This window comes from Xenopus laevis, chromosome 4S (genome assembly GCF_017654675.1).
Source record: "Xenopus laevis strain J_2021 chromosome 4S, Xenopus_laevis_v10.1, whole genome shotgun sequence".
NCBI lineage: Eukaryota > Metazoa > Chordata > Amphibia > Anura > Pipidae > Xenopus > Xenopus laevis.
Window position 1 is genome coordinate 7,873,770 of NC_054378.1, and position 288,358 is coordinate 8,162,127.

Consider the following 288,358-nt stretch of genomic DNA (forward strand, 5'->3'; position numbering starts at 1 on the left):
ATGCTCAGTTTGCTCCTCTCCCACCTCCCCTGCTTTCCCTGCTGTAATCTGAGCCCACAGCTATAAGTGAGCAGGTAGAGACTCAGGCAGGAAGTGATGTCACACCAAGCTAATATGGCAGCTGCTATCCTAAAGAGAGCTTCTAGAGCTTTTTACTCAGGTATGGTAAAACATTCTAGCTTGCACTATTGCAGCTATTCTATTGGCAATAAAATGCCTCCGTAGCTTTCCTTCTCCTTTAAGAGTAGAAAGAACAATTTACTCATTTTTAATTTGTGGGAATGTGTCGTTTCCTAAACTGTGTTGGTTTTCTGGGGTCAACTGATTGTTAAGGGCATTTCAGTCTAAAGAATAATTATTTCTGATGCTGGGCTTTTACCTTTAGTATTGTGCTGCTCTGGCTTTATGATCTCTACAAGGCAGTAGCCGAACACCATAAATATTTATTATAAGACCACACTTTCCGGGCATAGGATAAAATAGATACATTTATATTGTAAACAGTATTTTAAATAATTGAAAAAAACGAAATCACGGTAAAGCACCATAAATATTTCGGTTCCACGTAAAAAAAAAAAAAAAAAAGAACATAAATCTGTATTATCCATTTATCTGTCACTTCAAAGTGGTGAATTCAGATTGGGCTTTGCACAACTGCAGACATCGTACTCCCACACCATTCAAGCTGGGCTCTTGGAATCCTCCCCTTCTGCAGTCTCAAAAGCCTTTGCGGCTAACAGAACAAACTGAAACCTGATAATGGCCATGGATATGGCTTCTTTGTCATCTCTATCCCTTTACTCAGTGAATTTCAATACCAGCCAGTGTAAGAAAATGACGTAATACCGCTCCATTTAGCCCATAAATCGGGTTTCCATGTTTTATTCTCCTTTTCCCTGGCGGCCACCATGTCTGGCATCTTTCCTTGTAGCCAGAGAGCAAACCTTAACCCTGTCATTTCCAGAAAGATATAAAGGAATATAAAAGAATAAAGGAATCCCTCTCTCATATGAACTTTAAACATTTCAGTGGCAAAGACATTAAACCCACATTTGGTAAAGTTCATTTAACTCTCGAGTGATCCGGTAATATTTTAGATATCGCAGACTATAAGACTCACGTTCTATATTAGCTTTTAAGCGGGAAGTTAAGTCTAAAATAGAATAAGGCTAGAAATGCTGTATTTTGTATACTAAACATAAACATGAACTTACTGCACCACAAGCCTAATCAAACAAATAATTTATGCTTTCAAAGTTGGCCACAGGGGGTCACCATCTTGTAACTTTGTTATACATCTTTGCAAGACTAAGACTGTGCACATGCTCAGTGTGGTCTGGGCTGCTTAGGGATCGTCATAAATCATCAAAACAGCACAAGTCAAATAATATCTGCCAGAAGCCGATACACAAGACTGATTAATAATCAGAATATACAGACTGCACTGGCTCATGTGTTGTCATGTAATCTAATGTGGATTTTATAGTTTTTGTATTGTTTAATACAAACTTTCTCCAACTCTGCAGAACCAGTGGCTGCAGCAAAATAATCCTCCAAATAGAATCCCAGTTTATCTGTTTAAATCTGGCTCCATGATCTTTGTCCCTGCAGCTGGAGTTGGAAACAGTAAAGGGGATGTAAAGGCAAAAATAAAATCCAATACAAATCTCTACACAGTCGCCGACTGCTCTACAGGGAAACAAACAAAGCTGCTTGAGTGCTGCATGGCTGGGAAGTAAGGCAGGGCTCGCCCTGCTGTTCATAAGTATGATTGTTTCCCTGCAGAGCAGTTAGGGACCGTCTGACAATTCCTATCCACAGCAGTAAATGAAGGGAGAATTTCACTGCATACAGTCAGGCTTCTTATAAAAACGGTACAGATTTTTTAATCAAAGTATACTGAAGATAGGTTTCTTTTTCATTAAAGAAAAGTAAAGAAAGTAAAAATAGGATTTTATTTTTTTGCCTTTACATACCCTTTAAGCACAAAATGTCCAAGTAGATGTTAGAAAGGCTAGGGGGTATGAGCAAACCCCAGAGAAGTAGGATCAGATGTTTTCATCTGTGATGGTGCTCAAAATGTTTCTCCTATGAATCATGGTTTGACTCTCCTAGTTTGAAGGACATATTGATATTTTACTCATATGTCACATCCTAACCCCTCTCAACTAACTTGTCTTCTAACCACACCTCTCCCACGCACATACAAAACATCCAGTCTCTTGTCAATGATCATGTCAAGTTCATTCACCTCACCAGTATTTTTTTTCTAGCCAATTTACAGGCAAGACATATACAGTCCTGTGAAAAAGTTTGGGAACCCCTGTCAGCCTGCATAATAATTTACCCCACTTTCAACAACAAAAAGGTAGTCTTTCATTTCCCAGGAACATCTGAGTACTGGGGTGTTTTCTGAACAAAGATTTTTAGTGAAGCAGTATTCAGTTGTATGAATTTTGCTCATTTGAATGCTTGTGTCACGGTTGGCACCCTAAATCTAGAACCGATGCCAAGCACCCTGGTCTCGGCTCGTGCTTCTGTCTGTAGCAGCCGCCTTTGGCCTCGGGAGGAGCCATTAGCTACTCAGATGCCAAAAACGAGAGGTGCAAGGCGAGGGGTTCTGGACAAGCAGAGGGGCACAACTGTAAAGCAGAGTCTTTTGGCAGAAGGTCGTGGGGCAAGGCGTTAGGCAATAGAGTAGTCAGATCAGGCCGGGTCGAGGCAGGTTGAGAATAAACGTAGTGTAAGAACCTACCATGGTGGTCTATTGGGCAGCGGGGTCCACTCCGCGTCCTTGGCGTGGACGCCCGCTGCGCCGCTCCTGTCCTTCCTTTCCAGCGCCATCTTGGTTTCCTAGGCGCGCATGGCGCACCTGCGTGTCTCTTAAAGGCGCAATCGCTCTGGCGTGGACGCCCTCTGCGCCGCTCTTATCCTTCCTTTCCAGCGCCATCTTGGTTTCCTAGGGCGCGCACGGCGCACCTGCGTGTCTCTTAAAGGCGCAATCGCGCTGGCGTGGCAAAATTGCGCACGTTTTGGCGCGAATTGGATCCCTATTTAAGGCCCATTCAGACCTGTAGCCAGTGCCCGTTATAGGATCATATCCTGTGGTTTCCTGAGCTTTGTGCTACCTGTTCCTGAATTGCTATCCTGACTGATTATCCGTGTTTGACCCTGCCTGTTCCTGACTACTCTGCATTCTGTATCCTGACCCTTGCCTGCCTATGAAAACTCTTCCTGCTTAACCCTTTGATTGACATCCCGGTTCGACCCTTGACTGCCTGACGATTCTGATATCCGCCTGCCTCGACCCAGCCTGTCTGACCATCCTTCTGCCTTATCTAGTCTGTCTGATTATCTGGTTTTGACCCCTTTCCTGCCTGACGATTCTTTTATCTGCCTGTCCTGATCCGGTCTGTTTGCACCAGACGCCTTGTCCATGACCTTCTGCCCAAAGACTCTTGCTATCCGGTCGTGCCCCTTTGCCAGCCAGAACACCTCGCCTTGTACCCCTCGTTAAATCCAGGTGGCACCCAATTAAGCTGAGGGCTCCTCCCGAAGCCCAAAGGTGGTCACACTACTGGTGAAGCCGAGCCGAGACCAGGGTCCTTGGCATTTGTTCTGGTATTGGGTGCCGGCCGTGACACGTAGTCAGGCAGGCAAGGGTCAAAACCAGGAAGTCAATCAGAAGGATTAGGCAGAATAGGTAGTCGAATATCAGGCTAGGGTCAGGATACAGGAGTTCAGAATCGTCAAAAGCCAGGCAGAGGTCAAAACAGGGATCAGAATCAGATTAGCACAAAGCTCAAAACACCACAGGAGTAAACCTATAACAGGCAAGCCCGAACGAGCTTTATATAGCGCTTGATTTGCGCACCGGCGTCATTATGCCAGCGCGTCCGCGTCAATATTAAGAGCGAGACGCGGGCGCGCAGGCCCTAAGTAACCAACATGGCGGCCCAAGAGGAGCGGCTGGCGGGTGCCCCCGTTGGACCACCAGGGTGAGTGTTTTTTATTACAGCATGTAAATGCTCAATACTGATTATTGGCAACACCAAATTCTTTAGATTAACTCGTTAAGCCTTGAAATTCATAGGCAGGTGTGTCCAATCATGAGAAAAGGTATTTAAGGTGGCCAATTGCAAGTTGTGCTTCTGTTTGACTCTCCTCTGAAGAGTGACAGCATGGGCTACTCAAAGCAACTCTCAAAACAAAGAAAACAAAGATTGTTCAGTATCATGGTTTAGGGGAAGGCTACAAAACGCTATCTCAGAGGTTTTAACTGTCAGTTTCAACTGTAAGGAATGGAATCAGGAAATGGAAGGCCACAGGCACAGTTGCTGTAAAACCCAGGTCTGACAGGCCAAGAAAAATACATGAGCGGCATATGCGGAGGATTGTGAGAATGGTTACAGACAACCCAAAGATCACCTCCAAAGACCTGCAAGAACATCTTGCTGCAGATGCAGGTGTATCTGTACATCGTTCTACAATTCAGCACAATTTGCACAAAGAACATCTGTATGGCAGGGGGATGAGAAAGAAGCCCTTTCTGCACTCACACAAACACAAACACAGTCGCTTGTTGTATGTAAAAGCTCATTTAGACAAGACACAGTCATTTTGGAACAAAGTGCTTTGGACTGATGAGACAAAAATTGAGTTATTTGCTCATAACAAAAAGCACTTTGCATGGCGGAAGAAGAACACGGCATTCCAAGAAAAACACCTGCTACCGACTGTCACATTTGGTGGAGGTCCCATCATGCTGTGGGGCTGTGTGACTAGTTCAGGGACTACTGGTGCCCTTGTTAAAGTTGAGGGTCGGATGAATTCAACCCAATATCAACAAATTCTTCAGGAGAATGTTCAAGCATCAGTCACAAAGTTGGATATTCCAACAAGACAATGGCCCTAAACACACTTGGAAATCTACAAAGACATTTATGCAGAGGGACAAGTACAATTTTTATGGAATGGCCGTCACAGCCCCCCTAATTGAATATCATGGAAAATCTAGGGGATGATTTGAAGCAGACTGTCCAAGCTCGGCAGCCATCAAATGTAACTGAACTGGAGAGATTTTGTATGGACGAAGGGTCAAAAATACCCACATCCAGAATCCAGACACTCATCAAAGGCTATAGGAGGCGTCTAGAGGCTGTTACATTTGCAAAAGGCTCAACTAAGTATTGATGTAATATCTCTGTTGTGGTGCCCAAATGTATGCACCTGTCTAATTTTGATATGATGCATATTTTCTGTTAATGCAATAAACTTTATGTCACTGCTCAAATACTACTGTTTCCATAAGGCAAGTTATATATTAAAAGGAAGTTGCTACTTTGAAAGCTCAGCCAATGATAAAACTCCAAAGAATTAAAACTTTTTCATATGACTGTATCTGTAGAAATAAATCAAATCAACTGGACTTGCCGTGTTTTTTGAGCTTTGAGAAAGCCAGTTGGATGACTGGTGATCATCTCAACATCTTCAATAAAAAAAAAACACAGCAAGTCCAGATGATTTGACTTATTTCTACAGATATATCATGACCTGGATGGATGAGAATCTTCACAAACATAGGCCAGACATATGGTCGCTGCTCTTGGACATAAGCCATATTGGACATGATTTCCTACTAAAGTTGAATCCTGTCCTCTTATAGCCATCTCAGAAGCTGAAGCCCTTGGAACTGCCTTCAAGCACTACCTGAAATGATAGGTCTATCACTCACCTAACTTAGTAATTGATTAAAGCTGCTGTGTACCGTTGATTCATCTATTGGTAGCTTCTGTAAGAAGAACCATTACAAGATTGTTCTTTAATCTAACTTCAATCCAGTTGCAGTGATTCACTCCAAAAGGACCTTCCTTGGTTTATGTTGGAGGTCAATGACCAACAACAAAGGCTTGAGATGCAAAATTCCTATTAGCGTGGGTGAATTCTAATGAGGGCTTGGAGAAGGCTTCCCAGACCATTATCAATGAATTTATTCCAGGCCAGTACATAAATCCTTCGACTCCAACACCTCAATTTATGGTACCACTGTTTTTTAATATACTAATGTTTTTTTTTTCCCATGTTGATTGAAAGAACGCAACGTACATGGCATTTAATCGCTGCCAAAGTTATATGAAGATGGTGTGTGCTTATGGGAACAAGCCTACTACTAGTACTGGCTAGCTGACGCACTACCTTATTGGCCATCCAAGCTGGTTACTATGAGGATACTGTTCAAGTTTGGGAAATCTATAACTAAACCTATGTCATTGGGACTTTTAGGGGCAGATTTATCAAGGGTCGAAGTGGGAATTTTCAAAGTAAAAAAATTCGAAATTCTAAGTAATTTTTTGGATACTTCGACCATCAAATAGGATATTACGACTTCGAATTCATATACAAGTAAAATCGTTTGAATATTCGATCATTCGATAATCAAAGTACTGTCTCTTTAAAAAAAACTTCAATTTCAATACTTCGCCAAATTAAACCTGCCGAAGTGCTATATTAGCCTATGGAGACCTTCTAGAGTTTCTAAGTTTTTGGAAGTCGAAGTAAAATCGTTCGATCGATCGCTGAAATCCTCCGAATCGTTCGATTTGAAGGATTTAATCGTTTGATCGAACGATTTTACTTCGACCGCAGAATACCCAAATTCGATGAAAAAAAATTTCGAATTCGATATTTGAATTCGAAGTATTTCAATTCGATGGTCGAATTTCGAAGTATTTTTAACTTCGAAATTAGACCCTTGATAAATCTGCCCCTTAATGTTATTTATTAAAGAAACTACAAACATTCCTTAAACCTAAACTTCTTCCCTTCGGCCATTTCCGTGACTTGCGGGGCATGGGCAGTTGTTTGGGACCGGGATATTGCTACAACTGCGGATGCACCGATACGGTTTTTACTTACTGAAGATTACCGAATTAATGAAGATGGCGCCCGTGAGCTCCGCTGTGCTGACTTGGCAACAAGGGGTAATTGCCCACTTGGGGGCATTTATTGTGTTATCACCTGTGTAGGGGGAGCAGGGAGGGGGGACTATAGGGGGTAGGGGATTTTATTAGCAAGGGGGTTTAGATCTCCTTTAAACATGAATTAAACCCTATAGGATTGTTTTGCCTCCAATAAAGATTACTTATATCTTAGTTGGCATCAGGTACAAAATACTATTTTATTAATACAGAGAACAAGGAAATAATTTAAAAGTATGGTAGATGGCCTTCCCATAATTCAGAGCTTTCTGTATTAAAGGTTTCTTGATAATGGATTCCTTATCTGTACCCAACATTGCTTCCGTCTCCACAGCTTTGATTTTATACCACGTGTTATATACTGTATATGGAGTTTGCACTGTATTTATCTTGTCATGTTCTTGGGTATTATACATAACACTGACACCGTATTTACATTACCATGTGTTCTGGGGACATTACATGTAGAACTGGCAATTTATTATTTACATTATTATGTCAGGTGTTCTGGGGTAAGAGGTTCTGCCACCATGTGTTCTGGAGGCATTTTATACGGAATTGTTACTGTATGTATCCTGCCATAAGTTCTGGGGTTATTGTATATAACATTGGCACTTTATTTATACTACCATGTGTTCTAGGGGCATTATATTTGGAAATGGCACTGAAATTATCTTGCTGTGTCTTCTGGAATTTATCAAAATTCTCACTGTATGTTTTTTGCCATAAATTCTGGGGTTATTGTGTATAACATTGTAGTTATACTACCGTGTGTTCTAGGGGCATTATACAGAATTGTCACCGTATGTATCCTGCCATAAGTTCTGGGGTTATTGTATATAACATTAGCACTTTATTTATACTCATATGTGTTCTAGGAGCATTGGGGCAAATTCACTAAGATTCGTAGTTGCGCCAGTGTCCGCTTCGCCGCACTTCGCCAGGCGTATTTTCGCCAGCGCTACGCAAATTCACTAAAATCCGAAGTTCCGCTCAGGGGAAGCGTAAGGTTGCGAAGTTGCGCTAGCGTTAATTCGCCAAGCAAAGCAAAGTTACGCTAGCGATGCTTAATTTGCATACAGCGCCAAATTGAAGTTACAATGGAGGAATATGTAGCAGCACTACACAAGCCTGGGAAACCTTCAAAACAGCAAATAAAATGTTTATTTTGCCCTACACATGTGCCCACTGTATAGTTAAGGTGCCATGAGTCAGGAAATGTAGGGGGGAAGGAGGGGAGCCCCAAAAAAATGTTCGATCTTTTTCAGCCTATCACCCATAAAAAATGAAAACTTTTTTTGAAGCAAACCCTATCTACTCTATTACACTTCGCCTGGTCTGAGGTGGCGAAGGAAGTCTGGTGTAAAAGGTAGCGTTCAGACAAATTCGCGCGTCAGTGAATTTGCGTAGTTATGTCCGTTGCGCTAATTCACCAGGCATAAGGGTGCGAAGTAACACTAGCGAATTTACGCCAGCGTCCGTTAGTGAATCGGCGAATCAACGAAAATGCGCTACGCTAGCGAACTAACGCTAGCTTAAGGCGATTCGTCCTTTAGTGACTTTGCCCCATTGTGTTTGGAAATGGCACTGAAATTATCTTGCTGTGTCTTCTGTGATTTATATAAATTGTCACAGTGTTGTGAGGTATGTATGTGTTTTTTGGGGTATACATGTGTTTTGGGGTATGTACTCTATTTTAGGTATGTTTGAAAAGTGGCACTACATTTATTCTGCAATATATCCTGGGACCTGTTTCACTTAAAATTGCAACTGCATTTATCCTGTCCTGTTCTGTATTATTATTGTGTACAAAATAATTACCAAAAAAAAAATTTAAAAATCCCCCTGTGCCTACGAGGGAATAGCGTGAAATTCTCGTTAGCATTTGGTTCATGTTTCTCTTCTTTGCTTTATCGATTCACAGTGAAGGCTTCATAATAAACTATAAAATAATCATTCTTAAAAATGTAGCGGCAACTAAATATGATGAATATTACATGTCACGTAAGTGCATTGACAGTTACAGATCTGTCAATGCGTTCCACGTTCTTGATTACAATACAGCGGCTCAGCGCTCATTTATACAAGGCTAATTGGTTAAAGGAGAACTAAAGCCTAACTAAAAATGTAGCTAGAAATGTTGAACATGATGTTTTGGGCTTCTGTACCAGCCCAAGGCAACCACAGCCCTTTAGCAGTAAAGATCTGTGTCTCCAAAGATGCCCCAGTAGCTCCCCATCTTCTTTTCTGCTGATTCACTGCACATGCTCTGTGCTGCTGTCACTTACTGAGCTTAGGGACCCACTCACAATATACAGTACACATAGAATAGAATGTCACAATATAAGGCTGATTAGTAATTAATACACATAGGGGCTGATTCACTATGGGTCGAATATCGAGGGTTAATTAACCCTCGATATTCGACTAGGAATTGAAATCCTTCGACTTCGAATATCGAAGTCGAAGGATTTAGCGCAAATGCTACGATCGTACGATCGAAGGATTATTCCTTCGATCGAACGATTAAATCCTTCGAATCGAACGATTCGAAGGATTTAAATCCAACGATCGAAGGAATATCCTTCGATCAAAAAAAGTTAGGCAAGCCTATGGGGACCTTCCCCATAGGCTAACATTGACTTCGGTAGCTTTTAGATGGCGAACTAGGGGGTCGAAGTTTTTTTTAAAGAGACAGTACTTCGACTATCGAATGGTCGAATAGTCGAACGATTTTTAGTTCGAATCCTTTGATTCGTAGTCGAAGGTCGAAGTAGCCCAAAAAATACTTCGAAATTCTACGTTTTTTTACTTCGAATCCTTCACTCGAATTTAGTGAATCGGCCCCATAATTACTACATGGCAGCACAGAAACCAGTGCAATTAGCATCAGAATTGAATAATCAGCAAACCTGTAGCATCAGCTTATATTACAGCCAGGGAAGCTCATTTTCTGCTGGATAATTAGTGACGAGCCCTAAGCTTAGCTTCTCAACAGCCAATCAGAGCCCACTGAGCATGTGAGTGTCACAGACACTTTCCAAGATGGTGACCCCCTGTGACAAGTTTGAAGTCCTGGATCATTGCTGCTATTGACAAGCTCAAACCTTACACTGGTGAAATAAATTCAGTATATAAAATATGTTATTTTTATCCATATTCATTTTTAGAGTTTAGTTCTCCTTTAAGTCTGTGTTACAGTTGGAGGGAGATGTTTCAGCACCTCCAAATAGATAAGCAAGATGGCAGGGAGCTACAATTCTTATTAAGGGCCAAATAAAGGAACGGGCAGCCTAAAACAGGTGACAAAGCGAATAACTGGCACAGATCAAAAATGGTTAAAACACTTGGCCTTTGAATTTCTATTTTCACTCATCCAATTGCTTTTGGCGTTTTATGGTATTGCGTTTCATTTTTCAATTGTCCCACGGCATAAAAATGATATCCCGGCGCGGGCAAAGGGCTTCGAGATTCATATCATGATTAGTACGGGACGGAACACACCGGCTGGCCATAAAACAACATAACTGCATGGGAAGTGGGTGAATAAAACTAAAGTCGTTTCTAGTTGATGATGTGTCCTGCGGGTACAGTGAGTGAAGAGTCGAAGGGAAATGCCAGCTGTCACCCCATGAGAAATGCCACCCTTATTACCCCATGAGTAATACATGGAATGATTTGTGCTCTCAGCAGACATTGTACAGTACACATCATTCACATGGAGTAAGATCACGATTTGAAAAAAAGATTAAAGATTTTGAGGGCTGAACCCAAAGTAGAAACATCGGGCATAAGATAGTAAATAATATACTAAAATTGTGTTTGCTGTCTGGGTGCCTCTAGGACACTTGGGGGCCGATTCACTAACTTCGAGTAAAGGATTCGAAGTAAAAAAACTTCAAATTTCAAAGTGTTTTTTGGGCTACTTCGACCAGCGAATGGTCTACTACGACCTTCGACTTCGAATCGAACTATTCGAACTAAAAATCGTTCGACCATTCGATAGTCGAAGTACGGTCTCTTTAAGAAAAAACTTCGACCCCCTAGTTCGCCATCTAAAAGCTACCGGACTCAATGTTAGCCTATGGGGAAGGTCCCCATTGGCTTTCCTGAGTTTTTTTGATCGTTGGATTAAAATCGTTCGATTAGAAGGATTTTATCGTCCGATCGAAAGGATTATTGCTTCTATCGTTCGATCGCACTATTTGCGCTAAAATCCTTCGACTTCGATAGTCGAAGGATTTTAATTCCCAGTCGAATATCGAGGGTTAATTAACCCTCGATATTCGACCCTTTGTGAATCGGCCCCTTGGAGATACCTGAACCTTAACTGACTCAACAATGGGGTATATTTATCAAAGAGTGAAGTTAAAAGTGAAGTTCCGCCACTAGAGTGAAATTCCACAGCTCTCCATTCATTTCTATGGGTTTTTTAAAGGCGTATTTATCAAAGGGTTGAATTTCACTTTCACCCATTGATAAATACGCCTTTCAAAATCCCATAGAAATGAATGGAGAGCTGCGGAATTTCACTCTAGTGGCGGAACTTCACTCTTTGATAAATTTACCCCAATGACTCTCAACTGGCTTGCTTCTGATGTGCTAAATCTACCGCTCAACCGCCGCTTCTGATACTCTTGGGAAGAAGACTTCCACCATTGAAGTCACAGTGCCAGGGACAAAAGCTGTGCATATGGTGAAGCTAAAGCTGTATATATAATGCTCTAGGAAGGATGTAGACTCCTGCCAATGTACCAAAGTTGGGGCCCACTCTAAGGATGATGGGTATAAAGGTGGCCGTACACTGTAAGATTCGCTCTTCTGGAGAAGTTGCCAAAGGAGCGAATCTTTCCCCCAACTGGCCCACCATGGGTAGGAGATATTGTGGTAATGCAATCGTTGGCCCTAAGGCCAAACAATTGCATTACAATGAAGGGGATATGAAAAGTCGGAGTGAGGACCACATCAATGAGCCGAAAAATCAAGGCTGCCTGATCAAGATCTGGATCATTTTTGGCCAGATATCGATGGGGAGGCCTTTCGGAGGGCCCCATACAGATAAATTGCTGGATTGGTCTAAGGGCAGAGACACATAGTCAGATTCGGGGAGATTAGACGCCCAGCGACAAAACTCCTCTTCTTTGGGGCGAATAATCTCCCCGAACTGCATTCACCTGCCCTCCCGTCGGTGGGATGGCACTCGGAGCGTTTCGTTTTCCGAAGTTTCCTCGTGAGGCAACTTCTGGCGACTTCGGAAAACGAATCGCTCCGAGTGCCATCCTGCCGGCGATTTTCATTCTAGCTTGCGGGAAGGCAATTCGGGGAGATTAGTCACCCAGAAGAATAGGAGATTTGACGCCGGGCGTCTAATCTCCCCGAATCTGACCGTGTGTCTCTGCCCTAAAGGACCCGAATCTGCAGCTTAAATCTGCCGTGTATGGTCTCCTTTACATAAATCAGGGATGTCCAAGCTGCAACCTTCTAGTCTAGTCAAAGTACAACTTCCATTGCCACAGACAACCAACCCAAACACCAGCTTTGGCTTATTAAAGGGCCTGGTGGGCTTGAAACGTTGCCTTTTGTATGTGGGCTTAATAAATTCTTCTATTTTGTGCACTATTGCAACCCAATTCAGTGTGCTGCTGGTATTTTTTTTGATTTTGTTCTGCAATGCAGGGCCAGAACTAGGGGTTAGGCAGAAAAGGCACGTGCCTAGGGTGCAACAGTGGGTGTGGGTCGGCAGGCACATACCTCTTCTTAATTCTACCCCTGCTCTGGGTCCTTGTCCCCCTGCCTGATAATCACAGACTGCTGCTATGGCACAGAAATGTGAGCACAATGAGCCACATGGCAGCCATCTGGGTCTCCTTCAATAGTACATACAGGGTATTGCAATTTTATTCTCAAAACATATAGCAGGTCTAGTAACTCTTAGATGCCAGAACTTTTCAACAGTTCACCAGTAAATGTTACCTGCTGGTTGGCTGCTAGAATTCTACAGACCTGGTGCAAACTATTTGACTTTTACTACATTACTCCCCCTCTCCGAGTCCATTCAGTGTGTGTGTGTTTGGCTTTGTGACATCTGAAACAATGCAGTTATATGTGTATGTCTGTCCCTTGTCCGATACCCAAATTGGAGTGACAAGAGGGATGGAGAAAAAAAATAAACGCAACGATGTCTGCATTTTTGGTCTCTGGTTAACGTTTACTTCTTATACAGACAATTAATATTTCCAAAAAAAAGATGCATTAGGCGATGCAATGGGTACATAATATGAATGTATGTATTTATATGGCACCACAACTGTACACGGTGCTTTACAAGATGCAAACACAGTTATATTAAGTTATACAGTAGATACATCTATGATTATAGCTTAGCTTTCAAAGCACAGTGGAATGAGGTCCTTGCCCCAAGGAGCTTACAATCTATTAGGAAAATATTCCCCTTCCATTTCCTTGCACTATAGCTGTTAGCTGCACCCTGTCCCCCCAATTGCTGTATGTAACATATGCTAATTTGCTATCGACCGGGATGGCAAATGGCTGAACCGACAAGCGTTGCTCCTTATACTTTTCGCACTGGCAAGAAGGTAATTTCTATAAAAGGCTTCTATAGAGGCCACCGTGTGTGTATTCAATCGTTTTACTGCATTATGTGCCATTGATCAATACTGATTTGCATGGATTATCATGCACTGTGGATAAACAAACACAGGAGGACAATGTGAATGCATGAAATATTCATTGTGTAACTCCTTCCCTTGCTTGTGTGTGTGTGTTGTGTTGTTGTATAGAGAGGTTACAATGCTCTCTCTTTTCATTTATCTCATCCCTCTCTGTTTGTCCTCCTCCTCCCCTCCTGCGCTCTCTTTCCCCTTCTCTTCTTCTTTTTCCCACCCCCTCTCTCCCCAACGTTTCTCCTCCCTCCTCCTTTTCCGTGTGGTCTATCGGACTGATACAGACAGTCTCTTGTTTTAAGACATGCAGCTGTTCCTTTCTGCACTCTATCCCTGGGGACACCCACTTGTCACAGACAGACGGACAAAGGGGTCATAACGACAGTAAGACCCCCCCCCCCGGAGGTGAGAGGACACCGCATATTAGGCATTGGATGCGGCGCTGTGTGTGGGTATGATGGGTACCACTCTGCAGAGGTCCAGAGAATGCTCCATTGGATGCTCTGCAGAGGTCATAGAGGGATACTTGATACAAAACAAGGTTGTGCTGTGGGTTTGTGTTGGGTGGTGGAAGCTCTACAAGGGTTATTGTAAATCTGTCTCTACTAGATACTTACCTGCCAGGGAGGTCACATCATCGTAAGGCTTATGAACGTTAGTTACAGGTGCCCCACCAGGCAGAGCTCCATCAGACACTCTCGGTGGAGCTGTAGGTGGGATAGGACCACTGAGAGACTGCACAGTTTTGTTGAGAGTGTTGCTATAGAGCCTCAGATGCAGACCGATGCTCTGGTATCCCAGGCAGTTTGATGCTTGGACATTGGGTGCAGTGAATTGTGACTGATGCAGTGCAGTACTCGGCAAGGTGTTTGATGCAGTGTAATAGTGTTACATGATGGATGGGCAACCGTTGTAAGTGCTTTGTAAGCAGTGCAGCAATCGATAAGCTTTATGGCTCCCCGTGAAGCCATGGCAGAGGAGAGGGTCACCCGGAGGTGTCCATGGAGCGTGATGTTCTTCAACCCTGGGTGGAAGGTGATCAATAAGAAGCAGCCAGCTCTGGTGTGTAGTGGGAAGCCCTACCTAGTGAGACACTGAGATTAAATATGTTGCATTCTTGGAGCTGAGGTTGCAGTAAGTTGTTTTTATTCTGGTTACCATCAAGTAGGGTTAATCCTAGAAAGACATCTTGTTGGGCGCTGAATGAAGAAGCAAGCACAGCAAAGTGTTGGCTGCAGTATGTGATTCTGCAGGCTTATTGATAAGTTGTGTTGCACCGCCTGCAATGCCTGGGAGCACAGCAATGAATACGAGTGCGTGTGTGTGAGAGTCAATTTATCATGTCACCCAACTGCTTATAGATATTCTGCAGCTTTGTAATGTGGTAGGGCAGGGGTCCAAAACAAAATGCATTAACTTATTGGAGTAAATTCTTACATTTTAATTTTTTCTTCTTAAAACGTTATTTTTTTCCATTGGAATGTAATTTTCTTCATACCTCCCACTTAGAGATGCTTCTTGTACCTGTTTTTTTGTCTTTATTTCCTCTCTCTCTTCCCTACAGTTTCCCTACCCTTTGTTTACCACGGCAAGCCCTGCTTGCTCCTTGTGGGCAGGGTTTAGCTCCTTGTGGGCGGGGCTTCCAATTCATTACAAAGCTGGGACTAACTCCAAACGGCTGCTCTACCTCTTGTGCTGGTCATGGAAAACAAGGCTTACAAGGGCGACGGGACATGGCCACCACCTCATTGTAAACACACACTGGAAAGGGAAAAGAAGAAGACCAAACCTCCCCCAGGCACTGCCTCGGTGGCAACGGGAAAGAGTGGACCACCTGTTACTGTGATCGAGATTTCACCCGAGACAACAGAAGTCAACGATTATTACCTTTGGTCCATCTTCAACTTTGTTTACCTGAACTTCTGCTGCCTGGGCTTCATTGCATTAGCCTATTCCCTCAAGGTAAGTAAGGGGCCATTGTGGTGCCCATTGGAGGATCTCTTCTGTGGTTCCATCACCTTTTTCTGCTACTACTGTCATTGTCTTTGAAAGGGAAAGCACAGAGGGGTGTCTGGATATAAACTTAAAGCTTAAAGGATATATGGGTAATAGATTTAATTATCCCACAGATATTCCCATTGTAATGTTATTCTGTACAGCCAAGGGTTATTGTATGCCCATTTGTATAAATAAATAAGAGAGAGAGCTGCCATATTGTTTACTTCTGCTGATGCATGTAATAGAACACAGCTACAACAGCGTAACCCTTTCCCTGCCAACCAAATAAATAAAGAAATGACATAATGCCATGAAAAAGCAAAATCTACATTGCCCGCATTTTAGTTCGATCAACGGGGAAACATGGGGTGCCTTGCAAAGTGCAATGGTAAAGAGCAATGGTAGAGCTGCAGGGAAAAGGTTATTGACCAATAACTGCTGCTGATGTCAGTGTCAATGGAAAAATAGCATATGCATATTTTCGGGTTTTTTTGAAAGCCCAGGATCAGTTAAAAAAACTCCTACCCTCCTACCCTACATAGACCACCTCCCTCCTCCCAGTGGCGTAACTAGATGTTGCTGGGCCCCACAGCAGATTAATTTTAGGGCCCCCAACATATCCAGTGTTTGTCCTGTTTTACCAATATATGTTCAAATTGCTCATCAATGAGAGCCTCATGGGGCCCCCTGTACCTCCTTGGCCCCCCTGCAGCCGCAGGGTCAGCTTCCTCTGTAGTTACACCCCTGCCTCCTCCCCCAAGCCTAAATGTTACCCCCTTTTACTTACTTCGGTAATCTTCGGAATGAGACCGGCGCTGAAATGTTCGTGAGTTTCGGCGCATGCGTAGTTGTCACAAAACAGAAAATAGTGCCGTTCTCTTTCCGAAGATTTCTAGAAGATGGTACCCGTGAACTACGATGCCTGGATCTGCACCGAGGGGTAAGTAAAACGTTGGGGGCATTTGTCCCGGGGTAACACTTAGGCTGAGGGGAGGAGAGTTTTTTTAACTTTAGGGTTGAATTCTCCTTTCAGTGCACAGTGCATAAAGGGCAAAATGTGGGTGGCCCAGTGAGACCTACTAAAAATGGCATGGGCTCCAAAAATCTAGAAGCCCCAAGCCAAAAGGCCCTAATGGCATCCAGAATAGATTGACTTTCTTTGCCCGAAGGCTAGGGTAAGTCCCCCGCAAAAAAGGCACAGGTGGGGGGCAAGGGTATTCAGACTCTCCTTCGCCTCATGGCTAGGGAGAGTCCTTTTCACCCTGGGTTCTGCCGAAGCTTCCCCCAGGGCACCAAAACCTGGGCAGAACCCAAAAGGACTTACTGCACCACTGCGGTGATACAGAATGTGGACACACATATAAAAACATAAATAAGTGCCATGTGTAAAAGTGCTAAAGTGCAATAAGGGATAATGTGCCATGGTATCGCTCCGGCTGGGCAACTGAATAAAAAATTGTCTCACTGGCCAAAAGGCTGGAGTGAAGAACAGGATTCAGTTCGGGATTCAGGCAGGATTCAGCTTTTTTTCAACAGGATTCGGATTCGGGCAAATCCTTCTGCCTGACCGAATCCAAATACTAATTTGCATATGCAAATTAGTTACAGGGAGGGAAATCGCATGTTTTTTTTGTCACAAAACAAGGAAGTAAAAAATGTTTCCCCCCCCCTACTTTGCATATGCAAATTAGGAATCGGGTTCTGTATTCGGCAGAATATTTTGCCAATGATTTGGGGGTTCGGCCGAATCCAAAATGGTGGATTCGGTGCACCCCTAGAATAAAAGCTAAATAAATTAGCTTTAGCAAATGTGCAAGACCCAATCGTGAGTCAGGCATCCCCCTTAGGCGACACCATTTTATGGAGCTACGGCCCCTGGCCAAAGGATCAAGTGTTTCTCTGAAGATACTACACTTGATCTGAGCCAAAAGCTTTACATAAGGTCATCTGGTACTTTCTAGTACTGACTAGTCAATGTGTTAATGTTCCACGCTGCCGGCCTTACCCAATCCTGTTATTCTTTCCATAGGTGCGAGACAAGAAGCTGTTGAATGATCTCGCTGGGGCTGTGGAAGATGCAAAGACGGCACGAGCCTTCAACATAACAAGCTCAGCTCTAGCCACACTCTGCATCATAATCCTGCTGCTCTACCTGCGGTCCCCACCTGCTCACTACTAGGGTCACAATATGATCCCTGTAGCCAAACTCTGAGGCATATCCAGGCCCTATTGACAGAGACAAGACATGATTAGAAAGATATCTATCTCTCAGAGCAGCAAGCAGTGAGCACAGAGTTCTCTTCATTTAACCCTTACTCCTTTATACACCCCCCTCCGGAACTCACTGTGATATCATTATTCCACTCCACAAGGCAGCCTCCCGATTGGCTGATGGCAGCTAATATGCAACATAGCAAAGGAGGGCGTTTTACCTTGTCGGCAGCACAGAGTTGGGAATTCCCTCACGTGAGACTGGGCTATTCGTTGAGCTCATTCCTTTCCTGTGCCGAATCCAAAATGACCATGCCTGTGAATTTCAATTGTCAGCTCTCTGGGTAGCTGATTACATCACATTAAATAAAAAAACATTTTTTTTTCCTAAATTGTGTTTTTTGTTCTTCCTAAGAGATGGCAGCAGGTCAATTTGCATTGTTGATGCTAACTTTGTAAGAATGTTGCATTTATGTTAATTATATAGTGAATAAAGTGCCCCCTCTTGTAAATCATAAGGATATTATAAGTTACCGAGGAGTTTCATGACCATATAAAAGTACGAGGCCGAAGGCCGAGTGTTTTTATACAGGTCATGGAACTCCGAGGTAACTAATAATATCCTCATATTTTGCAAGTGGGGGTACTTTATTTATTATAATACACAAGTTTCAGTGAGTCATGTGACAGAAATGACATCAGAACTCACCGTTTATAACTGATGACATCAGAACTCACCGTTTATAACTGATGACATCAGAACTCACCGTTTAGAAGGATATAATTTACAGGATATTCATGGCTTTTGTGTATTATAACAATATTATAGACCCTATCACAAAAATTGGTTGCGCTCAAACTCTAATCCCCCTTCTGTGAAATTGATTAAATCGGGCTAATAATTGCCACCGCTCACCCTGTAACTTGGTGGGCCTAGATGCAGATGCCCCGGACCTTTCACTTATTCAATGTATATTCACAGGCATTTAATATATACAGGTCACTCACCGCTTGAAGTCCCTGGTCCGGGTGCAGCAACCCGAACCCGCAGCTTTGGGAGACGCGACAGTCAGTAAAATCCAATATTGCGCAGATCAGCAGACAGCGGTGGTTTTAAAAGGCTTTATTTCCCCAACAAATCACCTAACGTGTGCCTATGGGTATATGTGATGACACACAAAAAGCGTTAGGTGATTTGTTGGGGAAATGAAAGCTTTTAAAACCACTGCTGTCTGCTGATCCGTGAAAGTGCGTAACATTGGATTTTACTAATTATAACAATATTCTCTTGTAGTTAACAGTCATTTTTTTTTATAATGAAAGATGCAATATTTTGAAATACGTTAAAGGGATGGTTCACCTTTCAAATACTTTTTTCCATTCAGTTTTTTCAAATTGTTGACTTTTTTCAATTGCTTTGTTTTTTACTGTTTTCCCAAGTTTAATGTTCGTGTCTCCAGTGTCTGTCTGGCAGCTCAGTGATCCAGGAGCATCTGAACTAGGGATGCACCGAATCCACTATTTTGGATTTGGCCGAACCCCCCAATACTTTATGAAAGATTCGGCCGATTACCGAATCGAATCCGAACCCTAATTTGCATATGAGGGAAGGGGAACATTTTTTTTTACTTCCTTGTTTTCTGAAAAAAGTCATGCTATTTCCCTCCCCGCCCCTAATTTGCATATGCATATTAGGATTCGGTTCGGCCGGGCAGAAGTATTCAGCCGAATCCGAATCCAGCTGAAAAAGGACGAATCCTGGGCGAATCCCGAACTGAATCCTGGATTCGGTGCATCCCTAATCTGAACTGTTAACATTTTCTACATTTAGTTGATACAATTAGTTGATCCATTTCTCAGCAGCATCTCTGGAGTATGAGCAACTATTGTATCAATTCAGCTGCCTGTAATGAAACCCAGAGATTCCGCTCAGCAGAGACAAAGATAAGGAATGTATCAACTAAATGTATCAATTTAGAACAGTTACAGAGTCGGCGACCCCCCCTAAAGGCTTTAGAAAATGAAAAATGTAACTTTACACTTCAAGATTAGATAAATGGTCACAAATAGAAAGTATTTGGAAAAACTCTTTATTTCTGATGAACTATCTGAAACCAACTGAACTGAAAAACAGTGTTTGAAGGTGAAGAACCCCTGTAAAGGAGAAGGAACTGGTGCATCCAATTTGTTAGCCCTTCCAGTGATTACAATTGGTAAACTTAGACCCCAGGTTGGTGCTCTTCTTCACTGAAAAATACACTGGGATTGGGGTTCCTATTCGAGTGAGTGCTGTGCAGCCATGTCTCCTGTGCCAGTGATCACTTATGGCTGCCCCGGGCTGTGCACACGTGCAGTAGAGTAAAATTGGAACCCACAGTATATATATATATATACACACACACACACACACACACACACACACACACACACACACACACAAAATAGCAAGCTCCACTGGGGCAGGGACTGATTGCTGCAGAAAATGTTCCTATGATGCTAATATAGAGCACCTCTGGGCATAATTCTGCACAGACAGCTGCTTTATGAGTATGAATATTAACGATCGATGTTCCCCTAAGATTTACTTTACCTATGTTGTAAACAGTGGTGTTCTAAGACAAACCCATCCTCACCCAAAAGGCGATGTCTGACCCTTTATAAGGGGTCTGCAACTTGGGAAGTATACATCTAGCATGTGTCATCCGTGCAGGGGATCTGGGCAAATTGGTGATGTAGAGGCAGATGAGATTCAGTGAACATAAAAAAGTTTGTATAAAATATAATAAACTTGCAATTTATGATTGCAAAGCACAGAGCCACATGCCAATACCAGCGGAGAATGTGCCAGTCAAAGCTTGTTATGCCTTGTGCTCATTTATACATATGTTGTGTGCCAATTATGCCCACAACCGAATCCTGGATTCAGCACATCCCTGATTTGTTTCACCCTTTTTATTAACCTTCTGGTCTTCAATGTCAAACCTTACTGATCATTTAGCTGCAATCTGTTCGACTGCATCAACCTGCTTTGTTTGTGTGTGTTTTGTGAAAACATCCTGAACCCTAATTGTACATAATCAGCAAACACAACGCTTAGACAACTGCAAGCTCATTAATGAACACAAAGGTTGAACACTGAGTTAAGGATTTTCATCCAAAAAAAAAATCAATTTTTAGCACCTTTTCAGTGTATATCTTCATAATATAGTCCAGAGAGTGATGCACTCAAAAATGGTAGGGATATGCCCAGGTGCTACTGTATCTAATGGTTCATGTAACAGTATTGTAGTATATAGGTGCACACTGAAACGTTAAAGTAAAGTGAGAAAAATTAAAATGTATTTGTCAATGTTTTGGTCATTTTATGAGACCTTCCTCAAGACATAGAAACGTTGACAAATACAATTTTTTTTTTTTCACTTTACTTCAAGGGGCCGATTCATGAAGCTCGAGTGAAGGATTCGAATTAAAAAAACTTCAAATTTTGAAGTGTTTTTTGGGCTACTTCGACCATCGAATGGGCTACTTCGACCTTCGACTACGACTACGAATCGAACGATTCGAACTAAAAATCGTTCGACTATTCGACCATTCGATAGTCGAAGTACTGTCTCTTTAAGAAAAACTTCGACCCCCTACTTCGGCAGCTAAAAGCTACCGAAGTCAATGTTAGCCTATGGAGAAGGTCCCCATAGGCTTGCCTGAGATTTTTTGATCGAAGGATATTCCTTCGATCGTTGGATTAAAATCCTTCGAATTGTTCGATTCGAAGGATTTAATTGTTCGATTGAAGGAATAATCCTTCGATCGTTCGATCGCAGGATTTGCGCTAAATCGTTCGACTTCGATATTCGAACGATTTTAGTTCCTAGTCGAATATCGAGGGTTAATTAACCCTCGATATTCGACCCTTCATACATCTGCCCCTAAGGGTAGGACGACACGGGCATTTTCTGTGCGATCCGACGCGCTGCGTAAAAACGCAGGCGTCATGTCAAATGCGACGGAAGTAAGGTGTCGCTTTGGATCAACGCTGCAACACCATCCGACGTTTGTAGATCTTACCTTGATTCCATCGCATCTGACTTAACGCCTGCCTTTTTGCGCAGCGCATTGGATCGTACGGAAAACTCCCGTGTAGTCCTACCCTAAGTGTGCATCTATATTCTACAATTTATTAAAAATATGTCATGGTTTTAAAGTTATTTCAAAATATCACTGCAGTTAAACGCAGTGTTTGTTTAACCTCTCTGACTCCTGGAATAATGTAGCAGAGGTCAGTTCTCCTCCAGGGTCTGTTAATCAGCTGCTTCTGATGCACTGGAGTCAGAACCAGGAATGCTGAGAATATAAACAAACAGACTAATACTGTTTTCAGTGGTTGAGGATCTGTTTAATTCACTTGTACACTCCTGTTTTTCTCCTTTATTTTATATTGGCATCATGTAGCCATCTGCTATACCATAAAAGTATCTAACGGGCAAGTAAATCCTTCCAAAATAGTAGGCTGACATTACATATCATATGAACAGAGGTACTGTACCAGTCTGGAGCTACAATATAACCCTAAATAAGGGAGAATCCATGACTCTGAGTTACCTACAGATATTCAGTGCCCTTGTGGAGTCTTTGACAAGCCTCAAATGGAAACAGCACCAGTTATAAATAGGGTTGCCACCTGGTCGGTGTTTTATAGGCCTGGCCGTTAAAAATTATGGTTGATCCCAATGTTGTAAATAGGGAAAAGAGATAAATATATAGGAAGGCCATTTTTTTCCAGAAAAGGTGGCAGTTAGTTATAAACCATTTTAAAACATATCCCATTTGTGATTGGTTCTTTGCCAGCTAGCATTTGCTGCAGCAATAATAACCACTATTATAACACAAGCTACCACAGTATACTTGCTCTGAATTATATGTACAGTGAAAGGTAATTCTTCTTATCCACCTACTCGTCTGCTTGACCAGCCACAGCAACTGTTGCCTGGCAGAAGGGTAAAGGCTTCTATACTGAAAGGTTGTGGGGGCATACGGTCTAATACGGTAGATTTGTGTGACTTTTTTCTGCTTGCTGTCTGTCAGACCCTGCTTTATTACATAAAGCCTACTCAGGCCCGGATTTGTGGAGAGGCCACCAAGGATTTTAGGGGGCGGCATGCTGCCCAACCACTCCTACTTTGGTTCAGAAACACTGGGGATGAGCAGGAGAGACGATAGTTTTTAAAATTACCTGTACGCCAATCCCCATTGCTCTGGTCCTGATGATGAAAATTTGATTGAATAAAAGGGAGGGGCGACAAATGACAGCGGGGCTAGGGGCGCCTGCCAGGGCCGGAACTAGGGGTAGGCAGAAGAGGCACTTGCCTAGGGCTCAAAGGTACAGGGGCGCCAGGCATGTACCTCTTCTGAAGCCTTCCTCTAGCTCGGACCGCTATGTTCAGAAGCTGTGGCCGCAATTCTATGTAGTTTACAGTCTTCTGCGCAAGCGCACTAGCGCGTTTTCTGTGCACGCGCTCTTCCTTGCAGCTCGCACACCTTTGTGCATGCGCGAGCGGCGGGGGCGAAGTAGTTGGCCAGGTTGCCTAGGGCATATCTCTCAACATTTTGGAAGTAAAAAGAGGGACAAAAATTTTTTTTTTCGCACGTAGCGTAGCAAATTTTTTGACCACACCCCTTTCTGTGGCCACACCCCCTAATTACCATGTTTGTTTTACAAAATTTGGCAGGTTATGAAAGTTTGAAAATATTTCTCCTTATCTAAACTGTGTTTTTGTGTCTCAAAATTGTTACAAAGTATCTTATTTGCACCCGTTAGCTGTTCTGGGCTCTCTGCTAAAAGCCAATTAAGTGAGAAACTTTGTTTCTTTTTCTGGCTGTTCAGCGCAGAGAAAAGAGGGACTTTCCAGTACAAATGAGGGACTGCGGGTTGAGCTGTCAAAAGAGGGACTGTCCCTCCGAAAAAGGGACAGTTGGGAGGTATGTAAGGGCCTAGGGCGCCCGGCCGAGTAGGCCCGGCACTGGCGCCTGCTATGTAAATCCAGCCATGATCCTACTAAACGCTGACCTTGAGATTAGGGAGGCTGCTTTGGGAACCAGGTCGAAACTGAGAGTCAAAATATGCCTGGTATTCCAAATACACAGAGCCCCAAACAACCCCACACAGGCCCAGTAACTGATGACTGTCTATGGCCTCTCAGCTGCCCCTCTGGCATTTGCAAAAATCTACAGACTGTCAGTCTGGGCCTAGTGGGTACCCTTGGTCAATATCATACATTGGGATGGTGTGTACTTATATACAGGGCTGTATTTAGGTCAAATGCCGTCCTAGTGAGGATGCACCGAATCCAGGATTCGGCTTTTTTCAGCAGGATTCGGATTCGGACGAATCCTTCTGCCCAGCTGAACCAAAGCATATGCAAATTAGGGACGGGGAAAGAAATTGCGTGACTTTTTGTCACAAAACAAGAAAGTAAAAATGTTTCTCCATTCCCACCCCTAATTTGCATATGCAAATTAGGATTTGGTTCGTTATTCGGCCGAATCCAAAATAGTGGATTGTTTTGACCCGAACAGTTCGGGTCTCAACTTTCTGTCCGGGTTTCAATCTTATGAAACCCGAACAATAATCTGCCAATATATGAAAAGCAATTAAATACCAAGATACTCACCTTGACCCGGCTTAGTTAGTGTCAAGTGCAGTTAATTTCTTGTTATTACAGAAACAGAAATAAGCAAATCAATCAAAAATAAGAACGTTTTACAGCATTGCTGTATTTCAAAGCTTTCTGGATAACTGATTTCTGTATAACAGATCCAATATCTGTAGTTAAAGGATTGGTCTTACTCATGGGGCAGAATAGAAAGGTAGTGTTTTCAGCCGTGTGATTTTCAACTGAACATCTCAGTTTGTCAAAGGGCTGTCCGTTCAAAACTGTCCCATTCAAAACATTGTGAAAACTGGACAGAAATCCAGCCAATTGCATATCAGTAATGCAATAACCCTGACGAGGCATCATAACTCATCATGCCCACCCAAACATCACTGCTCCACCCCCAGTGCTAGTTGCCCCGCCCATTTTTTGGGGTTTAGCCACTGGCAAAGGTGGTAACCCTAATCCCTTCTAGGGTTGCCACCTTTTCTGGAAAAAAATACCGGTCTTCCTATATATTTAACTTTTTTCCCTATTAATAACATTGGGATCAACCATCATTTGTAAATTACCAGCCAGGTGGCAACCCTAATTCCTACCCTGAACTGCCCTTCTGCCGGCTAGAATGTAAATCACTGGTGGGATGGCAATCGGTGCGCTTCTTTTCCAAAGTCGCTCGAAGTTGCCTCACAAGGAAACTTCAGGTGACTTCGAAAAACAAAGAGCACCAAGTGCCATCCAGCCGGCCGTTTTAGATTCTAGCCAGTGGGAGACAGTTGGGGAGATTAGTTGCCCCGAAGAAAAGGTGATTTATCGTCGGACGACTAAACCTCCCCGAATCTGAGTTTGTGTCACTCTCTGCCCTAAATCTCCCCGAATCTGAACGTGTGTCTCTGCTAAGGTTGCCACCTGGCCTGTATTTTACCGACCTGTAGGTAGGGTTGCCACCTTTTCTGGGAAAAAATACCGGCCTTCCTATATATTTATCTTTTTTCCCTATTAATAACATTGGGATCAGTCATCTTTTTTACCGGCCAGGCCGGTAAAATACCGGCCAGGTGGCAACCCTACCTGTAGGGTTGCCACCTTTTCTGGAAACAAATACCAGTCTTCCTATATATTTATCTTTTTCCCCTATTAATAACATTGGGATCACTGACTTTCCTATATATTTATCTTTATTCCCTATTAATAACATTGGGATCACTGACCTTCCTATATATTTATCTTTATTCCCTATTAATAACATTGGGATCATATCACTGATCTTCCTATATATTTATCTTTATTCCCTATTAATAACATTGGGATCACTGACCTTCCTATATATTTATCTTTATTCCCTATTAATAACATTGGGATCACTGACCTTCCTATATATTTATATTTATTCCCTATTAATAACATTGGGATCACTGACCTTCCTATATATTTATCTTTATTCCCTATTAATAACATTGGGATCACTGACCTTCCTATATATTTATCTTTATTCCCTATAAATAACATTGGGATCACTGACCTTCCTATATATTTATCTTTATTAATAACATTGGGATCACTGACCTTCCTATATATATATCTTTATTCCCTATTAATAACATTGGGATCACTGACCTTCCTATATATTTATCTTTATTCCCTATTAATAACATTGGGATCACTGGCCTTTCTATATATTTATCTTTATTCCCTATTAATAACATTGGGATCACTGACCTTCCTATATATTTATCTTTATTCCCTATTAATAACATTGGGATCACTGACCTTCCTATATATTTATCTTTATTCCCTATTAATAACATTGGGATCACTGGCCTTCCTATATATTTATCTTTATTCCCTATTAATAACATTGGGATCACTGACCTTCCTATATATTTATCTTTATTCCCTATTAATAACATTGGGATCACTGACCTTCCTATATATTTATATCTTTATTCCCTATTAATAACATTGGGATCACTGGCCTTCTTATATATTTATCTTTATTCCCTATTAATAACATTGGGTTCACTGACCTTCCTATATATTTATCTTTATTCCCTATTAATAACATTGGGATCACTGACCTTCCTATATATTTATCTTTATTCCCTATTAATAACATTGGGATCACTGACCTTCCTATATATTTATCTTTATTCCCTATTAATAACATTGGGATCACTGACCTTCCTATATATTTATATCTTTATTCCCTATTAATAACATTGGGATCACTGGCCTTCCTATATATTTATCTTTATTCCCTATTAATAACATTGGGATCACTGACCTTCCTATATATATATCTTTATTAATAACATTGGGATCACTGACCTTCCTATATATATATCTTTATTCCCTATTAATAACATTGGGATCACTGACCTTCCTATATATTTATCTTTATTCCCTATTAATAACATTGGGATTACTGGCCTTTCTATATATTTATCTTTTCCCCTATTAATAACATTGGGATCACTGACCTTCCTATATATTTATCTTTATTCCCTATTAATAACATTGGGATCACTGACCTTCCTATATATTTATATCTTTATTCCCTATTAATAACATTGGGATCACTGGCCTTCTTATATATTTATCTTTATTCCCTATTAATAACATTGGGATCACTGACCTTCCTATATATTTATCTTTATTCCCTATTAATAACATTGGGATCACTGACCTTCCTATATATTTATCTTTATTCCCTATTAATAACATTGTGATCACTGACCTTCCTATATATTTATCTTTATTCCCTATTAATAACATTGTGATCACTGACCTTCCTATATATTTATCTTTATTCCCTATTAATAACATTGGGATCACTGACCTTCCTATATATTTATATCTTTATTCCCTATTAATAACATTGGGATCACTGGCCTTCTTATATATTTATCTTTATTCCTATTAATAACATTGGGATCACTGACCTTCCTATATATTTATCTTTATTCCCTATTAATAACATTGGGATCACTGACCTTCCTATATATTTATCTTTATTCCCTATTAATAACATTGGGATCACTGGCCTTCCTATATATATATCTTTATTCCCTATTAATAACATTGGGATCACTGACCTTCCTATATATTTATCTTTATTCCCTATTAATAACATTGGGATCACTGGCCTTTCTATATATTTATCTTTTCCCCTATTAATAACATTGGGATCACTGACCTTCCTATATATTTATCTTTATTCCCTATTAATAACATTGGGATCACTGACCTTCCTATATATTTATCTTTATTCCCTATTAATAACATTGGGATCACTGACCTTCCTATATATTTATCTTTATTCCCTATTAATAACATTGGGATCACTGACCTTCCTATATATTTATCTTTATTCCTATTAATAACATTGGGATCACTGACCTTCCTATATATTTATATCTTTATTCCCTATTAATAACATTGGGATCACTGGCCTTCTTATATATTTATCTTTATTCCCTATTAATAACATTGGGATCACTGACCTTCCTATATATTTATCTTTATTCCCTATTAATAACATTGGGATCACTGACCTTCCTATATATTTATCTTTATTCCCTATTAATAACATTGGGATCACTGACCTTCCTATATATTTATCTTTATTCCCTATTAATAACATTGGGATCACTGACCTTCCTATATATTTATCTTTATTCCTATTAATAACATTGGGATCACTGACCTTCCTATATATTTATATCTTTATTCCCTATTAATAACATTGGGATCACTGGCCTTCTTATATATTTATCTTTATTCCCTATTAATAACATTGGGATCACTGACCTTCCTATATATTTATCTTTATTCCTATTAATAACATTGGGATCACTGACCTTCCTATATATTTATCTTTATTCCCTATTAATAACATTGGGATCACTGACCTTCCTATATATTTATCTTTATTCCCTATTAATAACATTGGGATCACTGACCTTCCTATATATTTATCTTTATTCCCTATTAATAACATTGGGATCACTGACTTCCTATATATTTATCTTTATTCCCTATTAATAACATTGGGATCACTGACCTTCCTATATATTTATCTTTATTCCCTATTAATAACATTGGGATCACTGACCTTCCTATATATTTATCTTTATTCCCTATTAATAACATTGGGATCACTGACCTTCCTATATATTTATCTTTATTCCCTATTAATAACATTGGGATCACTGACCTTCCTATATATTTATCTTTATTCCCTATTAATAACATTGGGATCACTGGACCTTCCTATATATTTATCTTTATTCCCTATTAATAACATTGGGATCACTGACCTTCCTATATATTTATCTTTATTCCCTATTAATAACATTGGGATCACTGACCTTCCTATATATTTATCTTCATACCTCCCAACTGTCCCTTTTTCGGAGGGACAGTCCCTCTTTTGACAGCTCAACCCGCAGTCCCTCATTTGTACTGGATTTGTCCCTCTTTTCTCTGCACTGAACAGCCAGAAAAAGAAACAAAGTTTCTCACTTAATTGGCTTTTAGCAGAGAGCCCAAAACAGCTAACAGGTGCAAATAAGATACTTTGTAACAATTTTGAGACACAAAAACACAGTTTAGATAAGGAGAAATATTTTCAAACTTTCATAACCTGCCAAATTTTGTAAAACAAACATGGTAATTAGGGGGTGTGGCAACAGAAAGGGGTGTGGTCAAAAAAATTGCTGCGCTACGTGCGAAAAAAAAAATTTTGTCCCTCTTTTTACTTCCAAAATGTTGGGAGGTATGTATCTTTATTCCCTATTAATAACATTGGGATCACTGACCTTCCTATATATTTATCTTTATTCCTATTAATAACATTGGGATACTGACCTTCCTATATATTTATCTTTTTTCCCTATTAATAACATTGGGATCACTGACCTTCTTATATATTTATCTTTATTCCCTATTAATAACATTGGGATCACTGACCTTCCTATATATTTATCTTTATTCCCTATTAATAACATTGGGATCACTGACCTTCCTATATATTTATCTTTATTCCCTATTAATAACATTGGGATCACTGACCTTCCTATATATTTATCTTTATTCCCTATTAATAACATTGGGATCACTGACCTTCCTATATATTTATCTTTATTCCCTATTAATAACATTGGGATCACTGACCTTCCTATATATTTATCTTTATTCCCTATTAATAACATTGGGATCACTGACCTTCCTATATATTTATCTTTATTCCCTATTAATAACATTGGGATCACTGACCTTCCTATATATTTATCTTTATTCCCTATTAATAACATTGGGATCACTGACCTTCCTATATATTTATCTTTATTCCCTATTAATAACATTGGGATCACTGACCTTCCTATATATTTATCTTTATTCCCTATTAATAACATTGGGATCACTGACCTTCCTATATATTTATCTTTATTCCCTATTAATAACATTGGGATCACTGACCTTCCTATATATTTATCTTTATTCCCTATTAATAACATTGGGATCACTGGCCTTCCTATATATTTATCTTTATTCCCTATTAATAACATTGGGATCACTGGCCTTCCTATATATTTATCTTTATTCCCTATTAATAACATTGGGATCACTGACCTTCCTATATATTTATCTTTTTCCCCTATTAATAACATTGGGATCAACCATCATTTTTACTGGCCAGGCCTGTAAAATACCAGCCAGGTGGCAACCCTTGCGGCCTGGCCAGTAAAAATGATGGCTGATCCCGATGTTATTAACAGGGTTGCCACCTGGCCGGTATTTTACAAGCCTGGCCGGTAAAAGCAATGGTTGATCCCAATGTTATTAATAGGGAAAAAAAGATAAATATATAGGAAGGCCGGTATTTTTTTCCAGAAAAGGTGGCAATCCTATTCTTGTCCTGTCAATATTTACCTCACACAATTAGGATTTGTGTTCTCCGCTCTCTGCCCTAACAGGGAGAACGAACACAAATCCTAATTGTGTGAGGTAAATATTGACAGGACAAGAAGTGAGTGTGAAATGGATATCATATGGAGCAGTTATGGATAAAGAGAGGCTACAGAAGCTATTTCTTGCTAAACTTTAATATTCTAATGTGTGTACTTCAGGTTCATGTGAAAATAAACAAACAGGAGTTAAATGAAATGGACAACTACACTTCCCAGAGTTCCTAGGGGTTTGTGACAGTCCCGCCTCCTCATGCTTCCCCGCTAGGTGACGTCAGACCCGGAAGCGTGCGTGCCCCGGGCGGTGCTGTGTTTACTTCCGCCCGAGCCGGAGCCGGGGGAGCAGGAGGGAGCGAGAGACCGAGGATGAGCTGAGGCAGAGTAGGCCGCAGATATGGAGTGGTTAATGGGGTAAGTTGCTGACGGCCGGGTATTCGGTGTGAGGGGAGGTGGGAAGGATGTAGCCGGCTGAGCAGCCTGAGGGGGTGGAGCAGGTGGAGAGGCTCTAATATGAAGGGCAATGGGAGGGGTGACAGGAGGGGACATGAGAGGAATTCGGGACATGGGTTGAGTGGGACCCTCGCCTGTACGTGTGACAGTGAGACTGGGGAATAGGCTGCAGGGCTCGGCTTATTCATTGTCAGCCAGTTTTGTAGCAGTTGTTGACTACAAGTCCCGTCATGCACTGAGAGACCCAGGGTTGTAAGTTGTAGATGAGGAGCAGCTGAAGCTCTCACACTGCAGGAGAACTAAGGGCAATGTCAGATCCAATCACACGTGAGTGCTGCGCTGACAGTTATTGGGCAACTTGAATCTATTTCAATACATGGACAAATATAGAGACATTTCCCTGGGAGGGTTTGCCCAAAATCTCTTTCCTTTATTGATATGGGGAGTGCAGAGGATCTGTCAGTCTGCAGCACTAGGGACAGGTGAGCTGGCGATTTGGAACTGGAGGGCCTATCGACTGTAGCACCGGCTTTGCTTTCACTGACAGAGCCGCAGGCAACTTGCACTAAGCATCTAATGCAGAGTGTTTAACCATAAGCTGCACTTGTCAGAACACCCCTGTCCCTCTTGTGAATGGAAAGTGCTCGGGCTGCTGAACAAGGAGCAGTGTCGGACGGATCTCTGCTCTATATTTACCCCCTGTACTGTAGATACAGTAAAGATCATGCGGTTTATCTGTTGGGTGTAGTAGATGGAGGGTTTCCCAGTGTGGAGCATCGTCTATTCAGTATTGGGTGTGCAGCAGAGATCTGGTAGCCCGGGTGACGTTGCCATGGGCAGGATCTGCAGCAAAGGAGAAAACTTGTAAGAACCGGACAAAAAAACAATTGGATGTACACTGATATTTATCCGAGCAGGAGTCTATGGATTCTGAGTCCACAGCAGTTTCTGTTCTGCAACTCCCTGAATCAGAGAACTGTAGCTGCAGGGGCGTATCTACAGACGAAGCAGACCCAGCGGCTGCAGGCAGGCCCAGGAGGTATAGGGGCCCATGAGGCCCAAAATAATGTATTGGTAAAACAAGGGGGTCCTAAAACCTCTTGATGTTTTGGGGGCCCTACAATTATTTTGCTGTGGGCCCCAGTAACATCTAGTTACACCACTGTGTAGCTGTCTGAGGATCTAACTTGCACCCTATTGGCTGAGAGTAATTTGGATCATCTTATGTATCACGGAACCATCGCTTGATGAAGGGACAGTAGCGAAGAGTCACGCATAACCTCCCATTGAATCTTGGTGTAAGGGGATATCGAGGTGTAATTCGGATACGTCGTTCCTTCTTCCGAGTGCTAGGAAATTCTCTTGGCAAATGTACTTTAATTAATTACAAAGGGTTACTGTGCTGCCCAGAAATAGTAACCCTTTCCTAATGCCACCCTCTTTATAATGCCACCCTCTTTATAATGCCACCCTCTTTATAATGCCACCCTCTTTATAATGCCACCCTCTTTATAATGCCACCCTCTTTATAATGCCACCCTCTTTATAATGCCACCCTCTTTATGATGCCACCCTCTTTATGATGCCACCCTCTTTACGATGCCACCCTCGTTACAATGCCACCCTCGTTACAATGCCACCCTCGTTACAATGCCACCCTCGTTACAATGCCACCCTCGTTACAATGCCACCCTCGTTACAATGCCACCCTCGTTACAATGCCACCCTCGTTACAATGCCACCCTCTTTACAATGCCACCCTCTTTATAATGCCACCCTCTTTATAACGCCACATTAAGCCTGTGTGGGTCGGGCAGGTAAGATCGAGGGAGGGCAGTACAGTTCACACCTAAGCTGTTTGAAATTCCTCCCTCCTGTTTGAAAACAGAACAAGTTTTTAGTCAAGCAGATATTTATGGTTATTTAGAATAACAACAGGCTGTGGCAAAGCAATGTCGTGTTGTTCAGATGCAACAGTTGAGACGTGTGCCTCATGACTTGTGTTGAAGTCTGATGGAACATGAATGACAGGAGTAGGAGCAATTTGCAGTTGGCCTTTTTTTTGTGGTTTTCAAATGATTTAGCTCTACAACATCTGGTTGCTAGGGTGCAGTTTATCCTAACAACCAGGCAGTAGTCTAAATGAGAGACTGGTAGAGGAAAACAACAACAACAGCAGCAGCATTTTAAGGGTCACCGACGCCGGACGGACGCACACACACACACACATACACAGACAGACACACACACACACACACACACATCCTGCTTTTAATTTAAAGGGCCGGTAACACTAAAGACTGAAAGTGAAAAATAATGTGCTTGTAAACACGTGTAGCTGGCTTCTGAAGCTCTATTATAGATTATATAAGTGCTGTCCAACTCCTTCCATCGAATGAGCTGACACACGTAGGCTGCATTATATAAAAAATAATGATGTTATACATGGTAGCCTATGGAGCCCCTAAGCAGACAGGGGCCTGAACAGATACCTTGGACTTCCACATCCGCCTGCTCCCCATGGACTGGTTTATATAATGAATCAAATAGGTAGACATGGGATTTTCCGTTAGAGCCCCTGTTTGCAGAGCACACAGCAGATGAGCTATTTAGGTTATATTTAGATTATATTTAGATGACAATGGTTTTAGAAGATTATCAGGGGTCAAATGCCAGGCTCACTAGGCACCTGTAAGATAAAAGTCTGATTTATATGAGAAAATAAGAAATATTTCATTGGCTGGTGCTGGGCAAACTAATTTAAATGTAAATACATTATCACTTTAATTCAGTGGATGCCAGCTTTGCTGTATCCACCACTAGCTGTCAGGTCTGAGTTGCAGTGTGGCCCCAGTAGAGAAGGAATGGGGCTGCTCAAATGTTAGCCTGGCGTCTCAGGTAAGCGAGTATAATGACTGGTTATACGTTTCCTTTAATATTGCTTTTCAGCAGTCCAGTAGAATAGAAGTCTAAGTACATATTAGAGAAACCTTGATGACCTTTAGACGCATGTTACCAAATGCCATTTTCAACTTATTTCAACTGTGTTTTCCTTCTGATGATTGTGATGTTTATGTTGCGGAGTCTGCACATAGGACTGTCATTTCCCGGGCATCACTGAGAGCAGTAGCGCCGTTTAACTGATCCTTCCCTTCCTGCGAGTGAATGCACCGTCATTCTCCTGTTTGTGCCAAGTCCCAGCAGCATCGGTTCCTTTCTACCCACACACTTGTGCATTAAGGCTGCCCGTCCCACTCTTCAGTATTTATTGGACATGCAGTTAACTGGATGTGCTGAGCAATGGGAATGTTTAGACTTCATTGCTGGGAAGGCACTGGCTTGCATTGCATTGTATTATTTTCTATTAACAATACTTCTGTTTTTTTGGTGACATGAGGCTCATTGAGGGACAGCAATTGTGCGTTATGGTTTCTTATTCAGGGTGCATGTCATAAAGGGAGTCCGCAAGTTACATACAACTCATACTAACCTACAACTCATACTTGCATACTACTCATACTAACCTACAACTCATACTTACATACAACTCATACAACTCATACTAACATACAACTCATACTAACATACAACTCATACTAACATACAACTCATACTTACATACAACTCATACTAACATACAAATCATACTAACATACAACTCATACTTGCATACTACTCATACTAACCTACAACTCATACTAACCTACAACTCATACTAACCTACAACTCATACTAACCTACAACTCATACTAACCTACAACTCATACTAACCTACAACTCATACTAACATACAACTCATGCTTAACTATAACTCATGCTAACCTACAACTCATACTTACATGCAACTCATACTTATATACAACTCATGCTTACATACAATACAACTCATGCTTACATACAGCTCATACTAACATACAAGTCATGCTAACCAACGAGTCATGCTAACCAACGAGTCATGCTAACCTACAACTCATGCTAACCTACAACTCATGCTAACCTACAACATACTAACCTACAACTCATACTTACATATGGAGGATATTACAGTAACATACTATGGTTTTCTTGACCTTTAATAACATTTAAAAAGCATCTGCCCCAATACCTTCTGGCATGTGTTGTCTACTGCAGAGCACAGAAAGGTTAAAATAATTATAGTTATGGGACCGGTTATCCAGAATGCTCCGGACCTGGGGTTTTTCTGGATAATGGATCTTTATGTAATTCTGTAAAAAGAGACATTAATATGAATAGGAGAGGCCTGAATAGAAGGATCAGTAATAAAAATTAACAATAACAATACATTTGTAGCCTCACAGAGCATTTGTTTTTTAGAAGGGAGTCAGCGACGCCCATTTGAAAGCTGCAAAGAGTCAGAAGAAAAAGGCAAATAACTGTAACAAATAAATAATGCAAACCAATTGAAAAGATGCTTAGAATTGGCCATTCTATAACATAATGAAAGTTACCTTAAAGGTGATCCACCCCTTTAAAGGAGAAGGAAAGCTACCAAAGCAGTTTATTGCCAATAGATTGGCCACAATAGTGCAAGCTATAACATTATATTTATTCTGCAAAATGCTTTACCATACCTGAGTAAACCACTCTAGAAGCTCTCTCTGTTTGTTTAGGATAGCAGCTGCCATATTAGCTTGGTGTGACATCACTTCCTGTCTGAGTTTCTCCCTGCTCACTCATAGCTCTGGGCTCAGATTACAGCAGGAAGGGAGGTGGAGAGGGAGAGAGAAGCAAACTGAGCATGCTCAAGCCCTAGCCCTGGAGGTTTATGCTGAAAACAGGAAGTCTGATACAGAAGCCCATGAGTACACAATAGAAGGAAAGAAATGTGCTGTTTCTTTTGACAGAGGACTCAGAGCAGCATTACTTTGAGGGTTTTCTGGTGTATTTATATAGACCTTTCTGATAAAGCTTACTTACTTTTAGCCTTTCCATCTCCTTTTAGAACAAACCCACAGACCCTGTCTCATAGGTGTACCGGGGACTGCCTGCACATCTTTGGAGACACAGATCTTTACTGCTAAAGGGCTGTGGTTGCCTTGAGCTGATACTGAAGCACAAAACATCATGTACAACATTTCTAGCTACTTCTTTAGTTGTTTTAGTTCTGCTTTAAAGGTCTCTGTGGTGAGGACCATGAAACAGTAGACAACCCAGCTAAGGTCATGTGATTTATCACATCCTATTGCTCAGTAGGTCGTTAAACCCTATGGCACTGCAGGTCCATATTTTGTTCCCTGGAGCTTCACATCAGGTTAGGTTGCAGGACAGAGGCAACGTCTAATTCGTCTCTGTAGAAAATGCTGCCCATAGTCTTCATTCTTTACTATGAGATATGAGCTTATGAGATATGGAAGAGCTTCATCATGGAGGGTGTGTACCAACAGTGCATTAAGTTCTCTGCTCAGATTGGTCACTTTAGTGGTCCGCTGGATTGTGTGCCCCTACCAATGGTTAAAATCGAATGGGATTGCGTTGGAGCTGATAATCAATGTGGGTAGAGGGTCTCTGGTTGACCTTGAAGCTCAGACTGGTTTCTCAGAACGGTTTCTTCCATGCATGGTAAAGGGGTGGTTCAACCTTTAGTTAAAGGAAAACTATACCCTCAAACAATGTAGGTCTTTATAAAAAGATATTGCTCATGTGTAAAACCCTGCTTTATGTAAATAAACCATTTTCATAATAATATACTTTTCTAATAGTATTTGCCATTGGCTAATCATAAATAGAAAACTGCCATTTTAAAAAATAAGGACCTCCCCCTGGGATCGTATGATTCACGGTGCACATAAACAAACTATGCTTCTTAGGTCACATGAGCCAATTAACAGACAGAGTTCTGTCTTTTGCTTCCACACTTCTTCCTGTTAGTTAGAGCTGCAGTATTTCTGGTCAGGTGATCTCTGAGGCAGCACACAGACCATCACAAAATGGTGGCACAAGGGAAACGATGTAAAAGGGCAATATTTACTTAAATATATATTCCAGTTTGGTAAGATTCTTTAATATGCCACTTAATTTGATATAAACTGTCTGTTGCTTAAATATTAATATTGGGGGTAAAATTTTCCTTTAACTTTAAGTATTTTCTTAAATGGACAGTTCTAAGCAGCTTTCCAATTGGTCTTCATTATTTATTGTTTTTATGTTTTTTTTTTTTTTCAATTATTTGCCTTCTCTTCTGACTCTTTCCAGCTTTCAAATGGGGGTCACTGACCCCATCTAAATGCTCTGTAAGGCTACACATTTATTGTTATTGCTACTCTTTCTTTTCCGGTCCTCTACTATTCTTATTTCAGTCACTTGTTCAAAATCAATGCATGGTTGCTAGGTTGCTAATTTGTACCCTAGCAACCAGATCGCTGAATAAAAAGCTAAATAAGCCAAAAACCACTAGTAAAACCAATTGCAAATTGTCCCGGGATATCACTCTCTACACCATACTAAAAGTTAACTCAAAGGTGAACAATCCCTTTAAAAATTAAGGGAATGGAGGCAAAGGTTTCCATTGTAATGTCACAAGGTGGTGCTATGGACCGCAAGCAATATTTTTTTACTGTTTAAGTAGATAAAGAAGACAAGTTCACAATATATAGTGCAGCCTAGTGTCCAACAGCTTCATATTGTTTTCAATGGCTGCCCTGATGTGAATGCAGAGACACAAAGTAGTGGGGTGTTATTAGTACTCCCATCTCTCACAGCTCCCATAGGGCAATGTTAGAATAACCCCTGCATGCCAATCAACTCTGTTAAAAATAGGACAGGGAAACTTCAGGAACCTTGGGGGTTATTTATTAAAATACGAATGCCAAAACCCCAAAAATTTTAGTTTTTGTTTTTTTTTTACTAAAAAATCCTAATTTTTAGTGGGAAAAAAACCTCGAATTTTTCGTGATTTAGTATACCCCGAGGATGGAAAAAGTCAGAATCCGAAAATCCGGCATCTCAGACCTGCCGAGGTTGTATATAAATCAATGGGATAAGTCCTGAAGATATCCTGATCTGCGCTGGGTTTTGTGCAGAAATCTGAAGATTTCATGGTTTTCGGGCAAAAATCACAAAAAAAATTAGATTTTTCAGATCCAAAAAATTCGTAAAAATTCAAATTTTCAGACGATTTTCAAGATTTTTTAGATGTATTTCCTGAACTGGATTTTTTTCGGGAAAATGTATTGATAAATAAGGGGAAATAATCCTTGGGTTGTTGGCCTTAAAGGAACAGTAAAAAAACCAAGTGTTTTAAAGTAACAAAAATATAATGTAGTGTTGCCCTGCACTGGTAAAACTGATGTGTTTGCTCCAGAAACACTAATATTGTTTATTTAAATAAGCTTATGTAGCAATGGGGGCAGCAATTCTAAGGAAACAAGGCTCAGGTTACACAGCAGATAAGCTCTGTAGAACATAATGGTGTTATCTGTTATCCACTATTTAACCTGTGTCATATAGCCTTTTTTCAGTTACCGCTATTGCTACACAGCATAGAGTCCAGCAGAGGCTCGGGTACCCAAAAACTTGCGGTACCCTGTGAGTTGCGGGTAGAAGGTGCGGGTATAGATGCTGGTTTGCAGGTCGCAGATTGGGCCGCGGGTCTTCTCAATAGCGTTTTTACTCCTTTTTGCTGATCACGTCTACTTCCGATGATGCCACTTCCGGTTTACAATGATGGCACTTCCTGTTTTACTCCTTTTTTTCCTGATAACGCCTACTTCAGATGATGTCACTTCCGGTTTACAATGATGGCACTTCATGATTCTTGATGGTCAGCAGGTTCGGTTTGCGGATAAGGTACCTGGGTCGGGTAGCGGGTAAGAATGCGTGTCCGGGTTGAGGATTGCAGGTTGCGGGTACGGGTTCCAAAAAAGGGACCCGCGCAGGACTCTAACACAGCAGCTTGTTTATATAAACTATAGTAGTGTTTCTGAAGCAAACGCATCAGTTTTACTAGTGCAGGGCAACACTACATTATATTTTCATTACTTTAAAACACTTTCATTTTTTTGGTGTTACTGTTCCTTTAAGACTGAGACACTTGGATTGTTGGCCTTCAAAGCAGACGTTAAAGGGGAAGTTCTCCTTCCAAATACTTTTTTCAGTTCACTTGTTTCAAACAGCTGATGATTTTCAATTCCTTTCTATAATTTTCAGTATGAAAACATTTCATTTTAATATTCTTCCCTCTGTTGCTTGCCAGTAGCTGTTCAGTAAACCAAGCTCTGCTGATTGTAGCGGAGCATGCTCATTAGGGAGCTGAAGCGTATTCTGTTAAATATGCCCAACCTAATAAGTGTAGCCTGCTGCAGGTATTTACATTATTGGACAAGTTAGCCATGCACGTTGTAGATTTGATATCCTTGTTATACTCCATTGTGGAGTAGTAAATAATAGCAACGAACAAGTGCTGCAGTACAACCATAAAACAAAATGCTTGATTGTGTTACTACTGTAGTAGTAAAAACAACACCTGGTAGTAGAGTGCTGTACAGACCAGAGTGCTTAGTAGGTTGCTGCTTGTACTCTCAGGAGCCCGATATTCTGCCTAGTCACAGACTGAGAGGAAGGAACCTCCTGACCAGCGATTCTACCACAATAGCTCCGTGTTTGTGTTCCTTGTATTGTGTTCTTTGTATTGTGTTCCTAGGCACTCGCAGGGGGTGTGGTGCTGCTCTCACAGGCATGTAGTTCTCATTCCATTGGCATGCCACTAACAAGTAATACATCTCCCCAAGTGCCCTTTATCTAATCAGTTACCCTGGGGGAAGCAAAAAAAAAAACCCAGACTGGGTGTTAAAGTGCACTAAAATATTCACTAACAGAAGCTGGTGTGAAAGTGAATGGCCTTAAAGGAACAGTAACACCAAAACAATTTGAAAGTATTTTAAAAGAATGGCAATATAATGTAGTATTGGCCTGTACTGGTAAAACTGGTGTGTTTGCTTCAGAAACTTTACTGTAGTTTATAGAGACAAGCTGCTGTGTATCCAGGGGGGCAGCCATTCAAAGTTAAAAAAGGAGAAAAGGCACAGGATACACAGTAGATAATAGATAAGCTTTGTAGTATTCAGAATTTATCTGTTATCTACTGTGTATCCTGAGCTTGAATGGCTGTCCCCATGGCTACACAGCAGCTTGTTTATATAAACTATAGTAGTACTTATCTTTTATCTACTGTGTATCCTGAGCTTGAATGGCTGCCCCCATGGCTACACAGCAGCTTGTTTATATAAACTATAGTAGTACTTATCTGTTATTTACTGTGTATCCTGAGCTTGAATGGCTGTCCCTATGGCTACACAGCAGCTTGTTTATATAAACTATAGTAGTACGTATCTGTTATCTACTGTGTATCCTGTGCTTGAATGGCTGCCCCCATGGCTACACATCATCTTGTTTATATAAACTATAGTAGTACTTATCTGTTATCTACTGTGTATCCTGTGCTTGAATGGCTGCCCCCATGGCTACACATCATCTTGTTTATATAAACTATAGTAGTACTTATCTGTTATCTACTGTGTATCCTGTGCTTGAATGGCTGCCCCCATGGCTACACAGCAGCTTGTTTATATAAACTATAGTAGTACTTATCTGTTATCTACTGTGTATCCTGTGCTTGAATGGCTGCCCCCATGGCTACACATCATCTTGTTTATATAAACTATAGTAGTACTTATCTGTTATCTACTGTGTATCCTGTGCTTGAATGGCTGCCCCCATGGCTACACATCATCTTGTTTATATAAACTATAGTAGTACTTATCTGTTATCTACTGTGTATCCTGTGCTTGAATGGCTGCCCCCATGGCTACACATCATCTTGTTTATATAAACTATAGTAGTACTTGGTCCTGACGGTTCATACACTAAGAAAGAGTGAAAGAGCTCCAAACCCTGTGTATAGGCTGTTCATTTAGGGGAACTATCACTAAAATGAAAATTTAATATAAGCTTCAGCATATTGACATAAGAAACTTTATAAATACAATCAATTAAATATTCGGTACCATTTCTGAAATAATCAAGTTAATGTTCACTATCCCTCTCCCTGCAGCTGTTATCTTATAGGGGGGCTCCTTTTGCCTAGAAGATGTATTAGAGCTCACTCTATTAAAATCACAAGACATCATGTCTCTCTACATGCAGGATTTGTGCAAAAGGCAGTTATTTGGTTAGATTTTGTTGGTACTGGAATCAGTTATTTGAGTGAGCTCTAATACATCTGCTAGGAAAGGAAGCCCCCCCCCTCCCCCCTCCCCATAAGATATATTGGATCATTTATTTGACACCCAACTCCTTAAAGGAGAACTAAACTCTAAAAATAAATATGGCTAAAATGCCATATTTTATATAGTGAACTTATTGCACGAGGCTAAAGTTTGAGCTTGTCAATAGCAGCAATGATCCAGGACTTCAAACTTGTCACAGGGGGTCACCATCTTGGAAAGTGTCTGTGACACTCACATGCTCAGTGGGCTCTGATTGGCTGTTGAGAAGCTAAGCTTAGGGCTCGTCACTAATTATCCAGCAGAAAATGAGCTTCCCTGGCTGTAATATAAGCTGATGCTACAGCTTTGCTGATTATTAAATTCTGATGCTAATTGCACTGGTTTCTGTGCTGCCATGTAGTAATTATGTGTATTAATTACTAATCAGCCTTATATTGTGACATTTCTATTCTATGTGTACTGTATATTGTGAGTGGCTCCCTAAGCTCAGTAAGTGACAGCAGCACAGAGCATGTGCAGTGAATCAGCAGAAGATGGGGAGCTACTGGGGCATCTTTAGAGAGACAGATCTTTACTGCTAAAAGGTTTTGGTTGCCTTGGGCAGGTATGGAAGCCCAAAACATTTCTAGCCTACTTCTTTAGTTAAACTTTAGTTCTCCTTTCATTTAGAGAAATAGATGCTGAGAGAGGAATAGTGCAGATGAACGTGATTATTTGAGAAACAGTACAGAATATTTAATTGATTGTATTTGGAAAGTTTCTCATTTCAGTATGATGATGCTTTTATATTAAATTTTCATGATAGTTCCCCTTTAAATTGCAAATGGGTCTCTTGCCCCTGGTTAGATCCAGCTTGGCTGTATGTCTCTAGTGCAGCTCTTTGTACAGGACACGACTCCAACGAGTGCAGACGGGTGTCACTGGCAGAAATCCCACGCGACTCAGTACAAGGCGAGGACTTGTAGTCGGCCGTTGGATGCAGCCCTGTATGTGAGAAAGATTTCGCTGTTTCGCTCTTTTACTTTCCAGGTCTGTGTCTCCCAGGACTGTGCTGGGCTATATTTTGCTGCTGAGTATTTATAGCAGGTGGGGTGTGTCTCTCCCTGGCTGGCATTGCCTCCCCTCCCTGCAGTTCCTGCCTTTTACTTTAACCCTTCTCTGCCCTCCTGTTCCTGAAAAGTGCCAGTCTCTGTGTATGTGTGTGTGTGTATATGTGTGTATATATATATATATATATATATATATATATATATATATATATATATATAAAAACCCAGGGCACCCAGCCCACCCCATGCAGCACCCCCGTCTTTATTCTATATGAACAGCCCTGCAGATGGATTATTTCCCGCCCAGTGACTAATTGGAGCAGTACGGATTAATTAGCCGCCATTAGTAAGGGCGAGGCTCTCACCTGGTGGAGGGGTTGGAATAACAGCAACGAGACAGAAGGCTTTTCATTGTGGAGCTGTTTGCAAAGCTGCTTTCCTTTATTATGAGCATCAGGCGCAGTGGCTCCTACACCGTGCAGAAGTAAGGGTGTCCCTTCAGATCCTCAGTCTATTACAGGCAATAAGTGGCCCCTTTCCGTCCTCTTTTTATACTACTTCTGCTGAATTGCAGCGGGTTTTTTTTTCTATTCTGCAGAAACATGATAAACGGTGCCTGTCATTTTCTCTTTGAAGCGCCATTATACAGTTTGTGTAGGGACACGGGTATCATTGCACCAATCTGGGATGTAAAGTGCAAATACACTTGTAATACAAGGATATCAAACTGACGGGAGGAAGGCATTATGTGGGAGCCGATGCTCATGACAGCCAATCAGGCCTTTGCTTTCATTCATCTTACGGCACTTTATGGATCAGAACTAATCACTCGTTGGTAGCTAAATGTTTTCGATGCATCTGCGAGATTGCAGACTGAAATCATGTTACTACGAGCTCATAAAACACACTGTCTGTGGATATGAATCTTTACTATGAACAGCTGATTTGTTACTATGGGTTTTTTCTGTCATTCAGAAGGCTGCATGATTGCAAGGGTCACTAGAGCTTCCCTGACATGCAGCCACTTGTGTTTTGCTGCTAGATGGAGCATGGTTACCTTTTAAATTAACTTTTAGGGCTTTTACAGACAATCGGGTTTTACCTGCGCTCTGCTTTCTTCCATTCAGCCGCAGGGGAGCGCAGGAGTAGACACACTGAATTATTATCAATTGGGCTGTACTCACACAGATGCATGTATGCAACGAACGCAGGTAAAATGCAACATGCCTTACATGTGTCTGTGTGAGTACACTTTGATAATAATTCATTGCAACTACTCCTGCGTGGAAGAAAGCGGAGCGGAGGTAAAACCGCTCATCTGTAAGAGCCCTTAGTATGATATAGTAATTGGTTTCCATTTTTTATTATTAATGGATTTTGAGTTATTTCACTTTTTATTCAGCAGCTCTCCAGTTTCAGCCATATGGTTGCTAGGGCCCCAATTACCCCAGCAACTATTTACTGATTTGAATTAGAGACTGGAATATGAATAGGAGAGGGTCTGAATAGAAAGGTGAGTAATTAAAAGAAGCAACAATACATTTGTAGCCTTACAGAGCATTTGTTTTTAGGTGGGGTCAGTGACCCCCATTTGAAAGTCAGAAAGAGTCCGGCAAATAATGTAAAAATAACAAAAAAAATAATGAAGGCCAATTGAGCGCAGGCAAAAACGTCCGTGCGTATGAGCCCTTAGTCATTCTATAACATGTTAAAAGTTAACTTAAAGCTGAACCACCCCTTTAAATGCAGGCTCATGGTAAATCCACGCATGTAATTTAGACACTAATTCAGTTGCATGCTGGCCAAAAATCTGTGCAGTCTGCAGCATTCATCTAAATCACCTACTAGCTAGGCTGAAAGATTCCTTCTGTACAAACCCGCAAAGATCTAAGCAAGTTTCAGATAGACATTATCTGTAGTTTTAAAGGTATTTTTTAAATGTAATTGACATTGAAATCTGTATTTGTTTAACTCTTTCTGTTCTCTTTCCCGAGGGGGAAAAAAACCAACATTTGTAGAAGTCCATTCCTTTCCAGGTCTATTAGGCAACTGGCTTCTGCTAGATTGTTTCAAGAGTCAGAACCAGCAGAGAATGTAAACACCAGATAACTGGTGATTTTTCTTTTTACTGAATGTATATTTTCTTCCATAATATAAAAAAAATAAGTTTATGGGCGGAGTCCCCTTTTTTAGTTTCCATTTAAACAATGGGAAAGTATATACAGATAATAATCGCAGTGCACTTATTGCTGATTCTTTCCACCAAGAAGGTGTTTGCCCCATTTGGGCATTGTCACGACCCTCCTTTTGCCGTCTAGATAGGGTTCCCACCTCGCCCTGTTAAAACGGAACACATACAGAATCCACAGCCTGCATGACTATTTAGCAATTCATTAAGATGCATGCTGCGGACTGAACTGATTTTGTGCTCTTACACACGAGCGGTTTTACCTGCGCTTTTCTGCGTTGCGCTTTCTTCTGTTCAGCTGCATGGCAGCGAAGGAGTAGACACACTCAATTATTGTGAAGGGGGCTGTATTCACACAGACGCATGTAAGTGCCAGACGCAGGTGGGACGCAGCATGTTGCATTTCACGTATGTTCGGCGCATACATGCGTCTGTGTGAGTACAACCCCCTTGACAATAATTGAGTGCGTCTACTCCTGCTCTCCCCTGCGGCTGAACGGAAGAAATCACAACGCAGGGGAGCGCAGGAAAAACCACCTGTGTGTATGAGCCCTTATGTGCAGCCATGCAGCATGCATCTAAATGAATCGCTAATTACTACAATCTAGTAAGTACATAAAAGCCTGACTATACAAGTGCCAGGGATACAAAGATTTAATATCATGATCACATTGGTTCCAGACATTGGGTTTCCACCTCACCCCTTTAAAACCGAACGCAAATGGAATCCACAGCCTGCATGGTTATTTAGCAATTCATTTACATGCATGCTACATGGCTGCACATAAAGGCTCTTACAGATGAGCGTTTTTACCTGCACTCCCCTGCGTTTCCGCTTTCCTCTGTTCAGCCGCAGGAATAGACGCACTCAATTATTGTGAAGGGGGCTGTACTCACACAGACGCATGTAATTGCCAAACGCAGGTGTAACGCAGCATGTTGCATTTCACCTGCATTTGGTTTATACATGCGTGTGAGTACAGACCCCTTCACAATAATTGAATGCGTCTACTCCTGCGCTCCCTTGCTGCTGAACGGAGGAAAGCGCATGTTTGGGGAAAGTGGGCAGCTTTTGTTGTCACTTTTTAAAAAGTGATATGGGTGGGTTTCCTTGTCCTTTAAAGGAATTGTTCAGCATAAAAATAAAATCTGGGTAAATAGATAGGTTGTTGAAATGAAAAAAAAATTCTAATATAGTTAGTTGGGCAAAAATGTAATGTAAAAAAGGCTGGAGTGACTGGATGTGTAACATAATAGCCAGAACACTACTTCCTGCTTTTCAGCTCTCTTTGGGTTTCAACCAATTGGTTGAGGGGGGGGGGGAACTCACTGAACAGTTATGTCCCATGTGGCCCCCCTTATAGTCACTGACTAACTCAGAGTTAGAGAGCTGAAAAGCAGGAAGTAATGTTCTGTTACACAACCAGTCACTCCAGCCTTTATACATTACATTTTTGCCTAACTAACTATATTAGAATCATTATTTATTTTGCACAGGCTATTTATTTACCCAGTTTTTATTTTTACTCTGAACTGTTCCTTTAAAGGGGTTGTTCACCTTCCAAACACTTTTTTCAGTTCAGTTGTTTTCAAACTGTTCCCCAGAAATAAAGACTTTTTTTTCAATTACTTTCCATTATTTATTTTTTTACCATTCTTCCAAAATCTAAGTTTAAATTTAAAGCTTTGTGTCTGGTGTTTGAGTCTGGCAGCTCAGTAATTCAGGTTCAGACTCCGAACTGTTACAATTTTGCAACATTAAGTTGATTCATTTCTCAGCAGCATCTCTGGAGTATTAGCAACTATTGTATCAATTCTAACAGCTGCCTGTAATGAAACTCGGAGATTCTGTTCAGCAGGGACAAAGATAAGAAATGTATCAACTAAATGTATCAATTTATAACAGTTTACAGGGTCGGCGACCCCCCTTCCCAGAGCTGCTTTAGAAGGTGAAAAATGACACTTTACACTTCAATATTAGAAAAACGGTGACACATAGAAAATAGAAAGTAATTGGAAAAAGTTGTTATTTCAGGTGAACTGTCTGGAACCCAACTAGTTGTTTGAAGGTGAACCACTCCTTTAACAATCGCAGTATGTGCTGTTTTGACGTTACAGTGGATGCACACGCAAACGCACCACACCTTGCACAGATCTAAACATGCCGCTGAGTACATAGACATGCATGTGCCGCCCACCTTCATGTTGCACTGCCACCCTATGCCTGACACAGCTGCTGGCTTGTGGGTGGATTCTATTCCTGTTGCACACACAGTGTCTGCACTTGTATCCTGCACCAGGTGCTGTTTCTATAGGCCAGTTACACTCAGGTCACATGGGTGCTCTTTATATTAGAACTGTCTGGGCTGCTTTACTGTATTACTCAACAGCCAAGTGCATGTTTTATTTGCTAGACATATATCTATATTAGGGATGCACCAAATCCACCATTTTTGGATTCGGCCGAACCCCCGAATCCTTCGCAAAAGATTCGGCCGAATACCGAACTGAATCCTAATTTGCATATGCAAAGGGAAGAAGGCTTCCTGGATTCGGTACATCCCTAAAAAATATATATATATATATATATATATATATATATATATATATATATATATATATATCTTCGTAGGGGCAGCACTCCGCCTTTGGTCTTCTTTTTGCTATATATATATATATTAGGGATGCACCGAATCCAGGATTCAGTCCGGGATTCGGCCACGATTCTGCCTTTTTCAGCAGGATTCGGATTCGGACGATTCCTTCTGCCTGGCTGAACCGAATCCAAATCCTAATTTGCATATTCAAATTAGGGGAGCGGAATCACGTGACTTTTTGTCAAAAAACAAGGATGTAAAAATGTTTTTTCCCATCCCTAATTTGCATTTGCAAATTAGGATTCAGATTCGGTGTTCAGCCAGATCTTTCCCGAACTATTGGGGGTTTCGGCTGAATCCAAAATAGTGGATTTGGTGCATCCCTAATATATATATACACACACCACACACACTAGAACCCCCTTTCCAGGGACCAGAAGAAAATGGTGTAAAATCCAGGAAAATGTAAAATCAGGGAAAAGTATGATGCATAATGTATACAATGTAAAATGAGGGAAAACTGAAAATGAGGGGATGTAAAATTGAGATTTCACTGTATATACATGTGGCGCATTCTGTATATAGACCCCCATTGCTCTGTGTATGGTACATTCCCTTTCTCCACTGTAAATAGGAGCCCCAGGGAACGGGTGAGTGTTACTTGTGTGTATTGTGGGGGGATTGTAGTGTCGTTGTGTTGCTTTGTATATATTTTCTATCCCTCCTGCTGGCACAGAGACTCCTCTCTTCCCGTAAAACAAGTGTTATATGTTTCCTTGCATCTATGTGCTAGTGCTGCTGGGGGGCCTCTCCTGATCTTCCTGCTCCTCTCTATGAATAGGACCTTTCAGCCTGTTTGTTTTTCTCCTTGGCTCCCTCCCTCTCCCCTCCTCTCCCAGCCATTGGCTGATTGCTGGGCTGGGCGTCAGGGTGGGCGTGGTTATCCCCCTCTCCTGTATGTGGCCAGAAGTTTGGGAGCAGGTTGTGTCAGTGAGCTGTGCTTTTTGGAGGGACACCCCCTGGCTGCTGTGAGGATGCTGGGGGACCCCATGCCACTCTCCCCAGAAAGAGCCCTTCTCACCAGCAGCCCCAAATCTGGATTCAGTTGCAAGATGGTGCTGCAGGCAGTTGGAAAAGTGTTAAGGTAGGACTTCTAACTGTCAGCAAGTCTGTAAGCTCTAGGCATGTCGACAGTTACTCGCCGAGCTGTTGGGTCCTAGTGCCGTCTGCTCCTGCCAAGGGCTTTTATGGTACATGTGATGCTAACCATAGATTGGGGGTAAGGCTTCTAATAGTAACTTGCCCTATATTCTGCAGATATGCATATAATGTATTGCTTTAGTCTAGTTAACCCGCTGGGAGCTGCAGAGAGTTGTAGTTCAGTGTCAGAACCCTGATCAGTATGAAGATGTACTGAGTTGTTAGTAGTAGTATTGTGTATTATTTCTGTATTACTGATTACAGAGCCACTCCTTAGTTTAACCTGCGCCTGGGCATCCGTTTGTGCTGATTGTAGCGCATATCTCTCCGTTGTGCATGGAATGCGTCTGTCTCTCCTGCCCTTTAAATGTTTTTTCTTAAAGGGGTTGTACACCTTTAAATTAACTGTTAGTATGATGCAAAAAGTGATATTCTGAGACAATTTGCAATTGGTTTTCATTTTTTATTATTTGTGGTTTTTGAGTTATTTAGCTTTTTATTCAGCAGCTCTCCAGTTGGCAATTTCAGCCATCTGGCTGCTAGGGTCCAAATTCCCCTAGCAACCATCCACTGATTCGATTGAGGGACTGGAATATGAATAGGAGAGGCCTGAATAGAAAGAGGAGTAATAAAAAGCAGCAATAACAATAAATGTGTGGCCTTACAGGGCATTTGTTTTTAGAAGGGGTCAGTGATTCTATTTTGAAAACTGGAAAGATTCAGAAGAAAATATACAAAATTAATAATGAAGACCAATTGAAAAGCTGCTTAGCACTGGCCATTCTATAACATACTAAAAGTCAATTTAAAAATGGACTTTGCCCAATGGAGCTGACACTCTAGAGTCAAACAGCTTGTAACAACCCACAGGCTTTGGTGTAGTTACTCTATAGCTGTGGTTTAATTGCTTTGTGTTAATAAGGATGGGGCTGCCCTTGCCTAGAAGCCATTTGTATTGTTATGTATTGTTATGTATTGTGTATTGTTATGTATTATGTATTGTTATGGCAGCCCTGAAGTATAGACACATTTCATAGTGTCGCCTTAAAGAGATACTGACACAAATTTTTGCTTATTTTATGAAGTGACATATCCAAGGCCTGACAGTTGCTCCTTTGTCTACATTTCAGGGATATACTAGCCCCAGAACACAGGCTACTTCCAGTCCTCGGGGTCCTACTGTGTCCGTATCCCTTTTACTGATTAACAGATTCAAATGTGACCCCTCCAGGGGCAGCTTTAAGACTTGTTAAAGGGGAAGTGCCGTTGCTATAAGCATCCCCTGATACAGTGTTAGGGAAAGCAGGAGCAGTGTGTGCTCTCACAGTGTGGGGTTCATTTCACTAATCCAACACATTCAGACCCCCCCAATTGACACGCACACACACTCACACACACACTCACACACTCATTCACACACTCAATCACACACATTCACACACTCATTCACACTCACTCACACTCACTCACACACTCACACACTCACTCACACACTCACACTCACACACACACTCACACACACACTCACACTCACACACTCACTCACACACTCACTCACACACTCACACACACACTCACACACACACTCACACACACACTCACTCACACACTCACACACACACTCACACACACTCATTCACACACTCATTTACACACTCAATCACACACATTCACACACACATTCACACACTCATTCACACTCACTCACACTCACTCACACACTCACACACTCACACACTCACACACTCACACACTCACACACACTCACTCACACACACACTCACACACACACTCACACACTCACTCACACACTCACTCACACACACACTCACTCACACACACACTCACACACTCACACACACACACAGTGACAAAAGGAACCCCACACTGAGCCACACTCAGGACTTCTGCCATTAAAGTGTGACTCAGAGCAGTTGACTTGGGCTCAGGCTTATTTGCTAAAAGAGGGCAAGTCCAGTAACTCACAGCGACCAATCAGAATTCCACCTTCGTTTTAAAACTTGTGTTTTGGTTGCCGGTAGAAATGCACTGAATCCACTATTTTGCATGTAATCGAGAATCTTTCATGTCGGATTCTATCAATTCCTGAACCAGATCCGACCCCTCATTTACATATTCAAATTAGGTTAAGGAAGAGTTAAAAAAGAACTGTATGCAAGATTCTCAATTCCCTTGATCATGTGATGAAAAGTCACATGATTTAAGGATTCGGATTTGGCTCAGCCAGACACGGGGATTCGACTGAATCCTGATGAAAATCCCAAACTGAATCCTGAACTGGAGGCGTCTCTAGTTACCGGGGTCAGTGACTCCCAGGTGGAGGCAAGATAGCCATACTAAACTGCGACCAACTGAAAAGATGCGTAGAATAGGTTCCTCGTCTATAACCTGGGTTATTATAGCACATGGGTGATTGGCAGCGGCCATATTGTGATTCTTTGTAGAACTCCCAGAAGCCTCTCTGTTATTAGAGGCCGGAGCAGCTTGGCTGAATATACAGTATAGACACGGGTAAGTGAAGGAGCCGGGGGAGGGGAAGAGGTGCGTCTGGATTTATAAAGGGGTCTCTGTGCATTGGGAGCAGCTACATGGGACACACAAGCAGCATTGAGTTCAGTTCCTGATACAGGAATGGGACCTGTTATCCAGAATGCTCGGGACCTGGAGTTTTCCGGATTACGGATCTTTCCGTAATTTGCTTTGTCTACTAGAAAATCATGTAAACATTAAATAAACCCAATAGGCTGGTTTTGCTTCCAATAAGGATTAATTATATCTTAGTTGGGATCAAGTACAAGCGACTGTTTTATTATTACACAGAAAAAGGAAATCATTTTTCAAAATTTTGATTATTTGGATAAAATGGAGTCTATGGGAGCCATTGCATTATTTGTAGCTTTCTGAATAACGGGTTTCTGGATAACTGATCCCATACCTGTACATGGCTCCATAACTCATTCCTGTGATATATATAATGAATAGATGTTACTGGAATAGTTTACTGTAGTGGAGACCTACATTGCAGAAGATACACCTTTACTTTCCCCTCCCTCCCCTTCTGATCATGCCATAGGCTGCTGAGTGGGTGGGCGGAGTCATAGGGTGAGTCCATGATGCCGTGTTAGTCAGGCTTATTCACCATCCTGGGCTTGGTCTCAGCCGGTGGAATTAAAGGGGAAATTAAGCCTTCCCTGATGCCAATTAGTCTCTTTAATCCTATTGTAAGTTGTGTCCATTCTCATTTCCTGGCTCTGTCTGCCATGGGGACACACATGTGCTTTGTACATAGTCAGCCTTACCTGAGAGCCTTAGTACATTCACCACTAACCCTCCTGACCTTGGGGCCCAACACAGGCCAAGAAAAACATGGCAGCTTCCATATGAATTTATTTAGAGATGCTTCTAAAAACCCACTGCAATAGAAGGGTGGGCTGAAGACTAATGGAGAATGATCATAAATACTTCTTTTATGTCCGTATCATGTCGGTAGCTCTAACAAGGGGACATGAACTGTAACCAAGTTTTATTTTTCCTTTATATAGCACTTAGTGCTGAGCAGAGATTGTCCATCGATCCCATCAGACTCTGTGCCAGTGGAGCTTATCAGTTCTAGTAACCCCCGGCAACCAATACACAGGCGGCAGTTTCCTATGAAATGACCTGCATGGGCTGTAGCGGGGTTTATTAGTGCCAGTGTCGTCTGTGAGTATGTTATGTCTCCCCCGGGTGCTCTCAGTTCTGGTATGGCAGTATGGGGAAGCCATTGTGCTGGCTGAATGTGGTTGTCAGTTTAGGAAGTCTGGCACTTCTACTTCCTTCCTAGATTGCTTGCGGCAACTCAGGCTTCTGTACTGAGCTTTGTGCCAGTCTGTGCCCATTGTGTGTGTGTGTGTGTGTGCCCGCCCATTTCCTGTGTGTGTTTTGCTGTGTGTGTGTGTGGTATGTACAACATGCCTGGGCACTGCCCCCCTATCCCCCTCCCTTCCCATGTCTCAGGGATTCGGTGGCGTCTCTGTGATTCCTTTTAAGGCAAAGACTTCTCCGTGAGAAATAAGGCGTAGGAAAGTATCCCGTCCTTTAACCCCGTCACTGCCAGTCACCATGCTATAATGCCGGGATCAGCAGTGCAGCTGGCCTTTACACTAAGAGGCCCATTTATCAAATGTATCGCATTATTTTCTGAAAAGTACTCCGCACCAAATCCGCACAGGTTTTTACCCTTATTTATCAATACATTTTCCAGAAAATTTCCTGTGCAGGAAAAAAACCCAGAAAAAAATTGAGAAAAAAAACCCAGAATCTAACTAATTTTTCGGATTTTCCACCAAAAATATCATATTTTTAAAATTTTTGCTCAAAAACCACAAATCTTCAGATTTTTGCGCAAAACCCAGCCCAGATCAGGATATCTTCGGGACTTCTTCCATTGACTTAAATACAACCTTGGCAATTCTGAGATGCAGGATTTTCGGAATCAGACTTTTTTTTTTTTTCAACTAAAAATTTGGATTTTAAACACAAATTTTTTGGGTTTAATAAATAACCCCTTTAGCGTATATACTTCTATATGTACTCCCGGGCCAATCAACAGAATGAACAGAAATGTACAAGTTAGTGATGTGCGGGTCAGGTTTTTCCTGACCTTGACCCACACTCCCTCAGCCCGATGCTGCCCGTATCCGACTTCCGGGTTCCTTTTATGGACCCGCTCCACTGATGATGTCACAAAAGGGGTGGGGCGAGCAGGCGCGTGGCTATAAAGCCCGAAGGCAGCATTTGAAGGTGGCCACCCACGAAGAGGAGTTTGAGGTCGGCCCAAACTAGGGATGCACCCAATCCAGGATTCAGCAGGATTCGGTCTAATCCTTCTGCCCTGCTGAACCAAATCCGAATTTGCATATGCAAATTAGAGGCGGGGAGAGAAATCGCATGACTTTTTGTCAAAACAAGGAAGTAAAATACGGTTTCCCCTTCCCACCCCTTATTTGCATATGCAAATTTGGGTTCGGTTCTGAATTCGGCCTAATCTTTGGCGAAGGTTTTGAGGGTTCGGCCCCCAAATCCCTAGCCCAAACCTGCCCGATCCGTGGTTATCAGGTCGGCCCTTACATCACTAGTACTACTTGTGCTTATTAATCAGAATAGCCTTTTTAACTGGCCCACTGGCCGCCGTTGTCTTCCTCTTTTCAGCAACTCTTCGGCAGTTAGTCCCAACCTCAGTCTCCCAGAGACTTGTCTCAGGCGGGTATCCCAAACTCTTCTTTTCACAGACCTCCCTTAAATTGGCCATACACAGGCTGGTAAAGCTGAGTCACCAGATTATTCGCCCGTTTATGGGGCCCTCCAACGGGCTTCCCTGATCGATATCTGGCCGAAAGTCGGGTAAAAATCCCGTCTGTTGATGTGGTCCCGCGATCCGACCGCCCGTATTGCTTCAATTCTGATCCGAACGTTGGGCCCTAGGGCCCACGATCGGATCAGCCTGATATCGCCCACCTCAATGTGGACATATCGGGTTGAGATCCACTCGTTTGGCAACATTGGCAAACAAGCGGATCTCTCTGTGTATGGCCAGCTTTAGTGACCTCACACACTCACTTCCTGCTTTAGATCCCTCCTCCCAGGTGATGACATCACTCCCACGCCCGCAGTGCTAATTAACTGCAGATTGTTCACAGCATCTTTACATTCTGTGTCTCATAGAGCATTCTGGGAGATATGTACCGTCCCCCTATTAAACTATCCAGACAGTCCCATATAAAGTGTCGTTCTTTTGTCGCCTGCAGGAAATCGAAAGGAAAGCCGAATGGGAAGAAACCAGCGTCGGAGGAAAAGAAGTTGTACCTGGAGCCAGAATACACCCGAGTCCGAGTCACTGACGTGGAATTCAAGCAGCTGGTGACCTTGCCCCAGGAAATCGACCTGAATGAGTGGCTGGCTAGTAACAGTAAGTGGCTCCCTCACACTTGCACTGTATTATGTTGCTTTCATCCTGTTGTACAGGAACAGGACCTGTTATCCAGAATGCCCGGGACCTGGGGCTTTCTGGATAATGGATCTTTCTTTAATTTGGATCTTCATACCTTAAAGGGGTTGTTCACCTTCCAAACACTTTTTTCAATTTGTTCTCCAGAAATAGACTTTTTTCAATTACCTTCCATTATTTATTTTTTCCCGTTTTTCCAAAATCTAAGTTCAAGTTTGAACATTCCTGTCTCTGGTGTTTCAGTCTGGCAGCTCAGTAATTCAGGTTCAGACTCCGAACTGTTACAATTTTGCAACATTTAGTTGATCCATTTCTCAGCAGCATCTCTGGAGTATCAGCAACTATTGTATCAATTCTAACAGCTGCCTGTAATGAAACCCAGAGATTCTGCTCAGCAGGGACAAAGATAAGAAATGTATCAACTAAATGTATCAATTTAGAACAGTTTACAGGGTCGGCGACCCCCAGTCCCAGAGCTGCTTCAAAAGGTGAAAAATTACACTTTACACTTCAATATTAGAAAAGCGGCGACACATAGAAAATAGAAAGTAATTGGAAAAAGTCTTTTATTTCTGGTGATCTATCTGAAAACAACTAGTTGTGTGAAGATGAACAACCCCTTTAAGTCTACTAGGAAATCATATAAACATTAAATAAACCCAATAGGCTGGTTTTAACTCCAATAAGGATTAATTATATCTTAGTTGGGATCCAGTACAAACTACTGTTTTAATATTACAGAGAAATGGAGTCTATGGGAGATTGCTTTTCTGTAATTCGGAGCTTTCAGGATAATGGAATTCCGGATAACTGATCACCTACAGGGCTTTGTTGTATCTCTGAGCGCTGTGCCTTCTGCTTAAAGGTGTTGTTCACCTTTAAATTAACTTTTAGTATGATGTACAGAGTGATATTCTGAGATAATTTGCAATTGCTCTTCATTTTTTATTATTTGTGGTTTTTGAGTCATTGAGCTTTTTATTCAGCAGCTCTTCAGTTCGCCATTTCAGCCACCTGGTTGCTATAGTACGAATTACCCTAGCAACCACGCACTGATTTGAATAAGAGACTGGAATATGCATAGGAGAGGGACTGAATGGAAAGATGAGTAATACAAAGTAACAATAACAATACATTTGTAGCCTTACAGAACATTTGTTTTTTTAGACGGGTCAGTGACCCCTTTTTGAAAGCTGGAATGGGTCAGAAGAAAAAGGCAAATCATTAAAAATTGATAAAAAAAATAAAGAATGAAGACCAATTTTAAAGTTGCTTAGAAATGGACATTCTATAACATAATAAAAGTGAACTCAACCATTGTAAGGGCAACACATAAATGCTCTTTGATGATCTAAGGGCACAGACTCGCTCCAGCATTGCCCCCCCCTAGTGTTTTGCTTTTTCCTCATGTGTTTTTCCCTCTGTATTTCAGTTACGACTTTCTTCAACCACATTAACCTTCAGTACAGCACCATCTCCGAATTCTGCACGGGGGAAACCTGCCAGACTATGGCCGCCTGCAATACGTGAGTATTCCCACCAGCACGCCATTGCCTTCCTTAGTAATGTAGGTCTGCTGATAGGGGGCGGAGTCTTGATACCAACTAAACCTCCACAGGGCAAATATATGCTGGGTGAAACCCAATCAAGTGCAGCATTTCAGGGGGCATGTCCTAATGCTTGTTAAACGGTTTGTGTCCCCGTCCCCCAAAATAATTGCCTTTGATTAAAGGAGAAACCCCTTATTTAAAAAAAACCCTACCCTACATAGTAGTGATGAGCTGGTCGGGATTTCCCCGACACGCACCCGACTCTAACCCGCCCGCCGTTAAATGCCAGCATCTGCGCTTCTTCGTTGCTTTCATAGACCCGCCCCGCCAATGATGTCACAAAAAGGGCGGGGCGAGCAGGTGCAGCATTTATAAAAGACGAACCCGGAGAGCAGGAGAAGAGCTCAACCCACACCTGCCGGCCAGCTGCGAAGAAGCAGGCAAGGTCGGCCCAAACCTGCCCGACCCGCGGGTAAACCGTGCCGGCCCACACATCACTAACAGATAGACCTTCCCCCCCCCAGCCTAGCTGTTACCCCGAGCAAATGCCCCTAATTTTTTTACTTACCCCCCGGTGCAGATTCAGGGATCGGAGTTCAAGGCAGCCATCTTCCGGGTCTTCGTGTCTTCTTCCACCACGCCAGTCTCGTTGTTAGTTAACGGAAGACCCGGAAGGTGGCTGCCATCATCATCATCATTTATTTATATAGCGCTGTCAAGATACGCAGTGCTTACTGCCATGAACTCTGATCCCTGAATCTGCACCGAGGGGTAAGTAAAAAGTTAGGGGCATTTCACCGGGATAACAGGCTGGGGGTAGGAGGGATGGGGGTCTACTTTGGGTAGTATTTTTTTAGTTCATGGTTGAATCCTCCTTTAATCTGTTTAGCTCAGGCCGGTTTATTTGCTTTATATTGATACTCCCCAATATGATACACCTTTCCCTCTGCTTTCCCCCATTACAGACAATACTACTGGTATGATGAGCGGGGTAAGAAGGTAAAATGCACAGCCCCACAGTACATTGATTTCGTCATGAGCTCTATACAGAAGCTGGTGACGGATGAGGATGTCTTCCCCACCAAATACGGTTAGTACCAGTCATTACTTTCCCTTTAATTTTGCTTCTTGGACTTATCAAGGGTTGTTGGACATAAAGCAGCCAGATTTTCTAGACATTTGGAGGCAGTAAAACACGTAAGGCTTCGGCATACTGCCACTGATGCTGATTGAGAGATGCCACATTGATTTTCTTAAAGGATAAGTAAACCTTTAAAATAAATTAATGTAAAATTGATGAGGGTGCTATTCTAAGCTCTTTTGTCATTTACATTCATTATTTATTTATATTTTATTCCAAGATATTAAAGGATACTTGCACTGTTAATATGAATGACATTAGTTACAACAGCGCCACCTGCTGGTCATTTTCCCACCAGTCTGACCAGCAAGTAGTCAAGGAAGTTGTCAGGAGAAAGAAAGAGGCTGATGTTCTTCTGCTTAGGAAAGATGTGAGAAAAAGTTTTCTAATATTATTCCTAAGCAGAAGAACATCAGAGCAGCCTCTTTCTTTCTCCTGACAACTTCCTTGACTACTTGCTGGTCAGACTGGTGGGAAACTGACCAGCAGGTGGCGCTGTTGTAACAAAATCCATTCATTTTAACAGCACATGTATCCCTTAATATCTTGGAATTAAATATAAATAAATAATGAATGTAAATGACAAAAGAGCTTAGAATAGCACCATCTTCAATTTTACATTAACTTATTTTAAAGTTTTACTTACCCTTTAAGTGGGTGTCCGCCTCAAATGTGGGATCCAGGTATGATGGAAAGAGAGAGGCCTATGGCACACATTTTGCACAGTGTCTGGAATCTGAAACATTTATATCGGCCTCCATGTTTCCCATTCCTGCCCCTCCAATAGAATCTGCTGGCAGGTGATTGGTGGCTCAGCTGCAGGTTTATTTTTTGATTGGTTCATATTTGGGACCTTCTTTTCCCGCAGGCAGGGAATTCCCTAGCTCCTTCGAGTCGTTGGTGAAGAAGATCTGCCGGTACCTGTTTCACGTTGTGGCTCACATCTACTGGGCGCATTTCAAGGAAATCACGGTGCTGGAGCTGCACGGACACTTAAACACTCTCTTTATTCACTTCCTCTTATTCGTGCGGGAATTCAGCCTGCTGGACCCCAAGGAGACCTCCGTCCTGGACGACCTGTCGGAAATCCTATTCTCGGAGGAAAACAGGGAGGCGGTGGGGGCTACAGGGGAGGCACAGAACCACGTGAAGGAGAGATGAGCCCCCCCCCTTAATCTCCTAATTCCTGTCCTACCACTGCCCCTTCCCAGCGTGCCCCACCCCCGACCGAGAGCTGACCCAGCACAGGGGAGAAGGGGGTTCAGGACAGCTTTTGGGGTGTAGGAAGGGAGCACTGCCTGTTATACCCCCCGCCTGAGGGGGAGCAAACCTCGCTCTTCTCTTTAGCAGAAACTTGCACCGAGCATCACCTTAATTTTATTTTGTGTCTTGCGTTTGTCTCTTTTTTTTCTTTCCTCTCCTTTTCCTTCCTTTATTCATCCCCTTCTTCTCATCATGGGCGGCAGGTTCATTCTCTTATTCCGAGGAAACATTTGCATCTTCTCTTTTATTTTGCGGTGGTTTTTCCAAGAAATGTTTGAGGCTCCGGAGTCGGATGATTGGGCTGGAGAGATACGAGGCTCCGGAATTGGATCCGGTCTCCCGCCCCATCCTGGGCAACAACTTCTCTCCCCGCTTCACGGGGATCGGGGGAAAGCCGGATGCTCGCCCCTCATTGGGGTGCAAAAATACTGTCGGCTTCTTTTAGTTTATCTGTTAAATAATGATAATATTAATAATAAAAACAGATTCTATTAGCCTCTCTGATTGGAGTCTTCCATTTGAATTGATTATGGGGATGGTTTAATGCACTGCCCCCTTCCCGTTCACAGCTAGTGGTATGGTCCTTAAAGTGGTAGTTCATCCTGTGCATTTAATTTTAGTACGATGTAGAGAGTGATATTCTGAGACAAGTTGCAATTGGTCTTCATGTTTTATTATTTGTGGTTATTTAGCTATTTATTCAGCAGCTCTCCAGTTTGCAGTTTTGGCAATCCGGTTGCTAGGGTGCAAATTCCCCTAGCAACCATGCATTGATTTGAAAAAGAGACTGGAATATAAATAGGAAAGGCCTGAATAGAAAAAGGAGTAATAAAAAGTAGCAATAACAATATTTGTAGCTATATGGGGTCGGTGACCCCCATTTGAAAGCAGGAAAGGATCAGCAGAAGACGGCAAATAATTCAAAAACTATACGAAATAAATAATGGAGACTAGTTTAAAAGTTGCCCAGGGTTGGTCATTCTATAACATATTAAAAGTTAGTTCAAAGGTGAACCACCCCTTTAAAGTGATAATGACCCATTTTTCAGGAATGAGTCACTATAAAAAACGTTTCTTTAGTAAAATGACTTTTGAAACGTGCCCCACGTCTGTCTGCCTAGCAACAGGCTGTCGCAACCCTCCGCCCGAGCCTGACTTCCGGGTTCCTTTTATAGACCCTCGCTGACCTGCCCCGCCGATGATGTCACAAAAGGGGCGGGGTCTATAAAAGTTCAAGTCGGAAGCCGCCATTTGTAAGTATTTTCCTTCTTCTGACACTTTCCAACTACAAATATTAAAAAAAATTAACACCAATTGCAATTTGGCTCAGAATATCACTCTCTACAATACATCATACTAAAAGTTGATTTAAAGTTAACTATTAATATGTTATAGAATGACCAATTCTAAGTAACTTTTCAATTGGTCTTCCTTATTTACTTTTTTATAGTTTTTAAATTATTTACCTTCTTCTGACTTTTTCCAGCTTTCAAATGGGGGGTCACTGACCCCATTTAAAAAACATGTTCTGTGAGGCTACACATGTATTTTTATTGCTACTTTTTATTCCTCATCTTTCTATTCAGGCCTCTCCTATTTATATTCCAGTCTCTTTTTCAAATCAGTGCATGGTTGTAGAGCTGCTGAATAAAACCTAAATAACTCAAAAACCCCAAATAATACAAAATGAAGACCAATTGCAACTAGTTACAGAATGTCACTCTCAAACGTGAACAACCCCTTTAACATTTGACCCCTTTACAACCGGGATGGACTATCCCAACAGGAAATCTGGGTTGCCATTATTGACCTCTATACAGGTATAGGATCCCTTATCCGGAAACCCGTTATCCAGAAAGCTCCGAATTACGGAATGGCTGTCTCGCATAGACTCTATTTTATCAAAATAATCCAAATTTTTAAAAATTATTTCCTTTTTTCTGTGTAATAATAAAACAGTCGCTTGTACTTGATCCCAACTAAGATGTAATTAATCCTTATTGGAAGCAAAACCAGCCTATTGGGTTTATTTAATGTTTAAATGAATTTCTAGTAGACTTAAGGCATGAAGACCCAAATTATGGAAAGATCAGTTATCCGGAAACCCCCAGGTCCCGAGCATTCTGGATGACAGGTCCCATACCTGTATATAATTGATGTTCCACCTCTGTGGCTCAGTTGATTGGACGAATATAATCAGGCTGTAGAGGCGCATTGCAGAATTAACATGAGTTCCTGGATTGGAACAGAGAGGAGAATATCCCATGAGTTGTTCAGCCAGACTGTAACGTGTCCATTGTGTGTATCCAGGTAGTGTGTGTGTGTGTCCTGTGATATCACAATGGGCCTGGCTGTACTGCAGTGTAACTGTGCAACACACAACTATTAGTAATTACCCATCAAACAAGAGCCTACTCCCCCCAGCACACACCTCGTCCAATGGAACAATCCTCTTTTTAGGGTTGCAGTGAGTCCACTGTTTTGGGATTCAGCAAATCTGAAATGAAGCTTTTGACCTAATCCCAACCCAAACCCTGATTTGCGAATTGGGGAAGAGTTAAAAATAACCACAAAGGGGGGTGTAATTGCGATTTCCTTGATCATGTGATGAAAAGTCGCATGATCTTAAAGGAGACTTAAACCCTAACGTTAAAAAAAAAAACCCTACCCCCCCTACCCTACATAGACCCCCCCTTCCAAAAATTTTGGGGCCCACCCCAGATCTGGCCCACACCTCCGTTAAAAGACCACTCAGCGCTATAAGAGATAAACCCCCCCCCACCGCACAAGTTATAAAAAGCCAGGTTTTTAATAAGTTTAAAAAAAACTGTGGCGCCAGGGCCCCCATAAGTTTTTTTTTTTTTTTTTTTTTAAATTGTTGCATAGGGCCCCTCTACCAGTTCACCTATCAGTTAAAAAAACCCATTGCTTCCAGGTTCCCCCTTGCAAGTAAAAAAAACCACTTCAGGACTTTAATTTCGGCTGTTTTCGTGAGTTTGGGTCTTTTCACCGCTTAGGGACTTCGGCTCTTTCGAAAAGTGCAGCAGTGCCGGCCCCCCTTCAGGTAAAGTTGTAGCCCTTGTTACCCCGGGCAAATGCCCCTAACTCTTTACTTCCCCCTCCCTGCAGATTCAGGCATCGGAATTCACGGGCGCCATCTTCAGCCGCTTCATAATGAGACCAGCGATTCGCCAATATTCTTGTCTCAGCGCATGCGCAGTGGCCGCGAAACAGAAAATTGCTCCAACTGCGCATGCGCCGCCATGCTGGTCTCATCCCGAAGAGAAGAAGATGGCGCCTGTGAACGCCGATGCCTGAATCTGCTCCGAGGGGTAAGTAAAGAGTTAGGGGTAACACTTAGGCTGCGGGGAGGGGGTCTATGTAGGGTAGGGAGGTAGGGTTATTTAAGTTTAGGGTTGACTTCTCCTTTAAGGATTTGGATCTGTCAAAACCAGACCCTGCTGAAAAAAGGCAGAATCCTGAACCAAGTGCCAGATTTTGTGCATCCCGAGATCTTCCTCCTGGAATTGTTCTACTTGTGGACAAGCTGGGTTTCTTTTCCATCCAGCTAATAAATATTGGTCACACCTATTGGTCTCTCTTTATATGTATAATATTTATGGGATCCGTTATCCAGAAGCCCATTATAGACAAAACACAGAATTATGGGGATGTCGTCTCCCAAAATAATTAAAATTTTTAAAAACTATTTCCTTTTTCTGTGTAATAATAAAACAGTCGCTTGTACTTGATCCCAACTAAGATATAATTAATCCTTATTGGAAGCAAAACCAGCCTATTGGCTTTATTTAATGTTTACATGATTTTCTAGTAGATTTAAGGTATGAAGATCCAAAATACAGAAAGATCCGTTATCCAGAAAACCCCAGTTGCAGAGCATTCTGGATAACCGATCACATACCTGTATATATATAGGAGCTCATTGTAATGGTGGTTTATCCCAACAGCAATGTGTTGTGCACAGGATTCTACCAATTTGTAGAGTGAGGGAGGGGTCGCACACAGGTAGGGTTGCCACCTGTTCGGGTCTCAACTTTCTGTTTTTTCTGCCTTGTGAAACCCGAACAATAATGAGGCCAAATGAAAACCAATTAAACACCAAGATCCTCCCCTTGACCCGGCTTCGTTATTATGAAGTGCAGTTCATTTCTTGTTGTTAAAGGAACCGAAATCAGGAAATCAATCAAAAATTAGAAATTGTTTTTTCTAAATGAGCGTTGCTGTCTTTCAGAGCTTTCTGGATAACTGATTTCTGTATAACAGAACCCCCTGCCTGTAGATAGAGGTAGAGTTTCCAGCCGTGTGGGTTTCAACTGTTTGTTAAAGGTCTGTCTGTTCAAAACTTTCTGTCCCATTTAAAATAGGGATGCACCGAATCCAGGATTCGGTTCAGGATTCGGCCTGTTTCAGCAGGATTCGGCTGAATCCTTCTGCCTGGCCGAACTGAATCCGAAACCTAATTTACATATGCAAATTAGAGGTGGGGAGGGTAATCGTGTGACTTTTCGTCACAAAACAAGGAAATAAAAATGTTTTCCCCTTCCCACCCCTACTTTGCATATGCAAATTAGGGTTCGGATTCGGTTCGGTCGAATCTTTCACAAAGGATTCGGGGGTTCGGCCGAATCCAAAATAGTGGATTCAGTGCATCCCTAATTTAAAACAGAAATCCAGCCATTTCCATATAAGTGATGTAATAATCCTGACACAACATCATAATTCCACGACATCATTGTGCCTGCCTCTGATCACTGCTCCACCCCCAATGCTATCTGCTCCGCCCACATTGTTCAGGTTTAGCCACCGGCAAAGGTGTCAACCCTACACACAGTCCTTTGGGTCTCATTATACAAAAATAAGGTGTGCCATGCTGGGCTCTACCACTTTAACTGCAGAGTGGGGGTAACACACAGTCCTTTGGGATCACAATAAAGATGTGTTACTGGGGATTCCCATGTGATATTTATACAGTAATGAAACTTGTACAGGCAGGAAAGGCCTAGTTTGTATCCTGCTGTTAAAGAAAGAACCGTTCATTGAAACATCCAATGGCTGCAGCCTGTATTCTGAAGGGTCGGGGTAGGTTCATTGTTAATACTGAGCAACTACTTCTGTGAACGGTGATGTCTACTGGATTTACAACAGCCTTGTAGCCCTTTAACTTTGCTGTCAATTGTGACCGTGGCTCCCTCTTGTGGTTTGATGAGCAAACTGCAGTTAAATGACTTAAGGTGGCCATACACGGGCCGATAAAAGCTGCCGACAGACCGTGTCGGCAGCTTATTGGCCCGTGTATGGGGGCCCCCGACGGGCTTCCCCGATCGAGATCTGGCCGAAAGTCGGCCAGATCTCGATCGGATGGGATTAAAAATCCCGTCGGATCGCGGCCGCATCTGTTCGTTGATGCGGTCCTGCGATCCGACCGCCCGTTTGGCGAACGCTAGGATCCGATCGTTGGGCCCTAGGGCCCACGATCGGATCAGCCCGATATTGCCCACCTCAAGGTGGGCATATCGGAGGGAGATCCGCTCGTTTGGCGACATCGCCAGACGAGCGGATCTATCCGTGTATGGCCACCTTTACACTGTATAACACTCGCTCTGCACTTGCCCCCTGTATATTTCTTCTTCTCAGCTTCTCACAGCTCAAGTGATCACATTAGCAGCCACAGTTCCCAGTACGTCCAACTCAGTGACTAACAGTGGCCACACATGGGCCAGATATGAATTGGGCCGGTTTGGATGCAGTCCTTGCCCGAGGGGCCTCTGTAGTCCCCAATGATGATCTGATCCTTGTGTATATTGTGACATTTCTATTCTATGTGTACTGTATATTGTGAGTGGGTCCCTAAGCTCAGTAAGTGACAGCAGCACAGAGCATGTGCAGTGAATCAGCAGAAAAGAAGATGGGGAGCTACTGGGGCATCTTTGGAGACACAGATCTTTACTGCTAAAGGGCTGTGGTTGCCTTGGGCTGGTACAGAAGCACAAACCATGATTTCTACCTGAGCTCAAGTTCTCCTTTTACCCAGATTCATTCCAGAGATTAAGGTTACCAAAGCCTTTAAAGGGGTTGTTCTCCTTTAAATTAACCTTTAGTATGATGTAGAGATCAGACAATTTGCAATTGGTTTTCTTTTTCTTTTATTATTTATGCTTTTTGACTTCTTTAGTTTTTATTCAGCAGCTCTCCAGTTTCAGCAGTCTGGTTGCTAGGGTCCAAATTACCCTAGCAACCAGGCATTGACTCATCTAAGAGGCTTTAGTGCAGGGTCTGAATAGAGAGATGAGTGATAAATAATAAGTAGCAATAACAATACATTTGTAGCCTTACGGAGCATTTGTTTTTTACAGATGGGGTCAGTGACCCCCCCATTTGAAAGCTGGAAAGAGTGAGAAGAAGAAGGCAAATACATGGGTCAGTCTATATGACGCTACAAGTTAAGTTAAAGGAGAAGCACCCCTTTAGCAATGGGCTGTTAGAAGCCAGACACGTGCAGGACCCCAGTAAAGACGACGCCACAATAATTTACATATGGAACAATTTTATTATTTACTCTGCCGTTCAGTTTTCACTCTGGGCACCAGCCCAGGCAGGTACATGCCGCTGTGTGTGCCCAATAGTTTTACCCAATACACAAGGGAAGTATTGCTGTCCACTCCCGCCACACGACTGTCAGCTCTTGCGCCCTCTAGCAGGGTGGGCGGGGTTTAACACTGTAAGATCCGCGGGATTTGGAAGGGCAGGAAGAGGAAGTACCACCATCATTGAGATTCAGACTAGGCCCTGGCATTTCAAGTACTCGGGGCTCAAAGCAGCCCCCGGGCATGTGCCAGACTTTCCAGATTGCCAGTCCGGGACCCAGGGTTGCCAGGTTTTTCCAGCAAAATTGGGCTACTAATTTAAAGCCCAGGCAGGTTTTGAAAGTACAAACAAGCTGAGGTACAGATTTGGGCTACTTTTTGGGCCTTTGGCTGGTTTGTACTTTGGAAACCAGCCAACGTTTCTTTGTGGCCCTAATGTGCCAAGTCTGCGTCTCCCAGTGCATGTTGGGTAATGTCGTTGTTGTTTAACACTTGGCCAAGTTGAATGTAAGACTACAATACCCAGCATGCAACGGGACTGAGTTGTGTAGAAGTCGGGAGTTACTATATTTTGGGCTCTGTACTCCAGTCTCCCATCCCTCTTAAAGGAACAGTTTAGCGTAAAAAATAAAAACTGGGTAAATAGATTGTGCAAAATAAAACATGTATCTAATATAGTTAGTTAGCCAAAAATGTAATGTATAAAGGCTGGAGTGAGTGGATGTGTAACATAATAGCCAGAACACTACTTCCTGCTTTTCAGCTCTCTAACTCGGAGTTAGTCAGTGACTATAAGGGGGGCCACATGGGACATAACTGTTCAGTGAGTTTGTAATTGATCCTCAGCATTCAGCTCAGATTCAAAAGCAAACGGTTATGTTCCATTACTGCCTGGTAACCAATCAGTGGAAAGCAAAAGAGCTGAAAAGCAGGAAGTAGTATTCTGGCTATTATGTTACACATCCAGTCACTCCAGCCTTTATACATTACATTTTTGGCTAACTAACTATATTAGATACATTATTTATTTAGCACAGCCTGTCTATTTACCTGTTTTTATGTTATACTGAACTGTTCCTTTAAGCATTCTCATTTAACGGTGACTTTCCTCAATTTCAGACAATTTTGGACCAAAAATCTGCTGGTCACCAAAATGTCTAGAGGTTGAGCTGTTTTACTAATATTTATTGAAATTGAATATGAATTAGGGATGCACCGAATCCAGGATTCGGTTCGGGATTCGGCCAGGATTCGGCCTGTTTCAGCAGGATTCAGATTCGGCCGAATCCTTCTGCCTGGCCGAACCGAATCCGAATCCTAATTTGCCTATGCAAATTAGGGGTGGGGAGGGAAATCGCGTGACTTTTCGTCACAAAACAAGGAAATAAAAATGTTTTCCCCTTCCCACCCCTACTTTGCATATGCAAATTAGGGTTCGGTATTCGGCCGAATCTTTCACAAAAGATTCGGGGGTTCGGCTGAATCCAAAATAGTGGATTCGGTTTATCCCTAATATGAATTAGGGCCTTATGGGGCCCCTATACCTCCTGGGCCCCCCTCTGTAGTACCTCCCCCTGGCAAATCTGTCCCATTTTCATTTATATGAATTTATTTTTTTTTACTTTTTTTTCACTGCACAAATTGTGCTCTTTTTGGGCTTCTTTTGAAGTGACTCTTGGCCAGTTTTGGGCTGGTTTTGAAAATTAGACCTGGCAACCCTGTCCGGGCCTGACACAGAGCTAGAGAAAGATAAAGGGGATTCATGCCCCACCCACTCCCTCCCTTGCCCCGCCCTCTCCCTCCCCTTCTCTGCCCTCTCCCGCCCCTGCTCCGCCCTTTCCTGCCCCGCCCTCTCCCACATTTCAGCACCTCTTTGTACACAATATAGCACTTATCTTTGCTTGTTCTGACTCTATACACAACATAAGCAGGTACAATGAATGCAGAGAAGGAAACAAGGGCTGATGGGAAGTCGAAGCTCGAGGCAATGACTGGCCAATTGGACCTCAGCTAAGTGACACGTAGTGGTTTTTTGTTTCTCCTGTTGCAGATTCTTAGGGACTGTATATTGTGCTGTCGCTCCCACCCACAGGACATGGCAGAAATTCCGATTATTTACAGGAAATGGTTCAATGCAGTCGCCATCCTTGCACGGCTAATCGCTTAAATATATATATTTATATTGTATTTATAAATAACAGAGACTTTCACTCCACCCGCTGCGCGGAAGGACCTGCGGAACATTGTGCTGCATTCGCTCTCAGGAAGCCGGCGCTTTGCTCCCATAAATAATCCAGTAGGTGCCGCATGTCCCAAGCCAGACATAGACCTAATAACTTGCTGTCTTCTTCAGGATTTAAAGGGGAAGTAAAGTCTAAAAATAGAGGCTAGAAATGCTGTATTTTGTATACTAAACATAAACATGAACTTACTGCACCACAAGCCTAATCAAACAAATGATTTATGCTTTCAAAGTTGGCCACAGGGGGTCACCATCTTGTAACTTTGTTATACATCTTTGCAAGACCAAGACTGTGCACATGCTCAGTGTGGTCTGGGCTGCTTAGGGATCGTCATAAATGATCAAAACAGCACAAGTCAAATAATATCTGCCAGAAGCCGATACAGCAAGACTGATTAATAATCAGAATATACAGACCGAAATTCGCGAAACGGCGAAAAATTCGCGAAACAGCGCCGGCGCCCGTTTTTGACGCCGGCGTCCATTTTTGAAGCCGGCGTCCGTTTTTTTTGGGAAAATTTTTTTTGACGCCGGCGAATGTTTACCGCGAATTTTTCGCGAATTTATTCGCTGTCGGCGAATCGCGCAAATTCGCCGCGAATTCGTGCCTGGCGAATAAATTCGCCCATCACTATTGGCGATAGGTTTCTTTTTCATTAAAGAAAGTAAAAATGGCATTTTATTTTTTTGCCTTTACATGCCCTTTAAGATGCATTCTGCGTGGCTCTATGGAATTCTGTGTGGCCTACAGCATGCCTTACTAGATGTGGATTGATTTGTATCAAAGGGAGATGGTTGGACAGCAGCAAGAGTATCTGACCTGTCATGTCTGGCTTTTACATGCGCCCTGTGGAGCACTGGAGGGACGTATGCGCGGGTGCCCCATGCACGGGTGGCTGAGCTGCAGCTGTAGGACACTGTTCCATAGGTCGCTCCTGCAGCCAGCAGTTAATAATTTAAACACAAAGAATAACACCCCCCCAGCAAACATACAAACCTTTATAAAAATAGCCCCAATATTTCACATTATGCAACAGGCCATGCCCCTCCCTGTGTCACACCCACCCCTCATACCATGAAGAGCTGAATAATAGGGCACTGCCCTAACTAGGTGTGTGGGGGAAATGCAGCCCCAGTTTAACCCATTGCAGGCCATGCGGCTGTGTGTTTAGGGGTGTACTTGATAAAGCGCCAACATATGCTGCGGCGCTGTCCAATAGGGAATCGTATGTACGTGTTTGTGTGATTGGGCTACATGTTGATGGATGTATTGGGGATGCAGCAAATCCACTGTTTTGGAATCGGCCGAATCCTTTGCGAAAGATTTGGCCGAATACCGAACCAAGTCCTAATTTGCATATGCAAATTAGGTATGTGAAGGGGGAATCATTTTTTACTTCCTTGTTTTGTGACAAAAAGTCACACGATTTCCCTCCCCACCCCTAATTCGCATATGCAATTTAGGATTTGGTTCGGTATTCGGCTGAATCCGAATCTTGCTGAAAAAGGCAGACTCCCGACCTGAATCCTAATTTGCATATGCAAATTAGAGGTGGGAAGTGGAAAACATTTTTTACTTCCTTGTTTTGTGACAAAAAATCACGTGATTTCCCTCCCCGCCGTATACAAATTAGGGTTTGGTATTCGGCCGGGCAGAAGGATTCGGCTGAATCCTGCTGAAAAAGGCCGAATCCCGACCCAAATCCTAATTTGCATATGCAAATTAGGGATGGGAAGGGGGAATCATTTTTTACTTCCTTGTTTTGTGACAAAAAGTCACGCAATTTTGCTCCCCGCCCCTATTTTGCATATGCAAATTAGGATTTGGTTCAGTATTTGGTCGGGCAGAAGGATTCGCCGGCGGCGAATCCCGAACCGAATCTTGGATTCAGTGCATCCCTATGTGTGTGTGTAAACTTAACCCCATAAATACATTCAGCATTAAACCCCCTCCTTGTTGTCTATTAAAGTCCCTGCCTAGAAAGCTGCTCCCACCCATAGGAGTTATAGGGGGGCCCGGTGGGTGCAGCAATCACTAATAATTAAGGATGCACAAATCCACGATTCGGTTCAGGATTCGGCCTTTTTCAGCAGGATTCAGATTCGGCTGAATCCTTCTGCCCGGCCGAATACCAAACCGAATCCTAATTTGCATATGCATATGCATATGCAAATTAAAGGCTGGGAGGGAAATTGCGTGACTTTTTGTAACAAATAAAAAATGTTTTCCAGGTCCCACCCCTAATTTGCATATGCCAATTAGGATTCAGCTTTTTTTCAGCAGGTTTCGTCTTCGGGCGGATCTTTGTGTCCGGCCGAAGCCAATTTGCATATGCAAATTAGGAGTGGGGAGGGAAATTGCGTGAGTTTTTGTCACAAAACAAGGAAGTAAATTCTTTTCCCCATCCCATCCTTAATTTTCATATGCAAATTCGGATTCGGTTTGGTATTCGGCCAAATCTTTCACGAAGGATTCGCGGGTTCGGCCGTATCCGAAAAAGTGTATTCGGTGCATCCCTACTAATAATGCCAAGCAGTTAATCAGGGGAAGGGTTATCACGGAGGTAACAGAACATTTGCACCCCACGAGGAAGGCTCCAGCCGCAGTCACTCGCTCCCTCTTGGCTCTTGTCATGTTACGGCTTGATGATAACCCGGTTCCTGAGGGCCCTCGGGGGCCACTCTCTTGGAGAGGGCTTGTCCCTGCATCAGGCTCCACGCTATTCGGTTGGCGCGGGGGAGAGTCCGTTTCACCTTCTGCCCAGGCAGTCGTAGGGGGGAAAGGAGGAGGCGGTGAAGGGCGGCTGGTTAACTTTTTGGGATAATTCCTGGGAGTGATGGACGGGTGCAGGTGGCAATAACAACAGAGGGAAAGACATGGGCACAATGCAGAGAGACACATACAGTAATGGTGATTGAAATGCACAATGGAATGGAAAGAAACACACAGAACAGGAAAGAATAATCATCGTCAGTAACGAGAAATAGAACCACAAGCAGAATATGCAGCAGCAGCCTGTAACCATTGTGCTCCCAGCTCTCACTATTTATATACATATTTATAGCTCTATTATATATTATATATATTATATATCTGTACAAACGTTCAGTTGTCTAGAAAACAGTGCACTCCTATATCATCCTCAGAACACTGACTGCCAGCTCTGTGTGCAGCACATTGCAAAGCCCCGGCAGTGCACAAAATATTGATCTATAGATCCGCAATCATATACCCATACATGTATTTACAGTGCAGAATAAATATTTATATATTGAAACCCATAGCTTAATACTATGTACAGCCATGGAGACACAGGGAAGGGGCCCCGGATTGGAACAGATACACGTATTCTTTATATGTCAGTGAAAGCAAATGCTAAAATGACAGTTTATGGTCCAGTGGGCGTCGACTTCCACCAGCCTGTCCTGCTACAGATGTTATAGCACCATGTGACAGGAAGTGGGACGTGTAGGCAAAATAGCTTCCCCCGGGGTGATTTTCAGTGGCGGAACTATAGAGGAAGCAGTTGTAGGGGGGCCCGGACTGTGGCGTCTGCTTTCTCTGTAGATAACAAAAAAATTTCCTCCCCAACCGATCTCTCTTACCGGAGAGGAAGGGGGAAGCAAGTCGGGCAGGAGTGGGCGGGGCTGGGTGGGGCAGTGGCAGGATGTGGGCGGAGGCGGTATGGGAAGTGGGCGGGAGGATGGGGATTGGAGTGCGTCAGGCCCCTTTGAAGATTTTTTTGCAGGGGGCCCGGTACACTCAAGTTACGCTACCAGTGATTTTTAGTAGGGATGCACCGAATCCAGGATCCGGCCTTTTTCACCACGATTCAGATTGGCCAAATCCTTCTGCCCGGCCGAACTGAATCCGAATCCTAATTTGCATATGTAAATTAGGGGTGGGGAGGGAAGTCACGTGACTTTTTGTCTCAAAACAAGGACGTAAAATAGGTTCTCCCCTTCCCACCCCTAATTTCCATATGCAAATTAGGATTCAGTTCGTTATTCAGCCGAATCTTTCCCGAAAGATTCGGGGGTTCGGCAGAATCCAAAATAGTGGATTCGGCGTATCCCCAATTTTTAGTGATGGGTGAATTTGTCCCGAATTTTTGACGCCAGCAATAGGGATGGGCGAATGTTTTCGCCTTGTTTTGCCGCGGAAATTTTGCCGCCCGACAACATTTTTTTGCCGCCCAAAGACTTTAGTGGGTGTCTGCGACAATTCGCCGGCGGCAAATTTTTGTCGAAACGAAACGGCTCAGATTCGCCCATCCCTAGCCAGCAACAATTGACGCACATTAAAGTCAATGGGCGTCCGTTTAATTGTCACCGGCATCTAAATTTTCGTGGCAAATTTGCCAATTTATTCACCGGTGGCGAAAAACACGCAAATTTGCGTCTGCTAGGGATTTTTTTTTATTATTAGGCATTTAGAGATCCCTTCATAGTATCCCATGGCCGTTCCATAAATAATACCCCAGAACACATCAGGATAAACGCAGCAGCAATTTCAAGTCAAATACCCCAGAACACCTTTCATACATCCCAGAACCCAGTAGTTCCCTATTTAACCCCCTCCCCCCCACAACACCTGGAAGTATTAATACCCTTTCCGTTCCATATATACACAATGCCCCCAGAACACAAGGCAGAATAAATGCAGTGACGGCTCCATGTAAAATACCTCCATCCTGTTTGTTGCAGGAAATTCATTGGTGTTGGGTTTGATTCAGCCAAGACTTTAGAATATGTTGTGACTTGTGTTAGAGCTATAAGGGGTACCATGTATATTTTAGCATTTGTTTCCCTTTAAGGACATGGGACATATAATGGAGTTTTGGGGATATAAATGGGTCCAGTTCCTATTGCCCCTAGTAACACTGATGTAACATGTGTCCCTGGTAATTCAAGTCCAACTAAAGCCCAAATAAAGCCCATGTCTACGTCCTGGTGGCCATGGAAAGCAGTCCCTTTGCTACAGGGCCTCGTACCCCAGCTGTAACCATAGCTCTAGGCTTAGGCTAAGAACAGACAGGCGTATTCCTTGGACATTGATTATGTTGGGCGCTGAGCCTTATGGGTGAGTCTCTAAATAAATAAACATGCACTAAACCATGAGGATTTTCATGCATTTCACTGTTGGGCACATGATTTCGTGTGATCGGAGAGACATAAAGCAAAATGCAATTATAAAACCATGTGTAATCAGCATGCGGATTTGCCTTCCGTCAAGTTTGTCTCCAGCACCCTACGATGAATGAGCCCAGCTCCAGACTCAGCTTCTCACCCCCAATATGGGATAAATAGGAGACTTATCCCCTGTAGGCAATGCTCCCATCATTTTAGCATGGGGAATGAATATGGCCTTAGACTTGGGCTGTGAAACACTGATTTGTTTTCCTGCTGTGATGCTGCCACCGTGTGTTCACTGAGTGTATTGCAGGGTAGACCCATATGCAGTTGTTTTTGCTCTATAGGGACACCCTCTGGTCAGGGCTGGTATTTCCTCATCTGTTATGTGCCCTGTTTGCTGGGGGAAGCAGGGACAGGGGGCTCCTGAGTGATGGCAGAGCTGATTTTCCTGGCTCTCTCCTTCCCGCTGGCTCCCAGGGGCCCCTGCTCCTTGTTATCAGCCGGGCGCTGCTTGCTGTGGGGCCAGGGGGGGAGAGGTGTGACCATTCTTCTCGTCTGAAAAAAGTTGTTTAAGTACGTCAAAGAAGTTACTGATTGGGCGGCCTAGAGATAGAGAGAAAAACAGGGAAGGGAGAGAGGAGGGGAGGGTAAGAGAGAGACAGAAAAGGAGAAAGAGACAGTGAACAGGGGGAGAAAATAAAAAAAAAGGGGGTGAAAAGGAAGAGATACTCCATACCAATATATGGAGCGACGGAATGAAGCAAAGAAGAGTGTGAAGGGATGAGAAGAGTGTGCCAATAAAACAGCATTCATTGATTCACATTGTAATTTAGTCTCACTCTACCTTTCTCTTGTATACACTGGGAGTAGGGTTGTCACCCTTTCTTCCTATATATTTATATCTTTCTTCCCTATAAATAACATTGGGATCACTGACCTTCCTATATATTTATCTTTATTCCCTATTAATAACATTGGGATCACTGACCTTCCTATATATTTATCTTTATTCCCTATTAATAACATTGGGATCACTGACCTTCCTATATATTTATCTTTATTCCCTATTAATAACATTGGGATCACTGACCTTCCTAAATATTTATCTTTATTCCCTATTAATAACATTGGGATCACTGACCTTCCTATATATTTATATCTTTATTCCCTATTAATAACATTGGGATCACTGACCTTCCTATATATTTATCTTTATTCCCTATTAATAACATTGGGATCACTGGCCTTCCTATATATTTATCTTTATTCCCTATAAATAACATTGGGATCACTGGCCTTCCTATATATTTATCTTTATTCCCTATTAATAACTTTGGGATCGCTGACCTTCCTATATATTTATCTTTATTCCCTATTAATAACATTGGGATCACTGGCCTTCCTATATATTTATCTTTATTCCCTATTAATAACATTGGGATCACTGACCTTCCTATATATTTATCTTTATTCCCTATTAATAACATTGGGATCACTGGCCTTCCTATATATTTATCTTTATTCCCTATAAATAACATTGGGATCACTGGCCTTCCTATATATTTATCTTTATTCCCTATTAATAACATTGGATCACTGACCTTCCTATATATTTATCTTTATTCCCTATTAATAACATTGGGATCACTGACCTTCCTATATATTTATCTTTATTCCCTATTAATAACATTGGGATCACTGACCTTCCTATATATTTATCTTTATTCCCTATTAATAACATTGGGATCACTGACCTTCCTATATATTTATCCTTATTCCCTATAAATAACATTGGGATCACTGACCTTCCTATATATTTATATCTTTATTCCCTATTAATAACATTGGGATCACTGACCTTCCTATATATTTATCTTTATTCCCTATTAATAACATTGGGATCACTGACCTTCCTATATATTTATCTTTATTCCCTATTAATAACATTGGGATCACTGACCTTCCTATATATTTATCTTTATTCCCTATTAATAACATTGGGATCAGTGACCTTCCTATATATTTATCTTTATTCCCTATTAATAACATTGGGATCGCTGACCTTCCTATATATTTATCTTTATTCCCTATTAATAACATTGGGATCGCTGACCTTCCTATATATTTATCTTTTTTCCCTATTAATAACATTGGGATCACTGACCTTCCTATATATTTATCTTTATTCCCTATTAATAACATTGGGATCGCTGACCTTCCTATATATTTATCTTTATTCCCTATTAATAACATTGGGATCGCTGACCTTCCTATATATTTATCTTTATTCCCTATTAATAACATTGGGATCAGTGACCTTCCTATATATTTATCTTTATTCCCTATTAATAACATTGGGATCGCTGACCTTCCTATATATTTATCTTTATTCCCTATTAATAACATTGGGATCGCTGACCTTCCTATATATTTTCTTTTTCCCTATTAATAACATTGGGATCACTGACCTTCCTATATATTTATCTTTATTCCTATTAATAACATTGGATCACTGACCTTCCTATATATTTATCTTTATTCCCTATTAATAACATTGGGATCACTGACCTTCCTATATATTTATCTTTATTCCCTATTAATAACATTGGGATCACTGACCTTCCTATATATTTATCTTTTTCCCTATTAATAACATTGGATCACTGACCTTCCTATATATTTATCTTTATTCCCTATTAATAACATTGGGATCACTGACCTTCCTATATATTTATCTTTATTCCTATTAATAACATTGGGATCACTGACCTTCCTATATATTTATCTTTATTCCCTATTAATAACATTGGGATCACTGACCTTCCTATTATATTATCTTTATTCCCTATTAATAACATTGGGATCACTGACCTTCCTATATATTTATCTTTATTCCTATTAATAACATTGGGATCACTGACCTTCCTATATATTTATCTTTATTCCTATTAATAACATTGGGATCACTGACCTTCCTATATATTTATCTTTATTCCTATTAATAACATTGGGATCACTGACCTTCCTATATATTTATCTTTATTCCCTATTAATAACATTGGGATCACTGACCTTCCTATAATTTTTCTTTATTCCCTATTAATAACATTGGGATCGCTGACCTTCCTATATATTTATCTTTTTCCCTATTAATAACATTGGGATCACTGACCTTCCTATATATTTATCTTTATTCCCTATTAATAACATTGGGATCACTGACCTTCCTATAATTTATCTTTTTCCCTATTAATAACATTGGGATCACTGACCTTCCTATATATTTATCTTTATTCCCTATTAATAACATTGGATCACTGACCTTCCTATATATTTATCTTTATTCCCTATTAATAACATTGGGATCACTGACCTTCCTATATATTATCTTTATTCCCTATTAATAACATTGGGATCACTGACCTTCCTATATATTTATCTTTATTCCCTATTAATAACATTGGGATCACTGACCTTCCTATATATTTATCTTTATTCCTATTAATAACATTGGGATCACTGACCTTCCTATATATTTATCTTTATTCCCTATTAATAACATTGGATCACTGACCTTCCTATATATTTATCTTTATTGCCTATTAATAACATTGGGATCACTGACCTTCCTATATATTTATCTTTATTCCCTATTAATAACATTGGGATCACTGACCTTCCTATATATTTATCTTTATTCCCTATTAATAACATTGGGATCACTGACCTTCCTATATATTTATCTTTTTCCCTATTAATAACATTGGGATCACTGACCTTCCTATATATTTATCTTTATTCCCTATTAATAACATTGGGATCACTGACCTTCCTATATATTTATCTTTATTCCCTATTAATAACATTGGGATCGCTGACCTTCCTATATATTTATCTTTTTTCCCTATTAATAACATTGGGATCACTGACCTTCCTATATATTTATCTTTATTCCCTATTAATAACATTGGGACCACTGACCTTCCTATATATTTATCTTTATTCCCTATTAATAACATTGGGATCACTGACCTTCCTATATATTTATCTTTATTCCCTATTAATAACATTGGCATCACTGACCTTCCTATATATTTATCTTTTTTCCCTATTAATAACATTGGGATCATATCACTGACCTTCCTATATATTTATCTTATTCCCTATTAATAACATTGGGATCACTGACCTTCTATATATTTATCTTTATTCCCTATTAATAACATTGGGATCACTGACCTTCCTATATATTTATCTTTTTTCCCTATTAATAACATTGGGATCGCTGACCTTCCTATATATTTATCTTTATTCCCTATTAATAACATTGGATCGCTGACCTTCCTATATATTTATCTTTATTCCCTATTAATAACATTGGGATCGCTGACCTTCCTATATATTTATCTTTATTCCCTATTAATAACATTGGGATCACTGACCTTCCTATATATTTATCTTTATTCCCTATTAATAACATTGGGATCACTGACCTTCCTATATATTTATCTTTATTCCCTATTAATAACATTGGGATCACTGGCCTTCCTATATATTTATCTTTATTCCCTATTAATAACATTGGGATCGCTGACCTTCCTATATATTTATCTTTCTTCCCTATTAATAACATTGGGATCACTGACCTTCCTATATATTTATCTTTATTCCCTATAAATAACATTGGGATCACTGACCTTCCTATATATTTATATCTTTATTCCCTATTAATAACATTGGGATCACTGACCTTCCTATATATTTATCCTTATTCCCTATTAATAACATTGGGATCACTGACCTTCCTATATATTTATCTTTTTCCCCTATTAATAACATTGGGATCACTGACCTTCCTATATATTTATCTTTTTTCCCTATTAATAACATTGGGATCACTGACCTTCCTATATATTTATCTTTATTCCCTATTAATAACATTGGGATCACTGACCTTCCTATATATTTATCTTTATTCCCTATTAATAACATTGGGATCACTGACCTTCCTATATATTTATCTTTATTCCCTATTAATAACATTGGGATCAATTGGGATCCAGGTTTGCAGGTTTATCACATAGTGGGTGGAGTTGTAGAGTGGGGAGGAGTCTTGGCATAACTGGGAGGGTCCAGATTAATTGCCAGTGTATACAAGGTTGTACCGAGTCCCAATAATGCTGCTTTAAGGAAGAAATGGGAACTGAATAAGAAAAAAGAGAGGACTAAAGGGCAGAGACATGGTTAACAAGTGATAGGACGTGAGAGAGGAGACAGATTGGGTGTTACACACAGAGCACTGATTTGCACAGACAGACACGGACACGATGCACAGGGGTAATTCTAAGTCAGACATCACTCATAGGAATGTGCGGTTCAATGTGACGCAGACAATGCAACAGGCCAGGATCAGCGTTGGGAGCTGCAAGTTGCTGCCAGTTGTATGTGAGCGCATGGAGCTGATTGCAAGGTGATTGACAGATGGAGCCAAAAGGTTAGTGGATATAGGAGGGGAAGGGGTTAAGGGATGAAAAAGGGGAGAATGGGGGGAATGAGATAAGCAGTGCAGGAGTTGTCTAGATCCTTATAACTGGGGATTCTGGGAAGAACGAACTGAGACCCTACTGTGCATCATGGGTACAGAAGGGAAATCTATGTATATACCTGTGGTATGATCAGAACATCCCTTTTCTATTGCGTGTATGTCTTTAAATTAGAACTGTATTTAGGGGGTGCAAGCAAGAGCTCAATATGGGGGTTCCAAAGAGCAGCAGCTGCAAGAATGTAGGACAGTGGGTATAGTAAGGCAAGTCGGTGGCCGGAGGAGGGTCTGCGACTACATCATAGAGTGTTAGGGGCACATGCTCAGATTTGGGGATATTAGTTGCCCGTCGACAAATCTCTTCTTCGGGCGACTAATCTCCCTTAAATGCCTTCCCGCTGGCTAGAATGTAAATCACCAGTGGGATGGCCCTCGGATCGATTTGTTTTTCGAAGTCGCCCGAAGTTGCCGCACAAGGAAAGTTCGGATGACTTTGGAAAAAGAAGTGCTCTGAGTGCCATCCCGCTGGCGATTTTCATTGGCACTCGGGGCGCTTTGTTTTTCATCAAACAATACAGACAATGTAATGTGTGACAGCTTTATGGGGGTGATCTGTTCAGACAAGGCAGAAGGTTGAACATCAGGATCTGTGAGAATCTTCCAGTCATAGGGGCAAATTCCCTAACCGGCAAAAAAATCGCCAGCGGCGGCTTCGCAGCCGTCGCAACACTTTGCCAGGCGTAAATTCGCTAAGGACGACGCTAGTTCACTAAAGTGCGAAGTTTCGTCCAGGGCGCTGAACGCTGGTGAATTTCCGCTAGCGTTACTTCCGCCATCAAAGCGAAGATGCGCTAGCGTTGCCTAATTTGTATACGGCGGGAAATGATAATGTTGAATGGCCGTAGTCCAGGGAACCTTAATAAATAAAATAAATAATGTTCCATATGTTAGAAAATGGAGGGGGGAACCTGGTTACCCAAAAAAAAATTTACGGCTTTTGCAGGCTCTCACTCTGAAAAAAGGAAAAGACGCCAGTGTTTTTTTGGAACTTTTGCCCTAAAAATTGAGGAACTCCTATGCACTCCATTGCACTTCACTGGGTCTGAGCTGACGATGGCAAGTCTGGCGAATGAGGTGACGTTCAGTAAAATCCTCATCTTAGTGAATTTGCAGAGTTACGTCCATTCGCCAGAGCGAAAATTCGCCTGGCGTTAGAGTGTGAAGCAACGCTCGCGTCTATCTTCTTCATTAGCGAAGTGACGCCTACGCCTGGTAGGAAATCGGCAAAATGACGTCACTCTGGCGAATCTTCTCTAGCGTTAACAACTTCGCCCTTTAGGGAATCTGCCCCATAGTCTGTGATATCAGCTCTTGTATTCAGGTAGGAATAGGCTACTAATGGGGGGCGAGCGCTTCCCTAAAATTTTGCTCCAACACAGGAGGCCAATAGGCACCCACAGGAGCAGTAACATGGAGACCCTCAGCGGGTTAAAGCGCTTCCCAATCTGGAGCATTGGCAGTAGGTGCTCAACCTGATGGACATTTTGGGTGAGATTGGAGGATAATGTCTATTTGCTCTAATGGATACTCCCAAAACCCCAACTTGCAGGACCGAGACGTGACATTTGGGTAGAAGACTTGAATCCCTTTATATCCCTGGAACTATGACTGAATGGCTTATACACCAATGTTTTATTAAATCAGTAACCTATGGGGAGTTAGTATTTATCTTCCCTTAAATCATTGTAGGGGTTGTGGGCTTTTTAGGTACAAACCCATCTAGGTCCAGCATTAGCTTCTATCAAGGTTACAGACATAGGGTGCTCGCCCCTTAAATCTCACTTCATTCTAACTGGCTCCCTCTCCCCTCTCTGCTGTAATCTGAGCCCAGACCTACCTATGAGTGAGCAGGAAGAGACTCAGGCAGGAAATTATGTCACACCAAACTAATATGGCAGCTGCTATCCTTAAAGGAGAATTCAACCCGTAATAAAAAAAAACCCTCCGCTCTACCCTGGGTAGACCCCCCTCCCTCCTCCCCCCAGCCTACCTGCCCCCAAGGCAAATGCCCCTAATTTTTTACTCACCCCCTCCGTGCTGATTCTGGCCTCGAAAATTCACGGGCGCCATCTACTTTCTTCTGTCTTTTTCGGAAGTTTCGGCGCAAGCGCAGTTGTTTGAGTGCGGAAACTTACTCCAACTGCGCATGCACCGAAAATGCCGTCAAGACACAAAGATTAAGAAGAAGAAGAGAAGAAGAAGATGGCTGCCGTGAACTCCGAGGCCAGAATCTGCACGGAGGGGTGAGTAAAAAAAAGGGGCATTTGCCCGGGGGGGGGGCAGCTAGGTGGGGGAGGAGGGAGGGGGTGTACCCAGGGTAGGGGGAGGGTTTTCCTTTTATTACAGGGTGAATTCTCCTTTAAGGGTAGGACTTCACGTTCGATTACTGCGCGACATGACGCACTGCGCAAAAATGCAGGCGTCACGTCGGATGCGACAGAAATCTTCGGATGGTGTCGCAGCATTGATCTGACGCAACACGACTGTCGGATGCAGACGCTGCACTCGGATTAACACTGCGTTTCATCCGACATTTCCATTACTTACCCTTTTTTCTGTCGCATCTGCGTGACGCCTACGTTTTTGCACAGTGCGTCGGTTCGTGCGGAAATCGTCCGTGAAGTCCAACCCTAACAGAGAGCTTCTAGAGCTGGTTACTCAGGTATGGTAAAGCATTCTACAGAATAAATATAGTCTTATAACTTGCACTATTGTGGTTATTTTATTGGTAATAAACTGCGTCTGTAGCTTTCCTTCTCCTTTAAGTGCACTAATATGTGGCTAATAGACTGGCTGAGCAATAAGATGAAGTGTAAGGCACACTGGGAAAGGCACAGGTTTGTGTATTTGGATCAGAAAGGTCCCAGCCTGCGCCTCCTTAAAATCAGTGCATTACTTGTCAAGGTCACATACAGAGAAATGAGGAGCAAGAAGATGAAATGAGGGCAATAAACGTAAGGATTTAACGTGAGAAGCAGGGGAAATGCAGAAGAAGAAACAGGCAAATATTCAAATGATCGGACGGTTGGTATGGAAAGGTTGGGGTGCAGGGAAGGCTGTGCAAGAACAAAAACATGGAAATGAAAAGGGGTGGAAGAGACAGAGACATGGGACATGGGAGAGGTGGGAAATTATAAGAGAAAGAGACAGGCAGTGGGAAGATAGATATAGGGATAGATAGAAAGGGGGCGGGGCTGTTATATTCCATAAGGAATTCTGGGTAGGAACAGATTCTGATAGGATTGGGTTCTTGTGTCTCTAGCAGCACCTTATGCCTAAACTCCCATCTAAAGAGGGTTTTACGTTTACCCTAAATACGTGGGAATTCAAACAAGACATTTACAGCACACCCCCTACTGTAGAGTGTAAGGATATTACAAAGCACATGTTCCATGACCATAAAAAGGCTGCGTAGGCCAGGCGTTTCTTTATAGGCCGCAGAACTGCGAATCAACTTCCAATGTTCTTATATTTCTGGATAATCTCTTATAATACACAAAAGCCATGAATATCCTGTAAATGATATCCTTATAAACGGTGAGTTCTGATGTCATCAGTTATAAACGGTGAGTTCTGATGTCATCAGTTATAAACGGTGAGTTCTGATGTCATCAGTTATAAACGGTGAGTTCTGATGTCATTTCTGTCACATGACTCACTGAAACTTGTGTATTATAATAAATAAAGTACCCCCAGTTGCAAAATATGAGGATATTAGAAGTTACCTCGGAGTTCCATGATCTGTATAAAAACACTCGGCCTTCGGCCTCGTACTTTTATATGGTCATGAAACTCCTCGGTAACTTATAATATCCTTATATTTTACAAGAGGGGCTACTTTATTCACTATATATAATACACAAGGGGTTTATGGCACGGGGTGTGTTGTATAAAGGTACAAAGGGAGTGGGGACAGAAGACTGTTTAAAGGGGTGGTTCACCTTTAGGTTAACTTTTAATATGTCAAAGAATGGCCAATTCTAATCAATCTTCATTTTTTAAATTATTTGCCTTCTTCTTCTGACTCCTTCCAGCTTTGAAATGGGGTCACTGACCCCATTTAAAAAAACAAATGCTCTGTAAGGCTACATATTTATTGTTATTTTTACTACTCATCTTTCTATTCAGGCCTTTCCAGTTTCCTGTTCAAATCAAAGTAGAGTCCTGCAGCGGTTCGGGTACCGCGGGATACCCGCGGGAGCAGGTATAGACATGGGTGGGCGGTTCTCCGGGTTTGCAGGTCACGGTTTGGATCGCAGGTCTTCTCAATAGCGAGTTTTACTCCTTTTTTCTGATCACGCCTACTTCAAATGATGTCACTTCCGGTTTACAATGACAGCACTTCCTGTTTCTTGATGGTCAGTGGGTTGCGGATCGGGTTGCGTATAAGGTACTTGCGGTTCGGTTAGCGGGTCCAAGTGGGTAAGTATGTGGGTTGCGGGTCCAGGTTGCAGGTCACAGGTTAGGTTCAGGTTTAACAAATTGGTTCCGCGCAGGACTCTAAATCAAAGCATGGTTGCTAGGGTAAGTTGGACCCTAGCAACCAAATGGGCGAAAATGCAAACTGGAGAGCTGCTGAATAAAAAGTTAAATAACTCAAAAACCACAAACAATAAAAAATTAAAACCAATTACAATTTGTCTCAGAATATCACTCTCTACATCATACTAAAAATTCATTTAAAAGGGTTGTTCACCTTTAACTGTTAGTATGATGTAGAGAGTGATAGTCTGAGACAATTTGTAATTGGTTTTCATTTTTTATTATTTGTGGTTTCAGACTTATTTAGCTTTTTATTCAGCTGCTCTCCAGTTTGCAATTTCATCGGGTTGCTAAGGTCCAAATTCTCCTAGCAACCATACATTGATTTGAATGAGAGACTGGAATATGAATAGGAGAGGCCTGAATAGAAAGACAATTAATAAAAAGTAGCAATGACAATACATTTGTAACCTAACAGAGCAATTGTTTTTTTATTTGAGTCCAAAGAAGAAGAAGGCAAAATAATTAAAAACTAAAAAAAATAAAAATAAACAATTAAGACCAATTAAAAAGCTGCTTAGTTATTCTATAACATACTAAAAGTTAACTTAAAGGTGAACCACCCCTTTATGACAAAGCCTGCTGTCCAATGAGGATACATGTGGCAGGACTGCATATCAGGAGACCATATTAATTGTGACTTATGACATATAGTGCTTAGTGATGTCATTAGTTATAACCAGTATTTAGTGATGTCACTGCACCTTGTGTATTATAAGAAATAATGCAGCCCCTTGCTTATAATATAAAGCTATAAGAAGTCACCTTGGTGTTTCATTACCTGTATAGAGGCACTCATCCTTCTTTCTGCATCCTCAAGTGACTATTAATATCCTTACATTTTAAGGTAGGGGGTACATTATTCCCTACATGTTTGTCGCTTTCTGGTAGTTGTATGTCAGTATACTGTACATTCCAGGGTATATTGAAAGCTAAGCCCTAACCAGAGGGAGAGTTGGGAGAAGAGGCAGAAAGGGTGGCATGCTGGGCACTAGCTGCTGGGGAAAGCAAAGGCATTATTACTTAGCAAAGCATTTTTTAAAAGATAAGTAAACCTTTAAAAAAATGAATGTAAAATTGATGAGTATGCTATTCTAATACATTTTGCAATTTACATTCATTATTTATTTTTCTTTAATTCCAGGATATTAAGGGATACATGTACTGTTAATATGAATGAATTTTGTTACAACAGCGCCACCTGCTGGTCAGTTTCTGACCAGTCTGACCACCAAGTAGTCAAGGAAGTTGTCAGGAGAAAGAAAGAGGCTGCTCTGATGTTCTTCTGCTTAGGAAAGATGTGAGAAAGGTTTTTTTTTTCCTTAAGCAGAAGAACATCAGAGCAGCCTCTTTCTTTCTCCTGACAACTTTCTTAAAGGGATTCTATCATGATTTTTATGATGTATTTTTAATTTCTAAATGACACTGTTTACACTGCAAATAATTCACTCTACAATATAAATGTCATTCCTGAACCAGCAAGTGTACTTAGTTTAGAGCCAGCACTTTAGGATGGAACTGCTTTCTGGCAGGCTGTTGTTTCTCCTACTCAATGTAACTGAATGTGTCTCAGTGGGACCTGGATTTTACTATTGAGTGTTGTTCTTATATCTACCAGGCAGCTGTTATCTTGTGTTAGGGAGCTGCTATCTGGTTACCTTCCCATTGTTCTGTTGTTTGGCTGCTGGGGGGGAAAGGGAGGGGGTGATATCACTCCAACTTGCAGTACAGCAGTAAAGAGTGACTGAAGTTTATCAGAGCACAAGCCACATGACTGGGGGCAGCTGGGAAACTGACAATATGTCTAGCCCCATGTCAGATTTCAAAATTAAATATGAAAAAATCTGTTTGCTCTTTTGAGAAATTGATTTCAGTGCAGAATTCTGCTGGAGCAGCACTATTAACTGATGGGGTTTGGAAAAAAAACATGTTTTCCTATGACAGGATCCGTATCAGAAACTGACCAGCAGGTGGCGCTGTTGTAACAAAATTCATTCATATTAACAGTACATGTATCACTTAATATCTTGGAATTGAACGAAAATCATGAATGTATATTGCAAAATTTATTAGAATAGCCCCCTCGTCAATTTTATATTCACTTATTTTATTTACGTTTACTTATCCTTTAAAGGGGGGCATCCAAATGCCAAAGACGTGAACAGTCACACATCAGAGGAGAGGTTATTGCATATAGACATACGTCACACGGAGATAAGTAGCCGCTATTATAAACAGGGTTTATTGCTTCTTCTGATGCAAATATTTAATGATTCCTAGTGGCCACAAGTAGCAGCTACTATTCTCCCCGTTTGACGTAGGAACCAAACAATGGAGACCTTCGCCCCCTGTGTTGGTATATGCAGGCAGGGTATTCCGTTTGGGCATCCAGTATCTGTGGCCCTTGTGTTTCTGTCTTTGTACAGGGAGCTCCTGTGGTGGCTGCGCATGACTGAAGAACTCAAGGGGAGGGTGCTAGGGCAATAGGGCGCCTTTATGAGCAAGGGGGTGCGTGGATAGCGAGGGGATAGAGCAGTAGCAATAGCAGCAGAGGTATGAGCACACAGCTGGACGATCCTTACCACATTTCGAGAGCTTTCCACTGAGATACTCCACACAGTTATTTGGGTCTGGACAGCACAGGGGGGAAAAACAGGGTGGGGCGACATGAACCAAACGTTCCCACACAAAACAGTCAAACCCACCCCCCTCGATATCAATCCCCAGCCACAGAGAAAGGGAACAACAGCCAAACACAATATACACAGACGTGGCCATTATATATAGCAATGGCATCATAACCCACAGCAGCCAATCAGATGCTTGCTTTCTGGTTCATCAATGAGAGGTGAAGCGCTAACTGGCTGATATGGCTTAATGGATCAGGAAGAGCACCGGCAATATTGTAATGTATTAATCAGACTTCCCTTTTTTTATTTATTATTCAAGTTGTTTTAAAGAATAAGTAAACCTTTAAATAAATAAATATAAAATTGATGAGAGAACAATTCTGAGCACTTTTGTCATTTACATTCATTATTTATTTATTTTTTTATTCCAAGATATTAAGGGATACATGTTCTGTTAATATGAATGAATTTTGTTACAACAGCGCCACCTGCTGGTCATTTTCCATTCAATCTGACCACCAAGTAGTCAAGGAAGTTGTCAGGAGAAAGAAAGAGGCTGATGTTCTTCTGCTTAGGAAAGATGTGAGAAAGGTTTCTAATTTTATTCCTAAGCAGAAGAACATCAGAGCAGCCTCTTTCTTTCTCCTGACAATTTCCTTGACTACTTGGTGGTCAGACTGGTGGGAAACTGACCAGCAGGTGGCGCTGTTGTAACAAAACTCATTCATATTAACAGTACATGTATCCCTTAATATCTTGGAACAAAAAATAATTAAATAATGAATGTAAATGACAAAACTTCTTAGAATAGCCCCCTCATCAATTTTACATTCACTTATTTTAAAGGTTTACATATCCTTTAAAGGTGACCAATTCAGTCACACTTTCCCTTCCAGTGCAAGGACATATAATGAGCTTCCCGCTATGCTGCCTAAAGTAGGCAATATGTGCAGAGATCTGCTCGTTATGTGGATCTCTCCTCGATATGCACACCTTGAGTTAAGTGATATCGGGCTATGGCCCAATGATTGGATCACAATACTGTGAATACATGTGTTTGGATTGAGGACACATTAACAAATCAATGTGGTCCTCGATCCAATAGGATTTAAACCTGCCATCAACATCGGAACAGTTTTTGGCAAGATATTGATCAGGGGAAGCCTGTCGGAGGGCCCCATACACTGGCCAATGTGCATTTTGGTGATGTTGCCAAATAAGAGGATCTTTCTACTAACATGTCACCCACCAAAGGCAGGGCAATGCCGGGCTAATGCTATCGTTCGTCCCTAGGGCCAAAAAATTGAATTTCAACTCTGGGAATGGGCACTGACAAAGTTCCGCAGAGTTCAGAGGGCGCCTGGAGACCGGAACCGGGATCCACAAGGAAGAAACGCTACCCGCGAAGGTAATATCCCGCAACGTTCCAACACAAGCTACAACTTCTGGGATAAGTGGATCCCATAACACAAGTTGGTTCTGCAGCGATGCAGCCTTTTGCACTAAGCGCGGAGTTCACCCATATCGTATCGACAGAATAAGGACCACATCAACCGATGCGCTCCTCGATTGTGGCGGAAAATCAAACCTGCTCGGGAGGCCCCATACACAGGCAGATAAGCTGGCGAATTGGTCTAAAGGACCCGAATCGACAGCTTAAATATGCCTAGGTAAAGCCACTAGTGATGGGCGAATCTGTCCCGTTTCGCCGGAAAATTTGCGAAATGGAGGGAAAATTCACGAAACCACAAAAAAGTCATGAGAACCCCATTGAAGTCAATGGGCGGCCGAATAAATTTGACGCGTGACAATTTTTACGCGAGCGACAATTTTTATACGCGCGACTATTTTGTTCAAATGTCTTAAAGTCAAAGGGCATCTGAATAATTTTGACGCACAACGAATTTTTCATCGACCAAATTTTGCCAAAGTTTTGCGAAAACATTTGCGGACGGCAAACGTGGAAATTGGTCGCAAATCCATGCCTGCCGAATTTATTCGCCCTTTAATCTGCCTACAGCCCATCTCCCCATAGTAACCCATAGTAATAATAGGAGGCCAAAACTGCAGAGGAATGACTGTTCTTACAGGCTGACATAACCCACTATCAGAACTCTGTGCACTGCCCAGATTAAACTGATTTAATACCCAATAGTCAGTAAAGAATTCAATTTAACCGATTCTACAGACGACAATGTCATTTTAATTTAATGGCCAGTGTACAGGGCCCAGCAATCCGGGCAGGAGTGAGACCTACTGGGGAGGTACTCTAGAAAAAAGGACATCAATTAAACACACAAAAATTTGCAAAATGTAAAACTGTTCAGCAGGCAATAATTACTCTGCAGAGTTTCATATACAGCCAAGGTCATCATACTGGAACCATATTTGCATCAACAGGGGTCACTAGGACCCCCCTTCCCCGGTTAAGTAGTATAAGGATTTCATGTTTCAGAATCACAAGGCCATAAACAGAATGCAGTGTTATTCAGAAGATGCATTTTTTTGGATTGTGCTCATTTTTAAGAATAAACACTTGGCATTTCAAAGCAATTATGGAGGACTCTAGACGCTAGAGGGCAGTACCTTCAGTTTCTACACTTCTAGTACAGGGATCCTTCAACCATTTTAACCCATGAGCCACACTCAAGTGTAAAAAGTAGGGATGCACCGATTCCACTATTTGGGATTCAGCCGAATCTCCGAATCCTTTGTGAAAGATTGCATATGCAAATTAGAGTTGGAAAAGGAAAAAGTGGGTAAAGAATGTTTTACTTCTGTGTTTTGAGAAGAAAAGTCACGTGATTTCCCTTCCCACACCTAGTCTGCCGAATCCGAATCCTGCTGAAAAAGGGCGAATCCTGGCCGAATCCCGAACCGAATCGTGGATTCGGTGCATCCATAGTAAAAAGTGTTGGGGAGCCACACAAGAATAAAAAAAGCCCTTGGCTGTTGCCAAATAAGCAATGCGATTCCTCTCTCTGAGCAATGTGCTATGATAATATACACAAGATTAAAAGTTTCGGGAACGCATGTCCCGAAACGTTTGATCTATAGTGTCATAGCACCATGGAATAAATTTGGGATCACCCCGTTTGCTGCATAACCAGGTATTGGCTTTCTTTTTGTTTGTGGGTACATCTATTATTTTACCGTAGAGTGAATTCACTAGTCAGATATTAAAACCAGGGTCTGGTTATCCGTATTAGTAACCCCTTGCTGCCTGAGAGAGGTGTAAATTACAAACTACGCAGCTGCTGAACAAAAATAAAGGTTTATTATTTAAAAAAAAACAAAAACATTTTCTAGGGTAAAACCAAACATTGTGTGCATCAATTTAAGTGGGCTATACACATACAGAATGGCTCATTTGGCAAGGTCACTAAACAGGCAGATCTTTGTCCCATTTTGCCACTCGAGTGGTGGAGCAAATCAAGTTGATCTGATCGTTTGGCCCTGAGGCTAGCTATTATATCACATGAGGAACTGTGCTGAAAGGACGACAATACGCTTTTCTCCCAATGGGAATTTCCAACTTTTCTGATCGATATGTGAGCAAGCCCTAATTAGATATTGACATCACTTTAACCCTGTACAAAGATTTATTAGCTCACAACTCAGTAATGAGTGGCCAAGTCAGCAGCCACTATCATGTAGCCAGGTATAAGGATTCTTTTAGGGTCAGGGCTGAGATTCCGGGAGATTAGTCGCCCGGCAACAAATCTCCTCTTCATGGGGGCGACTGCCTCCCGCCGGCTAGAATGTAAATCGCCGTCAGGATGGCACTCGGAGCGATTCGCTTTCCAAAGTTGCTCGAAGTTTCCTCGTGAGGCAACTTTGTGCGATTTTGGAAAATGAAGAGCACCAATTGTTCCCGGCAGGATTCAGTTCGGGGAGATTATTCGCCCCGAAGAAGAGGAGATTTATCGCCGAGCGACTAATCTCCCCGAATCTGAGCGTGTGCCCTGACCCTTAAGGTAAACATCACCTTTATCTGACTGGTGTTTTGAAATCTTCCCTTGCAAGGGAAGAAAGAATTAAAGTAACTCCACCTTCAATGAAAATTACTCCTTCTTCAAAAATTGATCTACTGGAATCCTGACCCATTATACTCTTCTAGAGAGATCCTACTCCCATGTCATATCATGGAATAGGGCGCCCTTCTGCCACAGCACTTAAGGGCCTGGCCAGACTTCCGATTAAAGCAACAAGCATATATTCTATTGGACGACAGAGCCCTGCCATAACAAATTTCTTTCAAAGTGGAGTTTTGTTTAATAAGGAGGACTATTCTGACCTACCGAGGCCTCTTACATTTCCAATGGTTTGACTCTTACCTGAAAGCTGCAGTACGGATGGCTGGTCATGTGAGCTAAGCAGCTGAGTCTGAATTGTTTCAACAACCCGTTTAAACCTTCGACTTGGACCTGCAGAGGAAGAAAACAAAAGGAAAAGATGGACCTCAGGTTTAAAGGGCATGTAAAGGCAAAAAAATAAAATCCCATTTTTACTTTCTTTAATGAAAAAGAAACCTATCTCCAATATACTTTAATTAAAAAATGTGCACCGTTTTTATAAGAAACCTAACTGTATGCAGTGAAATTCTCCCTTCATTTACTGCTGTGGATAGGAATTGTCAGACGGTCCCTAACTGCTCTGCAGGGAAACAATCATACTTATGAACAGCAGGGGGAGCCCCCGCCTTACTTCCCAGCCATGCAGAACTCAAGCAGCTTTGTTTGTTTCCCTGTAGAGCAGTCGGCGACTGTGTAGAGATTTGTATTGGATTTTATTTTTGCCTTTACATCCCCTTTACTGTTTCCAACTCCAGCTGCAGGGACAAAGATCATGGAGCCAGATTTAAACAGATAAACTGGGATTCTATTTGGAGGATTATTTTGCTGCAGCCACTGGTTCTGCAGAGTTGGAGAAAGTTTATATTAAACAATACAAAAACTATAAAATCCACATTAGATTACATGACAACACAGGACCCAGTGCAGTCTGTATATTCTGATTATTAATCAGTCTTGCTGTATCGGCTTCTGGCAGATATTATTTGATCATTTATGACGATCCCTAAGCAGCAGCCCAGGCCACACTGAGCATGTGCACAGTCTTGGTCTTGCAAAGATGTATAACAAAGTTACAAGATGGTGACCCCCAGTGGCCAACTTTGAAAGCATAAATCATTTGTTTGATTAGGCTTGTGGTGCAGTAAGTTCATGTTTATGTTTAGTATACAAAATACAGCATTTCTAGCCTTATTCTATTTTAGACTTTACTTCCCCTTTAATTATCTACTCAAAAGTTATGGGAAAGGGAATGTTAGCAAAGATGCAAAGTATACTCTGTTTTCATTAACACAGCGAACAATCAGACGTCAGCATTTGCTGGTCTGCTCTTTGAAAGCAAACATTGGATTGGTTGTTGTGGGTTACCAGGCTTATTTGTTTGTACCCCACAAGATCCGGCAACGCAAATAACTATATTCACACAATGACAAAGCCTGGAATGAGGAGAACATCATTAGTGAGATGGGAAAAATCATAGGAAAATAAAGCCAGTAAATTATGAGGTTTCTTTAGTGCAGTGGGAAAAGTTCCAATTGATTGGCCTTAAAGGGGAACTATCGTGAAAATGAAAATTTAATATAAGCTTCAGCATACTGAAATAAGAAACTTAATTAACAAATTTTGTATTGTTTCTGAAATAATTAAGTTTATCTTCACTATTCCTCTCTCAGCGTCTGTTTCTTCGTATTCAGGAGTTGGGTGTCAGATGAATGATCCAATATATCTTATAGGGGGGCTCCTTTTGCCTAGAAGATGTATTAGAGCTCACTCTATTAAACTCACCAGACATCATGTCTCTCTACATGCAGGATTTAGCAGTTATTATGTTAGATTCTGTTTGTACTGGAATCAGTTATTTGAGTGAGCTCTAATAAAGTTCCATGAAATGCTGGCCAAAGAAGTCCAGTGTGTGTGAACTGAGTGTCCGTTTGAGCACACACTCATACCTGAGAGCAGAGTGAATGTGACTGAGTATATCCCGCAGTCCTTCTGCTTCTCTCCACTCTCTGAGTATGTGATATCCACCTGGAACTTCACCGGCTTCTGGAAGACAGACGGACCCCCCGTAGACTTGTACTCTGCTCGGAAGCTGGTCTGTGAGATTACACTGTGACTGAGACTTGGGATCTGCAATGGGGACAAGTTGGATATCTGGGTAACATAAACTCCTTACAAATTCAAAAGGGTGCAATGTTCAAGCTATCGTTTTGTACTTTTGGGAAACAGTCTATGTCTGGGATAGTCAAGGGTCAAGGGACAGAAGATAACCGGGCTTAGTGTTTGTGTGTAACAGTAACACCAAAAAATTTAAGTGTTTTAAAGGAAAGACAATATAATGTACTGGTTCCCTGTACTGGTAAAACTGGTGTGTTTGCTTTAGAAAGACTACTATAGTTTATATAAACAAGCTGCTGTGTAGCCATGGGGGCAGCCATTCAAGCACAGGATACACAGTAGATAACAGATAAGTACTACTATAGTTTATATAAACAAGCTGCTGTGTAGCCATGGGGGCAGCCATTCAAGCACAGGATACACAGTAGATAACAGATAAGTACTACTATAGTTTATATAAACAAGCTGCTGTGTAGCCATGGGGGCAGCCATTCAAGCACAGGATACACAGTAAATAACAGATAAGTACTACTATAGTTTATATAAATAAGCAGCTGTGTAGCCATGGGGGCAGCCATTCAATCTCAGGATACACAGTAGATAACTGATAAGTTCTGAAGAATCCTATTGTACACTACAGATCTTATCAATTATCTACTGTGTATCCTGTGCCTTTTCTCCTTTTTTCCAGCTTCAATGGCTGCCCCTGTGGCTACACAGCAGCTTGTTTATATAAACTATAGTAGTACTTATCTGTTATCTACTGTGTATCCTGTGCTTGAATGTCTGCCCCCATGGCTACACAGCAGCTTGTTTATATAAACTATAGTAGTACTTATCTGTTATCTACTGTGTATCCTGTGCTTGAATGGCTGACACCATGGCTACACAGCAGATTGTTTATATATAAACTATAGTAGTACTTATCTGTTATCTACTGTGTATCCTGTGCTTGAATGGCTGCCCCCATGGCTATACAACAGCTTGTTTATATAAACTATAGTAGTACTTATCTGTTATCTACTGTGTATCCTGTGCTTGAATGGCTGCCCCCATGGCTACACAGCAGCTTGTTTATATAAACTATAGTAGTACTTATCTGTTATCTACTGTGTATCCTGTGCTTGAATGGCTGCCCCCATGGCTACACAGCAGCTTGTTTATATAAACTATAGTAGTACTTATCTGTTATCTACTGTGTATCCTGTGCTTGAATGGCTGCCCCCATGGCTACACAGCAGCTTGTTTATATAAACTATAGTAGTACTTATCTGTTATCTACTGTGTATCCTGTGCTTGAATGGCTGCCCCCATGGCTACACAGCAGCTTGTTTATATAAACTATAGTAGTACTTATCTGTTATCTACTGTGTATCCTGTGCTTGAATGGCTGCCCCCATGGCTACACAGCAGCTTGTTTATATAAACTATAGTAGTACTTATCTGTTATCTACTGTGTATCCTGTGCTTGAATGGCTGCCCCCATGGCTACACAGCAGCTTGTTTATATAACCAGTACAATGAAACACTACATTATATTTTCATTACATTAAAATACTTTAATTTTTGTTGGTGTTACCATTCCCTTAGGAACAATTGGTAAAAAAAAAACAACAACCTATCATACCGAGAGAAATGCTTGTACAATATCAGCTTTGATGGAACTTAAAGGTTTGTCTTTTATGACCACAAATATCTGATCCTCCTTTTCCAGGGTGAGGAAGTTACCGAACCAGGACTTCTTGGCCAGTCTGTTGAGAGAGTTTGATGGAAAGTCAGAAAAGTCAAGATGAGAAATAGACCAATTTAAGGGATATTACACTAAGTGAATGGCATCCAACTGTTGACATTATACGTGCATTGAAACACTACAAAAATAGCAACAATTTTGGGTAAGTTCTTGACAGCAAAGAAGCATAAGTAAGTGTATGCGTTAAAGAAACCGCTGGTTATTGTCATGGGTAGAAGGCGTTACTCACTCGGGCGATGATTCTGGTGTCAGATTGGTCATTTCATCAGCTGTGGGAACTAAAAAAAAAGACATATATTTTTATATGCACTCTGCCTGGTCTGAGGTGGCGAAAGCAAGTCTGGCGAATGATGTAACGTTCAGTAAAATCCGCATTTAAGTGAATTTGCGTAGTTACGTCCATTCGCCTGATCGAAAATTCACCTGGCGTTATAGTGTGAAGCAACGCTAGTGTCTATCTCCATCGCTAGCGAAGTGACGCCTGTGCCCATTAGGAAATCTGCGAAGCGCCTAAATGAAGCCATGCTGGCGAATTTTTGCTAGCGTTAGTCACTTCAACCCTTTAGGAAATCTGCCCCCTTTATTCTTCACCTAACACCTCCTAATCTAATCACCCTCTTCCAATCTCTATGACCCTCAGGATATCCTATAAAACAGGAAAAAGAACCGCACACAACAAATATAAAATAGGGGTGCCATTCAATCAGTGGATCCATATTTAAAGATATATATTTCAGGATTTGTTGCCACTGTTTCTTACCTTGCAGTTTACGCCGATGAAATCGCGGTGACCCCAGGAAGTTATTCTTGATAGAGTTCAGCCTGGTTCTCCAAGGCATCCCACCAATGCTGGGGCTGGATGGAGGGGTAGGGGAGGGGGTGCCAGCTGGACTTTCCTTGGGTGTGTGGACAGGAGTCCCCTTGGGAGTAGGGAGGGGGCTGCCACGGGGTGACGGATGAGGGGTGACCTGTATAAGGGGCACAGATTTGGGGGCCAGATCAGAGACAGCCAGCTTTGCTGGAGTTCGGCATGTAATCTGTCCAGCGGGATGGTTAGGAGACTTTGGTGAAATGCTTGAGGAGTAGGTGGAAGGTAGAGGGTGAGATCGGGTGGTCTGGAGAGGTTTCTCTGAGGCTCTAGGTTTAGGAGGGAAGGTATTGGTTTTTGGGTTTGCTAGGGTAGGATCACTACGTCCAGAGGGGTTTGACGTCAGTATTGGGTGAGGAGAAGAAGGTGGGGTTGGTGATTGGGAAAGGGGAAAGAACCTCCTCATAGGCTGTTTTAGAAACAAGACGAGAAGAAAGGAAAAGAGAGCAGAACAACGGCCAAACAGAGTAGAAAGGGAAAAAGGAAAGTGGAAAGAATTGTAACAGAACATAAAGGGGAACCCCCCAGAGAGAAGAAATACAGGGCAATAGCATGGGGAAAATACAGAATGAAGAAAGAATGTTGGCAAAAATAAAGAATAACAAGTGTACAGGTGTGAGGAACATGGAGGAAAAGTGAGACATGTAAGGAAAAAAGGAGTAATATAAAGAAGTAGAAAAGAAGGCAGCAAAAAAGGTAAGTCGTGCACACATACACAGTTGTGACAAAATTGGCCAGAAGAACCAGAATAAACGCAAGAACCAGAATAAACAGTAAACAGATTCACAGCAGCAAAGCAGCCGGGGGGGGGGAGGAGGTGCCAGTTAGGGGTGACCATCGATTGATGGAAGGTTTAGAGCAAGGTTAAAGGAAAGGAGCGTGAGCAGCCAGCATGGAGGACAAAATAATGAAAAAAGAAAAGAGAAAGACATGCATGTTAGCGGCAGCGGCAAACCAATATCAGCCAAAGGCACAGAGAATCCAGGCAGCAATGAGAAAGCACCCGGCCGTGTTAAATCATCTTCAAATCAAAACATGGGTTAGATCAACAATCCCTTCTACTTTGTTTCTCTCTCATGATTAAAATAATTCCCCTTTTCACCCCTGGGCTGTCATTGGGTATGAGCAGGACGTCTACATCTCTCTCTTCCCATTCAGCTGAAGCACCGGAGGGAATGCCAAGCGATTCATGGCACCTTCATTGGGGACTCCGCTATGTGTACAGCCAGATTATCTTGGTCACAGGAGTTAAGTATAGCACATTGCAGCTCTAGGGGACCCTCTGGTGTCAGCACTGATTTATTAAGGAGAAAAGATTGCTGATTCGATGCTTGCAGAATAGGTCACTGTACAAAGCAACAAATATATAAAAAGTACGGGGTGGAGAGACTTCAGGATGTATGAAAAGAGACAGACAGCTGATATCATCAGAGTCATCATGGGACTGACCATATATACATGAGCTAATGGCAACGGCACGGGGAGAGTCAGAAGAGAGACTGGTCGCATAGAATACTGCATGGGGATGCATGGAGGGGACACTCACCCTGGGACTGCTGATCGGACTGGTAGAGAGTCCAGAAGAAGCACCGCTGATAGAACGTGACCTGAAGTGGAGCAGACATTGTTATATGACATTGTTAGAGTATTAGGAATACTGTCATGGGAAATATTTTATTGTTTTCAAAATGCATCAGTTAAATTTTTGTTTTTCAATTACTTAAATTAGATATCAGTTGCATACCTCCCAACATTTTGGAAGTAAAAAGAGGGACAAAAAATTTTTTTCCCGCATGTAGTGCAGCAAGTTCTTTGACCACACCCCTTTTTGTGGCCACACCCCCTAATTACCATGTTTGTTTTACAAAATTTGGCAGGTTATGAAAGTTTGAAAATATTTCTCCTTATCTAAACTGTGTTTTTGTGTCTCAAAATTGTTACAAAGTATCTTATTTGAACCTGTTAGCTGTTCTGGGCTCTCTGCTAAAAGCCAGTTAAGTGAGAAACTTTGTTTCTTTTTCTGGCTGTTCAGTGCAGAGAAAAGAGGGACTTTCCAGTACAAATGAGGGACTGCGGGTTGAGCTGTCAAAAGAGGGACCGTCCCTCCGAAAAAGGGACAGTTGGGAGGTATGCCGTTAATAGTGCTGCTGAATTCAGCACTGAAATCCATTTCTCGAAAGAGCACATATTTAATTTTGAAATCTGACATGGGGCTAGACATGTTGTCAGTTTCCCAGCTGCCGCCAATCATGTGACTTGTGCTCTGAAAAACTTCAGTCACTCTTTAATGCACTGCAAGTTGGAGTGATATCGCCCCCCAGCAGCCTAAAAACAGAACAATGGGAAGGTAACCAGATAGCAGCTCCCTAACACAAGATAACAGCTGCCTGGTAGATCTAAGAACAGCACTCAATAGTAAAATCCAGGTCCCACTGAGACACATTCAGTTACATTGAGTAGGAGAAACAACAGCTTGCCAGAAAGCAGTTCCATCCTAAAGTGCTGGCTCTTTCTGAAAGCACATGACCAGGCAAAATGACCTGAGATGCACCTACACTTACAACTTACAACTAAAAAAAATACACTTGCTGGTTCCGGAAGGAAATTTTATGTTATTGTGAATTATTTGCAGTGTAAAACGACATCATAAAAATCATGACACAATCCCTTTAAATTGCTCAAGAAAATGAAAAACTGAATGCAGGCAGAGGCAGCCTTCAGTACTCCAGTTGTTGTAGAACTACAACCCCTATTCCAGTTAAGCCAGTGAAGGGTTTCTAGGAATTGTAGTTTTGTAACATCAGCCTGCCCATCCCTGGTCTATTGGCAAGAAGCTGTCAGAGGACTCCAGTCTGACACAGCAGCCTATGTATAATTTCTACATATTCTTTACCTCTGTCCATGCTGTGCCATCTCAATAGCCCTCCTCGCTGGCACAGGAGATCCTCCATCTGTCCCGCTCAGAACCTCCATAGACTTCCTCTCCGGCCTCCTCTTTCCATGGCGGGTCAGCATTGGTGAGTCCACTCTTTTCCTAGGTGGATCTAATAAAAAGAGACATTCAATGGACAGAATAAGTGAAGTAGTATATTTAAGTGCACTGCAGAATCCAATCAAAGTGCCAGGGTTTGAATCTTTACCAATATCCACCCTAGGGGGCAAATCTTCATCTTCTTGGCTGGGGTATCTCTCTTTCCGATCCAGCAATAGGAAATAAATCATCTTTTCCTGATTTTCCCTAAAGAAAAGGGTAAAAAAAATCACTATTCAGCAGCTAAATTAATCTTCTGCCATGATTATATTGTACCTACTGCTTTTGGATCCTAAAAAATGTAATGTTATTTCTTTATTTTCTTCGCTTATCTCTGTATGTTCCCAATGGCACCTCCACCTGTACCAAACAGCTCAGTTCCATTCTAGGTCTCCACATCGTTTGTACCTTTAATAATCCACTGGATCCTCAATCCTCAATCCTCAATCCTCAATCCTTGCCATATAACTGCCTCCAAAATCCCCTCTCTTGCTCCTTGCAGCTTCTCCCTAAAACCTGTCTACTGTTTACTGAATTTTCTAAACCATATTGTTATATATTCTCCCTAGGGGCCTTTATATTGTTCAATGTAGCTTCACTCTACTTGATAATTATTTCTTCCACTAGTTAACTATCCCCTCTAAGCCCTCATTATTGAGGGCTTAGCCTGTCACTGTGCTTACTCTATGGCGTCCCTCCCCTCCACTGCTCCATATAACTCCCATAATTCTCTTTTATTGCTTATTACTTTATCACCATCACCTCATCCCACACTGTGTAAGCAACACTTAGCCCGACCATGATACCTTTCATTACTCAGTATAAGATCAGTATAACCCAATCACTAATGGCTCTATCCTACTTCATTTACTCTCATTCTCATGAGCATTATTACTGCCCCGTACATCCCTCCCAACATGTTTAATCCCCTAGTTCTAATGGCCCAAGCTGTTTGCCCATACTCCTCGGATAGCAGGTCCTGAAGCAGTTTATTGCGGTCTCTGAAGCAGCCCAATGAGTGCATGCTCTCCAGTACATCCCGGTCTACGTCCTCCATCGATGGCAACGATCCTATCTGTACCTTCCTGGGAACGGCCTGCTCTGGCTCCGGCTCATTCTTCCCTCCACTGTGAGAGAGTATACACACAACTCTTGTCACTGAACTTCACACAACTATGTCATAATTCTCTCCAACACACAGTTCTCGGTCACTGGATACTTGAGACCAACACAAAGCTGCCACATGCAGACTGATTAGTATACTCACATGTACCAAGTGTGCTTCTGTATGGCTTCTAACTGCAAGAGACAAAATGCACTATGATCACAATCAAGTGTAAAACTCCTACCAATTCTCAGAATGTTCAAATGTAAACCAACTATTCCCCCACCCCAGTGACTACTCTACATCCCATTATTCTCACCGTCAATCGCTTTGTGGGATCCACCTCAATCATTCCACATAGAAGGTTCTGACAGTCTGGGGGAATAAAGTGTGGCATGTGGAAGACCCCTCGCTTCACCTTCTCTAGAAGTTGCCGTAAGTTATCATCGTCAAACGGGAGGGCACCCTGCACCCCAAAGAAAACAAAAATGAAAGTCTGACAGTAGCATTAGATGCTTAAATTGGATTTAGGTCATGCTAGGAAATAAAGTGTGACAAGTGAATGGAAGCAGGGTTCAGACTCATTCTCTGTACTTCCTGCTTCTGAACTTTCTTCATTTGAATTGCTCTTCAGGGGCGGAACTTGGACTAACCTTTAACTGCAGTATAAAGCAGGTTAAACAACATTTGGCCACTAGGGGAGCTCTTAGTTTTGCAGACCCACAATATTCAAAGCAGTGGAAACATTTCCATCAGCCTTTAATATTTAGTGTGACGTGATAACCCTCCAGTTGGCTCTTCTTTGGTGTGAATCCGTGGCCCCTGCCCAAGAACGTAAAAAAGCCCAGGAGCAGAACGTCACAAACTCTACCCATCAGACTTAACTGGATTCATTTATCCAGGGGGGGTTCTAGTGAGAAATTAGGAGCATAAACAATTATTTGAATTTCAATATTTACACTTATTCGCACAAGGAGAGTTTGTGTAATGAAAGAAGGGCTGTGATTCCCGGTCTACATCAATGCCCCGATTTTGTATCGTCTTTAGAAAAAAATTCTGTGTCAAGGGAACTCAAGGGGAAATCATTATGTCCCTTGGCCAATCATGAGAAAGGTTCATTCCAGGGCAGGTAATGGTACATGATCGGAACATTTTTGCAGGTTAGATGAGTTCAGCCAGCTGGAAACAAGAATATCTTCCTGTAAGTCTCAAGACTTATTAGGTTTATGGAAAAAAAAAGCATATCCGTATATCACATCATAGTGAATGTGATATTGCCAGTCAATAAGTCTGCTTCAAGCTTATTGGGAAATACCTGGAGTTGATATGGATTGCCTGAAATGATTTGTTTTGCTTGTTAGTCCACCACCAGTACCAAAACTCAACAATTTAGCCCTATACAACATCTATGGTTCTTTATAGTACATCTAATAGTTGTGATGGGCTCTGCATTTTAGGTTTTCTGAAGGTCTATATCAGTGATCCCCAATCAGTAGCTTATGAGTAACATGTTGCTCTCCAACGCCTTGGATGTTGCTCCCAGTGGCCTCAATGCAGGTGCTTATTTTTGAATTCCAGGCTTGGAGGCAAATTTTGGTTGTATAAAACCAGGTGTACTGCCAAGCAGAGCCTCAATGTAGGTTGACTCCACACAGGGCCTACCAAATGGCCAATCACAACACTTATTTGGCACCCCATCAACATTTTTCATGCTAGTGTTGCTCCCCAATCCCTTTTACTTCTGAATGTTGCTCATGGGTTGAAAAAGTTGTCGATCCCTGGTCTGTATGATATCCTATTTATGGGGTCCAGGGATCCAGTGGGATTCACTTATCATGTAGGTTTAACCAACAGATAGTGTGCAATTCTCCCACAGCATGAAGCCAAAATTGAACTGAAAGAAGGGTGTGTGGCCCCTGTTGTATCCAGGTTTGCTGATACCCCAACATGTTCAGATCTGCTTGTTTAAAGGAGAACTAATGCCTAACTAAAGAAGTAGGCTAGAATGTTGTAATTATGTTTTGGACCACAGTACTTTACCAGGAGATATGTGCCTCCAAAGATGCCTCAGTAGCTCCCCAGTTCTGTATATAAAATATGCCATTTTAAGCCATATTCATTTTGAAGGTTTAGTTCTCCTTTAAATTCCCACAAGGGCCCATATAAATAAAAAGATGATTAGGAATTCACCCTAAATTGGCTAAATAGAAGATTTAGGTTTATTTGCTTTCTTTTAAACTGGGAGAAGTCTTTAAAAATAATTGGCAGGGTCTCAAATGGCTGCAGTAATACACAAGCAAGCATCTACTGAGATATGTGCACCCACTAATGAGAGGTAAGTAACTGGCTGGCATTCTTATTTGGCACTGAATATTATATGTTATTGGAGCACTTACCACAAGCAGAGCAAATAATATGACTCCACAGCTCCATATATCTGCTTTCCTCCCATCATATTTCTCACCCTGCATGAAACATACAAAGACGCATGTGAGCTCTGCAGAAATATTCACCAGGCAGAAAGGCAGGAATAAGTTATCCTAATCACTTACCCTAATCACTTCTGGGCAGGCGTAATGGGGGGACCTGCATTGTAAGAAAAGAAAGAGATACACAGTGAGAAAACCTCCACCTAAATTAGGGGACTTAGCAAGTTCTGCCAGTGTTCATGAAACCTACCCACAACTCGTCTCCAATAGGCTGTCCCCAACCTGCAGAGAGGCCATCCCAAAATCTGCAATACGGATATTATTCTTCTCATCCAAAAGAAGGTTCTCTGGCTTCAGATCTCTGTGGCTAAAAAAGGAGATAAGAGAAGATGATCAATCCTTCTGAAAGAGGAACCTTTTACCAACACACATTAATCAAGCCCCAAAAATGTTCCTACTACTTTCTCAAGACCTAGGATATAAGTCTTAAATCCTATGATAATTTGTGTATTGCCAGATGAAGAAGCTAGTATGAGTCATTTCTCTTTGTAAAAGACATCACAGTATCAGTCAATCAGGGTTAGGCTCTATAACCTTCACCGCCAACATCCAGTTATGTTTGATAATCCATCTAGGACCCCTTTTCATTATGCAGACATTTTTGGAGACAGCAGAAACAATTCCCTCCATTAAGGCGGTGGCACACGTAGACAAATCTCCTCTTCTTCGGGCAACTAATCTCCCCGAAATGCCTTCTTGCCGGCTAGAATGTGAATCACCGGCGGGATCAGTGTCGGACTGGCCCGGCGGGACACTGGGAAAATACCCAGTGGGCCCTGACCCTCATGGGCCCCAGCCGGGCCAGAACCCCTCTCTAAATATTTATATTTGGAAAAAAAAGATTTCCCGGCGCTGTGCAGCGCCGCCTGCGCATGCGCGCAAAGCGACGCTGTTGCGCATGCGCACAGAGCGGATTCCTTGCTTAGCCGGCGCGTCACAGTGGGGGGACGGGTGGCCGTGGGGGGCCCTCGGCAGCAGTCCCGGTGGGCCCCAGTCCCCCCAGTCCGACTCTGGGCGGGATGGCACTTGGATCTCTTCGGTTTTCTGAAGTCGCCCAAAATTCTTCCTGAGGCAACTTTGGGTGACATCGGAAAACAAAGCGATCTGAGTGCCATCCCGCCATTGATTCACATTCTAGCCACCAGGAAGGCATTTCAGGGAGATTAGTCGCCCAAAGAAGAGGAGATTTATCGCTGGGCGACTAATATCCCTGGAACGCTATGTGAGAGTACATTGGAAACAGCCCAAACTTTGGTCTCTGCTAGCATAGTAAGGGTCTAATATATAAGGGAATAATGTCATTGGGTCTTTTACCCTAGACATAAATTGTATCTGGCATGACTGCCCTGCACCCATGTTTAAATGTTTTAAATCCACAGAGCCCAACATTTGGTTCAGGAGTCAGCTGAATTGCAGTAGTAGCAAATTTTGGATTTGGCTATAAAAAGGAATCCCTGCGATTTGTCTGACTCCTGGATTTGGTCCACTACATAATATCCAATTTAGGGATCATTTACTAGTGAATCTGCAGTTCTTGTGTGAATCGTTGCCATTCGTTAAAGGTACTTGTGTCCAAAGCTGCTTCTTGCACCACCGTATAGTTGTGCTTGATGCCACTGCTTTCTACCAGCCTTGACTTGAGCGCAAGCGCATCTATTGATGCAGATGAATCCCGGGGCCCTCCCAACCTTGACGAAGGCGGTAGCCCAGGGTACCCACAGCAGCCTGCATGAATAGATCCATCATATTTGTGCCTAAATAATCAGGCGCATTGTTGCCTTGCCTCTAAACTGGACAATTAGATCTAAGATAAACACCCTGGACATAAGGCTCACCAGATAGAGTGACTGTGGCAGAAGTCCAGTGCTGAGATGATTTGCCGGAAGAACTTGCGAGCTTCCTTTGGTGTGAGGCGCCCTTTCTTCACAAGGTAATCGAACAGTTCTCCCCCAGATACATGTTCCAGGATTAGGTATCTGCAATACAAAAACAGCTCCGAGAATGACGATCAAGGCTTTACAGAGAAAGGAGTCAGCAGGAACAAACTGTGAACAGATAGAATCAGCATGAAAGGCACACGCTAAAGTGAAAGGACACATCTGTCCTTGGAAAATGGTATTGCATCATGATCAGTGTATGAACACAAAGCCAGGGAGGCTGATAATCAAGAGCAGCACTTCTTTTGGTGTTCAGCATATGCTAATAATAAATGATATCTCAGAAATCATAGAAAAGGGTAATTGCAGTCATCCTGCTATACTTCTAATAATGGAAATGCCTTCAAGCTGGGCTAGGATTCCAGAATTATATAGAACATCATATATATATATATATATATCTATCTATATATATATATATATATATATATATATATATATATATATATATATATATATAAAGTAGTGTAGAGGCCACCACAACTCGTCTGAAGGTCGTATTTGCCTGGGTGCAAAAAAGCCCAAAAATTAAGTAGTGAAATAAAGAAGCTTGCACTCACAGGACTTATCAAAATCAAAAAAGGTGTTTATTTGGATCAGAGCTGTGCTGTGGAGGACGTGATGACCCCGAGTGTACCCCTTGATCTCTAAGTAGACACAGCAGGTGCCTTGCCACAGCGCGGACCATCAGCGCCGACATACGTGCAATGGTTGCCAGAAGAGGGCTCCTTAGCAACTCCGCTTGCCCTGTGGGCCGCCGCAAGCATAGTCACTGGAGTTGGTGATAGAGCGAGACATAGAACCACTGATAGTGCTGATACGCTTATGGTGCCGTTGGTCTTGTGACACAGACTGTGAGAAATATGGAGCCGCCGGCAAGCTGTCAAGTGATGCCTAAGCAGGGGATTGCTATACAAAGTGGGTTGCTAGGCATGGACCCCATGGCTACTCCGCCCCTACTGAACATAGCGCCACCCACAGGCAACTGACCGTAAGACACGGACACTGGGACAGATGTGGAGCTCCCCGGCAATCCCTCCTACCCTTTATACGGCTGACTCTCTTCAAGTGATCACGCGCAATGCCACCTCTGTCGTCGGCAATGTGACACGAAGTGCTTCAACGAACGCTGGTCCATCAATGACGCCACAGACCACGGAAACCTCTGACATCGGCTACGAACGAAAAGACTTTACTTTATCTTTATTAGTGCTGCTAACGGTTAATATTACCGGAGCGCTCCCTCGGATATACACACAATGTATTCTATGTTCTTCCTGTGCAGGCAGCTTTACAATGTTGCATATTGGTTGCAACTTTGACATGATGTTACTATAACTTATTTTGTTATCTTTGATCTGTTTATTCTTTGTTTGTTGCATTTTTGATTTGTTTACCTTGTTCACTTATGGAAAATCCCCCACACACGTCACTGTGACGTCACTATGTACTGTTTCCCGCCATTCTAGGGTTTAAATGGTTGGTGAGTGTTTGTAAGTTCACTTTGAGAAAGGCTTGAGTGTGAGCCGAAACGTTAGTCGTTTTTGATCCAAATAAACACCTTTTTTGATTTTGATAAGTCCTGTGAGTGCAAGCTTCTTTATTTCACTATATATATATATGTTTATTTGTATAGCACTCCTTGAGGGCAAAGCACTGTACAGCAGAACAATTCGTAGAACAAACAGGGAATCCTTTCAGTAGTAAATAGAAATAAGTACACAAATAAAATGCAGATAAATATAAAGTACAGTTACAATACAGATTAAGTGCTTAGTGTCAAGGAGACAAAAGAATGGAGGTCCCTGCCCCATAGAGCTTACAGCCTAAATGAAGGGTAGTTTATAGACACAAATCAGTATATACTCGAGTATAAGCCGAGTTTTTCAGCCTCCAAAATATGCTGAAAAACTCTACCTCGGCTTATACTCGGGTCAACTGCAAAAACGGTCGCCTTAGAATAGTATCCGGCTCCTAAGAATATTCGCCGGCGCCTTAGAATAGTAGCCAGCGCACAAGAATATTCGCCGGCGCACAAGAATATTCGCCGGCACCTAAGAATATTTGCCGGCGCCTAAGAATAGTCATCCAAAAACGAGATTGAAACTTACCAGAAGCTGCTGCATTTCTCACCCTCAGCTTATACTCGAGTCAATAAGCTTTCCCAGTTTTTGGAGGTAAAATTAGGTACCTCGGCTTATACTCGGGACGGCTTATACTCGAGTATATACGGTAAGTGCTGTAGGTTACAGCCATATAAGTGCCATCATCATCATGGACCCCCAAATATTACCCGGATTTGCATTCAATCGATGCCTCCCCCAAACACTGCTTAGGCCCTTCTAAAGGAGGGCAGCTCTATGGTTTGGAAACCTCTGCTACTAGGTCAGGACTGGGATTCAAAATAGGCCCTGGTATTCCTAGTACACAGAGACCCAAACAGTCTCCACTAGCCCACTAAATAGTCACTTTCTATGGCATCTTACAGCAGCCCCTCTTGCATTTGCCAGAACCCACAGATTACCAGGGAAAAGGGATGATTATAAGGGCTATGGGCACATTTCAGATCCACACACTGGCCCATGCTGCTTCCATTCAATTTCCAGAATTTCCAGGCTGAAAAGTGCCCAGTAGATATTCATTCAAGTGAATGGGAATCACAGGAGGTGGTATGTATGACACTTTTTCAGCCACTATACATTGCCTCCTGCTGTGTGACCTTAGCCTAAAGAGGTTATTTAGAAAGGTTGAAGAGAAAGGGTTAAGAGCAATAGTATACTCACAGGTATTTCTTGTTTTCATAGACATCGTGCAACTTTAAGACATGTGGATGTTCAATTAGCTTCAGTATAGCAATCTCACGCTCCACCTGTTAACGAGAGAAACAAAGGTTAGCTTCTGTTCACATTCTACGTACTTTACTAATTAAATAAGAGCCTGGGAAGCAAGCAATAGGCTTTAAGAAACTGTAAAGGGACGCTGTGCTTGGGCAGAGAAGGGTAATTGGTGGCTCAGTCAGTTTATTTAACGTCCTTTGCTGTTGCACAGCCTGCCCTTTAAAGGGGCCTAGCGGCATATTTATCAAAACGGAAAGAGAACATTCTTCAAGCTCTCCACTCTTTCACTTTTTAAGGGCAGAGACACACACTCAGATTCGGGGAGATTTAGTCACCCGGCGATTAATCGCCTCTTCTTTGGGCAACTAATCTCCCCGAACTGCCTTCACCATGGCTAGAATGTAAATTGCCGATGGGATGGCACTCGCTTCATTTTCCGACGTTTCCTCCTTCAGCCGACTATGGAAAATGAAGCGCTCTGAGTGCCATCCCACCGGCGATTTAAATTCTAGCCAGCAGGAAGGCATTTCATGGAGATCACTCGAAGAAGAAGAGATTTGTCGCTGGGCGAATAATTAGTCGCCCGAAGAAGAGGAGATTTGTCTTGACTAATCTCCCCGAATCTGAGTGTGTGTCTCTGCCCTTAGCATGCTGGGCAAGATAAAGATACCGAACACTCTGCACTTCATCACAAAAACATTGCACAGCACAAACAATTGAGATCATACAGGTGAAGGTGCCATCTGAATGTTTATCAAGGAGTAAACCAACTTTTCCCTACCCTCGAAATCCTATATCCACAAACAAAGCTGTGGAGAACTGTGGCAAAAATGTGACCCATTCAGTAAAAAATATTGCAATACCATCACACATTTCTGTACCCTAATTAAGACTGTAGCCAAGTCTGTGCTTCTTGTTTTGTGGCAACAGTTTGGGGTAGGACATGTCTTGTTTCAGCATGATGATCCCCTCAAGCTCCAAAAAGTCTGTAGAGAATGGGTTTGCTGAGAATTTCAACCCAAACTGACACCTGTGAGATGAACTGGGATTCTAAATGAATTTCAGATTATCCCGATTTGATCCCTAACATCAGTGCCCAACCTGACCCATAGTAGCTTTAGCTGAATTGAAGTAAATTCCCATCAACAATGTTCCACCATCTACTGGAAAGCCTTCCAAGAAGAGTAGAGGCTGTAATAGCAACAAAGAAAGTGCCAAATTTATTATAACACCAATGATATTGAAAAATATTATTGGACACATAGGTGACCAGATACTTTAGGCCAGTGATCCCCAACCAGTAGCTCGTGAGTAACATGTTACTCTCCAACCCCTTGGATGTTGCTCCCAGTGACCTCAAAGCAGGTGCTTATTTTTGAATTCCAGGTTTGGAGGTGAGTTTTGGTTGTATAAAAACCATCTGTACTGCCAAACAGGGCCTCTTGTAGGCTGCCAGTCCTCATAGGGGCTACCAAATAACCAATCACAACCCTTTAGGTCATCTACAGGAACTTTTTCATGGTTGTGTTGCTCCCCAACTCTTTTTGCATTTGAATGTGGCTCACGGGTAAAAAAAGGTTGGGGACCCCTGCTTTAGGCCATACAATGTACCTGTGCTTTCCCAAACACTAACCCTTGTACAACACTAAATGAATTAAATAAGAGCCTTGCATGTCTTGCATGTTTCATGCTTTTGCAAATCATGCTGGTGTCATGCAGAGCAAGATGTTCTTTTTTAAGGTCAAAGAAAGCCCCACCAACCACTGAATTGAATTATATTTTTCCCTGGATTTTCCCCTCTACTCCTTACAGAAATAAACTACACTGACCCACAGGAAAAACTAACAAAGCACCACGCCACCATCTCCAGCTTGGGCATGCAAAGTAGAGGCCTAGCTATACTAAAGACTTAGCTATTGTATACAATGGGGGTGTCTAACATATTGACATATTTGGGTTTCCTTCTCCTTTAAAGACCTATGTGTAGGGGCTACACAGGACTGGAGATCATAGGAATTAGCCAAGCTGTGAGCTATAAGAAGAACTATAATTTTTGTACTGTGAGACCATGAATTCTCCCGTGCGGTGCAGAAAATGAATTTATACAGTTCCGGTAATGAGTATTCCTCATAGTGCATAACCATTTTCTTTGATGATTTCTGCAAAGCCAGCGCTATATGAAGTCTCTGTTTTCTATCCTGACATCCAAACTAAAAACAGCGGAGAGCAGCTGTGCAAGTGAAGTAAAACTCATCCGAAGCAATCTTTCCAATTATCTTTTCCTTCCGAGCACCCAAATCCCTCTTTGTGCTAAACTCTGCCTGTATAGCCTTCATTAACTTCTGTTTCAGATGGGTTTCTCCATTCCATTCCGTTACACAAGGGATGTGCAGCCGAATGCCTTTCAGTTCTTGCTGGACTATAGCTCTCAGTATTGAACATCATCTGGAAGTTGTAGAGCAACAGCTGGCATAGAATAGTTATGGGGCACCCCGTGGTACTCACAGTTATTATGGTATTCTATAGACCTCTTCAATGCGGTCCATTTTACAATGACTACAGTACTAAAAGGGATTCTGTCATGATTTTTATGATGTCGTTTTTATTTCTAAATTACATGGTTTACACTGCAAATAATTCACACAATATAAAATTTCATTCCTGATCCAATAAGTGTATTTGTAACTGTAATATCGGTGTGAAGTTGCATCTCAGGTCATTTTGCCTGGTCATTTAGGTTGGAACTGCTTTCTGGCAGGCTGTTGTTTCTCCTACTCAATGTAACTGAATGAGTCGCAGTGGGACCTGGATTTTACTATTGAGTGCTGTTCTTAGATCTACCAGGGAGCTGTTATCTTGTGTTAGGGAGCTGCTATCTGGTTACCTTCCCATTGTTCTTTTGTTAGGCGGGGGGTGATATCACTCCAACTTGCAGTACAGCAGTAAAGAGTGACTGAAGTTTATGAGAGCACAAGTCACATGACTGGGGGTTCCTGGGAATCTGACAATCTGTCCAGCTCCATGTCAGATTTCAAAATTAAATATAAAAAAAAATCAGTTTGCTCTTTTGAAAATTGGATTTCAGTGCAGAAGTCTGCTGGAACAGCTCTAACTGATGTGTAGTATCCCTTTAACTACATGCCCAAAACTGACCCCCAAACAAGGGAACCTATCTTTGGGTATCCTGCAATCCTACTAGATCACAAATGCGTTCAAACTGAAAACTGAATGTGGGTGGGTGTCTCTACAGAGAGCACATGAGAGAAGACACAACTCTTCTTCCCTTCCTATAAGAGCCACGATCTATCTATAGTATCCATTGGTTGGTATTAGTCCTATTTGGACTACAAACCTTCTCTAGGATTCCATTATACTGGGCTCTGTTCTCTTTTAGTGCACATATTCTGGGTGTACTGGGTGGTGTCACAGCTTCATAAGTCATACTATAAATTCACAAATCAGTTATATGAACAAGGAAAGAACCTTAATCACAGTGTTGGCAGCATTCAACCTTCTCCAATTACCAGCATTAGCAAAAATCAATATGCATCCAATGTTCTTAACAATATTTTAATCTTTTTTTTATGTATATGTACTAGAGTCCTGCAGTGGGTGGGGAACCCGCAGGTTATCCGCAAAAAAAGCTGGTACCCTGTGGAATGAGGGTAGGATTTTCAGGTGCTGGTATAGATGCGGGTCTGCAGGTTGTGGGTTGGGTTGTGGGTCTCATCTAAATTTCTTATCTTATGTTATATTGCCTATATTTTAGTCCTTTTAGTCCTTTGTTTCTGCCCCCGCCCAGATGATGATGTCACTTCCGGTTTGCAGCAACATCACTTCCTCTTTGATGGTGGTCAGCGGGTTGTGGGTCGGGTTGCTGATCAAAGTGGGTAAATATGCAGGTTGCAGGTTTGGGTTGGGTCTTAGAAATTGGTTCCGCACAGGACTCTAGTATATACATTTGTAAGGAGGCAAAATGTGAATTGTTAAATAGTTAATGTATAATTAGTTTGGCCACTAAGTGGCAGTGCTTCCTAAGTTGAACTGTGAACATTGCTGGTAGTGAAAAGTGTATAAAGCAAACAGGAACAGGAAATACAGTGTCCATTCTGGCAGTGATAGAGGAAGGGACAGCAGTCTTTGTTAGGGAGAGGTGAGGAGAAAAGGTTGTGCCGCTGTCTACCTGTTATGAAGGAGTCACAGCAATAAATTTCAACTGTTCAAGAGAAAGTCTTCCATACCTCGTGTCTTAAGTTTCAACATTCTAAAATAAAAAAGGTACAAATAGTATTGTTCAATTCAAGTGCAACGGAAGTCAAGGAGTACAGCTATATCATCATAGCCATAGCTAGTGGTTCTATTGCTAGGGGAGAGGGGCCACTCCTAAAGAGTGAAAATGAGGGGGAATTGTGTATGTTCACGTATACCTAGGGCTTGGGTGTCTAGTAGAGGCCAATGAAACCAATGAAACCAATAAAGCAGTAAAAGTAAAGCTATTCAATAGGCGAATGCCTTGAGTTCATTGAGGGACCATGCATAGTATTCCAGGGGTTTGTATTAATGATAGAAGAAACAATATCTCCCATTTTAATTCTTATAGGAGACTAGAAAAAATGGCGTAAAATCAGGAAAAACTTAAAATCAGGGAAATGCATTGTGTATTACTTAATGGTGGGACCTCATAAAAGTATAAAATGGGTAAGGGAAAAATCAAGTTTCCTTGCTATTTATGCTGATGGATCTTTCTGTCTCAAGTAGCCATCTCTTGATCCCTAAGTGTGAAGTTTGAGTATAATAGTATACAAATATGGCTACTCTGTTACAATGTTGCCTGGTGCCTCATGGGCAGAAATCTCAATCCTGATGGTTTATGTGGCAGAAAGGTGAATAATGCACAGTGGGCCCATTCTTCCATAAATTGAGCCAAGATGCTCTGGACCAGGATTCAGTAAACACCTTCTTGGTTATTCAAACGGCCCAGGTAGGCCTACAGCCATTAGATTGTTGCATCTCTCTCTCTTTCTCTGTGTTCTGCCATACTTCCTTGATGCATTTGGGCAGTAAAGTGTAGAGTCCTGCGCGGGTCCTATCCACAACCCGGACCGCGACCCGCTGACCATCAAGAATCAGGAAGTGCTGTAGTTGTAAACCGGAAGTGACATCATCGGAAGTAGACGTGATCAGAAAAAAAGGGGTAAAACAGGAAGTGTTGTCATTGTAAACCGGAAGTGACGTCATCGGAAGTAGACGTGACCAGAAGAAAGGAGTGAATATCGATATTGAGAAGACCCGCGGCCCGACCCGCCACCCGCAAACCCGCAGAACCGCCGACCCGCACCTGGAACTTCTAAACGCAACCCGCAGGGTACCGCAGGTTTTTGCGGGTAACCAGCGGGTACCCAACCCGCTGCAGGACTCTAGTAAAGGGTGCCATGTCATTTTTTTTAAAAAAACTGTTGAATTTGTTAAACAAGTGGATTCGCTTTTCCAGGTCGTCAGGTCAGTACTTACTGTATCTGCAGTATCTCAGATAACTTCTATTGTCTAAATGTTGACACTAAGGAGGTAAATTTCTGTTTTTCTAATTTAAAATGAAGATTAAATTGGTTATAGTAAGTAAAAGCTGTATTAATTGGTCCTGGAGGGCATGTGACAGGGAGGGAACTTGTTTGCCGATATTTCTGATTTTGTTTTATGTTGCCTCTGAGTGTCCTCCAAGATTTAACAGTGAAATCAGAGTGGTGTACATGAATAGTTGACTGCTTAATTTTATTAACAAGGATAACTCCTTCATGCATGTCCCCTCATCCAGTCATATATGCTAGACTCCCGGAGATACAGAGTTTAATTTTAATCTGGAGACTTGAATTTTATCCAATTTAGAAAAGGTTAAGGAACCCTGCTGTAGATATTAGAATGTAACTGTCAGTTTGACTTGTTGGGTCACCGAGTTGCAACTCTATCATGCCCTCTTCCAAGGAAGATGCGACGAGCTTCTTAGAATTGTTCTGTAGTGGGAATCTGCTCATCTCCTGCAATGACTCAAATCCTAGTCGGTGACCTTTAACTAACATGGTATTCCATGAAAATGGAAACATTTAAAGCCAAACATGGTTTTTTGTCCCCAGCATTCCTTTTATTCTATGTACACACTGAATGGATAGGACCACTTAAAGCAGGGGTCTCCAACCAGTAGCTCATGAGCAAAATGTTGCTCACCAACCCCTTGACTGTTGCTCCAAGTGGCCTCAAAGCAGGTGCTTATTTTAGAATTCCAGGCTTGGAGGCAATTTTGGTTGCATGAAACCAGATGTACTGCCAAACAGGACCTCCTGTAGGCTGACAGTTCACATAAGGGCTACCAAATAGCCAATCGCAGCCCTTATTTGGCACTAGGGTTACCACCTTTTTTGGAAAAAAATACTGGCCTTCCTATACTGTATATTTAGATTTTTTCCCTATCAATAACATTGGCGTCAAGCATCATTTCTACCGGTCAGGCCGGGTGTCAACCTTATCCCCGAAGACTTTTTTTATGCTTATGCTCCCCAACACTTTGGCTCACGGGCAACAAAACTGTGAATTAAATTGTTATATTCATCAAACTAAATCCATTTGAATAAACTAATCACCAAGACTTCTTTTGCACGAAACCTTTGATACAGCCTGTATATCATTAGGAATTATTAGGAATAATGGATTTGAAAAAAAAATGTTCTGCTACTCATTAAAATCAAATTCTTCATGTTTCTGCTTAAAAGTAATACATTTCTATATTTCCTTTTTTTCTTATAATCTCCTCCTTCTGTCAGAGGGTAATCTTTCAGATTTAGGGATGTGTATTAGTGAGCTTTTTCTCACTCTTTCTATGCCGCAATAGCTCAGACTTTTCCCAATATCCGTTCTAGCTTTCTGTGTAGCTTTACATTTCCTTACTCGTTTGACTATACAGGTATAGGATCCCTTATCTGGAAACCCGATATCCAGAAAGCTCCGAATTACGGAATCTCCCATAGACTCCATTTTATCCAAATAATCCAAATTTTTAAAAATGATTTTTCTCTGTAATAATAAAACAGTATCTTGTACTTGATCCCAACTAAGATATAATTAATCCTTATTGGAAGCAAAACCAGCCTATTGGGTTTATTTAATGTTTATATGATTTTCTAATAGACATAAGGTATGAAGACCCATATTACGGAAAGATCTGTTGTCCGAATACCCCAGGTCCCGAGCATTCTGGATAACAGGTCCCATACCTGTACTACTATATAATTCCCTTCTCCAATCTCATTAAATAGCTATTGTAAGCTTTCTAACAAGATATTTCCACCTCCACCTTACTGACCAACTTTTTTATCATCCCCTGTGTTTCTGCCATAGACAAATCTATTCCTTGGATTGAATTTTGAATTTTATTCCTTGAATTGATATTAAAATGCTGTTTTTTTCCTTTCCTTTTTTTCCAGTTTTGTCGTTTTACTTTTTTTTCTTGTTTCTTCCAGAAATCTGTGTCAGTTACCATCCTATGTCCATACTAATGTATGCTCTTCAGCTATTCAGCTCCCTTATTCAATGATTTTCAGCTTATTCCGCTCCCTTATCTATAAAGTACCCTTGTTTATTTAGTACACAATAGGCATTTGCCTATTGGGGTAATTTACAAATAGTGGGCATATCTGCACCTTGACTGTCACCCATAGCAGCCAATCAGTGATTAGCTTTATTTAGCCAGCTGCATGAAAAATAGTAAAAGCTGACTGGTTGCCATGGGTTACTACACTAGTGCAAATAAGCCCCTATGTACTGCAGCGTTGCTGGTGCCAGTGATCAATTGAACAAATTCAATTGTGTATTTAGGTAACAGTTTTTACAACTTGCCCTCTTTACCCCTTTACAATAATGGGATGTGCTGTGATTTTGTTGCTCCATCTTTCCCCAAAAACAAATGCAGCAACCACCCTGCTTGCCATAAGCCCAGTGACGACTTATTAAGGGTCATTTATTACCGCAAGCGAAGTTGCATGAACACCCATTTCACTGCAGCCTGTCCATTCTTTAAAAGTTCTTGCACTCAGGGGTGCTTCGCCAATGAGGCGAGTTGAGGCTGTTGCCTCAGGCGGCAGCGCCCCACTAGGTACCAGGGGCAGCAAAAATGCTGCTCCTGGTACTTTAAGAGCGAATTTCCTGGGGAGGGGGGGCAGCAGCAACTGCTGCTGCCTCAGGCGGCGTAGGGGCCAGGATCGCCCCTGCTTGCACTTGCAGTTAGCTAAGACCTTGATAATTGGGCATTCCAAAGATGGACTTTTCATATAATGTTAGAATATCAGACTAGTGATGCTATAAGAAAAAACGTCCATTGACTTTAATGCATTTGGACAAAGAAGTAACTGAGACCAAAAAAAAGTTGCAGAGGCAAAAAAAGTCTTCACAAGAAAAAATTGACAAAAATTGTTGACACCTATGCTCATCACTACTCCAGACCAATATAGGAAACACATAACGTAACATTTTCCTCATAAATGGAAAAACTGTGCAAATTTGGATTCAGACTGGTATGACACATTAGCACTTTATTTAGAAGTGTGGTTTTGCAACAACCCTGGGGAAATCCAATTAAATTAAATAATAGTTGACCGTACAGTGTCTTTAGGTCAGATTAAGTCAATGCCCCCCACCCTCAATTTACACTTTAAATCTTCTAATGTCAAATTCCAAATTCCGTGTTCTGTAACAAGGCAAGTCTGAGACACCCCCAGCCTGATTAGCATCATTATAAGTCTGGCCTCGGGAGGGGACCGTGCAGAAGGAAGGGATGATTATTTCCTAATCTTTAATTATCCACTTTCTACTGTACAGACACATCAAAGAGAAGAAAGAGTAATAGGAGGGGGCGGAAGAACTGAGAATTGCAGAGACAGGAAAAAGGGACAGAGAAGGAACTGTGAGACTGAGCAAGAGAGGGAGTAAGATGAAAGCACAGAATAGTGAGGGACCAAGTGGAGAAGAAGAGAAGTTAATGAATGGTTAGGAAGGCAAAGTGTATAAATGGGAGACGGACATTGATTATGTGAAGCAAATGTGAAATTGAGGGAGATGCAGAAAGAGAACAGAGAGACTCAATAGTTAGAGAGAAAGAAAGAAGTCAGGTTCCTCTGAACAGATGAGAAAGCAACAGACAAGTGTGAGATGGAAGGATACGTCAGGTGAACACAATAGTGCAATCATGGACTTTTTCAGTTGAAGCCCCAGTTGTAAGTCAGACCGTTTAACTCACAATAACATAAGGATGGCCATACAATGGCCAATAAAAACTGCTGATTTACCAAGTCAGCACCTCATTGGCCACTGTGTGGGGCCCTCTGATGGGCTACCCCGACTGATATCTAAGTTAAAATCAGACAGATGCCGTTTTAGGCAGGTTTAAAAGTCCTGTGGGATTGAGTACTGCATTCATTTGTTGATGTGGTCCTCAGTCCGACCGCCTGCATTCCGGGTGTTGTGATCCGATCGTTGGGCCCTAAGACCCACAATCTGATCAGTTCAATATCGACACCCACTCAAGGTGGGGATATTGGGATAAGATCTGTTTATTTGCCGACTTCTCCAAATGATCTGCCCATGTATTACCACCTTTAGAAATCGAGGAAAACATTGGTGTATCCGTTTTCAGTTTTCAGTTATATCTAGGACAGGAACAAGATTTTGCTCAAAATCTCACCCTATTTGTGGTTGTAGTTTTAGATGTATCTAAAACAAACAAACACTCCCTAAAACATTTTTCTAAACCTGGGCACGGGCAGTTGAGCTACTGAGTTGGTCACTTCAGACAAAGTCAGCAGCTTATCTATCCGTGTATCAGCAATCCCCAACAGCCTGTCCAATAGAAATCTGGCCAAAGATCTCCCACATATTTTTCGGACAGAATTTAAAATAGCATCAGGCAGGGACCTCATCTGTGTGTTGATGCAGTCCTCTCCCAACTATACTGAACAGGCGCATATTATGATCCAATTGCTGGCCCTGGGCTATATAATAGAATCAGACAGATTTAGTCCAGAATGTAGGTGGTCAAATTGGGCAAAGATTTGCTGTATAGATCTTATTGTTTAGGGCCAGCTTCACTGGCCTCCAAGCTGAGCCCTCACCATTACTCCAATATATCCCAGGCCTGCCAGCTCAATAGAAAAATAGAACATAGATGGATGGAAATGGATGGATGCATATACTAAGGGTAAGGGCACACCTGGCGATTTGGGGAGATTTAGTCGCCTGGCTATTCGCCTCTTCTTTGGGGCAACTAATCTCCCCCCGAAACGGCTTCCCCCTGTCTTCCGCCGGCTATAATGACAAAACGGCTGCGGCATGGTACATGCGGTGCTTCATATTCCGAAGCCGCCTGAAGTCAGGCGACTAAATCTCCTCGAATCGCCAGGTGTGCCCTTACCCCAAAGGTGAAGAGAGATAAGACAGACGGCAAGCGTAGCACTACCCAGTGCTATCAGTACCAAATAGTAATTCTGCGGTGTGTGTTTTTCTTTTAGTCCTTTTTTTTTTTTTTAAGAGTTAAGATTTACTGCAAGATCTTAATTTACATCCGAAACCACTTTAGTATCTTGTGCCAGTTTCACTTGGTTGCATAGGGCTAATGTAGCATTCCAAGAAACTCATTACTAGATTAAAAAAAAAAAATCAAACTGCGTGCAGTGGCTTATTACAGAAGGCATATTTACGGGCAGATTTCAGGGAGCTTTACTAAAGACAGACACTGGCAGACGCTTTAGTGCCACGGGGACATAACAAACGCACTCACTGTGTGAAACGCACTGAATGAAAGTCATACATAACCCCAAACGACTGCTCCTGGGCCTGGTTGAAATAACACACACACGCAAAAAAATACCGTGTTTGGTGCCCAGTTTGGCATTTTTGGTGTTGGAAAACACACACATAAATGAAATATTAATAGATGTTAATTATTAAATATTAATAATACAGATGGTTCAATGTCACTGTCCTGCAACACAATGGTGCCCCAGGTTGCCAGTATATCAAACTCTGGTCACAGATCTTACCTTGAATATAGCCAGAAACAGTATTATATGTCCCACATTACCTCTGCCAAAGTCCCTGGGGCAGATTCACTAAAGGGCGAAGCGGCCGACGATAGCGAAAATTTGCCAGAAATCCCATCCGCAGGGACATCGGCAATTTACTAACAGGCGTAGAGTACAATTCGCTAGTGAATGAGATTGTCGCTAACGTTTATACCCTATCGCCAGGCGACTTTTCGCTCTGTCAAAAGAAACACCACATTTCTTGTGTTTCAGACTTCCTTCTTTCATCTTAAACCTCCAGGGCTAGGGCTTGAGCATGCTCAGTTTGCTCCTCTCTCTCCCTCCTCCCCTCCCTGATGTAATCTGAGCCCAGAGCTATGAATGAGCAGTGAGAGACACAAACAGGAGGACGGCACTCCGGTAAAAAAACAGGTTTTTATTGCTGGGTACTTTAGGAATACAGGGGCCTTACGCGTTTCTGGAACACCTTCCCTTAGTTCCGTAGCCTATGACTAAGGGAAGGTGTTCCCGAAACGCGTAAGGCCCATGTATTCCTACAGTACCCAGCAATAAAAACATGTTTTTTTACCGGAGTGCCGTCCTCCTGTTTGTGTATCTATTGTTGGCAGTGGGGACGCTGCGGACTGAGCACCCGGCACTATAGGGGAGCAGCTAAGTGGTGGTGAGTTCGAAGCGGTCCTAATTGGGTTCAATGAGCAGGGAGAGACTCAGGCAGGAAGTGATGTCACACCAAGCTAATATGGCAGCTGCCTAAACAAACAGAGACAGAGGGGCAAATTCACTAAGCGCCGAAGCGCCGAACACTAGCGTTAATTCGCTAGCGTTTGGCATTTTCGTTACTGCGCAAATTCACTAACGAACGCTGGAGTCGTTTCGCTAGTGTTACTTCGCACCCTTACGCCAGGCGAATTTTCGCTAGTGACGTAACTACGCAAATTCACTAACTTGCGCAGTGTACTGAACGCTACCTTTTACGCTAGACTTCCTTCGCCAGGTCTGAGGTCTCAGACCTGGCGAAGCGCAATAGAGTAGATAGGGATTGTTTCAGAAAAAGTCAAAAATTCTAAGTCCCAAAAAACGCTGGCGTGTTTTCTACATTATGGGTGATAGGCTGAAAAAGATCGAAAAAATTTTTGGGGCTCCCCTCCTTCCCCCCTACATTTCCTGACTCATGGCAACTTACCTAGACAGTGGGCACATGTGTAGGGCAAAATAAAAATTTTATTTGATGATTTGAAGGTTTTCTTGGCATTTGTAGTGCTGATACGTATTCCTCCATTGAAATTTGAATTTCGCGCCGTATGCAAATTAGCCTTCGCTAGCGTAACTTCGCTTTACATAGCGAATCAACGCAACTTCGCAACCCCTGAGCGCAACTTCGGATTTTAGTGAATTTGCGGAGCGCTGGCGAAACTACGCCTGGCGAAGTGCGGCGAAGTGCGGCAAAGTGCGGTGAAGCGCGGCGAAGTTGCGCCTGGCGAAACTACGATGGTTAGTGAATTTGCCCCAGAGTCTAGCTAGAGCTGTTCACTCATGTATGGTAAAGCATTCTGCAGAATAAATACAGTGTTATAGCCAGTACTATTTTGGCTAATCTATTGGCAATAAACGGTCTCTGTAGCTTTCCTTCTTCTTTGTCCATTGATATCTAATGCAGGGAACTGAAAACAATGCCTATTACGCATATTATTGTCATTTCCAAATACTAGTTTATCAGCTTGGACAAGAATTTCTGCTAAGAACTAATCCAGTCATAAAATCTGAAAGTGCCTGTTTGAGCTTGCACTGTTGGCTTCATGTCAAATGTTGATGAAACATTCGTCATTTTCTGCCAGACGCACGGGGTTCCATCGGGCTGAGTCAGGTGGGGACAAAGGTGTAAGCAAGATGGATACAGGGCAAACGGAGGTGGCGGGAGCGACGGGGGAGGCGTGATTGATGAATGAAGGGCAACAGGGGCACAGTGAGGGGACATGGGCAGACACAGAAGAAGAAGATATTGACACAAGAGAGGGCCCCAGACAGAGAAAGTAACACCTCCTATATTTATTCATACACTCACTTTAAATGAATCGATTATTTTTTTTATGTTATCCCAGCTGTCAGTTCTGTTTCACAATGGGCCTCACAAGTATTTCTCTAATTTAGGAGAAGCTCTTAAGGCCCCCATACACGGGCCGATAAAAGCTGACGACAGACCGAGTCGGCAGTTTATTGGCCTGTGTGTGGGGCAATCCAACAGGCGTCCCCGATCGATATCCGGCTGAAAGTCGACCAGATGTAGATTGGGCAGGGTAACAAATCCCGTTACCTGTTCGTTGATGTGATCCCGCGATCCGACCGCCCATATTGCCTCCATTCTGAACCGATCGTTGGTTCCTAGGGCCCACGATCGGATCTGCCCGATATCATACACCTCAATGTAGGCATATCGGGGAGAGATCTGCCCGTTTGACGACAAACGAGCGGGTCTTCCTGTGTATCGCCACCTTTACTTGAAGAACAACGGCAAAGCAACCCTGATAACAGAAAGAGGGTTTCCCCATTCCCATAATTTATGGTTAAAGCTTTTCTAAAAGGATTTAAGGAATGGTCCCTGAAGCAGATATAGAAGGGCACAGCCTATGGTTCCACATAAGATACAGATTGGAGAGAATCACAAGAAGTATGAGAACCTTTATCCAGAATCCTGTTATCCAAAAGGCTCCAAATTACAGGATGGCCATCTCTCTAAAGATGACCATAGACGTCGACGTAGAGATCCGCTCGTTTGGTGATGTCGCCAAACGAGCGGATAACTCCCCGATATGCCCACATTGAAGTGGCCAATATCAGGCTGATCCGATTGTAATGCATCCGGATCATAATGCATCCGATACGGGCGGTTGGATCGCGGGAACGCATACACGCACAGATGCGGCCAAGATCCGACGGGATTTTTTAACTTCTCGATCTGCATCTGACCGACTTTCGGCCACATATCGATCGGGAAAGCCCGTCGGATGGCCCCACACACAGGCCAATAAGCGGCTTTTATCGGCCCATGTATGGGGGCCTTTAGACTCCTTGTTAGCCAAATAATTCAGATTATTGAAAAAAAAAACCATTTCCTTTTTCTGTTATAATAAAACAGTACCTTGTACTTGATGCAAAATAAGAAATAATAAATCCCTTGGAAGCAAAACCAGCCTATTGGGTTTATTTAATGTTTAAATTATTTTTTCTATGATATCAAGATCCAAATTAAGGAAAGATCCATTATCTGAAAAAAAACCCCAGGTCTCCAGCAATGGGGATAACAGGTCCCATACCTGTAGTAATTTTGTGGTAATGTAGACTAGTGAGCCATAGCAACCAGTCAGTAGTTTGAAATGACCAATCCAGCACAGTTAGAACAATGAAAGCAAATTGATGACTGGCTGCTGTGTGTTACTGGACCAAGGTAAATTGAGCCCATGTTACTGTATAACCCTCCAAAGTCTTCTAGTCCAACATTGCTTTGCAGGGCAGGCCTTTGCAGGGTTATTTGGGGTCAATTGCTTCTACTTGTGCTTAATTTGTCACAGGGGGAACAATGTGCCAAAAGTTGAAAGAAACTTGTACGGGTGTAAGTACCTTGGTATTTTAAAGGATAACAAAACCCTAAAGATGAATATAGTTAAAAATGGCATCTTTTATATAGTGAACTTATTGCACGAGGCTAAAGTTTCAGCAGCTTGTCAATAGCAGCAATGATCCAGGACTTCAAACTTGTCACAGGGGGTCACCATCTTGGAAAGTGTCTGTGACACTCACATGCTCAGTGGGCTCTGATTGGCTGTTGAGAAGCTAAGCTTAGGGCTCGTCACTAGGGTTGCCATCCGGCCGGTATTTTACCGGCCTAGCCGGTAAAATACCTGCCAAGGCCGGGGCCGGTATTACAAATTTACCGGCAATGTAGCTGCCGGTAAATTTGTAATACGATCAAAAGGAGCCCTCGGCCTGCCCCCAATCCCCTGCAACTTACCTTTTTTTTTCCTCTTCTAGCGTCCGCGGGTCTCCGTCGAGTGGCCCCACCCCCTTTGACATCACACCCTGCCCCTTTTGACGTCACACCCCGCCCCTATTTAGGCTCCACCCCCAGCAGCCGGTAATTTTTTTTATAAAAGGTGGCAACCTTCCTGTCACTAATTATCCAGCAGAAAATGAGCTTCCCTGGCTGTAATATAAGCTGATGCTACAGGTTTGCTGATTATTCAATTCTGATGCTAATTGCACTGGTTTCTGTGCTGCCATGTAGTAATTATGTGTATTAATTACTAATCAGCCTTATATTGTGACATTTCTATTCTATGTGTACTGTATATTGTGAGTGGCTCCCTAAGCTCAGTAAGTGACAGCAGCACAGAGCATGTGCAGTGAATCAGCAGAAAAGAAGATGGGGAGCTACTGGGGCATCTTTGGGGACACAGATCTTTACTGCTAAAGGGCTGTGGTTGCCTTGGGGCTGGTACAGAAGCACAAAACATCATGTACAGCATGTCTAGCTACTTCTTTAGTTAGGCTTTAGTTCTCCTTTAAGTAAACCAAGATGTAGACTTCATGCCTTGTTCTGTATAGGTCAGGGTCAGTCAAATGAGTAAACCTGGATCAGAATCATGATCTTAAAAAGAGACCACATAGCCAGCAGTTCTGTATGAATAAACCAGGTCTGATCCCAATATCATGGACATGACTCAGCCGTACATAACTGCAATGTGAAGTAGAACAATGCCATAAAACCCAGTGTCTTTTCTTGCAGACACTGTTAGAGCAGCAGCACAATAAAAACATGACTCTATTAAACAGTGCAGAGCAAGGGATAATGTTACTGCTGAATCGACTGGACCACCAGAACTGCGGAGTCCCACGCATATCGACACACTGCAGTTTCTATTATAATATAAAAGACAGCAGCAGAAATAAAATGATTACGGCAAGTTAAAAAAAAAAAAAAAATCAGCTGGGATATATATATTTTTTGCCCTGATAAAGGTAAACTACCAGCGAAAGAGCAGGTGAAACACTAATAAATGACAGAACTCGAACCCCTTTTCTTGTAAATGTGTTCATTTCTTAAAGGATAAGTAAACCTTTAAATTAAGTTAATGTAAAATTGATGAGGGGGGCTATTCTAAGCTCTTTTGTCATTTACATTCATTATTTATTTTTTATTCCAAGATATTAAGGGATACATGTACTGTTAATATGAATGAATTTTGTTACAACAGCGCCACCTGCTGGTCAGTTTCCCACCAGTCTGACCACCAAGTAGTCAAGGAAGTTGTCAGGAGAAAGAAAGAGGCTGCTCTGATGTTCTTCTGCTTAGGAAAGATTTAAGAAAGGTTTCTATTTAGTAGTCTTCAGCAATTTCAGGAATCTGGTTGCTAAGGTCCAAATTACCCTAGCAACCATGCATTAATTTGAACAAGCGTTATGAATTGGAGAGGGACTGAATATAAAGATGAGTAATAAAAAGTTGCAATCACAATTCATTTGTAGAGCAATTGTTTTTAGATGGGGTCAGTGACCCCCATTTGAAAGCTGGAAAGAGTTTTAAGAAGAATGCAAATAATTGAAAAACTATAAAAAAATAAATAACAACAACCAATTTAAAAGTTGCTTAGAATAAGCCATTCTATAGCATATTAAAAGTTAACTTTAAGATGAGCCACCTTTAAAGGTGAAACACCCCATTAAGTGACCTCTACCCTGTTCAATGACTGTCAATACCTCTAACATTCTTCCCTTTATGTCACAGCAGTGTGTGTTGCCTATTACTTCTTTTGCTGGGACCACAGTAATGACTTAAGCAGCAACTCTAATAACCAATTAGGGATGCACCGAATCCAGCATTCGGTTCGGGATTCGGCCTTTTTCAGCAGGATTCGGCCGAATCCTTCTTCCTGGCCGAACCAAATTCAAATCCGAATTTGTATATGCAAATTAGGGGCGGGGATGGAAATCTCGTGACTTTTGGTCACAAAACAAGGAAGTATATAATATTTCCCCTTCCCACCCCTAATTTGCATATGCAAATTAGGATTCAGTTCGGTATTCGGGTGAATCTTTCGTGACGGATTCGGGGGTGACATTTCAAGAAGAGCCGTATCATTCCTGGATATGGATAATTCTAACAAAACACATCAGGGCTACAGATTGCGGCTCCACAGCAGACCCCTGCCCTCTGCTGGACAAGGGGTTAATATAAATCTGGCCATGTTAACAGCATCATCAGCCCAGAGTTAGGAATGGAGGAATCCCATTGGTGGAATATTCACATAAATAAGTGATGACCAACCTGCAGTTTAGCTGCTATTGAACTACTAACTGTGGCCTTCGGCTGAGAGTGTAGGAATTGCAGTTCAGCAACAGCTAGGGGGCTGCACATGACTACAGTTAGGAGCATATTTATCAAGGGTTGAATTTCGAATCGAAAAAACGCTGAAATTCGAATTCAAAAAGACCAACCGAAATTTAGTCGAAGTTTTTTTTTTGGTCCGTTTTCGGCCGAATTAGAATAGTACGAATCAAAGGAATAACGCATTTGGGGTTCTAGGAGGTCCCCCATAGGTTAAAACAGCAATTCGGCAGGTTTTAGAAGGCGAATGGTCGAAGTCGAATTTTTAAAGAGACAGTACATGATAAATTTCGATATTCGAATTTTTTAATTTTTTTCCAATAATTTGGACTATTCCCTAGTCGAAGTACACAAAAAATAGCTCGAAATTAAAAAATTTTTCATTAGAAAAGTCACCTCGACCTTTGATAAATCTGCCCCTTAGGGTTGCCACCTGGCTGGTATTTTACCGGCCTAGCCGGCAATGTAGTTTATTAAGTAAAGTTTATTTTGCTCAACTAACATGATGGAAAAGAATTTGGAATTATTTATGACGGTGACGGGTCCCTTTTAAAATCGAGATTTCACTGTATACTGACAGTATCTTATTGTCACCATGAATTCGTACGCTTGTTTGCTTCCTTTCAACTAAGACGCCTGCTGTGAACCCAAGGCAAATATGCTCAGTTCTCTGCCCTAAGCCAGGAAGGGGTTAATAGCAAGGCACCTGCTGCTTCTGTTCATCCTTTCACACCATCCCAGTGTCTTTCACGCTCTGCACCATCTGCTGCCGACCCCAGCACCAGAAAACCTCAACTGCTACATGGGACATCTGCTTCTCACCCCCACCCTATTCACACACAAAGCCCAACACCTTCACCTCTTGCCTTTTGTATCAGCCCATTTTATTCAAACCCTACTGTATGTCTATAAACCTACTGCCGGCCACGGAATATTGCAGACAAAAGCAACACCACCCACTATATTAAACCAAGGGGCAGATTTATCAAAGCTCGAGGTGAATTTTCGAATGATTTTTTTTTGTGTATTTCAAATAAGGAATAGTCTAAATTCGATAAGAATTTGAAAAAAATCCAAAAATTAATCATGTACTGTCTCTTTAAAAATTCGACTTCGACCATTAGCCATCTTAAACCTGCTGTATTGCTGTTTTAGCCTATGGGGGACCTCCTAGAACCTATTTGGAGTCAATTGGTGGACTTTGAAAAATTTAAGTTTTTTTGGGGGGGGAAACTTTGAATCGAATTCGATCGAATGCGTTATTCGTATGATTCGAATTCGGCCGAATACAGACCTATTTGATCAAAAACTGACCTATTCGACCAAAAAAAACCTTTGACTTAATTTCGGTTGGTCTTTTTAAATTTGAATTTCGAAGTTTTTTTCCATTCGAAATTCGACCCTTGATAAATATGCCCCTAAAAGTAACACTGACATTAACACTGGCTGTATATGCTGAAAGGGCAAGGTGCCTCCATTTCCGAATTGCCCTTAGTGAGCCCCTTCTCATATTCTTTTTGCTTTGCATTAAAGGAGACATTTTGTGTAAAAAAATGAGAATGTACCAGTGCATAATACTTATTTAGATATAGAAGAATTGTGCTTAAAAAAGTTTCAGGCTGATTTATTGAATATTTCTGCAAAAACCCCTTCCTTCCACTTCCCAGGCTGTGCAGGGGAACCGGCAGCTCTCAGCTCACTGCACTGTAGGAAAGGAACCAATCAGCAGCTAGCAGGACCTGATAGGGAACTGAAGCCTGTCTGTGCTTGTGTGACTGCAGGGCTGTGATTGGCTGTCCCTCTCGAACTGTGCTACTAGCAGGGACCGTTAGGACACGCCCACCCCTGATTTGAAACACAGACAGGGACCAGGCAGCTCCAAAAAAGGAGTTATTTTTAAAGATAATATTAATTATTAGCACCATGTAAAAGCAACACCATATATTACTCATAATTGCCTACAAAATTAGGGTTTTTTAATTTATCCTATATGTCTCCTTTAAAATATACATGTATTATTTAAAGGGGAACTCCGTCTTCCAGACCAAAATTTGATAAAGAGGTCCACATAACGCAGAAACCTCTAATATACCCATCAAAGTTACCTGTTTCTTCATAAAGTATGAAAAATGCCATTTTCTATGCTGAAATCCAGCTGTTTAACAGTTCTTCTCTTTCTGCATCATTTGAAATCCTGGCAGGGAAGGAGGGACTAAACACTGATGTTACAAATTGTAACAACTACTCCACAGCTTACAGACAGCATGCAGGAACTACATAACCCACAATGCATTGCACTGTGATGTTCCTTTCCTTATTGAAATCACATGTGCAGGGAATTGTGGGGTTTGGAGTTTGCAGGACAGATGGCTGTTGATACAAAGTAACAGTAGTCAGCCAGCTCAGCAAAGTAGTCAGACAGATCAGCAGGAGAGCAGGGGGCTAGGCTTAGGGAACTGTTCCAAACCATTAAAAATCATGACAAGCCTGCATATTTTTTTAATTGATGTATATTGCAAAGTTGCTTGAAATTATGTTTACTTTTCAAAAAGCTTAAATTTATCTTCGGGTGGAGTTCTCCTTTAAATAAAAGGCTGCAGTAGGAATTTCCTTGGAGTTCATTACCTTCATTAGCACAGACTCGCTGAGTTTCTCTCGGTTGACGATTTTGATGGCGACCTTTTGACACGTGACACAATGAACCCCGAGTTTTACGAGACCTGTAAATGAGGGGGGGAAGGAAAGAGAGAATGATTAATAAAAAGGATAAAGGGAAACTTTACCTCCAAAATGATTACTTAAGCAACACATATAAATTATCACATTAAGTGACATATTAAAGAATCCTACCAAACTGGTATATATATATATATAAGTAAATATTGCCCATTTACAAGTATATGAAAATGGTTTATTTACATGAAACAGGGTTTTATACATGAGCTGTTTTATCTTTTTATAGAGACCTTCATTGTTCGGGGGTATAGTTTTCCTTTAAAGAAATGAACAAAAAAAAATAAAAAATGGCACCAGTAATTGGCAAGTAGAGTTAGAAGCACCTTTTATAGGGCAATGTTACACATGGCGTTGCAACAATACTCTGCGGTCGATTCCAATTACATTTAATGGGAATCATGGCTCATGTGGCACACAGAAGTGATTAGCAGCCAGAAAAGCACCAGCCCAAGCCAATTCACAGAGTGCTGACACTAAGGAAAGCCAATTGATACAACTGGTGCCCCATTAGCCTTAGGATTGCCGCATTCTCATTCTGAAGGCACCGTATGGGGGGAACATCTGAATGCAAGAAAAAACAAAACTGCCAATCGGTAGTTTGATTTTAATAGTCCATAATGCCATTGGTCATGTATGGAGAACCCCCCCCCCAATATGTAGGTAGTAATAAAGGGGTTTTATATGTATATTATTATTATTTTTTTTAATCTTTATGTGTCTGATAGATATATGTGCATTTTAGGGACAGATATTGCTGGCAGGCCAGCAGGAGGGTTGCCACCTGTCCGGTTTTGACCCGGACAGCCCATTATGTTGAGGGGTGCCCGGGTCTATACTTCCTGCCCGGTTTTTTCAAATAAGGAAAACCGGGCGGGATTCCCTTGATTGACATCGCGATCGGCCAATCGCTGATCGCCGCATCATATCCCCACCCACTGATGTCACGGACCCGCCCCCACGCCCGGTCTCAGCCAGACATAAAGGTGGCAACCCTAGGAAGGGCCCATAAATTGCCGACCTAATCTGGAGACCCCTGTCTGTACCTAAACTTCCCTAGGATCTAGTGTTGCCAACTGGCCGGTATTTTACCGGCCTGGATGGTAAAAATGATGGTTGATCCAAATGTTATTAATAGGGAAAAAAGATAATTATATAGGAAGGCCAGTATTTTTTTCCAGGAAAGGTGGCAGCCCTACTAGGATCCCTACAGCGGTCCTGGTTTATATAACATATAAAAGGCTACAGCTTAACCATCCCGACACACTGAGGGTCATTTATCAACACTGGACAAATTTGGTGCCCAATTGCCAATTGTTCTTAACTAAGCCCCCTGTGATCAGGGATCTGTAATTAGATCACTCCTCCCCAGCAAATGTCGCTTTTTTATTTTAAAAACAGCCTTAGGTCAGAGACACACGCTCAGATTCTGGGAGATTAGTCGCCCGGCGACAAATTCCCTCTTCTTCTACTACCTCCCCTACCAGCTAGAATATATATCGCCGGCGGGATGGCACTCGGAGCGCTTCATTTTCCGAAGTCGCCCGAAGTTGCCTCACAAGGAAACTTCGGACGACTTGAGAAAACGAAGCGATCCGAGCAATTTACATTCTAGCGGACGGGAAGGCAGTTCGGAGAGATAAGTCGCCCCGAAGAAGAGAAGATTTGTCGCCGGGCGCCTAATCTCCCCGAATCTGAGTGTGTGTCTCTGACCTAAAGGTTTCCCAGATCCCCTTTAAGCCAACTATAACCTGAGATGGATTTAAACCTGGATCCCTCTTTATCCTCATGAAAATGGAAGCTTTTTAAGAGAACCCCCTAATATGTATGTGGTAATAAAGGAATTTTATATTATTATTGTTAACCTTTATGTGTATTGTGCCAGTTTTTAACAGAGATTATACATCACTGACATCAGTCCCTGCTCCAGTGTATGTGTGTGTGTTTGTGTGTGTATATATATATATATATATCTCTAGTCTGGATACAGCATATTTAGCCACCCCTAGGCAGAAGTTAACTTGCAAAGTCACTAATTGGTGTAATTTCGGGTAATGAAGACCCAGGGGATAGTGTAGGTTGAGGCTAGGGAAGGTGATCGAAGATATTTCTGTTTGGGGGGTCCCATGCCCGTGTCTCATACTCTTTGAAGTTAGTCATAAGAGGAGGGACATGATGTGCCCCTGGGAAAGGAGCATGTGAAAAGTAGGGCACTGAAAAAAGAAGGGGGAATTGGGAGAGGAAGATGTGTCTGCAGAGAAAGTGTGGGAGGAACTGCAAAAGGGGGTCACATAAAGGAAGACTGAGCACTGCAGGGAGATGGTGAATGCGGTAAAATACGTCTACCTGTAAGAATAAAATGTATTTTAAATGCGAAGGCCCAAAAATAGGATCTGATGCAAAGTGTAGGAGGAAAAAATGCAAGCCGAAAAGGTGGGGAAAGACAGAGAGAAACAGACCAAGTGCTGAATTATTAACTAATAGGAGGGGAAGATAAGGAAGTGTTTGCAGGGTCAGATGAGGGTCAGATGAGGGATTAGGCTTTACTGATGTGGACAGTAAAGTATTGGTGCCACACCACTTGCACTCTACAGGCTTTATACTGGCAGCAAAGGTGTTAAACACTGGCATTGTGCTTTAATATTGTGCAACACCGGGGAACTCAGAACTGAGCACAGACTTCCAGGGCAGGGATAGAACTCCTTATACAAAGGCAGGTCCAATCCTATTATTAAACTACAACTCCCAGCAGCCTCCCATCAATAAAGGTATTTGAATTTCACCAATGCTTAGGCTTGATTCCAGCCAGGACACTGTCTGAAATGAGGCTGGAGGGGACAAAAAGCAGGGTAGAGTGTGCAAAGTCCAAAAAAAAAAAAGTTCTCAATTAGCACTTATATTGTGACATTTCTATATTCTATGTGTTCTGTATATTGTGAGTGGGTCCCTAAGCTCAGTAAGTGACAGCAGCACAGAGCATGTGCAGTGAATCAGCAGAAAAGAAGATGGGGAGCTACTGGGGCATCTTTGGAGACACAGATCTTTACTGCTAAAGGGCTGTGGTTGCCTTGGGCTGGTACAGAAGCCCAAAATATCATGTACAACATTTCTACCTACTTCTTTAGTTAGGCTTTAGTTCTCCTTTAAATGAAGAATAGACTCTACACCCCACAAAGCAAGACAAGGTTGTGGGTTATCTTGTAATCAAAATATGCTCAAAGCCAAACACACGGCACAACAACTTCATTAATTACTTTCCAGCCAAATATTCTAATTAGTATTCATTTCATCCTTGTTTCTTTGATGCGCCATTTAATTATAATGCATGCCTGACCACATTTTGAGCATAAGAGCACATTATTCATTTAAATATAAATATAAATATATATATATATATAAAATGTAAACTGCAGCAGTTTAACAACCAATCACCGGTTTGCTTTGAATTAGTCTGCTGCTAGTGATGGGCGAATTTCCGCATTTTCGCCCATGAATTTGCACCGGCGTAAAAAAAAAAACGGACGCCAGAGTAAAAAAAAACGCGTCAAAAACTAGACGCCTGCCCCGTTTCTCGAATTTCGTGGGAAACTCATGGACGGGATTCAATTTGAGATGCAATTCAATTTAAAGATGCAATTCAATTTGAGATGCAATTCACGCTTTAAAAACTCTATTGCCTATATGGGGAAAGACTGGAACTGAATTTGGAATTGAATCTCGTCCATGAGTTTTCACATAATAAACCACAGGGTAACTTTTTCTCTCTCTGAATTGAATCTGGCCCATAGTTTGTAAATAAGGCCCAGTGAGTTACAGTATAAAATGTCCTGCTTTTGTTCAAGTGTAACACAGTTACAGCTCAGTTAATTAAATGCTAAGCCATGATATAAAAAGGATTCCAACATGTTGGTTAAATTGGTTGAATTATTTAGCTTTTTGCTTAGTAGCTCTCCAGTTTAGATCTTTCTACTGGTCTGAAAAGCACTATAAACATATTATTATTAATAATGTGAAGATGGCGAAGACTTGAAAAGAAATCAAAAGTAAAATTAGCAATACAAATTGTAGCCTCACAGAGCAATAGTGTTGGAGGGGTCAGTGACCCTAGGCTTGGACTGGTAATCTGTGTGTTCTGGCAAATGCCAGAGGGGCTGCTTTAAGATGTCATAGACAGTCACTATTAATGGGCTGATGGGGGCTGTTTGGCTCTGTGTATTGAAATACCAGGACATATTCTGGATCCCAGTCAAGTCCTGAGTGATCCCTTTTAAGTAGGAAAGAGAGGGAAGAAGGCAGCAACTTCAAAAAATATTAAAAATGTAGACCAATTGAAAAGTTAGCTTTTGAGTTCAGTTCAAGACTGTGGGAGGGCTAGACTTTGGTCAGGTCCCCCTTAGCTAAACCAAAAGCAAAATATTGGTGTAGCAATCATTCAACCATAGTTCTAAGAATAACTAGGACAGCAAATAAGTTTTCACCATCACCCTTCACCTAACTGATCTTCAAGCTGGTCTTTCAGGTCTATCTAGTAGAGCAAACAGACATGCTCCTAACTAGTCTTCACCTCCCCCTCATCAGTGCTCCAGCCCCTCTATAAATATCAGCCCCACACTTTGGAAACCACTGCCTTTGACGCTAGGAACTTTAATCCATGAATTAAGGGGTTCGACGGTCAGATTGACCCGATATTGGAGTCTATGTCCCAAAAGCCCAGTCACGGTGTGATGTGCAAGCCCCTATAGTAGCAAAATAAGGTCAGGGGAAACAGTTTGTATTATATATACTCTGTAAAGCTCTCCAATTGTGCCATATATAGAGTTAAAAAATAACAAGCCTGGGGAGAGGCTTTCATGTGTGACGAAATGATCAATATGAAAATATTCTCAGTAACCAATCCCTAAATACAGCATTGCAAACACAATGCAGATACACTGCATGCACGGAGTAAAGCAGCTTGACACCTTATATAATAGATCCGTATTTGTAATTAACCTACATAGGTAGACGAGCATCCTTACATCTCACGAGCATCTCTTTATTTATCACAGTATCTGAATTTTCAACATATGTTTCCTATTGGACAAGACGATTTTTTTTTTATATAACAGAACAAGCGAGGAATCCTGGCCAGGAAGAGAGAGGCTGAACCAGTTGTTAGAGAGAAATTGCAGAATATTCCAGTGTCAGAGGGATATCCAATGATGAAATGCTGACGCAGCCCAGATGCTGCAGAGGGTTCCGTACAAAAGCAGCTGAAGAGAGTAGAAGTGGGGGGAGGAGAGGAAAAGTGGAGATGAAAAGACTCTCTAGGTGGAGAGGACAAGAAACAATAGACAAATGGCAATGAGAAAAATAAAGGGACAAGTATAAATAAGAGGATTTTGAAAAAGTCAGATGGTAGAAGAGCACAAGGCCAAACGGAATGATGCTCTGGCATGAAAGAGACCCACATACTGTACTTCAATGTATGTTAAAAAAATGTATGTTGCCTAGTGGCATTGACCAAAGTCCTCTGTTTTGCTTATGGGGTCATCAGTTGTGTAGGACTAAAACAACAAGATTTACTGACCCTTTCCAGACATACCTTTTGAGTCCCTAGCTGCCCAACAGAGACCAAATTTGGCTAAGACTGTTTTTTCTGCAGCACCATGAGATTCCATGAGCGTGAGACCTTCACTTGGTCTGCAGCTACTGATGAATACTTGGTCATACATGGAGAATGTCACAGCAAAAAGAGCTGCACCAGTAAACATGTATTTACAGTGCCCACAGTTCTTCAGCCATTGAGCAACTCGGTTGGCTTGTGTTTTAACTTCCTGGATTCAAGACCATTTGCCCTAAAATACATCCTTATTGGTTTCCATTCTGCTGAAACGACATATGTTCTGTTTTTCTACAAGATGAAGAACATAGATCTCACTTTATCAGGGAAATGTACGTCCCCATTAATCACCACTGGGTAAGTGGCCAAAAAACTCCCTATGGTGCAGAAGTCAGTGACAGCCGAGGCTCTTCACTACAATGTAAGAGCTCCATGAGGTTCTTGGGCCTTAGCCAATATATCAGTGGCTTACACAAAGGTTTGCAAGCTCAGGGCCTGCTGAAACATCAACTGTCTGCCCGGCTGATCCTTTACTGCCCCAATTCCCAAGAAGAGGGTATGCTTTGGCTTCCATCTGATTGGTGGGCACTATGATCACTGTCAAACCATGACCTATCTTGATTCATTGTATAGCAATAACATAGCAAACTGGCCAAAAATATCTTTATGTTGCTACCTCCAACCCCCTATATGTCAAGTAGGCCCCTGCAGATATAGAGTAGATAGGAATTCCTCCAAAAATTGTTGAAAATTTTAATGAAACTACAAGTCTCATGGCAAGCCTTCAACCTATGAATGCTGAATGATGCAACTCAACTGTTGAAAGGCCTTAGGCTGGATATTGCTACAAAAGAAAAAAAGTTGCTCCGGAATATTAATGTAAATCGCTCACTCCGAGTAAATCAGGTGGTCCAGGTGCACCAGCCTCAGACCCTCAGCTTCAGGGACAAGAAAAACAGGGGTGTCCGACACTCAAAGGAATCCACAAATAGCCCATGATTCTGTACCCTTAGGATGCGAAACGCATAGGGCCTATGGAAATGTAATAATATTTTTAACTTTGACTAATAGATACCGCTTTTTACCTTATTTTTTTGGCCCTGTGGATTCCTTTGAGTGCCGGACAGCAACATTTTTCTTGTCGCATATACTTAGTCTGGATATCTCATATAAATACTCTAATAAAGCAATACTGAAAAATTCATGAAGTACCCAACTCTGATTTGTATCAAACACAGATTCTAACCAAGGGTTCAGTCTTCAGCAGGGAGCCAAGAATAATGCCAATTCACATTAAAACTTCCCCGGGCAGCTATATATACACTTGACACTGTTGAAGTTAAAATTGCTACTAAAGGCAGAATTATGAGGACCACATCAGAAAAAAACACAATGGCAATGCCAAAAGAGCCCTACCCCATCCTTAGGGATTTTGGAAAGATGGTCTTACAATCAGTGGCAACGCCTCCTCTGGGTGTAGGTAATGCCTATATCAGGGTTATGTAGAGCATATATGGAAATAGGTAGGACAAGCATTACACGTGGAAGATATTGAAGGCACTAAAGATAGCTGCCCTATAAGCCCATGGGAGTAGAAATATGAGCTCCAAGGTAGAGGAAGAGGCAATTTCACAGAAAGCTCCGTATGAAGGATGAAAGGGTGGGTCAGAGGAAATACCATTGCAGTAATGAAAACAATTTGCTATAGTAGCATAGGCCTAAGGGGAGTGGTTATAGGCTCAGTTAATGGAGAGTGGATATTGGAGAAGTTAATGGATTATAAGGACTATTTATTTATACCTGGCTACAGAAAAGAATGAAAGAGAAGAGCATACTCATTGCCGTTGTGAACTACAATTCTCAGAACAGCTGTAGCTCAGCCACTTAAAGATATTTAGCCATAAACATAAGGCTCCTAAATCTTTTAGAACTGATTTAGTTATAATGGTCTCCCTGCTCGCCGAGTGCCTTACGCTATGAAAGCAGCGCAGCTTGATACCGTGTGCCTCTTGTAGACAAAGGTCAGTGATCTAAAGAAGAGCTTGTTAGACCCCAGGCTGCTGAGCAAGTGTGAGAACTTGTTCACATCGACCTCGTCTAATACAGAATGGCACAGACTGTACATAAAAAGCGGCTAATTGCTAAATTGCATGAAGTGGATGAGGTGCAATTTGCGATTAAAAGGCTAATTGTAGGGAGCGGTTATTGGAAGAGCAAGGAATGGAGGGGGTATACAAACGGAGTACAGATAGTTATTCATCAGGCATAGTGCCCTAATACATTTATGGGTTCTATTATGTGGATAGGAACAGGGCAGGATCCCGCACACCCAATAGATAACAACAATATGCCTGGTGCACACTGGCAGAGGTTCGGCAAGCCCCAAAACATAGTACAGCAAAGGAATTCCAACGGCACACAGGACTATGAGAAATCTTCAAAAATGTATTTCAAAGCGGAGTGCGATGCAACGTTTCCGGGAGTAAAACCCATTTGTCAAGCATTTCTAGTCCTGTGTGCCGTTGGAATTCCTTTGCTGTATTCTATTATTTGGAACCTTGTTTCGAGAAGGCTGTGTCATACAGGATTGCCATCTCCCATAGAAGCATATCTTCATATTTTACAGATTTGCCTTTTCTCTGTAATGTTTATACAGGTATGGGATCCTGTTATCCAGAATGCTCAGGACCTGGGGTTTTTCCGGATCCCTAATGTGGACATTCATACCATAAGTGTACTAGAATGGCATGTAAACATTAAATAGACCCAATAGGCTGGTTTTTGCCTCCAATAAGGATTAATTCTATCTTAGTTGGGATCAAGTACAAGCGACTGTTTTATTATTACAGAGAAAAGGGAAAATCATTTTTAAAAACGGAGTCTATGGGAGACGGCCTTTCCGTAATTCGGCGCTTTCTGGATAATGGGTTTCCGGATACCTATACTTTGCACTGTGTTCGATTAAATACCCAACCCACCTAAATTACAGAGAGAATCCCTTATGCAGAAACCCCAGGTCTCAAGCATTCTAGATAACAGATCCAATACCTGTTCTTCATTTCAGCACTATGGACAGCACTGCACAATCCTATGTAGCACATCCTATATGCCGAGTGTTTCTCCTTCCCCAGCTTTCCCTTAGGGCTCCTGCTGACTCAGTTTAGGCTCCAGGCTACTGGATGTGCATTGGATAGCTCTGAAGCCAATGGCAGATGAATCTAAGGGCAAGTGCAATCCAAGGCTGAGTGTAAGCTCTTCAGGTTAAGATACAAATGATCGAATTCATACTTTAACGATGAATACCCTGCACACACACTGAATCTGCAATGAGACAGAAGAGCTGAGGCATAAAACACCAGATCAATCATTCTGAGTGCTGATTTACATCTGATACAGAACAACATATGTAGGATTTACAAAGCAATCAGTCAGGCAGCACTTTATTCAACAAAGCACAAAAGATGGTTTATTAACCGATTGTGCTTCCCGGAGGTCTCCATCGCAGAGGAAGGATAAATTTGTTAATGGGAACATTCAGGAATAGTAAATTAGGTGAAGTACACAGTGTTCGTTATACTCTCAAATTATATCACACATATTTTATTTGCAGTGACATTGAATCTCTTTGAATCCGTTGATATAATGATGCAGCCGGATCTTTGAGTATAGAAAGCTCAGTGGGCCCCTTGCTTATGTATTTCTATCACTGGGCATTATTTGAGATATTTCTACCAAACGATATTCCAAAAAACAATTCACTGAGCAAGTATGCTTGAATATTGGCTAAGAATTTAGAGAAAAAAAAATCCTTTTTTGGGCTATAATAATAGTGAAGACGCCAGGGGGCAGATTTATTAATGGGGTTGTTCACCTTTATATTAACTTTTAGTATGATGTAGAGAGTGATATTCTAAGACAATTTGTAATTGGTTTTTATTTTTTATTATTTGTAGTTTTTGAGTTATTTAGATTTTTATACAACAGCTCTCCAGTTGGCAATTTATGCAGTTTGTTTGCTAGGCACCAAATTCCCCTAGCAACCATGCTTTAATTTGAATAAGAGACTGGCATATGAACAGGAGAGGGAATGAGTAGAAAGATGAGCATTTAAAAGTAGCAATAACAATACATTTGTAGCCTTACAGAGCATTTGTTTTTTGATGGGGTCAGCGACCCCCATTGTAAAGCTGGAAAGATCCAGAAGAATAAAGCAAGTTATTAAAAAACTATAACAAATACATAATGGAGACCAACTGAAAAAATTGCTTAAAATGACCATTATTTACCATATTAAAAGTTAACTTAAAGGTGAACCACCTCTTTAAGGGTCGAATAGTGCATTCGAATTTTCAAACTTTTTTTTGTGGTCAAAACTCTCAAATTCAAATTGGGAATAATCCAAACTCGATTCGAATTCGAACATCGAGATCTATCAAACCTTGACCCTTGGAACAATTCGAATTCGAATATTCGCCACCTAAAACCCGCCGAGTTCATGTAGAAGTCAACGGGAGAGGTCCACTGTCCCATTTGAAGATGTTAATAGCCTTCTTGACATGCGAGTACGAGTCGAGTTTTCGCATCGGTAATATTCGTTCGAGTTTTAGACGTCATTTTTTCTTAAAGGATAAGTAAACCTTTAAAATAAGTGAATGAAAAATTGATGATGGTGCTATTCTAAGCTCTTTTGTCATTTACATTCATTATTTATTATTTTAATTCCAAGATACTAAGGGATACATGTGCTGTTAATATGAATGAATTGTTACAACAGCGCCACCTGCTGGTCAGTTTCCCACCAGTCTGACCAGCAAGTAGTCAAGGAGAAAAAAGACTGCTCTGATGTTTTTCTGCTTATGAATAATATTACAAACCTTTTTCTCACATCTTTCCTAAGCAGAAGAACATCAGCCTCTTTCTTTCTCCTGACAACTTCCTTGACTACTTGCTGGTCAGACTGGTGGGAAACTGACCAACAGGTGGCGCTGTTGTAACAAAATTCATTCATATTAACAGCACATGTATCCCTTAATATCTTGGAATAAAATATATATAAATAATGAATATAAATGACAAAAGTGCTTAGAATAGCACCCTCATCAATTTTACATTAATTTATTTTAAAGGTTTACTTATCCTTTAACCTCCCAATAGAATTTCGAGTGTATTTTTATTAGAGTGAAAACAATTCACATGAATTCAAAATTCGACCTTTGATAAATGTGCCTCTCGGGGTGTAAACAAAACATAACCATTTAGATGAAAAAAAGGTACCGCGCTCTCCGGTGTTTTTAAATTTTAATGCAAAAGATTCATTGTGTGATAAGTGTTTTGGTTTCCAGTAAGACCTTTTCCAACAACGAAAATATTGATCACACATGTGGAAAAATGTCCCTTATGGGAGCAGCCAGGCCAAGTAGTGAAAGGAGACACTCATTTGTGAACAGAGGAAACCTAAGCTGCTTTTTTTTCTCCTACAAGGTTCAAGTATCAATGGGGAATCACTGTGCTGGCGGCTACAAAACCTGCAGATGAAAAGCAGTTTGTATGCATGAAAGTGAGCGTGCAGCCAATCCGGCTGGGCCTGGTCTCATGGAAAGATCCACCCAATCTTCCAGATCACATTAGGGACTGTTAAGGTGGCCATACACGGGCCGATAAAAGCTGCCGACAGACCGAGTCGGCAGCTTATTGGCCCATGTATGGGGGCCCCCGACGGGCTTCCCCGATCGAGATCTGGCCGACAGACGGCCAGATCTCGATCGGATGTGGTTAAAAATCCCGTCGGATCGCGGCCGCATCTGTTCGTTGATGTGGTCCCGCGATCCGACCGCCCGTTTGCGAACGTGAAGGATCCGATCGTTGGGCCCTAGGGCCCACGATCGGATCAGCCCGATATTGCCCACCTCAAGGTGGGCATATCGGAGAGAGATCCGCTCGTTTGGCGACATCGCCAAACGAGCGGATCTATCCGTGTATGGCCACCTTTATACTCTACTCATCCTCGGCTACCAAAACATAACAGTTGCCTTCTTGTGGCCCTGTTTGTACAACAAAGGGCTTGAGACAAACTCCAAGGGGCAAATTTACTAAAGCGCGAAGTGGCTAACGTATCGCAAATGTTATTTGTCAGCGTGACGTCATTTCGTTACTTCGTCGATTCACTGACGGGCGCTGGCGTAAATTTGCTAGCGAAGTGGACCTACTCTAGCGCTACTTCGCACCCTTATGCCAGGCGAAGTTGCGCTATGGCGAAGGGACGTGACTACGCTAATTCGCTAACTTGCGGATTTTCGTGAACGTTACCTCTTGCGCCAGACTTGCCTTCGCCAACTGAGACCAGGTGAAGTGCAATAGAGTAGATAGGGCTTGCGTCAAAAAAAGTTGAAATTTTTTCTAAGTTCCAAAAAACGCTGGCGTCTTTTCCTTTTTTAAGGGTGATAGGCTGAAAAAGATCGTAGATTTTTTTGGGGTACCCTCCTTCCCCCCTACATTTCCTAACATATGGCACCTAAACTATACAGTGGGCACATGTATAGGGCAAAATAACAATTTTATTTTATTTTATGAAGCTTTCTCAGGCTTTTGTAGTGTAATGTATTTGCTGCTACATATACGTCCATTGTACTTTAACTTGGCGTCGTATGCAAATTAGGCATCACTAGCGTAACTTCGCTTTGCTTGACGAATTAACGCTAGCACAACTTCGCTACCGTTCGCCTCCCTGAGTGCAACTTCACATTTTAGTGAATTTGCGTTGCGCTGGCAAAACTACGCCTGGCGAAGTGCGGCGGAGTGTGGCGAAGCGGTCACCGGCACAACTTCAGATCTTAGCAAATATGCCCCTAAAACTCCAAAAACTCCAAAGCACTAATGAGTTATCAAATGTCCACAACAAAAAAAGTAGCTAAGATATGAAATAATCATTATGGCATTACCAAAGTTACCAAATACCAACCCTGTTCATGTAATACAGGCATGTGCCCTGTTACCCAGAATGCTCAGGATCTAGGGCTTCCTGGATAACTGATCTTTCAATGATTTGGATCTTCATACCTTAAGTCTACTAGAAAATCATGTACATATTAAACAAACCCAATAGGCTGGTTTTGCCTCCAATAAGGATTAATTATATCTTAGTTGGGATCAAGTACAAGCTACTGTTTTATTATTACAGAGAAAAAGGAAATTTGGATTATATCAATAAAATGGAGCATATGGGAGACAACCATTCCTTGATTTAGAGCTTTCTGGATAACAGGTTTCCGGATAATGGATCCGATAACTGTACAACAACTGGATATTATCAGTTAAGGTATTCTGTGCTCTTGGTGCAGCTGGAATAGGCATGCATGTCTACTGAATGAAAATTAAAATGACAAAATTGCCCGTGTTCTCTGTAGGGGGCATTTAGGAATCTGTGTTAAAGGAGAACTAAACCCTAAAAATGAATAGGGCCAAGTTTTATATACGGAACCTATTGCACGAGGCTAAAGTTTCAGCTTGTCAATAGCAGCAATGATCCAGGACTTCAAACTTGTCACAGGGGGTCACCATCTTGGAAAGTGTCTGTGACACTCACATGCTCAGTGGGCTCTGATTGGCTGTTGAGAAGCTAAGCTTAGGGCTCGTCACTAATTATCCAGCAGAAAATGAGCTTCCCTGGCTGTAATATAAGCTGATGCTACAGGTTTGCTGATTATTCAATTCTGATGCTAATTGCACTGGTTTCTGTGCTGCCATGTAGTAATTATCTGTATTAATTACTAATCAGCCTTATATTGTGACATTTCTATTCTATGTGTACTGTATATTGTGAGTGGCTCCCTAAGCTCAGTAAGTGACAGCAGCACAGAGCATGTGCAGTGAATCAGCAGAAAAGAAGATGGGGAGCTACTGGGGCATCTTTGGAGACACAGATCTTTACTGCTAAAGGGCTGTGGTTGCCTTGGGCTGATACAGAAGCACAAAACATAATGTACAACATTTCTAGCTACTTCTTTAGTTTAACTTTCTTTGTCCTTTAGCAGGGGGTGCAATATACAGTGAATAAAGTACCTGCTATTGTAAAATATAAGGATATTATAAGTCACCGAGGAGTTCCATGACCATATAAAAGCATGAGGCAGAAGACCTAATAAAGGAGTACTTTACTTATTATAATACACAAGTTTTAGTGTCATGTGACATAAATGACATCACTACTCGCTGTTTATAACTGATGACATCACTAGTCACCGTTTATAAGGATAAAATTTAAAAACTATTCATGGCTTCTCTGCATTATAACAATATATTCCAGACACAAAAGAGAGGGGTAGTTATTTATATAATGCTATATATCTAGCCTAAAGCTGGATTCACAGGGGATAATGAAGGTACTATTTTAGACCAGGAGTGGCACAGAAAGACTTGGTAAAGTACGCTGTTTTACGTAGGAATTTTGAGTAGTTATAATAGAAAATGATGGAGAGAGTGGAGTAATACTTTATAATACACAAAAGCCATGAATATCCTGTAAATTATATCCTTATAAACGGTGAGTTCTGATGTCATCAGTTATAAACAGTGAGTTCTGATGTCATTCCTGTCACATGACTCACTGAAATTTGTGTATTATAATAAATAAAGTACCCCCAGTTGTAAAATATGAGGATAGTAGAAGTTACCTCGGAGTTCCATGACCTGTATAAAAACACTCGGCCTTCGGCCTCGTACTTTTATATGGTCATGAAACTCCTCGGTAACTTATAATATCCTTATATTTTACAAGAGGGGCTACTTTATTCACTATATATCAGTGTTGCCCAACCCGTAAACCTTTGGGTGTTTTCTTATAGGACAAAGCTGTGAGGAGTTGATAGGAACTAAACTGAAAGCTGGAGTCAGCAATATAAAAGTGTTTTTGTCCGATAATCCGCCATAGTAAATCCCCACCCCAAAAAAAAAACAACGTACATGGTAATACAAGAAGCTCTCTTTAACTAGATCACTGCACATAATAAACTTTGTATTGGGCATATAAAATGTTATGTACATTTCCCAGCAGCCACTTAGCAGATAATCAACTAGGAAGAATAAGGACAGTATTGAAGAAGCTGCTCGGATGAGTCTTCAATGATTACTCAGCAAGTCCAGTTGTTTTAGATTTACCTATTCTAGATATACCGTGATCTGGATCGGTGGAAATCTTCATAGTCATAATAAAGACAGTACTTGAAATTTCTTTAAAATGTATTTGGCTCCTGGGAATTGGCAGCAAATCACAGCAACATTGCAGGCCATTGTAGGCCATTAATCAATCCAACAATGGCCTCATTAGCATAAACCAAAAACAAACTCCCTCGGATTGGTCCTTAACTGCCCTGCCCCCAGATCCCCGCCACCAGCTACTGGTTCGGCTTCCCCTATTGGTATTCCAGTGTGAGAGGGAAAATGTGTCTTTCTGGTTTGCAGGTAATTCTATTGATTGTCGGGTGGTCCCTCACTCCAAAGACATCAAGGCTCTATCAGACAGAGTCAGTGGCACCGTCCAAGCCACACAATATCCAAGGTAAAAGCAAAATTCACTCTGGAGAGCCAAATTAGATTCAGTGTACTTTATTCAAACACAACATGTTTCGGACAGACATGTCCTTCATCAGGTGGTAATCAATTAGCACCTGATAAAGGACATGTCTGTCCTAAACATGTTGTGTTTGAATAAAGTACAATGAATCTAATTTGGCTCTCCAGAGTGAACTTTGCTTTTACCTTGTCTTTCTGGTTTGACATTAACACATTTCATTAACCAAGGAGACCCCTATGGGGCTTATTGCACCTTGAAAATTAAAATTACCAAGTATTACAGCCCTAGCGTACGAATATCTCTGTCTTGCTCTTCATATATATCATTTTTCCCCCCTTTGGTCTGGAGTTATTTGATGTGTCCAAAATACAGTATTCCAATTGTTATGGTTACTCCTATTCTAGGGAGGCAATATATACCTACAACTGTAACCATTAGTACCTTTTCGTATACTGTACAAGTAAGGCCTTGAGTCCATGGGGACTTAAAGAAGAAGGAAAGCTACCAAAGTAGTTTATTGCTAATATATTAGCCACAATAGTGCAAGCTATAACACTATATTTATTCTGCAGAATGCTTTACCATACCTGAGTAAACAGCTCTAGAAGCTCTCACTGTTTGTTTAGGATAGCAGCTGCCATATTAGCTTGGTGTGACATCACTTCCAGCCCGAGTCTCTCCCTGTTCACTCATAGCTCTTGGCTCAGATTACAGCAGGAAGGGGGAAAAGGGGGGGGGGGAGAGGCGCAAACTGAGCATGCTCAAGCCCTAGCCCTGGAGGTTTAAGCTGAAAACAGGAAGTCTGATACAGAAGCCCATGAGTACACAATAGAAGGAAAGAAATGTGCTGTTTCTTTTGACAGAGAGCATTTCTTTGAGGGTTTACTGGTGTATTTATATAGACCTTTCTGATAAAGCTTACTTAATTTTAGCCTTTCCTTCTCCTTTAACTGCTGCACACTGTGGATGAACATTACAATAATGTATGTTGCTCCTCACAGAGAGAACAACCGTCCAGACACATGTAACTTATTAAAGATGCATCAATACACATCATTGCTTGAAAAGAGACTTCATTAGGAGCTGGATGTAGTGCAGAAAACGGAATAAATGTGAAATGTACCTAAATCCCAAACCTCCACGCAACAGACAACTCTGACTTCATTAGTTCTCAGACTCGTGTATGTAACAATGGGTTGGCGAATAACATTACCCTGACTAATGAACCGCATTTACATTATTCTTCTCCTATACACAGCGGTCATATATAGGGGTGTGCGACAAAAATAACGCTTGCAATGGCCCTAGCAGAACAAGAAGTAAGAACAAAAACAGCAGGTGAATCTGAGAAAGCGACAGGACTATGCTGAGCTTGAACTAAGATGTTCATTAATATTCTTCCATTCTTTCCCGTGGCACCATCTGCCTTCATTTGCCGTGTTTTGACAGTACGCAAGAGTGAGTCATTGGGAATATATCTATTTATACGATGAGGTTTAGGAGAGGAACCTGGGAATGCCACCAGATCCTGATGACGGAGATCATTTTACTGGTATACTAATGTGTTACCTTGATATACTGTATCTCTAATACTGTTAACAGTAGGTTGCAAATTAACCCTTTAATTACTTAAGGATCAATCCGCTACATGTAGCCTCTGACTCTGATCAGAATTATTTTAATAAAACATAGAAGAGGATGCAGAAACCATATGTTAAAGCACTGATGCTCAACCAATGGCTTGTGAGCAGCATTTTGCTCTCCGACACCTTAAAGGAGAAGGAAAGCCCCAGGGCGCAAAACCCCTCCCCCCCTCCCGTGTATTGCCCCCCTCCCTCCTCCCCCCTGGCCTACCCCTCCCGCTGGGCAAATGCCCCTAACTTGTTACTCACCCCTCTGCGCAGGTCCTGTCCACGGAGTTCACAGTCGCCATCGTCTCCCACGCGCGTCACGAAGTGAAATCGGAAAACTTCGTGACATTCGGCGCATGCGCAATAGAGCTGTACCGGTACCTGTTCCTACTGCGCATGCGCCAGAAGACGCCGGTCAGAGAAGGAAGAAGACGCGCGTGGGAGAAGATGGCGACTGTGAACTCCGTGGACAGGACCTGCGCAGAGGGGTGAGTAACAAGTTAGGGGCATTTGCCCAGCGGGAGGGGTAGGCCAGGGGGGAGGAGGGAGGGGGGGCAATACACGGGAGGGAGGGAGGGGTTTTGCGCCCTGGGGCTTTCCTTCTCCTTTAAAGGGATCCTGTCATGGGAAAACATGTTTTTTTTAAAACGCATCAGTTAATAATGCTACTCCAGCAGAATTCTGCACTGAAATCCATTTCTCAAAAGAGCAAACAGATTTTTTTATATTCAATTTTGAAATCTGACATTGGGCTAGACATTTTGTCAATTTCCCAGCTGCCCCTGGTCATGTGACTTGTGCCTGCACTTTAGGAGAGAAATGCTTTCTGGCAGGCTGCTGTTTTTCCTTCTCAATGTAACTGAATGTGTCTCAGTGAGACATGGGTTTTTACTATTGAGTGTTGTTCTTAGATCTACCAGGCAGCTGTTATCTTGTGTTAGGGAGCTGCTATCTGGTTACCTTCCCATTGTTCTTTTGTTTGGCTGCTGGGCGGAAAACGGAGGGGGGTGATATCAGTCCAACTTGCAGTACAGCAGTAAAGAGTGATTGAAGTTTATCAGAGCACAAGTCACATGACTTGGGGCAGCTGGTAAATTGACAATATGTCTAGCCCCATGTCAGATTTCAAAATTGAATATAAAAAAATCTGTTTGCTCTTTTGAGAAATGGATTTCAGTGCAGAATTCTGCTGGGGCAGCACTATTAACTGATTCATTTTGAAAAAAAATTAATTTCAGGAGTATCAGCCAATAGGGCATTTGTTTCTTTATAGATACCTTAGAGCAAGTATCCCTAACCTTTTAAACCTGTGAGCAACATTCAGAAGAAAAAGGAGTTGGGGAGCAACTCAAGCATGAAAAATGTTCTTGGGGTGCCAAATAAGTACTGCGATTGGCCATTTGGTAGCCCCTATGTGGATTGTCAACCTACATTTATGGCTTTGTTTGTCAGTGCACCTGTTTTTTATACTTCCAAAACTTGCCTGGATTTCAAAAATAAGCACCTGCTTTGAGGCCACTGGGAACAACATCCAAGGGGTTAGAGAGCAACATGTTACTCACAAGCTACTGGTTGGGGATCACTGCCTTAGAGCCTGTGCCTAGGGCGACAGCTTTAGGGGAACTGCCTATATACAAAAAAGCTTATTAAAGAACCCCCCAACTGCCAAACAATTAAGGCAGGCACTGGAGTTGAGGGGACTGAGGTACCCCTCTCTTCTGCAAGCAACACAAGTACAGACTTTATGGATCAGCAAGGGGGTGGTCAGAACCCTAGTGGGTATGTCGGCAGCATAATACCCAAACAGTCACACACAGGATTTTAGTATATGTTTCATAGCTGTCCATAGGGAAAGTCATTCCATAAAAAAATAATGCATGTTATATTTAGCCAGCTAAAAGCGTCTGAATTGTACAGTTTCAAATAGACAGCCCAACTAGATGAGGTTAAAAAGAACACAACAGCCAGGAACCAGGAATCTAGTTATTATTAATCTAGTTCTCTCTAGCGGAGAAACTCTGCTGCTTTTTAGGTCCCCTCCATGTAGGTACTTAATATTGTTTTGAATTGTCTTTTTCCAATTTCTACTCTCGAATTAAACAATCCTGTTTTTGTGCCATTGCTGGTGAAACAATTGCTTTGTTAAGCGGTAAATGAATGCAAAATGGAAACAGAATATTTATGAATATATTTTGGCAATAGCCCTGGGGCAAAGAGGGGAAGCGAGATACAGCAATACAATGAAAGGGGAACACAGCACAAAGACAAGATGAGAGTGAAAGGGATGGGATGATGAAGTTTGATAAAGCCCCATCTGCCTTGCCACTCCATCCAATACAAAGACCTCCCCCTGTAATCTCCCCAGCACAGCTTAGCCCTGATCTGCTCACTATCCATCTGCTTTGTGATTTCTGAGGATTGTAAATGATCTGGGGAAAAGGGACACGGGTCACTGAGGCATCTTGTCAGCTCGGAATTACCCATGAGACAGTGTCTGTTTATCTGCCCTCTTTTTAAGGACCACACTTTGCCAAAAACCAGGAATACCTATTAGAAGCCCGCATTGTAGTGTGTGGAACACCATACGTTGTATTCAGCACAGCCGAAGGTGAAAACAACCCAGTAATATATCACAACTGAACATTTCCCCCAATATTGGATCATCCAGTCGTTTTGATTGACTTTAGAAGAGGATTCAGCGTTTGTGTAGTATAGTGGCTATGTATGTGGAAGCAGGGCTCTCTTACACTTGTTTGTGTGTTGCATGTATACACCTTTCTATTGTACAGCTCTGCATAATATGTCGATGCTATACAAATATGTGGTAGTTCAAAGCTTTCTAATCAGCCAGGGAAATGGCATGATTCTTTAGGTCTAATTATGATGCCCCTATTGATGCTGGCCGATGTGAGAACCCTGGAGCTACCGTTCCCCAACATAAATAGATACATTTGTGCACCATTTTCTACAGGTGTCTGGATGGAAGCAAGTGTGTTGAGTGTAACTATGCAGCTTTGGATGCAAATACCTAAAATGGATGGGTCAAATCGCAGAACAACTGTGTCTCTATTTCCCCACCACAACTGTGTTGGCGACTGTAATTGACCCCCTCGGCTTTCCTTACAGCATTGCCTCAGCCTATAACCTAGTATTTTGTGCTGCTGTCCGGGGTGCTGAAGAGCTTCAGGCGCACTATGGGGTATATTTATCAAAGAGTAAAGTTAGAGATCTCCACAGTCCGCTAGAGTGAAATTCCGCCACTCTCCATTCATTTCTATGGGATTTGGTATTTATCAATGGGTGGAAGTGAAAATTCACCCTTTGATAAATATGCCTTACAAAATCCCATAGAAATGAATGGAGAGTAGCAGAATTTCACTCTTGCGGACTGTGGAGATCTCTAACTTCACTCGTTGCTAAATATACCCCTATGAGATGTCATATTGCGCCACTTAGTGCCCATTTTCAAATGAGGCAGAGTCATATCTGTGATCTCGCGGATTATTAAAAATCCAGCATAATGTGAATAGTGCAAAGAGAGTGGGCACAGGGCAAGACTTCTCTCTCAGTAAGGTCAGGTCTTCATACACCAGAACTCACAAACCAGTGAGTCTCAAGTATAACTAGTGTCCAACTGCTCCCCATCCTGTCTGCCCTCAAAGATAGGCAGTCTCTTTTCAGGAATGACTATGTGCACTCTATGGGCAATTGAGAGCGAAACAGCTTGATAACTTAGGTCACTAATATCTTTGAACATATTGGGCACTTCAGTTGCAATACCTGGCTGCCTTGGCTTACAAGCAGTGGTGTAACTAGATGTTACTGGGCCCCACAGCAAATTTATTTTAGGGCCCCCAACATATCCAGAGGCTGTCCTGTTTTATCTATATATATATTGAAAATGCTCATTAATTAGGGCCTCGGGGGCCCCTATACCTCCTGGGCCCCCCTGCAGTCGCAGGGTCTGCTTCCTCTGTAGTTAACCCCTGATGACAAGGAAGGGAACTCAGCTACCCATCCACACTTACCTGCAGTGGTGTAACTATAGAGGAAGCAGACCCCGCAGTTGCAGGGGGGCCCAGACTGTGGGGTCGCCTTCCTCCAAAGCTAATAAAAAAAACCAAAAGTGGGTAATGATTCCATGAAGCACAGGAATTACTGCTGCAAAAGTGTCTTTATTCTTCAAGAGAATAAGAATAAAGTGTTGATGAATAAAGGCACTTTTGCAGCAGTAATTCCTGCGCTTCATGGTATAATTACCCACTTTTGGATTGATTATATGATTGCTTTGGATGGACGCAAGGGTTCCTGATACCTAATTAAAGAATTATGGGTAAATATACCAGTTGTACTTGATTGTAATAAAAAAAAACCTCCCCCCCAGCCGCTCTCTTACCTGGGGTGGGTGGAGTGGGCGGAGTCACTGTGGGGAGTGGGTGGGGTAGAGGCATTAATGCAAAACCAACAGTTTATAAGTATTAACCTCGCCAGTAGAATAACTCACCAAATGGAGTGGGTGGCCCAGGTGCTCCTGCCCCAGGCCCTCAGCTCAAGGGAGCAGACAAACCATATGTAAAAAAACTAAATGTTGGAGCAAGGCATGGATCAGACTAGTATTAAATTAAAATGAAAAATCTTTATTTGTATAAACTAATGCCTGACGCGTTTCGTGTCAAGGACACTAGTCACAGGCAGAAGGCATGACATGGGTTGGGCAGAGGCAGGGTGGGAAACGGGTGGGGTCACTGTGGGGAGTGGGTGGGATCGGAGTGCACCAGGCCCTACTGAAAATTTTTTTTTAGGGTGACTCTAGTTACGCCACTGCTTACCTGCCCGTTTTGCCAATAGTTACACAATGTTAGGGTATATAATGGGATTAAAGTACTATTTTTAAATATGTGTGCACTAAAGGTAAGTATTTATAATCAGAGGTTGCTAGGCTACATAGGGAAGCCTGCATGTCATATGGAAGCAAGGAGTTAATCCTGACTTTAATGTTGCCTGACCTCCACTGGTCTCTGTAATCCTAGTGCACAGAGCCAGAAATGAGACTGCAGATAGAGTCTCTATATATAACTCTGCAGCACTGAGCTGTGACAGAGACCACAACACAGTAATCGTAGAGTGGACACTATCGTGTGTGCGTCTATTGAGCCAAGAAGGTGACAGGAGAAGTCACGGACGGTGTCAATCCTGAATTGAGCCCAGATAAGGGCTGCAAATAGTCGCTGCTCTAGGAAGGAAGAATGGATAAGATAGACAGATAACAAATATGGAGACCATAGGGAAAGAAATCAGGAAAAGATGCCAACATACAGCCAACCCATGTACTTTCATATATATAATACAGGTATGGGACCTGTTATCAAGAATGCTCGGGACCTGGGGTTTTCCGGATAACTGATCTTTCCATAATATGGATCTTCATACCCTAAATCTACTTGAAAATCATTTTAAATAAAGCCAATAGGCTGGTTTTGCTTTCAATAAGGATTAATGATATCTTAGTTGGGATCAGGTACAAGCTGCTGTTTTATTATTACAGAGAAAAAGGAAATCATTTTTACAATTTTGGATTATTTGTATAAAATGGAGTCTATGGGAGACGGCCTTTCCGTAATTCTGAGCTTTCTGGATAACGGGTTTCCGGGTAACGGAACCCATACTGTGCCTGTATAAATATTAGAAATGTATTATATATAAAGCATAAAGTGGAGAGAGAATCATACCATTTATCACGAGCAATAGGCAAATTCTACACACAATCCATATGCTGTCAGATTAAGCTACAAATCTCTGTAATCCTGGGATAAAAAGAATACAAGTATTAAATAAAGCACAGCTCAATTAATCTGTGTTTAACACCTCCTTCCCATAACTGTGGTTTTTAAGAGTCTACTTAATTCGACATAAATACTTCTATGAAAATCACTCAGCCATTGACTGGTCACAATGAGCTGACGATTAGATCTCATAATATTAAAGATGGTCCATACAAGACCTCGACTGTGACAAACTCCCCGCTAGTTAATGCTATTAAACGAAACAAAGGAAGTTACTGGGCTTTTTAAAATGCAAAATGTCACAAAATGTTTTATATATAATACAGGGCAATAACCATGTGATAAAGATGGGGAGCTGGGAAGCAGCAATAGGGGGGCAGGTATTGCTAAAGGGCAGCAGATGCAATGATGGCTGTCAGAAGGAAAAAAAGACTTAAAGGCAATGTAAGTGGATGTTTCTTGAAGAAGACAAATAAAACATATTTCTGTAGTTTGGGGCACTTTTAAGGGCTTCATTAACTACTACAGGTATGGGACCTGTTATCCAGAATGCTCGGGACATGGGGTTTTCCAGCGAACTGATCTTTTCTTAATTTGGATCTTCATACCTTAAGTCTACTAGAAAATCAAATAAACGTTAAATAAAGCTTATAGCCTGGTTTTGCCTCTAATAAATAATTAACGGGCAAGTAGATCCCAAAGTAAAAAAGTGCCAAACAAAAGAAAATAAGTTCTAAGCAACTTTCCAATATACATTAATAAAAAATTTTCAGTGCTTTTAAAGTTATTTGTGAAAACAATTACTCTTGAAAAGCAGCATTGGTTTAACTCCTTGGTTCCCCAGCAAACAAAGACAGGTCTGTTAATTAGCTGCATTGTTTTACATTGTCAACTGCATTCAATAGCAATACATATGCAAATAACTTTTTTATTTATTTTTTATTAGGCAAATTTTAATTTTGGGGTTGACTTGCCCTTTAAAGGAGAAGGAAAGGCTAAAATTAATTAAGCTTTATCAGAAAGGTCTATATAAATACACCAGTAAACCCTCAAAGTAATGATGCTCTGAGTCCTCTGTCAAAAGAAACACGGCATTTATTTCATTCTATTGTGTACTCATGGGCTTCTGTATCAGACTTCCTGTGTTCAGCTTAAACCTCCAGGGCTAGGGCTTGAGCATGCTCAGTTTGCTCCTCTCCCCCTCCCTCCTCCCCTCCCTGCTGTAATCTGAGCCCAGAGCTATGAGTGAGCAGGGAGAGACTCAGGCAGGAAGTGATGTCCCACCAAGCTAATATGGCAGCTGCTATCCTAAAAGAAAGAGCTTCTAGAGCTGGTAACTCAGGTATGGTAAAGCATTCTGAAGAATAAGTATAGTATTATAGCTTGCACTATTGTGGCTAATCTATTGGCAATAAAATGCTTCGGTAGCTTTCCTTCTCCTTTAAAGTATGGTCACCTTAAGAGTTTTTTGCCTGCCAGGGTCTTGGACCCCCCATTTAAAAGATGGAAAGAGGCAGATCATTCAGAACCTAAAACTAAAAGTTAACTACCCCTTTAAATATTGTTAGAACTACTGCAATATATTCATTTGTATCCTGGTTTTGAGGAGTCGTAACAAAATGCTTGACCCCAATAAGGAGGGCTTGGGTCCAAAAAGATCAGACAACCATTGGTTTAAACTATAGTATGTTCATTCAAGCAGGTCCCTCTAAGCTTCCCTGCAACCCACGCGTGTGTAAATTTATTGTTTAAGCCCCCTGATTGCCATAATATTATTGTAAAGCACTGCAGAACTTGCTGGCGTTGTATAAAACACGAATGATAATGCTGACGATTGTTGTGGGCTTAAGTTGCCCTTTATATGTGCAAGTCTGCTATAACTAGAAATTGATGCCTCGGCAACATTACAGGAATATCAATGGACATGGCCTCAAAATTTACACCTGCCCGCTGGCCCGGCTGAAAGAAAATAGGTGCGAGCTTAAATTTTACGAGGTTCAAAAAAAAAATCAAAAATCCGAGCCGGTGATATGTTAGCGTGGCTCAGAGCAGAATACGTATGTTGAGAGCAATAGAAGAATAAATACACCCAGGTGGTCTTCACCAAACATCATTTCTACTGAGCTAACAGAAAACTGGCAGAGCTGTTAACCCTTTCCTGGAGGGAAAAAAAAGAAAATAAACAACACTACAGCATACAAAGCACTACAGGGGAGTTGATTGGATTTAAAGGGGAGATTTACTTTTAAATGGGGCTGTTCACCTTTAAATTAACTTATAGTATGATGCAGAGAGTGAGATTCCGAGACAATTTGGAATTGGTTTTCAATTTTTTATTATTTATGGTTTTTGAGTTATTTAGCTTTTTATTCAGCAGCTCTCCAGTTTGCAGTTTTAGCCATCTGGTTGCTAGGGTCCAAATTACCCTAGCATAACTGCATAAATTTGAATGAGAGACTGGAATATGAATAGGTGAGAGCCCGGAATACAAAGATGAGTAATAAGTAGCAAAAAACGGCGGTAACCTGCGCGTTGCAGGTAGAAGTTCCGGTTCGGCGCTTCTGTGGGTCGTGGCCAGCCAATAGCGATTTTTACTCCTTTTTACTACTTTTTTCTGATCACGTCTACTTCTGATGATGTCACTTCCGATTTACAATGACAGCACTTCCTGTTTTACTTCCTTTTCCCCCTGATCACGCCTACTTCTGATGATGTCACTTCCGGTTTACAATGACAGCACTTCCTGATTTTTGATGGTCAGCGGGTCCGGGTTGCGGATAAGGTACTTGTGGTCGGGTAGCAGGTCCAAGCGGGTAAGAATGCGGGTTGTGGTTCTGGGTTGCGGATTGCAGGTTGCGGGTTCCAAAAAATGGACCCAGGCAGGACTCTAGTTTACAGAGCATTTGTATTTTAGATGGAGTCAGTGACCCCCATTTGAAAGCTGGAAAGAGTCAGAAGAAAAAGGCAAATAATGTAAAAACTATAAAGAATAAATAATGAAGAACAATTGAAAACTTGCTCAAAATTAGCCATTCTATAACATACTAAGAGTTAACTTTAAGGTGAACCACCCTTTTAAGTTAAATTTCAGTATATTATAGAATGCCTTATTCTCAGCAGCTTTTCAAACATTCTACATTTGTTATGGTTTTTAATTATTTACCTTTCTCTTGTTCCTCCATCTAGTTTTTAAATAGGGGTCACTGATGCTGGCAGCAAAAAAAAAAAACCTATTGCAATGTGAAGCCTCAATTGTATTATTATTGTTAATTTTTATTGCTTATCTTTCTATTCTGGCCCTCTACTATTTATCTTACAACCTCTTATTTGAACCACTGCCCGGTTGCTAGGGTAAACTGGACCCTAGCATCCAGACAGCTGCTTAATTATTTTTTACCACCCTGTAAGAACATGGGTTATCCAGGACTCTTTACTCTTATTGCATCAACACATGGAAGGATTTGCAAACCTGTCCTAGATGATTTTGAATTTATATTGGTCGGACAGATCCACCCGAGGACCTTATATGGGTGTTAAAGGAACAGTAACACCAAAAAATTAAATTGTTTTAAAGTAATGAAAATGTCATGTAGTGTTGCCCTGCACTGGTAAAACTATTGTGTTTGCTTCAGAAACACTACTATAGTTCATATAAACATGCTGCTGTGTAGCAATGGCGGAAATTGAAAAAAAGACTATATGACACATTAAGTAGTGGATAACAGATAACACCATTATGTTCTACAGAGCTTATCTGCTATCTGATGTGTAACCTGATCCTTTTCTCCTTTGAATGGCTGTCCCCATGGCTATACAACAGCTTGTTTATATAAGCTATAGTAGTACTTATCTGTTATCAACTGTGTATCCTGTGCTTGAATGGCTGCCCCCATGGCTACACAGCAGCTTGTTTATATAAACTATAGTAGCACATATCTGTTATCTACTGTGTATCCTGTGCTTGAATGGCTGCCCCATGGCTACACAGCAGCTTGTTTATATAAACTATAGTAGTACTTATCTGTTATCTGTGTATCCTGTGCTTGAATGGCTGCCCCCATGGCTACACAGCAGCTTGTTTATATAAACTATAGTAGTACTTATCTGTTATCTACTGTGTATCCTGTGCTTGAATGGCTGCCCCCATGGCTACACAGCAGCTTGTTTATATAAACTATAGTAGTACTTATCTGTTATCTACTGGTTATCCTGTGCTTGAATGGCTGCCCCCATTGCTATACAACAGCTTGTTTATATAAACTATAATAGTACTTATCTGTTATCTACTGTGTATCCTGTGCTTGAATGGCTGCCCCCATTGCTACACAGCAGCTTATTTATATAAACTATAGTAGTGTCTCTGAAGCAAACACAGTAGTTTTACCAGTGATGGGCAACACTGCATTATATTTTTATTACTTTAAAACAATTTTTTTGATTTCACTGGTCCTTTAAGACTTCCAGAGCTTTTATTGGCCCGTAAACGGGAATAGTTGGCGCACAAAGTAACCCTCTATATCATTCACTCCTGTACCACTACGACTTAGTGAAAACTAATCTTCAACTAAATCTTTATTTCCAAGGTTTTTGTCTCCTTTACTGCCACCAAAGGCCTGTTCTTACTCAGAGGTCAATGGACACTAAGGGGGTTATTTATCAATCCAAATTTCTCTCATTATTTTCTGAAATACACTCCAACCAAATCCGCACAGGTTATTTCCCCTTATTTATCAATACATTTTCCCTAGGCCCGGGCCTTTGTGGCCTCGCACACAAATCCGGGCCTGAATCTAGACCTGCCACTGTCTAACCCAAAGTTGCCTGATTCTTGACAAGCTCCAGTTTCTTGGCTTTACACATGGAAAACATACAGACATTATACAGACCAGTTATGGATTTAGGCAATAATAATAATTACTTTATCTGCCAACAATATAAGTGAACCCAATTGTCTAGGATGCTTTGTTCAAAATGTAATGTTCAAATAAAACAAAAAATTGTGAATGCAATAAACATACGGTCATCATAGCATGGCAGCAGCTGGTTAAATAAATATCCCAATTTATAATGACCTATGTCAATATTTTACAACACATTTATGATAAATAATGAAAATAGAATAAATAGAACACATATAGCATCTCATGTCAAGCTGATGTGTCCTTTGAAAGATGAATGCTGAAAACCCCACTGCTGATTAGGAGGAGGACTGGGGTACATAAGGCTGCTGTATGTAGAAGTTTATACAGATGCTCGACTTTATCAATTGATAATTAAGGTCTTCGCTGCCAATTAATGCACTGTAGGCACTCTGTAGCCTCAAACACAGAAACACAGTGGGGGTCATTTATCAACACTGGGCTAATTGGCCCATGGACAGTTGGTGATTGGCAACCAATCAGATGGTTGCATTCATTTTTCTACTTGCAGCTGGCTTTAAAAAGCTAATCCCTGATTGGTTGCTATAGGTAACTGCCCATGGGCAAATGTGCCCAGTGTTGAGAACAGCAGTTACTGAATGCCCTTGATTATTCGACAAAATTAAAAACCAGCTCTTTAAAACATCTCTCTTACAATGAGAACGTTTTCGACTTGAAGAATCCCCATATCGTCGTTCGACAAGGAAGAAATGGATTACAGGACTGATTGTGTCTGTCCCTGAGAAACCGCAATGGGAAAGTCACACCGTGGTGCAAAGAGACGTGTTCTCACCGAGTTAATACGTGTTAATCCGCAGTCGCTTGTTCAGGCAATGTTTGAACTTGCACTGCCCCCAGAAAAAAAAAAACTGCCTACATTACAGCAGAACTGGTCACATCTATTACTTTTAATATCATCCTGCATTTGGTTGTATGAAGCAAGCGATTGTTCATATGCAAATTATAGACAGAGGTAGAATTGGGGCTCGCCCTTATTGGTATCTGCTCCAATAATAAAATGTCAGTGATAAAAACAGCCAAGACATGTAGGGTGAAATTCCAACAGTTGTGCGTCATGTCGGACAACCATAAGCATCGGAATATAAGAGGAGGGCTGGCACCCTTTGGTGAAACAATGGCAGCTATTGTGGCGTCAGCAAGGAACAGAAACAGGCATCAGTGTTGCAGATGGAAAGCCTACAACGTATGAGGAGATCTGAGTAGCTGGTGGTTCAGAGGTCAACGAGACTGGCCAACGGCCAATGACTTCCTGTTTGTGGCTTTGGTCCCAGAATGAAGAGAAATAAAGTAGCATGCTAAGGGTCTCCTGTTAGGAACTATCTTGAAAAAGATTCCTAGTGCTATCCTCTAGACATACAATACACCGAATTCATGTTTCAGTAGAAAATTGATGGTTGTCTCTTTCTCTCTCTGCGTTGGAACACAAGCTCTTTGCCTCTTGATTACTGTATTTATAAGCAGTGTCTGGAAATAAATAGCAAAAAGTACCCTCTTTCCGTGCTAAGAATGTGAACACGAAACAATAACAGCTTTCATTGGGCCTATCCTTTCTATCTCAGGCACAGATGAGCAGATAGATACTATCAGGGGCTCTATGACCACGATAGACAACATGCACTCTTCAAAGATTATTACATTTCAAGTCCTAGTTTCCTAGTCTTAGTTTGGAGACGTCTTGTAGCAACACTGAGAAGGTCACCCTTCCCCAGGAATTACTCATGGTCCTTGCCAACTCAAATATACAGTCATTAGAGGAGGCAACATAATATCATTGATTAAACAAGCCATATCAGCCAGTAAGATGATGGCTTTCTTATTCCGACTGCAAATGAGATGCTGATTGGTTGTATATGTGTTCCATGTTCCTACAAATCCCCCCCATATCCTAATAAAGTGGGGGGCATCAATGGGGCAGAACGATTGATCTTAGGGTTAAGTATGGAAAACATGGAGAGGCCCATTTATCAAAGTCTGAAATGATCTCAATATTTTCTGGAAACAACTCAGACCAAATCCACATGGATTTTTACTCCTTATTTAATAACTCACAAGTTCGAAAATGTTGTTTGCGGAAAGAAAAATTGTGGAAAAAAAAAAGAATCGAAAGCTCAGATTTTTTCCCAAAAACCACGAAATCTTCAGATTATTGCACGAAACCCAGGGCAGATCAAAATATCTTTGAGACTACTCCCAGATGCGTAACTAGAGGGGGGCAGGCCCTGGCGCAGGACGTGGAGCCGGGCCCCCGCCCCCAACGTACACCCGGAAAATGGCCAGGAATATGCGCCTCACAGAGGTGTGCGGACTGCCGGGGGGCCCTGAGGGGGTGCGGGCCCTGGCCCGCTTGCACCCCCTGCTCCCCCGGTAGTTCCGCCACTGACTACTCCTATTGACTTATTTGCAACCTCGGCAGGGCTGAGATGCCGGATTTTCGGATTCAGACTCTTTACATCCTAATAAATCCCGAAAAAAACACATTTTTCGGGTTTTTGGCATTCGAAGTTTAGTAAATAACCCCCAAAGTAATGGCGAATCTAAATGGAAAATATATATACATTTTAAAATGATGGATTATATTGATTTTATTTCCCCATTAGACATTATGTTCATTTACATAGTTTCATACATAGTAACATACATAGTAACATAGTATGTTCGATTGAAAAAAGACACACCTCCATCAAGTTCAAATATGACCTGCCTAACTGCCAGTTGATCCAGAGGAAGGCAAAAAACCCCATTTGAAGCCTCTCCAATTTGCCTCAGAGGGGGAAAAAATTCTGTCTAAAAATTCCATCCTGACTCCAAAATGGAAATCTCACCAATACTATGAGCTATCTTCCATAACCCTGTATTCCTTCACTTGCTAAATAGCCATCCAATCCCTTCGTCAGGGAGAGAATTCCATTTATTCGCCACTCTCGCTGTAAAAAACCTCTTCTAAATATTTAGCCGGAACCTCCTTCTTCTAATCCACGTGGAAGCTGCCATGTTTGCTAGGACTGTTCACCTCCATCCACAGACTCTAATGAAAATCTGATCTCCAATGATTAAATTGGCATGGATATATGGCTTGTTAACAAATAATCTTTTTAACCCAAGTATATGGTGGGAAAGGGAGTGCCCTCAAAACATTCATTAAGCACAAGGAAGAATAGAAAACTCCATGGTTCTCAACAGTAGTAAGAGAAGCAGAGTTGACTGCTGAACAGATTGAATCATTATCTTTATCCTTGAATCAATTATTCATCTCCAAGACTCACTTTAGATATGTGCATACGCCTTTATACCTATATACCAACACACACACACACAACACTGAAATAATCAAGTTTATGTTCACTATCCCTCTCTCAGCATCTGTTTCTCTTCATTTTCTCTTCATGCAGGATTTGGCTGTCAGATATTCACTGACAGTTAGATCCAATATATCTTATAGGGGGGCTCCTTTTGCCTAGAAGATGTATTAGAGCTCACTCTATTAAAATCACCAGACATCATGTCTCTCTACATGCAGAATTTGTGCAAAAGGCAGTTATTTTGTTCGATTTTGTTTTATTTGAGTGAGCTCTGGTTCATCTGCTAGGAAAGGAGCCCCCCTATAAGATAAATTGGATCTAACTGTCAGTGATTATCTGACACCCAACTTCTGTAAGAAGACAGAATGAAGAGAAAGAGATGCTGAGAGAGGGATAGTGAACGCAAACTTGATTATTTTAGAAACAATGCAGCGTTTTTAATTGTTTGTATTTAGAAAGTTTCTTATTTTAGTATGCTGAAGCTTATATTAACTTTTCATTTAATATTTAATAATATTGAAAGAAATAACATGGGCACATTGTGTTAGGAACTTAAAAAAGGAGTAGTTAGCAAGGCATTTTGCTTGATTTGTCCTTTAAAGGAGAACTAAACCCTAAAAATGAATATGGATTAAAATGGCATATTTTATATAGTGAACTTATTGCACGAGGCTAAAGTTTGAGCTTGTCAATAGCAGCAATGATCCAGGACTTCAAACTTGTCACAGGGGGTCACCATCTTGGAAAGTGTCTGTGACACTCACATGCTCAGTGGGCTCTGAGCAGCTGTTGAGAAGCAAAGCTTATTGCCGGTGCAATAAATTCAGTATATAAAATATGCCATTTATAGCCATATTCATTTTTAGGGTTTAATTCTCCTTTAACACCTATCAGTTGATGCTATGCTTTTGATTTTCAGAACCTTTTCTTGCGATTGAACGAGTACCTTAAAACGAGGCAGCTAATCCCGTATGTGTGTGAACCCATTAATGCTGGGGCCAAAAAAATTTAATACAAAGCTGCAAATAACAGCCCCCCAACATATACCCAACAATCCATTTTTATTCCCTGCTTGGCATTCCATAGTTTTCCTGCATTAAAGGGATAATCTAGCCTCTTTAATGCAGGCATTCTCGCACTAGATTATAAGTGGCCTATTCAGACAGCTAGTTATATACAGTATATATATATATATATATATATATATATATATATATATATATATATATATATATATAGGCAGAAAAAGCTGAAGCACACCAGGATTTTCTTCAAAAAGATAAAGTATTTATTACATCAACGTTTCGGCCCTCGCATGGGGCCTTTATCAAGCCTGTATCATCTTGATAAAGGCCCCATGCGAGGGCCGAAACGTTGATGTAATAAATACTTTATCTTTTTGAAGAAAATCCTGGTGTGCTTCAGCTTTTTCTGCCTTTGGATATTTGATTTCTGAATTGCACCCAGGTATGTCACTTTTGAAGTGTGTACTAAAGCCTTTCACAGTATATATATATATATATATATATATATATATATATATATATATATATATATATATATATATATATATATATATATATATATAAATATATATATATATATAATAAAATTACCTTTGGGCTCAATATATTTTAAAATCCTTGTTTGCATGAAATGCGTAATGACCTCACAGACAGTTGATTATCCAGGCAGGCTAACATAGTCCCGGAGTTTATGTAATATAGGATGACCCATTTACTGCAGAATAATAGATTGCTGCTCCTGAATGGATTAAACCTAATATTCACTGGCCTCCCGTCTGTGGATTTTTCGGAACAAGACCAGACCTGGTTTTTCTGTTCAGACCATGAGCCCTGCCTCCCGTTGGCACTTTATTAGTTGCCGATCTGTAGCTGCAATTTCGGGTTGTATATCTGAACACTATGGTCAAAATAAAAAACGAGAAAGAAAATCAAATCATTGTAAAGGCAACAGCAACAAGGCAGCTGTTAATTGGTAAATTCCCATTGTGTGATTGCAATGGTGGAGCGAATGCTAGCACATTACCATCCATCATACGGGGGAACTACAGCCAATGCTCCGATCCTAAAGGGCTTGGGGAGGGGGGTTGGTGTTGTGTCCATGGAGGGGAAAGGGGTGGTGTCGATTTTTTCATTTTTTTTGAAAGGGAAGCAGGTGTTCCCACCCAACGGTGTGTAATTAGCCGGAGTCAAATCAGCTGAGGCTTCCAGGCAATGTGAAAACGATCATATATGCCCCCCTCTCTGTCAGTTCACACACAAAGGCAGATGACCCCCTCCCACACACACAAAGACAGGCACGCACACATTTATGTGATTTCAGGAGGCATAAATACATTTATTCCTTGATTAGCTACATGCTCCTTGCTCCCTTCTTCATGCACAGAAAGCTGGAATGTATGTGTCTCCCCTCGACACTCATGTCTGGAAATCACTGCTCTAACCCACTCCATTGTAAAGATTAAGGCACTTGCCGTTTATTAAATACATAAATATTAGGGATGGTGCTGGCTGCCTCTCACCTTCTCCTAAAGTAGAGGGATAGGGAGGCTTCTAATGCAGGGGCTTTGCTTCTCAATATGTACAAATGACAGCAAGTCTTTTATCTGCCTGGAATACAGTAAATTTAATTTATATTACTCAATTTATTTAAATGCTATGATGAGCAACAAGCCTATCGTCTTCTTCATATGCTTAGATTTCATGAGCACCAAACATCTTATCTCCTCCTAATTCACAGATATCACGAGCAACAATCCTCTAATCTCTTTCTAATGCAAAGATATCACCAGCACCAAATCTCTCATTTTCTCCTTATGTACAGATATTATGCCCATCAAATCCCAGATTTCTCAACATTTAGATATCACGAGCATTAATAAATTCAGCACCTTCTATTCTTATCTTAGAGGTATCACAGACACCAAACCTCACATCTGCCCCTGATAATGAGATATGGGCACCTTACCCCTCACCTCCTCTTAAATGGGCACAGTGTCACCTTATCTTATCCCATAATAATATACAGGTATGGAACTTGTTATCCTTAATCCATTTAGACTGTAAGCTCTATGGGGCAGGGACCTCCTTCCCACTATGTCTCTTACCACATAGCTCTTTGTCCTGATATGAATTTTGTGTATATTTATTATGTGATTTATCTTCCCCATATATACTTTTATCTATCTATCTATCTATCTATCTATATATATAATAAAGTGATACATACATACATACATCAAGAATGCTCGGGACCTGGGGTTTTCTGCATAAAGAATCTTTATGTGATTTGTCTACTGAAGAATCATTTAAACATTAAATAAACACAATAGGCTTGTTTTGCCACCAATAAGGCTTAATTTTATCTTAGTATGGATCAAGTACAAGGTACAGGTACGTGATCCGTAATCCGGAAACCCATTATCCAGAAAGCTCTAAATTACAGAAAGGCCATCTCCCATAAACGCCATTATGATCAAATAATCGAACGTTTAAAAAGTATTTCCTTTTTCTCTGTAATAATAAAACAGTACCTTGTATTTTGATCCAAACCAACATATAATTAATCCTTATTGGAAGCAAAACCAGTTTATTGGGTTTATTTAATATTTAAATGATTTACTAGTAGACTTAGGGGCCGATTCACTAAATTCGAGTGAAGGATTCGAAGTAAAAAAACTTCGAATTTCAAAGTATTTTTTGGGCTACTTCGACCTTCGACTACGACTTCGAATCGAAGGATTCGAAGTAAAAATCGTTCGACTATTCGACCATTTGATAGGCGAAGTACTGTCTCTTTAAAAAAAACTTCGACCCCCTAGTTCGGCAGCTAAAAGCTACCGAAGTCAATGTTAGCCTATGGGGAAGGTCCCCATAGGCTTGCCTAAGTTTTTTTGATCGAAGGATATTCCTTCGTTCGATTCGAAGGATTTAATCGTTCGATCGAAGGACTAATCCTTCGATCGTACGATCGCAGAATTTGCACTAAATCCTTCGACTTCGATATTCGAAGTCAAAGGATTTCAATTCCTAGTCGAATATCGAGGGTTAATTAACCCTCGATATTCGACCCTTAATGAATCAGCCCCTTAAAGTATGAAGATCCAGATTAAAAAAAGACCAGTTATCTGGAAAGCCCCAGGTCCCGAGCATTTTGGATAATAGGTCCAATACCTTAACTGTTTTATTATTACAGAGAGAAAATTTATTCAATATGTCTCCCCATAGTTGTGAAACATGGTCAATATACTGTTATCATGAAGCATCTTGCTCAGGCTACCGTGTTGAACTCTTGAGATCAGGAGGTGATAATTGAAAGGAAGTTCAATATGTCAATAATCCAGCCCCTCCCTGTGTTTTCGACACCTCATTCACAAACAAAGAGATTGTACCATTTACAAGATTCAGCCCAGGGCCAAAAGGGTCATTTGACTGGGCTCTGAAGCCTTTGTTGGGTGAAAATAGGATCAGATGCCTAGAGCTCTGCATATGGTGGGGACACACAGTGCTTCAGTTATTGGTAGGAACAGTGTCAGGGGAGGTAAATATATTAGGTTAAAGGGGTTGTTCACCTTTCAGATATCTTTTAGTATGATGTAGAGAGAGTGATATTCTGCGACAATTTGCAATTGGTTTTCATTTTTTATTATTTAAGATTTTTGAGTTATTTGGCTTTTTATTCAGCATCTCTTCAAATAGCATATTCAGCAATCTGGTAGCTAGGGTCCCAATTCCCCTAGCAACCATGCACTGATTTGAATAAGAGACTGGAATATGTATAGGAGACGCCTGAATAGAAAGAAAGTAGCCATAACAATGTGTAGCCTTACAGAGCATTTGCTTTTAAGTAGGGATGCACTGAATCCAGGATTCGGTTCGGGATTCGGGCAGGATTCGACCTTTTTCAGCAGGATTTGGATTCGGCCGAATCCTTCTACCTGGCCGTACCGAATCCTAATTTGCATATGCAAAGTAGGGGCGGGAGGGGAATCGCGTGACTTATAGTCACAAAACAAGGAAGTAAACATTTTTTTCCCCTTCCCACCCGGAATCCTGGATTCGGATTCGGTTCAGTATTCGGCTGAAAGTGTACGAGGGTTCAGGCGAATTCAAAATAGTGGATTCGGTTCATCCCTACTTTTAAGAAGGGGTCAGCGACAGCTATTTGAAAGCTGCAAAGAGTCAGAAGAAAAAGGCAAATAACTAAAAAAACTATAAAAAAAAAAAGTTGCTTAGAATTGGCCGTTCTATAACATACTAAAAGTTGCCTTAAAGGTAAACACCCGTTTAAGATGAAGACAGCAGGGATAAGTTGCAATAACACATGATATCAGTGATGCCCTCTAGCTTTCCAACATTGCAAAACATGGGGATATAAGTACTGTATCCAAATGTAAAGTATAGGAAAAATCCTGAGATAATCATTTGTGCTGCTCTTACTATAAAGCCACAAAGAAAAGTATGGTGCGTCCAACCAATGGAAGCACTACTACAGTCAATACAATTTCAAAAAGGAAGGATGAGTTACGGGGACATACTCATAGTTCACCCCAGTCCAAGGGTGCATAGATATATACATAGGAACCAAACCAAGATTGTGAGGTCCTCCAAAAAAGTGTTCTGGCAGCAATTAAAAAAATACAAAAGTTTATTAGGACATATTAGGACATGGCCTGACGCGTTTCGTGCCTCTTGGGGCTCTTATTCATAGGCTTACTTACAGGCATGAAACGCGTCAGGCCATGTCCTAATAAACTTTTGTATTTTTTTTTGCAGCCTGAACACTTTTTTTTGGAGGATCTCACAATCTTGTTCTGCTTTTACTATACCTTTTTATAGAAAAAAAGTCTATGCAAAATACCGCACAATTTTATCTGACACTTGTGCTTATAAATGGGCATTTAGATCCCTTTTCCTCCTAAAGCCATAATACTACTCAAACTTTGATAATTCACCCGCACAGCAGGTTTCCCAGATTTACAGTCATTTTCCTGGACCCTGTGCCAGTTTTTTGCCCTTGTCTTTTTTTGGGAGCTGGAAATATCCACAGCTGTGCACACATCACCCATCCCTTGCCAAACAGCTATACTTTATTTCTGGATATATTGCAGGACTTCAAACAACTGCATTTCCACATCACAGGTGCCTTGTTTCTCACAAGCCTCTGCAGGCATCCTCTGGGAAATACTAGAATAGGCTGTGTTACAGCGAAACTAAATTTGACTTCATTTAGCACCTCGCTGGCTGGCACAACCGCAGTCTGTTGATTGTATTTTTCATGTCTTTCACTTACAAATGAAAATGATGTCAGGTTGCTATACTGCCAGTAGGTGCATATATCTACGTTATGTTGAAACACGGCAACGTTTGTACAGGTTAAAGGAACAGTAACACCAATAAATTAAAGCGTTTTAAAGGAATGACAATGTAAAGTAGTGTTGCCCTGCACTGGTAAAACTGGTGTGTTTGCTTCAGAAATACAATTATAGTTTATATAAACAAGCTGCTGTATAGCAATGGGGGCAGCCATTCAGGATACACAGTAGATAACAGATATGTACTACTATAGTTTATATAAACAAGCTGCTGTGTAGCCAGGGGGCAGCCATTTAAGCACAGGATACACAGTAGATAACAGATAAGTACTACTATAGTTTATTTAAACATGCTGCTGTGTAGCCATGGGGGCAGCCATTCAAACACAGGATACACAGTAGATAACAGATAAGTACTACTATAGTTTATATAAACAAGCTGCTGTGTAGCCATGGGGGCAGCGATTCAAGCACAGGATACACAGTAGATAACAGATAAGTACTACTATAGTTTATGTAAACAAACTGCTGTGTAGCCTGGGGACAGCCATTCAAGCACAGGATACACAGTAGATAATAGATAAGTACTACTATAGTTTATATAAACAAGCTGCTGTGTAGCCATGGGGGCAGCCATTCAAGCACAGGATACACAGTAGATAACAGATAAGTACTACTATAGTTTATATAAACATGTTGCTGTGTAGCCATGGGGGCAGCCATTCAAGTACAGGATACACAGTAGATAACAGATAAGTACTACTATAGTTTATATAAACATGTTGCTGTGTAGCCATGGAGACAGCCATTCAATCACAGGATACACAGTAGATAGATAAGTACTACTATAGTTTATATAAACAAGCTGCTGCGTAGCCATGGGGGCAGCCATTCAAACACAGGATACACAGTAGATAACAGATAAGTACTACTATAGTTTATCGTAGTTTATCGCCCGGTGACAAATCTCCTCTTCTTTGGGGCGACTAGTCTCCCCTGCCTTCCCGCCAGCTAAAATGTACGAGGAAACTTCAGGCGACTTCGGAAAACGAATGCTCCGAGTGCCTTCCCGCCGGAGATTTTTCATTATAGCCGGCGAAAGGCAGAGGAAGGCAGTTCATGGAGATTAATCGCCCCGAAGAAGAGGAGATTAGTCGACGGGCGACAATCTCCTCTTTTTTTCCGGGGCGACAATAAAAACATTGGCATAAGGGTCAGGGCACACAGGCAGATTCAGGGAGATTAGTCGCCCGGCGACAATCTCCTCTTTTTTCGGGGCGACAATGAAAATCGGAGGCCGAGTGCCATCCCGCCAGCGATTTACATTTTAGCCGGTGGGAAGGCAGAGGAGATTAGTCACCCGAAGAAGAGGAGATTTGTCACCGGGCGACTGACCCTAAACTGGGGAAACTTCTTTCAACTCAACTATTGCCTGTGATGCTTGCAGAACAATAAAAGAGTAATATCTGGCCCCGTCTGGAATGCAAGTGGTTAATCCCTGAGGATTGCTGGATTGGGTTCTGTTCTTTGGTGGATTATAACATCAACAGAATTAGAGGGGTGTAACAAGAACACTACCCTTGAAGCGAACAACCTTGCATGATAAAGGGCACTAGGAGCTGATAAAAGTCACCACCTCTGATTTCAATGCATTTACTACTCATATATATATATATATATATATATATATATATATATATATATATATATATTATGAGTCTGGATGAGATTAACAAGGGAATGGCCCATTGTTCTTAAATGTTAAGTACTGTATGTGATTAGGGGCTGTTCAAAATCATCTTTAAAGGGGTGGTTTCCCTTTAAGTAAACGTTTAGTATGTTATAGAATGGTCAATTCTAATCGACTTTTCAACTGCTCTTCATTACTTCTTTTTTTTTTTTATAGCTTTTTAATTATTTGCCTTCTTGTTTTGACTCTTTCCAGCTTTCAAATGGAGGTCACTGACCCCCACCTAAAAAACAACTGCTCTGTAAGGCTCCACATTTATTGTTATTGCTACTTGTTATTACTCACCTTTCTAGTCAGGCCCTCTCCTATTCATATTCCAGTCTCATATTCAAATCAATGCATGGTTGCTAGGGTAATTTGGGCCCTAGCAACCATTATTTGCCTTCTTCTTCTGACTCTTTCCAGCTTTAAAAAAGGGGGTCGCTGACCCCATCTAAAAACAATAGCTCTGTAAGGCTACACTTGTGTTGTCATCGCTACTTTTTATGACTCATCTTTCTATTTAGGCCTCTCCTATTTATATTCCAGTCTCTTATTCAAATAAAGGCATGGTTGCTAGGGTAATTTGGACCCTAGCAACCAGACTGCTGAAATTGCAAACTGGAAAGCTGCTGCATAAAAAGCTAAATAACTAAGAACCACAAATAATAAAAAATGAAAACCAATTGCAAATTGTCTCAAAATATCACTATCTACATCATACTTGAACAACCGCTTTAATGGCTAAAATGAGCTATGGCTGAACTACATCACCCAGCATCCCCTGAAAGTCTTTGGTAGTGCAGAGATTAACCCTGCATAAACCGGTCTATTGTGACCTTACAATCGGATGTTTGTTCTTTTTAGTGTTATTGAGGCATAAAGAAGCTTCACCAATATATATCACCTAAATCCACGCTTAAAGCATTGCATAGAGTCTCTACAGGCTAGCCATCATATTGCACTACACCATAGTGATACTAAAAATAATTTCATGGGTCAAACATTGGGAGGCACATTTATCAAGGGTCGAATTTCGAATTCATGTGAGTTTTTTAAAACTCCCATAAGCTCTCATTAATTTTAAATTAATTAATAAAATTACATTTTTTAAATGACCAGAAAATTCGAATAAAATTAGATTTGAATTCGATCAAAGTTTACTCTCCGAAGAAAACTCAAAAATCAGGAAGGCTGCAAACATTCCAAATAGATCCCTGCACCTCTCCCACTGACTTAAATAGTAATTCAGCAGGTTTTAGCTGGTTGAATAGTCGAATTTAAATTCTTAAAGGGTCAGAGTTTTAAAAAACTCAAATCGAATTTGGATAATTCCCTAGTCGAATTTGACAGTTTTGACCATAAAAAAAAAAATTGAATTCAAATTTTCACTTCGACCCTTTTTGAATATGCCCCTTCATTTCATAATATTTTGCGTCATGCAAAATATTTAGAATAACATTTTGCAGTACTGCTCTGGCAATGTTTGTATTGGCACATAAACTTGAGTTAAAAGCGATTGCTTTGTGGCAGTTGGGGAGCCAGGGCACAATAACTACAGCTCTTTTGGCTCGGCGTGCACAATGACAAGGCATTCCTATGGGCAATTTTTAATATTTAGCACTCAAGCAAAATCCCAGGGGCAGCCTAGAGCAACAGCGGGATGTCCTGGTAAGCTTTGGTTTCACAGCACCAGTGCTGGTCCAAACATTGGCTCAAGGCCTGCACTACACACCCTTGCACTGAAACCATTGCTAAGTACTATAATCCTACACTGTGTCATTTCATACATGGTCCCATCTCAAACATTAAGGTCATTCTTTAGGAGCTAATCTATGTGGGTTTGACTTATGGTCTAGGTTCCACATCCTTTTTTGACATCTTGCATTGTGACCTCTGTTAAGTTGCTTTTTCGAGATTTTCATTCATCCAGGTCAGGGTATATCTAGTATAGATAATTCTAAAACAACTGGACTTGCTGAGTAATCATTGAAGACGTTTCACTGCTCATCCGAGCAGCTTCTTCAGTTCAACTGACTGGTGTGGGAAGTCCTCGGCATATAAACTCACAATGGCAATTGCTTTTTTTATATTTTGTACCCTGCCAAAATATTGACCGTCTCCACCCCATTACTGCTCCGGTAAAGAAAGGCCCAGACTCCTCAAGCAAGCTGCTTTGTGAGCCCATCCCGCAGATACTATGATTGATATATTAATACCATTGCTAAACACAGGTCCTCCCACAGAATCATGGACACCCCCCCACCCGCATCCTCCCTCCTACATCCTTATTGTTTCCGGCTGTACCTACCTGTCTGCCCTTTACCCAGCGTCTTCTCCAGCCGATATGGCCCCACATATTGCATGTGTGTTGTTCCGCTACCATCTTTCCCCACTGTGGTCATCTTGTCTTCTGTCTTTCCACGGGGATCCAGATGCAAGGAAAATCCTCAAGAGGAAAGGGGGGAGGAGGGCTGGGATGGAGAGGGAGGGGGGGTGGCTGTGTTCGTTTCTTCTCCCCCCCTCTCTCGGTGAATAAACCTGTCCGTTCTTGAGACGCCCAACTGAGAACCTTTCGGAGCTCACCATCAATAGGAACCTGCTTGTCTCTTGGACCTTGTCGTTCCTCCTGTCACGAAGAAAAGCACTGAAGACTCAATGTGATGAATGAAACAAAAAAATGGATTAATTACAAATTAAAAACCACCCCATTAAGAATGCACCCCCCTCTTTCTTTTTAGGTTTTTTTGGAATTAAAAAAAAAAGAGAAAGTAAATATTGTAGAATTGTTAAAGTAAGATGAGAAGAGGGAGGCTGGTGCTACGGTGCAGGGAGCATGGTGTAGATGCTGCCGCCTTACATACAAGCAGCTCAGCAGGGACCTGCTGATCAATCCTCACGCTCACTGCTAGAAGGGGGAGTACAGGGGGGGGGGGTTGCAGCCTACTAAAGCTGAGATGTTAGCTTGGCTGTGATTGGTGTATGCTAAGCTCCATTCCAATTGGAGACTCAGGGATGCATTTTAATTGGACTGGGGTGGGTTACCTTGTGCATAGGGATGTGTGACTGTCTTTTATTTTATTGTTGTGCTCAATTGTGCAGTAACGATATATAAGTCTGTATCTGTGGAAGTGTAAATATGCACAGTTAGAACAGAATACATCATGGGCTTACCTGTGCCTTCCATTATTATAAGTGAAATATTACATAATATATAGATTATAGCATGCACCTGTTTCTCACCGTTTAACCCAATACACCTTTAAAGGGACCTTCCAACACTTTTTTTCAGTTTGGTTGGTTTCAGACAGTTCACCAGAAATAACGACTTTTTCCAATCACTTTCTATTTTCCACGTGTGACGGTTTTTTTTTAATATTGAAGTGTAAAGTGTCATTTTTCATCTTCTAAAGCAACTGTGGGAGGAGACACACGGTCAGATTCGGGGAGATTATTCACCTCTTCCTCTTCTTTATGGCGACTAATCTCCCCAATCTGCCTTCCCCCGCCTAAAATGAAAATCGCCTGGGGGCAGGCACTCGGAGCTGTTCCTTTTCCGAAGTCGCCCGTAATTGCCTCACAGTGAAACTTCGGGCGACTTCGGAAAACGAAGTGCTCCGAGTGCCATCCGAGTGCCATCGATTTATATTCTAGCCTGGCGGGAAGGCAGTTCAGGGAGATTAGTCGCCCCGAAGAAGAGGAGATTTGTCGATGGGCGATTAATCTCCCCGAATCTCTCTGCCCTAAACTGTTCTAAATTGATACATTTAGTTGATACATTTCTTATCTTTGTCCCTGCTGAGCAGAATCTCTGGGTTTCATTACAGGCAGTGGTTATAATTGATACAATAGTTGCTAATACTCCAGAGATGCTGCAGAGAAATGTATCAACTAATTGTTGCAAAATTGTAACCGTTTAGAGTAGGGATGCACCGAATCCGGGATTCGGTTTGGGATTCGGCCAGGATTCGGCCTTTTACAGCAGGATTCGGATTCGGCAGAATCCTTCTGCCCAGTCGACCCGAATCCTAATTTGCATATGCAAATTAGGGGCGGGGAGGGAAATCGTGTGACTTTTTGTCAGAAAACAAGGAAGTACAAAATGGTTTCACCTTGGATTTGGTTCGGTATTCGGCCGAATCTTTAGCAAAGGATTCGGGGGTTCGGCCGAATCCAAAATAGTGGATTCGGTGCATCCCTAGTTTAGAGTCTGCACCTGAATTACTGAGTTGCCAGACTCAAACACCAGAGACACTGACATTCAACTTAAAATTAGATTTTGGAAAAACAGTAAAAAATAAAAAATGGAGTAAGTAATTTTTATCTTTATATCGAACTTTATATCTGGAGAACAATCTGAAAACAATTGAACTGAAAAAGGGTTTTCATTTTTTGTTATTTCTGTTGAGTTGAGTAATTAAGCTTTTTATTCAACAGCTCTCCAATTTCAGCCATCTGGTTGCTAGGGTCCAAATCACCCGAGCAACCATGCATTGATTTGAATAAGAGATTGGGATCTGAATAGGAAGATGAGGAATAAAAAGTAGCAATAACAGTAAATCTGTAGCCTTACAGAGCATTTGTTTTTAGATGGGGTCAATGACCCCCATTTGAAAGCTGGAAAGAGTCAGAAGTAGGCGGCAAATAATTTAAAAAACAAAAAATAAATAATAAAGACCAATTGAAAAATTCCCCATAATTGACCATTCTATAACATATTAAAAGTTAATTTGAAGGTGAATCACCCCCTTAACAAGATACTTAGGGACAGCTAATCTGCTAATATTATAAATAATATTATAAATAATAATAATAATAATAATATGGGAACAGCTACATCAACAGAATAGTGTATATAAACTACATTTACCACCACAGAGTGATAAGGTAGGTGGCATTGTGGCAGGTAGGGGTCTCCCCGCCAGTAAGTGGTGCAAACAGGGTGTGAGAGGGCATTTGGCCTGGGCCCCCAACATCAAAGAGTGGGGGGGGGATTATTCTACTATGTAACAATTAAGAGGTGCTTTAGTATTAAATGGGTTGTTCACCTTTAAGTTAACTTTTAGTATGATGTAGAGAGTGATATTCAGATTCACTTTATTTTACTTTATTTGGCAGCTCTCCAGTTTGCACTTTCAGCAATCTGGTTGCTAGGGTCCCAATTACCCTAGTGACTAGTGACCATGCACTAATTTGAATAAGAGACTGGAATATGAACAGGAGAGGGTCTAAATAGAAAGGTGAGTAATAAAAAGTAGCAATAACAATACATTTGTAGTCTCACAGAGCATTTGTTTTTAGATGGGGTCACTGACTTGAAATCTAGAAAGAGTCAGAAGAAGAAGGCAAGTAAGTTAAAAACAATAAAAAAAAAAAAAAATAGATAATGAGGAACAATTGAAAAGTTGCTCAGGATTGTCCATACTAAAGTTAACATAAAGGTGAACCACCCCTTTAACTACAACCTGCAGCCCTCAACTTGTTGTAGAACTGCAAATCCCACTGAAAATCAAAGGCTACTGGTACAATGTTCTGCAGATGTATGTTTTCCAAGCCAAATGGGAGCCCAGCCTTCTTGCATTGCCAGTGCCTAGCGATGGGCGAATAAATTCACCAGGTGCGAGTTTACAGCAAATTTCCGCGTTTCACCGCCAGCTAATAAATTTGCGAAACTGCCACATTAATTCGCCGGCCAGGGAAAATAAGCCGGCGTCAGAAATTTTTTGACGCGCAACGGAAAAGTTGCTCGCGTCAAAACCGTCACGTCTCCGCACTATTCGGACGCCCATTGACTTTAATTTTTGAGTTTCGCAAATTTTGCGAGAAATTCACTAATTTTTCAGGGATATATAGAGGCCCATTTATCAAAAGTCGAATTTCAAATTCATGTGAATTAATTAAGAAAAAAATTTGAATGGCTAATATTCGATTGAATGACTTTGGCCCGATAATTCGAATTGTATTAAAATCGTATTCGATTCGTAGAAATCAAGTTTTTCTCTGAAAATGAACTTGCCAGGTTTTAGGTGGCGAATATTCAAATTAGGACTGTTTCCAAGGTCGAGGTCTCACATTTGAATTTACATTCGAATAGGGGGATTCTTGTTCTCTGTACACCTGGTCCTTTCTCTTGTTCTCTGTACTGCTGGTCCTGACTCTTGTTTTCTTTACACCTGGTCCTTTCTCTTGTTCTCTGTACTGCTGGTCCTGACTCTTGTTTTCTTTACACCTGGTCCTGACTCTTGTTCTCTGTACTGCTGGTCTTGACTCTTGTTTTCTTTACACCTGGTCCTGACTCTTGTTCTCTGTACTGCTGGTCTTGACTCTTGTTTTCTTTACACCTGGTCCTTTCTCTTGTTCTCTGTACTGCTGGTCCTGACTCTTGTTTTCTTTACACCTGGTCCTGACTCTTGTTCTCTGTACTGCTGGTCTTGACTCTTGTTTTCTTTACACCTGGTCCTGACTCTTGTTCTCTGTACTGCTGGTCTTGACTCTTGTTTTCTTTACACCTGGTCCTGACTCTTGTTCTCTGTACTGCTGGTCCTGACTCTTGTTCTCTGTACTGCTGGTCCTGACTCATGAAACAAGGTAGTAGAAGCCAGTTCTGCCTTGCATGTTGGAGGAGACTTGACTTTTTCTACATATTTTCAAAAGCTAGAATAGGCTGTGTAGACAATTGCATGTCCATTGTGATACTGGGTTTAATAGCAATACCATTTAATCATTTATATACTTTATTTAAAACTGTTTTGGAAAGAAGCTTAGAATTCCATTTTCATTCGTCAGTGACATTTATTTTATTCCACTATTTGGGCGGTGTTCCCCTTTAACACCTCCTACTCCTACTATAAATCCGTAGGCATGCAGTAAATATGCAGACTGTCTGCCAGACAATATGGGAGCTTTCTCTTCCCAGAGGAACTGTTTCCTGGGTACAATGTACTGGGTGAGCTTGGGGTAGTAGCAATGGTCATGTTCTGTGTGGTTGCTCCCTCTAGTGGTATTAAATAATACTGCCTGGATTTAGTCCCCTTGGTTTTTCTTTTGTGCAGGTGGTACCATTTAAATGATGCACAAACCCTGGAGCATCCAAGGGGGCACTTCTCATCATGAATTTATGGGATCCGTTATCCGGAAACCCGTTATCCAGAAAGCTCAGAATTATGAGAAGGGTGTCTCCCATAGAATCCATTATAAATAAAGGGAAACTCCGGCTTCCAGACCACAATTTGATAAAGAGGCCCACATAACAGAGAAACCCCTAATATACCCATTATAGTTACCTGGTTCTTCAAAAAGTATGAATAAATGACATTTTCTAGGCTGAAATCCAGCTGTTTAACAGTTCTTCTCTTTCTGCATCATTTGAAATCCTGGCAGGGAAGGAGGGACTAAACACTGATGTTACAAATTGTAACAACTTCTCCACAGCTTACAGACAGCATGCAGGAACTACATAACCCACAATGCATTGCACTGGGATGTTCCTTTCCTTATCGAAATCACATGTGCAGGGAATTGTGGGGTTTGGAGTTTGCAGGACAGATGGCTGCCAATATAAAGTAACAGTAGTCGGCCAGCTCAGCAAAGTAGTCAGACAGATCAGCAGGAGAGCAGGGGCTAGGATTAGGGAACTGTTGCAAACCATTAGAAATCACGAAAAGTCTGCATATTTTTATGTTTGTGTGGAGATCTCCTTAAAATAATCCACATTTTTAAAAACTATTTCCTTAATGAAACAGTACCTTATACTTGATCCAAACTAAGATATAGTTCGTCTTTGTTGAAGGAAAAATCGAGCCTGTTGTGTTTAGTTATTGTTTAAATGATTTTCTAGTAGACTTAAGGTATGAAGATCCAAATTATGGAAATATCCATTATCCAAAAAAACCCCAGGTTCTGAGCATTTTGGATTAACAGTTCCTATACCTGTACCACCAAATGAAGTGTAGCGACTACCTCCGTTGTACATTTCCCGCTGATGTATGGGGGAGTAATGGCAATTTCGAGAGTCAGGGGAAGCAGTTGAGGAGGGTGACCCTATGTGAAAGTTTCATTTGGGGTTGGTATTGTAATTGCGGGGGTGTTGGGGAACATTTAAATTTCACCACAACAGAATAAGCAGTGCAGCAGCACCATAACACATTGAAAAAGACATGCAAATCAATAAGACTCTGTGGAGAATAGCCTATAATCACATGTGCTACTACTGGCCATTTAAGGAACTACACAAATTTTACACAATTTTTACTAATAATTTAAAATGACACAATAAATAAGGCTCTGTATCTACAGTACAGTGTAAAAATCTAAGGGTAATGGAAATGTAAAGGCAACTTCAATATAGGCAAGATTTAACTCAGAACCAATGTTCCCTCTAATTTCTTCTCGATATGTGCGCAAATGAAAAAAACTTTTGTGCACACATTTCAAATTTTTATTAGGGATGCACCGAATCCAGGACTCGGTCCCGGATTCGGCCAGGATTCGGCCTTTTTCAGCAGGATTCGGATTCGCCGAATCTGAATCCTAATTTGCATATGCAAACTAGGGGCGGGGAGGGAAATCGCGTGACTTTTTGTCACAAAACAAGGAAGTAAAAAATGTTTTTCCTTTCCCACCCCTAATTTACATATGCAAATTAGGATTCGGTTCGGTATTCGGCTGAATCTTTCAAGAAGGATTTAGTTGTTCGGCCGAATACAAAATAATGGATTTGGTGCATCCATAATTTTTGTGTGCAGTTTTTATTAGGGATGCACCGAATCCACTATTTTGGATTCGGCCAATTCTATGCCAATTTTCAATTGGTCTTCATTATATATTTTTTATAGTTTATGAATTATTTGCCTTCTTCTCCTGACTCTTTCTAGCTTTTAAAAAGGGGCCACTGACCCCCTGTAAAAACAAATCCTTTCTAAAGTCACACATTTATTGTTATTTTTTTTATAATGTTTTATTATTCATCTTTCTGTTCCGACCCTCCCCTATTAATATTCCAGATTCTCATTCAAATCAATGCATGGTTTTTAGGGTAATTTGGACCCTAGCGACCAGATGGCTGACACTGCAAACTGGAGAGCTGCTGAATAAAAAGCCAAATAACCACAAATAATAAACCAATTGCAAATTGTCTCAGAATATCACACTCTACAGCATACTAAAAGTTAACTCCTGTTTTTTAGAGGGACAGTCCCTCATTTGACAGTTCAACCCACAGTCCCTTGTTTGTACTGGAAAGTCCCTTTTTTTCTCTGCACCTGAACAGGCAGAAAAAGAAACAATGTTTCTAACTTAATTGGCTTTTGGCAGAGAGCCCAGAACTGTCACAGCTGCAGAGAAGATACTTTTGTAACAATTTCTAGATAAGCAAATAAGTAATTGCAACAATATAAGATAACAGTTCCCTTGGGAAAAGTTAGACTAACAGCTTAAAGGGCAATTCATCTTCATTAGCAAAACTTTAATAATGCACTGCCGGGTGATGTTGTGATGGCTGATTCAGTTAATGCCTTTAAGAATGGCTTGGATGACATAATATCAAAGGCTTTTGTGATACTAAACTCTATAGTTAGTATAGAAATGGGTATATCGAATTTATGTGAAAGTAGGGAGGGGTGTGTGTATGGGGCTGGGTTTTCATTTGGAGGGGTTGTTGAACTTCATGAACTTTGTCTTTTTTCAAACCGATTTAACTATGTAACTATGTAACTGAAAAAAAAAACAGAAATGTGTTCAAACTTTCATAACCTGCCAAATTTTGTAGAATTAACATGGCAATTAGGGGTGTGGCCACAAAAAGGGGCATGGTCACAAAAAATTGCCTCGCTACGCGCGTCAACTTTTTTGTCCCTCTTTTTATTTCCAAAATGTTGGGAGCAGGGTTGCAATCTGTTCGGTTTTGACCCGAACAGTTCGGTTTTTCTAAGGCCTGTTTGGGTCTCCAGTTTCTGTTCGGTTTTCAGCCTTGTGAAAACCGAACACTAATCTGGCCAATAAGTTATCAAGTGAGGTGAATGTCTTGTTACAGAAACAACAACAAAAAGAGCAAATCAATCAATAATAAGAAACTGTATTTCAAAAATTAGCTTTGCTGTATTTCAGAGCTTTCTGGATAACTGATCTCTGTAGAATAGATCCCATATCTGTAATTAAAAGATGGGGCTTACTCATCGGGCAGAATGTAGATAAGAGATAGGGTTTCCACCAGTGTGGTTTTGAACTGGACATCAAAACTTTCTGTTCGGTTTACAACATTGAGAAAACTGGATGGAAAGCCAGCTAGTTGCGTCTAAAGGTGGCCATACACAGGGAGATCCGCTCGTTTGGCGATCTCTCCCCGATATGCCCACATTGAGGTGGCCGATCAGAATGGAGGCAATACAGGAGGTCGGATCGCGGGACCACATCAATGGACAGATGCGGCTACAATCCGACGGGATTTTTTACCCTGGCCAACTTTCAGCCAGATATTGATCTGGGAAGCCCATCAGATGGCCCCATACACGGGCCAATAAGCTACTGACTGTCGGCAGCTTTTATCGGCCCGTGTATTGGGACCTTTAGTGATGCAATAACCCCACCCTAGCGTCATAACTCCACCTACTTCAATGTGTCTGCCTCTTATGTCACCACTGCTCCACCCCCAATGCTATCAGCCCCACCCCCTTTGTTCGGGTTTAGGCGCCAGCAAAAGTGGCAAGCCTAGTTGGGAGTAGTGATGTGCGGGTCGAGAATTTCTCGACCCGCACCCGACCCTAACCCGCACGCTCCCTACCCGCATGCGACCCGGGCCCGCTGCTCCCCTTTATTTATAGACCCGCGCCGGCCCTGCAGTGATGTCACAAAAGGGGCGGGGCAGGCGGAAGTCTATAAATTCCGACGCCGGAAGTCGGCAGTACTAGATCGCTTGCGGGGAGAGTAGGAGAAGAGCTCAACCTTTTTTTTTCTCCAGGGGTCGGCCCGAACCCGCCCGACCCGAGGGTAAACCTGAGGGTCCCGCAGGCCTCAGGTCGGCCTCCACATCACTAGTTGGGAGTTATTTCATTTTAGGGGTAAAGTTTCCTTTAATAATAAGGGAAGAACATACAGTATTTTTTCCTCACAAATGTGCATTTAAAAAGCAGGAACATGGCACCAATAACAGATAAAATGGGAATTTTTAAGGCAATTATGGGACTTCCCAGTTAAAGCTCGATTTATGGTTTGTTGACACCCATAGAGAACTGTTTCCCTGACAGATATATACGTAATAAATGCATTTTTCACGGCCTATCACTTCTGTCCACTTGTGACTGAAGTCATAAGAAGCATTCCGCTCATGCGCCGGCGCAACAGGTCAGGTGACCAGGTGCTTGGGGTTTCGCCGGTAAAACAGTAAAGCGGCTGTAGGGGGCCTTGTGCCTTACTACGCATGCGTGCGCTCTGCAAGTCAGGTGACAGATTTGTTAGAGGGCGCAGCAGCTAAAACAGGAAGTGTTTGAGAGAAGACGAGACCGGAGAGATAAGAGCAGCTCGGAAGCCATGGCAACGAGTATCAGCACCCAGAGAGGCCAGGTGAGACCGAGGGAAGACACGTTTGGGGTGAAACGGCAGCTCTGGGTGATTGTTTCGGTGTGATATAAAGGTCGGTGAATGGAGGAGAAAGAGAGACAGACAGACACCCAGCCCCACCATAAGGAAGCGCTGCATTAGTAGCTCGTAAATAAGAGGCACAGAGATCTTCTATGTTTACCGTTTGCGTGACTTTCTCTTCCTCTTCAACTGCACAAATAAAACCCACATGATGCGTAACCAGTGAGCCATAAACCTGCCATCCACATGGCTATCCAAAAATCAGTGCAGCCTGCAGCAGCTACATGATGTGTCAGCCAGCTTGCCAATCTATTCATTTGCCAGTCTATTCATTAAAGCAACAACAAGTAGAGTACTAATGAATGCTAATGAGTAAGGCTTGTGCTTGAACATGGGGGTTAAACACTAACCTGCGCATTTTGCTATTTATTGAGAGAGAATAGGGAAAAACTAAGAAATTGAGGCTCCTCCACGTCTCTAGCCTTATGGTTCTTCTAAGGGGGATAATTAGATTTCCACTTCACAGATGTTCCTCTGCTTTTCTGTGAGTCAAAACAGTCACAACAAGGGGTGAAGGGAGGAGTTTGTTTATACAGAGCATATTATATTTTGATAAGGAAAGAACAGATATCACACAAGAGGCCCTACCCTGGAAAAAAATATATATATATAAAAATATATATAATATAATATTACAAAGGCTCTGACTGCACCACCAAGAACACTGTTTGTTCTCATGAAAATGGTCCTGTTACAAAGAGGATGCAATCAAAAAAAAAAAGACATTTTTGGTGACTCATGGTAGGAAATCCAATCCTTAAAGTAGACCTCAAATCTGTAAATTCCTTACACCCCCAAAGCTGAGCTCATTTGCATACGGTACAACCCCTATTTTACATTTTTCAGAACAGAGGACCAGAAACAATGACATTTTGTGCATACTGCTACTGAAAAATGCCTTACCCTTTAAACAACACAGGGATTGTTTGTCCATATATTGCAATATATTTAAGCTGAACAACTACGTCAAAGTCATCCCATATCTGGCCAGTCCTACGCTTAATTTTATCTGATTCATTAAGAATTCTATTGCTTAATTATACATTTTACAAAGGGACTAGGTTTTACCTGCAACTTACTTGCTGCTTTCAAAGTAAAACTCCCAAACTTGGCTGCCCTTTTATTAGACACCAGTGGGATCACCTGACTATAGCTGGGAAGGGTGGGAGCTACAACATGGAGCTGGTCACTGCTCCTGTATAACTATAACAAATAAGGGAAAGTTGTGCCATTAGGCGGGGGTGCAATGAGGCTGTGACCACAAAATACATATAGTCAACTACAAGAGTCCTCTGCACTCAACCCATTATCAATATATTTAAGACAGAGACATTATAACAATATATGGACAACAATCCCTTTTTTGTTTAAAGGGTAAGGCATTTTTTAGTAGCAGTATGCACAAAATGTCTCTGTCTTAAATATATTAAAATGGGTTGAGTGAAGAGGACTCTTGTATTTGCTTCAGAATCTGTGACCCCTTGGACTCAATAAGCTGTCATAAATATGACTAAACTCTCAAACATAAAGCTAAACACTCCCCTTTTTAATCATTAAACCCTTTCATTATTTTCTGTAATACCTTCCCCATTGCTGAAGTTTTCTGGTTCTCTCCAGCCACTGATACAAGTATTTCAGTCTTGATGCTCAGTGAGGGTACAGTGAGGGTACAGTGAGGGTATAGTGAGTGTATATTGTAGAAGAGGTATTACTGAGAGAGGAAGGGCAGAACCAAGTACAACAGCTGGCACAGGTTTATTCAGCACCAGTCATCCTCCTGTGAGTATATTACATTACACTGACCCAGCGACAGTCCTATGCTATGCAACACTTGGGGGGCAATTTATCAAAATTCAAATGTTTCTGATAATTTTATTTAAAGGGATTGTTCACCTTTAAATTAATTTTTAGTATGATGACGAGCGTGATATTCTGAGACAATTTGCAATTGGTTTTCATTTTTTATCATTTGTGTTTTTTGAGTTATTTATCTTTTTTATTCAGTAGCTCTCCGGTTTTCAATTTCAGAAATCTGGTTGGTAGGGTCCAAATAAATTACCATAGCAACCATGCAATAACCGTAAATATGTAGCCTTACAGAGCATTTGTGTTTTAGATGGGGGTCACTGACCCCCCCCCCCATTTGAAAGCAGGACCGAGTCAGAAGAAGGCGGGAAATAATTTCAAAACTATAAAAAAAGAAAAAACAAAGACTAATTGGAAAGTTGCTTAGAAATAGCCATTCTATAACATATTAAAAGTTAACATATAGATGAACCACCACTTTAAAAAAAGACCTTATTTATTATTAAAAAAAGCACAATTTAATCGGATTGGTGGAAAAACGTGATTTTCCCATAGTCAGAATTTTTTTGATTTTTGCCTGAAATAGATGGATTTACGGGCTAATTCAGCGCAGACCACAGAAACTTCCAAATAGGATACGGACCTCTCCCATTGACTTATATACAACCTTGGCAGGTCTGAGATGGACTATTTTCAGTTTCCGACTTTTTCTATCCTCTGGGTATAATAAATCTAGAAAAATTCAATTTTATTTTTTTCCGCTAAAAATTTGGATTTTATAGTAAAAAAAAAAAATTTTTTTTTTGTTTTTTTTTTGCAATCAGACTTTAATAAATAGCTCCTTATTGGGTGTATGATACATAAGCATATAGGCGCTTTAGCATAAACAAAAGTTGTCATTATCTTGCTGTGTCAGGGCCCCACCCATGATGTTCTGATGTTTAGGTGTTTCAGATATCAGCCATGACATGTTGCAACAACTCAGTAGGCAGCTTCACATTTTAAAGGGACACTGACACTGTTTTAAAATCCTCATTAGGTCATTCCCTGGACCCCAATTTATTAGTGATGAACAGCCAGCTGAAACCCCTGCTCCGAATCGACTCGAGTGCTTAGCGCTCACTGTCTGTACTGGGTTACTAATTACTTTACTCATTTCTAGGGGGAAACTGCCTAAGTTAACTTTTAGTATGTTATAAAGTGGTTAATTCTGGGCAACTTTTCAATTGACCTTCGTTTTTTAATTATTTGCCTTCTTCTTCTGACTCTTTCCATCTTTCAAAAGGCGGTCACTGACCCCGTCTAAAAACAAACTCTCCTTAAGGCTACAAATGTATAGTTTTTGTTATTTAACTTTCTAGTCAGGCCCTCTCTTTTTCATATTCCAGTCTCTTATTCAAATCAATGCATGGTTGCTGGGGTTATTTGAACCCTAGCAACCAGATGGCTGAAATTGCAAACTGGAGAGCTGCTGCATAAAAACAAATAACTCATAGGGGGTTATCTATGAAAGTCCGAATTTATCTCAGTATTTTCTGAAAAAAACTCCGCACGGGTTTTTGGGCTTATTTATTAATACACTTTCCCCGAAAATTTTGCTTGCGGAAAAATCTTAAACTAGATTTTCACATTTTTTTTTCACATTTTTCATTAGATTTTCGCCCGAAAACTCAGAAGTGTTTCCAAAAACCCAGCGCACATCAAAAAATCATTGGGACTTCTCCCATTGACTTATATGCAGCCTCGACAGATCTGAGATGCTGGATTTTCAGATTCAGACTTTAGCATTGTTGGGGTTTAATAAATTCCAGAAAAGTCGTGATTTTTTTTTTTTCAATTCCGATTTTATAACAAAAAATCATGAAATTTTCGTGATTTTTGCAGTCGGAGTTTAGTAAATAATCCCCATAATCTCAGAATATCACTCTCTACATCATACTAAACGTTCATTTAAAGGTGAACAACCCCTTTAATGAAGCATATTTATGTCCATATATACATCTGGTATTTTGGCTGATTTTGACATTACTGTCCATGGGATTAAGTATGGGTCAGACTGTCCCAATACCAGTGGAATAACTTCACTTCACTCTTCTGGGCTCCCCTGCAGAACATTTTTTGGGGAACATGGATACCTTCTGTGTCCCTCTTCAGTTGCAAGGTTTTCTCATAGGTGGTTATGCCACTGCCTGACAATGTAGTTGGGTACAGGTTCTCTTTAGCAGAATTAATGTATGAAATAGGGGTTGCTCTTGTGAATAGTCATCCCAGACCTTAAAGGGGTTGTTCACCTTTGAGTTAACTTTCAGTATGATGTAGAGAGGGATATTCTAAGACAATTTGTAATTGGTTTTCATTTTTTATTATTTGTGGGTTTTGATTTATTTAGCTTTTTATTCGGCAGCCCGCCAGTTGGCATTTTCAGCCATCTGGTTGCTAGGGTCCAACTTACCCTAGAAACCATGTACTGATTTGAATGAGAGACTGGGATATGAATAGAAGAGAACCTGAACATAAAGATGAATAATAAAAAGCAGCAATTACAATAAATGTGTAGCTTTGCAGAGCTTTTGTTTTTTAGATGGGGTCAGTGACCCCCATTTGAAATCTGTAAAGGGTCAGGAGAAGAAGGCAAATAATAAGAAAACTATAAACAATGAAGACCAATTGAACAGTTGCTTAGAATGGTCCATTCTATAACATACGAAAAGCTAATTAAAGGTAAACCACCCCTTTAATAAGCAGTGCCTGGAGATGCTGCATCTTACTCAACGCTGGTTTGATTGTTTCCATGTCAACTATCTCCTGCCACAAGTAATACATAATGGGGGTTATTTATTAAACTCCCAAAAAAATTGTGTTTTATTTTTAGTGGAAAACCCCCCCCCCCACACACATTTTTCAGGATTTATTATACCCCCGAGGATGAATCCGAAAATCCGGCATCTGAGGCCTGCTGACGTTGCATATAAGTAGGGATGCACTGAATCCACTATTTGAGATTCAGCCGAATACCCGAATCCTTGTTGAAAGATTCTGCCAAATACCGAACCGAATCCTAATTTGCATATGTAAATTAGGGTCAGGAAAGGAAAAAAGTGGAAAAAATTCTTCTTGTAACGAAAAGTCATGTGATTTCACTACCCGCCCCTAATTTACATATGCAAATGAGGATTCTGGATTCGGTGCATCCCTACGTATAAGTCAATGGGAGAAGTACCGAAGATATCCTGATCTGCGCTGGGTTTCGTGCAATAATCCGAAGAATTCGTGATCTTTGGCCAAAAATTTGAGTTTTCAAGTGGGCTTAGAGTGATTTAATGTTTTCATGATTTTTTCTGTTTTTCTCCTGCACAGGAAATGTTTGGGATAATGTATTGATAAATAAGGGGAAAAAACTTGTGCGAATTTGGTCAAAGTATTTTTCAGAAAATGAGATAAATTCGGACTTTGATAAATGGTCCTCGATATGTTAAAGAAGGCATAATACAATGTATTGCTTACTATTCTCCTTTTTCATGTGTTTCTCCTGTAGGTGTTTATTGGGGAATTGCCCCAAGATTTCCTGCGCATTGCCCCTACACAGCAGCAACAGCAGATACAGTTGGATGCTCAGGCAGCGCAGCAGCTACAATATTCTGGAGTTATGGGGACCATGGGTCGACTCAGCATTACTGTGGTGCAGGTAGGTAATAACACTGCAGGGGGAACTCTTTACAGCATACAGATGCCAAGTCTATCTTCTGTGTTTATACAATTTTCTTCTATCATTTTGAAAGTCCTGTCATATGCTGCAAAAGATGGGAAATTAAAGGGAAACTCAAGCACCAGTAGAATATTAGTATAGAATGCTACTGTCGTAATAGGTTCCAGCAAAAACAAATCTCTTTGGCTCCAGACTAGAGTCCTGCAGTGGGTCGGGTACCCAAGGTTACCCGCAAAAACCTGTGATACCCTGCAGTTTGCAGGTTGAGCGGGTATAGACGCGAGCTCTCCGGATCTGCGGGTCGCAGTTTGGGTCGCAGGTCTTCTCAATAGCAAGTTTTACTCCTTTTATTTCTGGTCACACCTACTTCCAGAGATGCCACTTCCGGATTACAATGACAGCACTTCCCGTTTCTTGATGGTCAGTGGGTTGCGAATAAGGTACTTGCGGGACGGGTTGGGTAGCGGGTCCAATCGGATAAGTATGCAGGTTGTGGGTCGGGTTTAAAAAAATGATTGGTCCGGACCTGTAATGCCTGTTTGGAATTGTATTCTATGTACAGGTATGGGACCTGTTATCCAGAATGCTCGGGACCTGGGGTTTTCCAGATAACGAATCTTACCTTAATTTGGATATTCATACTAGGGATGCACCGAATCCACTATTTTGGATTCGGCCGAACCCCCGAATCCGAACCCTATTTTGCATATGCAAATTAGGGGTGGGGAGGGGGAAACATTTTTTACTTCCTTGTTTTCTGACAAAAAGTCACGTGATTTCCCTCTCCACCCCTAATTTGCATATGCAAATTAGGGTTCGGATTCGGTTCGGCCGGGCAGAAGGATTCGGCCGAATCCGAATCCTGCTGAAAAAGGCCGAATCCTGGCCCAATCCCGAACCGAATCCTGGATTCGGTGCATCCCTAATTCATACCTTAAAGGAGAAGGAAAGGCATCCTGCACTTGGGGGTGTAAAATGTTAGCCACCCCCAAGTGATATTATTGACTTACCTGAAATCCTGGGCCAGTGCTCCTATCAGCAGAAAATCGCACCGGCCGGAACGATCCTCTTCCAATTTCTTCGCGGGGCTGCGCATACGTTTGCCCCGGGAAATTTGAAGCAAGAAAAATCCGGAAGAGGATCCATCCGTGGTGCTCACTGGTATAACCCTGGGCCGGTGCAGTTTTCTGCTGATAGGAGCATTGGCCCGTGGGTTTCAGGTAAGTCAATACAATTACTTGGGCGTGCCTAACATTTGGCACCCGCAAGAGCAGGATGCCTTTCCTTCTCCTTTAAGTCTACTAGAAAATCATGTAAACATTAAATAAACCCAATAGACTGTTTTTTCTTCCAATAAGGATCTTAGTTGGGATCAAGTACAAGGTACTGTTTTATTATTACAGAGAAAAAGGGAATCAATTTTAAAAATTAGGATTATTTTATTCTAATGTTTTTGGGAGACAGCCATTCCGTAATTCGGAGCTTTCTGGATAACGGTTTCCGAATATGGGATCCCATATTGTATTAATTGTCAGTATATAGCCAGTAGGTGAAAATTGCTTTCCCTGAGAATTAAGGTTTAGTAAAAGAAAACTACCAACCTTAACAACGTCGTAAGGTATTTGGTGTTAGGTGGTGAGCGCGTAGCGAAACATTTGAATCTCTGTGTTCTTGTCACTAAAACTGCGTGACGCAGTGGAAATACTTGCGGCTTCCTGTTTGTGTTATTACGTGACATTACTGATTGTCTTAACTATATGACCCAATGTTTATTATCTGCATTACTTTCCATAGGAGAGTATAAATGTGTAGATTCGGAATCTTCCGTGTGTAAAGTGATTTATTTTATATGTCTTGTTTATAGAAAGGATCTTGATTAGAAACCTTAGTAATACAGATATAGGATCCGTTATCTGGAAACCCGTTCTCCAGAAAACTCAGAATTACAGAATGGTCATCTCCCATAGACTCCATTATAATTATTCCTTTTTTTTGTGTAATAATAAAACCGTACCTTGTGTTTGATCCCAACTAAGATATAATTAATCCTTATTGGAAGCAAAACCAGCCTATTGGGTTTAATGTTTAAATGATTTTTTTATTGACATTGAGGCAGAAAGCTTCCTAAAAAAGCTTGTGAGCCTCCATGCATACTTCTTACTAAAATGATATTACTTCTCCCCCCAGGCTAAGCTTGCTAAGAATTATGGAATGACCCGGATGGACCCATACTGCCGGATACGTTTGGGTTATGCAGTGTACGAGACTCCCACTGCTCACAATGGGGCGAAGAACCCACGGTGGAACAAAGTGATTCAGTGCACAATTCCCCCTGGAGTTGATTCCTTCTACCTAGAAATCTTTGATGAGGTTAGAAACAGAGATTTTATTTTCTCTTTCCCATATTGCTTTACAGTAGACTCTGTCTTGTCATCCAAAAGAAACCCTTTATGGGTTATATTTATCGATGAGTGAAGTTAGAGATCACCACAATCCACTAGAGTGAAATTCCGCCACTCTCCATTCATTTCTTTTTTTAATCAACTGTTGTTTTATTTGAGTTCACATAAAAAAAATAAAATACAACGGTACATAGCCATACTTAGAAAAGTATAATATAACCATTCAATGTTTATATGGGTATGGACCGACAATATTCACAATAAGCATAAGCTAAACAAAATGGGAAAAAAAATATATTGTGTTGTACTAAGCAGTTCAACTTGCCAGGAAGCATTAAAGGACCAGTAATAGCAAGAATGTTCTAAAAAAAATTCATTTGTTTGCTACGAAATAAAGACGCCAACACATATTAAACTTTAAAATTGCTAAGTCTTTATTAAGAAATGACTTCAGAAATGGCGACATGGCAACAATCCATCGTGCGGCGTTCGATTTCTCCTCCCTGGCAATCTACTATAAAGAAGGCAGGGAGAAGAAATGGAGCGCTGCACAATGGATCGTCGCCCTGTCGCCTTTTCTACAAGTTTAATATGTGTTGGTGTCTTTTTTTCGTAGCAGCTTGTTTATATGAACTACAGTAGTGTTTCTGAAGCAAACACATCACTTTTACCCGTGCAGGGCAAGACTATATGATATTTTTTGGTGTTATTGTTCCTTAAATGTTGGTTCCCAGGGGGGTCCTAGAAACTAATTAGTATGAGGCCCCCGAGATTTCCAGTGGCATCCCTGTCCGTGACCCTCAAAAACCATAACATTTTCAGTTGCAGCCTTGGAAAAAAACAAAATAGGAAGACTAATACAAAAAGCATTGACAATAATGAAAGCCAGTTGAAAAAATGCTTAGAATAGGTTATATATAGGTGAACATTCCATTGAAAAGAAAAATAAATACTGCTTTTATTGCTGTCAATAATTAAAGTCTGCCCCCAAATCAGAAATTGTAAGGAGCCTCTTTTACAAAGCCATTATATGAAATTCATTTTTAATTCCTTGTAAACAGAGAGCTTTCTCAATGGATGACCGCATCGCCTGGACACACATCACTATCCCAGAGACGCTGAAGGAAGGAAAGCATGTGGATGAATGGTTCAGTTTAAGTGGCAGGCAAGGTGATGACAAGGAAGGAATGATCAACCTCGTCATGTCCTACACGGTAATAACATTTTACAGAGTATTTTCAACGTGAATATATATAGTAATGAATAAGAATAACCTTGTTAGCAGGATCAGAACAGAGCTGGGAAGTAAGGCGGGGGCTCCCCCTGCTGTTCATAAGTATGATTGTTTCCCTGCAGAGCAGTTAGGGACCGTCTGACAATTCCTATCCACAGCAGTAAATGAAGGGAGAATTTCACTGCATACAGTCAGGTTTCTTATCAAAACTACACATTTTTTAATTAAAGTATATTGGAGATAGGTTTCTTTTTCATTAAAGAAAGTAAAAATGGGATTTTATTTTTTTGCCTTTACATGCCCTTTAAGATAGAGCTTCATGATAATTTTCCCTACTACAATTGTATGGTGAAAGTCACACAGGAATTTTAATCATCACATCTCTCTCAAAGACGGTTGAAATGCCCATTGCCACCCCCAGTTTTTACTATGAAAGACAATAGCCTCCTTATCTCAGTATGAAATCCTTTTTTTTTTTTTTGGGAGCTATTATAACTGTTTCAGAATAGTCTTGCAGTGTGGAATTTAAATTGCTTACAGCAGGATTCCTTTAACTGTGTCTTAACTGCTACGTGTCCCTGTGCTTGGGAATACTGGTCGCTTCATGCAACAAAAAAGTAAATGTATCATTTCTCTCTTATGGGTTTTCTGACTATTCATTTTCCTCTTGCTGCCTTTTTTGTTGGGTTTTAATGGCACTTTTTTCAATATTTTTCAGTCGGTGCCAGCAATGATGCCTGCCCAGCCTGTAGTTCTGATGCCCACAGTCTACCAGCAGGGGGTCGGCTATGTGCCCATTGCAGGTAAATATGATCAGTCAATATTCACAGTTTAATTTATGTATCACTGCATGAACAGAATGAGGATAAGTGAGATTTGTATGTACAGGTATGGGACCTGTTAACTAGAATGCTTGGGACCATGGATTTTCTGGATAAGGGGTCTTTCCGTAATTTGGATCACAGTATTTCAAGTCTACCGAAAAATATGAATCGCAAATAAACACAATAGCATTGATTTACCCCAATAAGGATTTTCTATATTTTAATAATTACATAAAAAAAGGGAATATTTTTTAAACATTTGTAATTATTTAGTTAAAATGGAATCTTTGGGAGAGGTTCTTTCCGTGATTCGTTCCTTTTGGGAAAAACTGGTTTCTGCATAATGGATCCTGTAGATCCTAAGTGACTAGTGACCTATACTAGCACTACACGATTCTAAATCTGTAACATTTACCTTTCGTCTGTGTTTACTTTGAGGAGGACTTGTAGTCGGGTGGATCTGGGAACTTTTTTTTCTCTGGGATTCATTTATGTACTGGGCAAGTTTACTCCTGGGCAGTAACCATAGCAACTGACCAATGATTGCCTTCTTTTAACTGGATGCAGGTAGAATACTGAATGCAGAAGCTGAATTGCTTGCTATGGGTTTCTGCAAAGTGTTGATAAATGAGACCCAGAATTTTTTTTTTTTTTTTTTAAAAAACTAGTATAAAGCCTTCCTAGAAAAAAGACAGACTGAGCAAGAGAAATCTGTGCACAATCCCAAGCAATATAATCCAGGGGTCACAGCTTTCCCTCTTGGGGAGAAAGCTCAAGAAACAGCCGCCTCTTTACATTCAGTGAATGGTGCTGTTCTATGGAACCTCGTGTGAGCAGGCGTCATTTAATAATGCAGACGTCAATCTTCCCAGGCTATACTTGCTTAATGGCACTGTAGTGCACCATATGGAACACATTTCCCAAAATGGTGACTACCAGCTGGTATGTGAGTTTCGGTTGTAACAATTCTCCCTGAGAGGCCCCAGAGATATAATTGCCCTGCATGTTATAATGAAACCTCTAAAGATAAATCACCCCATGCACCATAACTATAGAAGATGGCTAAACGGTGCAGGGAACCGCTCAACAAAAAAAAGCAACCGAGCAGGTTTGTACTTTGCATTCCATCCATTCCTGAACTAGCTAACAATAATAAAAAAATAGTTAGTTCATAAAATGCCAAACATGAAAAGTCTTTCCTGTTTGTAATACTTATCGGTCTGTCCTTTACTATTTCTTTGCACTGCTGATTCTGACTGTTGAAACAGTGGAGCAGAAGCCAGCAGATGCATGCAAGGCACTGTGAGAAATGGAGTCTTGGTTGGAGGAGAGTCGACTTCCGCTACACTGGTTCAATAGACAGAGCCAATTGGTTTCATTTGCCGTTACATTTTTCAAATCACTGTTAAAATTTCACTTCTGGGTTAACACAAAACTGTTTTTGTGGGTTCTTTAGAGCAGTGGTCCCCAACTAATGGATTGCAAGCAGCATGTTGCTCACAACCCCCTTGGCTGTTGCTCTCAGTGATCTCTAAGCAAGTGCTTATTTTTGAGTTTATGTTTCATAAAAACCAGATGTATTGCCAAACAGAACCTCCTGTAGCCTGCCAATCCACACAGGGGCTACCAAATAGCCAATCACAGCCCTTACTTGGCACCTTCAGGGCTTATGTTGCTCCCCAACTCTTTTTACGTTTCAATGTGGCTCACAGGTAAAAAAAAAAAAAATTGGGGATCCCTGCTGTAGAAGATTCCATTATTTTCCAGCTTTGTTCCCGGTGCTTTAGGTAAAGGACCTGCCTAGAGTAATTTCAAGAAGAAGCTGGTCCTTACAGCTAATAGAAGCAGTCTAGTATCTCTGCTGATTAATATCGAACTGTACTCGTGTACATGGTAATAGTGTGAAGCTTCTATTATCTTACTAACAAAGTGTAGTATAGATTCTCCTAAGCAGACAGTTTGAAGGCTGCATCTTTAGTGTAGAGTTCCAGTTGTCTACCAATAACGTTTGAATAGACATTGAAAGAGCAGGAGCTCCACCTTTAGGATCATTTGACACATTGCAACTCGTATCTTTTTAAAGGATACTTAAAGGGATCCTGTCATCGGAAAACATGTTTTTTTTCAAAATGCATCAGTTAATAGTGCTGCTCCAGCAGAATTCTGCACTGAAATCCATTTCTCAAAAGAGCAAACAGATTTGAAAATTGAATATTTTTTTATATTCAATTTTGAATATCTTTATTCCATGATATTAAGGGATACATATACTGTTAATATGAATGAATTTTGTTACAACAGCGCCACCTGCTGGTCAGTTTCCCACCAGTCTGACCACCAAGTAGTCAAGGAAGTTGTCAGGAGAAAGAAAGGGGCTGCTCTGATGTTCTTATAATTAGGAAAATAATTATAAAACTATTCTTAAATCTTTCCTAAGCAGAAGAACATCAGAGCAGCCTCTTTCTTTCTCCTGACAACTCCCTTGACTACTTGTGGTCAGACTGGTGGGGAAATGACCAGCAGGTGGTGCTGTTGTAACAAAATTCATTCATATTAACAGTACATGTATCCTTTAATTTCTTGGAATTAAAAAATAATAAATAATGAATGCACATTGCAAACATTCTAAGAATAGCATTCTCATAACAGTGTCCCCCAATAACAATCCGGAAGTTGTTAGGAAAAAGAAAGAGGCTGATCTGATGTTCTGCTTAGGAAAGATGTGAGAAAGGTTTCTAATTTTATTCCTAAACAGAAGAACATCAGAGCAGCCTCTTTCTTTCTCCTGACAACTTCCTTGACTACTTGGTGGTCAGACTGGTGGGAAACTGACCAGCAGGTGGCGCTGGTGTAACAATGTATTCATAGTAACAGTACATGTTTTTTATTCAGCAGCTTTCCAGTTTGCAGTTTCTGCAATCTAGTCGCTAGGGGCTAAATTACCTTCCCAACCATTCACTGAATTGAATATGAATAGGAAGGGCCTGAAAGCAGGAGAGAATGAGGAAAAAAAAGGCAAATAATTTAAAAAAACTATGAAAAATAAAAAATTAAGACTAATTGAAGAGTTCCTCAGAATTGGTCATTCTATAACATACTAAGGGGCAGATTTATTAAGGTTTGAATTTCGAAATTAAAAAAACTTCGAAATGCGACCATCGAATTGAAATATTTCGACTTCTAATCGAAGTCTAAGTTTTTTTTCATCGAATTTGGGTATCCTGCGGTCGAAGTAAAATCGTTCATACGATTAAATCCTTCGAATCAAACTATTCGAAGGATTTCAGCGATCGATCGAACGGGTTGACTTCCAAAACTTAGAAGAATGCTCTAGAAGGTCCCCATAGGCTAACATAGCACTTCGGCAGGTTTAATTTGGCGAAGTATTGAAGTCAAAGTTTATTTAAATAGACAGTACTTCGATTATCGAATATTCGAACGATTTTACTTCGAGTCGAAGACGTAGTATCCTATTCGATGGGCGAAGTATCCCAAAAATTACTTCGAAAATTCCCTCGAATTCACTTCGACCGTTGATAAATCTGCCTCTAAAAGTAGGGATGCACCGAATCCACTATTTGGGATTCGGCCGAATCCTTGGTGAAAGATTCGGCTGAATACCGAACCAAATCCGAATCCTAATTTGCATATGCAATTTAGGGGCAGGAAAGGAAAAAGTGGAAAAAATTCTTCTTTTGTGACACGATTTCCCTACACAACCCTAATTTACATATGCAAATTCGGATTCGGTTCGGCCAGGCACAAGAATTTAGCCGAATCGCGAACCGAATCCTGGATTCGGTGCATCACTATCTAAAAGTTAACCTAAAGGTGAACTATCCCCCTTTAAAGGCTAACAGGAGGTTTTACAAATCATAGCCAAAATAGTGGTGGGAGCAGCAGTGGTAAATACTGGAGCAAAGTGCACAGGTTGACTTGGAGAAGAAAAATATAATAACCTTGTTGTCTCGAGTGGGACGTTGCTGATTTATCTTGCCCCTATGAGGAAGGAATAATATGGAGAAATATTTGGGTTAACTGTAGGTAGGAGTGGGCTGGCCACAGATAAACTGGTGGAAACTCATTCTGAAGACCCTGCAAAGTTTATTTTAGCTGCACACACATTAAATTGAATAGAGTTTGCTCCTCAAACCTCCAATCTGCATGACTGGCCCACAATCTGTGACACTGAATTAGCTTCAGCCAAAGTCTCTCGTCTCCAGTAAATGTGCAACTGCCTACTTACAGGCTTCTTCATTAACATTTTTGTTGGCTTTCTCCATCCCTACATACCCATCTACCCCCAAGTCCAAGTTGTAATTGCAGTACTCGCCTGTAATGCAGGCACAGCCAAAACAGACTGAATAATTGATCTCATACTGACCACTGCAGGGTTCAGTTTCTAAAAAGTTGGGGCTGTTAAAAAGTTGAACAGTTCAGTTCCCCTTATAGTTACAGTATGTGCAGGATATTGTTAATACAGTAGAACCCTCCGTTTATAGGGGACCAGAAAAAATGGTTTAAAATCTGTGAAAATGTAAAATCATGGCAATACATTATGTATTGGTGGGACTACAAAAAATGGTGCAAAATGGGGAAAACTTAAATTAAGGCATGTAAAATTGAGGTTTCACTATAGAACCTATGAATGTATGCATCTTTCTATATATGTTTTCTTTAATTTATCAATCATATTAACTATATTAATATTATATTTACGTGTTCTAAAGTAATATCGTTTGAAATACATGACGGGTATATATTCATCTGATTGCACTGAACTGTGTGATCAATTAATTAAATAAATAGAATGATTGTTATTCACTTGAATTCACATATATTGTTGAAATCACAAACACATACACATTATTATTCACCTTATTAGTTAAAATGTAATACTTATTTGTTTTTTAAATAGATATAACCTGTTTAGATTTATTAACTTGTAAATTTATCATAAAAAGCACATAATTAGCATTTGCACTTTAACAACGAAGATGTGTGTGGTTTTCACATGAATTTCTATGAATTTTTACGGATCATTCATATATACTGTATCTTTAAATAATGATTGACTTGTACCTTGACCCTATTTAAACACCATGACACGTGATGTTCACTTAACCCTGAGGAAGTGCCGACTATACAGGCACGAAACGCGTAGGTTTTTGTAACGGCACACCCACTGTTACAATGTTTTCACACTGCCTGACACAACATTAGCTCGATGGATATTACAACCAGCGTCTTCCTTACGGAGTGGTCAGCGCTGCAAACGAGCATCATATTGTACATATCTTTCTTTCCCTGGCATGCCCATCCGTTCCTTTAGCTGGTGGAGGCTTAAAGGGGAAGGAAACCTAGTCGGCGCAAACCCCCCACCCCCCCTCCCGTTTGTTGCCCACCCTCCCTCCTCTCTCCTGGCCTACCTGTCCCGCTGGGCCCCTAACTTGTTACTTACCCTTCTGCGCAGGTCCAGTCCAGGGAGTTCACAGACGACATCTTCTTCCATGCGATCTTCTTCCTGCTGTGAACGGCGTTTTGGCGCATGCGCAGTAGGATCATTTCGCCGGTACGGATCTACTGCGCATGCGCCAAAAGTCACGCGCATGCGCAGTAGATCGTACCGGCGAAATGATCCTACTGCGCATGCGCCGTTCAAAGCAGGAAGAAGATCACGTGGAAGAAGATGTCGTCGGTGAACTCCCTGGACTGGACCTGCGCAGAAGGGTAAGGCCATGGAGGAGGGAGGGTGGGCAACAAACGGGAGGGGAGGGTGGGGGGTTTGCGCCGACTAGATTTCCTTCCCCTTTAATGAGTGCCTCGGGTTAGCACCTTCTGTATGGCATATCTGCTCATTCTCTTGCCCCAAGTTTCCCATTAGATCATTTTTATGTACCAGCAGAAAATCATTTTTCACGTCTACAGTGAAGCCATCATTGGTTTGTAATTGGGCTGCTAGCAAGTTCCCTAAACTTTAATAAAGTCGCATTCTTAGTTTCAGCTTATTTATTTCTATAGACGTATGTGCCTGTGTTAAAAATATATATATAGGTCATTAACAGTCTGTCTTTTCCCTGTGTCACTCCCAACCCTATCCGTGTCTCTGTCTCTTGCTTTCTCCCTGCTTCTACACTTACTCCACCTAGATTTTGAGTACTTGACTCTGGGTAAGTTCCCATAGCCCTTGCATGCTTTATTCCATTTACTAACTGATCATTGGGTACTGGAACACCTGTTATTGGAGACCGCAGCTATGTATCACCTTCACCTGCAGCCTAAAAACAATTAGGGGGCACCTAAAACTTATTATCTCAAGAAGATGTAATCAGGAAGCCATAAAATGATCCCTGGAGCTTGATCCCAGTGTCTTTGCTGAGAGTTCCGATGTAAATAACTAAACATTGAACCAGGTCTAGTAACCCATAGCATCCAGTCAAATAATAGCAACCAAACCACAGGTAGCTGTTTGAAGACTATGACTTTCTAGACCTGGAGCAACCTTTACTTCATTATTTACCAGCAGGGTCGGCTGCATTCCTACTAAAAGCTTTAGACTCATTTCCTAAAGGTGGCCGTAGACGTTAAAATTACGATCTTTCCTGGAAAATATGTTTCCAAGAAAGATTGTTCGTTTCAATACACACCTGTAGAGCTGAATTTTCAGAAATACAGGTAGAAACAATAGAATTCTACCTGTATCTGATGATTCAGCACTAACAATGGGCGATGTTCGGGTGCCTTCAAAAGCGCCCCGATCAAAATTTTCCGCCTGAGCCGAACGATATCCAAGTCTTCTGCCAATATATGTATGCTCTTCTCTCACCGTACGATATCATATGAAAATTAGTTTCGGACGACAATATCGGTGCGTGTATGGCCACCTTTAGTCTCTTTTCAGAATTGTCATTCTACCAAATGATCCAGGTTATAGTTATAGTCATACTAGTGTTGAGGCACCCAGGTTATGCACTATGAGGAGAGAGGAGGATTTGACAACACATTTGGGTCTTGAACTAGACCATTGGAACATACTTTTAATTCCTGGAGCCCTTTATAAAGATGGGTCCGTACAATACATAAAGTAGTGTATATTCATACCAGTGAGTGAACTGGCTCCGTAATTACATCACAAACACAAAGCAAACAATATCCTCTAAATTGAAAGTGTATTCGTGTAGGTCATTTCAGCATTTAATTGTAGTTAGCCGTTTGGCCCCATTATTTCATGATATCCTGTGTATATCCTAAAACTGGAACTAATTGTGGACAATGATGTATACAAACAAAGGAGGAAGAAAGTATTCTGCACCAATCATGATTCTACACTTATTCCCAGGCATTACAAAGGTGCTTTTACCAATGTTATAAATCTATGGCCACCTTAAAGGGATCCTGTCATCGGAAAACATGTTATTTTCAAAACGCATCAGTTAATAGTGCTACTCCAGCAGAATTCTGCACTGAAATCCATTTCTCAAAAGAGCAAACATATTTTTTTTATATTCAACTTTGAAATCTGACATGGGGCTAGACATGTTGTCAATTTCCCAGCTGCCTCCAGTCATGTGACTTGTGCCTGCACTTTAGAAAAGAAATGCTTTCTGGCAGGCTGCTGTTTTTTCCTTCTCAATGTAACTGAATGTGTCTCAGTGGGACATGGGTTTTTACTATTGAGTGATGTTCTTAGATCTACCAGGCAGCTGTTATCTTGTGTTAGGGAGCTGTTATCTGATTACCTTCCCATTGTTCTTTCGTTTGGCTGCTGGGTGGAAAAAGGGAGGGGGTGATATCACTACAACTTGCAGTAAAGGGTGATTGAAGTTTATCAGAGCACAAGTCACATGACTTGGGGCAGCTGGGAAATTGACAATATGTCTAGCCCCATGTCAGATTTCAAAATTGAATATAAAAAAATCTGTTTGCTCTCTTGAGAAATGGATTTCAGTGCAGAATACTATTAACTGATTCATATTGAAAAAAAAATGTTTTTCCCATGACAGTATCCCTTTAAGATGGACCCTCTGGCTTCTCTCTGTATAGTCTCCTGGGCTTCCCGCCTCCTTTGTCTTCTACACATATCTGAAAACTTTCATTTTTTTTCTTTAATGACTTACTGGTTCCTAGGCACCCACTTTTTGTGATGTCTGCAGATGGTTTCAAGGCAAAGGTTCACAGTTGAGTTTACTGTGCAAGGCCATTGATTATTATTCAAACATTTATCCCTGGCAGCCATAGGGTATGAGGCAGCGAGACTGCACTTTATTGTGAAGCAGATGATCCTGTGAATAGAGTAAGGGCCAGTGGGAATAGTTACTGTAGTAGATGGTGCATCAGTATAGGAGACAGAAGATAGGATGCAATGCCCCTTGGCTTTTCCATGTGCCCACAGCTAGGGTTGCCACCCGGCCGGTATTTTTAGCCGGTAAAACACCTGCCAAGGCCGGGGGCCGGTATTACAAATTTACCAGCAATGTAGCTGCCGGTAAACTTATAAGACTCCTAACAAAAGCCCGCGGCCTGCCCCCAATCCGCTCAAAATTTACCTTTTTTCTGCATACTGGCCAATCGCATGTTCTGGCTCTGCCCTTTTATGTCATGTCCCGCCCCTTTCTACGTCATGGCCCGCCCCCACCACCAGCTGGTGAAAATTTTATTAAAAGGGGGCAACCCTACCTACAGCAGACGTATTTATGTAAGTGGCATCATTTATATTTGTTTCCCTTGTACAGGTATGGGGCCTGTTATGCAGAATGCTTGGGACCTGGGGTCTTCCAGATAACGGATCTTTCCGTGATTTGGATCCTCATACCTTAAGTCTACTAGAAAATCCTTTAAACATTAAATAAACCCAATAGGCTGGTCTTGCTTCCAATAAGGATTAATTATATCTTTTTTGGACGAAGTACAAGGCACAGATTTTTTATTACAGAGAAAAGGGAAATGGTTTTTCAAAATTTGGATTATTCGGATAAAATGGAGTCTGTGGGAGACGGCCTTTCTGTAATTCTGAGCTTTCTGGTAGTCCAGAAAAATTGTAATTTAGTGGGAGCACTTACCAGACGCTGGACTCAACGTGCTGCACACCCTGCCGCCATCCCATGCGGTCAAATTGATTCCAAAGAAAAGAAAAAACAGCGGAGCACCGTGGAGTCCAGTAAAAGTATTAAAAAAATTAAATTTTGTTTAATATACATATAAAAACAGATTACAGCAGCAGTGAACCCTGGCTGCCCACTGAGCTTTCTGGTAGGGATGCACCGAATCCACTTTTTTTGGATTCGGCCAAACCCCCGAATCCTTCGGCCGAATACTGAACCAAATCTGAACCCTAATTTGCAAATCAGTGATAATTCGGTTCGGCCAGGCACAAGGATTCAGCCGAATCCAAATCTTGCTGAATATGGCAGAATGCCGAACCAAATCCTGGATTCGGTTCATCCCTACTTTTTGGATTCCATACCTGTATGGAAACATTTTATTGCAAATAATTGTTTGCAGGGGGGAAAAAGTTGCTTTGGGTACTTGGCACGATTTCCTTTTAACAGGTGAATAATCCTTCCTCCCAACTAATGATAATTTCTGGTTTTGCAGAGCCTGTGGTCTCCCGTTTCCCCGTCTGACTCCTCAGATAGGATCTTCCATAAGCAATTTCATATCCAAGTCTTGTGCTTCAGAGGCGCCACACCAAACAAAATGCAGTTTGCCATGCACTTAGGAACACGGGGAGGGTTATTACTTGAGCATACGCCGTTACTTGTGATTGTTTGCACCAATATGTGTATATGTTCATTTGCAAGATATGCGCTTCTTCAGCTATACTGGGGGTCATAACTTTTCATGGTTTTGTTATTAAAAAAAAAAGGTGATTATTTCTTATCTTTGATCTCCCTGCAACAACGGATCACACCCCACAAGTTGGATGTAGTTGTCTGTCAAATGTTATTGCTGTTAAAGTCTGATCTGCGCTAAATGCCATCTGACATGGCTGTTGGAAAGCAGCACAGCATGCTGGGGGTTTTTTTTATCTGACAATAGACGTTTGCAAAGTCTCTTTTCAGCTCTAATCTTCCCACTTATTCATCCCACTTCTGTTGCCACCTTTAGGGGAGAATTCACAAAAGTGGAGAGAGCCCATTTTTGGAGTAAAAGTGGTGGTAAACTGGAGTAAAATACTTTCTCCATATTCACAGACAGAAATCTGCCTGAATTCCGACTCAGCCGCCACTTTTCTTATTTTAATGAAAGAAAGACAGTTTATAGACACTTTTATGAATTTGTCATAAAAATGGCAAAAAAAGACGACATTTTAAACATTTTCTCCCGACATTTTAAAAATGGAGTAAAGCTCAGTATAACTCTTCCCCATGTGTCAGATCTATTCAAAAATAACTTGCTCTGCTTTGGTTCAGATAATCTTCATTTCTCACCTCTTGTAGGTGCCCCATTGGGGAATTATCATATTAATAGGGATTAGCATTTTATAGTCAGGGCACACATTTCTGTCTAACCCTATAGGTGTAAAAGCCTCATTAACAAAACAAGTAAAAAACTGATTAAACAAAAAAAAGTGTATTTTATACAATTTGATATGTAAAAAGTTTTTAACTCACACTTGCATTATTTTACTAGTTTTAGCTTAATGACTGAGGCAATATTAGCAATTTGAGTGGATATATAACTAAAGGAAAAAGTAAAGCCTCCCAGCCATTTTTATTTTAGTTTTAGCAGCAATTAGACACTTGACCTAAGATAATAAAACATATATCTGATACAAATCCCTATATTATTAGCATTTCATTTATTTAGACCCTTATATTTGGAATTACACAAACATGTAAGCAAATTTAGAAAGCCCAGGTTATCCTGAAAAAAAGTACTTTTTCTAGGCAAAATAAACCCCCTTCCCCAAAAATTCAAATTTGATGGCTGACTGACAGGTATAATAAGTGCTAAAGACAAGAATGTCGTGCAACAGACAAAATCTGAAAACTGTCTGTTTAAAAGACAAATTCACAAACGTGGAGGTTTGTGAATTTGGTGGGAAATCCGACACTTTTATCTACACTTTTATTTTGTCTCAATATTATCACTCTTGTGAATTCCCCCCTTGGAGTGTTTTCCTTATGACACCAGAAAGATAAACAGGCACTGGATTGTCTGCCTTGGCAAACCTAGGTACTGGTGAGCTCCCTCAAACCAACTGTCAATGTTGGTCGTATGATCAAAAGTATTTGACCTTCCTGACTACCAGGTGTTTAGGTAGCCATAGATGCACCAATAACATTGTACGAAACAAATTTTCTTACTATTTTCGGTGCGTGTATCATGGGAAATAAGTCGATATCGGCAGAAGACTTGGATATCGGTCGATCGAGCTGGCTGGAAAATTTTGTTTGGGCTCCTTTGAAGGTACCCCAACATCGCCCATGGTTAGTGCTGAGTCTTCAGATACAGGTAGAATTATATTGTTTCTACCTGTATATCGGACGACTCAGCTCTACATGTGTGTATTGAAACAAACGATTTTCTTGGAAAATCTTTTCCAGGAAAGATCGTAATTGTAACGTCTATAGCCACCTTTAGTTTGTATCCAACATGTTTCACAGACTGATTACCTTGGGTTGAAGTCTATGCTGTTAACTAGGGCAAAGTTTCTTATAAATTTACTGATACTAGTTCTTTCTTTATACCTACTCGTAGGTCCTGTTTATAATCCTGGGATGCCGATGATTGCTTCTCCACCAGCTGTTAACCCTCAGCATCAGACGCAAGAGGTGGACATTCAATCCATTAAGGATATGTTCCCCACCATAGACCCAGAGGTCATTCGTTCTGTGCTGGAGGCTCAAGGAGGAAACAGAGACGCTGCTATCAACTCCCTGCTTCAGATGGTGGAGGATTCATAGCGGATTCAGTGCTGCTTCCAGTTTTCCCTTCCCTTGCCTGTGTCCTGTATGACTTGCCATGAGGGAAATCTCATCTTCCCTTAACTTTGAACATGTGGCTGCTCTTTTACGTTGAGTGTTGATTGTGGTCTTCTCAGCTTCTCCTACCATCTCTTCTGAAGTTGGAAGTTCCCTCACTTTTCTCCTCAGCCTGCAGTGCCCTTATTAGTGTTATGTTTATCAGATGCCATGAGCACACTGTACCCCCCCCTCCTTTGTTTGAATGGACTGAGCTGTTCACGATAAGATGTGTCCTGCCATCCATTCATCCATTGACTTTGACCGCTGTAACTGCCCGTTCATTTGGAATATTTTATCATTTTTTTTTCCTTCTAAATTATTAATGTACTGAATCAACTCTAATGTTCTAACACTGCAAGAAGCCTGACTGAATACATATTATCCCACCCAACATTTCAGTTTTGCAAAAGGCCCTCCACAAACCATAGAGACAATTTGATTTAGTCGTGAGGTTCTCCTGTCGGCATTGTGATTTGGAAGAACAGAAGAAAATGGAAAGTTTCTCTCAAAAATATCTTTAAGGTAAATAGTGCTGGTTAATCATGGTCAACATGGAAATTCTAGCATATTCCACTTCTCAGTATAATTATGGTGTTCTTGGTGTTATTATAAGAACCAGGATTCCTCTTCCCCCCAACCTCTCAAATTGTGACTACCCAGAGTTGGTTAGAGAGGTCGGCACCTCTCCCAATTGTATACAAAGACGTTTTACCAAACACACGAGGGCTAGTGAGGTGGGGAGAACCCTTGCACGTTTATTGGCTTCAAATGATTCAAAAGTTTTGGGGATGGACCCCCCTTCGCCAGACATTGGTGTTGTGGCCAAGTCTATACATACAGGATCCTCCATAACCAAGGGCTCCTTTGTTTTTGTAAAATTAGATCAGATGGTAAACCTTTGAAAATACAAGGATAAAAAATGGACAGGGTTGAGAGTGACGGGTTGAGAGTGACGGGTTGAGAGTGACGGATTGAGAGTGACGGATTGAGAGTGACGGATTGAGATTGGCAGGTTGAGAATTATGGATTGAAACATTAATGTATCTGAGCCAATGAGAGTGCAGGTGGCTTAATATCAGTGCACCGAACAGTCACTCTACCACAATATTAAAGGAGCTCTTTAAGAAAATACCAATGGTGCCTGATGCCACCCATGCCTAATACCACGGACTTTATTGGCATCTGCCTGTCACTTTTGGCCCAAAAATGCACTTGAGTATCTTTGTAGTTAATGGCACAAGGCATGGGCAGTATTGGTGTTGACCAATGGAAAAGTCTGTGGAACAATTTATCTTCTAGGTGTTGTAGGGTATGAAGCTGGTAGCATCATAATGGGTTCTTTGATGTGCAGAGTCTTTGAACAATGTTATTCTGCAAAGAAGACGTCCTTTAGAGGCACATTTATCAAAGGTCGAATTTCGATTTCATGTGCATTTTTAAAAACTCCATAAATTTTGACCAATCAAAATTTATTAATAAAATTGTATTTTTAAAACTCGGGTGAATTGAATCCACCCAAAAACTGGAACCGAATTTGATACGAATTTAAAGGGCATGTAAAGTCTAAAATAGAATAAGGCTAGTAATGCTGTATTTTGTATACTAAATATAAACAAGAACTTACTGCACCACAAGCCTAATCAAACAAATGATTTATACTTTCAAAGTTGGCTACAGGGTGTCACCATCTTGTAACTTTGCAGGACTAAGACTGTGCACATGCTCAGTGTGGTCTGGGCTGCTTAGGGATCGTCATAAACAAAGCTGCTTGAGTTCTGCATGGCTGGGAAGTAAGGCGGGGGCTCCCCCTGCTGTTCATAAGTATGATTGTTTCCCTGCAGAGCAGTTAGGGACCGTCTGACAATTCCTATCCACAGCAGTAAATGAAGGGAGAATTTCTCTGCATACAGTCAGGTTTCTTATAAAAATGGTACACATTTTTTTTAATTAAAGTATATTGGAGATAGGTTTCTTTTTCATTAAAAAAAGTAAAAATGGGATTTTATTTTTTTTGCCTTTACATGCCCTTTAAAAAACTCGATTTGAGTTTTTTCTCTGAAAAAAACTCGAATGTCAGGAAGGCTGCAAACAACTTCAAACTGATCCCTGGACCTATCCCACTGACTTAAACAGTAATTTGGCAGGTTTTAGGTGACATATAGTCAAATTCTAGTTCTTTAAGGACCAGAATATGATAAATCTCGAAAATTGAATTTTAAATTTTTTAGAAACACAAATCGAATTTGAATTCAGATTTTCAATTCAAACCTTGATGAATCAGCCCCATAATGTTAGTTTCCATTGTGCGATCGTTCTAGTGCCAGAACACAAAATCTGCCAATAAATATGATTAATAGTTAAACACGCTGTTTGACATTATGAAAATATCCTGGGACAGTATTGCCTAGAATCTATATGTGGGCACCGAATCCACTCCTTGGGAACACTGATCCACACAGTGCCGGGCCAAGTCAGTCGGGCGCCCTAGGCAACCCGGCTGACTATGTAGCCCTCTTTTCAAGCGTGTGTGAGCGCGATTGCGCACAATTGCGCACTTGACGTTAATACCAGAGCTGCTGCCGGCGATGGGGGACACGAGTCCTATGTGTGCATGCATATGTGCGGAAGAGCGCAGGCACACACTAAAAAGACAAGAGGAGCTGCCCGAGATGTGAGACACAAGGGTCTGAACTAGGGGAAGGCGGCAGAAGAGGTACTTGCCTGGCGCCCCTCCGCCTTTGCGCCCTAGGCACATGCCTCTTCTGCCTACCCCTAGTTCCGGCCCTGGATCCACATTCTAATTTGCATATGCAAATTAGGGTCGGGAAAGGAAAAAGTGGAAAACAATTTTTTTACTTCCTTGTGACGAAAAGTCCTGTGGTTTCCCTTTCCGCCCCTTATTTGCATACACAAATTAGGGTTTTGTTCAGCCAGACACAAGGATTCGCCTTCTGAAAAAGGCCGAATCGCGAACCAAATCCTGGATTCGGTGCATCCCTAATCGTTTGCCGTCTACACAACGCCCACCCTGGTCTACTGTCCAATATTCACGACCTGCTCCCCCCCACCCCGGAAGCCCTATGGCAAAAATGCTAGGGATTTTTATATAACAGCATTGGCTTTTAGAAATGGTGTAAATGATCTGTTTGCCTTTAATTTGAATGACAATTCTATATATATATATTTTAGTATAATGCCATTAATCTGGATCAGTGATGAACGAGATTTGCCCTTTATCATCAGGCTCCTCTGTCAGTGCCGTCTGTTATATCATGACTGTGTAATACCTATACAGATATATTTATATTTACTGCTGTTCTACTTCCATACATATTATTATTATATAGTAACTCGGATAATAAATGTAAATGATCCCTGTTCTGCAATTGCTCATTTTTCTTTCTGATTTGCTGCTTAAGTTAATAAAATGGTAATTATACATGACTTCTTGGGCTTCGTTACTAACCTGAAGCCACTATAGCCCTTTCACAGGGATCGAAGTTCTGCATCTCCAAAGATTAGGGATGCACTGAATCCCGGATTCGGTTCGGGATTCTGCCTTTTTCGGCAGGATTCGGATTCGGGCCTAATCTTTCTGCCTGGCCGAACTGAATCCGAATTGGGGTTGCCACCTAGCCAGTAAAACACCTGCCGGAGGCAGTATTACGATTTTACTGGCAATATAGTTGCAGGTAATTTGTAATATTAAAAAAGAGCCCTTGGCCCGCCCCCAATTCGCTCAGAATTTACCTTTTTTTCAGGCTTCTGGCCATCACTCGTGTTGCTCTGCCCTCTTTTGCGTCACTGTGTGTGGCTCTGCCCCTTTTGCATCACAGACCACCCCCTTTTGTTCCCTCCGCCAGCCGGTAAAATTTTTCAGAAAAGGTGGCAACCCTAATCCAGGGAGGGAAACCACGTGACTTTTTGTCACAAAACAAGGAAATAAAAAATGTTTTCCCCTTCCCACCCCTAATTTGCATATGCATCAGCACTGAGGCATCAGATTTACTAAAGAACGAAGTGGCTAACGCTAGCGAATTTTCACCCGCAGGGACATCGCCAATTCGCTAGTGACACAGACTTTGTTAGCGGTCATTCGCACTCTATCGGCAGGCAATTTTTCACTCTGGCGAACGGACGTTACTCCGCAAATTCACTAAAATACGACAGAGTTTCCTTCACCACCTCAGACCAGGCAAAGTGCTAAAAAGAAGCCAGATCTTCCTCAATCTTCTGTGACATAAATCATATCCTGTGAGCCGAAAATGCATCAACGTTCAAAAAACGCTGGCGACTTTTCCTTTTTTTTCAGCCTGCAAAATGACTAACAAACTTTTTTTTGGGTAACCGGTTTTCTCCAGACATTTATAACATATGGAACATTCATTTTACAGTGGGCTCATGTGTAGGGCATTATATTAACTCTCTTGTCTTTATTAAGGTTCCCTGGACTTGTGTAATTTAAACCGGTAACTTAAACCATTTACAGCAACATTTATAACAAAGATGTCCATACAACTTTAAATTTTCCACCCTATGCAAATTGACCTAAGCACAAGATCACTAGCGCAATGAATGCTAGCGCAACTTCACTATGAAATGCTCGCACTGCTGAAGTAACGCTAGCAAAAAGTCAACAACGTTTTATGGCCTTGACGCAACTCATAAACGCATATTAGTAAATTGGTGTAGTCTGAGTGCATTTGCGCCTGGCGAAGTGTTGCAATGGGTGCAAAGCTGATGCTTGCGAAAATTCGCCCGTTAGTAAATCTGCCCCTTTAACTAAGAATCCTAAGCTTATCTTCTCAGCAGCTGCCCACCAGAACACACTGAGCATGTGCAGTGCCACTGACACTCAAAAGATGGCCTTATAAGATCCAAGAGGGCAAGCCGTTGTTGACAATTTGAAGTCCTTATTACTGATATAGGACTCTGGACTGGTACTGTAAGTTCACTATACGCATTTCCATCCCTATTTTTAAAAAAAATTCCATGTTTTTTTCAAACAATTCAGACAGATTATTTATTAAACAAATTCAGCAGGAAATGTACATAGTCCCCATCCCTGAATCCTGGTCTAGTGACCAGTGTTTTTATTGTACAGTAAATTCGGTTGCAGTCCATTGCATGCACAGAGCCATAAATAAACATACAGGGGTTGATCCAATAAGAAAAAATGGTATCAAGTATTTTAACCAAGGCAATTAAACATTGAACGTTAAGGATTGCCTTTGTTTTACCAGTAACACCTTATCTGATCTTCTTTACTGGCCAACACTCCCAATGCCCAGTGCCAAACCTTCCGTTCATTCTTGTCTCCAAGAAATTATTCTTATTCTGGTAATTGGGTCGGATCAAAGATGGTGGACACCTGCTCTAAACAGTATCTGTGGAATTAGTTGGCTGAGCATTCTCCTGCTCCGTAAGGTTATCAACCATGTCTATTATGTCTATCGAATTTCCTGACCCATCAAGAATATAGTCAGTTGGAAATGTGATTCTAATTGGGGAAGAAGGCATAGGATACTCCTCTTTTTTTTCTAGAGGTTCATCAATTGGTTTTTCTGTAGGTGAATATATGGGATCAATGAAAAATATGGGAGTATAAGGTTTAAGCAATGAGCTTACATCAAATGACTTTTTGGAGTGAACTCGTATAGTAATTGTTGTCGAAGGCTCAGGAGAGTTGAGTTCTTCCATGCCAGATGGAGTAGTATTATCAGGGAGCACTGTCATTGTAATTGTGGAAGGTACAGAAGAAAAGACTTCTTCCATCCCTGATGAGCTTCCTTGTTCTTCAAACAGTGGAGAACTTTCAGGATTGTTATTGGGTGGCACTGTTGTAGTGATTGATGCCAAAGGCTCAGGAGAAAAGACTTCTTCCATGCCAGATGAGCTTCCTTGTTCTTCAAATACTGGAGTAGTTTCATTATTGTTGGGGAACACTGTCATCTTAACTTTTGTGGAAACATCTTCTTCCATCCCAGATGAGCTTCCTTGTTCATCAAATAGTGGAGTAACTTCAGGATTGTTATTGGGGGGCACTGTTGTAGCGATTGATGCCAGAGGCACAGGAGAGAAGACTTTCTCCATGCCATTTGAGATTCCTTGTTCATCAAATAGTGGAGTAACTTCAGGATTGTTATTGGGGGACACTGTTGTAGCGTTTGATGCCAGAGGCACAGGAGAGAAGACTTCTTCCATGCCAGATGAGATTCCTTGTTCATCAAATAGTGGAGTAACTTCAGGATTGTTATTGGGGGACACTGTTGTAGCGATTGATGCCAGAGGCACAGGAGAGAAGACTTCTTCCATGCCATATGAGCTTCCTTGTTCATCAAATAGTGGAGTAACTTCAGGATTGTTATTGGGGGACAATGTTGTAGCGATTGATGCAGGAGGCACAGGAGAGAAGACTTCTTCCATGCCAGATGAGGTTTCTTGTTTATCAAATAGTGGAGTAGCTTCAGGATTATTATTAGAGAGCACTGTTGTAGTAATTTTTGTGGCTTCTGTAGCATTAACCAACTGGCCTTTTTGACCCAATATGGAGGGATCTATCAATGGTGCACCAGTGGGGTTATCGTAAGTGCAGCATAAAATCTTGATCTCGTAATCCAAGCAGCTGTCATTCCCTTGATTTTTATTTTCACAAACCAAGCCTAGAGAAACCCCACATTCCTGAGTGTAGGACAGTTGATCCAAGGGGATATAGGGAAATCTGGCTAGCCTACAACTCACTGCTTGAGGTGCACTACATACAGCATGCCCTTCAGCCCTTATGTTCTCAAAAGTCTCAAAGTCTCCACCATCTGGGCCTGATGTTGGCCTGTAGACGTTAAACCACTGGGACCAGTAACAATTTGGCTTCTGGGAATTATTGTCTGCACTGCCTGTAAAAGACAAAAATTAAGTTTTAGGACTGAACAGGCTCACAAAACGTAATAACAACAGAATGGGTAAAGCAAAGTGAGGCATAGTTCACACAAGGGGTTTTACGATGGTGAACAGGGGCGTAATTACAGAGGAAGCAGACCCAGCGGCTGCCTGGGGGCCCCGGAGGTATAGGGGCCCCATGAGGTCCTAATTCATATATATTTTTTAATAAATATTGGTAAAATGGGTCAATCTCTAGATATTTTGGGGGGCTTGAAACATAATTTGCTATGGGGCCCAGTAGTATCTAGTTATTCCACTGCAGGTCAAGTTTGTTGGAAGTCAGAAGATGGTTTGTCATTGTTAGGATGAAGTCTTCCATCAGATCACTTAATAGCCGTTGTCTGATCTTAGTCAAATTATACCTGATTGGCTGGATCTGTAAGCCAAATACTTTAGCTATTGAATTCTGTTGAGACTGGATGCACTGTATAAATGGAATATGTCGAAGAACCAAAGTTATGTTTTACTAGGACAAGTCTTTGCCTTCCATTCTTGATTTACCTATAGGATCAGTTCGATCTACTTAAAGAATAAGTAAACCTTTAAAATAAATGAATGGAAAAATGATGAGAGTACTATTCTTAGAACGTTTGCAATGTACATTCATTATTTATTATTTTTTAATTCCAAGATATTAAGGGATACATGTACTGTTAATGTGAATGAATTTTGTTACAACAGCGCCACCTGCTGGTCAGTTTCCCACCAGTCTGACCACCAAGTAGTCAAGGAAGTTGTCAGGAAAAAGAAAGAGGCTGCTCTGATGTTCTTCTGCTTAGGGAAGATTTAAGAATAGTTTTATAATTATTTTCCTAATTTTAAGAACATCAGAGCAGCCTCTTTCTTTCTCCTGACAACTTCCTTGACCACTTGGTGGTCAGACTGGTGGGAAACTGACCAGCAGGTGGCGCTGTTGTAACAAAATTCATGTATCCCTTAAAATCTTGAAATTAAAAAATAATAAATAATGAATGTACATTGCAAACATTCTTAGAATAGTACTCTCATCAATTTCACATTCACTTGTTTTAAAAGTTTACAGCCCCGAAACGGTAATAATTGAGGCCTGAATCATCTACAGTAGTTCCCCATCTTGGAACTTGTTAGGCCATTGTTAAGGGTCATTTAAACCTTAAACCCAAACTTTGCCCAGTGAAATACATTTGTCCTTCGAAGCCACTTTTCAATTCACTGTACATTCAATTCATCTTTTCAGTGGCTTTGAAGTTAATTGTAAATGTATCTGCCCCTTTCTGTTGTCTTCGCTGGTGGTTCGGACCTTTGATTCCATGAAGCAGATGCCAGTTTATTACCAGACCTTTGGCTACATTATTTCAAGAGACAGAACCAGTAGTGGCAGATGTTTGAAGGGTGCCAGACCAAAGTAAAATATCAGCATCACTAGTAAAACAATTTGTGTCAATGTCCAAAAACCATGGGGAATTTTAGAAGTTTTGGAAATTACAGTTATTTACTAGATATGCTTAGAAGATGTTCTTCTCGTTCACCTTACCCCAGGTTAGGTTACCCAAACCAGCTAAGTTGTGTCCCGCTCTGTGCCTTAGAACTTACCTGTACTTTCTTCCAGAGGTGGTGGGGTTCTTTTCTCTGGGGAATTGGATATCTGGTGACAGGGGCAGCACAAAAACTGCACCTCATAATCCAGGCATTCCCCCCCATTGTCCTGGTTAGAGCAGGTCAGGCCATTACTAGCCCTGCACTCGGCCACATCCTTAAGCTCATTGAAGGGGACATATGGGAATCGGACGGAACGACAATGAATTCCCCATGGTGCCTGGCAGATACGGTATCCCGCCTCTCTGATTCTATCCAGCGTCTCAAAGTCTCCGCCATCAGTTTTGTTGGTCGGCCTGTCCACGTTGATCCATGGAGTCCAATCACAGGGGGCCGAGCAGGAAGTGGAAGGCTGAACTGCAAGAAGAACACATTTGTACAACAGGGAAGAGAAGCAAGTTGCAACCATAGAATGTACAGCACATAAAAAGTGTTAAGATTGCCCACATCTTGTAACCCACATCTAGCGCTCAGTAAATAGTACCTGCTGATTGGTTGCTTAAAGGAGAAGTAAAGTGTAAAATAGACTAAGGCTAGAAATGCTGCATTTTGTATACTAAACATAAACATGAAATTACTGCACCACAAGCCTAATCAAACAAATGATTTATGCTTTCAAAGTTGGCCACAGGGGGTCACCATCTTGTAACTTTGTTAAAAATCTTTGCAAGACCAAGACTGTGCACATGCTCAGTGTGGTCTGGGCAGTTTAGGGATCGTCATAAATTATCAAAACAGCACAAGTCAAATAATATCTGCCAGAAGATGATTAATAATCAGAATATACAGACTGCACTGGGTCCTGTGTTTTCATGTAATCTAATGTGGATTTTATAGTTTTTGTATTGTTTAATACAAACTTTCTCCAACTCTGCAGAACCAGTGGCTGCAGCAAAATAATTCACCAAATAGAATCCCTGTTTATCTGTTGAAATCTGGCTCCATGATCTTTGTCCCTGCAGCTGGAGATGGAAACAGTAGAGGGGATGTAAAGGCAAAAATAAAATCCAATACAAATCTCTACACAGTCGCCGACTGCTCTACAGGGAAACAAACAAAGCTGCTTGAGTTCAAAGCAAAGCTCCCCCTGCTGTACATAAGTATGATTGTTTCCTGCAGAGAAGTTAGGGATGTCTGACAATTCCTATCCACAGCAGTAAATGAAGGGAGAATTTTTACTGAATACAGTCAGGTTTCTTATAAAAACGGTACACATTTTTAAATTAAAGTATATTGGAGATAGGTTTCTTTTTCATTAAAGAAAGTAAAAATTGGATTTTTATTTTTTTGCCTTTACATGCTTTTTAAGACCCCTATCTTTATAAGCCACTCAAACCTTGGCACATGTGGTCTACTTAGTAGCTAGTTTACTATACATCTAATGTTCCCAATGGCTTAGTAATAAATGTATTGCCCCATAACAATAATAATACATTCCCATCTAGCAGCTACTAAGCCCCACTGTGCAAAATCACTCCTCTTTGTCAAGGAACTGTCCTATATATATAAAGGTCTTAGAATTAGATCGAAATGTTGACCAGCTCTTTTTAAATATAAATTAATAAAAATGGATTTTTAACCTTTTTGCCAAATCCTGGTGTGCATCTTTGTTTTTGCAAAGTATATATATATATATATATATATATATATATATATATATATATATATATATATATATATATATATATATATATATATATATATATATACTTTCAATTTAAATGTGTAAATGTAATTGCCTTATAAAGCAGTGAGGAGTCAGAACCAGCAGTGCAGAAAATAGAAAGGGGCCAGACAGATACTGCTATAGGAATTACAAATACTGTACCTTTAGAACCACTACAAATGTTAAATTGGTTGCTAAGAATGAAATGCACGTGCTGAGCTATAAATACATATGTTTGTTTGTTAAGTGTATCAGTGCACACACACCGCACACGTGTTGTTTATTTGTGAGTATGTGTGTGGGCCCCAAATGACATTCAGGATCTGTTCTGTATTAAACTAATTCTGACACGTGGATTTCTTTTCGGGGGTCTGTGTAGCCAAGTGGGTGTGCGGGGCCCCACAGTGGGAATCCTATGTGTAAATAACAATAAACAGTTCTCTTTTGTTATGGGTTGGAATGTTCTACTAGTTTCTGTGGCTATTATGTGCCAGGGTGGCTCTCTGTACCTTAGCACAATTAGCCAGCAGGGGACCGGAGCTTCCAAACAAGCCAAAGGCAGATTATTCTTTACAGTAAACACAGTTTCTTTTGACTTTAATCAGTGCAATGAACTCAAACAAAGGGCAGAAACTGCATTAGGCAGAGTGGGGGGATTAGTTATCTTTACAGATTTAGGGCAGTGGCACAAACTGCTTCTGGGGGAGATTAGTCGCCCAGCGACAAATTCGCTCTTCTTCGGGCAACTACTGTCCCCTAAATGCCTTCGGCTTTCCAAAGTCGGCCAAAGGCAGTTCGGGGAGATCAGTCGCCCCAAAGAAGAGGAGATTTGTTGCCGGGTGACTAATCTCCCCGAATCTGAGCGTGTGTCTCTGCCCTCAAAGGTGGGGTGATCCCCTTCAGGGATCAGGATATGTTTAACAATGTTGGCCAGTCACACTGAGGCCAAAGATTACTATGTCATACTGTATGACTTGCAATGGCTTTATGCGCCCTCCTTACCCCCAAAGAGGGTCTGGACAGGGAGTCAAATTATTTCCTGGCATTCCAGTTACAGAGCGGCCCAAACAGCCCCCCACCAGACAACTAAATACTGACTTTCTATGGCATCTTATAGCAGCCCCTCTGGCATTTGCCACAACCCACAAATTGCCAGTCCGGGCCTGCCCCAAAGTGACTGATTTGGCAAATACTGAAGCAACTGCAACAGATTTGATTAGGTAGATATTAAACGTTGACTAAGGACTCATTTTGGCACAAAACAAATCATTTGTGTTGGCCCAGACATTTTTTGGTACAAAATGGGCAAACTGCATGGAAAAGCAAGTCTGGCCCTGGTTGTTGTCAGAAACCCAGCCCCTGTATTTGGATAATAGGGAAGATCAGGGCATTAGGGACTACTTGGGGTCCCCAGTTTTCCCTAGGGTTACAGTGTAAAGGTCCAGGCTTTTAGGGTACAACAGGGATGCAATTTATCTTGAGCCCCCAACAGTGATATAAGAATAAGTTACTGGGCTCCACAGCAATCACTTTAGCCTGCCCAAACATTGTGATCAATAAATAAAATAAATTAAAATTGCCCCCTTTACCAGCATTTGTAGAATTATCCTTCTCTATAGTTATGGCCCAACATTACTGGGGAGATTAACAGCTTGATATATTATTCTGACATTTTCAATACAGACATCAATGAAATCATGTAACTTCTAATTGCTGTTGCACTACAACTCCCAGCATTCCAGGCTGTCCAGGGGAGCTATAATTTGATTTAAAAGGACCCGTGGTAGACGGTCACTGGTTATTTGTTACATGTCATTGCATATAGGAGTATTTGCAGATATCCCTTTAAAGATGTGGCACAATAAGGGTTACAGGCATGGGTATCTTTGTGTCTTTCCCATGGGTCCCCAGATGTTTCTGGACTACAACTCCCAATATTTTTAGCACAGAACCAAGGTTTAACGAATCCAGGGAGTTGTAGTCCAGCAATATCTGGGGAACCAAGACAAAGAAACAGGATCTTAGGGGAAACCATGATAATCAACACTGGCATGTCAATAAATTCCTATGAGGGCAGAGACACACGCGAAGATTAGGGGAGATTTAATCATATGAAGAAGAGGCGATTAGTCGCCTAAATCCCTGGATTCGTTAAACCTTGGTTCTGTGCTAAAAATATTGGGAGTTGTAGTCCAGAAACATCTGGGGACCCATGGGAAAGACACAAAGATACCCATGCCTTCCCACCGGCTAAAAACTAAATTGCGGGCTGGATGGCACTCAGGGCTCTTTGTTTTCCGAAGTTGCCCGAAATTGCCTCTCAAGGAAATTTCGGGTGAATTAGGAAAACGAAGCGTCCGAGTGCCATCCCACCGGCAATTTCGATTCTAGCCGGCGGGAGGCAGTTCGGGGAGATTAGTTGCCCGAAGAAGAGGCGATTTGTCGCTGGGTGACTAATCTCTCTGGATCTCCACATGTCTCTGCCCTTATAGTTTTATAAGAATAATACAGAATATGGCACAAAATAGTGAGCAGCTCTTGTAGTACTTGTACCATAGGCGGTGCTACTCCCATGCAGCATAATGAGAAGCAAGCATCAAGGAGTAACTCAATAGCTACTAATAAAATAAAGATATAGAAATATTGGCATCTCCAAAGTCATCAGAGGACAGAAGAGCAGAAAATGACTTACAAGTAGTTCTTATACATTGATAAAGAGTGAGTAGGACTTACCTGGGGGAGCTTTGATCCCAGTGATGAAGCAGAGGGTAAGTACCAGTGTTGGGTGCATGGTGATAGGAAGGTGTAAGTGGTTAGTGGTGCGTTGTACCTTATATCCTATCTGCTCAATCCTCCTTACATTTCAGTTGTTAAGTTGGGGGGCAGGGGAACACCAATCAGAATAAAGCTCCTCCCTCTCCTTAATATTCAAAATACAATGGTCAGTTATGTAACAAGGCAACCCAGAAGGGGGTCCACTCTAGAGGATTGGGAAGCAATAACATTTTCTTTATTCTTTTATTTGTAGAAAGTGAATGGATACCAAGTCCGTCCAACCTGCCTTTCAGGTTTTCAATTAATCCATCAGGCTCTGCCCCTCGTATTCTGCTGAACAGTTCAAGCAGTTCTGTCCATGTACTATATATGACTTGGTGCCCTCTGTTTTGGGTTGTAATAAGTATCTATAAGAACTTGTATCCTATTATGTTTCATGGTGACTTATAAGTCCTGTATTTTATTGCCCATGGGATAATGAAACAATGTAGTAGAAGCCAGCTGATGAGAAGACCAGGAGGAGATCTGTCTTCTTCACTATTATTTCAGAAGATAGAACCAAAGGACAGAATGGCATAAATAGACACTGCATTCAATGTCAAATAACTAATATTAATGTATATAGGAAAGTTGGTGAGAAATGGGGTATGGACACCCATTGCACCATGGAAACAGGGACTACTAACTAAAAATGCAACACAGAGAGTTACCCAAGGGGACCTTAAAGAATCCCGTGAGCTCTATTTGTTCATTTCAGGCTATAGCTACATCTGTTATGGCCACACTAGACACCTAGTTCACACTGGCATAATGAAAACTGTGTGTGGCTTAAAGGAGAACTAAAGCTTAATTAAAGATGTAGGCTAGAAATGTTGTACATCAGGGGTCCCCAACCTTTGATATGCATGAGCCACATTCAAATGGAAAGGCTTGTGTTGAAGAGCAACACAAGCATGAAAAGAGTTCCGGGCAGGGCAGCCATCAGGGGGGGGGGCAGGGGGGAGAGTTGTATGGGGCCCTGCGATTCCAAATAAGAACTTTGATTTTTGCTATTTGGTAGCCCCTATGTGGACTGCCAGACTACAGGAGGCTCTATTTGGCATTACTCCTGGTTTTTATGCAACTAAAACTTGCCTCCAAGCCTGGAATTAAAAAATAATCACCTGCTTTGAGGCCACTGGGAGCAACATCCAAGGGGTTGGTGACAACATGTTGCTCATGAGCCACTGGTTGGGGTTCACTTTTGTACAGTATGTTTTTGGCTTCTGACGACCCCTAAGCTTAGCTTCTCAACAGCTGCTCAGAGCCCACTGAGCATGTGAGTGTCGCAGACACTTTCCAAAATGGTGAAGTCCTGGATTATTGCTGCTATTGAGAAACCGAACCTTTAGGCTTTTTCTCTGTAATAATAAAACAGTCGCTTGTACTTGATCCCAACTAAGATATAATTAATCCTTATTGGAAGCAAAACCAGCCTATTGGGTTTATTTAATGTTTACATGATTTTCTAGTAGACTTAAGGAATGGAGATCCAAATTACAGAAAGATCCATTATCCGGAAACCCCCAGGTCCCAAGCATTCTGGATAACAGGTCCCTTGCCTGTAATATGTTTCTCAGATGCCATGAGCACACTGTACCCCCTCCTTTGTTTGAATGGACTGAGCTTTTCCAATTAAGATGTTTCTGTCTTCCATGTTTCCGTTGTCTTTGACCCCTGTGATTGTCCATTCATTTGGAATATAATTATATTTCTTTTTTTCCCCTTCTTTTAAATTATTAATGTGCATAAACCACTATAATTTTTTAACACTGCAAGAAGTCTGTCTGGGGACATAATAAATCCCACCCAACACTTCAATGTTACTAAAGGCCCTCAACCCACCATAGAGTCAATTTGGTTGAGTATTGAGCTTCTCCTGTTGCATTCTGATTTGGAAGAACAGGAGAATATGGAAATCAATGGACAGGGTTGAATGATGGATTGAAACATGTAGGTATCTGAGCCAATGACTTAAAGGGGTGCTTCACCTTTAGGTTAACTTTTAGTATGTTATAGAATGGCCAATTCTAAGCAACTTTTCAATTAGTTTCCATTATTTATTTTATATAGTTTTTTAATGATCTGCCTTTTTCTTCTGTCTCTTCCCAGCTTTCAAATGGGGGTCTCTGACCCCATCTAAAAATTAAATGCTCCGTAAGGCTACAAATGTATTGTTATTGCTACTTTTTATTACTCTTTATAATTAGGTCCTCTTCTATTCATATTCCAGTCTCTTATTCAAAGCAATGCATGGTTGCTAGGGGAATCTGGACCTTTGCAACCAGATCGCCGGAACAGCAAAATGGAGAGCTGCTGAATAAAAAGTTGAATGACTCAAAAACCACAAATAATAAAAAATGAAAACCAATTGCAAATTGTCTCAGAATTTCACTCACTACGACATACTAAAAGTTAACGCAAAGGTGAACAACCCCTTTAATTTCTTTTTAAGAAAACACCAGTAATGCCTGAGACCACCCATGCCTAATACCATTGACTTTATTGGCATCTGGGGGGCAGATTTTGGCCCCAAAATGCACTTAAGTGTCTTGCAGTTAATGGCACAAGACATGGGCAGTATTGGTGTTTTCTCCACTAATGGAAAAGTCTGTGGAACCAATCATATTGTAGGTATTGTAGGTTATGGAGCAATGACAAAAATATTGAGAGGGATGGGTTCTTTGATGTGGAAGCCTTTGAACAATGTTATTCTGCAAGGAAAGCTTCCTTTAATTTAGTTTCCATTGGGCAATCCTACTAGTGCCACTACCCATAATCAGTCAAGGAAATTAAATATTAAATATATAAAAATATATATATTAAAAAAAAAATGCGATGGTCTTCTGCTTCCAATATAGGGGCAAATTTACTAAAAGGCTCCACACTTTAATTAATTCACAGTCAATACACTTATTTATCAAAATGCGGTTACATCTCGGCAGACGAACGCTGGCAAAGTATCACTTTCGTTAGCGTTACTTACTTTCTTCCTAGCGAAACTTTGTCGACACACTTATGCTTATGTCAATTTATATATAATCATTTTTGTACAAATATATATCATTTTTGTATACAATATGGCACTTCTAACCATATTTATAGTCATTCGTTTATTATTAAGGCTTCCTGGATTTAAATCAAACAACTCTTTTTTATCATCAGATTTTGAACCTGAAAAAATAGCAGTTAAATACAGTTAATGAAAACAGATTCTTTATTGAAAAAATTCAGCAGAAAAATGTTCTGTCTTCACTGAGGTCCATTTCAGGCATAGAAAGTACAGTAAAAGTACATGGTTTGATTCAAAAGGAAAAATAGAGAAAGTAGTATCAAGTATTCTCTCTTTAGGCCATTAAACATAGAATGTTATGGATTAGCAAGAATTTATAGAATCTATAATTGTAACGAATAATGTCCCTAGTGGCTTCTTCTTTTGGGGGCCTATTCACTAAGGGTCGAATATCGAGGGTTAATTAACCCTCAATATTTGACTAGGAACTAAAATCCTTCGACTTCGAATATCGAAGTCGAAGTATTTAGAGCAGATAGTTCGATCGAACGATCGAAGGATAATTCCTTCAATCAAACAATTAAATCCTTTGGATCGAACGATTCGAAGGATTTAAATCCAACGATCGAAGGAATATCCTTTGATCAAAAAAAGTTAGTTAAGCCTATGGGGACCTTCCCCATAGGCTAACATTGACTTCGGTAGCTTTTAGATGGCGAACTAGGGGGTTGAAGTTTTTTTTAAAGAGACAGTACTTCGACTATCGAATGGTCGAATAGTCGAACGATTTTTAGTTCGGATCCTTCGATTCAAAGTCGTAGTCGTAGTCGAAGTAGCCCATTCGATGGTCGAAGTAGCCCAAAAAAAACTTTGAGATTCAAAGTTTTTTAACTTCGAATCCTTCACTCGAAGTTAGTGAATCGGCCCCATAATATTCAACCTTTCCTATGCCCAGTGGCCAAACCTTCCATTCAGTCTCATCTGCATTATTCTGATAGAAATCTTATTCTGATAATTGCATAGGATCAATGATGGTGAACACCATCTCTAAAACAGTATTTGTGGAATTAGTTGGCTGAGTATTCTCCTGCTCTCTGAGGTTATCAACCATGTCCATTCTGTTTCCTGACATTTCAGGGCCATCAGGATTATAGTCAGTTGGAAAAGTTATTCTAATTGGGGAAGAAAGATATTGTTTTTTTTCTTTTCTCTGGAGGTTCATCGGTTGGATTCTCTTTAGAAACCGAGTGGATTATAAGATTTAAACATTAAGCCAGAAGAATATTACTTTTTATTTGGAAGCATTTTGAATGTGCCAAGCTTTCTTCTCAATGTAGCCATCCTATGGTGTCCTAAATTATTTTTTGGGGGGCACTGTTTTAGTAATTGTTGGTGAAGGCTCAGGAGAGTTGCTTTCTTCCATGCCAGATGAGCTTCCTTGTTCTTCAAATAATGGAGTATTTTCATTATTGTTAGGGAACACTGTCATCTTAACTGTTGTGGAAGCATCTTCTTCCATCCCAGATGAACTTCCTTGTTCATCAAATATCGGAGTAGTTTCATTATTGTTAGGGAACACTGTCATCGTAACTGTTGTGGAAGCATCTTCTTCCATCCCAGATGAACTTCCTTGTTCATCAAATATCGGAGTAGTTTCATTATTTTTAGGGAACACTATCATCGTAACTGTTGTGGAAACATCTTCTTCCATCCCAGATGAACTTCCTTGTTCATCAAATATCGGAGTAGTTTCATTATTGTTGGGGAACACTGTCATCATAACTGTTGTGGAAACATCTTCTTCCATCCGGGATGAACTTCCTTGTTCATCAAATATCGGAGTAGTTTCATTATTGTTAGGGAACACTGTCATCATAACTGTTGTGGAAACATCTTCTTCCATCCCAGAGGAACTTCCTTGTTCATCAAATAGTGGAGTAGCTTCAGGATTATTATTGGGGGGCAATATTGTAGTAATTTTTGTGGATTCTGTAGCATTAGCCAACTGGCCTGTGCAACATAAAATCTTGATCTCATAATCCAAGCAGCTGTCATTACCTTGATTTTTATTTTCACAAACCAAGCCTTGAGAAACCCCACATTCCTGAGTGTAGTACAGTTTATCCAAGGGGATATCGGGAAATCTGACTAGCCTACAACTCACTGCTTGAGGTGCACTACATACAGCATGCCCTTCAGCCCTTATGTTCTCAAAAGTCTCAAAGTCTCCACCATCTGGGCCGGATGTTGGTCTGTAGACATTAAACCACTGGGACCAGGAGCAGTTTGGGTTCTGAGAATTATTGTCTGCACTGCCTGTAAAAGACAAAAATTAAGTTTTAGGACTGAACAGGCTCATGATATATAATAACAGAATGTTCATGGAAGAGTTTTAAGATGGTCAGGTTTGTTGGAAGTCAGAAGATGGTTTGTCATTGTTAGGATGGAATCTTCCTTCAGGTTACTACTACTACTTAGAAGCCTGATCTGATCATAACTGATTTGCTGGATCTGTGAGGCACATATATTATGTATTAAATTCTGTTGCGACTGGATGTACTGTAAATATGGATTATGTAGAAGAACCAAAGTTACAGCATGTTCAGCTTGCACAGGTCTATGCCGTCCATTTTTTGTTTACCCATAACATCACTTTGATCTACTCTACTAACCATCAGAGGAGGGTTATCTAAATCCAGACTTAACCAAGCTGGCCTTTAATTGGATACCGGCACAATTTCAATATTTCTGTAGTGTCATCCCCAGGACTTGATATACCATGGAAGGGCCATATTTTGGATCACATAACTATATTTTCTAAGGCATATGTTCAAATCTAAACATAGGCCTCTAGATAAATTAACCATTGGTGTGTTCCTTCTCAAACAGCTTCATCTAATTTTTTCACCTGAGCCACATGGAGATTAAGGGGCCGATTCACTAAGGGTCGAATATCGAGGGTTAATTAACCCTCGATATTCGACTAGGAACTAAAATCCTTCGACTTCGAATATCGAAGTCGAAGGATTTAGCGCAGATATTTCGATCGAACGATCGAAGGATTGTTCCTTCGATCGATCGATAAAATCCTTTGAATTGAAAGATTCGAAGGATTTAAATCCAACGATCGAAGGAATATCCTTCGATAAAAAAAAGTTAGCCAAGCCTATGGGGACCTTCCCCATAGGCTAACATTGACTTCGGTAGCTTTTAGATGGCGAACTAGGGGGTCGAAGTTTTTTTTAAAGAGACAGTACTTCGACTATCGAATGGTCGAATAGTCGAACGATTTTTAGTTCGAATCCTTCGATAGTCGTAGTCGAAGGTCGAAGTAGCCCATTCGATGGTCGAAGTAGCCCAAAAAAAACCATTAGGTGTAAATTTAGAAATTTTTTAAAGAATTGTATTTTGCTATTCTACAGTGTATAACTATACCATGATTTAATATTTGTTATATTGGGAAGTGATGACGTCACTAAACGCAGGTTCTAAGGACATATTTACAGGCTACTCGTGGATGTGGTGTATTATATGTGCAATAATGTACCCCCTATTGCAAAATATAGGGGTTCCGCGATTATGTAGGAGGACACAGGCCGAATGCCGTTGACCGAGGTGGCTTCTAATATCCTCCTATTGTACAAAATTGGGAACATTACAAATTACATATGTTTCAGTGAGTTTTGTGACAAATGACATCACCATGCACCAATTATAACTGATGACATCACTTTGGAACTTACCTGTACTTCCTTTCAGAGGTGGTGGTGTCTGCACACAAGGGGGTGAGCAAGAAGTAGAAGGTGGCACTGCAAGAAAGATAAATTGAAGTTTGTAGGAAGAGAAGCAGATTGTAACCATGAATTGTAAAAAAAAAGCTTAGCTCTTATCTAGCAACTTGTATCTAGTGACCAGTGAATGATCCCTGCTAATCGGTTGCTATGGGTTACTAGACAGGTAGCAAACTTTATTTATTACTTTTGCTCTATCTTTATAAGGGTAAGTCCACACAGGGCATTTTGGGGAGATTTGGTCGCCTGGCGACTAATCGCCTAGTTTTTGCGGCAACCAATCTCCCCAAACGCCTTCGCTGAATATGCGCCGGCTAAAATGAAAAGTCAGATGACTTCGGAAAACGAATGGTCAAGTGTGATTAGCGCCGGCGTTTTTTTTTTTCATTTTAGCCGGCGCATATTCAGCTAAGGCTTTTGGGGAGATTGGTCACCGCAAAAACGAGGCAATTAGTCACCAGGCGACCAAATCTCCCCAAAACGCCCTGTGCGGCCTGACCCTAAGGCTTAAAATCCAAACCCTGGGACACCTTATCTAGCTGGTTTGCTATAGAATCCATTCTTCCCCATGGCTTAGTAGTAAATCCATTGCCCCACAACCAATAATAATACATTTCCAACTACAAGTAGCAGCTACTAAGCCCCCCTGTGATACAAGCTTGACCATTTCAGTACAATAATAGCAAAGCAGTTCCCCTTTAACTTCTTCTTGTTAAAGGGGAACTCCACCACAACATTTTTTTCCTTTGCATATTGAAAGAAAATTGTTATTCTAAGTAACTTTCCAATGAACATTCGTTAAAAACGTTCAGTGCAAATGTGGATATGTAATTGCCTTTGAAAGCAGGGATGAGTCAGAACCAGCAGTGCAAAGAATAGAAAGGGGCCGGACAGATACTGCTTCCTATACGAATTACAAATACCTTTGAAACAACTGGAAATGTTTAATTGGCGTGTATTGGAAAGTTGCTGAAATGCAGTGTGTGTGTTTGTGCTGAGCTATAAATACATACGTATGTTTGTGTGTTACGTGTATCAGTGCACACACACCGCACACGTGTTGTTTATTTGTGAGTATGTGTGTGGGCCCCAAATGACCCGACATTCAGGATCTGTTCTGTATTAAACTAATTCTGACATGTGGATTTCTTTTTGGGGGTCTGTGTAGCCAAGTGGGTGTGTATATGTATAAAATAACAATATGTAATAGACAGTTCTCTTGTTATAGGGAGGAACCTCTCTGTACCTTAGCACTATAAAGGTTAGTTCACACGAGGAGATTCGGGGAGATTTTGTCGCCTGGCGACTAATCGCCTCGTCTTCTGAGCGACAATCTCCCCGAAATGCCTCAGCGTGTTTTCCCATAGGCTATAATGAAAAGTCACCTGCGCTAAAGCACGCACGGTGGTGCCTTTTCCATAGTCGCCCGAAGTACTTCAGACGACCATGGAAAACGCATCGCCACATGTATTTAGAGCAGGCGACTTTTCATTATAACCTATGGGAAAACACGCTGAGGCAGTTGGGGGAGATTGACGCTCAGAAGACGAGGAGATTAGTCGCCAGGCAACAAAATCTCCCCGAATCTCCTCGTGTGAACTGACCCTTAGCAACAGAAGGGTCAGAGCTTCCAAACAAGCCAAAGGCAGATTATTCTTTAAAGTAAACACAGTTTCTTTTGACTTTAATCAGTGCAATGAACTCAAACAAAAGGGCAGAAACTGCATTAGGCAGAGTGGGAGGATTAGTTATCTTTATAGATTAAAAGGTGGGATGATCGCCTTTAGGGATCAGGATATGTTTAATAATGTTGGGCAGCCACATTGTGGCCAAAGCTGTCATACAGTTCTAGTACTTTCTGAGCAGACTGGGGGTCATTTATCAACACTGGGCAAAATTGCCCATGGGCAGTAACCCATGGCAACCAATCAGATGGTTGCACTCATTATTCTACTTGCAGCTGGCTTCAAAAAGCTAATCACTGATTGGTTGCTATAGGTAGTGATGGGCAAAATTCGCGAAACGGCGAAAAATTCGCGAAACGGCGCCGGCATCTCGTTTTTGACGCCGGCGTCCATTTTTTCAGAAAATTTTTTTTTGACACAAATTTTCGCGGGCGTTTCGCTAATTTATTCGCTGGCGGCGAATCGCGCGAATTCGCAGCGAATTCGCGCCTGGCGAATAAATTCGCCCATCACTAGCTATAGGTAACTGCCCATGGACAAATTTGCCCAGTGTTGATAAATGAGCCCCACAGTATGACTGGTAATGACTTCATGTGCACCCCTCTTACCCCAAAATTACTGATTTGGCGAACGCTGAGGCAAGTGCACCAGATTTGATTGGTCAGAAAGGAAAAGTTGACTCATTTTGGTGAATATGATGTCATTTGTTGGCCCAGACTTAGTCTGGTGCAATTTGAGGGGTCTGGCCCTGATCACTGTCAGATACCCAGGTATTTGGATAATAGGGAAGATCAGGGCATTAGGGACTAGGGGTTGCCACCTGGCCGGTGGTTGATCCCAATGTTATTAATAGGGAAAAAAGATAAATATATAGGAAGGCCGGTATTTTTTTATATTTTTATTAGGGACTGCTTGGGGACCCTGGTCTTTCCTAGGTTTACATTGTAAAGATCCAGCTTTTTAGGGTAGAAATGGGATTCCTTTTGTCCCCAACAGTGGCATAAGTAGAAGTAACTGGACTCTACCAGCAGGGCCGTTCCTGCCATGAGGCAAGATGAGCACCGCGCCTCAGGCAGCTACAAGGGGCGGCAAAAAGCCGCCTCCTGTAATTTTAAGAGCCGAATTTCTGGTTTTTAAACCGGAAATTCGGCTCTGCTAGTGCTCGTTACACTAGTGATGCCTCACCTTTTAACCCGCTCCGACGCTAAACTTTTAAACGTGGAGCGGGAGAGGGGGGCAGCATTGGGGTTGCCTCAGGCAGCAGTAGCCCACGGAACGCCCCATGGCTCTACAGCAATCATTTTAGTCGCCCCTAAACTTTGCTAACCAAGTTTCAATATATCATACATTAAAAATGCCCCCTTTACCTCCTGGGCCCTCCCAGCATTTGCAGCATTATATTTCTCTATAGTTATACCCCAACATTACAGGGGCCATTGGGGAGACAATTTGGTAGAACACCTTTATATACTATTCTGATATTTTCAGTACAGGTATAGGATCCCTTATCCGGAAACCCAATATCCAGAAAGCTCCGAATTATGGAATGGCTGTCTCCCATAGACTCCATTTTATCCAAATAATCCAAAATTTTAAAAATGATTTGCCTTTTCTCTGTAATAATAAAACAGTAGTTTGTACTTGATCCCAACTAAGATATAATTAATCCTTATAGGATGCAGAACCAGCCTATTGGGTTTATTTAATGTTTAAATGAATTTCTAGTAGACATAAGGCATGAAGACCCAAATTACGGAAAAATCCGTTATCCGGAAAACCCCAGGTCCCGAGCATTCTGGATAACAGGTCCCATACCTGTATAGACACCAGGGAAATCACGTTAATGTTAGAACATGCATGGGGCAACCCTCTAATTCAGGAAACCTCAACCTTTTTTTTTACCCGTGAGCCACATTCAAATGTAAAAAGAGTTGGGGAGCAACACAAGCATGAAAAAAGTTGCTGGAGATGCCTAATAAAGGATAAAATTGGCTATTTGGTAGCCCCTATGTGGGCCTAAAGGAGGCTCTGTTTGGCTATGAATCTGGTTTATATACAACCAAAACTTGCCTCCAAACCTGGAATTCAAAAATGAGCGCCTGCTTTGAGGCCACTGGGAGCAACATCCAAGGGGTTGGGGAGCAACGTGTTACTCAAAGCCACTGGTTGGGGGCTACTGCCCTAATTGATGTTGCACTACAACTCTCAGCATTCCAGGCTTGTTACATGCCATTGCATATAGGGGTATTAAATCACTTTAGAATGTTCCACAATAGGTGTTTCAATCATGGGGATCTTAGGTCTTCCACTTAAATGTTGCTGGGCTACAACTCCCAATATTTTCTTAATACATAACCAAGGTTTAATGAATCCTGGGAGTTGTAGTCCAGCAACAGCTGGGAACCAAGAAGAAGAAACAGGATCTTATGGGAAACCATGGCAATCAAATCTGGCAGTTCAGTCAATTCCTATTAAAGTGTAAAGGAATAGTACAGAATATGGCACAAAGGGGTGAGTACCTCTTGTACTCCGTGTACCATACGCTGTGTGCATGCAGCATAATGGAAAACAAATACAGGTACGGGACCTCTTATCCAGAATGATTAGGACCTGGGGTTTTTCAGATAAGGGATCTTACTGTAATTTGGATCTTTATACCTTAAGTCTACTAGAAAATCATTTAAACATTAAATAAACCCAATTATATCTTAGTTGGGATCAAGTACAAGCTACTGTTTTATTATTACACAGAAAAAAGGAAATCATTTAAAAAAAATATGAATTATTTGATTATAATGGAGTTTATGGGAGGAGGCCTTTCCGTAATTCGGAACTTTCTGGATAATGGGTTTCCGGATAACGGATCCCATACCTGTTCCAGGGAATACCTCAATACATGCTAATTATATAAAGCTATAGTAAATATTGACATCTCAAAAGCCACCAGTGGACCTGATTAGGTGAAGGCCAGAAAATGACGCAGTGTGAGTAGGACTTACCTGGGGAAGCTCTGATCCCAGTGATGAAGCAGAGGGTAAGTACCAGAGTTGAGTGCATGGTGATAGGAAGGTGTTAGGGTGGTTAATGGTGCGTTGCACCTTATATCCTATCTCCTCAATCCTCCTTTAACTTGTTTAAGCTGGGGCAGGAGAACACCAACCAGAGGACAACTCCACCCTCTTCATAGTGTCATAATTCAATGGTCAGTTTTAAAACAAGGAGTCCTAGAAGGGTGTGGGTCCTAAGCAATGTCAGGTATTTTACGATCCATTTATCTGTGTCAAGTGAATAGATATCAGGCAACTTCAACTTGTCCATCAGGTTCTCCATTTCTCCAAATTAGAGCCAGCTGCTCTTCTTGTTCTGCTGAGTAGTTCAGGCCTGGTCCATCCACATACTATATGTGACTTTTTTGCCCTTTGTTTTTGGGTGATAGGTGATCTGTATCTGTAAGAACTTCCACCCTATTATGTTTCATGGTGACTTACAAATCCTGTATTTTATAATGAAACACTGTAGCAGAAGCCAGATGATTTAAGGACCAGGAGGACTTGCTCTGGTGCTTCCTTCCAGATCCGTACAATCCAAATGGGTTTTTAAAGTCATTAATTCTGGAATCCATAACTGGTCTCCATATCATCACATTAACAATGTTGGCCCTCTGCCCCCTTCTCTGCTTAACCTGCACAAAGTGTGACAATTGGCCACCCCGAGACATCAGCTGGATAATGGACATAATCCTAACAATTGAAAGACCAATCCAGAACTTGTTAATAGTTAGGGAAACCTGGTCACAACTGCCCAAAATAATGTACGTTAAGGGGGTCTATCAGCCTTTAGCCGAAATCCCACCAAAGAGATCCAACGCTTCCATGCCCAGTCACCTGAGTCTCTGTGTTTGGAACCCCCTCCAAAAGGCAATATCTCTCTCAGAGGCATTTTGAAGGCTTTGATGACCAACGCGTTACTTGTGATGGCTACTATCACAAAATAACGACATATATCACAATTAGCAATAATTAAAATGTTGATACAGTAGGAACCCCTTAGGTATAACACCCCTAAAACAGGGAAAATGTTTAATAGAACCATATTTCTACTAAGACTCTTTTCCACCCATTCTCATGACCAGAACACACCCAGTGCCCTGAGGTATGTGCCAAACGTATTTTTCCAGCCTCACTAGTAAGTAATTACATAGCTGCTGTTTCGTTCCTCTTGCAAACAGGACCGGCAGCCTGTTCCAGTCTTGTTAGACCCTATCAGTACAAGATTTCAGAACATGACTTTTGAAGATTAGGACTTTGAGAACAACCAAAGGCGCTAGAATCTAAATGGCCTTTTCTAAATCCTGCCTTTTTGATTTTTTTTGTCATTTGTGCCCCTGAGGAAGACCCTTAAAGTCGAAACGCGTTGGGCTCTTCAAATATTATTTTGTAATTTTTGTTATATTTTTTTTCTTTTTTTGTAATAATTTTTTTTTTCTCTAATTGGGTGTGCTATCTGTTTCTGATTATATTTAGCAGCTAATTTTGGAGACCCTGATGGGGAGTCTCCTATGGATTAGCACCCCGCATTCTATTTTTGAGGGTAAGCGCCTTCTCTCCTAATTCTGTAGAATCAAAATCGTTGGCGGGATGGCATTTGGAGCGATTCGTTTTCCGAAGTCGCCTGAAGTGCTCCGAGTGCCATCCTGCCGGCGATAGATTAGTCGCCCGAAGAAGAGGCAATTAGACGCTGGGCAACTAAGTCTCCCAGAATCTTCACCTGTGTCTCTGCCCTTAGGGTTTGGATAATTATGTGCAGGAGACATTATGTCTCTGTATATTTTTATTACCTGACTGGGAGATGACATACTGCTTAACGGAACTAAGTCAGAGGTAACTGGACGAGTCTTGCAAGATAATAAATAGAGACATTAGCATTATCGGCACTTGGAGGCATTATCCTAGTGTCAGTCCCACAACAACAGGGACTCTAAGCCTTTGGATATCTACTTTTTCTATTCCATTAGGGTAAGGACAGATGCTAAGATTCGGGGAGATTAAGTGATCCGGCGACAAATCGCCCTAATCTCCCTGAAAAGTTTTCCCTGTGGCTAGAATCTAAATCACTGGTGGGATGGCACTTGGAGTGTTTTCTGAAGTTGCCTCACGAGGAAACTTTGTGCTCCAAGTGCCATCTTGCTCTTGCCGGTAGGAAGGCTTTCCGGGGAGATTAGTTGCCCGAAGAAGAGGCAAATAGTCGCCAGGAGACTAAATCTCCCCGAATCTTCCCATGTGTCTCTGCCCTAAGTTCGTCTAAGAACTGCCCTCAGTGGGAAAACAGTGGTTGTTACTAGTGATGCATCTGATCAGTGTGGCCTCCAGCAAGTGATCTTTATCTCTCTCCACCCCAGGCACCAGTATACAGTAACATGATCTCAAGCTGGTCATAGACACAAAGATAAAGTCGTACGAATGAAAGGTCTGTGCGAATTTGTGTGGATCGTCCTGACATTTTCGTACCACGTTGATCGGTTGTTTAGTCGATGGGACAGGTTAGAAGACATCAGCCAATGCATGTATAGCCTAGATGATTATATCAATGGGTGACTGTCACTTCTATTTGTCCGACAGAACTTTCTTACGACTACTGTCACGGCCAGAAAATTGTAAAAAGTGTGTTTAGAAGTCTTGTCATATGAGGTAATCTAATTCATGGGTGGTACATTTTATTAAGGCGGATGCCCTTGTATTTTAAACTTAATGTCATGTATATTTTGCACAATGTTTCTAATTCCGTTTTTGAGTATTGCCAAATAAGGGACACAAAAGGGCTCAGATTCGGGGAGATCAGTCGACCGACGACAAATCTCCTCTTCTTCAGGGATGGCACTCGGATCGCTTCGTATTCCGAAGTCGACCGAAGTTTCCTCGTGACGCAACTTATGCCCGACTTCGGAAAACAAAGTGCTGCGATTGCCATCCCGCCGGTGATTTACATTTTAGCCGGTGGGAGGCAGTTCGGGGAGATTAGTCGCCCGGAGAAGAGAAGATTTGTCACCGTCGACTAATCTCCCCGAATCTGAGAGTGTGCCCTGACCCTAAAAGGATTCCAAACTTGTTTATTAACTAGATTAGGGATCCCCAACCTTTTGAACCCGTGAGCAACATTCAGAAGTAAAAGGAGTTGGGGAGCAACACAAGCATGAAAAATGTTCTTGGGGTGCCAAATAAGGACTGTGATTGGCCATTTAGTAGCCCCTATGTGGATTGTCAAACTACATTGAGACTGTTTGGCAGTGCACCTGGTTTTTTTATACAACCAAAACTTGCCTCCAAGCCTGGAATTCAAAAATAAGCACCTGCTTTGAGACCACTGGGAGCAACATCCAAGGGGTTGGAGAGCAACATGTTGCTCACGAGCTACTGGTTGGGGATCACTGAACTAGATTGTGTGTTGTGTGTTCAACAATACACCACTATTCTATTATTCAACTTTTACATGGGGATTTCCCATTGACAACAGAAACTGTGCTACGAAGCCATTTCCATCACAAACATTAAGGGGGAAGCTCCGCAATTACGGAATTTTCAGCTCTGCCCAGATAATCACTGATCTCTATTGAGGGATAAATAGCAGAACAATAGCCGAATAACAGAAAAAAAAAAACAGTGTGCGGCTGTTTATTGTTGTGTCCTTCAGTTGGATGATGATATTGATAGAGAAATTATCATTACGGTTTATTGCAAAGTTTCTTTATTGTATCTTTATGTCTTATACCCGCTTCAACAGCAGCAGAAATACTGAGGGATTGTGATGAATTTCTTATGAGTATATAAAGATTTGTGTTAGTTAGTGATGGGCAAATAAATTTGCATGGGGAAAATTTGCGACAAATTTTCACGTTTTGCCGGCGCGAATAAATGCACGAAACGCCAGCAAAAATCCGGAGTCAAAAAAATTTGGACGCGCATTGGAAAAGTCGCTCTCGTCAAAACCGTCACCCGCCAACACTATTTGGACACCCATTGACTTTAATGTCGGCGTCATTGAGGAATTAGTCGGCGAATTGACGCGGGCATATAAATTCGAGTATCGTCTAGGCCTCGCCACAAATCCGGGCCTGGGGCAGATCCCTCTATCTCAGTGATTGTATGCAATTTGATGTATACCGCCTTCTGTTGTACAGCTCTGAGGCATATGTTGGTGCTTTATATTAGGGATGCACCGAATCCAGGATTTGGCCAGGATTCGGCCTTTTTAAGCAGGATTCGGATTCGGCCTAGCCGAACCGATCCTAATCCTAATTTGCATATGTAAATTAGGGGCGGTTAGGGAAATCACGTGACTTTTCGTCACAAAATCTGATTTTTTTCCACTTTTTCCTTTCCTGACCCTAATTTGCATATGTCAATTAGGATTCAGTTTCACCAAGGATTCAGGGATTCAGCCGAATCCTAAATAGTGGATTCGGTGCATCCCTACTTTATATACAGTACGTGTTGTTAATAATAATCCTAATAATAATCAACATAAAGCTTTTCATGGGGAACTTGTGACACCCAGCGGCCATTGTCTATAGATCCCCACTGTTCATCAGTCACAAAACCAATGATCAGCAGACTTTTTAGACATTACCTGTTTGACACCTTTCATTTCATCATACTGGTCCTTTCAGTGGCGAAGGTGATTGTTATTTTGATTTAATAACACCTTTATAACAAGGACCAAATCATCTCAGTGCAGCTTTTTATTTGTTATTCTATTTAAAAGATTGGAGGAATCCGTTAGGTCTTTTCGATACTGGGAAAATAATGTGTCCCCTGTAGTTTATATATTAGAAGTCACCAAAGGGTTACAGAGGCATAATAGTAATAACCCTATATTAATGGTGGGAGGCTTAAGTGTGGATTGGAGTAAATGGGGTTGTGTTGAGGGAATTGCTAGGCAGGCGAGCAATGTAACTGGGTCACGGTGAGGATATATTTTGCTTGTTTATGAATATGAAATTTATCTTAAAGGAGAACTAAAGCTTAACTAAAGAAGTAGCTAGAAATGTTGTACATGATGTTTTGGGTTTCTGTACCAGCCCAAGGCAACCACAGTCCTTTAGCAGTAAAGATCTGTGTCTCCAAAGATGCCCCAGTAGCTCCCCATCTTCTTTTCTGCTGATTCACTGCACATGCTCTGTGCTGCTGTCACTTACTGAGCTTAGGGAGCCACTCACAATATACAGTACACATAGAATAGAAATGTCACAATATAAGGCTGATTAGTAATTAATACACATAATTACTACATGGCAGCACAGAAACCAGTGCAATTAGCATCAGAATTGAATAATCAGCAAACCTGTAGCATCAGCTTATATTACAGCCAGGGAAGCTCATTTTCTGCTGGATAATTAGTGACGAGCCCTAAGCTTAGCTTCTCAACAGCCAATCAGAGCCCACTGAGCATGTGAGTGTCACAGACACTTTCCAAGATGGTGACCCCCTATGACAAGTTTGAAGTCCTGGATCATTGCTGCTATTGACAAGCTGAAACTTTAGCCTCGTGCAATAAGTTCACTATATAAAATATGTGATTTTAAGCCATATCCATTTTTAGGGTTTAGTTCTCCTTCAAAGGGCAAACACTGCTGAAGACTTTACCTACATTTTCTGGACCAGCATACACCAACTTCAGTTATTTAAGCATGCTGGGAGCTGTAGTCCAACAACATCAGGGTTGTGTTCTGAAAGCAATGTCACGAAATTAAATTCTATCTATTTCTATCTTTCCAGGGCCAGAGGCAAAAGAATTGGTGTAAATCTGGCTCCATGTTCTGTGTTCCGGCAGTTGGTGGACCATAAAACTGATTTTTTATGCGAGAAAACTTGCTCAATAGGATGTAGGCAAGTTGGGGGTTTATCACAGCATCTTGGCAGTTGGGAGAGTTTCTGTGGGGGCAGGTGAGAACCCAGGATAAAAGAGAAATGTGGAAGGGACTGGGCAGCTGAGAGGAGGCAGGAGAGAGCTGGAGAAGCCGGAGGAGCCTGGTCAGGGCTGGTCCTATCAAATGTGGGGCCCAATTGGGACCATGTTGGCGGGGCCCCTAGACAAAGTGTTGCTGGCTACTGACACACCAAGTATTTAGGAAAATAAGGGCATACAGGCACAAAATAGAAAGGAAAGGGGCAGACAAGGTAACATAATAGGGGCACACAGGGTAAGAGAGAGAGGGAGGAAATAGGAGAGTGGACTGGGCCAATTAGTTTGGGGCTGGGCCGATTCAGCTTGGGAGCAGGCTTGGTTGGATTGGGGGCAGGCAGGGCCTATCAAGGTTGGAGGAAAGCTGGGCCTATGAGAGTTGGGGGCAGGCTAGACCTATGGATTTGGGGATGGGCTGGACTCTCAAAGTTGGGGGCAGGCCAGGCAGCATCATGTGCTGAGGGAAATATTATCTGTGCTGCCCTGTGGTGCGGGGCCCCCCAGAGGTGCGGGGCCCAATTGGGCCCAATTGGTCCAATTGGCCTAAGGCCGGCCCTGGAGCCTGGGACAAGACAACATGTGAGAAATGAAGACCAGAGGGGAAGGCAGAGATGAAGCTGAACTCTATTCCCCTACTTTTTTGGTAACAACAATGTAGACTTGGGTAACTGTAAATATTGTAATTATTGTTTCGTCTAAGTGTAATCATTTATGTAGAACAATCAATTGATTTATTTTACAATACATCCCTTTACTATTGTATTTTTGCCTGAGTGACATTTTTGTTTTACTCTTGTTTCAGCAGCAACAGGTTATGAACATTTTTTTTACATAGACTGCATGCTGCTTGATTACTTCAGCACGTGTTATGTGTTCCGGATCAAAGCAGTATTCACTCTATATTTTTTCTTTTAAAAATGTATGTTTCCAAATATGTCTGTCATTGTTTGTATCTGTACTTGTTACCAGTGTCGGACTGGCCCGGCGGGATACCGGGAAAATACCCGGTGGGCCCCGACCCTAGTGGGCCCCGCCGGGCCAGTCCCCCTCTCCCAAACAGTTTTTTAAAAATAATTAAAAAAATTTCGGCGCATAGCAGCGCCGTTTGCGCATGCGCGCCGAGCGCCGTTTCCGCATGCGCGCCGTTTGCGCATGCGCGATGCGCCGCCTGGGCGCCGAGGAGGGATTCACCTAACAAGTAGGTAGAGGGGGCCAGAGGGGGGCCCTGGACACCAGTCCCGGTGGGCCCCGGACCCCCCAGTCCGACCCTGCTTGTTACAATTTACAGTTGTCAAGGTGGGGTGACAACACTCCATTATACAGTCTACATGTTAAAAGTTACCAGAACCTTCTGTTCTCAGCAAATGCAAGTGCACAAGTGTCTTTGATATGCATGGGGTTATTTACATAACAGATCTGTGAGAGACAGCAGTTTACTTCTTTTGTTGTGCTTTGGATGTTAAATAACTCTTGTGTGGGGTCTGTCCCAAATGATCTCTCTTCTGATAATAATGCTAATTTCTGTTTTGTTGGGTTGTGATAATCAGGCATGAAACTGATATGGAAATACTGAGACAAAGGCGAGAAACATCTCACTAGTGATTTGGCCAAGATAGTGCTGCACACTTTAGGGTAAGGCCACACTAAGCGATAGCGCGGCGATTTGACTCGCAGCGACTTTTCGCCACGACTTTTAAACGGCAATCGCTGGCGAAACTTTGGCGCTGGCGTCTATGGGGAATCGCTGCGTAAAAACACACGCGGCGATCTTTTTTCTATTGTCGCTCGAAATCGCCTCGCTAGGCGATTTCAAGCGACAATAGAAAAAAGATCGCCGCGTGTGTTTTTACGCTGGCGATTTTGCGCGATTCCCCATAGACGCCAGCGCCAAAGTTTCGCCAGCGATTGCGGATTAAAAGTCGCGGCGAAAAGTCACCGCGAGTCAAATCGCCGCGCTATCGCTTAGTGTGGCCTTACCCTTAGTGTAGTGTATCTTCTGAATTTCCCGAGGCCAGTATTGGCATTACATACACACCTATTGCTGAATTGAGGTGCTCTTTCCAGCTATGCTGATTAATAAAATGTGCCACAGACATTTACACCCTACCCTAAAATAATAAAATGTTTTCCCTGTGTGGTCTCTTTAATATGAAAACTGTGGGAAGCAGAAATGTGTTGGGTGTTGCAAACACCAAAGTGCAAAGACCAAGTAGAGGCCTAAAATGGGATCCAGCCCAGACCTGGGTGGAGCAGGGTCAGGTGGTAAGTGGGGCACAGTCAAAGCAGCACAATAAGCTGGATACTAAACCTCTAAAAGTTGGTGTGGTCTCTTAAGGTAAGGACACACTGGACGATTTGTCGCCAACGTTTTTAAAAAGCAAATCGCGGGGACTTATCGCTCGTTTTGTCTCTGAACAAAACCAAATGAAAGACGCCAGCTCCTGTGCCCACAGCGCGTTTGTGAATCGCCTGTAGCTCCAAAACGCACTGAGACCCTTTTCCGAGTGATTTATCAGAAATAGCATGTACTTAGAAAAGCACTGAAATCTCCTAGACACGCACACACATACAGATAAGTAGCAGCAATTGTATTCAAATTACAATGCGAACGCAATGACGCAAGAACGTAAAGACGCCAGGTTACAGCGGGAAGCACAAACCGTTTCCGGTTTGGGTGGAGCACGTACCGCACAGAGTAATGGGATACAAATCGCTCTGTGCCAATAGTCGCTGTGAATCGTCTGTTCAAAAAAGACGATCGTCTTGCCGCCGCGATTTACTTTTTTAAAACGTTGGCGACAAATCGTCCAGTGTGTCCTTACCCTTAACTGGCTGAAGGGTTATAGATTATGAGTATGAACAACTGTGAGTGTTTGTGTAATTAGGTTAAAATTCAACTCACAGTATCCCAAATTTAAAATATTTGTGAGTGTTACATCATTTGGGTCTCAGTAATCCTATCACTTTCAGCTCCAATACATACAGTAACAGTGTATTAATGGGTGTCCCTGCATTGGCAATGCTATGGTCTTTGTATATTTAGAGGGCTCTCTACTTGTGAAGTCCTTCGCCCTCTAGGTGGGGATTTGTAAGAAATAGGGATGTAGCGAACGGCGGAAAAAATGTTCGCGAACTTGCGTCAAAAATGCGAACGGTTCGCGAACGTCGCGAACCCCATAGACTTCAATGGGAAGGCGAATTTTAAAAGCTAGAAAAGACATTTCTGGCCAGAAAAATGATTTTAAAGTTGTTTAAAGGGTGCAACGACCTGGACAGTGGCATGCCAGAGGGGGATCAAGGGCAAAAATGTATCTGAAAAATACATTGTTGACACAGCGCTGCGTTTTGTGCTGTAAAGGGCAGAAATCACACTACGTCACTCAGGTGGTGTTTCTGGACACGGAATTATTATTGTTATTTAGACAGAATGTGAAAAAGCTCACACAGCTAGGTGGCACTTGCATACCTCCCAACTGTCCCTCTTTTGACCACTCAACCCCCTGTCCCTCTTTTGTACTGGAAAGTCCCTCTTTTCTCTGCACTGAACAGCCAGAAAAAAAACAGTTTCTAACTTAATTAGCTTTTGGCAGAGAGCTCAGAACAGCTAACAGGTGCAAATAAGATACTTTGTAACAATTTTGACTCTGGTTGGTGCTGGTAGTGGTGAACTACTAGGAGGAGCAGAACACCAGTCCCTCTTTTCTCTGAACTGAACAGCCAGAAAAAAAAAACAGTTTCTAACTTAATTAGCTTTTGGCAGAGAGCTCAGAACAGCTAACAGGTGCAAATAAGATACTTTGTAACAATTTTGACTCTGGTTGGTGCTGGTAGTGGTGAACTACTAGGAGGAGCAGCACACCAGTCCCTCTTTTCTCTGAACTGAACAGCCAGAAAAAAAACCAGTTTCTAACTTAATTAGCTTTTGGCAGAGAGCTCAGAACAGCTAACAGGTGCAAATAAGATACTTTGTAACAATTTTGACTCTGTTTGGTGCTGGTAGTGGTGAACTACTAGGAGGAGCAGCACACCAGTCCCACTCCCCAACACAGCTAGACTAATAGCACTGGGCTCTTACAGTAGCAAAGTAAAAAAAGAAAAAAGAAAATAAAAGCAGTCCTTACAAGGACTATTGGGTTACAGGCAGCAGTCAGCAGATGAGAGATCAGAAGCAGTGCCCACAGCAGCTACATACAGAGCACTGCAGTAGAAGGTAGATTACTAGCCAGCAAAGCTAACTAACCTAAACTCACTGTCCCTCAAATCCCTGCAGAGTTCTGTCCCTACAATACAGAGCAGTATCAAGTAGATTACTAGCCAGCAAAGTTACTATCAACTGTCCCTCAAATCACTAACAGCTCTCTCCCTACACTAGCTCTTCCAAGCACACACAGGCAGAATGAAAAAACGCTGCAGGGCTTCAGTTTATATATGGAAGGGGAGTGGTCCAGGGGGTGTGGGGGTGGTCCAGGAGGGAGAGCTTCCTGATTGGCTGCCATGTATCTGCTGGTCTGGGGTGAGAGGTCAAAAATAAGCGCCATCTAAGGCGAACCCAAATTGGCGAACGTCGCGCGACGTTCGCGAACATTCGGCGGACGCGAACAGTCGATGTTCGCGCGAATTAGTTCGCGGGCGAACAGTCCGCGACATCCCTAGTAAGAAATTGCCATCTTGATTCAGGGAATTTACATGAAGCCCTGATTATCATAACAAAGGTTTTCCTGTGACTACTAAGGCCTATGTCTGCTGTGGGGACCATAAAACTGATTTTTTTATGCGAGAAAACTTGCTCAATAGGATGTAGGCAAGTTGGGGGTTTATCACAGCATCTTGGCAGTTGGGAGAGTTTCTGTGGGGGCAGGTGAGAACCCAGGATAAAAGAGAAATGTGGAAGGGACTGGGCAGCTGAGAGGAGGCAGGAGAGAGCTGGAGAAGCCGGAGGAGCCTGGGACAAGACAACATGTGAGAAATGAAGACCAGAGGGGAAGGCAGAGATGAAGCTGAACTCTATTCCCCTACTTTTTTGGTAACAACAATGTAGACTTGGGTAACTGTAAATATTGTAATTATTGTTTCGTCTAAGTGTAATCATTTATGTAGAACAATCAATTGATTTATTTTACAATACATCCCTTTACTATACGCTCATTGGTGTGGATTCATTGTCTGCTTGCTCAAAAGAACCAAAACCCTAGTAAGTGGGTTGAGGTATATTATTAATATTGATATATTATTATTAATTTATATTAATGTTGATATAATATACTATAGAAACTTACAATATTCCCATGTACAGCAGCATCATTCACTTATTGAACATATTCCCCAAGCTTTACACAAATAGCCACTAGATGGGGCACCTTGCGCTTGTCTCACATTAACAGGCAACTGTGGAAATACTAAAGTAACATCATTTTGGGGGAAAATATTTACTTACATTTTTGAAAAACCTATAGTCCCTCTAGTGCTCCCTCCTATTACTTAAATAATAGTCTTTATGGTTAAAGGGATGTTAAAGTCCTATTCCAGGCATAGAGAATTTTACGCCATAAGAGTGAAAGAAATGAATTCTTTGGAGCCGCATTTTTTTATAGAAAAGGGGAAAATGAAAGAGACATGTGAAAAAGCGCTTCACTTTCTGGAGCGCAGAATTGTTTTTATATGGAAACCGTAAAAGTTTCTTCCAATAAACGAAACAGCCTTTCCGTGCCAAGGTGCACGATTTAGTTTCGCAAAGAAGCTGTGATCGTATTGTACTGGGAGCATCGGTGAATACACAACACCTCGTAAAATCTTTCTCTCAACTCATCACGTTCTCGGCTTGTGGCACTTGGGACGTATTCTCCAGCCGGGAAACGTTGGTGGAAAATGCGTCCCATGTGCCATGAGACGCCTAGAAAGGAGGCTTTACAGGTTACACATAGGGATAATAATAAAACAGGCACAGGTAGGCAGCAGAAGAACCTGCCAAGGGTGCAACTCATTTTGGAAAAGGAGGAGGGGTGCAATAACAGAGAATATGTTTATTGTTAGTCCTGTTACTTGTTTCTCCTCTCCCTTCTTGTGTCAGTTCTTCTGAGCCCACCATAGGCTGTTGTGGGGCAAGGAAATGTTTACCGTATATACTCGAGTATAAGCCAAGTTTTTCAGCCCCCAAAATATGCTGATAAACTCTACCTCGGCTTATACTCGGGTCAAGCGCGAAAACGGTCGCGAAATAGTCGCCGGCTCCTAAGAATAGTCGCCGGCGTCCAAGAATAGTCGCCGGCGTCCAAGAATAGTCACCGGCATCCAAGAATAGTCTCCAAGAATATTCGCCGGCATCCAAAAACGAGACGCCGGCACCTCCAATGGGAGCAGAAACCCTCAATTTTTTGATTGAAACTTAGAAACCCTCAATTTTTTGATTGAAACTTACCAGAAGCTGCTGCATTTCTCACCCTAGGCTTATACTCGAGTCAATAAGCTTTCCCAGTTTTTGGAGGTAAAATTAGGTACCTCGGCTTATACTCGGGACGGCTTTTACTCGGGTATATATGGTAATCACTGGGGTGCTCATTTTTTATTCACCCCAAGCGACTTTTATAGCTTATCTCTTATGCCAGGGCAAGCTCCTCTTCAATGAAAACACATTGGCTTGGAATTGTTTTCAGCAGAGTAAAGTTCCGGCCATGTTCCCCACCTACCCTCTCCTCTTCTCTTTTGTTTTATATTGGTGAGGTTTCAGCAGAGAAGTGATTGGACATGTTTTGGACTGCACAGAAGCTGAATATCTGAGTTTGCAACAGGGAATGTCTGGGTAGGAAGGGAAACACAGTCAAGAAGTGAAAAGTATCTTTGGCCTTTAAAATATAGTCCCTAATTGAGGATGGGTAGGGTTGCCAAAAAATACTGGCCTTCCTATATATTTATCTTTATTCCCTATTAATAACATTGGGATCACTGACCTTCCTATATATTTATCTTTTTCCCTATTAATAACATTGGGATCAGCCATAATTTTTACTGGCCAGGCTGGTAAAATACCGGCCAGGTGGCAACCCTAAGGATGGGGTGCTTCCCTATAATCAACCTTAGCTGCTTACATGTTTATATATATTTCCAGCCCCTTTTCCGAGAAATTCGGCTCTGCCTCTTAACGTGGCCAGGGGTAACTTTTTGCCACCCCTGGTAAAGTGCCATCTAAGGCAAGGTTTTGGTGGATCGGTTTAGGCTAAAGTCTGGTGGATTTCAGACAAAGGGTCGAAGTCTTAAATCCTTGTGTGTGAAGGAGTAACGAGAAAGGTGTGCAGTAAAACATAGTAACATAGTAACATAGTAACATAGTAAGTAAGTTTGAAAAAAGACACATGTCCATCGAGTTCAACCTTTTTTTTTTTTTTTTTTTTATTAACTACCTATCTGCCAGTTGATCCAGAGGAAGGCAAAAAACCCATCTGAAGCCTCTCCAATTTGCCTTAGAGGGGGAAAAATTCCTTCCTGACTCCAAAATGGCAATGGGACCAGTCCCTGGATGAACTTGTACTATGAGCTATCTCCCATATCCCTGTATTCCCTCACTTGCTAAACACCATCCAACCCTTCCTTGTACCTATCTAATGTATCAGCCTGTACCCCTGATTCAGGGAGTCAATTCCACATCTTCACAGCTCTCACTGTAACAAACCCCTTTCCAATATTTAGGCGGAACCTCTTTTCTTCTAATCGGAATGTCAGCTAGAAAGACCTACTGGTAAATAAATCATTAGAGAGATTATTATATGATCCCCTTATATATTTATACATAGTTATGATATCTCCCCTTAAGCGCCTCTTCTCCAGCGTGAACATCTCCAATTTGGCCAGTCTTTCCTCATAGCTAAGATTTTCAATACCTTTTACCAGCTTAGTTGCCCTTCTCTGTACCCTCTCTAATACAATAATGTCCTGTTTGAGTGATGGAGACCAAAACTGTACGGCATATTCTAGATGGGGCCTTACCAGTGCTCTATACAGTGGGACCCCCTCCTCCCGTGACTCTATGCCCCTTTTAATACAAGTCAAGACCTTATTTGCCCTTGATGCTGCTGACTGGCATTGCTTGCTACAGACAAGTTTATCATCTACAAGGACTCCAACGTCCTTTTCTATAACACATTTGCCTAGTGCAGTCCCATTAAGGTATAAGTGGATATTTTTACATCCCAGGTGCAGGACTTTACATTTATCAACATTGAATCTCATTTGCCACTTAGCTGCCCAGATTGCCAGTTAGTCAAGATCCTGTTGCAAGTGCCACATCCTGGATGGAATTAATTGGGCTGATAATTTTGTGTCATCTGCAAACACTGATACATTACTTACAACACCCTCCCCTAAGTCATTAATGAACAAGTTAAATAAAAGTGGACCCGATACTGAGCCCTGAGGGACCCCACTAAGAACCTTACTCCAAGTAGAGAATGTCCCATTAACAACCACCCTCTGTACCCGATCCTGTAGCCAGTTTCCTATCCACGTGCAAACGACTTCATTAAGCCCAAAAGACCTTAGTTTAGAAAGCAGTCGTTTGTGGGGCACAGTATCAAATGCTTTGGCAAAATCCAAATAGATCACATCTACTGCCCCCCCACTGTCCAGAATCTTACTTACCACATCATAAAATGCAATCAAATTCGTCTGACATGACCTATCCTTCATAAAGCCATGCTGATTGTTGCTCATAATGCCATTCATTAGGACAAAATTTTGAATGTGATCCCTTAACAAGCCTTCAAATAATTTGCCCACTAGGGATGTAGCGAACCGCCGAGTATGTGTTCGCGAACGCCGTTCGCGAACACTGGCAAAAAATGCGAACAGTTCGCGAACTTCGAACATCCGAAAATCGTTCGATTCGAACGATCGAAGGATTTTTAATCGTTCGATCGAACGATTTTCGTTCGAATCGAACGAAAATCGTTCGATTTTAGCGACCGAATGGTCGAATGGTCGAACGATTTTGACGCGAACGCGTATTGGCGAACGTCGCGCGACGTTCGCGAACTTGCGGCGGACGCGAACAGCCGATGTTCGCGCGAACAAGTTCGCCGCAGAACAGTTCGCTACATCCCTATTGCCCACCACAGATGTCAAGCTTACTGGCCTATAATTGCCAGACTGAGATCGTAATCCCTTTTTAAATATTGGAATAACATCAGCTTTTCTCCAATCCATAGGCACCATACCAGATGACAGTGAATCTGAGAAAATCAGAAATAACGGCTGGTCTAAAACTGAACTAAGCTCTCTTTAGAAGAGCATAAAGAGCACCGTGGTGAGTAACTGGAGATAAGCTCTTGTAGAGTGGGGCAGAACTTAATTGATCAGTGGTTTGAATTGTATCATAAAGATAATAGGGGTTTTGTAAGGCAAGCAGCAAAATGCAAAAAAAAAAAATGGGTGCAATCTGCAATGTACTTTATCCTTATCCAAAACAACACAGAGACCTGTGTTTGCCCTCATGAATACAGCACTGCTTGCATTCAGTAACACTGTATTCATGAATGACTGGCAGGGAGAGGCATATAGGAGCAAGCAATTTAGGGAGAACCTATGAGCACCGTCTGCATCCAGGCCCTGTAATTACCACCAGTGTCAGACCAGACTGCAGCCTCAGGGGCCCCCCACACAATCCTCCGAGCCCCCCAGCCTATCTGCCGCCTTACGTTTTTCTTGCACGACTGAGGTCTGGGAGGTAAGGAGAGGAAATGCAGGGAGCAGGTCTGGGCCGGTAGGGCCCAAAAGAGCCGGGCCCACCGGGTTTTTCCTTGTGTCCTGCCGGCCCAGTCCAACCCTGCACCTGCCATATGGCAGTTGTAAACGAACCCCATTAGAACTCCTATTAGTGTTGCATGAGATGTCCAAAGTTTGTGTCAGCTCAATGCTTTCCTAGAGGGTCACCGGCCCATGGTTCACTCCATATAACAATGTGAACTAACAGTGCTACACTTACATTTAATATCGAGTGGAGCATTGGGTTCAAACCTGTGATCCCCTTTGCACATGGTAAGTGGTCAGAGAAAGAAGATTCCAGCAGCACTCAGACATAGTGAAATCCAGGTGATTTTATTCATGATACCACCTAGGAGACATTTCAGGCTTAATAAAGGGCCAACAGAGCATGAAAAGTTGCCTGACTGGTGGCATGAATAAAAGCACCTTGATTTCACCATTTCTGAACGAAACTGGAACATTCTTTCTAAGACATTTTTTATAAACACATGTTAAAACTCATTATTGCGAGCCCCATTGGTCCCCTTCTACCTCCTGGGCCCCCCAGCAGTCTCAAGGTTTGCTTTCTCTATGGTTACACCCTCCTCGAATTTGGTTGTCCAGCAGATGCTGTAAAGCAATTCTCCATATCCCCCGATACTGCACGGCCCAACAGAACAGCCGAGGAAGCAAAAAAACCAAAGATTGAGCTCTTATTGCTGTAGACTTGGTTTCCTATTTTTCCTAGAAAGAATTTTAAATGGTCCTTGGGTAACTCTTAGACAAAGAAAAATATATTTTTAAGCTTTTCAGTAGGAGCACATCACACGTGTCATTATATTACCAAAAGGCCTGCTTTTCACTTTTCAGCAACTAAAAATAAGAATTCCAAGTAAAACAGGAGAAGTCATTTTGTTGAGAGCTAACCACTAAAGAATGCACAGGCTAAATAAACCCGAAAGAACATATGTAAGGAATATGTCAGACATTTAGATAACACTGAAAGTGAAGTTCAGAGTGTAAAATGTAAAGTACATGTAAGTAAAAAGTTTATAAATGAGAAATTTGTATATGAAAGGGAAGGGCTGGCCCATTGGGAGGCCAAGGAAATTCCAGGTGGACTCAAGCATCTCTGGTCTTTTTGTTCACTGTTTACTCTCAAAGGGAAGAATAGGTGAATGAAGAAGATCCATAATAATAGCAATGATTATAAAGATAATGAAAAGGTGGACAAGAGGCAGAAACACAGAAAGGGAGAAAATAAAGGAACCAAAATGGAAATAGAGATACAAATAACCTAAAGTGCATGATAATGTATTCACTGAAAGATCAACAGTGACAAAAAGAAAGTAGTTAGGGCCAATTTTTGGATAGGGGGTCCTTGGTCTTAGTTTTTCTGGTGAGAACCAGGTCACCCAGTTCAAGACTGAATATATAGCAAAATAACTAAGGAAACTCATAACAGTTTACGTGAACAAGATTTCTTTCCCATGTTTAAGGGGATTATTTATCAAAATCTGAAAAGTTCTCACTATTTTCCAAAAAACTAATCTGACCAAATCCGCACAGACTTCCCCCCCCCATCTATCTATACATCTTTCAAAAAATATCTTGTGTTGGAAAAAACTCAATAAAATCGTGAAAAAATCCGAATCAGACACAAATTTTTGAATTTGTTGCTGAAAACTGCAACTTTTTGGGATTTGAAGCCTGAAACCATGAAAATCTTGTTATTGAACAAAACTGAGCGTAGATGAGGATATCAACGGGACATCTGCCATTGACTTCTAAATGAACTCTGCAGGTCTGAGTTGGAGTACTTTTTTATTTGGACCATCTGAGTTTAATAAATCTCTAAAAAATTTAAGTTTTTCCTACAAAAAAATGGTGTTTTCCCCCTTTAAAAGTCAGCCCAGAAAAAAATGAGACTTTAATTAAATAAACCCCCCAACTGTGACCCATGTACGTGCCTAAGAGAATCGTTATAACATCTGTAGGTTACAATATTGTACACTAAATTTAGAAATTTGGCAACAGTGAATTTTGTCTTTGGGAGGCCTCAGTTAAACCAGTGTGAGGTTAAACTGAAAACTTCTCCTCCACTTTACTGGGTGCTTTTAGTGTTTGGACCATAGTTGTGTCTCTATTAAGTTTGTAGGAACCCTGGAGGTAACACTTGGGTATAGCCCCTGTGTTAATAGTTGCAAACTACACTGTATTCAGAGTAGAAGACATGTAAAGGGGTAAAAATAAAGAATTTATTTTTATTTAAATAGTTAAGCTATGCTGTAGTGCAGCCAGCAGGTGGCGCCGAGTCCCCCTGTGAGCCGATAGAAGACAGTGCCTTGCTTGGGCACTTACTCTTTTAGCCTATAACAGAGGTAGGTCCCCAACAGAGGTAGGTCCCCAACCTTTTTTACCCGTGAGTAGTGATGGGCGAATTTATTCGGAATTTGCACAATTCGCCGCCGGCGAATACATTTTCTAATTTGCAGCAAAAATTCGCTGGCGTCAAAATTGCGTTTGCAAATTTTTTTGCTGCGAAATTCGTGGCGAAGCGAAACGGGACAGATTCGCCCATCACTACCCGTGAGCCAAATTCAAGTGTAAAATAATGTTAGAAAGCAACGTAAGCATGCAAAAAGTTCCTGGGGCTTCCAAAAAAGGGCTATGATTGGGTATTGGTAGCCCCTATGTGGACTTGCTGCTTTCAGGAGGCTCTGTTTGGCAGTACATCTGTTTTTTTATGTAACTAAGGCTTTCCTTTAAGCCAGGAATTAAAAAATAGGCACCTGCTTTAAGGCCACTGGGAGCAACATCCAAGGAGTCGGAGAGCAACATGTTGCTCACGAGCCACTGGTTGGGGATCACTGGCCTATAACATCAAACAAGCAGTGCAGTGGCCAGTCCCTTAGGGAAGGTTGGTGCCGTAGGGCTAGCCAGTGGATAGTAGGGGCAAGTAAGTTCACTCCATGAGTGAAAGATAGAGAGGGCTAGTGAGCACTGACAGCCTGTTGTCCCAACAAGGAGTATTAGTTTGGGGTTAGAGCCCCGGGGTGATTGCACACCAGAGAGGGAGGTAAGTGTTCTGGAGTAGATGAGAGGAAAGCCTATGTGAGAAGCTTGGGCATTGTATGTGAGGACAGGGGTAATAGTCCCTTAGGTAAGAGGCCCCTCAGGAAGCTATTGACACTCCTGTTGGTGTATCTTATAGGACAAAGGCCCTGGAGGCTTCAGAGAGGAGAACGCTGTGGGGTATGTGAGTAACTGTCATTGTATGAAGAATACCTTTGTGGGCAACCCGAGGTCTGAGCTGCAATAAAGGACTTGTTTGAGTTCACCGCATTTCTTGTGCCTGTGACTTCCTTGGGGCACTAAAGGTCTACACCTAAACAACTAGTTACAGGTGAGGCACTAGCCACGGGTACCCCCATTACAGGCAGGAAAAAACAATTGGCACCGCTTGCAACTATGAGGAGTGAAGGAGTATCTTTAGTGAATGGGATCTTTCGCACAACTGATTGCAGAGAAATGAATGCATTGATAGAAATTTATAGTTTCATTCCAAGGTTTGTCTTCTGGAACACCAGTACCAATTTAGAGTAAGGCAAAAAAATGTATTTGCCCTGGACCTTGAGCATGTAAAGGAGCACCTTGTGAAGTAGATAGAGATACAAAGAATTTGATTGCCAGCATTTTGCTGCATCAGAAGTGATATTTTTGGAACATGGGTCTAAATTTCAGCTTATTGACATACGCAGCAAAAATGGCATTTTTACTTTTTCCCCAAAACATCTCTTTTTTTATCCTTCTTTTCAAACCATACACATAATAACTTATCATGGTTTATGTCAAGGGACTCACGAGTTGTAAAATATTCCAGTGGTGCCTCTTACCAGTGTTTGTTTCAGCATATTTTCCACTTCCTACCAAAGAAGTTTTAATATCCTCATAAATTGTGGCTGCAAATCCTTCATCATTATTCCATCCCCCCCCCCCCTCCACCACCAACCTGTTTTCAGCTTGCAGTGGTTTTGTAATTTGGGAATTCGAACGGTAGAACAGAAAAACAGATTGTATATTTAGGCTGAAGAACATATTCAGTCCATGACATGGGCAATCGGGACATCTATGGGGGAAGGGAATATGTGTCGTTAGCGCAAAAAACATTCGCAGACACGAGCGTTAGCGACCATTTTTGCGACCTATCCTAGCCTATGGGGACCTTCTAGAGCAGTTTTTTGAATTCGAAGAAAAATCTTCAATCGGTGGATGAAATCCTTGGAATCATTCGATTGAACGATTGAACGATTGAACGATTGAACGATTTTTCTTAGACCGCAAAATGATCAAATTCGGTGCAAAAAACGTCGATATTCGAAGTCGAAGTAAAGCCATTCGATGGTCGAATTTCGAAGTATTTATCACTTCGAAATTCGACCCTTGATAAAACTGCCCCTAAACAAATTAAAAAAAATATTTGAAAATAGTGTAACATTTTACCTTTTGGCAGAGTGTAACATACAGGTGACCTGTTCCCTATAGGAGGGAGGTTTTTTCCCCATTGTTTCAGGGATATTATGGGGAGTTTTTCCCAAGCTTATAAAAAGGGATGGATTGCTATGTGCTATGCTCTTGGTGCTCCACCTGACTGGCAGGTAGGGATATGAGAGTTCAAAGATTGAAGCCTCACTTATGGAATACCCCTGTGGACCCTGTGAACAAGGATTTCTTATACTCATAATTCACCCAGGGGTGTAGAAAGACAGGTTCAGTAAGTCGGGGGAGTGCAGTGCTCCATCTAGGAGAATTAAAGAGGTTATTACACCTCATCTTATACCCACCTAATGGAAAGGGACCTCCATCTGAAAGGGTTAAACCCGTGAATGATACTCTACCCCAGTGTTCCCCAACCAGTAGCTCGCGAGCAACATGTTGCTCACCTTGGATGTTGCTCTCAGTGGCCTCAAAGCAGGTGATTATTTTTGAATTCCAGGCTTGAAGGCAAGTTTTGGTTGTATAAAAACCAGATGTACTGCCAAACAGAGTCTCCCGTAGGCTACCAGTCCATATAGGGCTACCGAACATCCAATCACAGCTCTTATTTGACATCCCCATGGACTTTTTCATGTTTGTGTTACTCTCCATCTCTTTTTAACATTTAAATGTGGCTCACGAGTAAAAAAGGTTGGGGACCCCTTGCTTTACCCTTCGTGTAATGTGCACTTTTGAGCTCCTTAGGAGCGAGTATGATATTTTTCCATTGTTGTCAATTCTGCTATTGCTATGAAATATTGTTAAAGGGATACTGTCATGGGAAAAATTTTTTTTTTCAAAATGCATCAGTTAATAGTGCTGCTCCAGCAGAATTCTGCACTGAAATCCATTTCTCAAAAGAGCAAACAGATTTTGTTTTATTCAATTTTGAAATCTGACATGGGGCTAGACATATTGTCAATTTCCCAGCTGCCCCAAGTCATGCGACTTGTGCTCTGATAAACTTCCATCACTCTTTACTGCTGTACTGCAAGTTGGAGTGATATCACCCCCCTCCCTTTTCCCCCCAGCAGCCAAACAAAAGAACAATGGGAAGGTAACCAGATAGCAGCTCCCTAACACAAGATAACAGCTGCCTGGTAGATCTAAGAACAACACTCAATAGTAAAAACCCATGTCCCACTGAGACACATTCAGTTACATTGAGAAGGAAAAACAGCAGCCTGCCAGAAAGCATTTCTCTCCTAAAGTGCAGGCACAAGTCACATGACCAAGGGCAGCTGGGAAATTGACAAAATGTCTAGCCCCATGTCAGATTTCAAAATTGAATATAAAAAAATCTGTTTGCTCTTTTGAGAAATGGGAATTTTTTTTCCCATGACAGTATCCCTTTAATATTATATATCAGCTGCTTAGAGGCTTTACAAAATGTCATGGTATACAACTCTTCTGAGTTGGATGTGGACTAAATTACTTGATTATGTTATAGAACCATTGGCACCCAGTTGTCTATGTTCTACATGAGAGTTGGGGGCATCAAGAAAGCAGGTGAGATATCATGGACAGTAATGTTATCAATAAGGAAAGCACTTTCCCAAAAGTTTCAATGAGAATTCAGCTTGGAGAAGAAATTATTACTAAATGAATCCAGACTAGCGACTGTGCTGTACAATAACCTCCCAGAGGTAGTGTTTGATTCTCCTGGTATATTGCCGATGGCACATCTTTCCCTGACTATAAATTATCTCCGGCATCCCCCCAGCCAGAGGTCTCTATGTTGATCTGTCATTGCTTCACCTTTGGAAAACTCTTTTTCGCTTGATTACACTCCAAGGATTTTTTGTTATCCCCTTCACAAAGCAGAAAGGACGTAAAATATAATTAAGAAATGTGGAAAATGTTATGTGTGTGTCACAACAATGTGCATGTACTTTAAAGGGATATTATTCATAACATCTGGCACCAGAGCACCTGAATGACTCCCACAGAGAAGTCTCTTTGGAATGGCTTGTGTTTCAGCGAGAAGCCTTGAATACACTTCCTTAGAAATGCCAAATGCGTCAGAGGGTTTTTACATGGGAATTATAAAGGGTTCAGCGTCGTAAATCTCGTAGACAAAAGATTCTAAAACAGCTCCATATTCCAGAGCAGAGCGCTTGGCTCTCCAGGTGATAGAAACCACAAAATCTGGTATCTCTTGCTCGGAGGGTCCCAGGGCAAACGGGAACTTTTGTTGTGTGCACAATGCAGTGAAAATGAAAGCTTTATTTAATCTGAAACTACATATATGATTGGATACTCTCCAGTTCCCTGTTAAACATGTAAGAGGTGATCTACAATGACTCCAGGTGTAAGTGGTAGAACACTCAGTGGTATATTTACATTCAAGAAGAACTATCGCTCATGGTCTGACTGCACTTTGGTGCACCAGCAGGTAAAAAGAAGTCCCATTCCTATGGTCTTCTATAGGCAAGTCTATGGCTCCTAAGTGGCCTTTGGTGCTCCTTGAAGGAGAACTAAACCCCTTATTAAAAAAACCCCTACCCTAAATAGACCCCTCCCTCCCTCCCCCCCCAGCCTAGCTGCTACCCCGGGCAAATGCCCCGGGCTTAACTCTTTAATTACCCCTCATGCAGATTGACGGCATCGGAGTTCACAGCAGCCATCTTCTTCTTCTCCGGTAATCTCCGGGTCTTCTTCTGGCGCTTCAGCAATTTCCGTGACTTTCGCATATGCAATTGACAAAAACCTGAAGACTGCTCCAACTGCGCATGCGCTGATACAAAACGTACCGATGAAGACCGAAGAGAAGAAGATGGCTGCCATGAACTCAGATGCCGTGAATCTGCACCGAGAGGTAAATAAAGAGTTAGGGGCATTTGCCCGGGGTAGCAGCTAGGCTGCGGGGGAGGTGGGAGGGGGGGTCTTTGTAGGGTAGGGTTTTTTTTTAACAAGGGGTTTAGTTCTTCTTTAACTTGTATGCAAGTTAAAGGACAGGTAAGGGGCAGGAGGATGGACATCTTTAAGCTGCCCCCCTCCTGCCTCTTACAAATAAAGAGCTGCCGAATGCAGGTAGCACTGTATTCATTCTGGAATGCAAGGACCTGCTGCTAGTGGTACTCACTGGGCAGGGTGCAAATACATGGCAGCTGCTCTCAGTAAATGACTTCTGTAATGTGTTAGGAGTAGGCTAATTACATGGATCTCATATAATGGCCTATGGAACCCATCTCTGGGATCGTTACATGTTCCACGTTGTGTGTTCTAGGTTTCAACTCCAACCAGGGCACTATCTGAAAAGTTCTCTCTCTCACTCCTGTGTCTATATGGTTTTCCACTTGGCACTTTCCTTCCACACTCCAATAACATCCAGACTCACTCCAGGTTCACTGGCTCCTGATAAAGGTGACACTAGTGAATGTGATAGGGACCATAGACTGCAAGCTTTACAAGGGGAGGGGCTGATGTTAAAGCTCTCTGGAAAATTATATGAAATGTATAATATAAATATAAAGAATATCAAAAATAATCTGCTCACTCATTCACTTTTTCATTTTGCACTTTTCTACCCTATTCCATCGTCTTAGATCTTCCCCTCTACTAAAGCTCTTACAATTGCACCCCTCAGTGTTTGTTGTCACTCCCAGATTTAAGTGTCTGACTGGCATACAATGTAAATTCCATGGTGTCTCCCTCTGTCCATTTTCCCCCTATGAATACATTGCTGCCAAAAGCAGGCAGAGCTGAATTCATTGGGTACACATAGGTCTCTTCTCTCCAATCTGGAGCTCAAAGACCTGCAACAATCTATAAAATTATGGAGCCAGGTGATTGTAAGTGAATGACATACAATGTAAATTACAGTGTTTCTCCCTCTGCCCCCTTTCCCGCTATGAATACATTGCTGCCAAAAGCAGGCAGAGCTGAATTCATTGGGTACACATAGGTCTCTTCTCTCCAATTTGGAGCTCAGAGACCATCAACAATCAAAATACGGAGCAAGGGGATTGCAAGTAAATGACATACAATGTAAATTCCATTGTGTCTCCCTCTGCCCATTTCCCCCCCTATGAATACAGTGCTGCCAAAAGCAGGCAGAGCTGAATTCATTGGGTACACATAGGTCTCTTTTCTCCAATCTGGAGCTCAAAGACCTGCAACAATCTATAAAATTACAGAGCAGGACTTGGAGGAGAACCGACTTCTGTTTCAAGAGTCAGAACCAGCAGATGCAGTGGGATAAACAAACACTACTTGCTATATGACTATGAAGATTTTCATACATCCAGGTCATGGTATACAGGTCCGGACTGAGAATTAAAATGGGCCCTGGCATTTCAGGGACACAGAGGCCCAATCAGCCCACATAGAGGTCCAAACAGCCCCCAGTCCACTAAATACTGACTTTCTATGGGACCTTATGGTAGCCCCTCTGGCATTTGCCAGAACCCACAGATTGCCAGTCCAGGCCTGATGGTATATCTAGTATAGGTAAATCTAAAAACAACTGGACTTGCTGAGTAATCATTGAAGACGTTTCACTACTCATCCGAGCAGCTTCTTCAGTTCAACTGACTGGTGTGGGAAGTTCTTTTTTTTTAGATTTACCTATACAGGTATAGGATCCCTTATCCGGAAACCCGATATCCAGAAAGCTCCGAATTACGGAAGGGCTGTCTCCATTTTATCCAAACAATCCAAATTTTTAAAAATGATTTCCTTTTTCTCTGTAATAATAAAACAGTAACTTGTACTTGATCCCAACTAAGAAATAATTAATCCTTATTGGAAGCAAAACCAGCCTCTTGGGTTTGTTTAATGTTTAAATAAATTTCTAGTAGACTTAAGGCATGAAGACCCAAATTACAGAAAGATCCGTTATCCGGAAAACCCCAGGTCCCGAGCATTCTCGATAACAGGTCCCATACCTGTATTAGATACTGCTTACTATCGCAATACAAATTTACAAGGAACTTTTAATGAACGTATGTCGGAAAGATGACCTTTTTTTTGTGTGCAAAAATCAGGAAAAAATAAAATAACTTATATAAAATATATATATTTAATAGGAAGTTGGAAAATGCAAATGTGCTGATGCAGCTGCCTTTTCACTTGCAGCTCACAGCTCATGTAATTGAGTAATGAGTGCTGAGCTTGTTTTTGGCCCCTCTCCAGGCTAAACGTATGTCTTGCTCGCCTGGCGTGAGCTCATTTGTCATTCCAAGGTAAATAAAGCCCCGGCTCGATTATGCCAGAGGCATTTTATATAGATCAGGGGAGAGTGTAAATATCCTGGATCAGAACGCTGCACGCATTGGCTCTAGCGCTGGTTCAGTTTTACAAGGTCTGGCAATAGAAACGTTAATATGTAATTAAAGCAAATGGATTACATGTGAATAAAAGTGACTGGGGGGAAACTGCTGAAAAAGAATCATATTAATCCCAAAATAAAGAGTTCCTGGATGGTGCTGCCCTACCGACAGAAAGAGACTCCTTGGCGCAATGTAATTAAAGCTGCAATGTTCCAGTAATGCATTGCTGCCAATCAGATCTGCTACGGATTACAGATGACCTGTGCAAACGTTGCGCCGACTTTGGTTGAATCTTTACGTATTTATTTAGTTCCAAGGCAAACTACAGTAACCCCAGACCAATTTTATAAAAAGAACTACATTTTATGTAGAAATATGGCTAGAAATTCTGTATTTCAATCCTATACTGTACTTACTGTACCAGCCTAATAGTTCAACAGCCCTGTAACAGTAAGGATCCAGGCCTGTAAAGTTGTTCAAAGCAGCTCGCCATGTTGGATCTTGTTTGAGAGTCAGCGACACTGCACATGCTCAGTGGGGTTACTAAGCTGAAAATAAGGTTCATCTGCCATAGGGCTGATTATGAATTAACGGTGATGAAGAATTTACTGGTTTCTATATCGCCATGTAATGTGAATTCGAATTCATTACTATCAGCCTTGTATTTGTGAATGTTATATTGTAATATACACAGTATATTGTGAGTTGTCCCTTAGCTCAAGTAACTGACAGCTGCCCAACAAGTGATGTGAATCAGTTTCTGGGGCTTCTACTCTACTCATCTACACTGCAAAAAGCGTGTGGTGGGCTTGGGCTGGTACAGGACCCCTCGGTGCAGATTCAGGGATCACAGTTCACAGCAGCCATCTTCTTCTTCTTCGGTAATCTGAGACTGAGACCGGCGAAGTGGAGCAAAATAGACGGAAAATGCCGAAGCACCGGAAGAAGACACGAAGACCTAGAAGATGGCTGCCGTGAACTGTGATCCCTGAATCTGGGCCGAGTGGTAAGTAAAAAGTTAGGCTTTTCCTCCGGGGTAGCAGCTAGGCAGGAGGGAGGGGGGTCTACGTAGGGTAGGGGGTAGGGTTTTCTTTACTTAAGTGTTGAATTCTCCTTTAAGAGGTCACTCAAGTAACCTGACAGGCAGTGAGGCTATTTAGCTGAACAGCTGAGGCTCCAACCAGGGTACTGAGTGCCCAGAGTAGGGACTAAAGGCGGCCATAGATGCACAGATATTATTTTACGAAACACATTTTTGTATGATATTCGGTATGTGCATGGCAGGCGATGAGCTGACCGATATGGGCAAAAGACTTGGATATTGGTTGGCTCCTTCATCGGGCCAGGCAGAAAATTTTGATCAGGCACCTTTGAAGGCACCCGAAAATCGCCCAACGGTACTGAATCATCAGATACAGGTAAAATTCTATTGATTCTACCTGTATATCTGACGATTCAGCTCTACACGTGTGTATTGAAACGAACGAAAGATCTTTCTTGGAAACATCTTTCGTAATTTACATCTATGGTCACCTTAAGTGTACAGACTTTTAGGGATGTAGTGATTCCCCTGGGTTCCACTTAGGGTAAAGGGCTGAAAGCTGGGTGTATCTTCATTGCCGCTGTGTATGTTCTCTTAATACTGACCACTAGTACTTGTGAGTATATGCCTATCCACTGTTGCTCTATATTCCTGCTTGATCTTTATGAAGACTCCTACGTGGGTTACTCTGTTCAATAAACATGTTCTCTGGTTAAGTAACAAGAACCACTTGGGCCCAATTATTGTGCACTGCATTTATTTACAGTTGTACTACACCCTGCCCCCAGACCGCTGCAAGGGCTTACCCCCTGAGAATCAAGGTCTCATCCAGAGCAAAGAATTAAGGTAAAGCTCATAGTTAGAGAATGGTGCCACTCAAATTACTATAGCGTTGCACATGCATTTACATCTACTGGTTATTATAAACACTAACAGCTGTCTAAGCACATTGGGAAACTCCCTTAAGCAGAATTTGGGTTTATTAATGTTCATTTCACAAAAAAAATGCTATGGCCCAGTGTCGGACCAGGAAAACTATGTGACGAATTTCATGGTCATTCCTTATTTCTTTATGGGAAAAAAATGTTAATAATGGAAGAATAGACTAAGTATAGGAAAAGGGGCAACTACATTCGGAATCTTATAGCTACAGGTTGGCTGTAGGTTATGCATGAGCCAAGAGGAGCCATGGCCAAATAATGTCAGACTTTAAAGGGATCCTGTCATCGGAAAACATGTTTTTTTCAAAACGCATCAGTTAATAGTGCTGCTCCAGCAGACTTCTGCACTGAAATCCATTTCTCAAAAGAGCAAACAGATTTTTTTATATTCAATTTTGAAATCTGACATGGACATTTTGTCAATTTCCCAGCTGCCCCAGGTCATGTGACTGGTGCCTGCACTTTAGGAGAGAAATGCTTTCTGGCAGGCTGCTGTTTTTCCTTCTCAATGTAACTGAATGTGTCTCAGTGGGACGTGGGTTTTTACTATTGAGTGTTGTTCTTAGATCTACCAGACAGCTGTTATCTTGTGTTAGAGAGCTGTTATCTGGTTACCTTCCCATTGTTCTTTTGTTTGGCTGCTGGGGGGGGGGGAAGGGAGGGGGTGATATCACTCTAACTTGCAGTACAGCAGTAAAGAGTGACTGAAGTTTATCAGAGCACAAGTCACATGACGTGGGGCAGCTGGGAAATTGACAATATGTCTAGCCCCATGTCAGATTTCAAAATTGAATATAAAAAAATCTGTTTGCTCTTTTGAGAAATGGGTTCCAGTGCCGAATTCTGCCGGAGCAGCACTATTAACTGATTCATTTTGAAAAAATGTTTTTTTTCCCATGACAGTATCCCTTTAAAGAAGGGTTTACCAAAAACAGATCCTGGGAAAGACGTCACTTAGTTGCTGGCCCACTGGGGTTATAAGCACAGTAGGGGTTCATGCTGATCTACAGACCATTATTGCTCTAACCAGGCTGTAAATGGCGTCCGATCAGCTGTGCTTTATAAAATTCAGCAGCTGAGCTCAACTGCAGCTTTTAAGGTTCTCCACGTGAATGGAAAAATGTGAAGCATTGAGGGTATTTCTGTCCCAGGAGCGCTGTTTTGCATAGCCACATTGAATGGAATTTAGCTCAATCTCTTTTCTCTCCTTCAGATAAATGTTCTGTCTGTTAATCCATTGAGCTCACTTCATGCTTGCACCTCGGGTGTTCTCGGCTGTGCAGGAGAGGATGCGATTATGTTGTAAACAGTCAGACTGTAGCCTAATAGCTTAATAAAATGTGGTATCAATAGAAACAGCTGAAATCTTTACAAGAGTCCATGTGACATGCCTCCTATATACCAACACTGGGGCCATTTATTATTTTTTAATTCCAAGATATTAAGGGATACATGTCATGTTAATATAAATGAATTGTGTTACAACAGCACCACCTGCTGGTCAGTTTCCCACCAGTCTGACCACCAAGTAGTCAAGGAAGTTGTCAGGAGAAAGAAAGAGGCTGCTCTGATGTTCTTCTGCTTAGGATAAAAAACAGAAACCTTTCTCAGATCTTTCCTAAGCAGAAGAACAATCAGAGCAGCCTCTTTCTTTCTCCTGACAACTTCCTTGACTACTTGGTGGTCAGACTGGTGGGAAACTGACCAGCAGGTGGCGCTGTTGTAACAAAATTAATTCATGTTAACAGGACATGTATCTAATATCTTGGAATTAAATAATAATAAACAATGAATGTACATTGCATACCATTCTCAGAATAGTACTCTCATCAATTTTACATTCACTTGGTTTAAAGGTTTACTTATCCTTTAAAGCGACACCTAACCTACCAACTATTCGCCAATGAGAGTTCTCAGGACCAAAAAGCTTATTATAAGAGCAAGAGAATTCACGAGTGAGAACGCTGAGGCCTGAAGACATGGGGGAAAATTGTATATTGCTGTAAGAATAGAACCCTAATGTTTTTGGACTACAGCTCCCAGCATGCATTTTAGTCTGCTTTTGCAGTGAAGTGTGGTTGAGCAGTGCAGTAGAGTTTATTGTGCCTTGACCAGTGGTGGAACTACCGGGAGTGTTGGGGCTCGGGACCTGCCGGATGGTTGTGCATACAGGAATCCGGCGCCAACATTTCGTGGAAGTGGGGGGCCCTGCTGCCTGTACCCTGGCCCCAGGTGCTCTATCTACGTTGGCCTTGAATTGCAAATGTGCTGCAACATGTGGGTGGAGCAGCCTTCTCTTTGGGAAGGTTTATGTTCTGTTTTGCATATGTATAGGGGCACAAATGTAATCACAGTTTACATCTCCCTGTGGTAAATGTTTTACGTAGTGTAGGGGACTGATAAATGTTTTCCCCATTTGTATTGCATTCTCGTAAAGTTTGGCCACTTAAGGGGTCCTTAGTTATACAGGAGCTAGACTCCAGTTCCTGGGTAAAAGCATGACCCCAATTATCCCAGATTTAGCCACTTGGTGGAATTATCCCGGATTTAGCAACTAGGTGGCATTATGTTACAAAAGCTCAGCACACATGTGCTCAGGGTCCACGTTGTTAGTCCCCTTACCTGAGAAGGCAGAAAGGGTGAGGTGGAACCTAGACCAGGTCTAGCAAGTGATAGGATAGCTCACATTCATAGATCACTCTAGGGGGTAGATTTACTAAAGGGCGAGGTGGCTAACGCTAGCGACTTTTTACCAGCATTGCCACCCGCAGGGACATCACCAATTCACTAACAGGTGCAGGCGACCTTCGCTAGCGTTCATTCGCACTCTATCGCCAGGCGACTTTTCGATCTGGCGAACGATTGTTACTCCGCAAATTCACTACTGAACGTTAGCTCTTTCGGCAGAGTTGACTTCGCCACCTCAGACCAGGTGAAGTGCTAAAGCGAAGCTAAATCTTCCTCAATCTTCTGTCACTTACATCATATCCTGTGTGCCGAAAATGCATTAAAGTTCCAAAGACGCTGGTGATTTTTCCTTTTTTTAAGCGGTATTGGCTGCAAAGGTCCTAACTTACTTTTTTGGGTAACCGATTTTCTCCAGACATTTTATAACATATGGAACATTAATTTTACAGTGGGCTCATGTGTAGGGCATTATATTAACTCTCTTGTCCTTATTAAGGTTCCCTGGACTTGTGTAATTTAAACCGGTAACTTAAACCATTTGCAGCAACATTTATAATAAAGACGTCTGTACAACTTTAAATTTCCTACCCTATGTAAATTGACCTAAGCACAAGATCACTAGGGAAGTTTCGCTAGGCGCGAATGAATGCTATCGCATCTTCGCTATGAAATTCTCGCACTGCCGAAGTACTGCTAGTGAAAAGTCGTCAACGTTCGACGCCTGGGACTAAACTTCGTACTTTAGTGAATTATTGTATTCGTAGCGCATTTGCGACTGGCAAAGTGGTGCGATGGGTGTGAATCTGACACTGGCAAAAATTCGCCCATTAGTGAATCTGCCCCAAGGAGTGATAGATAGTTGGGCTATTTAGCTGAGCAGCCGAGGCCCCACCGAGGAGTGTGAGTGGGATTATGATCCCAGGTACCAATTTCCCAGAAGTAGGAACTTAGCACTAGCGTTTGCTCCGTTTAGGGAAAAGGCTGAAAACTGAATATACCTTTGAAGACGCTGTTTATGCTATCAATGGCACTTGTCTATGCCTATCCACTGCTGTTCATGTTCCTGCTTGAACTCCTACTAGATCATCGTGTCCTTTAATAAATCTGTTCTATGGTGTTCAAGAACCACTGCCACCCAATTATTGACTGTTACAGTTGCACTTCGCCCTGCCTCCAAACTGTTGCAAGGGCTCGCCCATGAGGAATATATGTCTCATCCGGAGCATACATTGGGGTATCGCTACTAGTGTAAATTGCCCAAAAGTAAGTTCTGACCACAGCTGTCCAAGGGGCAACAGGACAATTAGTTACAGTATAATATGAGGGTGAAAATAACATAGGAATGTGGGTGTGATCATGAAAGCTGCTATGACTGCCCATGTGTGTGGCCCAGAGCACCAGTTAGTGATTAAAAGATGGGACGTCAAATAGGAAAACAAACATATTGTATAAACAGTCAAACTATGAGCTTTTCATTAAAATTGCTAAATAAGCCTCAAACGCTTCCCCTCTAGAAAACAACAACTGAACTCGTTTTCCACATGGCAGCCTGGGGTGGGTAAAGACTTGATGCAACGTTTGTATTCTTCTAAACAAAGAGGAATGACATGAAGATGCTCCAAATATTACTTAAGCGGGTGATTCACCTCTCAGTAGTGATGAGCGAATTTATTCGGCAGCCATGGAAATTCGCAGAGGGAAAACGCCCATAAGAAAAAATGCCCATTGACTTTAATTCATTTGGAAAAAAGTCTCCATAACGAATTTTACGCCGTTTCGCGGGACATATTCGCTCATCACCTTTCAGTTAACTTTTAGTATGTTGTAGAATGGCCATTTCTAAGCAACTTTTCAAATTACGGGTTGAACAGATTCCAATATTTGGGATTCAGCTGAATCCCCGAATTCTTCATGAAAGATTCGGCCGAATACCGAACCAAATCCTAATTTGCATTTGCAAAAAAAGTGGAAAAACTATTTTTTACTTCCTTGTATGGTGATGAAAAGTCACGTGATTTCCCTTCCTGCCTCTAATTTACATATGCAAATTGGGATTGAATCTGAATCCTGCTGAAAAAGGCAGAATCCTGGCCGACTCCTGGATTTGGTGCTTCCCTAGTTCAATTTCAAATCATTATTTTAATTATTTGGCTTCTTCTTCGTACCCTTTCCAGCTTTCAAATGGGGTTTTGCCGACAAATGCTATGAAAGGCTACAAATGTATTGTTATTTCTACTTTTTATTATTCATCTTTCTATTCCAGTCTCTTATTCAATGCTAACATCAATGCTTGGTAGTTGTTAGGGTAATTTGGACCCTAGCAACCAGGTGGCTGAAATTGCAGACAGAGAGCTGTTAAAGGTAAATAACTAAAAAAAAACATAAATAATAAAAAATGAAAACCAATAGCAAATTGTCTCGGAATATCACTCTCTGCATCATAGTATGGGTAGGGATGGGGCGAATTTGTTCTGTTTTGCTTCACCACGAAATTCGATAATTTCCCGCAAAATTTGCAAAATGCAAAATATTATGCCGGCGTCAATTGGCGGGCGTCAAAAATGACCATTCCAACACTGGCGACATTTGACGCACATTAAATGTGGCCATAGCCGTCCGTTTAATTGTCTCTGGAGTCGGAATTGTCATCGGCGTCAAAAAAACCTTGACGTCGGCGGAAATTTTTTCTGCAGTTTCTCAGATTTGATCGTCGGCGGTGAAACGCAGAAATCTGCAAATCTGCAAATTCGCTCATTACTAGGCATGGGGTATCTCTGGTTTAGTGCAGACCCAGTGTAGAGTTGCCGCCTGTCTGAATTTCCCCCCCCCTGGTTTCAGAAGGGCTGCCCTGATCAAAAAAGTCTGCCCAGTTTTCCAAATAATGAAAACCAGGCAGGATCTCCCTTGATTGACATGGCGATCAGCCAATCGCTGATCTCCATGTCATAGCTCAGCTCCCGTGACTTTCACACTCCCGCTGCAACACCACTGGCCCGACCCTCTGAAGTCATGGTTCTGCCCCACCACAGCATACCTCCCAACATTTTGGAAGTAAAAAGAGGGACAAAAAATTTTTTTCCACACGTAGCGCAGCAAATTTTTTGACCACACCCCTTTCTGTGGCCACACCCCCTAATTACCATGTTCGTTTTACAAAATTTGGCAGGTTATGAAAGTTTGAAAATATTTCTCCTTATCTAAACTGTGTTTTTGTGTCTCAAAATTGTTACAAAGGGGCAAATTCACTAAGATTCGTAGTTGCGCCAGGTGTAACTTTGCCGCACTTCGCCACACTTCGCCAGGCGTAGTTTCACCAGCGCTTCGCAAATTCACTAAAATCCGAAGTTGCGCTCAGGGGTAGCGTAAGGTTGCGAAGTTGCGCTAGCGTTGATTCGCTAAGTAAAGCGAAGTTACGCTAGCGAAGGCTAATTTGCATACGGCACCAAATTCAAATTTCAATGGAGGAATACGTATCAGCACTACAAATGGCTAGAAAAGCTTCAAAACATCAAATAAAAATTTTATTTTGCCCTACACATGTGCCCACTGTCTAGGTAAGTTGCCATGAGTCAGGAAATGTAGGGGGGAAGGAGGGGAGCCCCAAAAAAATTCTCGATCTTTTTCAGCCTATCACCCATCATGTAGAAAACACGCCAGCGTTTTTTGGGACTTAGAAAAAATTTTCACTTTTTTTGAAACAATCCCTATCTACTCTATTGCGCTTCGCCAGGTCTGAGGTGGCGAAGGAAGTCTAGCGTAAAAGGTAGCGTTCAGTACACTGCGCGCGTTAGTGAATTTGCGTAGTTATGTCGCTAGCGAAACTTCGCCAGGCGTAAGGGTGCGAAGTAACACTAGCGAAACTACGCCAGCGTTCGTTAGTGAATTTGCGCAGTAACGAAAATGCCAAACGCTAGCGAATTAACGCTAGCGTTCGGCGCTTCGCGTATTAGTGAATTTGCCTCAAAGTATCTTATTTGCACCTGTTAGCTGTTCTGGGCTCTCTGTTAAAAGCCAATTAAGTGAGAAAATTTGTTTCTTTTTCTGGCTGTTCAGTGCAGAGAAAAGAGGGACTTTCCAGTACAAATGAGGGACTGCGGGTTGAGCTGTCAAAAGAGGGACTGTCCCTCCGAAAAAGGGACAGTTGGGAGGTATGCCACAGTAAGGTGACAACCATAATCCAGTGCAGACACAAGTAGTATTCCTTTGGCCTGGCTTTTATAAACATTTTACAGACTTTATAACCAATCACTGCAGCGCCCCTTTAACATTGCATATGTGCGGTAAGAAGGCCGATACCATAAAATTACTGAAATGTTTCAAAATGGGGAGATCTTTCAATTGCCGTCATCTGTTTTGCAGCCATTGTATAAACTGGAGCTGCGTTAGGCAACGTCAATACAAAAAACACATGTGACTGGCTAAAGTACAGAAAAATGTGGAAAGAGAAGGTTTTCTCAGGCTGAGGCCTAAATATAAACGGTGTGGTGTAGAGTGACGGCCCAACTGCCATCTTTGGATATAAAGCCGGCACTCAGGAGAAATGTTAGTCAAACACGCCTGTCGTTTATATACATTATTAGCACAACATTTCAGCTTTTCAGTTCCAGATGGTGGAACATTCACTGAGCATCATCTGAACGAGCTAAAGGCAGTCAATGGCGACGTAAAACACAACGCCGTTCATTTAGCAAGAATTAAGCAGTGACTAAATACGGAACAGGGCGGCAGTTCAAAGAAATCTCATAAAAAGCAAATGAAATGGAAGTTGTAAAGATGCACTTTGTGGTTCTCAGGCAACAGCAGCTTTTGGCGGCCAACGTGGCTTTAGGAAATCTCCTTCCAACGTCCTGCGTATAGGCCTCTTGCTGGTTAAAGGATAAGTAAACCTTTAAAATAAGTGAATGTAAAACTGACGAGGGGGCTATTCTAAACACTTTTGTCATTTACATTCATTATTTATTTATTTTTAATTCCAAGATATTAAAGGGATCCTGTCATCAGAAAACATGTTTTTTTCAAAATGAATCAGTTAATAGTGCTGCTCCAGCAGAATTCTGCACTGAAATCCATTTCTCAAAAGAGCAAACAGATTTTTTTATATTCAATTTTGAAATCTGACATGGGGCTAGACATTTTGTCAATTTCCCAGCTGCCCCTGGTCATGTGACTTGTGCCTGCACTTTAGGAGAGAAATGCTTTCTGGCAGGCTGCTGTTTTTCCTTCTCAGTGTAACTGAATGTGTCTCAGTGAGACATGGGTTTTTACTATTGAGTGTTAGATCTACCAGGCAGCTGTTATCTTGTGTTAGGGAGCTGTTATCTGGTTACCTTCCCATTGTTCTTTTGTTTGGCTGCTGGGGGGGAAAGGGAGGGGGTGATATCACTCCAACTTGCAGTACAGCAGTAAAGAGTGATTGAAGTTTATCAGAGCACAAGTCACATGACTTGGGGCAGCTGGGAAATTGACAAAATGTCTAGCCCCATGTCAGATTTCAAAATTTAATATAAAAAAATCTTTTTGCTCTTTTGAGAAACGTATTTCAGTCCAGAATTCTGCTGGAGCAGCACTATTAACTGATTCATTTTGAAAAAAATGTTTTTTCCCATGACAGTATCCCTTTAAGCCACATTAATAACTGGTTCCCTTTGGCAACAGATGTCTCAGTGAATTTGTCTATATTCAGTGTTGGCTTGCTCGTAGTCAGGCTTCAGTAGTTGGAATTTGTAATGTCTTAGTCATTCAAGAAACTATACTTATAATATTAAGAAAGGGGTTTGTAGCCCCTAGAACGGGGGTCCCCAACCTGTGAGCCACGTTCAAGGGTAAAATGGTGTTGGGGAGCAATGTAAGCATGCAAAAAAGTTCATGGGGCTTCCAAATAAGGGCTGTGATTGGGCATTGGTGGTTCTATGTTGACTTGCAGCCAACAGGAGACTCTGTTTAGCAATATACATAGTTTATCTGCAACTAAAGCTTCCCTTTAAGCCAAGAATTCAAAAATAAGCACCTGTTTGGGGGCCACTGAGAGCCACATCCAAGGTGCAGTCTTAGTTCAAGGACGGTAACAAACTCAAGCCAAAATTTGTATTTCACCGAATCCATGCATCTGTTTATTAGCTATTAAGTAAAGTATTCAATCATACTTTGGCCTCCAAACAACTTCTAAGCAAAAACAAGAGTCTCGGAAGAGTCTGAAACTTTGTTTCCAAAACCCAGTGAGGATTAAGATTCTATTTTGGAGATCAGTCGTTTGATTGGATGGAGTTTCTCTTGGATAGTTTTGGCATCTCATATTAAATATGGCAGTAGTGGGTTGATTAAATACCCAAACCCAACCAAGAAACAAGCCAACCAATACCCTCCCCCTGCTCTTTAGTTCTAGAATGGGCTAAACCAAACTACGAGAGTTCTAACATCTCCTATTCTGTCTTCATTCCCTCACATTTCATTTTTTATTTTCTCTTGTGATCGTTAACTGTACGCCATCTGCACTTGGTTCCCGTGTTCTGTTCCCCCAAGGACACCATATTAATCACTAGATCCTTGTTCTGCGTTTTATACAAGACAGGATATAAATCATAATAGAGTCATCAGCGGTGGGTTGTAAGTGGCCCTTGAGTTGCGCAACATAGAAAGACTTTTTGAGAAGATAAAAGGCACAATTATACAGATGTAATTGCTTTTTTTTAGATGGCCCTACTGATTTGTGCCTTAGAAATTCCATGCAAGTTGTTGCTATAAGTCATAAACCTCTCTGGCAGGCAGCAAAGCAATTCTGCCAAACTCTAATTGGCTAAAAGAGATTCCATTCTCTTCCTATCTACATAGATATTACATGTTTATTAATAAAATAAATTGCAGATAGTGATGGGCGAATAAATTCGGCAGGAGCGAATATGGGGCCAATTTCCACGAAGTGTGGAAATTCGCAGCAAATTCGCGTCTGGCGAATTTATTCGCCCATCACTATCCGCAATTTATTTTATTAATAATACATCTGCAAAACTTCAGCAAAAAAAAAAATTTTGGATGCACAGTGGAAAAGTCGCTCGCATCAAACACTATTCGGAAGCCCATTGACTTTAACGCCGGCATCAAAATTGACTCGAATGTCAAAATTGATGCGAATGGACGCGGGCGCCAAAATTCGAGTTTCGCTAATTTTCTGCCGTTTCGGTGCAAATTCTCTAATTTGTCTGAGAAATTCACCCATCACTAATTGCGGACTGCCTCAAATCATGATAGTGTGGAGGTGTCAAAGATTAGATAATGTTAACAAATGGATCAGAACTGTACGCAATTTTTTTGGGTTGTAACTCTGGAACCTTAGTATTCCGGCACACATTCGTTATAATCAGGACCAGATTTGAGAAAACCCATAATTCCCTAGGCCACTTTACTCATCACCCCTCTATACCAACCAGGGAAACATGAATTGCGTGACTCTGCTCTGTGTGATGTATTCATTGTCCAAAAATTGCACTGGAGAGCGGCTGAATAAAACCCACACATAATAAAAAAATTAAAGCCAATTGCTAATTGTCTCAGAATATCACTCTCTAGTCTACACCATACTTAGGGGGTTATTTATCAAGGTCCGAATATCCGAACCTTGAATAATTTCTAGTTTTTGGAGCAAACAAAAAAACTACGAATTTTTCGAGCTTTTTTAAAGTCCAATGGTCTAAAAACTCTGAATCCGAAACCCGGATCTAAAAGCTCAAGGTCCTGTATAAGTCAATGGGGAATGTCCCAGTGTCTGCGCTGATGTCTGTACCAATATCCAAGGATTTCGGGGTTTCTGCGAAAAAAACGTAGAAAACTTAGAAAACTTTTTGCGGAAAACTCCCAACAACTCAGAGTTTTCGGGGAAAAAGCCAAAGTTTGCCTATTTTTTGGGGCTTTTTTTTTCAGAAACAAGGTCTATTCGGGAATTCGGTGTTGCTCGGATTTCTAACTTAGAAATACTGAGATAAGTTCGGACCTTGATAAATAACCCCCTTAAAGTTAAGTTAAAGGTGAACAACCCCTTTAAAGGAGAACAAACCCTTTATATTAAAATCCCCTACCCTACATAGACCACCTCCCTGCTCCCCCCAGCCTAGGTGTTACCCTCGGGAAATTCCCCTTAACTCTTTACTTACCCCTCGTTGCAGATTCAGCACATCGGAGTTCATTTGCTCAATCTTCTTCTTTTCGGTAATCTTCGTTAAGCCGTATTGGTGCATGCGCAGTTGGAGTAGTCTACCAGATTTTTAACAACTGCGCATGCACCGAAATCACGTAAAAATTGCCGAAGCACCGGAAAAAGACCTGAAGATTGCAGAAGAGAAGAAGATGGCGCCCGTGAACTCCAATGCCATGAATATGCACCGAGGGGTAAGTAAAGAATTAGGGGCATTTACAGAGGGTAACACCTAGGCTGGGGGGAGCAGGGAGGGGGTCTATGTAGGGTAGAGTAGGGGGGTTAGGGGATTTTAATATACAGGGGTTGGTTCTCCTTTAAACCCACCAATCATGGAAACTATCTATCTATCTATCTATCTATCTATCTATCCATTATCTATCTATCTATCTATCTATCTATCTATCTATCTATTATCTATCTATCTATCTATCTATCTATCTATCTATCTATCATCTCTCTCTCTCTCTCTCTCTATCTATCTCTCTCTCTCTATCTATCTATCATCTATCTATCTATCTATCTATCCACTATCTATCTATCTATCTATCTATCTATCTATCTATCTATCTATCTATTATCTATCTATCTATCTATCCTTCTATCTATCTATCTATCTATCTATCTATCTATCTATCTATCTATCTATTATCTATCTATTATCTATCTATCTATCTATCTATCTATCATCCTTCTATCTATCCTTCTATCTATCTATCTATCTATCTATCTATCTATCTATCTATCTATCTATCTATCATCTCTCTCTCTCTCTCTCTCTCTCTCTCTCTCTCTCTCTATCTATCAATCTATTCATCGATCTATCTATTCATCTATCATCCTTCTGTCTCTCTATCTATCTATCTATCTATCTATCATCTATCTATCTATCCCTATCATCTCTCTCTATCTATCTATCGATCTATTCGTCTATCATCCTTCTGTCTCTCTATCTATCTATCTATCTATCTATCTATCTATCTATCTATCTATCTATCTATCTATTATATCTATCTATTATATCTATCTATCTATCTATCTATCTATCTATCTATCTATCTATCTATCTATCTATCTATCTATCTATCTATCTATCTATTATATCTATCTATCTATCTATCTATCTATCTATCTATCATCTCTCTCTCTCTCTCTCTATCTATCGATCTATTCATCGATCTATCTATTCATCTATCATCCTTCTGTCTCTCTATCTATCTATCTATCTATCTATCTATCTATCTATCGATCTATTCATCTATCATCCTTCTGTCTATCTAATCTATCTATCTATCTATCTATCTATCTATCTATCTATCTATTTCTATCTATCTATCTATCTATCTATCTATCTATCTATCTATCTATTATATCTATCTATCTATTATCTATCTATCTATCTATCTATTATCTATCTATCTATCTATCTATCTATCTATCTATCTATCTATCTGTCTGTCTGTTTGTCTGTCTGTCTGTCTGTCTGTCTGTCTGTCTGTCTATCATTTCACTCTCTCTGTGTCTGTCTATTATAGAGGATGAATGTGGAGAAATAAAAGGCAATTTTCTGTGTTGCTGCAAGGAGCCAAAAGTTTGTAAAATAACGTAACACAAAACAGCCCTTTCAATTTTGCTTGGATTTCTTGGAAGCAAAGGGTGCAGTGAAGCAATCTGCTGTGTGGGAGGACAAGGCACCTCAGGCATATTCACTGAAGCTGCTGTTGAGAGGATCGTTTATACAGAATTAACAGGCAGCTCAGTTTGGGGGAAATTGCTGGAATTGCTGGGCAGCCCCAATGCAAGCAGATCATTTATGCATTATCTATTAAAACAGATATTTCCACCAGTATTAAAAAAAAACAATACACAGGATGATTTATTTTGCTTCTGAAGGTACGTTTTGTGCTTGCACAAGGCAGTTTTATCCCCGGTAGTCATGTGACTATTTTATTCTGGTAAGAAACAGCAGTTCAGTCTTGCTTTATGGCAGGGAGTCGACATAAAACAGAACATCAGAGCATGTGTCTCTCTAAAAGAGCTGTCTAATGTAGTTACTGTCGGGTAATTTTAGAGAGTCCTCAGACACAAATACAGGCAGTTCTGTATTTATAGGGGCTACAGATTCTCTGCAAATACTTTTGAAGCAAAGAGCAGAGCACAAAGTAAGAAAAACATGGCATATTGTGCCCTTTTTTTTTTTTTGCACTTTGCATTTTACCCTGCACAGTTCAACCTGCAAAAAATACTCTCAATGATGAAAAATGAAGTAATCACGTAGCTACAATATCCCTTTAAAGAGCTGTTAGAGTGAGCTAAGCAGCAGGCGAGCAGTAATCTACTGTTGGCTCTAAGCAGCGGAATAACTATTAAGGGATAGGATGAAAAAACAACATACAAAAGTTTATTGGCTACACTCTCTAGCAATGAAAAAGTCATTTCAAGATCATTGTTTTTTTTAAGATAAAGTATGTTTGGAGAGAAACGCTGTTTTTCTTAGGCTACGAGGCAGAACTAGAGCGGCTCTGTGCTGATTACCTTGCTGCAAGGCAATAGCTAATTCTCCAAATACTCGGAAATTCATTCACCACTTTTTATGTATGGTTTCGGAGCACACAGATGGAACGGCTCATTTAGTTAAGGAAAGCAGTGTTAGAATTAATCCTCGTTTTAAAGGGAAACAGTTCTCATGGAAACCGATCGCGGCAACCACTACTATGGAGACCATAGTGACAGTTATCAAAGAAACAGTTGCCATAGAGCAATCCATCCAAATCAGGTGGGTTCCTGGGGAATCTTACATACACCCAATAAAATTCTGTGTATGTAAGACTTGGATGGATTCTTTTCTTGATCTTGGTCACTGCTACCTTGGCCTTGAGGGCAGAGCCTCCCGGTTGGCTGTAAGAGCAGTTCTTCCACCAGTAACATAAGTCTATTAAAAACTCTTTGTTCTGGATTCTGACACCACAGAGCTCGCGTCAAATAAACGTTATCCTTTCACCTAAAGCGATCTCCTGTTCCTGAATAATCAAACAGCAAATGGATGTTGTCAAAGCAATTGCTATGGGATCCATATTGACAGTTGCGAGAATCGTGGTGACAGTTGCAAAAAAAGCCATTAATATCACCGTTAGGTGATGTCGAGACACCAACATGGAAACCACTGTGACCATATTTACCCTGGAAACTTCACTGTTCAGAATAAGTTCTGGTTTTCAAAAGTATTGGATTCTGAAGACTGGTAACTCCCTTTTTACAAGTCTATTAAGTTTATCACCTAAAGCGATCTCCTGTTCCTGGATAATCAAACGACAAACGGATGTTGTGAAAGCAATTGCTACGGGATCCATATTGACAGTTGCCGGAATCGTGGTGACAGTTGCAAAGGAAGCCTTTATTATAAGCGTTAGATGATGTTGAAACACCAACATGGAAACCACTGTGGCCATATTTACCCTGGAAACCTCACTGTTCAGAATAAGTTCTGTTTTTCAGAAGTATTGGATTCTGAAGACCAACCCCTCAACATTGTGGACCATCATTCACTCAGCTTCCCCTGCCTAAAAACAAGGTTATAGATGAAAGAAACCATCTAAGAAATGAAAGGTGGCCAAACACGGGCAGATTAAAGCTGCTGATATCGGTCCTTTAGACCAATTCGGCATCTTATCTGCCCCTGTGTGGGGGCTTCCAACGGCTCCCCCCAATTGACATCAGGTCAAAAATTGGCCTGACAGTGATCGGGCAGATTTGATTTTTTCCTACAATCGCAGACCGTTTTGGTTAGTTGTTGCGGTCCTACAACCCGTTGGCACCCATTTTCTTCTAGGAATGCACCGAATGCAGGATTCGGTTTGCGATTCGGCCAGGATTCTGCCCGGCCGAACCAAATCCGAATCCCTATTTGCATATGCAAATGAGGGGCGGGGAGGGAAACCGCATAGACTTTTTGTCACAAAACCAGGAAGTAAAAAATGTTTTCCCCTTACCAGCCCTAATTTGCATATGCAAATTAGGATTCAGTTCGGTATTCGGACGAATCTTTCGCAAAGGATTCAGGGGTTCGGCCAAATCCAAAATAGTGAATTCGGTGCATCCCTATTTCCTTCATATAATCAGATTGTTTGGCCCTGGGGCCAATGTTCAGATTAACCCGGCCGTTGGTGGGCATCTCGAGGGAAAGATCCGCTGTCTCTTTAAAAATTTCTTCGACCCCCCTAGTTCGCCACCTAAAACCTACCGAGGCCAATGTTAGCCTATGGGAAAGGTCCCCATAGGCTTCCTAACAATTTTCTGATCAAAGGAAGATCCTTCGATCGATGGATTAAAATCCTTCGATTCGTTCGATTTGAAGGATTTAATCCTCCGATCGTTCGATCGTAGGAATAGCGCAAAATCCTTCGTCTTCGATATTTGAAGTGGAAAGATTTTACTTCGAAGGTTAATTAACCCTCGATATTCTACCCTAGGTAAATATGCCCCTAAGAGTCAAACCATGTTGCCATCAGAAACCATAATAATGCTTGTGCCGTTGTCTCAGGTACAGACAGACGCAAATAACAACTGCCACGGAAAGACTTGCTATAGGGATCACAGTGACCACCATGATAGTTGCCATGAAGACCATCATTGTAGCGGCGGTTTTGAAAACGGTGGTAATGGTGATGATAGTGATGGAAACTGTTGCCATGTAGATCATTGTTCGGGTTATTATAAATAATGTTAGGTTGGTATAAAAATAATGCTTTAGATATTATTTGGGGAAATGATAAGTCCTTTCCATATTCCTAGAATTTACTCTCTGTAACATGATGGTATGTGAGAAGTTTCCAGCTGGACCAAGTCATAACTAGTCATTGTACAAGTCATTATTAGCAACACATTTCCCATTATGACTCAGACACAACACGTTCAACAATGATGACGGATCCCTTGTTGCAACTGTCGTATTCACAAGCACAGCTGGTTCTTGAGGGCAGAACTGCAGTATAAGCAACTGTGCACCTCAAAACTCATTGTTTTTTCAAGTGTGCTCTAACATATCATAACATATGGCACCAAATGTGCTGATTGGTCCCATACACCCAGCATTTCTACACTCACAAGTATGCATGGGAACTGTATGGATGTTTGTATTCCTGGTTTTATCTTTGAGTTGAAAGTAAGCCCTTCCTTGGGCAGGTAATGATTAGGTGCTCAAAAGCGGAAAATATCTAATTATTTTCTGAAATCGACCCCGACCAAGGGGCAAATTCACTAACCTGCGGAGTTGCGATAGCGCAGGCTTTGCCACACTTCGCCGCACTTCGCCTGGGCGCCGCTAATTCACTAAAATCCGAAATTGCGCTCAGGGTGGCGAAAGGTAGCGAAGTTGTGCTAGCGTTAGTTCGTCAAGGAAAGCGAAGTTACGCTAGCGATGCCTAATTTGCATATGGCACCAAATTAAAGTACAATGGACGTATATGTAGCAGCAAATACATTACACTACACAAGCTGGGAAAGACTCATAAAATAAAATATATACATGTGCCCACTGTATAGTTTAGGTGCCATATGTTAGGAAATGTAGGGGGGAAGGCGGGTACTCCCAAAAAGATGTATGATCTTTTTCAGCCTATCACCCTTAAAAAAGGAAAAGACGCCAGCGTTTTTTGGGACTTAGAAAGAATTTCAACTTTTTTTGAAGCAAGTCCTATCTACTCTATTGCACTTCGCCTGATCTGAGGTGGCGAAGGCAAGTCTGGCGCAAGAGGTAACGTTCTGTAAAATGCGCAATTTAGTGAATTAGCGTAGTTACGTCCCTTCGCCATAGCGCAACTTCGTCTGGCGTAAGGGTGCAAAGTAGCGCTAGAGTAGGTCCACTTCGCTAGCGAATTTACGCCAGCGCCGGTAAATCGGGAAGTAACGAAATGACGTCACGCTGGCGAATTTGCGCTAGCGTTAGCCGCTTCATTCTTTAGTGAATTTGCCCCCAAGCCTGTCTAAACTGGTATGGTCTAAACCAGGGGTGTCCAAACTGCGGCCCGAGGGCCACATGCGGCCCAGGATGCATATGAATGCGGCCCAGCTTGAAACGCTTGGTTCCCGAGGAAATAGGAGGAGGGGGGACCCTGCCCTTTGCCCAGTTTGTAATAATAATATAATAATACGTCTATTTATTATCCAGGTGTCCCATATTCCAGTGTATAGCTCCATCTGGTTATCCAACTGGCATTGTTGTTCTTTTCTGTGTATTTTCTTTACTTTTACAAATCAAACCTGTTTGTGTATTTCATGTGTGGCCCCAGATAATTTTTATTTTTCCAATGTGGCCCAGTGAGCCAAAAGTTTGGACACCCCTGGTCTAAACTGTCAAATTCGACTAGTGAATTATCCAAACTCGATTACATTTTTTTAAAAAATGTTTCGAATCCGATTTTCAAGAAATATCAAACTCTGGCCCTTTAAGTATTCAAATTAGACTGTTCGCCACCTAAAACCTGCCAAATTCATGTATAAGTCAATGGGAGAGGTCCAGTGACGAATTTGAAGATGTTAGTAGCCTTCCTGACATTCAAGTTTTTTCGATTCGAGTTTGGTTGAATTTGATTCAAAGTCGATTCGAGTTTTTAGGTCGGTAAAATTTGTCAGAGTTTAAGCAATTTGAATTTTTTTTTAATAAACAACCCCCCAATTGAATTTAGAGGAAAAGTGAATTTATTTGAGTTAAAAAAAATGGATTCGAAAATCGACCCTCTAAACCATCAGATTATTGCATGAAGCCCAGCAGATCAGGATATCTTCTCCTATTGATTTCTACATGAACTTTTTTATTCGGACTTTTAACACCCTTGGGGTTTAATAAATTCTGAATAATAAATTCTGAAAAATCCAAGTTTTTCTTCTACTAAAAACTATAGTTAAAACTTGAATTTTTCGAGTTTTTGGCATTCGGACTTATAGATTCCTTTGTATTGTATGCAATTTTCTTTTCCAAACAAAATAAGATTCATCTGCACTAGTAATGGGTGAATTTGTCCCGTTTTGTTTCGCTGAAAAATTTGCGAATTTTCAGCGAAATTCGTGGAACGGCGAAAAATTTGTGAAATGTAAGGCAACGGGTGTCAAAATTATTTGGACGCGTGTTAATTTTGATGCCTGCGACAATTGTTATATGTTCGCCTATTTTAGCCAGATGCATTGGCGTCCGAATAATTTTGACGTGCAGCGATGTTTATGCGTGCGACTATTCTGACGCACGGGCACATTTTTTCAACACATCGGATTTTCCTCCGGTGAATTTTTGCAGCAGTTTCACAAGTTTATTAGACGGTGGTGAACCACAGAAATTCACCTTAAATTTGCAATTTGGCGAATTTATTCGCCCATCACTAATCTGCACCTCCGTTTCTGTAATTTGGCATGTTACTATACCACATCGGTTGCAAAGGGGTGTTTATTAAGATGGCAAAGCATGCAAACTCATGGGGACAGATATACTAAGCAGCGAATTTTTTGCCAGCGCCCATTTCGCACCCATCGCAACACTTCGCCAGGCACAAATGCACTCAGACTACGCCAATTCACAAATAGGCGGAGTTTCGTCCTAGGCGCCGACCGCTCACGACTTTTTCTATAGCGTTAATTAGCGAAGATGCTCTAGCGTTCATTTGTGCCTATCGAAAATTTGCTAGTGATCTTGCGCTTAGATCAATTTGCATATGCCGGGAAATTTAAAGTGGTATGGACGTCTTTATGTTAAATGTTGGGGCAAATACTTACAAATTCCACTTTTAAAAACACATGTCCAGGGAACCTTAATAAAGACAAGAGAGTTAATATATTGCCCTACACATGAGCTCACTGTAAAGTTAATGTTCCATATGTTTGAAAATATCTGGGGAAAACCGCTTACCCAAAAAAAGTTTCAGTTAAAAGTTTTGCAGGCAATTCCACGTGAAAAAATTAGGGCTGCACAGAATCCAGGATTTGGTACGGGATTTGGCCAGGATTTGGCCTTTTCCAACAGGATTTGGATTTGGGCGAATTCTTCTGCCATGCCGAACCGAATGCGAACCCTAATTTGCATATGCAAATTAGGGGTGGGGAGGAAAATCAAGTGACTTTTTGTCAAACAAAGAAGTAAAAAATGTTTTCCCACCCCTAATTTGCATATGCAAATTTGGGGGTTCTGACGAATCCAAAAAAGTGGATTTGGTGCATCCCTAAAAAAAAGGAAAAGTCGCCGGCGTTTTTTGTACTTTAAAGGATAAGTAAACCTTTAAAATAAGTGAATGTAAAATTGATGATGGTGCTATTCTAAGCACTTTTGTCATTTACATTCATTATTTATTTTATTTTAATTCCAAGATATTAAGGGATACATGTGCTGTTAATATAAATGAATTTTGTTACAACAGCGCCACCTGCTGGTAAGTTTCCCACCAGTCTGACCACCAAGTAGTCAAGGAAGTTGTCAGGAGAAAGAAAGAGGCTGATGTTCTTCTGCTTAGGAATAAAAACAAAATAAATAATGAATGTACATTGCAAAAGTTCTTAGAACAGCACCCTCGTCAATTTTACATTCACTTGTTTTAAAGGTTTACTTCTCCTTTAATGCATTTTCGGCTCACAGGATATGATGTAAGTGACAGAAGATTGAGGAAGATCTGGCTGCTTTATTGCACTTCGCCTGGTCTGAGGTGGCGAAGGCAACTCTAGTGAAAAAGGTAACGTTCAGTAAAATCCACACTTAAGTGAATTTGCGGAGTAACGGCCAGAGTGAAAAGTCGCCTGGTGATAGACTGCGAATGACCGCTAGCGACGGTCTCTTTCTCTAGCGAATTGGCACCTGCGCCTGTTAGTAAATTGCGATGTCCCTGCGAATTGTTGCTAGCGTTAGCCACTTTGCACCTTAGTAAATCTGCCCCTTGCACCCATGCCCTGCTCCCCCAGTGCTGGACATACTAATATCCGACTTATGTGTCCGACCTATGGACAGAGCCATGAGCTCCACAGAGTGTTTTTGACCTTGGTAACACTCCAGTGCAAGGTAACAACAAGCCACTTGGGAGTTCTTCGCATACTTGAGAGCAGACAGAGAGATCCAGGCTTATTCTACATTAGGACTTGCATTGCTCGAGTGAAATCGGAGAAGGTGCTACTTAACCTCACGTTACAGTAGCTGCCAAAGATCTCGCTTGACACTGGCTCATTGATAATACAGAACAGATAGAATTGGGAATGGTGTGTTTTGTTGTGTGGATCGTTGCTACAGCAGAAGGAAGCGAATCGTTCCCCCGAAAGAGACGGTGTCACATTCAAGGCACATCGCCAAACCAAACGTATGGTTTCCAACTGTAAAGATCCCAGACATACAAGCTGAAGGAACGAACTGGATGTTAATCACAGCATGTCCCACTTGTTAACACGCTAAGCTGAAGCTGCGCTGAGTGGGACTCGTCCTGTTTAGCTCCTTCCACTCCACCGCCTGTGATAACTAGAATTTTAAGGGCCAACAGTAATTTTTATTTGAATACATTTGGAAGCTCACTTTGTATTCAGAAAGAAATATTTCAAATTTCCTAAGAACCCAGAGTGTCATTTAGTTTAGTAGGACAGTGTTTAAAAAATAGAATTCAAATGTCTTTTCAATCCTTATTGAAAGTTATATTCCCTTTCTGTCCTTAAAGGGATACTGTCATGGGAAAACATTTTTTTCCCAAAATGAACTAGTTAATAGTGCTGCTCCAGCAGAATTCTGCACTGAAATCCATTTCTCAAAAGAGCAAACTGATTTGTTTATATTCAATTTTGGAATCTGACATGGGGCTAGACATATTGTCAGTTTCCCAGCTGCCCCTGGTCATGTGACTTGTGCCTGCACTTTAGGAGAGAAATGCTTTCTGGCAGGCTGCTGTTTTTCCTTCTCAATGTAACTGAATGTGTCTCAGTGGGACATGGGTTTTTACTATTGAGTGTTGTTCTTAGATCTACCAGGCAGCTGTTATCTTGTGTTAGGGAGCTGTTATCTGGTTACCTTCCCATTGTTCTTTTGTTTGGCTGCTGGGGGGGAAAGGGAGGGGGTGATATCACTCTAACTTGCAGTACAGCAGTAAAGAGTGATTGAAGTTTATCAGAGCACAAGTCACATGACTTGGGGCAGCTGGGAAATTGACAATATGTCTAGCCCCATGTCAGTTTTCAAAATTGAATATAAAAAAATCTGTTTGCTCTTTTGAGAAATGGATTTCAGTGCAGAATTCTGCTGGAGCAGCACTATTAACTGATTCATTTTGAAAAAAAAAATTTTTCCCATGACAGTATCCCTTTAAAGGTCAAGGCACACAGGCAGATTCGGGAGATTAATTGCCCGGCGACAAATCTCCTATTCTTCAGGGCGACTAATCTCACCGAACTGCCTCCCCTGCCTTACTGTACCGCAAGTTGAAGTGATATCACTGCCTCCCGCCGGCTGAAATGTTTTCCGAAGTCGTTTTCCGAAGTCGCTCACTAGGAAACTTGTCGCCGGGCGACTAATTTCCCCAAGAAGAGGAAATTGGGGAGATTAGGCAGTTCAGGGAGATTAGTCTCCCCAAATAAAAGGAAATTTGTCAACAGCGACTAATCACCCCAAATCTTCAAGCATCAGTAAACTAGATGGAAATCATCATGTTTTTGACCCAAAGGGGAAGATTAATTAAGGTTCAAATGGTAAATTCACATTTTTGGGTTGATTTTTTGATCAAAACTCAATTAGTCTCAATTAGACTGCCTCCCCTGCCTTCCTGCTGGCTAAAATGTAAATCACCCGTGGGATGGCACTCGGAGTGATTCGTTTTCCGAAGTCGCCCCAAATTTGCCTCGCTCCGAGTGCCATCCCACGAGCGATTTACATTTTAGCCGGCGGGAAGGCAGGGGAGGCAGTATAATTGAGATGAATTGAGTTTGTGGGAAGGCAGAGGAGGCAGTCTAATTGAGACTAATTGAGTTTTGATCAAAAAATAAACTCGTAAATTCGAATTTACCATTCGAACCTTAATAAATCTGCCCCTTTGGGTCAAAAACATTTACTAATGCTTGAAGATTTGGGGTGTTAAGTTGCCCGGTGACAAATTTCCTCTTCTTCGGGGCGACTAATCTCCCCGGAGTGCCTAATTTCCCCAATTTCCTCTTCGCCCGGCGACAAATTTCCTCTTTCTGAAGTCGCCCGAAGTTTCCTTGTGAGGCCTACGGGCGACTTCGGAAAACGCAACACTCAGAGTGGCATCCCACTGACGATTTACATTTTAGCCGGCGGGAAGGCAGGGGAGACAGTTCCAGTCGATTTATCGTCGGGTGACTAATCTCCCCGAATCTGCCTGGGTGCCCTGACCCTAAATGTAAAAATCAAACTTCAAACATCAGTAAACTAGATGGAAATCACCATGTTTTTGACCCGTAGGGGCAGATTTATTACGGTTCGAATGGTAAATTTAAATCTTCGAGTTGATTTTTTTGATCAAAACTCACAAATTTGATTTAGGAAATCCAAACTCGAATTTGAGATTTATCATACCTCGACCCTGGAAGTACCTCAAATTCGATAGGTCGCCACCTAAAACCTCATGTTGTTCATGTTGAAGTCAATGGCAGAGGTCCGTTGACCCGTTTGAAGATGTTAAAAGACTTTCTGACATTTGAGTTTTTTTCAGAGAAAAAATTCGAATCGAGTTTCAATCGAATATGATGCAAATTCGAGTTTTCGGGTCATTAACATTCGTTCGAATTTTAGATGTTTGAGTTTTATTCTTAAATAAGTGAAAATTTGAGTTTCAAGGCCATCTGAGGTCATTCGAGGATCACTTGACCTTTGAAAAATATGCCTCCTAATGTAAAATAAAAGCAGGGCCCTGCTAAGTAGGATCCTCAGCTCCTTGCACAAAATGCAATAATACGGACAATAATAATTAATGGAGTACAGAAATTTAAGGGGTTGTTCACCTTTATTTATTTTTAGTATGATGTAGAGAGTGATATTCTGAGACAGCTTGCAATTGTTTTTTTATTAATTTTGATTTATTTTACTTTTTATTCAGCTGTCCAGTTTGCAATTTCAGCAATCTGGTTGCTAGGATCCAAATAACCCTAGCAACCATGCAACGATTTGAACAAGAGACTGGACTATGAATAGGAGAGGCCCTGGATAGAACAATGAGGATTAAAAAGAAGCAATAACAATAAATATGTAGCCTAAGGGCAGAGACACACGCTGCTGTTTCGGGAAATTAGTCGTCCAGCAACAAATCGCTTCTTCTTCGGGCAACTAATCTCCCCAAACTGCCTACCCGCCGGCTAGAATGAAAATTGTCGAATGGGTTGCACTCGGAACACTTCCGAGTACCATCCCGAGCAAACTTCGGGCGACTTTGGAAAGCCGAAGTGATCTGAGTGCCATCCCACCGGCAATTCTGACTCTAGCCGGAGGGAAGGCTTTTTGGGGAGATTAGTCACCAGAAGACGAAGCGATTTGTTGCTGGGTGACTAATCTCCCAAAATAGCAGCGGGTGTCTATGCCCTTACAGAGGCTTTTTTTTTAGATGGGGTCAGTGACCCCCATTTGAAAACTGTAGCAATAACAATAAATATATAGCCTAAGGACAGAGATGCGCTGCTATTTCGGGAGATTAGTCGGCCAGCGACAAATCGATTCTTCTTCGGGCGACAAATCTCCCCAAACTGCCTTCCCGTCGGCTAGAATGAAAATTGCCATTGGGATGGCACTCGGATCGCTTTGTTTTCTGAAGTCGCCCGAAGTTGCCTCACGAGTAAACTTCTGGTGACTTCGGAAAGCTGAAGCTATCCGAGTGCCATCCCACCGGCGATTTTAGCCGGCGGGAAGGCTTTTTGGGGACATTAGTTGCCAGAAGAAGAAGTAGCGATTTGTCAATGGGCCATAGCAGCGAGTGTCTATGCCCTTACAGAGGTTTTTGGGTTTTTTTTAGATGGGGTCAGTGACCCCCATTCGAAAACTGTAAAGAGTCAGAAGAAGATGGCAAACATTACATTAAAATATTATGTATCTATATTATTGAAGAACTGGTAGAATTTGCCTAAATCAGAGAAGCTATCCATGTACGACTAAGGAAAGTCAGCGACATAATGTCGATTGCAGCTTTTGGAATTCTGTGGAATTTTCCAGTATTTCACTCTCAAGCTCTGCCAGTCTTTCATGTGACGACGGTCGGATGTAACACTTTTCCAGCGGTGAAAAAACAAACAAATCCCTTGAAACGTTTGGAAAATGCCCACGGTGGAATTTTCTGTCAAAGATATATAATGTTATTTGTCACATTAACGAATCCATTCATCACGAGAATTCATGGCTTCCCCCCCCCCGCCGGCGCAACTGTAGGACCAGAACTTCACTTATGGAGTTAAATAACATTTTTAAGTGATGGTAATAAAATCGTACAGGTGTTATACTGACAGGAAAGTACAATATTTATAAAGTAATTTACTGTTTTTCCATATAAAAGGAGACTCGCAGTAGAGTTGGAATTTGCTCACCGAGTGCCTGGAGGCTGTGCAATGAATAATACTCAATGTTTTCAGTATTTAAGGGTCAGGGCACAGGCTCAGATTCGGGGAGATTAATCGTCCGGCGACAAATCCCCTCTCCTTCGGGCGACTAATCTCCCCAAACTGCCTTCCTGCCGGCTAGAATGTAAATTGCTGGCGGGATGGCACTCAGTCCGATTAGTTTTCCGAAGTCGCACGAACTTTCCTCATGATGAAGGGCGAATTTCCAGTGAAATTCGCTGACTCTAGTGACAATTCCGACACGCAAGTCAATGGGGCGTCCGTTTAATTGCCGCCGGTGTCTGAATTGTCGCAGCGATTTATTCACCAGTGGCGAAATGCAGATATTCGCGCCTGGTGAATAAATTCACCCATCATTACTCATGAGGCAACTTCGGGCCACTTCGGAAAATGAAGCGATCCGATTGCCATCCCGCCGGCGATTTACATTCTAGCCAGCTGGAGGATGTTCGGTGAGATTAGTCGCCCCGAAGAAGAGGAGATTTAGTCGAATTACACTAAGAGGCAGATTTATCAAGGGTCGAATTTGTAATTTTGAATTTGAAAAAATTCAAAATTCAAATTCAAAAAGACCAACCGAAAGGAAATCAAAGTTATTTTTTGGCCGAATATTTCCGTTTTTGATCTAATTCTAAATCGAAAGAACTTTGATTTTTCAAAGTCCTCCAATTGACTCCAAATGGGTTCAAGGAGGTCCCCCATAGGCTAAAACAACAATTTGGAAGGTTTTAAATAGCAAATGTTCGACGTTGAATTTTTAAAGAGACAGTACATGATACATTTTGAAATTCGAATTTTCAAATTCTTTTCAAATTCGAATTTGGACTATTCCGGCAATTTCCATGGTTTTCAGCGCATGCGCAGTTGTTTCGGGACCGGCAGATCTTGCCAACTGCGCATGCGCCGACACGCCGATCTCTTTTCGAAGATTACGGAATAGAAGAAGATGGTGACCGTGAACTCTGATGCCCTATAATCTGCAACGAGGGGTAAGTAAAGAGTTAGGGGCATTTACCCAGGGTAACACCGAGGCTGGGGAGAAGCAGGGAGGGGGGTCTATGTAGGGGATAAAAAAGGGTTTGGTTCTCCTTTAAGGTATGAAGATCCAAATTACAGAAAGATCCAATATCCAGAAAATCCCAGGTCCCGAGCATTCAGGATAACAGGTACCATAATCTTTCACAATTGTAGAAAAAGGCTACCTTAACTTAAGGTACTAGGTCATAGGTAATGGTCACCCCCTAATGCTTGTTTATGGGGTTCCCTTTATTGGTGGCAGGTCCTAACCTTTTATTGATGGTGGATTCTAACCTAAATGTCTCTATATATCTGATATATACTGATTGTCTTTCAGAATTCTGCTTAGCCAACCCTAACATATATAAGATTAAGTATTTACCATAGTCTGGGCCCCAGAATGTAAAAGTAAGTGGGGTTTGGCAATTGAAGGCAAATCCAATTATGAAAAGGAAAAAGAAAATGAAATGGCTACGAGAGTCGAAAAGATAGATTTATACTCACCCAACATATATTTATTAAACAATGAAATACTTGTCGCTAGTGATGGGCGAATAAATGTGTCTGGCACGAATTCGCTGGGAATTTCCGTGTTTCTCTGCCGGCAAATACATTTTCGAATCTCCTGAGGAAATTCGCCCGTGAAAATTTGCTTGATTTTTTAGTGAAACCGTTGGAATTGCTACATTTTTTTGTGAAAACATTCGAATTGCTCGATTTTTGTAGTGAAAACATTCGAATTGTTTGATTTTTTTTAGTGAAACCGTTCGAATTGCTCGCTTTTAGTGAAAACTTTCGAATTGCTCGATTTTTGGAGTGAAAACATTCGAATTTTTGATTTTTTTTAGTGAAACCGTTCGAATTGCTCGCTTTTAGTGAAAACTTTCGAATTGCTCAATTTTTGGAGTGAAAACATTCGAATTGTTTGATTTTTTAGTGAAACCGTTCGAATTGCTCACTTTTAGTGAAAACTTTCAAATTGCTAGATTTTTTAGTGAAACCGTTCAAATTGCTCACTTTTAGTTAAAACGTTCGAATTGCGCGATTTTTGTAGTGAAAACATTCTAATTGTTTGATTTTTTACTGAAAACTTTCGAATTGCTCGCTTTTAGTGAAAATGTTCAAATTGCTTGATTTTTTTGTGAAACCGTTCGAATTGCTCGCTTTTAGTTAAAACGTTCGAATGGCACGGTTTTTTTCAGTGAAAACATTCGAATTGTTTGATTTTTTTAGTGAAACCGTTCGAATTGCTCACTTTTAGTGAAAACGTTCAAATTGCTAGATTTTTTAGTGAAACCGTTCAAATTGCTCACTTTTAGTTAAAACTTTCGAATTGCATGATTTTTGTAGTGAAAACATTCAAATTGTTTGATTTTTTTAGTGAAAAGTTCAAATTGCTCGATTTTTTACTGAAACTGTTCGAATTGCTCGATTTTTGTAGTGAAAACATTCGAATTGTTTGATTTTTTTTAGTGAAACCGTTCGAATTGCTCGCTTTTAGTGAAAACTTTCGAATTGCTCGATTTTTGGAGTGAAAACATTCGAATTTTTGATTTTTTTTAGTGAAACCGTTCGAATTGCTCGCTTTTAGTGAAAACTTTCGAATTGCTCAATTTTTGGAGTGAAAACATTCGAATTGTTTGATTTTTTAGTGAAACCGTTCGAATTGCTCACTTTTAGTGAAAACTTTCAAATTGCTAGATTTTTTAGTGAAACCGTTCAAATTGCTCACTTTTAGTTAAAACGTTCGAATTGCGCGATTTTTGTAGTGAAAACATTCTAATTGTTTGATTTTTTACTGAAAACTTTCGAATTGCTTGCTTTTAGTGAAAATGTTCAAATTGCTTGATTTTTTTGTGAAACCGTTCGAATTGCTCGCTTTTAGTTAAAACGTTCGAATGGCACGATTTTTTTAGTGAAAACATTCGAATTGTTTGATTTTTTAGTGAAACCGTTCGAATTGCTCACTTTTAGTGAAAACGTTCAAATTGCTAGATTTTTTAGTGAAACCGTTCAAATTGCTCACTTTTAGTTAAAACTTTCGAATTGCATGATTTTTGTAGTGAAAACATTCAAATTGTTTGATTTTTTTAGTGAAAAGTTCAAATTGCTCGATTTTTTACTGAAACTGTTCGAATTGCTCGCTTTTAGTGAAAACGTTAGAATTGCTTGATTTTACCGTGAAACCTTTCGAATTGCTCCATTTTTTCTGAAAACTTTAGAATTTCTCAATTTTTTCGTGAAAACTTTGGAATTTAACGTTTTTTTCGAGGAACTTTCTGATTTCATGATTTTTCGCGAGTTTTCCGCCGTTTTTGCTATTTTTTCGGCGAAGTGAAACGGGAGAAATTCGCCCATCACTACTTGTCGCCTCTTTGCAGGTCCCTGCTTTAACATTTCAATAACATCATAGGTTGCTAATAATACACGTTCCTCCAGAATGGCTGTAGCTGCTGTAAAATTGCCTTACAAACTGTTCCATTGTGCTGACTACTGGTTCCTTATCCAAAATATTCCCTAACTAAAGTACAGTACACAATTTTTTATTGGCCTGTAAACACAAAATTATTTATTGGGCTGAAAAAAAATCAGGAGCCTCTCTGTTCCCTTAAAGCAGCTGGGTACCACATGTAGACTTATTGGGAAGCCACTGAAACCCAAACTGTACTCAGGGATAGACTTCAGAACAGAAATCCCATTTTTCTACATGGAAACCAGACAGATATTTTCAACATGTTGGCAAAATAATTTCATGTCTTTTTTTTTTTTTTTTTGTACAAAAGGACCCATTAAAAGTTTGTTTCAAAAGCCCACCACTAATTAACATTCACTGTTATAAAGGTGCAGACAGTGGTCCATTTCAAAACCTGAACATCTGGAGATTTTAATGGGGTGGTTCACCTTTAAGTTAACGTTTAGTTAAACTATAAAATGGCTAATTGTGGGGTGGGAGCTACAACATGGAGCTGGTCACTGATCCTGTATAAACTATAACAAACAAGGGAAAGTTGTGCTCACCAATATTTTTTAAAACCATTAGGCGGGGGTGCAATGAGGCTGTGACCACAAAATACATATAGTCAACTACAAGAGTCCTCTGCACTCAACCCATTATCAATATATTTGAGACATTTTGTGCCTTACTCTTTAAACAAAACAGGGATTGTTTGTCCATATATTGCAATATATTTTAAGGTCGTGTATAGGCAAAAAAATACAATCCCATTTTTACTTTCTTTAATGAAAAAGAAACCTATCTCCAATATACTTTAATTAAAAAATGTCTACCGTTTTTATAAGAAACCTGACTGTATGCAGTGAAATTCTCCCTTCATTTACTGCTGTGGATAGGAATTGTCAGACCGTCCCTAACTGCTCTGCAGGGAAACAATCATACTTATGAACAGCAGGGGGAGCCCCCGCCTTACTTCCCAGCCATGCAGAACTCAAGCAGCTTTGTTTGTTTCCCTGTAGAGCAGTCAGCGACTGTGTAGAGATTTGTATTGGATTTTTTTTTTGCCTTTAGATCCCCTTTACTGTTTCCAACTCCAGCTGCAGGGACAAAGCCAGATTTAAACAGATAAACTGGGATTCTATTTGGAGGATTATTTTGCTGCAGACACTGGTTCTGCAGAGTTGGAGAAAGTTTATATTAAACAATACAAAAACTATAAAATCCACATTAAATTACATGACAACACAGGACCTGTGCTGTTTTGATAATTTATGACGATCCCTAAGCAGCCCAGACCACACTGAGCATGTGCACAGTCTTGGTCTTGCAAAGATGTATAACAAAGTTACAAGATGGTGACCCCCTGTGGCCAACTTTGAAAGCATAAATCATTTGTTTGATTAGGCTTGTGGTGCAGTAAGTTCATGTTTATGTTTAGTATACAAAATACAGCATTTCTAGCCTTATTCTATTTTACACTTTACTTCCCCTTTGACGTAGCCAATTATGTCAAAGCCATCCGCGGTGTGTGTGTATATATATATATATATATATATATATATATATATATATATATAGTGGAACCCTGGAGCTACCGTTGGATTTGGTGGTATTTCCAGGGTTCAGGAACTACTACCAATTTTACAGTTTTACAGAGATTGTTCAACATTCACATCAGTCTCTGCACCCAGTGGAGATTATAATCTAAGGTCCATGACCCTGTCACATGATAACCAACTGCATTGGGAGCCAATTAACCTGCCTGAATGTTTTTGGAGCATGGAAGTAGATGATAATACGTGACATGGGCACAGGGAGAACTGTCAGGGCCCAAAGGCGTAATCTGGTGAAGTCTGGAGCAAGGAGGAAGCTCATATGCGGAGAAGTCCAATACGCGGTACCAAAGGGATTAAGAAGCTCGTAGTCGTATCCAGGCAGAAAAGACGAGGCAGGCTGCAAAGGATTGAAGTCAGGAACAAGCAGAGAGTCAGGAACAGAATAGACACACCCAGGACCTTTACAGGTAAAAACCTATACTCGGGCATTGAACTCGGGTCTTCGGTGTCTATTTATTTCGAATTTTCACACCAGCCAACTTGATGATGTCACAAACACATGGCAGCCATGGGCGCCACTATTTTGGATGAGGCGACTCAATCGGATGGGAGCGCTATTGGGCGCTCCAAGAACCTACAATCTCCAGAATCAAATTCAGCATTACAGCGGTGCCCGGCAACTATTCTAACCTCCATGTTGTTCATTTACTAACTTTGCTTGGGCATAGGATCCCTTATTCGGAAACCTATTATCCAGAAAGTTCTAAATTATGGGACGGCCATCTCCCATAGAGTATAATAATACTCTATAACAATAATTCTCTATAATAACACCTTATACTTGATCCCAACTAAAACATAATTAATCCTTATTGGAGGCAAAACATTCTTATTGGGTTTATTTAATGTTTACATGATTTTCTTTAGTAGACAAATTATCCAAATTACAGAAAGACCCCTTATTTGGAAAAACCCCCAGGTCCCGAGCATTCTGGATAACACGTACCTGTATGTTTTTGACATGAGTCTTTTTTTTTTATTTTTCTATTTTTCCCTTCTCATTATAAAGTGTGTGGCTCGTGAATTTTCTCGCTAATATTTTGTGAACTTGCCATTCAGTAGGTTGGGACCACCAGCACAATCAGTCTAACGAGTCAATTCTTCATTGATCTTGTGAAAGGGTATTTGACAGGTTGATGAGAAAGCGATTTCACATTCTCTGTAAGGCAATGAGAGGTTTCTTTGATGCATCTGTTTCTGCTGCTTTGGTATAAAAAAATGTTAACTCTCAACAGTATCATAATGATGAACTACTTAATTGTACCTAATGCTGTCCATATAAAAGGGATCCCCTGACCTGATTTTACATTTTATTAAGTAAATGTTTTATGTTTTTTATGTGAACAATATTCCTTTATCAATAATGTTTAATACTGATATACAATAAGTTAAATAATGTAAACTTCTTTTGCTAACATCCTCCCTAGGCTTATCTCAGTGCTCAGACTCCCCCTCTCACTACAATGATAACTCTCTGGATCTTATATTTACCAGATTCTGTTCAATCACCAATTTTACTAACCTTTCGCACATCTTTCCTAAGCAGAAGAACATCAGAGCAGCCTCTTTCTTTCTCCTGACAACTTCCTTGACTACTTGCTGGTCAGACTGGTGGGAAAATGACCAGCAGGTGGCGCTGTTGTAACAAAATTCATTCACATTAACAGTACATGTATCCCTTAGTATCTTGGAATTAAAGAAAAATAAATAATGAATGTACAGTGCAAAAGTGCTTAGAATAGCCCCCTCATCAATTTTACATTTGCTTATTTTAAAGGTTTACTTATCCTTTAAGCATTCTGACCTGCTTTCCAGGACCAGGACCTCCTCCAAGACTCTGGTGTGCAAATTGCCCCCTGGTATGTCCATTCTTTGCCCTCTGTGATTATCACCACCGCCTTCATTTGATGCTGGCCATTCAATTTGAGCAAAAAGGTGGCAATCCTATACATTGTATTATTCTTATTGAATTCTACGGACAAATACGGAACCAAAACTGAACCCCCCTATAAAATTGTTGTGTTTAGTTCTCCAAAGCTTTAAAGACCAGCATGGGAATGTTCATGCTGGAGAAGAGGCGCTTAAGGGTTGATATGATAACTATGTATAAATATATAAGGGGATCATATAATAATCTCTCTAATGATTTATTTACCAGTAGGTCTTTCCAGCTGACACGAGGTCACCCATTCCGATTAGAAGAAAAGAGGATCCTCCTAAATATTGGGAAGGGTTTGTTACAGTGAGAGCTGTGAAGATGTGGAATTCTCTCCCTGAATCAGTGGTACAGGCTGATACATTAGATAGGTATAAGAAGGGGTTGGATGGTGTTTAGCAAGTGAGGGAATACAGGGTTATGGGAGATAGCTCATAGTACAAGTTGATCCAGGGACTGGTCCAATCAGAGTCGGACTGGGCTGGTGGAACACCGGGAAAAAACCCAGTGGGACCCGGTCCCTTTAAAAATGTAATTCAGGTCACGAAAAAAAGGTACGCTTGTGCATGCACATTAGCACAAAAATCAAGTACGCGCGCATGCGCATTCGCAGGGAGAAGAAGCTAAGTCCGTGTATGCACAATTGCAGGGAGAAGAAGCTACGCACGCGCATGCACAATCACAGGGAGAAGAAGCTACGTAAGCGCAATCGCAGGGAGAAGAAGCTACGCACGCGCATGCACAATCACAGGGAGAAGAAGCTAGGCACACACATGCACAATCACAGGGAGAAGAAGCTACGCACGCGCATGCACAATCACAGGGAGAAAGAAGCTACGTAAGCGCAATCGCAGGGAGAAGAAGTTGCACATGCACAATCGCAGGGAGAAGAAGCTACGCACGCACATGCACAATCGCAGGGAGAAGAAGCTAGGCAAGCACATGCACAATCGCAGGGAGAAGAAGCTACGCACGCGCAATTGCAGGGAGAAGAAGTTGCACATGCACAATCGCAGGGAGAAGAAGCTAGGCACGCACATGCACAATCGCAGGGAGAAGAAGCTACGCAAGCACATGCACAATCGCAGGGAGAAGAAGCTACGCAATTGCAGGGAGAAGAAGTTGCACATGCACAATCGCAGGGAGAAGAAGCTAGGCACGTACATGCACAATCGCAGGGAGAAGAAGCTACGCACGCACATGCACAAACACAGGGAGAAGAAGCTACGCACTCGCATGCACAATCACAGGGAGAAGAAGCTACGCAAGCGCAATTGCAGGGAGAAGAAGTTGCACATGCACAATCGCAGGGAGAAGAAGCTAGGCACGCACATGCACAATCGCAGGGAGAAGAAGCTACGCAAGCACATGCACAATCGCAGGGAGAAGAAGCTACGCACGCACATGCACAATTGCAGGGAGAAGAAGCTACGCAAGCACATGCACAATCGCAGGGAGAAGAAGTTACGCAAGCGCAATTGCAGGGAGAAGAAGTTGCACATGCACAATCGCAGGGAGAAGAAGCTACGCACGCACATGCACAATTGCAGGGAGAGGAAGCTACGCAAGCGCAATTGCAGGGAGAAGAAGTTGCACATGCACAATCGCAGGGAGAAGAAGCTGCGCATGCACAATCGCAGTGGGGGCCCTAGTAGCCACGGTGGACCTCGGCCCCCTAGTCCTACCCTGAGTCCAATTGCATCTTGGAGTCAGGAAGGAATTTTTTCCCCATCTGAGGCAAATTGGAGAGGCTTCAAATGGTTTTTTTTTTGCCTTCCACTGGATCAACCAACAGTTAGGCAGAATAAAATAGTTGAAGGGTAGAACTTGATAGACGTGTGTCTTTTTTTCAAATTAACTTTTTTTATTATTAAGTTTTTTTATTTTATCCTCATGGTTTTAGCATTTTGTTGTTGTCGATTTTTACTGAGGGACTAATTACAGGTCTATATGAATGCTGGACTTTAACACTGGAATAACATTGTCTTTTTTGTCCTTTGCACGGATGAATATGACTCTTACGTGTCACAAAGATAACCGTATGGGTCACATGTATGTGTCTTACATAAAGGTATCTGTAATTTATGGGACTAAACTGCGTTCATTGTGACTAATAATTACTGCCTTACTAGGTATATGTCAGGTTTTGCTTTGTAAGATGATTTAAATTATCTGGATGACAACCTTTAAGTTTCCAAGGTTCATTCAAGAGGGAACACGTTTTTTTCCCTGCAGTGATACGGCGCTGTCTATAAAACACATGTAGCCTGTATAGTAATCACTCCTCCTGCTCATCAGTGTTGCCTGGGATCTTAAATCTTCACTGGGGACCATAAAAAAAGAAAAAATTGTGGCCAATTGAAAAGTTGCTTAGAATTCGCTGTTCTGTAACATACTAAGGGGCAGATTTACTAACCGGCGAAAAAATTCGCCAGTGTCCACTTTGCACCCAGGGCAAAACTTCACCAGTTGAAAATTCGCTCAGACTACACCAATTCACTAAAATGAGGAGTTTCGTACTGGGCTCCGAAAGCTGGCGACTATTCTCTAACGGTACTTCAGACATGCGAGCATTTCAAAGTGAAGATACGCTAGCGTTCATTTCTGCCTAGCAAAGATTCGCTAGAGATCCTGCACTCAGGTTAATTTGCATAGGGCGGGAAATTTAAAGTCTTTATTATAAATATTGGTGCAAATGCTTGAAGTTATCACTTTTTATTACAAATGTCCAGGGAAGTCACCAGTGTTTTTTGAACTTTTTCGGTTTACAGAATATGATGTAAGTGACAGGAGATTGAGGAAGATCTATACACTCCATTGCACTTCGCCTGGTCTGACCTGGCGAAGGCAAGTCTGGCGAGAGAGGTAAAGTTCAGTAAAATCCGCATTTTAGTAAATTTGCGGAGTAACGTCCTTTCGCCAGAGTGAATTGTCTCCTGGAGATAGAGTGCGAATCACTGCTAGCGCCTGTCTTGTTCACTAGCGAATTGATGCCTGTGCCTGTTAGTAAATTGTCCATGTCCCTGCAAGCCATAATGCTAGCAAATTGGCGCTAGCCCTTCAGTAAACCTGCCCCAAAAAAGTTAACATAAAACAGCCATTAAACCAGAGAGTGGGCTAAATGATTGTGATCACTACAGATTAGTGATGGGTGAATAAATTCGGCTGGTAGGAATTTGTGACAAATTTCCGCGTTTCGTCTCCGGCAATTAAATTTGAGAATCTTCCGCGAAAATTCACGGTGAAAATTAGATTTTCACGATTTTTTCATGAAAATGTCAGATTTTCACAAATTTTTGGTGAAAATGTCAGATTTTCATGATTTTTTTAGTGAAAACCTTCAAATTTCATGATTTTTGAGTGAAAGCTTCCAAATATCACGTTTTTTTCGTGAAAATGGTCGAATTTCACGATTTTTCACGAGAAAAGTTTGCCCATCACTACTACAGATGCATTTTCTCTAGTTAAACTTGCAACTTTTTTCCCTAGATAGGAAGGAGAGATCAAGGGTCAGACAGGGGGTCCCACCGGAGTTAATGATCCAGAGCTCCCGCCAGCCCCTCTTACTGCATTGGCGAATGACGGTGCGTTTGTGCACATGCGAGTGATGCTGTGTTTGTGCGCATGCACGCGATGCCGCATTTGTAAGCATGCGCTGAATGGCAAGTACGCATGAAATGTTTTTGCTGCAAACTCCAACTAAGGGAGGTCACAGCATTAAGAATATGGGTGCGGATCTGGGCTGGCGGGGCCCACAAGAGCCATGACTAAGTGTCCTAGAGACATGAAACGCGTCAGGCAAGAGATGTTTGTACAATAAAGGTTTCAATTTATATTCATCTTTTGGTCTGATCTATTCGTGGCATACCGGAGTGCCTTGCACCAATATTTGTTTGTTTGGTTACGGTTTACCCGCGCCCTTGAGCTGAGGGCCTGGGGCAGGAGCACCTGGGCCACTTATCTACTTTGGTGAGTTCTCTTAATAACTGCCTATGTTTTGTGCTTAACTGTTTTCACCACAAGAGGCAGGGGCCCACCAGGTTTTTTCCCGGTGTCCCGCCGGCCCAGTCCGACCCTGGAGAGATCTAGTTCTTGCAAAGGAAAATGATGTGAGGGGTGTTTATTAATTTGATAAGGAGAAGTATTAGTGTCACAAATATCATTCGATTTTGTGCGGTGTCGAAATTGACGCCTATGTAGAAATAGTGCCGCAGTCAGTTTATAAAACAGAAGAGTAATGAAATGTAGCTTGATATTAAGCCACAATATAGTGTAGAGGTGTCCTGGGTATGTACAAGATATGGTTAGTATCAGAAATAAATTAACATGACAGGCCCAAGGCTCTGTATATGCAAAAACATGATTAAAACCAGATGCGTGAATAATATAAGGAGACTCAATGGTGCGCTGGCATCACAGCCCCAGTGTATCTTGGGAATCTGTTAAACAGAGACAATCTAGATAGGTTTCATGAAGACCAACATAAAGTCACTTATGAGCCACGTTACCTCCCCAGTCACCACATATAAACAACATGGAACATTTCTGTGACATTGGGAAAGGCACAGGGGGTACATTCCACTACTCTCCTTTTCAGGAAAGGGACAATACACCTCTGAAGCTATTAAAAGGTGATAATAAAATAATGTTGTAGATTTATTCTTAATTATATATATAAGAACCCATAGGGTTAATGGTCCCCTATGGCTATAAATTTCTACACTTATTCCCAAGTTGCTGGGAAGTTTATCTATTTTGGGTTATTAGCATGAAGTGTATAATTGGCTCAGAGGCTGATGGCCACTTCCTGCCTCACTTAAACTATCGCGAAAATGAAAGTTTTATATAAGCTTCATCACAATGAAACAAGAAACTTTGTAAATACAATCAATTAAATATTGTGCATTGTTTCTGAAATAATCAAGTTTATCTTCTCTATTCCTCTCTCAGCATCTGGTTCTCTTCATTCTCTCTTCATGCAACAGTTGGGTGTCAAATATTCACTGACAGTTTGATCCAATATATCTTATAGGGGGAGCTCCCTTTCTCAGCAGATGGATTATAGCTCACTCAACTAACTGATTCCAGTACAAACAAAATCTAGCAAAATATCTGCCTTTTGCACAAATTCTGCATGTAGAGAGACATGATGTCTGTTGATTTTAATAGAGTGACCTTTAATACATCTTCTAGGCAAAAGGAGCCCCCTATAAGATATATTGTATCTAAAGGTGGCCATACACGGGCCGATAAAAGCTGCAGACAGACCGAGTCGGCAGCTTATTGGCCCGTGTATGGGGGCCCCCGACGGGCTTCCCTGATCGAGATCTGGCCGATAGTCGGCCAGATCTCGATCGGATGGGGTTAAAAATCCCGTCGGATCGCGGCCGCATCTGTTCGTTGATGCGGTCCCGCGATCCGACCGCCCGTTTGCGAACGTGAAGGATCCGATCGTTGGGCCCTAGGGCCCACGATCGGATCAGCCCGATATTGCCCACCTCAAGGTGGGCATATCGGAGGGAGATCCGCTCGTTTGGCGACATCGCCAAACGAGCGGATCTATCCGTGTATGGCCATCTTAACTGTTAATGAATATCTGACACCCAACTGCTGCATGAAGAGAGAATGAAGAGAAACAGATGCTGAGAGAGGGACAGTGAAGATGAACTTGATTATTTCAGAAACAATGCAGAATTTTTAATTGATTGTATTTAGAAAGTGTCTTATTTTAGCTTGTATTAAATTTTCATTTTTGTGATAGTTCCCCTTTAAGTATGGTGTTGGGCAGAGGGTGGATCGTTCTCTTTTGCTTCCAATTCAGGAGGGAGTGGATGTTGCTGGGAGCCTGAGACTCAGGCCCCAGTAAAGGAGTGAGGCAGATAGAACTAGTGAGCAAGAGCAGCAAGTGCTCCAACTAGGAGGGATATCAACGGTGTAGCTCTCCCCTCAAACAAGACTGGCCTGTAGCTTAGATATCACAGCCTGATAGGGATTTAGGTTCAGTGTATTCCCTGATCCAGTGTGTGGGGATCCAGGTCACTGTTCAAAGATTTCCGAGGGTTCCACAATCAATCTGGTACTCAGTATTCATATATATATAAAACATAATCACACTGGGAGTGTAGAGAAATTTATCGGCATGCTCAAAAATGTTTCCCCTCCATACAGAATGATGAAATACATTCATGTTTTCACTACTTGGCATGGATTATAAATCTATATTTTTACACATTCCCCTTTGGCATAATTGATTTCTTCCAGAAATTATGATTAATCTCTAGTTAGAGAATATTACTTGTGATCATGCATGGAAAATAAAAAGCTTGTATATGTCATGCTTAAGGAGGCCTTTCTAAATCATAGGGTATCAGTGGGATAATAGTCTCTGGGAAGGGAGTGTGACTGTGGGATAGCAGGTATAGTAGGGAGAGATGGTGCCTATAGTAACAGTGGATAATAGTCTCTGGGAAGGGAGTGTGACTGTAGGATAGCAGGTATAGTAGGGAGAGATGGTGCCTATAGTAACAGTGGATAATAGTCTCTGGGAAGGGAGTGTGACTGTGGGATAGCAGGTATAGTAGGGAGAGATGGTGCCTATAGTAACAGTGGATAATAGTCTCTGGGAAGGGAGTGTGACTGTGGGATAGCAGGTATAGTAGGGAGAGATGGTGCCTATAGTAACAGTGGGATAATAGTCTCTGGGAAGGGAGTGTGACTGTGGGATAGCAGGTATAGTAGGGAGAGATGGTGCCTATAGTAACAGTGGATAATAGTCTCTGGGAAGGGAGTGTGACTGTGGGATAGCAGGTATAGTAGGGAGACATGGTGCCTATAGTAACAGTGGATAATAGTCTCTGGGAAGGGAGTGTGACTGTGGGCTAGCAGGTATAGTAGGGAGACATGGTGCCTATAGTAACAGTGGATAATAGTCTCTGGGAAGGGAGTGTGACTGTGGGATAGCAGGTATAGTAGGGAGAGATGGTGTCTATAGTAACAGTGGGATAATAGTCTCTGGGAAGGGAGTGTGACTGTGGGATAGCAGGTATAGTAGGGAGAGATGGTGCCTATAGTAACAGTGGGATAATAGTCTCTGGGAAGGGAGTGTGACTGTGGGATAGCAGGTATAGTAGGGAGAGATGG

General features: G+C 41.5%; 6 protein-coding genes across 13 annotated transcripts; 3 read left to right on the top strand and 3 right to left on the bottom strand.

Annotated features, from left to right (window-relative positions):
• The first annotated feature begins 13,876 nt into the window (after positions 1 to 13,876).
• On the top strand, positions 13,877 to 18,261 carry ifitm10.S (interferon induced transmembrane protein 10 S homeolog). Of its 2 annotated transcripts, none has more exons than XM_018260127.2 (3): positions 13,877 to 14,065; positions 15,225 to 15,622; positions 17,688 to 18,261. In XM_018260127.2, exons 2-3 carry the CDS (start codon positions 15,362 to 15,364, stop codon positions 17,835 to 17,837), a joined length of 411 nt encoding a protein of 136 aa, XP_018115616.1. In that variant the 5' UTR covers positions 13,877 to 14,065; positions 15,225 to 15,361; the 3' UTR covers positions 17,838 to 18,261. The 2 variants fall into 2 exon arrangements, with proteins under 2 accessions (XP_018115616.1, XP_041416824.1); XM_041560890.1 differs by lacking the exon at positions 13,877 to 14,065 and adding an exon at positions 14,122 to 14,794.
• Positions 18,262 to 30,749: 12,488 nt separating this feature from the next.
• Positions 30,750 to 58,671, top strand: LOC108715206 (MOB kinase activator 2). Of its 4 annotated transcripts, none has more exons than XM_018260130.2 (5): positions 30,750 to 30,899; positions 54,024 to 54,184; positions 55,656 to 55,749; positions 56,739 to 56,863; positions 57,783 to 58,671. In XM_018260130.2, the coding sequence occupies exons 1-5, from the start codon at positions 30,883 to 30,885 to the stop codon at positions 58,073 to 58,075; spliced, it is 690 nt and encodes a 229-aa protein (XP_018115619.1). In that variant the 5' UTR covers positions 30,750 to 30,882; the 3' UTR covers positions 58,076 to 58,671. The 4 variants fall into 4 exon arrangements, with proteins under 4 accessions (XP_018115619.1, XP_041416825.1, XP_018115618.1 ...); XM_041560891.1 differs by lacking the exon at positions 30,750 to 30,899 and adding an exon at positions 31,847 to 31,977; XM_018260129.2 differs by lacking the exon at positions 30,750 to 30,899 and adding an exon at positions 42,494 to 42,715.
• A 10,567-nt stretch (positions 58,672 to 69,238) lies between these two features.
• LOC108715207 (serine/threonine-protein kinase BRSK2) lies at positions 69,239 to 167,126 on the bottom strand. 4 transcript variants are annotated; one of them, XM_041560893.1, is made up of 20 exons: positions 166,536 to 167,126; positions 125,228 to 125,322; positions 105,089 to 105,174; positions 102,204 to 102,344; positions 100,559 to 100,675; positions 100,432 to 100,465; positions 100,276 to 100,344; positions 98,199 to 98,345; positions 98,042 to 98,073; positions 97,737 to 97,901; positions 96,884 to 96,981; positions 96,637 to 96,787; positions 95,290 to 95,350; positions 93,636 to 94,152; positions 93,105 to 93,153; positions 92,753 to 92,876; positions 90,957 to 91,137; positions 89,272 to 89,361; positions 84,887 to 84,934; positions 69,239 to 69,852 (listed from the first exon to the last, which is right to left on the bottom strand). In XM_041560893.1, exons 1-20 carry the CDS (start codon positions 166,627 to 166,629, stop codon positions 69,833 to 69,835), a joined length of 2,319 nt encoding a protein of 772 aa, XP_041416827.1. In that variant the 5' UTR covers positions 166,630 to 167,126; the 3' UTR covers positions 69,239 to 69,832. The 4 variants fall into 4 exon arrangements, with proteins under 4 accessions (XP_041416827.1, XP_018115621.1, XP_018115622.2 ...); XM_018260133.2 differs by lacking the exon at positions 69,239 to 69,852 and adding an exon at positions 71,135 to 72,763 and having other exon boundaries at positions 93,636 to 93,843; XM_041560892.1 differs by lacking the exon at positions 69,239 to 69,852 and adding an exon at positions 71,135 to 72,715.
• Positions 167,127 to 175,714: 8,588 nt separating this feature from the next.
• Positions 175,715 to 197,848, top strand: tollip.S (toll interacting protein S homeolog). Its single transcript, NM_001096268.1, is given in 6 exon segments — positions 175,715 to 175,780; positions 181,200 to 181,349; positions 183,558 to 183,740; positions 184,834 to 184,986; positions 185,725 to 185,809; positions 197,534 to 197,848. Coding segments are annotated over 6 exon segments (810 nt in total). The 5' UTR covers positions 175,715 to 175,747; the 3' UTR covers positions 197,740 to 197,848.
• Positions 197,849 to 202,794: 4,946 nt separating this feature from the next.
• Positions 202,795 to 210,871, bottom strand: LOC121393064 (mucin-5B-like). The gene is made up of 3 exons (XM_018260134.2): positions 210,713 to 210,871; positions 206,311 to 206,670; positions 202,795 to 204,692 (listed from the first exon to the last, which is right to left on the bottom strand). Exons 1-3 carry the CDS (start codon positions 210,768 to 210,770, stop codon positions 203,176 to 203,178), a joined length of 1,935 nt encoding a protein of 644 aa, XP_018115623.1. The 5' UTR covers positions 210,771 to 210,871; the 3' UTR covers positions 202,795 to 203,175.
• Positions 210,872 to 215,078: 4,207 nt separating this feature from the next.
• On the bottom strand, positions 215,079 to 222,477 carry LOC108715209 (mucin-5B). The gene is made up of 3 exons (XM_018260137.2): positions 222,282 to 222,477; positions 217,550 to 217,615; positions 215,079 to 216,122 (listed from the first exon to the last, which is right to left on the bottom strand). Exons 1-3 carry the CDS (start codon positions 222,337 to 222,339, stop codon positions 215,164 to 215,166), a joined length of 1,083 nt encoding a protein of 360 aa, XP_018115626.1. The 5' UTR covers positions 222,340 to 222,477; the 3' UTR covers positions 215,079 to 215,163.
• Positions 222,478 to 288,358: the final 65,881 nt, after the last annotated feature.

Bases quoted from the DNA above. Each gene is read 5' to 3' on its own strand.
- ifitm10.S (XM_018260127.2), top strand. From the start codon at position 15,362: ATGGAAAACAAGGCTTACAAGGGCGACGGGACATGGCCACCACCTCAT. The intron at 15,623-17,687 runs GTAAGTAAGGGG...TTCTTTCCATAG, and splicing joins CATTAGCCTATTCCCTCAAG to GTGCGAGACAAGAAGCTGTT.
- LOC108715206 (XM_041560891.1), top strand. From the start codon at position 31,862: ATGGATTCTGAGTCCACAGCAGTTTCTGTTCTGCAACTCCCTGAATCA. The intron at 31,978-54,023 runs GTATAGGGGCCC...TGTCGCCTGCAG, and splicing joins GCTGCAGGCAGGCCCAGGAG to GAAATCGAAAGGAAAGCCGA. The intron at 55,750-56,738 runs GTGAGTATTCCC...CCCCCATTACAG, and splicing joins ACTATGGCCGCCTGCAATAC to ACAATACTACTGGTATGATG.
- LOC108715207 (XM_041560892.1), bottom strand. From the start codon at position 166,629: ATGACCACAGTGGGGAAAGATGGTAGCGGAACAACACACATGCAATAT. The intron at 105,175-125,227 runs GTAATGAACTCC...TCTCGTTAACAG, and splicing joins GCGAGTCTGTGCTAATGAAG to GTGGAGCGTGAGATTGCTAT. The intron at 84,935-89,271 runs GTAAGAGTCAAA...TGTGCTGTCCAG, and splicing joins ATCCGTACTGCAGCTTTCAG to ACCCAAATAACTGTGTGGAG.
- LOC121393064 (XM_018260134.2), bottom strand. From the start codon at position 210,770: ATGCACCCAACACTGGTACTTACCCTCTGCTTCATCACTGGGATCAAA. The intron at 206,671-210,712 runs GTAAGTCCTACT...TTCTTCTTGCAG, and splicing joins TGGGATCAAAGCTCCCCCAG to TTCAGCCTTCCACTTCCTGC. The intron at 204,693-206,310 runs GTAAGTTCTAAG...TGTCTTTTACAG, and splicing joins ACCTCTGGAAGAAAGTACAG to GCAGTGCAGACAATAATTCC.
- LOC108715209 (XM_018260137.2), bottom strand. From the start codon at position 222,339: ATGCACTCAACTCTGGTACTTACCCTCTGCTTCATCACTGGGATCAGA. The intron at 217,616-222,281 runs GTAAGTCCTACT...TCTTTCTTGCAG, and splicing joins TGGGATCAGAGCTTCCCCAG to TGCCACCTTCTACTTCTTGC. The intron at 216,123-217,549 runs GTAAGTTCCAAA...TGTCTTTTACAG, and splicing joins ACCTCTGAAAGGAAGTACAG to GCAGTGCAGACAATAATTCT.